Consider the following 279,227-nt stretch of genomic DNA (forward strand, 5'->3'; position numbering starts at 1 on the left):
ATCAACGTCAGAACCCAACATTGAGTAAACGTCGTCAAAAAGCATGTTGTTTTGACGTTGTTATTTGTCTTGTAGAATATTGGTTGGGAAATGATCAAATTTCAATGGTCAAATCAACGTCACAACCTGACATTGGTTTAATGTCGTCAAAAAGCATGTTGTTTCAATGTGGTATTGGTGTTTTAGGACCTTCTTGGAGAAATAAACAATTTTTAACGGTCAAATTAACGCCACAACCCAACATTAATTAAACGTTGTTAAAAAGCATGTTGTTTCAACGTTGTATTTGTAGTGTAGAATATTGGTTGGGAAATGACCAAATTTCAATGGTCAAATCAACGACAGAACCCAACATTGATTAAACGTCATCAAAAAGCATGTTATTTTGACGTTATATTTGTGTTGTAGAATATTGGTTGTAAAATGACCAAATTTCAATGGTCAAATTAACGTCACAACCTGACATTGATTTAACGTTGTCAAAAAGTATGTTGTTTCAATGTGGTATTTGTGTTGTAGAACATTGGTTGGGAAATGACCAAATTTCAATGGTCAAATCAATGACAGAACCCAACATTGATTAAACGCCGTCAAAAAGCATGTTGTTTTGACGTTGTATTTGTGTTGGTCGTAAAATGACCAAATTTCAATGGTCAAATCAACGTCTAAAAACCCAACATTGATTTAACGTCGTCATTAAGCATGTTGTTTCAACGTTGTATCTGTGTTGTAGAACATTGGTTTGGAAATGACGAAATTTCAATGGTCAAATCAACATCACAACCTGACATTGATTTAATGTCGTCAAAAAGCATGTTGTTTCAATGTTGTATTTTTCTTGTAGAATATTGGTAGAGAAAAAACAATTTTCACTGGTCAAATCAACACCACAACCCAACATTCATTAAAAGTTGTTAAAGAGCATGTTGTTTGTACAAAATTGGTTGGGAAATGACCACGTTTCATTGGTCGAATAAATTGACATTGATCAATCCTTGTCAAAAAGCATGTTGTTTCAATGTGGTATTTGTGTTGTAGAATCTTCGTAGAGAAATAACCAATTTATAACGGTCAAATCAACGCCACAACCCAACATTACTTAAACATTGTTAAAGAGCATGTTGTTTCAATGTTGTATTTGTGTTGTAGAACATTGGTTGTAAAATGACCAGCTTCAAAGGTTAAATCAACGTCAGAACCCAACATTTATTAAACGTCGTCAAAAAGCATGTTGTTTTGACGTTGTATTTGTCTTGTAGAATATTGTTTGGGAAATGACCAAATTTCAATGGTCAAGTCAACGTCACAACCTGTCATTGATTTAATGTCGTCAAAAAGCATGTTGTTTCAATGTGGTATTGGTGTTGTAGGACCTTCGCAGAGAAAGAACCAATTTTTAACGGTCAAATTAACGCCACAACCCAACATTAATCAAACGTTGTTAAAGAGCATGTTGTTTCAATGTTGTATTTGTAGTGTAGAATATTGGTTGGGAAATGACCAAATTTCAATGGTCAAATCAACGACAGAACCCAACATTGATTAAACGTCATCAAAAAGCATGTCATTTTGACGTTATATTTGTGTTGTAGAATATTGGTTGTAAAAAGACCAAATTTCAATGGTCAAATTAACGTCACATCCTGACATTGATTTAACGTTGTCAAAAAGCATGTTGTTTCACTGTGGTATTTGTGTTGTAGAATATTGGTTGGGAAATTACCAAATTTCAATGGTCAAATCAACGTCAGAACCCAACATTGAGTAAACGTCGTCAAAAAGCATGTTGTTTTGACGTTGTATTTGTCTTGTAGAATATTGGTTGGGAAATGATCAAATTTCAATGGTCAAATCAACGTCACAACCTGTCATTGATTTAATGTCGTCAAAAAGCATGTTGTTTCAATGTGGTATTGGTGCTGTAGGACCTTTGTAGGGAAATAAACAATGTTTAACGGTCAAATTAACGCCACAACCCAACGTTAATTAAACGTTGTTAAAGAGCATGTTGTTTCAATGTTGTATTTGTAGTGTAGAATATTGGTTGGGAAATGACCAAATTTCAATGGTCAAATCAACGTCAGAACCCAACATTGAGTAAACGTCGTCAAAAAGCATGTTGTTTGATGTTGTTATTTGTCTTGTAGAATATTGGTTGGGAAATGATCAAATTTCAATGGTCAAATCAACGTCACAACCTGACATTGATTTAATGTCGTCAAAAAGCATGTTGTTTCAATGTGGTACTGGTGTTGTAGGACCTTTGTAGAGAAATAAACAATTTTTAACGGTCAAATTAACGCCACAACCCAACATTAATTAAACGTTGCTAAAGAGCATGTTGTTTCAATGTTGTATTTGTAGTGTAGAATATTGGTTGGGAAATGACCAAATTTCAATGGTCAAATCAACGACAGAACCCAACATTGATTAAACGTCATCAAAAAGCATGTTATTTTGACGTTATATTTGAGTTGTAGAATATTGGTTGTAAAAAGACCAAATTTCAATGGTCAAATTAACGTCACAACCTGACATTGATTTAACGTTGTCAAAAAGCATGTTGTTTCAATGTGGTATTTGTGTTGTAGAATATTGGTTGGGAAATTACCAAATTTCAATGGTCAAATCAACGTCAGAACCCAACATTGAGTAAACGTCGTCAAAAAGCATGTTGTTTTGACGTTGTATTTGTCTTGTAGAATATTGGTTGGGAAATGATCAAATTTCAATGGTCAAATCAACGTCACAACCTGTCATTGATTTAATGTCGTCAAAAAGCATGTTGTTTCAATGTGGTATTGGTGTTGTAGGACCTTTGTAGAGAAATAAACAATTTTTAACGGTCAAATTAACGCCACAACCCAACGTTAATCAAACGTTGTTAAAGAGCATGTTGTTTCAATGTTGTATTTGTAATGTAGAATATTGGTTGGGAAATTACCAAATTTCAATGGTCAAATCAACGTCAGAACCCAACATTGAGTAAACGTCGTCAAAAAGCATGTTGTTTTGACGTTGTTATTTGTCTTGTAGAATATTGGTTGGGAAATGATCAAATTTCAATGGTCAAATCAACGTCACAACCTGTGATTGATTTAATGTCGTCAAAAAGCATGTTGTTTCAATGTGGTATTGGTGTTGTAGGACCTTTGTAGAGAAATAAACAATTTTTAACGGTCAAATCAACGCCACAACCCAACATTAATTAAACGTTGTTAAAGAGCATATTGTTTCAACGTTGTATTTGTAGTGTAGAATATTGATTGGGAAATGACCAAATTTCAATGGTCAAATCAACGACAGAAGCCAACGTTGATTAAACGTCATCAAAATGCATGGTATTTTGACGTTATATTTGTGTTGTAGAATATTGGTTGTGAAATGACCAAATTTCAATGGTCAAATTAACGTCACAGCCTGACATTGATTTAACGTTGTCAAAAAGCATGTTGTTTCAATGTGGTATTTGTGTTGTAGAATATTGGTTGGGAAATGACCAAATTTCAATGGTCAAATAAAAGACAGAACCCAACATTGATTAAACGTCGTCAAAAAGCATGTTGTTTTGACGTTGTATTTTTGTTGTAGAATATTGGTTGGGAAATTACCAAATTTCAATGGTCTAATCAACGTCAGAACCCAATATTGAGTAAACGTCGTCAAAAAGCATGTTGTTTTGACGTTGTATTTGTCTTGTAGAATATTGGTTGGGAAATGATCAAATTTCAATGGTCAAATCAACGTCACAACCTGTCATTGATTCATTGTCGTCAAAAAGCATGTTGTTTCAATGTGGTATTGGTGTTGTAGGACCTTCGTAGAGAAATAAACAATTTTTAACGGTCAAATTAACGCCACAACCCAACATTAATTAAACGTTGTTAAAGACCATGTTGTTTCAACGTTGTTTTTGTAGTGTAGAATATTGGTTGGGAAATGACCACATTTCAATGGTCAAATCAACGTCAGAACCCAACATTGAGTAAACGTCGTCAAATAGCATGTTGTTTTGACGTTGTTATTCGTCTTGTAGAATATTGGTTGGGAAATGATCAAATTTCAATGGTCAAATCAACGTCACAACCTGACATTGATTTAATGTCGTCAAAAAGCATGTTGTTTCAATGTGGCATTGGTGTTGTAGGACCTTCGTAGAGAAATAAACAATTTTTAACGGTCAAATTAACGCCACAACCCAACATTAATTAAACGTTGTTAAAGAGCATGTTATTTCAACGTTGTATTTGTAGTGTAGAATATTGGTTGGGAAATGACCAAATTTCAATGGTCAAATCAACGACAGAACCCAACATTGATTAAACGTCGTCAAAAAGCATGTTGTTTTGACGTTGTATTTGTGTTGTAGAATATTGGTTGGGAAATGACCAAATTTCAATGGTCAAGTCAACGTCACAACCTGTCATTGATTTAATGTCGTCAAAAAGCATGTTGTTTCAATGTGGTATTTGTGTTGTAGAATATTCGTAGAGAAAGAACCAATTTTTAACGGTCAAATAACGCCACAACCCAACATTAATTAAACGTTGTTAAAGAGCATGTTGTTTCGACGTTGTATTTGTGTTGTAAAATATTGGTTGTAAAATGACCAAATTTCAATTGTCAAATAAACGTCAGAACCCAACATTGAGTAAACGTCGTCAAAAAGCATGTTGTTTTGACGTTGTATTTGTCTTGTAGAATATTGGTTGTAAAAAGACCAAATTTCAATGGTCAAATTAACGTCACAACCTGACATTGATTTAACTTTGTCAAAAAGCATGTTGTTTCAATGTGGTATTTGTGTTGTAGAATATTGGTTGGGAAATTACCAAATTTCAATGGTCAAATCAACGTCAGAACCCAACATTGAGTAAACGTCGTCAAAAAGCATGTTGTTTTGATGTTGTTATTTGTCTTGTAGAATATTGGTTGGGAAATGATCAAATTTCAATGGTCAAATCAACGTCACAACCTGTCATTGATTTAATGTCGTCAAAAAGCATGTTGTTTCAATGTGGTATTGGTGTTGTAGGACCTTTGTAGAGAAATAAACAATTTTTAACGGTCAAATTAACGCCACAACCCAACGTTAATTAAACGTTGTTAAAGAGCATGTTGTTTCAATGTTGTATTTGTAGTGTAGAATATTGGTTGGGAAATGACCAAATTTCAATGGTCAAATCAACGACAGAACCCAACATTGATTAAACGTCATCAAAAAGCATGTTATTTTGACGTTATATTTGTGTTGTAGAATATTGGTTGTAAAATGACCAAATTTCAATGGTCAAATAAACGTCACAACCTGACATTGATTTAACGTTGTCAAAAAGCATGTTGTTTCGATGTGGTATTTGTGTTGTAGAATATTGGTTGGGAAATGACCAAATTTCAATGGTCAAATAAATGACGGAACCCAACATTGATTAAACGTCGTCAAAAAGCATGTTGTTTTGACGTTGTATTTGTGTTGTAGAATATTGGTTGGGAAATTACCAAATTTCAATGGTCAAATCAAGGTCAGAACCCAACATTGAGTAAACGTCATCAAAAAGCATGTTGTTTTGACGTTGTATTTGTCTTGTAGAATATTGGTTGGGAAATGATCACATTTCAATGGTCAAATCAACGTCACAACCGGTCATTGATTTAATGCCGTCAAAAAGCATGTTGTTTCAATGTGGTATTGGTGTTGTAGGACCTTCGTAGAGAAATAAACAATTTTTAACGGTCAAATTAACGCCACAACCCAACATTAATTAAACGTTGTTAAAGACCATGTTGTTTCAACGTTGTATTTGTAGTGTAGAATATTGGTTGGGAAATGACCACATTTCAATGGTCAAATCAACGTCAGAACCCAACATTGAGTAAACGTCGTCAAAAAGCATGTTGTTTTGACGTTGTTATTTGTCTTGTAGAATATTGGTTGGGAAATGATCAAATTTCAATGGTCAAATCAACGTCACAACCTGACATTGGTTTAATGTCGTCAAAAAGCATGTTGTTTCAATGTGGTATTGGTGTTTTAGGACCTTCTTGGAGAAATAAACAATTTTTAACGGTCAAATTAACGCCACAACCCAACATTAATTAAACGTTGTTAAAAAGCATGTTGTTTCAACGTTGTATTTGTAGTGTAGAATATTGGTTGGGAAATGACCAAATTTCAATGGTCAAATCAACGACAGAACCCAACATTGATTAAACGTCATCAAAAAGCATGTTATTTTGACGTTATATTTGTGTTGTAGAATATTGGTTGTAAAATGACCAAATTTCAATGGTCAAATTAACGTCACAACCTGACATTGATTTAACGTTGTCAAAAAGTATGTTGTTTCAATGTGGTATTTGTGTTGTAGAACATTGGTTGGGAAATGACCAAATTTCAATGGTCAAATCAATGACAGAACCCAACATTGATTAAACGCCGTCAAAAAGCATGTTGTTTTGACGTTGTATTTGTGTTGGTCGTAAAATGACCAAATTTCAATGGTCAAATCAACGTCTAAAAACCCAACATTGATTTAACGTCGTCATTAAGCATGTTGTTTCAACGTTGTATCTGTGTTGTAGAACATTGGTTTGGAAATGACGAAATTTCAATGGTCAAATCAACATCACAACCTGACATTGATTTAATGTCGTCAAAAAGCATGTTGTTTCAATGTTGTATTTTTCTTGTAGAATATTGGTAGAGAAAAAACAATTTTCACTGGTCAAATCAACACCACAACCCAACATTCATTAAAAGTTGTTAAAGAGCATGTTGTTTGTACAAAATTGGTTGGGAAATGACCACGTTTCATTGGTCGAATAAATTGACATTGATCAATCCTTGTCAAAAAGCATGTTGTTTCAATGTTGTATTTGTGTTGTAGAATATTGGTTGGGAAATGACCAAATTTCAATGGTCAAATCAACAACATTGAATAAGCGTCCTCAAAAAGCACGTTGTTTCAACGTTATGTTTAAGTTGCTCAAGGTGAGGACCTAATTCCAAAATTTCTCAACGTTGTTTCAATGTCCTGTGCCTGCTGGGACAATGACCCATGACACAAAAATGGATTTAAGAGTCTCAAAATCCAGAATAATTGAGTAAAGTGTGTACAAATACTGGCAAAAGTACAGTTCCGTCCACAAAGCAGGTTGTGTTGTTGAGTAGAAATGTAATAAATGTGTGATGAGTGGAGGTATGTGAGTGCTCTTTTATTTTATTTCTAGAAATTATTTATATACACGATATAAGAGTATGCAAAAAGTGGTGTGGGGATTTTATCTTATTCTTTTTGTTTTTATGAAAAAAAAAATGGTGCTGCGCATCTTTTGAGTTGAGCCGGTGAACCGAGTAAGGTCCAGGGTAGACTTTTTCTAAAAGTTTCTGTTTTTGACAGTGCTTTTTATTTTATTTTCTTATTGTGTGTACTTGTTGCCATTACTTGTTTTCATTACTCCTCTCCACATTTTTTTTTTTACTGAATAAATACGTTTCAACACATTTCCAATGGTGTTTTTCATTTATGAATACAATACAGTGCAGCATAGTTGACCATAGAGCTATGTATGTTTTGTTTGTGTCTACGTCGTTTTATTTTGGTGAGCTATATTTTATTTGAGGACAGGTGGTGGGATTAACGGGCTGTGCAGTAAATACAGGCCATCCGGAAAGTATTCACAGCGTTTCACTTTTTCCACATTTTGTTATGTTACAGCCCTGTTCCAAAATGGAATACATTAATTTTTGTCCTCAAAATTCGACACACATTACCCCATAATGATCCATCCATCCATCCATTTTCTACCGCTTATTCCCTTTCGGGGTCGCGGGGGGCGCTGGCGCCTATCTCAGCTACAATCGGGCGGAAGGCGGGGTACACCCTGGACAAGTCGCCACCTCATCGCAGGGCCAACACATATAGACAGACAACATTCACACTCACATTCACACACTAGGGCCAATTTTAGTGTCGCCAATCAACCTATCCCCAGGTGCATGTTTTTGGAAGTGGGAGGAAGCCGGAGTACCCGGGGTTCCCCATAATGATAATGTTATTAAAAAAAAAAAAAAATTAATAGTAATTACAGCCTCAAGTCTTTTTGAATGCGATGCGACAAGCTTGGTACACCTATCTCTGGGCTCTTAATCTCATTCCTCTTTGCAGCACCTCTCAAGCTCCATCAGGTTAGATGGGAAGTGTTGGTTTTTATCCAGGATGTTTCTGTACATTACTGCATTCATCCTTCCTCTGTTGTGGAATATTGGTTGGGAAATGACCAAATTTCAATGATCAAATCAACGTCACAACCTGACATTGCATGAACGTTTAAAAACATGTTTCAACGTTGTTTTTTGTTGTTGTAGAACATTGGTTGAAAAATGATCAAATTTCAAAGCTCAAATTGAAGTCAGAACCCAACATTGATTTAGCGTCATCAAAAAGCATGTTGTTTCAACATTGAATTTGTGTTGTAGAATATTGGTTGGGAAATTACCAAAATTCAATGGTCACATCAACGTCACAACCTGACATTGCATCAACGTCAAAAAGCATCAACGTTTGTATTTGTGTCGTAGAATATTGGTTGGAAAATGACCACATTTCAATGATCAAATCAACGTCACAACCTGACATTGAATAAACGTCGTCAAAAAGCATGTTGTTTCAACGTTGGATTTGTGTTGTAGAATAATGGTTGGGAAATTACCAAAATTCAATGGTCATATCAACATCACAACCTGACATTGAATAAACGTCGTCAATAAGCATGTTGTTTCAACGTTGGATTTGTGTTGAAGAACATTGGTTGGGAAATTACCAAAGTTCAACGGTCAATTCGACATCCGAACCTGTTATTGAATAAACGTTGTCAAAAAGCATGTTGTTTCAACGTTGTATTTATGTTGCTGAATATTGATTGGGAAATGACCAAAATTCAATGGTCAAATCAACGTCACAACCTTACATTGAATAAATGTTGTCAAAAAGAATGTTGTTTCAACGTTGGATTTGTGTTGTAGAATATTGGTTGGGACATGACAAAATGTTAGGGTTAGGGTTAGGGTTAACCTAACCCTAACCCCAACCCCAACCCCAACCCCAATCCCAACCCCAACCCTAACCCTAACCCCAACCCTAAACCAAACCCAACATCGATTTAATGTCGTCAAAAAGCGTGTTGTTTCAACGTTGTATTTGTTTGCTCCAGTAGGTTCACTTTAGCGATTGGTTGATACACTATTATCTGTATGACACCAGGAAGTACAAATTAGTACATGTGTGTTTTGACGGATAGTGAAAGACTCTTACATCTCAGGTTTTGGCTTACCATTCTGTCCTCGTCAAAGATAATTTATTTTGTCTTTGGGCACTACTGTGGGGTCTTCTTTGTTAAATGCTAGCGTGGAACGTTTCCTAGGAAGTGGTGCAAATATCACAACAATAAAAGCCATTTAACAATATAAGATACATGGAACAGCATCGGGAACTTTGAACAAGGAATAAAAACGCCAGATTAGGGTTAGTGTAAAATTTTAAAATAATTTTTCATCTATTTTTAGTAGAGTTGTAATTTGCTCTTACAGATGTACTGACAGTGGTTTTATGAAGTGTTCCTGAGCCCATGTGAATCATCACATGGGCTCAGGAACACTTCAATCCTTTACACACTGATGTCGGTTTTTGATGCAGTACCGCCTGAGGGATCAAAACTCCCTAATATCATCGCTTACGTGCATTGATTTCTCGTGATTCTTTGAACTTTTTGATGATTTTACGGATCATAGATGGTAAAATCCCTAAATTCCTTGCAAAAGCTCGTTGCGAAATGTTGTTCTTAAACTGTTCGACAATTTGCTTACAAAGTGATGACCCTCAGCCCATCCTTGTTTGTGAATTACTTAGCATTTCATGGAAGCTGTTTTTATACCCAAACATGGCAACCACCTGATCCCAATTAGCCTGCACACCTGTGGGATGTTCCATATAAGGGTTGTATGAGCATTCCTCCACTTTATCAGTATTTTTTGCCACCTTTCCCAACTTCTTTGTCATGTGTTGCTGGCATCAAATTCTAAAGTTAATGATTATTTGCAAAAAAAAAAAGTTTATCTCATCTTTGTTGTGCATTTAACTGAATATGGGTTGAAAAGGATTTGCAAATCATTGTATTCTGTTTATATTTACATCCAACACAATTTCCCAACTCATATGGAAACGGGGTTTGTATATATCTGTATATATACATGTATATATACATATATGTATCCATCCATCCATTTTCTTCCACTTATTCCCCTTTGGAGCTCTATTTTGGTTTCATCTGACCACATGACATTCTCCCAATCCTCTGCTGTATCATCCATGTATCCATTTTGGTATAAACTCAACTTGTCGTGTTTGGAGGAAGAAGAATACTGAGTTGCACCCCAAGAACACCACACCTACTGTGAAGCATGGGGGTGGAAACATCATGCTTTGGGGCTGTTTTTCTGTTAAGGGGACAGGACGACTGATCCGTGTTAAAGAAAGAATGAATGGGGCCATGTATCGTGAGATTTTGAGCCAAAACTTCCTTCCATCAGTGAGAGCTTTGAATGGTTGACCAAATACTTATTTTCCACCATAATTTACAAATAAATTCTTAAAAATTCCTACATGGTGAATTCCTGGATTTTTTTTTCACATTCTGTCCCTCACAGTTGAAGTGTACTTATGATGAAAATTACAGACCTCTGTCATCATTTTAAGTGGGAGAACTTGCACAATCGGTGGCTGACTAAATACTTTTTTGCCCCACTGTACCAACATCCTGGGCCTAATTTTCCCTATGTGAGTCCCTCCTGTGTCCAACATGCTGTCCACTTCAGCCTCCATGCACGTCCAAATAGACCACAGGACTATTGGACATTTCCCACATGACTTTCGGGACATGAGAAGCAAATGTCTTCCATATGCCGCCGTGCAGCACGTAGGCCCCAGCCGCTGACTGGGTGCGGGGAAGAAAAAACAGGAAACATTTACGAGGCTGCACGGGGGATTGGTCCTCGCCAACGTAGGGGCAAGAAGTGACGTCCACCAGCACCAATTCCAGCTGCGTATTTCAATCTTAGATAGTAGTCGCACTCCCCTCCTCCCTTGTCCTCGCTCCCCCGGTTTGCTCTTTCATCTCCACTGCAGCCAAGTGTCAAAATGTGCCGGCCGCCAGCCAAAGATGATTTCTTTTACTCGTCTCAACCTTTCCTCCGTCTTGTCTTTGATCTCTAGCTGTTTTTAAAGGCCTACTGAAATGAGATTTTCTTATTTAAACGGGGATAGCAGGTCCATTATATGTGTCATACTTGATCATTTCGAGATATTGCCATATTTTTGCTGAAAGGATTTAGTAGAGAACATCGACGATAAAGTTTGCAACTTTTGGTCGCTAATAAAAAACCCTTGCCTTTACCGGAAGTCGCAGACGATGACGTCACCCGTGTGAAGGCTCCTCACATCCTCACATTAATGGGAGCCTCCAACAAAAAGAGCTATTCGGACCGAGAAAACGACAATTTCCCCATTAATTTGAGCGAGGATGAAAGATTCGTGGCTGAGGATATTGATAGCGAAGAACTAGACACAATTACTAGGATAATTCTGGAAGATCCCTTATCTGCTTATTGTTTTAATAGTGTTTTAGTGAGATTTTAAAGATTGTAAAGACATACCTCGAGGTCGGATGGCTGCGGTGAACACGCAGTGTCTAAGAGAGAAGCCGAGGAACCAAGCTCACAGCTGCCTTTTTTGACATGACAGCTGCTGCAGGACGACGAATAATCTATTGATGTCTCCGGTAAGATATATATCACAATTTCCCCATCCAAAAACATGCTGGTTGACGTAGAGCAGGGGTCACCAACGCGGTGCCCGCGGGCACCAGGTAGCCCGTAAGGACCAGATGAGTGGCCCGCTGGCCTGTTCTAAAAATAGCTCAAATAGCAGCACTTACCAGTGAGCTGCCTCTATTTTTTAAATTTTATTTATTTACTAGCAGGCTGGTCTCGCTTTGCTCGACATTTTTAATTCTAAGAGAGACAAAACTCAAATAGAATTTGAAAATCCAAGAAAATATTTTAAAGACTTGGTCTTCAAGTGTTTAAATAAATTCATTTATTCTATTACTTTTTTCCTTATAACTTTCAGAAAGACAATTTTAGAGAAAAAATACAATCATAAAAATTATTTTAGGATTTTTAAACACATATACCTTTTTACCTTTTAAATTCCTTCCTCTTCTTTCCTGATAATTTACATTAATGTTCAAGTGAATTTATTTGATTTATTGTAACGAATAATACATACATTTTAATTAAATTCTTCATTTTAGCTTCTGTTTTTTTTATGAAGAATATTTGTGAAATATTTCTTGAAACTTATTATGGTTAAAATTCAAAAGAATTATTCTGGCAAATCTAGAAAATCTGTAGAATCATATTTAAATATTATTTCAAAATCTTTTGAATTTCTTTTAAAATTTTTGCTCTGGAAAATCTAGAAGAAATATTGATTCGTCTTTGTTAGAAATATAGCTTGGTCCAATTTGTTATATATTCTAACAAAGTGCAGATTGGATGTTAACCTCTGTGATGAGATGGCGACTTGTCCAGGGTGTACGCCGCCTTCCGCCCGATTGTGGCTGAGATAGGCACCAGCGCCCCCTGCGACCCCAAAGGGAATAAGCGGTAGGAAATGGATGGATGGATTTTAACATATTTAAAACATGTCATCAACATTCTAAAATGAATCTTAATTTAGGAAAAATTAATAATGATGTTCCATAAATTATTTTTTAATTTTTTTCAAAAAGATTCAAATTAATTAGTTTTCCGCCTCATTTTTTTCGGTTGAATTTTAAAGAGTCGAAATTGAAGATAAACTGTGTAAAAATTCTATTTTTTTTTTTTTTTGGTGTGTTTTCCTCTTTTAGACCCTTCAATTAGGGTTTTTTTCATCATTTATTCTCTACAAAAACATTCCGTAAAAGGAAAATAACGTACGACGGAATGACAGACAGAAATGCCCATAGTGACTATGACGGCGGAAGCGGGGATCGAACCTGGAACCCCAAGTTGCTGGCACAGCCACTCTACCAACCGAGCTATACCGCCCCAAACAAGATATAGAAACATAATAAAACAATCACTTACTGTACAATGTCTGCTCTCACTGGTGGGACGTACAGGGTAGGCGTGGCGCAGTTGGGAGAGTGGCTATGCCAGCAACCTGAGGGTTCCTGGTTCGATCCCCAGCTTCCACCAACCTCGTCACGTCCGTTGTGTCCTTGAACAAGGCACTTCACCCTTGCTCCTGATGGGTCCTGGTTAGCACCTTGCATGGAAGCTCCCGCCATTAGTGTGTGAATGTGTGTGTGAATGGGTGAATGTGGAAATAGTGTCAAAGCACTTTGAGTACCTTGAAGGTAGAAAAGCGCTATACAAGTATAACTCATTTACTATTTTATATCTTCCAGTTTAGATGAAGAATTAATCATAATCCTCACGCAGGTATCAAAGAACAAAATGCCACAAAAGCTGCTCTTTTCGTGTCTTTGTCGCCATCCTCCGGGTCTAAGTTGGATGTCAAAGTTGACCAACTTGTCGGTTTATGTCCACATCCTTCTACTATCCAGGTGAGAGGCATGATTTATAATCCAGAAGAAACTTTCACCAACTCGGAGGCGATGCAGCAGCTCAATACGTCAGTACAGCAGCATAAGCTCGGTAGCGCTCTGTGTTCAGGGTGCCGCTAAAAGTAGTTCCTTGACTTTACAGTTATAGTAACAAAATCGAGAATATTTGGTTAATATTCAAGTCAGGAGATGTAAATGGAGAACTGTTAGCAATCTTAGGATGTTTTTTTCAGTGGGCTTTATAGGCGCAATGTTTGATTTTTGCTAACATTTATTTGAATGCAATTAAAAAAAACTGTTGTTAGTGACTTGTACAAGAATTGTTAATCATAGGCAAACATTTAAAAAAAAATTGCAGTACTCCTTTAAAACGCCTAAAGGCCTTAGTGGCCACATGCGATGGACAGCACCTTTTAGGTCCTATTTCCAAAATTGTGTACACTACTGAATTGGGGTCTTATGGCCACTTATGTGGACACTTAAACTGCCATCTGGTGGTGTCAGAAGACTATAACAAACAATGAAATTTGGAAAAAAAAAGTGTAAAAATAAAAATTAGCATGTCAAAACACATGAAGTACACGTTTGTGTACTTATGGTCTAAGTACAACACATCACAGGATGATTTTTAGTTTTTATTCTAATTAGGGTCCAATAAGCCCATATAGCAACTAGAAATAAAAAAAAGCATGTGAACTAACAGCTTGGGCCTTAAGAGGTTAAGGTAGCCGAAGTTTAGCATCTATTTTTTCAATAAGTGTTTTTTCAGTAAACCGTAAAGGGAATTTGATGAATTATTATTATTGTTATTAATTGCAACCTTGTGGTGGAAGTAAGGAGGGATTCCGACTTACTTCTTACAGTCTTTCCCACAATTTAAAGAGCGAGCCTGCCCTTTGACGTTATAACTGTAGAATGATCGAGGGCGAGTTCTTGGTTTCTTATATCAGTTTATTGTTAGGCAGTTTCATTAAAGTCCTCCCAGCCCGGTAATAACACACAACAACAGCAGATACGTTTTTTCGTCAATCGTAAAGCAGTTCGTCTGCCTAAACTGCAATGTTGTGAACTTGTGACACTCTTAAACAGGACAATACTGCCATCTACTTTACATAGAATAGAATTGAATGTAGAATAGACAGAGAACAGAACAAAGATGGACATTTCAACCCTTAACTCAACGATGAGTGGATGCGTGTTATGTGTGTGTATATGTGTAAATAATTGAACACAGAAATTCAAGTATTTCTTTTACCCCCGACCTTGACCCCTCACCCCCCACCCTCCACCCTCCACCCCCCACCTCCACCTACTGAAATCCGAGGTCTCAAGGTTGGCAAGTATGGTCCATGGTTCTCGCGCGTAAAATGGCGGAGTGCCATTTACGGGTTAGAGAGGAGACCCTGCCCCAAGTGGAGGAGTTCAAGTACCTCGGAGTCTTGTTCACGAGTGAGGGAAGAGTGGATCGTGAGATCGACACAAGTGGATCGGTGCGGCGTTTTCGCTAATGCGGACGCTGTATTGATCCGTTGTGGTGAAGAAGGAGCTGAGCCGGAAGGCAAAGATCTCAATTTACCGGTCGATCTACGTTCCGATCCTCACCTATGGTCATGAGCTTTGGGTTATGAAAGGACAAAATCACGGGTACAAGCGGCCGAAATGAGTTTCCTCCACCGGGTGGCAGGGCTCTCCCTTAGAGATAGGGTGAGAAGCTCTGCCATCCGGGAGGAGCTCAAATTAAGCCGCCTGCTCCTCCTCATCGAGAGGAGCCAGATGAGGTGGTTCGGGCATCTGGTCAGGATGCCACCGTCCGACCGGTAGGAGACCTCGGGGAAGACCTAGAAGACCCTGGAAAGACTAAGTCTCCCGGCTGGCCTGGGAACGCCTCGGGATCCCGCCGGGAAGAGCTGGACGAAGTGGCTGGGGAGAGGGAAGTCTGGGCTTCCCTGCTTAGGCTGCTCCGCCCCGCGACCCGACCTCAGATAAGCGGAAGAAGATGGATGGATGGATGGATGGAAAGACCACTAATATTGCACACAGTTTGAACAGTAACACTGTGTTTGAACATTTAATTAAGTGATGGTTCCATTTTTTTACAAAAATACCCCAATAAAAGTAACAAGTATAAAAGTTACTTAGTTACTACCAGCAATGGAAAGACCCGAGCACCAATTTTGAGTAATGAGTCATGCAATGTATCTGACAAGATAGGGGCTCCATATGTTTGCGTTTAAAGCCGTGAGGACTGAAGTATGTCTGCACCTCAGCCCGCATTCTGTCGTCATTTGAGCAAAGCTGTCGGTTGTCACGGCAACGTGGCTTCCATCCTCATGGAAACCTTTCCCTCGTCGTCTCATTACATTTGACCCGCTGTGGTCCGGGCGATACTTGGGTTTTTTTTCTCCCACAAAGACCACCAACTCGTGTTTGCCTTCGTGCTTCTCTCTATCTGATGACTGACTGCAGCGGCGCAGTGGTTTTGCGTGTCTGCACACAGTCGGGAGAACCGGGTTCCAATCTTTGTGTGGAGTTTCCATGTATTTCTTTGGACTTACATAGGCTTCCCCCCCAAATGTGTGTAGTCCAGGGTGTTCTCCTCTCCTCGCTCGAAGTCTGCTGGGATAGGCTCCAGCTCACCCGTGACCGTGACCAGCACAAGCGGTATAGAACATGTTTACGTTCTGTAACCTGTATAATAACCAAGATGCAGCAACATTGTTATTGTAAGAGCAAACGATGAGGAACTATTTTTGTAGCATAGTAACACATGGGCATGTTACGGTATTAGCATCGTTACGGTATTATTACTACAGCATTATTTCATGTTTTGTTCGTACACAACTAGCCAGACAGCGTATGTACTGTAGTTGTAATAACATTTATAGCACTCATTTGATTGACCGTTTGGTCCAGCTGGCTGGGGATGTTCCCAATTGCTTTGAGTAGGCACTCCATTAATTTGGCTCAAAGTTTTGTGGCCAAAAAGCACTCTCTCGGCTTCTGTCTGCTCTGACGTCTCAGCCTCTTCTTCTTGCTCACTTCTGGAAGCAGTAGTTCATCCTCAGTATATTCAGCTTCAAAAAGTGTAAGGTTGCGAATCTTCATTGTCTAAAGAAATAGTGGTCTTTGTTGTTTATTAAAAAGTCTGCCGTGATTAGAAAACACTACATTATATATATATATATATATATACACTTGCAGTGTGCATATAAAACATGTTGTTACATATTGTTATAACAATATGTAATGTTGTATATATATATATATATATATATATATATATATATATATATATATATATATATATATATATATATACAATATGTAATGTTGTATATATATATATATATATACACACACACACAATACATACGTATACATACACACACATATATATATACATATATATATATTTTTATATACATATACATATATACATAGATATATATACTTTATATACATACATATATATAACATATATATACATATTCATATGCATATGTAAACATATATGTATATATTTATATATACATACATTTATATATATATATATATATATATATATATATATATATATATATATATATATATATATATATATATATATATATATGTAAATGCATATTATATTAATATAATTGGATATTAAGAAAGTTTGACTTCTACCTTGTTTACTTCCATGGAGATATTACACTAATATTGCACTGATATTGCACTAATAGAGATATTGCACTAATATTGCACTAATAGAGATATTGCACTAATAAAGCTGTTGCACTAATTTTGCACTAATAGAAATATTTTGCTAATACTGCACTAATAGAGATATTGCGCGAATAGAGATATTGCACTAATAGAGATATTGCACTAATATTGCACTAATACTGCAGGAATGGAGATATTGCACTAATATTGCCGTAATAGAGATATTGCACTAATAGAGATATTGCACTAATATTGCACTAATACTGCAGTAATGGAGATAGTGCACTAATATTGCATGAATAGAGGTATTACACTAATAGAGATATTGCACTAATAGATATATTGCACTGATATTGCACTAATAGAGCTGTTGCACTAATTTTGCACTAATATAAATACTTCACTAATATTACACTAATAGAGATATTTCACTAATACTGCACTAATAGAGATATTGCACCAATAGAGATATTGCACTAATATTGCACTAATACTGCAGTAATAGAGATATTGCACTAATATAGATATTGCACTAATAGAGAAATTGCACTAATATTGCATGAATAGAGGTATTACACTAATAGAGATATTGCACTAATAGATATATTGCACTGATATTGCACTAATAGAGCTGTTGCACTAATTTTGCACTAATAGAAATACTTCACTAATATTACACTAATAGAGATATTTCACTAATACTGCACTAATAGAGATATTGCACCAATAGAGATATTGCACTAATATTGCACTAATACTGCAGTAATAGAGATATTGCACTAATATAGATATTGCACTAATAGAGATATTGCACTAATATTGCACAAATAGAGGTATTACACTAATAGGGATATTGCACTAATATTGCACTAATACTGCAGTAATAGAGATATTGCACTAATATTGCAGTCATATAGATATTGCACTAATATAGAAATTGCACTAATATTGCACAAATAGAGGTATTACACTAATATAGATATTGCACTAATAGAGATATTGCACTAATATTGCACTAATACTGCAGTAATAGAGATATTGCACTAATATTGCAGTAAAACAGATATTGCATTAATATAGATATTGCACTAATAGAGATATTGCACTAATATAGCACTAATAGAGGTATTACACTAATAGAGATATTGCACTAATAGAGATATTGCACTAATATTGCAGTAATAGAGATATTGCATTAATATAGATATTGCACTAATAGAGATATTGCACTAATATTGCACTAATAGAGATATTGCACTAATATTGCACTAATAGAGGTATTACACTAATAGAGATATTGCACTAATAGAGATATTGCACTAATAGAGGTATTACACTAATAGAAATATTGCACTGATAGAGGTATTGCACTAATAGAGATATTGCAGTAATATACATATTGCATTAATATAGGTATTGTACTAATATAGATATTGCACTAATATTGCACCAATAGAGGTATTACACTAATAGAGATATTGCACTAATAGAGATATTGCACTAATATTGCACTATTATTGCACTAATAGAGATATTGCACTAATATTGCACTTATATTACACTTATAGAGAAATTGCAGTAATATTGCACTAATATAGATATCGCATTAATATTGCACTTTTATACATATTGCACTAATATTGCACTAATAGAGATATTGCACTAATATTGCACTTTTATACATATTGCACTAATATTGCACTAATAGAGATATTGCACTAATATTGCACTAATATTGCACTATAATAGATATTGCACTAATAGAAATTTTGCACATTTGTATTTATTCATCTGTGTGGTCGTTTAATCTTTGTGGTGTTTTACTCTGATTGGTCTTTTAGACCAGTGGTCCCCAACCACCGGGCCGTGGCCCGATACCGGGCCACAGAAGAATTTATTCATTTTTATTAAAAAAATAAATAAAATAAAAAAATAAAATACATTTTATTAAATCAACATTAAAAAAAATATATACACTTACAATTAGTACACCAACTACAAAAACCTCCCTTTTTCATGACAAAAACGTCCCTTTTTCACGACAAAGAAAAAAAAGGATTCCCCGTTCACTCCCCCTAAACCCACTTGTCCAGGGTGTACCCCGCCTTCCGCCCGATTGTAGCTGAGATAGGCGCCAGCGCACCCCGCGACCCCAAAAGGGAATAAGCGGTAGAAAATGGATGGATGGATGGATGGACGTTTTATACCTTTTTAATCTAAATATGTAATATTCCCCCGCCCCTAAAATGCACCAAACACGGATAAGTGTGGAGAGGGTTTTGCATTTTTCCCATCATGCACTACAATGGGTGTAGTTTAGATTATTTATAAAATAGCCACAAGATCCAGTGAGCAGGCTGTGTTATATGTTACCATGTGTGTTAACATTTTGTTAGTTAGTGTTTCTTTTTTTGCACCATGACTAGGGAAGGTTGTTTGGTTTGTGTCATATAAATAACAGCTGTGGTTTTGCGTCAAAAATGGTAGTTAATATTTGAGGGGAACATTATCACCAGACCTATGTAAGCGTCAATATATACCTTGATGATCCAGAAAAAAGACCATATGTTCTTTTAACCGATTTCCGAACTCTAGAAGGGTGAATTTGGCAATTTAAACGCCTTTCAATTGTTCGCCTGTCGGAGCGATGACCTTTCACCCGTGACGTCACATCGTGAAGCGACCCGCCATTTTCTCAAACACATTACACACACCAAGTCAAATCAGCTCTGTTATTTTCCGTTTTTTCGACTGTGTTCCCGTACCTTGGAGACATCATGCCTCGTGGGTGTGTTGTCGGAGGGTGTAACAACACGAACAGAGACGGTTTCAAGTTGCACCAGTGGTCAAAAGATGCGAAAGTCCCTCGTTTGTTCCGCACACTTTACCGACGACAACTATGACGACAGGGATGGCAAGAATGTGTGGATATCCTGCGACACTCAAAGCAGATGCATTTCCAACGATAAAGTCAACGAAATCACAAAGGTGAGTTTTGTTGATGTTATTGACTTATGTGGAGTGTGCTAATTAGACATATTTGGTCACAGCATGACTGCAAGCTAATCGATGCTAAAATGCTATTTAGGCTAGCTGTATGTACATATTGCATCATTATGCCTCATTTGTAGCTATATTTGCATTCAGCCTTTCCCTCCACCCACATTCAATGCCAAACAAACACAAACCAATCGTTGGTTAGAAGGCGATCGCCAAATTGGTCCTCGCTTCCTCCCGTGCCGCTATCTGTCGTGATATGGCTCAAAAGCTTCTGTTTCTTCTTTAATTTCGTTTTTAATACCTGCCTCCACACTCCAACCATCCGTTTCAATATATCCCTAATCTATTGAATCGCTTACGGCGCTGAAATCCGAGTCTGAATCCGAGCTAATATCGCTATACTTTTCTGTGCTATCCGCCATGTTTGTGTTTGTGTGATCACGCTGTGACGTCACAGGATAATGGACGGGTGGATATAACGACGGTTAAATCAGGCAATTTGAAGCCGTTTTTCAGGACATTGCGTGATGGGTAAAATTTTGAGAAAAACTTCGAAAGATAAAATAAGCCACTGGGAACTGATTTTTATTGGTTTTAACCCTTCAGAAATTGTGATAATGTTCCCCTTTAAAGCACCCGAATATGTTACCGTGCGTTAACATTTATGTTAGATAGCGTTTATTTTTTTTTGCACCATGACTAGGGAAGATTGTTTGGATCGTGTCATATAAGTAACAGCTGTCCTATCGTGTCAAAGATGGCAGTTAATATCAAATCATCCGCAGACCGGCTTATTTTTAGATTAATTTGAAAAACACTCCGTGGTGCGATGCTTTGTTGAACTCATGACGTCTCGCAGACCAATTGATTGATTGATTGACTGAAACTTTTATTAGTAGATTGCACAGTAGAGTACATATTCCGTACAATTGACCACTAAATGGTAACACCCGAATAGGTTTTTCAACTTGTTTAAGTTGGGGTCCACGTTAATCAATTCATGGTAAATTGAAGAGGCTGGTGGTAGTTTGGACACCCCTGTCTTAGGTCATCATGGTGGTACTTGGAATGCCAAGGGGTTTTCTGGGGTGGTATTTGGTGAAAGGAGTTTGAAAACCACTGCATTAGAACAATCTGGAGGGCCATCAAGCCGAAAACGACGAACTTAAGGCAACTTAACCACGACAACAGATTAATGTTTCCCTGATTTCTAACAATGGTTGAAATAGTGAGCATGTTTCCTCACAAGGCCCCCAATCATGTTGTTCTTTCTGTGATTAACAGCAGATGTAGGAACATTTCCAGGTGGATCAAATTGTTACCTACACCCATCCATGCCACAGAGTCTGAAACCCATGCGGACGGACCAGAACCACACTCGGGGGGCAAGTTGGAGTTAATGTAAACTGCATGTGTTTGGACTGTGGGAGGAAACCAGCGCACCCAGAGGGAACTCGACACACACACACACACACACACACACACACACACACACACACACACACGGAACCCCCCCCCATGCACATATTTGCAATAATCACCTTAAGATGTTTTTCACCCACGCATTCATTTAACGTCTGGAGAATACATGATGATGTTTTGAAAGGACCTGCTAACCAAAGGACTTTGGATTGTCAGCTTTCTGGTAAAATGTTGGATTGAAGCTCATGTGGTTCCTCTGCTCACTTTTCTCTCCAAACCAATGAATTTGGCACGTTGTGTAAATCTTAAATGAAAACAGAATACAATGATTTGCAAATCCTTTTCGACTTATATTCAATTTAGTATAAGACAAGACATCCACGGTTTCCAAAAACAATTTAAAATGTGGACTCGTCAGACCACAGAACACTTTTCAACTTTGCATCGTTCCGTCTTAGATGAACTCGGGGCCCAGCGAAGCCAACGGCGTTTCCGGGTGTTGTTGATAGACGGCTTTCGCTTTGCATAGTAGAGTTTTAACTTGCACTTACAGATGTAGCTGTCACGAGGGGCGTCGCGGCTCACTGTGGGGTCGTTCTCCCTGGTATGCGGAACGGACAACTCCGGACAAAGCGTGAAAAAAGGAGTATGATTTATTGTCACAAATCATAGCTTCAACCAAAAAACAGGAAACAAGCAAAAGGAAAGCATGCCTTTCAAATGAATATAAGATACGACGCCCACAGTTTCCAAAAACAATTTGAAATGTGGACTCGTCAGCCCACAGAACAGTTTTCACCTTTGCATCGTTCCGTCTTATATGAACTCTGGGCCCAGCGAAGCCAACAGCGTTTCCGGGTATTGTTGATAAACAGCTTTTGCTTTGAATAGTAGAGTTTTAACTTGCATTTACAGGTCTAGCTATCACGAGGGGCGTCGCGCTCACTGTGGGGTCGTTCTCCCTGGTATGCAGAACGGACAACTCCGGACAAAGCGTGAAAGTAGGAGTATGATTTCTTGTCACAAATCATAGCTTCAACCAAAAAACAGGAAACAAGCAAAAGGAAAGCGTGCCTTTCAAATGAATATAAGACACAATGTCCACAGTTTCCAAAAACAATTTGAAATGTGGACTCCTCAGACCACAGAACACTTTTCAACTTTGTATCAGTACGTCTTAGATGAACTCGGAGCCCAGCGAAGCCGACGGCGTTTCCGGGTGTTGTTGATAAACGGCGTTCACTTTGCATAGTAGAGTTTTAACTTGCACTTACAAATGTATCTGTCACGAGGGGGGTCGCGGCTCACTGCGGGGTCGTTTTCCCTGGTATGCAGAACGGACAACTCCGGACAAAGCGTGAAGGTAGGAGTATGATTTATTGTCATAATCATAGCTTCAACTTCAAAACAGGAACCAAGCAAAAGGAAAGCGTGCCTTTCAATTGGATATAAGACACGACGTCCACAGTTTCCAAAAAAAATTTGAAATGTGGACTTGTCAGACCACAGAACACTTTTCCACTTTGCATCGGTCCGTCTTAGATGAACTCAGGGCCCAGCCAAGCCAACAGCGTTTCTGGGTGTTGTTGATAAACAGCTTTCGTTTTGCATAGTAAAGTTTTAACTTGCATTTACAGATGTAGCTATCACGAGGGGGTTCGCGGCTCACTGCGGGGTTGTTCTCCCTCGTTTGCAAAACGGACAACTCCAGACAAAGAGTGAAGTTAGGAGTATGATTTATTGTCACAAATCATAGCTTCAACCAAAAAACAGGAAACAAGCAAAAGGAAAGCGTGCCTTTCAAATGAATATAAGACACGGCGCCCACAGTTTCCAAAAACAATTTGAAATGTGGACTCGTCAGACCACAGACACTTTTCGACTTTGTATCGGTCCGTCTTAGATGAACTCTGGGCCCAGCGAAGCCAACGGCGTTTCTGGGTGTTGTTGATAAACAGCTTTCGTTTTGCATAGTAAAGTTTTAACTTGCATTTACAGGTGTAGCTATCACGAGGGGCGTCGCGGCTCACTGTGGGGTCGTTCTCCCTGGTATGCAGAACGGACAACTGCGGACAAAGCGTGAAAGTAGGAGTATGATTTACCGTCACAAATCATAGCTTCAACCAAAAAACAAGAAACAAGCAAAAGGAAAGTGTGCCTTTCAAATGAATATAAGATACGACGCCCACAGTTTCCAAAAATAATTTGAAATGTGGACTCGTCAGACCACAGAACCCTTTTCCACTTTGCATCGGTCCGTTTTAGATGAACTCGGGGCCCAGCGAAGCCGACGGCGTTTCCGGGTGTTGTTGATAAAAGGCGTTCGCTTTGCATAGTAGAGTTTTAACTTGCACTTACAGATGTAACTGTCACAAGGGGGGTCGCGGCTCACTGCGGGGTTGTTCTCCCTGGTATGCAGAACGGACAACTCCGGACAAAGCGTGAAGGTAGGAGTATGATTTATTGTCATAAATCGTAGCTTCAACCCAAAAACAGGAAGCAAGCAAAAGGAAAGCATGCCTTTCAATTGAATATAAGATACGATGCCCACAGTTTCCAAAAACAATTTGAAATGTGGACTCGTCAGACCACAGAACACTTTTCCACTTTGCATCGGTCCGTCTTAGATGAACTCGGGGCCCAGCGAAACCAACGGCGTATCTGGGTGTTGTTTATAAACAGCTTTCGTTTTGCATAGTAGAGTTTTGACTTGCATTTACAAATGTAGCTATCACGAAGGGTTGGTCGCAACTCACTGCGGGGTCGTTCTCCCTGGTATGCAGAACGGACAACTCCGTACAAAGCGTGAAGGTAGGAGTATGATTTATTGTCATAATCATAGCTTCAACCTCAAAACAGGAAGCAAGCAAAAGGAAAGTGTGCCTTTCAATTGGATATAAGACACGACGTCCACAGTTTCCAAAAACAATTTGAAATGTGGACTCGTCAGACCACAGAACACTTTTCCACTTTGCATCGGTCCGTCTTAGATGAATTTAGGGCCCAGCCAAGCCAAAGGCGTTTCTGGGTGTTGTTGATAAACAGCTTTCGTTTTGCATAGTAAAGTTTTAACTTGCATTTAAAGATGTAGCTATCACGAGGGGCGTCGCGGCTCACTGTGGGGTCATTCTCCCTGGTATGCAGAACGGACAACTCCGGACAAAGCGTGAAAGTAGGAGTATGATTTACCGTCACAAATCATAGCTTCAACCAAAAAACAGGAAACAAGCAAATGGAAAGCGTGCCTTTCAATTGAATATAAGACACAACGCCCACAGTTTCCAAAAACAATTTGAAATGTGGACTCATCAGACCACAGAACACTTTTCCACTTTGCATCAGTCCATCTTAGATGAACTCGGAGCCCAGCGAAGCCAACGGCGTTAACGGGTGTTGTTGATTAACGGCGTTCGCTTTGCATAGTAGAGATTTAACTTGCACTTACAGATGTAGCTGTCACGAGGGGGGTCGCGGCTCACTGCGAGGTCGTTCTCCCTAGTATGCAGAACGGACAACCCCGGACAAAGCGTGAAGGTAGGAGTATGATTTATTGTCATAAATCATAGCTTCAACCCAAAAACAGGAAACAGGCAAAAGGAAAGCGTGCCTTTCAATTGAATATAAGACACAACGTTCACAGTTTCCAAAAACAATTTGAAATGTGGACTCGTCAGACCACAGAACACTTTTCCACTTTGCATCAGTCCATCTTAGATGAATTCGGAGCCCAGCGAAGCCGACGGCGTTTCTGGGTGTTGTTGATAAACATCTTTCACTTTGCATAATAGAGTTTTAACTTGCACCTCACTGCGGCGTCGTTCTCCTGGTATACAGAACGGACAACTCCAGGCAAAGCGTGAAGGTCGGAGTATGATTTATTGTCATGAATCATAGCTTCAACCTATAAGCAGGAAACAAGCAAAAGGAAAGCGTACCGTTCGCACAAGAAGCTAAAGAACCGCAATTTAGCACTGGTATCATGAACTAACTGGTATCCATCCATCATCTTCCGCTTATCCGAGGTCGGGTCGCGGGGGAAACAGCCTAAGCAGGGAAACCCAGACTTCCATCTCCCCAGCCACTTCGTCTAGCTCTTCCCGGGGGATCCCGAGGCGTTCCCAGGCCAGCCGGAAGACATAGTCTTCCCAACGTGTCCTGGGTCTTCCCCGTGGCCTCCTACCGGTTGGACGTGCCCTAAACACCTCCCTAGGGAGGTGTTCGGGTGGCATCCTGACCTGATGCCCGAACCACCTCATCTGGCTCCTCTCGATGTGAAGGAGCAGCGGCTTTACTTTGAAATTCCTCCCGGATGGCAGAGCTTCTCACCCTATCTCTAAGGGAGAGCCCCGCCACACGGCGGAGGAAACTCATTTCGGCCGCTTGTACCCGTGATCTTATCCTTTCGGTCATGACTCAAAGGTCATGACCATAGGTGAGGATGGGAACGTAGATCGACTGGTAAATTGAGAGCTTTGCCTTCCGACTCAGCTCCTTCTTCAGCACAACGGATCGGTACAACGTCCGCATTAATGAAGACGCCGCACCGATCCGCCTGTCGATCTCACGATCCACTCTTCCCTCACTCGTGAACAAGACTCCTAGGTACTTGAACTCCTCCGCTTGGGGCAGGGTCTCCTCCCCAACCCGGAGATGGCATTCCACCCTTTTCCAGGCGAGAACCATGGACTCGGACTTGGAGGTGCTGATTCTCATTCCGGTCGCTTCACACTCGGCTGCGAACCGATCCAGCGAGAGCTGAAGATCCCGGTCAGATGAAGCCATCAGGACCACATCATCTGCAAAAAGCAGAGACCTAATCCTGCGGTTACCAAACCGGAACCCCTCAACGCCTTGACTGCGCCTAGAAATTCTTTCCATAAAACTTATGAACAGAATCGGTGACAAAGGACAGCCTTGGCGGAGTCCAACCCTCACTGGAAATGTGTTCGACTTACTGCCGGCAATGCGGACCAAGCTCTGGCACTGATCGTACAGGGAACGGGCCGCCACAATAAGACAGTCCGATACCCCATACTCTCTGAACACTCCCCACAGGACTTCCCGAGGGACACGGTCGAATGCCTTCTCCAAGTCCACAAAGCATATGTAGACTGGTTAGGCAAACTCCCATGCACCCTCAAGAACCCTGCCGAGAGTATAGAGCTGGTCCACGGTTCCACGACCAGGACGAAAACCACACTGTTCCTCCTGAATCCGAGGTTCGACTATCCGGCGTAGCCTCCTCTCCAGTACACCTGAATAAACCTTACCGGGAAGGCTGAGGAGTGTGATCCCACGATAGTTGGAACACACCCTCCGGTCCCCCTTCTTAAAGAGAGGAACCACCACCCCGGTCTGCCAATCCAGAGGTACCGCCCCCGATGTCCACGCGATGCTGCAAAGTCTTGTGAACCAAGACAGCCCCACAGCATCCAGAGCCTTAAGGAACTCCGGGCGGATCTCGTCCACCCCTGGGGCCTTGCCACCGAGAAGCTTTTTAACTACCTCAGCGACCTCAGCCCCAGAAATAGGAGAGTCCGCCACGGAATTCCCCAGGCACTGCTTCCTCATAGGAAGACGTGTTGGTGGGATTGAGGAGGTCTTCGAAGTATTCCTTCCACCTATCCACAACATCCGCAGTTGAGGTCAGCAGAACACCATCCACACCATACACGGTGTTGACAGTGCACTGCTTCCCCTTCCTGAGGCGGCGGACGGTGGTCCAGAATCGCTTCGAAGCCGTCCGGAAGTCGTTTTCCATGGCTTCCCCGAACTCCTCCCATGTCCGAGTTTTTGCCTCCGCGACCGCTGAAGCTGCACACTGCTTGGCCTGTCGGTACCTGTCCACTGCCTCCGGAGTCCTATGAGCCAAAAGGACCCGATAGGACTCCTTCTTCAGCTTGACGGCATCCATCACCGCTGGTGTCCACCAGGGGGTTTTAGGATTGCCGACCCGACAGGCACCAACTACCTTGCGGCCACAGCTGCGATCTTCCGCCTCGACAATAGAGGTGCGGAACATGGTCCACTCGGACTCAATGTCCAGCACCTCCCTCGTGACATGTTCAAAGTTCTTCCGGAGGTGGGAATTGAAACTTTGTCTGACAGGAGACTCTGCCAGACGTTCCCAGCAGACCCTCACAATGCGTTTGGGCCTCCCAGGTCTGTCCGGCATCCTCCCCCACCATCGCAGCCAACTCACCACCAGGTGGTGATCGGTAGAAAGCTCCGCCCCTCTCTTCACCCGAGTGTCCAAAACATAAGGCCGCAAATCCGATGACACAACTACAAAGTCGATCATGGAACTGCGGCCTAGGGTGTCCTGGTGCCAAGTGCACATATGGACACCCTTATGTTTGAACATGGTGTTTGTTATGGACAAACTGTGACGAGCACAAAAGTCCAATAAGAAAACACCACTCGGGTTCAGATCCGGGCGGCCATTCTTCCGTTGCCAACGTGAGCGTTGAAGTCTCCCAGTAGGACAAGGGAATCACCCGGGGGAGCACTTTCCAGTACTCCCTCGAGTGTTCTCAGAAAGGGTGGGTACTCTGAACGGCTGTTTGGTGCGTAAGCACAAACAACAGTCAGGACCCGTCCCCCCACCCGAAGGCGGGGGGAGGCTACCCTTTCGTCCACCGGGTTGAACTCCAACGTACAGGCTTTGAGCCGGGGGGCAACAAGAATTGCCACCCCAGCCCGTCGCCTCTCACTGCCGGCAACGCCAGAGTGGAAGAGGGTCCAGTCCCTCTCGAGAGAAGTGGTTCCAGAGCCCTTGCCGTGCGTCGAAGTGAGTCCGACTATATCCAGCCGGAATTTCTCGACTTCGCGCACTAGCTCAGGCTCTTTCCCCCCCAGTGACGTGACGTTCCACGTCCCAAGAGCTAGCTTCTGTAGCCGAGGATCGGACCGCCAAGTGCCCTGCCTTTGGCTGCCGCCCAGCTCACATTGCACCCGACCTCTATGGCCCCTGCTATGGGTGGTGAGCCCATTGGAGGGGTGACCCACGTTGCCTCTTTGGGCTGTGCCCGGCCGGGCCCCATGGGAACAGGCCCGGCCACCAGGCGCTCGCCATCGTGCCCCACCTGCGGGCCTGGCTCCAGAGGGGGGCCCCGGTGACCCGCGTCCGGGCGAGGGAAATCTGGGTCCATGCTTTTTCTTCTTCATAAAGGTCTTCGCGCTGCTCTTTGTCTGATCCCTCACCTAGAACCTGTTTACCTTGGGATCAATCAACCAATGTTCATTTATACAGCCATTAATCACAAGTGTCTCAAAAGGCTGCACAAGCCACAACAACATCCGCGGTACAGATCCCACATAAGGGCAAGGAAAAACTCACCCCAGTGGGACGTCGGTGACAATTACTATGAGAAACCTTGGAGAGGACCGCATATGTGCGCAAAAACAAAAATATGGCAATATCGCGAAATGATCAAGTATGACATAGAATGGACCTGCTATCCCCATTTAAATAAGAAAATCTCATTTCAGTCGGCCTTTAAGTTTTCCAGTTTAAACAATAAATATCTAATCTTTGCAGTCTATTCAATTAAATATAGATTGAAAAGGATTTGCAAATCAGTGTGTTCTGTTTTTATTTACGATTTACACAACGCGCCAACTTCACTGGTTTTGGATTTTGTATTTTCTTCCTGCAACTTGCGGTGGTGCAGCGTCCTCAAATAATCTCCCCAACTGAATTGTTCCGAAAACGGCCAGTCGCTCATGTCCGTGAAGTGGAAGATGATCTCATTGTTTAGTTTGGTCTCTCGCCCTCCCCTGTGCTGCAGCGCCTCAAGGACTTTGTTTTGTTTACACTCCAACAACCTGGTTTCACTGAGGCTGCAGGACACTCGACTGCGAGTTCTGACGCCATTGATGGCTTTTGTCAGTTAGGTCTTTATTTTCTCCTCTTCGTCACTACGGCCCAAACAAAATATTGATGCTGCGAGTCCATATGTGGCTTTCCCAAAACCCAAATGAGCTGCAGATAAATGTTGGAAATAGGAGTGCTGTGTTTGCTTATCAAGGAAGTGTATGTGTGTGTGTGTGTGTCTGTGTGTGTGTGTGTGCGCGTGTGTGTGTGTGTGTGTGTGGGACAGAGTTTTATCTTACTATTATTGCTGTAATTATTAGTGGCAATCAGTGCTCGGAAAAGTACTTTTCAAAAAGTAATGAAATATGGTTAATTGTTTCTTTAGTAAAAAAGTAATTGTATTGAATTAGTATTTAATACAGACTTTGGGGCTGCAATGGACTGCATTGTACATTATACATTATCTATATATAGTAAGTATATATATATATATATATATATATATATATATATCCCATCCCATCCATTTTCTACCGCTTATTCCCTTTTGGGGTCGCGGGGGGCGCTGGCGCCTATCTCAGCTACAATCGGGCGGAAGGCGGTGTACACCCTGGACAAGTCGCCACCTCATCGCAGGGCCAACACAGATAGACAGACAACTTTCACACTCACATTCACACTCTAGGGCCAATTTTAGTGTTGCCAATCAACCTAATATATATATATATATATATATATATATATATATATATATATATATATATATATATATATATATATATATATATATATATATACACATGTATATATAAATACACATATATATATATATATACATATACAGTATATATATATGTATAAATATATATATACAGTATATATGTAGGTGTGGGAAAAATCACAAGACTACTTCATCTCTATAGAACTGTTTCATGAAGGGTTCCCTCAATCATCAGATTATATATATATATATATATATATATATATATATATATATATATATATATATATATATATATATATATATATATATATATATACACACACGTTTCCATATGAGTTGGGACAATGTGTTTGATGTAAATATAAACGGAATACAATGATTTGCAAATCCTTTTCAACCCATATTCAGTTGAATACACTACAGAGACAAGATATTTGATGTACAAACTCATAAACATTATTTATTTTTTTTGCATATAATTATGAACTTAAAATTTCATGGCTGCAACATGTGCCAAAGTAGTTGGGAAAGGGCATGTTCACCACTGTGTTACATCGCCTTTTCTTTTAACAACACTCAATAAACGTTTGGGAACTGAGGAAACTAATTGTTGAAGATTTGAAAATGGAATTATTTCCCATTCTTGCTTGATATATAGCTTAAGTCGTTCAACAGTCCGGGGTCTCCGCTGTCGTATTTTACGCTTCATAATGCGCCACACATTTTCGATGGGAGAAAGGTCTGCACTGCAGGCGGTCCAGGAAAGTACCCGCACTCTTTTTTTACAAAGCTGCGCTGTTGTAACACGTGCTGAATGTGGCTTGGCATCGTCTTGCTGAAATAAGCAGGGGCGTCCATGAAAAAGACGGCGCTTAGATGGCAGCATATGTTGTTCCAAAACATCTATGTACCTTTCAGCATTTGGTTGACGCCATGTATTAGAGAATTAGTGATGGACAGCAGATATATACACACACAATGAGTTGAATAGGCATTCAACATGAAGGCAATTTAAAGAGAAAAACACAAGTACTATATACATATATACGATTCCATTTAAACTAATCAGTGTCTCTGGATTTTGTTTAAATCTCAGAAATCTCAGTTCAGATAGTTGTTCTTGGGGGTAAAAAAGGATGGCAGTACAGTCCATGTGCTGCAGGGTAAAGTGAGAATTGTAAAGGGTTGGCTCGAGAGCCTTCTACCAGCCCAGACAGAGCAGGTGGTGAGGTTCCTGGCTGGAATCTTCCAAACTTGATCCTTGGACTAGGTGATCATTTTCCTTAGCTCGCCATCAAAAAGAGATACCTGGCCTGTGTAAGAGCCAGAACCATTCTTATATATCCATGTGTACACAAATCTTCATTAAATAACACTAAATTGCGTTATCTAGTATTCATAATATATTATTCAATAATATATTATCAAGTATTCATAATAAATATTCAATAATTTCCAGTTCTTTCCTCAATATTGTACAATATAAATCAATAAACATATCAGAATCACAATATGCAATAAAATGCTAAAATCACTATCCATCCATCCATCCATCTTCTTCCGCTTATCCGAGGTCGGGTCGCGGGGGCAACAGCCTAAGCAGGGAAACCCAGACTTCCCTCTCCCCAGCCACTTCGTCTAGCTCTTCCCGGGGGATCCCGAGGCGTTCCCAGGCCAGCCGGAAGACATAGTCTTCCCAACGTGTCCTGGGTCTTCCCCGTGGCCTCCTACCGGTTGGACGTGCCCTAAACACCTCCCTAGGGAGGTGTTCGGGTGGCATCCTGACCTGATGCCCGAACCACCTCATCTGGCTCCTCTCGATGTGAAGGAGCAGCGGCTTTACTTTGAAATTCCTCCCGGATGGCAGAACTCCAACGTGGAGGCTTTGAGCCGGGGGGCAACAAGAATTGCCACCCTAGCCCGTCGCCTCTCACTGCCGGCAACGCCAGAGTGGAAGAGGGTCCAGTCCCTCTCGAGAGAAGTGGTTCCAGAGCCCTTGCTGTGCGTCGAAGTGAGTCCGATTATATCCAGCCGGAACTTCTCATCTTCGCGCACTAGCTCAGGCTCTTTCCCCCCCAGTGATAACCATTAGCATCATAATTATGACCTATACAAAGCAGTCAGTTCACTAAATGTGCTTATGATCTAAACACATAAAAGTACATTCAATACACAAATGTGATCATTAGTTTAAGTCAAACCTTTTATATGGACGATTGAGAATATGCCACAAAGACTGTTGCAATGAAGAAAGATGAATGCTTAAAGTGCTATTCTCATAAGTATGGACTCACCAATTGAGCTTCTGAAGTCAAACACAGCTTAATGACAAAGAATCTGGCGCTGGAAGTCGGTTCTATAAAGTTACAAAATAGGCATGTAGTTTAAAAAACCGTCAGCACAATATTTCAGGTGAAAACAAGGTTTAACGCCTACCTCGAGCAGAAATGCAATCAATCTCTCATGTCCTGTCTCCTGGTTACTTCCTGCTATTGGCTTATAAGGACCACTAATTGGACCGCGGCGGTCACGTGACAAAGGAGGAGTGCGCCGAGCTGCCAAAGATTAACTAGAGCAAGAGCATACCAGTCACTTTCGGCTACCGGTATATACCTACAGCTGATTGGACTGTGGCGGTCACGTGACTAGGAAGTGCGCAAAGAGTAAATAGGAAGACAAGAGCCTAATAGTCTCCGCAAATGTATTTGACACCTGCGTTACATGTGTAAATTACGCATGCCTTGGGCACTAATGCACCCCCATACCATCACAGATGCTGGCTTTTGAACTTTGCGTCGATAACAGTCTGGATGGTTCACTTCCCCTTTGTTCCGGATGACACGATGTCGAATATTTCCAAAAACAATTTGAAATTTGGACTCGTCAGACCACAGAACACTTTTCCACTTTGCATCAGTCCATCTTAGATGATCTCGCCCCCAGAGAAGCCGGCGGCGTTTCTGGATGTTGTTGATAAATGGCTTTCGCTTTGCATAGTATAGCTTTAACTTGCACTTACAGATGTAGTGACCAACTGTATTTAGTGACAATGGTTTTCTCAAGTGTTCCTGAGCCCATGTGGTGATATCCTTTAGAGATTGAGGTCGGTTTTTGATACAGAGCCGTCTGAGGGATCGAAGGTCACGGTCATTCAATGTTGGTTTCCAGCCATGCCGCTTACGTGGAGTGATTTCTCCAGATTCTCTGAATCTTTTGATGATGTTATGGACCGTAGATGTTGAAATCCCTAAATTTCTTGCAATTGCACTTTGAGAAATGTTGTTCTTAAACTGTTTGACTATTTGCTCACGCAGAGGTGGACAAAGAGGTGTACCTCGCTCCATTATTTCTTGTGAAAGATTGAGCATTTTTTGGGAAGCTGTTTTTATACCCAATCATGGCACCCACATGTTCCCAATTAGCCTGCACACCTGTGGGATGTTCCAAATAAGGGTTTGATGAGCATTCCTCGACTTTATCAGTATTTATTGCCACCTTTCCCAACTTCTTTGTCACGTGTTGCTGGCATCAAATTCTAAAGTTAAATTATTTGCAAAAAAAAAAAGATGTTTATCAGTATGAACATCAAATATGTTGTCTTTGTAGCATATTCAACTGAATATGAGTTGAAAATGATTTGCAAATCATTGTATTCCGTTTATATTTACATCTAACACAATTTCCCAACTCATATGGAAACAGGGTTTGTATATACATATATATATATGCATATATATATACACACGTATATACATATACATATATACCTTTATATATATATATATATATATATACATACACACACACACACACACACACACATGCACACACACACACGCACACAAACACACACACAACTCTTCTTTTTTTTGTGATAAAGTGATTGGAGTCACACATTTTTATTATGAAGTTTGCTTCTTTTATGAATTTATTATCGGTCTACTGAAAATGTGAGTTAATCTGCCGGGTCAAAAGTATACATACAGCAATGTTAGTATTAGCTTACATGTCCCATGGCAAGTTTCACAGCAATAAGGGGTTTTTGGTAGCCATCCACAAGATTCTGGTTGAATTATTGACCACTGCTCTTGACAAAATTGGTGCAGTTCAGCTACATTTGTTGGATTTCTGACATGGACTTGTTTCTTCAGCATTGTCCACACGTTTAAGTCAGGACTTTGGGAAGGCCATTCTAAAACCTTAATTGTAGTCTGATGTAGCCATTCCTTTACCACTTTGACGTGTGTTTGGGGTCATTATCCTGTTGGAACACCCGAGACCCAACCTCCGGGATGATGATTTTAGCTTGTCCTGAAGAATTTGGAGGTAATCCTCCTTTAAAGCACCAGTTCCATTGGCAACAAAACAGGGCCAGAACATAATACTACCACTACCATGCTTGACGGTAGGAATTGGTGTTTCTGGGATTAAAGGCCTCACCTTTTTTCTTCCGAATATATTGCTGGGTATTGTGGCCAAAAGGCTAAATTTTTGCTTCATCCAACATCGCATGGACAAAGATAAGACCTTCTGGAGGAAAGATATGTGGTTAGATGAAACAAAAATTAAGCTGTTTGGTCACAATACCCACGCTTTACAAGCGTATATAAACTTTTGACCACGACTGTTTATATACACACATACATATATACACGCATACAGCAGTTAAATGAACACTTAGCGTCTAAAAATCTATGTGAAACCTTTCAATCCTATTTCAGGGCAAATCACTCCACGGAGACAGCCCTCGCAAAAATGACTAATGATCTATTGCTAACGATGGATTCTGATGCATCATCTATGTTGCTGCTCCTCGATCTTAGCGCTGCTTTCGATACCGTCGATCATAATATTTTATTAGAACGTATCAAAACACGAATTGGTATGTCAGACTTAGCCCTGTCTTGGTTTAACTCTTATCTTACTGATAGGATGCAGTGCGTCTCCCATAACAATGTGACCTCGGACTACGTTAAGGTAACGTATGGAGTTCCCCTGGGTTCGGTCCTTGGCCCTGCACTCTTCAGCATCTACATGCTGCCGCTAGGTGACATCATACGCAAATACGGTGTTAGCTTTCACTGTTATGCTGATGACACCCAACTCTACATGCCCATAAAGCTGACCAACACGCCGGATTGTAGTCAGTTGGAGGCGTGTCTTAATGAAATTAAACAATGGATGTCCGCTAACTTTTTGCAACTCAACGCCAAAAAAACGGAAATGCTGATTATTGGTCCTGCTAGACACCGACCTCTATTTAATAATACAACTCTAACATTTGACAACCAAACAATTAAACAAGGCTACACGGTAAGGAATCTGAGTATTATCTTCGACCCAACTCTCTCCTTTGAGTCACACATTAAAAGCGTTACTAAAACGGCCTTCTTTCATCTCCGTAATATCGCTAAAATTCGCTCCATTCTGTTCACTAAAGACGCTGAGATCATTATCCATGCGTTTGTTACGTCTCGCCTCGATTACTGTAACGTATTATTTTCGGGTCTCCCCATGTCTAGCATTAAAAGATTACAGTTGGTACAAAATGCGGCTGCTAGACTTTTGACAAGAACAAGAAAGTTTGATCACATTACGCCTGTACTGGCTCACCTGCACTGGCTTCCTGTGCACTTAAGATGTGACTTTAAGGTTTTACTACTTACGTATAAAATACTACACGGTCTAGCTCCATCCTATCTTGCCGATTGTATTGTACCATATGTCCCGGCAAGAAATCTGCGTTCAAAGGACTCCGGCTTATTAGTGATTCCCAAAGCCCAAAAAAAGTCTGCGGGTTTAGAGCGTTTTGATTCGGGCTCCAGTACTCAGGAATGCCCTCCCGGTAACAGTTCGAGATGCCACCTCAGTAGAAGCATTTAAGTCTCACATTAAAACTCATTTGTATACTCTAGCCTTTAAATAGACTCCATTTTTAGACCAGTTGATCTGCCGTTTCTTTTCTTTTTCTCCTATGTCCCACTCTCCCTTGTGGAGGGGGTCCAGTCCGATCCGGTGGCCATGTACTGCTTGCCTGTGTATCGGTTGGGGACATCTCTGCGCTGCTGATCCGCCTCCGCTCGGGATGTTTTCCTGCTGGCTCCGCTGTGAACGGGACTCTCGCTGCTGTGTTGGATCCATTATGGATTGAACTTTCACAGTATCATGTTAGACCCGCTCCACATCCATTGCTTTCCTCCTCTCCAAGGTTCTCATAGTCATCATTGTCACCGACGTCCCACTGGGTGTGAGTTTTCCTTGCCCTTATGTGGGCCTACCGAGGATGTCGTAGTGCTTTGTGTTGTGGTTTGTGCAGCCCTTTGAGACACTAGTGATTTACGGCTATATAAGTAAACACTGATTGATTGATATATATATATATATATATATATATATATACATATATATATATATATATATATATATATATATATATATATATATATATATATATAGATAGATAGATAGATAGATGGATAGTACTTTATTGATTCCTTCAGGAGAGTTATATATATATATATATATATATATATATATATATATATATATATATATGTATATTCACACACATATATACACACACTTAAATATATATATATATATACACACACTATGTTTATATATATATATATATATATATATATATATATATATATATACTTTGATATATATTAATACATTTGTGCAGTAGAAAATGGATGGATTTATATACATATATGTGTATACACATATATATATTTTCACATATGTATGTATATACATAAAAGTGTAAAAATATGTATATATACACATTGATGTATACATATATCTTTATATACACATATGCACACACATTTTATAAATATACACACACACATACACTGTATATACACACTCTATATACACGTTCACACATTCACACACACACACTTAAATATATACGTATATACACACACACAAATATAGATACACACACTTAAATTAATATATATATTTATATATATATATATATACATGTGTGTATCTGTCTCTCTCTCTTGCTATATATATATATATATATATATATATATATATATATATATATATATAACACACACATACATATATAAACACGCACACACATATGTTGAGGCTCGGGTGGTAGAGCGGCCATGACAGCAACTTTTGAGTTCCAGGTTCGATCCCAGCTCCCGCCATCCTAGTCACGTCCGTTGTGTCTTTGGGCAAGACACTTCTCCCTTGCTCCTTGCATGGGGGCTCCCGCCATTAGTGGGTGACTGTGTGTGTGTGAATGGGTGAATGTGGAAATAGTGTCGAAGCGCTTTGAGTACCTTGAAGGTTATAAAAGTGCTATACAATTATAACCCATTTACCGTGTGTCTACATATTACCTTAATATAATGGATGTATAATTAATATGATTTATTTACTTCCGTGACAACCTTCTTAGGTAATGAATAAAAAAATGTCAAGAAGCTAACATGCGGCAAACATAGATAAGTGTTTTACATGTTTCCCATCATGCACTATAACGGATTTAGATGGGTATAATTCCGAATTTTGTTATGGTGTCTGGACGATTTGCAGAACTTCCTTCAAAGTACAGCGTCCGTGTGTTGACTTTTACGTTACTTTTTTTTTTGGACCATGACTAGGGAAGGTTGTTTGGATTGTGTCATTCAAGTAAATGCTGTGCAATTCTGCCAGGAATACTTTCAAGGGGTCATTGATCTGATTGACTCACATTGTCCACAAGATGGCAGCAAACATGTAGCTTTTAGGATTAACTTGGTCGCACTGCTACCAGACTTTCTTAATTTGATTTAAGAAACCTTCACCGCTACATTTAATTCATCTTAACATCCATGATGGGTTTTTTTCATATTTAAATGCAATAAAACAAATCTTCAAACTTGACAAAAACCCACATGAATACTGCATAGACCAGTTTAATGTGTTTCACGTACAGCCACTTTTTCCCCCACAGCCCACGATGCATTGCATCCGTGTGTACAGCTCAAAACACCGTTGAAAGAAAAAGGCGACATTTTTCATGACTCACACGTTTGCACGACAAATCCTTGAAACGTAAACCCGAAGTGAGAGGACGCTGTTTACGTCTTTTCCGCCCCGAAAGAAAACAAATCACAGCATTTCTAATTGAAAGCAGAAAATATTTGTAAAAACATCTCCCCGTCCGTCGACTTTCCTACCGCAGACTCGAGCGGTGAGGTCATGGCTACGTGGTTATTGATTGTTTCATGACCAGGAATGTTCTCAGCGCGGACAACTTTCCAACTAGCTCAGTCAGAACATTACAGTTTCCCTTTCTGATGACCTCTCATTTTTGGATAGCCATTTATTAGAATCATTTATCAATTGAAATCGGGTCAATTTGGCATCGTTTCAAGCAGGTTGGCGACTGCAATGGCTTATCCTGCTCAACGTGCACGGAAACAGAAGTTCAGAACAGTTGGAGAGAGTCTTTCCTTGTCAATAGGGATGGGAATCGGACGTGTATCAATTCCTCAAAAAATGGCTCGCTTTCTTTGTCAAGCGGTTCTCTTAACGGTTCTGATCGCAATATGGCGCTCCCTGAAGCTTTTTCAAAAATGTGGGAAAATAGAAAAAAAAAAAATGTTTTGTTTTAATATTGTTACTCTAGAACAGGGGTCGGCAACCCAAAATGTTGACAAAGCCATATTGAACCAAAAATACAAAAAAAAATCTGTCTGGACCCGCAAAAAAATAAAAGCCATATTCCATACAGATAGTGTGTCATGAGATATAAATTTAATTATGAGGACTTAAATGAAACTAGATGAGCTCAAATATACCTACAAATGAGGCATAATGATGCAATATGTACATACAGCTAGCCTAAATGGCATGTTAGCATCGATTAGCTTGCAGTCATGCAGTGACCAAATATGTCTGATTAGCACTCCACATAAGTCAATAACATCAACAAAACTCACCTTTTTGCATTCAAGCCCAACGTTAAAAGTTTGGTGGACGAAATGAGACGGAAAAAGAAGTGGCATAAAACACGTCTTAGGAAGTCGGAGAAAGTTATACATGTAAACAAACGACAGTGAGTTCACGGACCGCCAAAATTAGTAGGACAAAACGGCGCTCACCAAATACTCGAATCCATGACGCATGTTTAATATAAACAGTGTGCTTTATAACAAATAGGATGGTTTGTGTTTGTCCTCCTCCATAAACCATTTTTAAACAAAAAATGTTTTTCCCCCCTCATCTTTTTGCATTTTCATATATTTTTGAAAAAGCTCCAGAGTGCCACTAGGGCGGCGCTATGCGGCTCCAGAGCCGCGGGTTGCTGACCCCTCCTCTAGAAGGACAGACATAACACAGACCTCCCTAGTTGTTACAAAACCCACTGTTTATATTAAACATGCTTCACTGATGAGAGTGTTTGGCAGGCCACGTTCTGTCCTACTAATTTCGACGGTCATTAAACTCACCGTTTTGATTGATTGATTGAAACTTTTATTAATAGATTGCACAGTTCAGTACATATTCCGTACAATTGACCACTAAATGGTAACACCCAAATACATTTTTCAACTTGTTTAAGTCGGGGTCCACGTTAATGAAAGCATGGTAGTTTGTTTACATGTACGACTTTCTCCAACGCTGCCACAGAAAAGCGTGTTTTATGCCACTCCGTCTTTGTCTCATTTTGTCCACCAAACGTTTTATGCTGTGCGTGAATGCACAGCATAAAACCATTATGATAATGGCTTACACAGATATTATTTATTCTATACATTTTTACAACATTGCAAAACATTAGTAAAACGGAAGCTTTTCAGAGGTCTTAGAAATTCTAAAGGTATAGATGTGTGTGTCCCATACTTGCCAACCCTCCCAATTTTCCTGGATTTCAGGCTAATATAGCTAAAATAGACACTTACATCATGTGCTGCTTTCATTCTAACGGTTATCCATCCATCCATCCATTTTCTACCGCTTGTTCCCTTTCGGGGTCACGGGGGGCGCTGGCGCCTATCTCAGCTACAATCGGGCGGAAGGCGGGGTACACCCTGGACAAGTCGCCACCTCATCGCAGGGCCAACACAGATAGACAGACAACATTCACGCTCACATTCACACACTAGGGCCAATTTAGTGTTGCCAATCAACCTATCCCCAGGTGCATGTCTTTGGAAGTGGGAGGAAGCCGGAGTACCCGGAGGGAACCCACGCATTCACGGGGAGAACATGCAAACTCCACACAGAAAGATCCCGAGCCTGGATTTGAACCCAGGACTGCAGGACCTTCGTATTGTGAGGCAGACACACTAACCCCTCTGCCACCGTGAAGCCCTCTAACGGTTATATAAGGCTTTTTTATTTTTTTGGCGGCTCCAGACAGATTAGTTTTTGTAATTTTGCTCCAATATGGCTCTTTCAACATTTTGGGTTGTGCTCGAAAGCTTTCACAGTTTTGCCACGGTGCTCCTGATTTCCGGTAGGTGAACGCTCAATGTAGTCAGAGCAAAGTTACCATTTTTTTCTTCTGAACTACGTACGTGACCTCACTTTAGGTTCCTTAAGGTAGTGGTTATCTAATGGGGGTATGTGTACCCCTGGGGGTACTTGAAGATATGCTAAGGGATACAATTAAAAAATCCTTCATAAATATACTTATTGAATAATACTTCAACAAAATATGAATGTAAGTTCATAAACTGCGGGAAAAAAAACAACAACAATGCAATATTCAGTGTTGTCAGGTAGATTTTTTTGTGGACATGTTCCATAAATATTGATGTTAAATATTTCTTTTTTTGTGAAGAAATGTTTAGAATTAAGTTCATAAATCCAGATGGATCTCTATTACAATCCCAAAAGAGGGCACTTTAAGTTGATGATTACTTCTATGTGTAGAAATCTTTATTTATAATTGAATCACTTGTTTATTTTTCAACAAGTTTTTAGTTATTTTTATATATTTCTTTCCAAATAGTTCAAGAAAGACCACTACAAATGAGCAATATTTTGCACTGTTATACAATTTAATAAATCAGAAACTGATGACATAGTTCTGTATTTTACCTATTTATCTTTTTTTTTCAACCAAAAATGCTTTGCTCTGATTAGGGGGTACTTGAATTAAAACAATGTTCACTGTAAAAGGGTTGAGAACCACTGCCTTAAGGTCATGTTACCTCTGAACCCGACCCGATTGAGGCTAATCCACCCTCTTTTTTTCCCCCGAATAAAACTCGATAAGAGAACCGTTAAGGAACCGAAATTGTTAAGCAAAACCGGAACTGGAAAACTCTTAGCAATTCCCATCCCGAGTTGTTACTAAACCACGTGGTTTATCAAGAAAATGTCGCCAGTTGAGTATTTTCAAACACCATATTGACTGAATCACTGGAAAACCCTGAAAAGTTACAGTTGAACAACTTCACAGTTGCAGTCCGACTACACGACCAGTTATCCTACAGAAATGCCGAGTAAAGCTTAAAACATATACCGTGAAAAATGTATATATCTATATATCTTAAAGCGGTGCCATCAAGTTAAGACTTTTTCATGTGTCTGAAAACTTACAGTGGAACCTCCATAGTCATGCACAAGGCATCCTATAATACTCCAAGTTGTTCACAATTCTTGTGTTAAGACTAGATTTTTTTAAAAACCTACACAAGCCAATAAATACATTCGTAGTAACCTGCTGTATATTTTGCAACTAAATCAAGTAGAATGCAGTCAAGTCCTTCCCGGTGTTTAGACTCATCATCCAAAATCCCAGGAAGATCGGAACATGTGGAGGGAAGTTACGACCATTAACAGTTTTCCACCACAAGGGGGCGATATTGGTAGTTCATATCATCTCAAGTGCGGTAAAGACCGTTTGATGGTTATGGGGAAGTTTTTTCCGCCCACTACCGACGGATACTACTAGGTACCGAGTCCAGTATACAACTTTGGGGTGTCGCGTGTGTACCAATTCCGATCAAGATCGGAATTGAGCTGAGTAATAAATGTTGAAAGTTCTGTGGCAAACCCATCCATCCATCCATCCATCCATTTTCCTACCGCTTTTCCAGTTCAGGGTTGCCGGGGGGTGCTGGAGCCTATCTCAGCCGCATTTCGGGCGGGTGGCGGAGTACACCCTGGACAAGTCGCCACCTCATCGCAGGGCCAACACAGATAGACAGGCGAACCATCAGATCTAATTTAGACGCCATGCCACGCCCACATTCTATGGCGTCGGCGGAACTCCTTCGCAATTTTTAATCGCCCATCTGTATAGTGTCCGTCATTCCAACCGCGGCACATCTGGTCAAAGTCCCGAGGAGGAGTTTGTTGAAGTCCTACCCTGGTCTTTGGCCGAGAAATAACAGACGGTAGCCAAGATGGTCGACTTCCTGTTTGTTTTCCAATATACATATATATATAAATATATATTTTATGAATGAATCGCGATTCTTACTTGTAACGATTCTGAAACGATTAAACCAAATCGATTAATTGTTACCACTAAGAATCGAATCGTGTGGTGCCCAGCCCAACTAATGACACACCCTTTAAAGGCCTACTGAAACCTACTACTACCCACCACGCAGTCTGATAGTTTATATATCAATGATGAAATATTAACATTGCAACACATGCCAATACGGCTTTTTTAGTTTACCAAATTACAATTTAAAATTTCCCGGGAGTTTCGTCTTGGAAACGTCGTGTAATGATGACGTGTACGCAGGACGTCACGCGTTTTAAAGAAGTATGAGCGCTACGCACACACACAGGTAAAAGTCATCTGCTTTAACGGCATAATTACACAGTATTTTGGAGATCTGTGTTGCTGAATCTTTTGCAATTTGTTCAATTAATATTGGAGAAGTCACAGTAGCAACATGGAGTTGGGAAGCTTTAGCCTTTAGCCACACAAACACACGGTGATTCCTTGTTTAAAATTCCCAGAGCTGAAACTTTCCTATGGATCAGAGTGCGGTCAAGCGAACATGGATCCCAACCGAATGTCAACCCGCAGGTTACGGTGAGAAAATTAGGTTAAAAAGTCTCCACTTACCGGATATCAGCTGAGCTTGTGTCGTCCGTACAGCTGCCGTCGACACCCCTGAGACATTGGCATCAAGACACCCGTCGACAAACCCCTCCGACTATCAGGTACTATTAAACTCACTAAAACACTAGCAACACAATAGAAGGATAAGGGATTTCCCAGAATTAACCTAGTAAATGTGTTTAAAAACATCGGAATACGTCCCAATGCTATCGCGTTTTTTTTTTGTTTTTTTTCTTGTCCGTCGCTATCAATATCTTCAAACACAAATCTTTCATCCTCGCTCAAATTAATGGGGAAATTGTCGTTTTTTCGGTCCGAATAACTGTTTCTGTTGGAGGGTCCATTAAAATCAATGTGAATATGTGAGGAGCCCCCACACTTGTGACGTCATCGTCTGCGACTTCCGGTAAAGGCGAGGCTTTTTCAGGAAGTACCAAAAGTGGCAAACTTTATCGTCGATTTTCTCTACTAAATCCTTTCAGCAAAAATATGGCAATATCGCGAAATGATCAAGTATGACACATAGAATGGACCTGCTATCCCCGTTTAAATAAGAAAATCTAATTTCAATAGGCCTTTAAAGAGAGACATGTTTCAAACAGGAAGGTGTTTGGAGAGCAATACTGTCACCTGGTGGTGTTTTATAGGTATTGCTTGTTTTTTTTCCCTAAATTAATCACGATTCTTAAACTATCAAAAATCGATCGTTACCCCTAAGAATCAAATAGTGTGGTGCCCCAAAATCCCCAGCTCTACTATCGACACATCCTTTGAAGAGAGACATGTTTCAAACAGGAAGGCGTTTGGAGAGCAATACTGCCACCTGGTGGTATTTTATAGGTATTGCCTTGTTTGTTTGTTTTCTCCGAATGAATCACGATTCTTAAATGATTAAAACGATCAAAAATCAATTAATTGTTACCCCTAAGAATCGAATCGTGTGGTGCCTAAAAATCCCCAGCCCAACTAATGACACACCCTTTGAGGAGAGACATGTTTCAAACAGGAAGGTGTTTTGAGAGCAATACTGCCACCTGGTGGTGTTTTATAGGTATTGCTTGTGCACGTAACTCTATAGAAACTCTGTAATATTTGAAGTCTAATGTGATTTGCAGATGTCACCGATAATTATGAATTGAACTCCAAGTTAGGGTTGAGGGTTTCTTTTGTGTTTGAACTTGGACTTGTGGCACTTTTGAGGGTGTCCGACTTGAGAGGTTCCATGGTAGTTCTCCGACCCTTATGGATCACAGTTTGTTTGCACACCGCCACATGAGTACCACAGGTGTTTGCTGTGATTCAGTGATTCTCAAACTGTGGTGCGTGGACCACCAGTGCCACGAGCAATTAATGTAATTAAATATCCAAACACAGTATTGCTGTTCAAACTGTGTGTGATGTTACAGTGGCCAAACATATTACATGTACTTGTTTTTAATCAATACTTAGGCCTACTACGCTACTGGATTTTAATATTGGTCATTATGGTGGTGTGAGCGTGTTTTTTGAGGTGGTACTTGGTGAAAAATGTTTGAGAACCACTGATCTAGAACATTCGTACCATTTTTAAAGTATTACAACATGCATTAAAGTCCCTCTCTGCTCTCAACACAAGACCATAATAACTTACTGTATTTTCCGGACTATAAGTCGCTACTTTTCCCCTAAACTTTGAACCCTGCGGCTTATAGAACGGTGTGGCTAATTTATGGGGTTTTCTTCCGTTTTTCTAAGTTTTGTTTTTACCAAATAGTTTTCATATCACACCAACATCCATCCATCCATCCATCCATTTTCTACCGCTTACAGAGACGCTGAAAAGGTGTGTCATTGTTTGTGCTACGGCGCCATCTTTTGGACGAAGTCGCTCACTGCAGGTTGACAATGTACTTCCTGTCCATAGCATTCCTACTCATGCATTTTTCATTCATCGCGCCAAGCAAGGTTTGTAAGTTTTACAATATAACTACAACAATTCTATTAAACTACAATATAACTACAACAATGCTACTAAACCATCCCATGTGTGATGTCTGCGGGAGTGTTTTATTATGCATATTTGCAAAGGTTTTTGTAATGTAATCAAGTGAGCGTAGTTAGCGTGCTAACACTTTTACGAGTGTTTGTGTTAATATTATTAACTCTATGGCATTCTTTCTGTTTCACAAATTCCTTAGTAAGCTCACCAAAATATCACAGTGGAGTTATACAGTATGTTTAGCCGATTGAAGTATTAGCTTTGACGATGACTTCTGTTTTGTTTGATCGACTGTTTTACTGCCCTGTCACGGACTCTGTTGGGAAACAATTAAGGTGATGTCTTACATTGTTGTGTTTTAAAAGGTCCTAGGATGTTCTACAATATTCCACGGTGTATAACATGTACCAGGATTTTTTTAAAAGGTTATGCTTAAGGATGTATTACATTGTTGTGTTTTGAGATGTTCGAGGATGTTCTACAATATTCCGAGTTTTTTACGAGTGTCTATGTTAGTATTATTAACTTCATGGCATTTTTTTCCGTATTGTTTCGGTTTCACAAATTCGTTAGTAAACTCACCAACACATCATCTTGGTATTATTGAGTCTGTTTAGCCGAATGAAGAGCGAGCTTTGACGATGACTTCTGTTTTGTTTGATCGGCCGTTTTACTGCCCTGTTTCGGAATCCATTTGGAAACAATTAAGGTGATGTCTTACATTGTTGTGTTTTAAGAAGTTCTAGGACGTTCTACAATATTCCACGGTGTCTAACATGTACCAGGATATATTACATGGTTGTGTTTAAAGATGTCCTAGGATGTTCCACAATATTCCATAGTGTCTTACATGTACCCAGGATTTTTTTACATGGTTGTGTTTAAGGATGTCCTAGGATGTTCTACTATATTTTGAGTATTTTACGTGTCTGTGTTAGTACTATTAACTTTACGGCATTTTTTCTGTATTGTTTCAGTTTCACAAGTTCCTTAGTAAACTCACCAAAACATGACCGTGGAGTTATCCAGTGTGTTAAGCCGATTGGAGAGCTGGTTTTGACGATGACTTCTGTTTTGTTTGATCGGCCTTTTTACTGCCCTGTCACTGATTCCGTTTGGAAACAATTAATGTGTGTAAATAAACATTTACAGGACATTTCCTACCAGTATATATGGGCGGCTTATAGTCAGGTGCGGCTTATATATTTAAAAATATGTACTTCTTCAAAATTTTGGTGGGTGCGGCTTATAGTCCGGAAAATACGGTACTTAACTATTTACACTGCGAGATTCTTGCGCGAGGTGCATATTTCAAAAAGAGTGAAGAACGTAAAAGGAAAAGATGGCAGGATAGTTACAGTACACAGCGACAGATGCATATATATGAATTTTTTTTTGCATCCACACATTATTTAACTTTAGGCTTAAAACGACATTAAAAATCAGCTTATATTTAAAAAGTAAAGGTAAAACTAGCCTCTGGCGGGCGAAGTTACAAACGTGATTGTTACAAAACATACGGGGGATTGTGCAAGAAAGACAACCCGCGTGACGATAAACCCTTCGCACACTAAAGGCACCGTAGACGAAGATGAGATCCCTGCGCTGGCGCGGTTAAAGAGGACGAGAGAAAGCGGAAAGGGGGAAGCCTTTTCCACAGCTGCACGGAAAAAAACACCATTTCATAAAAGGCTACATGCTAACGATGGAATTTTGCATAAAGGTCACCGATTGTGTTCTCGGACAGATCCGTGCTCGCTTTGCGGTCACTTCCATCGGGTGCGGTACATTCAAAGGCTCCCATCCAAGACGCAAAAAAGCAGGGCATATTTGAGAAGATAAGAAAAACATGCTCGGGGACTTCCTCTCCTTGATCATGCACGAAACAAATAGCCACAATAGCGCAGGCCGCATTAAAATAGTCTCAGCTCCGTCCCGCTTCGGAAATAAACAATCTTTCCCCCGCCTTCCTTTTGCACAAACTCCCAGCCCGGCCACCACGACGAGTCGTCATAGCCGTCACCATCTTCCCATCTCCTGCCTCCCTTCCCAGGCCGGACAGACCCGCTCCCCCTGCAGGCGACAGAATGGAACCACGGCTTACTCCCGACCAAGACGTGAGGACGGGGGAGACGGGGGGGAGTCGCTACCTCCGGTTCCACCGAGGGAGTTAAAAAATGGAGAAAAAAATCACTGGGGTCAATGAGGCAGTTAGGCGGCGCGGGGATCACACCCGACTAGTCGGGTGGCAGCGGTAGCTGCAGTTGGACAGAGGGTCCACGCCGTCGTCGTCCACGGCCTGGGAGCAGCCCGCCTCGGAGCAAGACTCTGGAAGACAATAAAAAGTCACACGTATGGTAAGGATGGCAACAAATTTAAAGGGGAACTGCATTTTTATTTTTGGGAATGTTGCCAATCGTTCACAATCATGAGAGAGAAGAAGACATTTGACTTTTTTAAATGATTTTAGAGATGATTAAAAAAAATCCTTGGAAGATGCGGCTAATGGAGTCACCGCTGTAGCCTTCAAAAGCCTCGAAAACAACTTTTCATTAAAGTTTTATATACACACTGCAAGTGTATATTTAAAATGTAGTAACAGACACCTTCATAACAATATGGAACATGTTTTATATACATACTGCAAATATATATATATAAATGCATATATATATACAAACATGGATACATATACTGTATATATATATATAATGTAGTAACAGACACCTTCATAACAATATGTAACATGTTTTATATACATACTGCAAGTATATATATGTATATATATACATATATATATATATATATATATACATATACATACAAATATATATACATATATATATATGTATATATATATATATACATATATATATATATATATATATATATATATATATATATATAAAATGTATTAACAGACACCTTCATAACAATGAAGAGTGTACAATACACACACTGCAAATATATATAATGTAGTAAGAGACACCTTCATAACATTATGTAACATGTGTTATATACATACTGCAAGTATATATATATATATATATATATATATATATATATATATATATATATATATATATATAATGTATTAACAGACACCTTCATAACAATGAAGAGTGTACAATACACACACTGCAAATACATATAATGTAGTAATAGACACCTTCAAACAATAATGTAATATGTGCAATATACACACTGCAAGTATATATATATATATATATATATATAAATAATGTAGTAACGGACACCTTCATAACAATATGTAACATGTTTTATATACATACTGCAAGTATATATATGTGTGTATATATATATATATATATACACAAATATATATATATATAATGTGGTAACAGAAACCTTCATAACAATGAAGTGTGTACAAGACACACACTGCAAATATATATAATGTAGTAATAGACACCTTTATAACAATATGTAATATGTACAATATACACACTGCAAGTATATATATATATATATATATATATATATATATATATATATATATATATATATATATATATATATATATATACGGTATATAATGTAGTCACAGACACCTTCATAACAATATGTAATATGTACAATATACACACTGCATGTATATATATATATATATATATATATATATATATATATATATAATATAGTAACAGACACATTCATAACAATATGTAATATGCACAATATGCACACTGCAAGTATATATATAATGTAGTAAAAGACAACTTCACAACAATATGTATTATGTTTTATATACAAACCCCGTTTGCATATGAGTTGGGAAATTGTGTTAGATGTAAATATAAACGGAATACAATTATTTGCAAATCCTTTTCAACCCATATTCAGTTGAATGCACTACAAAGACAAAATATTTGATGTTCAAACTCATAAACTTTATTTTTTTTTGCAAATAATAATTAACTTAGAATTTCATGGCTGCAACACGTGCCAAAATAGTTGGGAAAGGGCATGTTCACCACTGTGTTACATCACCTCTCTTTTTAACAACACTCAATAAAGGTTTGGGAACTGAGGAAACTAAATGTTGAAGCTTTGAAAGTGGAATTATTTCCCATTCTTGCTTGACAGATAGCTTAAGTCGTTCAACAGTCCGGGGTCTCCGCTGTCGTATTTCACGCTTCATAATGTGCCACACATTTTCGATGGGAGACAGGTCTAGACTGCAGGCGGGCCAGGAAAATACCCGCACTCTTTTTTTTACGAAGCCACGGTGTTGTAACAAGTGCTGAATGTGGCTTGGCATTGACTTGCTGAAATAAGATGGGGCGTCCATGAAAAAGACAGCGCTTAGATGGCAGCATATGTTGTTCCAAAACATGTATGTACCTTTCAGCCTTAATGTTGATGTGCAAGTTACCCATGCCTGAGACACTAATGCACCCCCATACCATCACAGATGCTGGCTTTTGAAATTTGCGTCGATAACAGTCTGGATGGTTCGCTTCCCCTTTGGTCCGGATGACACAATGTCGAATATTTCTAAAAACAATTTGAAATGTGGACTTGTCAGACTGCGATGACGTGGCGACTTGTCCAGGGTGTACCAGGCCTTCCACCCGATTGTAGCTGAGATACGCGCCAGCGCCCCCCAAAGGGAATAAGCGGTAGAAAATGGATGGATAGACTTGTCAGACCACAGAGCACTTTTCCACTTTGCATCAGTCCATTTTAGATGATCTCAGGCCCAGAGAACCTGGCGGCGTTTCTGGATGTTGTTGATAAATGGCTTTCGCTTTGCATAGTAGAGCTTTAACTTGCACTTACAGATGTAGCAACAAACTGTATTTAGTGATAGTGGTTTTCTGAAGTGTTCCTGAGCCCATGTGGTGATATCCTTTAGAGATTGATGTCGGTTTTTGATACAGTGCCGTCTGAGGGATCGAAGGTATTGGTCATTTATTGTTTCCGGCCATGCCGCTTACGTGGACTGATTTCTCCAGATTCTCTGAACCTTTTGATGATATTATGGACCGTAGATGTTGCAATTGCACTTTGAGAGACGTTGTTCTTAAACTGTTTGACTATTTGCTCATGCAGTTGTGGACAAAGGGGTGTACCTCGACCCATCCTTTCTGTTTTTGGGAAGCTGTTTTTATACCCAATTAGCCTGCACACCTGTGGGATGTTCCAAATAAGTGTTTGATGAGCATTCCTCAACTTTATCAGTATTTATTGCCACCTTTCCCAACTTTTTTTAATTTATTTTATTTTATTAAATCAACATAAAAATATACAAGATACACTTTCAATTAGTGCATCAAACCCCCCCACCCCAACCCCCCCTCCCCCATTCACACTCATCTACACCCACTCATACAAAAAAAGGGTTGTTTCTTTCTGCTACCAAAATTCTGGTTCCCACAACATAGACAACAAAGTCTGCAAGGGACCCAGTCCCTGAAGCACACATGATTGTGTGTGCCGCCGGTCCACTAACATTATCATTAATTACAATTTTTTATGTATTTGTTTTATATCATTTTACTTTCTTTTTTATCCAAGAAAATGTTTTTTGTTTGTTTTTTATTTATTTATTTTATTTTATTTTATTTATAAAATAAAAAAGGACCTTATATTCACCAGACCAGGTAGTTAATTAAGTTAGATAGTGTCCAAGTCGGGCTCAGCAACACACACCCTCATCCATGTACAACAACAAAAATAGGGAAACGACAGATTGCATATAATTTATAAAAAAAAATTACATTTTCATAAAAAGCATTTGTGTATAGTCCATATTATGTCCAAGTCAGACTCAACAACACACACCTTCATTTTGTACACTCAAAAATAGGGAACACAACAACAGATAGCATATATGTTGCTGTTGTTGCATATCTATAAACATAATTACATTTTCACAATAAGCCTTAAAGGATTTCCCATCTGTTTTTTATGTTTTTTGGCATCATTATCGTTGTCAATCATGTGTCTTTCGAAAGTTACAAAATACTGAATAAATGTTTTAAAGAAAATAATACTAAGTGAATATCTATTTTTGGCCTTAACAATAATATAACAGAAACTACATCACGCTTCATAAACAAACCAATCCTTGAACACATTTTTTCAACTTGCACCCAAAAAGATGACACAATATGACTAATACCAAAACAAATGCAGGGTGGATTCAGATTCCTAACAACATCCTATTCCATAGTTTTAACATTTTCCCCATGGGTAAGAAGTTATAAGTAATTTTAATTTGAAAATAACAATTTTGCACATCGATAGTAGTTTTGTAGATTCGTTTGAATTCCATATGTGTTGTATGGGACAGCCTTCAAAGATTTCTTTATTAAATAAAAATTATATTTTTATTTATTTATTTTAGCTCCTTTTTGCCAACTAGAATTTCTTATTAGAGGTTTACAAACTAGTAATTTAGTAGTTGCATAATTAATTATTTGTTTCCATCTCTTCCTAATTACTCCAGTTAGTTGATTAAAAGAAAAGCTTGAAGAAGCATCACCATACATGGTTCTAAATTCATCGAAATTATTTGCAAATCATGTATTCCATTTATATTTACATTCAACACAATTTCCCAACTCATATGGAAACTGGGTTTGTATACATATATATATATATATATATATATATATATATATATATATATATATATATATACATACACCTGGAAAGATAAACTCTGTTCCTTTGCCACCGCCTGCAGTCCGACTCCAGGCCTCCAGACTTAACACACACACTATGAACCATGGCACATATGCGAACATAACCCTCATCGCCAGCCCACGCCATTCCCACCGCTTCACCTCACCTGGTATGACAGACAACGAAGCAGTGCCCCTAGTGTCTGGCAGCTTTGAACCGGATGCCTGCCCCTTCCCCTCCTGTTGCAAGTCTTGTGGCTTCTGTGTAAAATGTTTACATGTGCTTATCGACCATCAGGTTTTTTTTTCGGCCCCAGTCTGTCTCTGAGTTCCAGTCTGAGATCAACTTTTTTTTTTTACTCATCCTACCCCAGCATCTCTCTGCTTTCCCGCCTTTTACGGGGTGGGGTAAATGGCGACTCATCACTTTTCCTGTTCTGTCTCCCTGTACAATATTTGTCTAATCTTGAACAGGTTTGTGGTTCAAGTTAAATGTTGTTGCACTCCTTTTCAAACATGTTGATAAGAGAAACTGGAAATTGTGATGTATCATGTTGCATGTTTGCATGTTCAAAATAAACTCAAACTCAACATCTACGAGTGTACATGAACATTACATCATTTTTGGTCTGTGTATTTACTTAGTGTATATTTTTATGCTGTGTACAAGATGTTGTCTAAAATACATGATTATCACATGACGATGAAGCTCAAGATCATAGCCTGATGTTTGTTTGTTAAAAGGCTTAAGCCAAAGAAAAGTGCTTCACTTCAGCCTGAACCTTTTCGGTCTGTAGAATTGTCAATTTATAAATATGAGGATGTAAAAATGTTGACTTAACCCCTGACTAAAGAAATAAACTAAGTAATGGCTTCTTTTGCAAAAAAAAAGTAAAAATATTTTGACATTTAGGGCAGACAACAGATTTATGATGTGTGTGAATATGATGTAATGGATTGGAATGTCTGATGCTGGATGTCAAATAATAATAATACAATAATATAAATAAATAAAAAAATTGTTATCATTGTCATCACTATAATGGAAATAAAAGGAGCCTTGGGGATCTTCATACTTCTTCCAACCCAGACTGGATCGTATGGGATTCAAGTATTCCACATTTTGTTAAGTCGCAGCCTTATTCCAAAATGGAATAACAATTCATAGTTGTCCTCAAAATTCTACACACAATGCCCATAATGACAACTTGAAAAGTTTTTATTTTTAATTTTCCCAAATGTATAAAAAAAAAAACATGTAACAAAGAAACAAAATTGAATGAGCTCTGTATTAAATCTAAAATAGTGTGAACAGCAGCACCACCTAGTGACGCCTTGATGTGGCGGCCTCCCTGAAAACAACTGGAAAAATGCTAAAATTAGACTACCTGCAAGTTGAGGGTCTTCACCCGGCAGCAGTCGGTGATCTCGACACGGGCTCGGGAGGTTCGCTTGGTGGGGTCCGTCCTGGTTGGTGCCCAGCTGAAGACGCCTCATGTGGCGGACCACTGCCGTGGCGTTGAAGGCTTGCTGAGGGCGTTAAGGTGTCATTACTGAAGATGGCTCAGCTGGTTTCACACAGCCAAGATGCATCAATTTATAAGCGGTACCTAGGGCTGGACAATGTACCGGTACTACAGTTAATAACGGTATATTTTAGAAAACGGTGTATATTTAAGACTATAATAATGGTATATTTTAGACAATATTTAAGACAATACCACTACACCGGTACTTTTTTATGTGCCTTTGTTATTTGATCTTCTCTGCGCATCTTCTCTCGTATACCAGTATAAAGACTAAAAATACCGCGGTATCAGTACTGGTACTATAGTTAATAACGGTATATTTTAGAAAGCGGTGTATGTTTAAGACTATAGTTAATAATGGTATATTTATGAAAGCGGTGTATATTTAAGACTATAATAATGGTATATTTTTTAGAAAGCGGTGTATATTTAAGACAATACCACTATACCGGTACTTTTTTATGTGCCTTTGTTATTTGATCTTCTCTGCGCATCTTCTTTCGTACACCAGTATTAAGACTAAAAATACCGCGGTATCAGTACTGGTACTGTAGTTAATAACGGTATATTTTAGAAAGCGGTGTATGTTTAAGACTATAGTTAATAATGGTATATTTATGAAAGCGGTGTATATTTAAGACTATAATAATGGTATATTTTTTAGAAAGCGGTGTATATTTAAGACAATACCACTATACCGGTACTTTTTTATGTGCCCTTGTTATTTGATCTTCTCTGCGCATCTTCTTTCGTATACCAGTATTAGGACTAAAAATACCCTGGTATCAGTACTGGTACTATAGTTAATAACGGTATATTTTAGAAAGCGGTGTATGTTTAAAACTATAGTTAATAATGGTATATTTTAGAAAACGGTGTATATTTAAGACTATAACAACAGTATATTTTAGAAAGCGGTGTATGTTTAAGACTATAGTTAATAATGGTATATTTTAGAAAGCGGTGTATATTTAAGACTATAATAATGGTATATTTTAGAAAGCGGTGTATATTTAAGACGATACAACTACACCGGTACTTTTTTATGTGCCTTTGTTATTTGATCTTCTCTGCACATCTTCTCTCGTATACCAGTATTAGGACTAAAAATACCGCGGTATCGGTACTGGTACTATAGTTACTAATGGTATATTTTAGAAAATGGTGTATATTTAAGACTATAATAATGGTATATTTTAGAAAACGGTGTATATTTAAGACAATACCACTACACCGGTACTTTTTTATGTGCCTTTGTTATTTGATCTTGTCTGCGCATCTTCTCTCGTATATCAGTATTAGGACTAAAAACACCGCGGTATCAGTACTGGTACTATAGTTAATAACGGTATATTTTAGAAAGCGGTGTATGTTTAAGACTATAGTTAATAATGGTATATTTTAGAAAACGGTGTATATTTAAGACTATAATAACAGTATATTTTAGAAAGCGGTGTATATTTAAGACTATAGTTAATAATGGTATATTTTAGAAAGCGGTGTATGTTTAAGACTATAGTTAATAATGGTATATTTTAGAAAACGGTGTATATTTAAGACAATACCACTACACCGGTACTTTTTTATGTGCCTTTGTTATTTGATCTTGTCTGCGCATCTTCTCTCGTATATCAGTATTAGGACTAAAAACACCGCGGTATCAGTAATGGTACTATAGTTAATAACGGTATATTTTAGAAAGCGGTGTATGTTTACGACTATAGTTAATAATGGTATATTTTAGAAAGCGGTGTATATTTAAGACTATAATAATGGTATATTTTAGAAAGCGGTGTATATTTACGACAATACCACTACACCGATACTTTTTTATGTGCCTTTGTTATTTGATCTTTTCTGCGCATCTTCTCTCGTATATCAGTATTAGGACTAAAAACACCGCGGTATCAGTACTGGTACTATAGTTAATAACGGTATATTTTAGAAAGCGGTGTATGTTTAAGACAATAGTTAATAATGGTATATTTTAGAAAACGGTGTATATTTAAGACAATACCACTACACCGGTACTTTTTTATGTGCCTTTGTTATTTGATCTTGTCTGCGCATCTTCTCTCGTATATCAGTATTAGGACTAAAAACACCGCGGTATCAGTAATGGTACTATAGTTAATAACGGTATATTTTAGAAAGCGGTGTATGTTTAAGACTATAGTTAATAATGGTATATTTTAGAAAACGGTGTATATTTAAGACTATAATAACGGTATATTTTAGAACGCGGTGTATGTTTAAGACTATAGTTAATAATGGTATATTTTAGAAAGCGGTGTATATTTAAGACTATAATAATGGTATATTTTAGAAAGTGGTGTATATTTAAGAAAATACCACTACACCGGTACTTTTTTATGTGCCTTTGTTATTTGATCTTCTCTGCACATCTTCTCTCGTATACCAGTATTAGGACTAAAAATACCGCGGTATCGGTACTGGTGCTATAGTTAATAATGGTATATTTTAGAAAACGGTGTATATTTAAGACTATAATAATGGTATATTTTAGAAAGCGGTGTATATTTACGACAATACCACTATACCGATACTTTTTTATGTGCCTTTGTTATTTGATCTTCTCTGCGCATCTTCTCTCGTATACCAGTATTAAGACTAAAAATACCGCGGTATCAGTACTGGTACTATAGTTAATAACGGTATATTTTAGAAAGCGGTGTATGTTTAAGACTATAGTTAATAATGGTATATTTATGAAAGCGGTGTATATTTAAGACTATAATAATGGTATATTTTTTAGAAAGCGGTGTATATTTAAGACAATACCACTATACCGGTACTTTTTTATGTGCCTTTTTTATTTGATCTTCTCTGCGCATCTTCTTTCGTATACCAGTATTAGGACTAAAAATACCACGGTATCAGTACTGGTACTATACTTAATAATCGTATATTTTAGAAAGCGGTGTATATATAATACTAAAATAATGGTATATTTTAGAAAGCTGTGTATATTTAAGACAATACCACTATACCGGTACTTTTTTATGTACCTTTGTTATTTGATATTTTCTGCGCATCTTTTCTCGTATACCAGTATTCGGACTAAAAATACAGCGGTATCAGTTTTGGTTCATATTGCCCATTCCTAGTGCTATCGGGTTTTTTGGACTATAAGGCGCACTTAAAATCCTTTCATGTCCTCAAACATCGACAATGCGCCTTATAACCCGGTTGCGCCTTATGTACGTATTAATTTTTTAATGGTAAGTGTGACTAATTAATGGCAGTCAGACATAAGAGAAACCTGTGGACCGCAGTTTGACGCCTGTTCAATAAATGGCGCTAGGAAGTACCTGTAAGCAAGCGACGCCAAAACTTTGATGTATCATTGAGAATATAAAACATTGCATCATATATTTGGGATCTGCATAAGTCCTGAAAATGTTTCTCTATCCTCTTGTTGTGGGGTATTCATCCTTCGCTGTTGCCATTTCTAATACGAAGTAGCGTAGCGTTCTAACTTATATCTGTCAGTAGTAAGCGCTAAAAATTACTGGTACAACATAGATGGCGACGTCAAAGTGGAGGCACGAAAGATGGTCTGTAAAACATCATCTATGCAACATTTTGACCAAAGAACCACCATGACATGTTATGTAGACCACAAGTGTTTTAAATGAAATAATAAAAACAATCTTCTTCTTTTGGACAGAGAACTTAAAAATGTGAATAAAAGGTGGCGTTTTTCAGACCATAAGGTGCATTGGATTATGACTGCTCGCTGACTGCTCTTGTTGCAAAAAAGCTAAGTATCGTTCTATCTGTGTGATTTTAACTGTTTTGCAGCTTTATTTACAACTTCTCGAACATATTTAATAGTTCAATTTAACTTGCAAATCACCCGATCTCTGTCTCACCACTTCGCCCTCAGCTAGCTAGCTGCTAAGCTAACGAGGCTAGCGGAGAAAGGCAGCGCCGGTCTGAAGGAAGCTTCTCCCCCGCCACCGTGACCACCACTTCCCGAAGACAGCTGGCATCCCACTCGGCGACGGAAAGTTTCTGTGAGTATGGCTTCCTGCGCTTCGTGCACTTTACTCATGGATAGGTTGGCTTTGCTAGAGAGCCGTGTCCGCCAGTTAGAGCAGTGTAATTTCGTAACTTTAGATGTTGCGGACACATCTGCTAGCGTTAGCTGTAGCGAGCTAACTAGCCCAGCTTGTAGCAGGCCTAACCGGCCTACAAGCTAGGGTGTACCGGTTGAGACGCATAATAGATTTAGCCCTTTAGCTAGTCCTACACCCCAGTCTACCGGGCACCACACTTTAGTCATAGGGGACTCCATCACCCGAAACATAAAGCTTAGCAAACCAGCCACAATTAAGTGTATTCCCGGGGGCAGAGCACCTGACATTGAAGCTAATCTTAGGGAACTAACTCGCAACAGGTCTAGTAAACACATACGGCAGGCTAACCGCACCACTAGTTATGCGAATATAGTAATACACGTTGGCTCCAATGACGTTAGGATGAGACAATCAGAGATTACAAAGAGAAACATAGCCAGGGCTTGTAATCTCGCCAGAAAGATGTCCAGGCATCGAGTAATTGTCTCTGGCCCCCTGCCTGGGAGAGGCAATGATGAGAGATATAGCAGATTAGTCTCTCTTAACAAGTGGCTGGATAGCTTCTGCAGACAACAGGGATTTACGTTTATTGATAATTGGCCCTCTTTCTGGGGCAAACCTGGCTTGCTGAGGAGAGACGGCCTTCACCCTAACCAGGAAGGCGCTATCCTCTTGTCTCGGAACATAGACTTCGCATTGAGCCACATTTGACTAACTGCACTAGAGCAAGCCCGGTCACAGGCAATTACAGAGCCTGCTAGCCTGGGTATGGAGTCAGTTAAGTTAGAACTAGCCAGCGCCAGGCTGGATGATCCCTGTACACATAGCAATTTTCGTAGAATAATACACAACTCACAAAATGTTTTTTCTACTGTGTCTATGACTACGTCAGAGTTAGACATGCGTTCTACTGAGGTGGCAAATTATGATGCGTTCAGTTTATCGCAGCGCCAAGTAGACAATCTGAAAATTCCCGTCATATCAATTCCTAGATATGGTCGTAATTATTTTAAGTACACTGCGCATAATAAACGCAACATTATTAATATTGCTACTACGGATAATTTTATCAACAACTCCTTAAAACAGCCCACTACCTATAATATGGGCTTTCTAAACATCAGATCTTTGTCTCCCAAAATGTTATTAGTCAATGAGGTCATTAGAGACAACAACCTTAACGTCATCGGTCTTAGCGAAACCTGGCTTAAACCAGACGACTTTTTTGCGATAAATGAGGCATCCCCTCCTAACTATACGAATGCGCATATTGCCCGTCACCTCAAAAGGGGAGGGGGTGTCGCACTAATATACAACGAAAACTTTAACTTTAGTCCTAACTTAAATAATAAATATAAATCGTTTGAGGTGCTTTCTATGAAGTCTGCCACACCTCTGCCTCTGTGCCTGGCGGTTATCTACCGCCCCCCAGGGCCCTATTCGGACTTTATTAGTGAATTCTCAGAGTTTGTTGCTGATCTAGTGACGCACGCCGATAATATAATTATAATGGGGGACTTTAATATCCATATGAATACCCCATTGGACCCACCGTGCGTGGCGCTCCAGACTATAATTGATAGCTGTGGTCTTACACAAATAATAAATGAACCGACGCATCGCAGCGGTAATACGATAGACCTAGTGCTTGTCAGAGGTATCACCGTTTCCAAAGTTATGATACTCCCGTATACTAAAGTAATGTCCGATCATTACCTTATAAAATTCGAAGTTCAGACTCATGTTCGGCAAGCTAATAATAATAATAACTGCTATAGCAGCCGCAACATTAATGCTGCCACAATGACGACTCTTGCGGACCTACTGCCCTCGGTAATGGCACCGTTCCCAAAGTATGTGGGCTCTATTGATAACCTCACTAACAACTTTAACGACGCCCTGCGCGAAACCATTGATAGTATAGCACCGCTGAAGTTAAAAAAGGCTCCAAAAAGGCGTACGCCATGGTTTACTGAAGAAACTAGAGCTCAGAAATTATTATGTAGAAAGCTGGAACGCAAATGGCGCACGACTAAACTTGAGGTGCACCATCAAGCATGGAGTGATAGTTTAATAACTTATAAACGCATGCTTACCTTAGCTAAAACCAATTATTACTCAAATCTCATCCGCATTAATAAAAACGATCCAAAATTTTAGTTTAGTACAGTAGCATCGCTAACCCAACAAGGGACTCCTTCCAGTAGCTCCACCCATTCGGCAGATGACTTTATGAAGTTCTTTAATAAGAAAATTGAACTTATTAGAAAGGAGATTAAAGACAATGCGTCCCAGCTACAACTGGGTTATAGTAACACAGATACGATTGTATATACGGCGGATACTGCAAATATCCAAAATAGTTTCTCTCGTTTTGATGAAATAACATTAGAAGGATTGTTACAACGTGTAAATGGAATAAAACAAACAACATGTTTACTTGACCCACTTCCTGGGAAACTTATCAAGGAGCTTTTTGTATTATTAGGTCCATCAGTGCTAAATATTATAAACTTATCACTTTCCTCGGGCACTGTTCCCGTTGCATTCAAAAAAGCGGTTATTCATCCTCTCCTTAAAAGACCTAACCTCGATCCTGACCTCATGGTAAACTACCGACCGGTGTCTCACCTTCCCTTTATTTCGAAAATCCTCGAAAAAATTGTTGCAGAGCAGCTAAATGAGCACTTAGCGTTTAACAATCTATGTGAAACCTTTCAATCCGGTTTCAGGGCAAATCACTCGACTGAGACAGCCCTCGCAAAATTGACTAATGATCTATTGCTAACGATGGACTCTGATGCGTCATCTATGTTGCTGCTCCTCGATCTTAGCGCTGCTTTCGATACCGTCGATCATAATATTTTATTAGAACGTATCAAAATACGAATTGGTATGTCAGACTCAGCCCTGTCATGGTTTAACTCTTATCTTACTGATAGGATGCAGTGCGTCTCCTATAACAGTGTGACCTCGGACTATGTTAAGCTAACGTGTGGAGTTCCCCAGGGTTCGGTCCTTGGCCCTGTACTCTTCAGCATCTACATGCTGCCGCTGGGTGACGTCATACGCAAATACGGTATTAGCTTTCACTGTTATGCTGATGACACCCAACTCTACATGCCCCTAAAGCTGACCAACACGCCGGACTGTAGTCAGTTGGAAGCGTGTCTTAATGAAATTAAACAATGGATGTCCGCTAACTTTTTGCAACTTAATGCCAAAAAAACGGAAATGCTGATTATCGGTCCTGCTAGACACAGACCTCTATTTAATAATACAACTTTAACATTTGACAACCAAATAATAAAACAAGGTGACTCTGTAAAAAATCTGGGTATTATCTTCGACCCAACTCTCTCCTTTGAGTCACACATTAAAAGCGTTACTAAAACGGCCTTCTTTCATCTCCGTAATATCGCTAAAATTCGCTCCATTTTGTCCACTAAAGACGCCGAGATCATTATCCATGCGTTTGTTACGTCTCGTCTCGATTACTGTAACGTATTATTTTCGGGTCTCCTCATGTCTAGCATTAAAAGATTACAGTTGGTACAAAATGCGGCTGCTAGACTTTTGACAAGAACAAGAAAGTTTGATCATATTACGCCTGTACTGGCTCACCTGCACTGGCTTCCTGTGCACTTAAGATGTGACTTTAAGGTTTTACTACTTACGTATAAAATACTACACGGTCTAGCTCCAGCCTATCTTGCCGATTGTATTGTACCGTATGTCCCGGCAAGAAATCTGCGTTCAAAAGACTCCGGCTTTTTAGTGATTCCTAGAGCTCAAAAAAAGTCTGCAGGCTATAGAGCGTTTTCCGTTCGGGCTCCAGTACTCTGGAATGCCCTCCCGGTAACAGTTCGAGATGCTACCTCAGTAGAAGCATTTAAGTCTCACCTTAAAACTCATCTGTATACTCTAGCCTTTAAATAGACCTCCTTTTTAGACCAGTTGATCTGCCGCTTCTTTTCTTTCTCCTATGTCCCCCCCTCCCTTGTGGAGGGGGTCCGGTCCGATGACCATGGATGAAGTACTGGCTGTCCAGAGTCGAGACCCAGGATGGACCGCTCGTCGGGACCCAGGATGGACCGCTCGCCTGTATCGGTTGGGGACATCTCTACGCTGCTGATCCGCTTGAGATGGTTTCCTGTGGACGGGACGGGACGCTGCTGTCTTGGAGCCACTATGGATTGAACTTTCACAGTATCATGTTAGACCCGCTCGACATCCATTGCTTTCGGTCCCCTAGAGGGGGGGGGTTGCCCACATCTGAGGTCCTCTCCAAGGTTTCTCATAGTCAGCATTGTCACTGGCGTCCCACTGGATGTGAATTCTCCCTGCCCACTGGGTGTGAGTTTTCCTTGCCCTTTTGTGGGTTCTTCCGAGGATGTTGTAGTCGTAATGATTTGTGCAGTCCTTTGAGACATTTGTGATTTGGGGCTATATAAATAAACATTGATTGATTGATTGATGGATTATAAAGCGCATTTAAGGGGTCATATTATTTTTTTTTATCCTTTTTTAGGATATGAATAATAATACGACCCCTTAAATGCGCCTTATGTATAATTTTTGGGGGGATAAAAAGTATAATATGACCCCTTTAATGCGCCTTATAATTCAATGATAAAGGATGAAAAAGGATAAAAATAATAATATGACCCCTTTAATGCGCCTTATAATCCGATGCGCATTATGGTCCGAAAAAAAGCCCCTTTTATTTATAATTTTTTAAATAATTTCTTAAGGACAAAAATAGGATAAAAATAATAATATGACCCCTTTAATGCACCTTATAATCTGATGCGTTTTATGGTCCAAAAAACGGCCCCTTTTATTTACTTTTTAAATCCTATTTTTATCCTTAAAAAACGGATATACATAATAATATGAACCCTTTAATGTCACAGTCAGTCTGTCTGTTTTTCTCTGTGTGTCTTTGGGAGAGTGGGCGTGTTTTGGGCGTAGGCTTGGCTCCAGCTCTCAGCCTGACACAGCTGATCCCAGCACCCTAATCACTCACCTGCCTGCCATCAACTCATCACCTGCAGCCTACAAATGTTTGGACTCCACTCGGCGCGATTGCCAGATCGTTTCACCTCGCTACATGTGGTAACGCTTCTCGCCAGTTTGTCCTAGAATTCTAGCAATTTTGATAATCTTGCAAACCTGCTATTTTGTGTGTTTTTTTGCTCCTCATCTTACCCGTGTTTTTTCCTCTGCCTTCAGTTCCCTACTTGCCGTGTGTGCCTGCCTCAGCCTGCTAGTCTCGGCCTGCTAGTCTCGGCCTGCTAGTCACAGCCTGCTAGCCACAGCCTGCTAGCCTCAGCCTGCTAGCCTCAGTGTGCTCTCCTGGACTGCAAAGCCTAGGACTACAAGCTGCCTCGTTTTCCCTCAGGTTTTATTAATAATAACCCTTGAACACGATTTCAGCTTGTCTTTACTGCATTTGGGTCCACCCATTTTACCCCCCCGTGACAGAACGATCTGGCACTTACAATGGACCCAGCAGATTTTGACCGTGTGAGGGAGGCCCTTGCCAATCAAGGACAGCGTTTGGGAAACCATGACCAACTATTACAAAAACTTATTGACCAGATGTCACGCGTTTCCACCCAGCTCACAACTCTCATCAATCAACAAGCTCAACCACAACCCGAACCACCTGCACCACCTGCACCCCATGCTGTTCCTGCTGCAGAGCCACACATTCCCCCGCCTGATAAATATTCTGGCAATCCTAGCACCTGTCGTGAATTTTTAACTCAGATCCAGCTTGCTTTTGAAGCTCAGCCCTCTCGTTTTGGCCGTGAGGCAGCCAAAATTGCTTATATAGCCAACCTGCTACAGGGTCCCCCTTTGAGTTATTTTAATGCCCTTCGTGAGCAAGGATCCCCTGCAGTCCAGTCCTTTGCTGCACTATCTGCAGAACTGAAGCGGGTCTACGACCACCCCATACGAGGGCAGCAAGCAGGTCAGCAGTTGTTGCGACTTCGTCAAGGGAAACGCTCAGTAAGAGAATTTGCCTGTGAATTCCGGTCCCTAGCTGTGGAGTCTGGCTGGAATGACCAGGCCCTTCTCACTGCTTTCCAGAATGGGCTTAGTCGGGTCATTGGAAGGGAGATTGCTCTGAGGAATGAGCAGTTGTCCTTAGACGAAGCTATTACAGCAGCTATCAACATCTCAGACCAGATGGCCCAGTGGCAAGCCGACCCCGTTTTTTGCAGGTCATTGGAGCCCTCCAGCTTTAGACCCGGGTCGGCCGAGCCCAATTTGCCAATGTGCAAAGCCTTAACCTCTAGTTCCCCTGTTGAGGAGCCCATGCAGGTGGGTCGGGCTCACCTTACACCTGAAGAGCGCCTCCGCAGAAGGAGGGCAGGGGTGTGTCTCTATTGTGGTCAACCTGGCCATTTCCTTGCCACCTGTTCTTTGCGGCCAAAAGAGTAGGCTCACCAGTAACAGTGGGGGTTCTGGTGAGCCAAGCTGTCTCCTCCCCTAAGTCCCTATGCCGTATGCAGTTTTCTGCTAGTCTCCGTTGGCAATCTCAGTCCATGTCTCTCCTTGCTCTGGTGGACTCGGGGGCGGATGAGAACTTTTTGGACGCCGACGTTGCTTCCCAAATGGGCATTACCATCGAACCACTTCCCTCACCCTTACAAGCCAATTCCCTGACTGGTCGACTCCTTGCCCGTGTCACTCACCGATCCGAACCTGTGCACCTCCTTGTCTCTGGTAATCATCTTGAACAAATCCAATTCCACATTATCTCTTCTCCTCATGCTCCTGTAGTCCTTGGTCAGCCCTGGTTAAGACTTCACAATCCTCACATTGACTGGTTTGCAGCCAAAGTGGTGAGCTGGAGCTCCTACTGTCTTTCCACCTGCCTGCGGTCTGCCCGCTCCCCTGCTGAGGACACAGTCTCCCCGGTTGTTGCAGAGCCTCCAGACCTGTCCAAGGTTCCCTCTGTCTACCATGACTTAGAAGAGGCCTTCAGCAAGCAACATGCACTGTCCCTCCCTCCGCACCGCCCTTATGACTGTGCCATTGACCTGCTTTCAGGAGCTCCCCTGCCTTCCAGTCGGTTATACAATCTGTCACGCCCTGAGAGAGAGGCGATGGAAAAATACATCCATGACTCATTGGCTGCAGGCATTATTCGACCCTCATCTTCCCCACTCGGTGCAGGTTTTTTTTTTGTGGGTAAAAAAGATGGCACTCTACGTCCCTGTATAGATTTTCGAGGGTTGAATAATATCACCATTCATAACAAATACCCACTGCCTTTACTGGCATCTGCCTTTGAACCCCTCCAAGGAGCAACTGTGTTTTCCAAGTTAGACCTTCGCAATGCCTACCATTTGATTCGAATCCGAGCTGGTGATGAATGGAAAACAGCCTTTAGGACTCCCCTTGGCCATTTTGAATACTTGGTTATGCCCTTTGGCCTGACTAATGCCCCAGCAGTTTTTCAAGCTCTGGTGAACGATGTCCTCCGAGACTTGATTAACCGCTCCGTTTTTGTGTATCTGGATGATATCCTGATTTTCTCCCGCAACCCGGAGGAACATGTGGTTCACGTCAGACAAGTGCTCCAGCGCCTTCTTGAGAACAAGCTCTACATTAAAGCTGAAAAATGTGAGTTCCATGTTCAGTCCACAAGGTTTCTCGGTTTCATCATTGAGAGTGGTCAGGTGAAGGCAGACCCCGAAAAGGTGCGAGCTGTGGTGGACTGGCCACAACCAACCTCAGTTAAACGTCTCCAGGGCTTTCTGGGCTTCGCAAACTTTTACCGCCGGTTCATCCGGAACTACAGTCAAGTGGTCGCACCCCTCACAAGACTCACATCTCCATCTATCCCATTCACTTGGACGGCAGAGGCTGACGCGGCTTTCAAGGAGCTTAAGAGACGTTTTACCACAGCCCCTGTCCTGATTCATCCTGACCCCTCACGCCAGTTCATCCTGGAAGTTGATGCCTCAGAGTCTGGAGTGGGGGCTGTACTATCCCAGCGTTCTGCCAAGGACCAGAAGCTCCATCCATGTGCGTTCTTCTCATATCGGCTACAACCTGCTGAGCGCAATTATGATGTAGGTAATAGGGAACTGCTGGCAGTCAAACTCGCTCTGGAAGAATGGAGGCACTGGCTTGAGGGAGCAGAACACCCCTTCATCATCTGGACAGACCATAAAAACCTGACCTACATTCAGTCTGCAAAGCGCCTCAATTCCCGTCAGGCCCGGTGGGCTTTGTTTTTTGGTCGATTCCGCTTCACACTGACCTACCGTCCAGGATCCCGCAACATCAAACCGGATGCCCTGTCACGTCAATTCACTTCGGAGGGTCCCACCAGTCCTGAGCCTATTCTTCCGGCCTCGTGTGTGGTGGCCACAGTGACTTGGGAGATAGAGTCGGTGGTCCGAAGGGCTCAGCAAGACCAACCAGACCCGGGTAATGGTCCTGATAACCGCCTTTTTGTGCCTGATGCTGTACGTTCACAGGTTCTTCTGTGGGCACACGCTTCCCTATTTGCCTGCCACCCAGGAGTTGGCCGCACCATGACTCTCCTCAAGCGACACTTTTGGTGGCCTACCATGGATGCTGATACCCGTGCTTTTGTGTCTGCCTGTACTGTGTGTGCCCGTGGAAAATCCTCCAATCGACCACCTGCCGGCCTACTCCATCCCTTGCCAGTCCCAAGCCGCCCCTGGTCTCATATTTCACTGGATTTTGTCACTGGCCTCCCGCCTTCTCAGGGAAATTCGGTTATCCTCACTATAGTGGACAGATTTTCCAAATCAGTGCATTTTGTGGCTCTACCCAAACTCCCCACATCCCTGGAAACAGCCAACCTCATGGTCCAGCATGTGTTCCGTCTTCATGGTATTCCTTCAGATGTGGTCTCTGATAGAGGGCCTCAGTTTACTTCAGAGGTTTGGAAGGCTTTCTGTCGGGCTATTGGAGCCACTGTGAGTCTGACTTCGGGTTATCACCCTCAGTCTAATGGGCAAACCGAACGGGCAAATCAAGACCTAGAAGCGGCCCTCCGATGTGTCGTTGCTAAGAACCCCTCCTCTTGGAGCACCCACCTGGTATGGGTTGAGTACGCCCACAACTCATTACCCTGTGCAGCTACTGGAGTGTCACCATTTGAGGTATCCTTGGGATACCTACCTCCGTTGTTTCCTGCTGAGGAAGATGACATCTCCGTACCTTCAGTAGAGGCTCATATGCGGCGTTGCCGCAAGGTGTGGAAAGATGCTCGTGCTGCCCTCCTCCGCTCTGTGGACCGAAATCGTCGATATGCTGACCGACACCGAAGTACGGCCCCTGTATACCATCCTGGTCAGCAGGTGTGGCTTTCCTCTAAAGACCTCCCCCTGAAGGTGGACTCTAAGAAACTTGCACCCCGGTATGTTGGCCCTTATGAAATCATTTCCATCATCAATCCAACAGTAGTTAAACTCAAATTACCTGCACGCTGGAGGATCCATCCCACCTTCCATGTCTCTCAACTGAAGCCTGTTTCAACCAGCCCACTGTCTCCCCCTGACACGCCCCCTCCTCCCCCCCGTGTCATCGATGACCACCCAGCCTACACGGTCCGGCGACTGCTGGATGTGTGCCGTCGGGGTAGAGGTCTACAGTACCTGGTGGACTGGGAGGGGTATGGACCTGAGGAGCGTTGCTGGGTGCCACGCAGCTTCATCCTGGACCCTTCCCTCATCTTGGCCTTTCACCGCAGTCACCCGGGCAAGCCTGGGGGATCGCCTGGAGGCGTTCCTTGAGGGGGGGGCACTGTCACAGTCAGTCTGTCTGTTTTTCTCTGTGTGTCTTTGGGAGAGTGGGCGTGTTTTGGGCGTAGGCTTGGCTCCAGCTCTCAGCCTGACACAGCTGATCCCAGCACCCTAATCACTCACCTGCCTGCCATCAACTCATCACCTGCAGCCTACAAATGTTTGGACTCCACTCGGCGCGATTGCCAGATCGTTTCACCTCGCTACATGTGGTAACGCTTCTCGCTAGTTTGTCCTAGAATTCTAGCAATTTTGATAATCTTGCAAACCTGCTATTTTGTGTGTTTTTTTGCTCCTCATCTTACCCGTGTTTTTTCCTCTGCCTTCAGTTCCCTACTTGCCGTGTGTGCCTGCCTCAGCCTGCTAGTCTCGGCCTGCTAGCCTCGGCCTGCTAGCCACAGCCTGCTAGCCACAGCCTGCTAGCCTCAGCCTGCTAGCCTCAGTGTGCTCTCCTGGACTGCAAAGCCTAGGACTACAAGCTGCCTCGTTTTCCCTCAGGTTTTATTAATAATAACCCTTGAACACGATTTCAGCTTGTCTTTACTGCATTTGGGTCCACCCATTTTACCCCCCCGTGACACTTTAATGCGTCTTATAATCCGATGATAAAGGATGAAAAAGGGTGAAAATAACAATATGACCCCTTTAATGCGCTTTATGGTCCGAAAAACAGCCCCTTTTATTTATTGTTTTAAATCCTTTTTTAACGATAGAAATAGGATAAAAATAACAATATGACCCCTTTAATGCACCTTATAATCCGAGGTGCCTTATTGTCCGAAAAACAGCTCCTTTTATTTACTTTTTAAAAACTAATTTTATCTTTAAAAAAAAAGGATAAAAATAAAAAATGACCCCTTTAGTGTGTTTTACATTCCGATGATAAAAGAGGAAAAAGGGTAAAAATAACAATATGATCCCTTTAATAGGTCTTATAATCGGATGCACTTTATGGTCCGAAAAACGGCCCCTTTTATTTATTGTTTTAAATCATTTTTTAAGGATGAAAATAGGATGAAAATAATAATATGACCCCTTTAATGCGACTTATAATCCGATGATAAAGGATGAAAAAGGTTAAAAATTATAATATCACCCCTTTAATGTGCCTTATAATCCGATACGCCATATTGTCCGAAAAACGGCCCCTTTTATTTACTTTTTAAATCCTATTTTTATCCTTAAAAAAAAGGATAAACATAATAATTTGAACCCTTTAATGCGCCTTATAATCCGATGATAAAGGATGAAAAAGGGTGAAAATAACAATATGACCCCTTTAATGCGCCTTATAATCCGATGCGTTTTATGGTCCGAAAAACAGCCCTTTTTATTTATTGTTTTAAATCCCTTTTTAAGGATAGAAATAGGATAAAAATAACAATATGACCCCTTTAATGCACTTTATAATCTGAGGTGCCTTATTGTCCGAAAAACAGCTCCTTTTATTTACTTTTTAAAAACTATTTTTATCTTTAAAAAAAAGGATAAAATTAAAAAATGACCCTTTTAGTGTGTTTTCTATTCCGATGATAAAAGATGAAAAAGGGTAAAAATAACAAATGACCCCTTTAATAGGTCTTATAATCGGATGCACTTTATGGTCCGAAAAACGGCCCCTTTTATTTATTGTTTTAAATCCCTTTTTAAGGATAGAAATAGGATAAAAATAACAATATGACCCCTTTAATGCACTTTATAATCTGAGGTGCCTTATTGTCCGAAAAACAGCTCCTTTTATTTACTTTTTAAAAACTATTTTTATCCTTAAAAAAATGGATAAAATTAAAAAATGACCCTTTTAGTGTGTTTTATATTCCGATGATAAAAGATGAAAAAGGGTAAATATAACAAATGACCCCTTTAATAGGTCTTATAATCGGATGCACTTTATGGTCCGAAAAACGGCCCATTTTATTTATTGTTTTAAATAATTTTTTAAGGATGAAAATAGGATAAAAATAATAATATGACCCCTTTAATGCGCCTTATAATCCGATAGGCCATATTGTTCGAAAAACGGCCCCTTTTATTTACTTTTTAAATCCTATTTTTATCCTTCAAAAAAAAGGATAAACATAATAATATGAACCCTTTAATGCGCCTTATAATCCGATCATAAAGGATGAAAGAGGGTGAAAATAACAATATGACCCCTTTAATGCGCCTTATAATCCGATGCGCTTTATGGTCCGAAAAACAGCCCTTTTTATTTATTGTTTTAAATCCCATTTTAAGGATAGAAATAGGCTAAAAATAACAATATGACCCCTTTAATGCACTTTATAATCTGAGGTGCCTTATTGTCCGAAAAATAGCTCCTTTTATTTACTTTTTAAAAACTATTTTTATCCTTCAAAAAAAGGATAAAAATAAAAAATGACCCCTTTAGTGTGTTTTATATTCCGATGATAAAAGATGAAAAAGGGTAAAAATGACAATAGGACCCCTTTAATAGGTCTTATAATCGGATGCACTTTATGGTCCGAAAAACGGCCCCTTTTATTTATTGTTTTAAATAATTTTTTAAGGATGAAAATAGGATAAAAATAATAATATGACCCCTTTAATGCGCCTTATAATCCGATGATAAAGGATGAAAAAGGTTAAAAATGATAATATCACTCCTTTAATGTGCCTTATAATCCGATGCGCCATATTGTCTGAAAAACGGCCCCTTTTATTTACTTTTTAAATCCTATTCTTATCCTTAAAAAACGGATAAACATAATAATATGAACCCTTTAATACGTTTTATAATCCGATGATAAAAGATGAAAAAGGGTGAAAATAACAATATGACCCCTTTAATGCGCCTTATAATCCGATGCGTTTTGTGGTCCGAAAAACAGCCCTTTTTATTTATTGTTTTAAATCCCTTTTTAAGGATAGAAATAGGATAAAAATAACAATATGACCCCTTTAATGCACTTTATAATCCGAGGTGCCTTATTGTCCGAAAAACAGCTCCTTTTATTTACTTTTTAAAAACAATTTTTATCCTTAAAAAAAGGATGAACATAATAATATGACCCCTTTAATGTGTTTTATAATCCGATGATAAAGTTGAAAAAGGGTAAAATAACAATATAACCCCTTTAATAGGTCTTATAATCCGATGCACATTATGGTCCGAAAAACGGCCCCTTTAATATACTTTTTAAAATCCAGTGTCCCCTGGATACATCCATCCATCCATCCATTTTCTACCGCTTATTCTCTTTCGGGGTCGCGGGGGGCGCTGGCGCCTATCTCAGCTACAATCGGGCGGAAGGCAGGGTACACCCTGGACAAGTCGCCACCTCATCGCAGGGCCAACACAGATAGACAGACAACATTCACACTCACATTCACACACTAGGGCTAATTTAGTGTTGCCAATCAACCTATCCCCAGGTGCATGTCTTTGGAAGTGGGAGGAAGCCGGAGTACCCGGAGGGAACCCACGCATTCACGGGGAGAACATGCAAACTCCACACAGAAAGATCCCAAGCCTGGATTTGAACCCAGGACTGCAGGAACTTCGTATTGTGAGGCAGACGCACTAACCCCTCTGCCACCGTGAAGCCCCGGATACAATGTTTTGAAAATTTTGTACAAAAGAACGAAATACTTTTTACAAATACGAACTAGAGGGGGTCCAATTCTTACCTTCCACTTGCTTTTAGCAAAGTTCTTCTTGATCTGCGCGCTGACGGACTCGTGGATGTTCTTGTCCAGCGCCGTGTCCCCGGCAATCCTGCGTCGGAGAAACACGCGAGCGTTAAATCCGGTACGTCTGATGCATGGCGGGAAGGAAGGCGGGCTGTGTCGGGTACCACGGGTGCTGCAGGGCCTGCTCGCAGGTGTAACGTACGCCGGGGTCCTTCTCCATCAGGTGGACGATAAAGTCTTTCGCTGCCGCGATAGAAAACAAAAAAACTTTGGTCATGACCACCGTCCAATCAGCTCGTTCCAGGGGGTGGAGCTGCCGTGGGTCTCAAACATTTCCACCAAGTACCACCTCGAAAAACACTTGGCTCTCCGAGTACCACCACAACGACAAACATTAAAATACAGTAGCGTAGTAGGCTTAAGTATTTATTAAAAACAAGGCAAGTATATGTCATATGTTTGCCCACTGTAAAATTACACACAGTTTGAACAGTAACACCGTGTTTGAATTCTTACCTAAGTGTTTTTTTTAGCGTACCTGAATCTGAAATGTCATCCCAGTAAGGAGAATCAAACTCGTACTCTGCCTTCAGGATCTGCTCAAACAGTTTGGCGTCGTTCTCGTCGTAAAACGGAGGGTAGCCACACAACCTGAGAGGCGCACACATGTTTCTTCACAAACAGCACACCAGCTTATGGAAACATATGCACCATACTTTTTTCCCCTTCGCTTTGAACCCCGCGCTTTATAGGAACCGTGGAGCTAATTTGGGGATTTTTCTTTGCAAGTTCAACTCCAACCATGTTTACTTCCGTGAAGACCTTCTTCAAGTTTTGTAATCAATCAGAAATATCAAGCAGCTAAAATGCGGCAAACATGGATAAGTGTGGAGGGTCTTTTACAGTCCATCACACATTGTAATGGATTTAAAATGGGTATAATTCCGAAATGTTTATGGTGTTTAGATGTTTTTCATAATATCCACAAAGTTCAGTGAGCAGGTTGTGTTATGTGTGACCGGGTGTTTGTTGACTTTTATGTGATTTGCATTTAAAAAAAAATTGCACCATGACTAGGGAAGGTTGTTTGTATCGTGTCAGATAAGTAAATGCTGTGCTATTATTTCAAAGTACTTTCAAGGGTCGTTGATCTGATTTACTCACATTGTCCACAAAATAGCGGTAAGTATGTAGCATTCAGAGATCGCCAAGGTAACTAAGAATGATTTCAAAGCACCCCGACTCATATTCAACTTATAACGTCTCGCAGGGCAATTTAAAAAAGTTAGCAGACCACACCTAGCCTGCAGACCATAGTTGGGACATCTTTTTTACATTATTTCCTTCGGTTTTGTGCTTTTACCTAGATGTACAAGTGCTTTCCCGTCTTCTAGCCGTCCATAAAGTTACAACGCGTATAGATTCGCTCCAATCAAGGTTTGTAAGTTTTACAATATAACTAAAACATTTCTTACTTACTAAAGCGTCCCATGTGTGCTTCTTTAGGAATGTTTTCACGCATATTTGTACGTGCTATTGTAATTTAATCAAGCCAGCGTTATTGACATGCTAACACTTTTACGAGTGTTTGTGTTAATATTATTGTCTTACAATGGCATTCTTTTTGTATTGTTTCAGTTTCATAAACTCCCCAGTAAATTTTCCAAAACGTCACTGTGGAGTTAGTGAGTCTGTTTAGCTGATTGGAGAGCCAGTTTCCGCAGCTAGTGGGTCCAGAACACTGACTTCTCTTTTGTTTGACCAGCCGTTTTACTGCCGTGTTACAGACGCCATTTGGAAACAATTAAGGTGTGTAAATAAACATTTAAAGACTCTTTCTATGGAAATATTTAATTTCACAACGTATATATCTGTGGCTTATAGTCCAGCGTGGCTAATATATGGAATTGTATTCAATTTTTTTCCAACATTTTGGGCGGTTCCGGCTCATATGCGCATTATAGTCTGAAAAACAGGGTGATAATACTCACAGGATGTAGGCAATGACTCCGATCGACCAGCAGTCCACTGCTTTACTGTAGGGTTTCTGTGCCAGAACCTCCGGGGCTGAAAAGGAAAAGAACTCCATCATTTTTTTGGTTTTGATTTGTGCCATTTACAGGGAAATATCCAGAAGTAAAACCCAATTTTCCAAATAAAAATATGAGGAACTATATATATATATATATATATATATATATATATATATATATATATATATATATATATATATATATATATATATATATAGAGATATATATATATATAGATATATATATATATAGATATACATATATATATATACATATTTATATGTATATATATATATATGTATATATATATATATATGTATATATATATATATATAGATATATATATATACATATACATATATATACATATATATATATATATATATAGATATATATATATATATATACATATATATATATATATATATATATATATATACATATATATATATATATATATATATATATATATATATATATATATATATATATATATATATATATATAAGGGCTGCAAATCTTTGGGTGTCCCACAATTCGATTCAATATCGATTCTTGGGGTCGGGATTCAATTATAAATCGATGTTTTCGATTCAACGCGATTCTCGATTCAAAAACGATATTTTTCCGATTCAAAACGATTCTGTATTCATTCAATACATAGGATTTCAGCAGGATCTACCCCAGTCTGCTGACATGCTAGCAGAGTCGTAGATTTAAAAAAAAAAAGCTTTTATAATTGTAAAGGACAATGTTTTATCAACTGATTGCAATAATGTAAATTTGTTTTAACTATTAAACAAACCAAAAATATGACTTATTTTATCTTTGTGAAAACATTGGACATAGTGTGTTGTCAAGCTTTTGAGATGCAATGCAAGTGTAAGCCACTGTGACACTATTGTTCTTCTTTTTAAATTATTATAAATGTCTAATGAGGGATTTTTAATCACTGCTATGCTGAAATTATAACTAATATTGATACTGTTGTTGATAAAATTCATTTTTGTTTTATTACTTTTGGTTTGTTCTGTGTCGTGTTTGTGTCTCCTCTCAATTGCTCTGTTTATTGCAGTTCTGAGTGTTGCTGGGTCAGGTTTGGTTTTGGAATTGGATTGCATTGTTATGGTATTGCTTTGTATTGTTTTGTTGGATTGATAAAAAACAAAAACAAACAAAAAAATAATAAAAAATTAAATAAATAAAAAAATATATATATTTTTTTTTAAATGAGAATCGATTCTGAATCGCACAACTTGAGAATCGCGAATCAAATTCGAATCGATTTTTTCCCACACCCCTAATATATATACATATACATATGTACATATATATGTATGTATATATAAATGTATGTATATATATATATATACATGTATATATATATATATATATATATATATATATATAGGTATATATATATATATATATATATATATATATATATATATATATATAGGTATATATATATATATATATATATATATATGTATATATATATATATATATATATATGTATATGTATGTCCATCCATTTTTCTACTGCTTATTCCCTGGCGCCTATTTCAGTTACAATCGGGTGCGGAAGGCGGGGTACACCCTGGACAAGTCGCTACCTCATCGCAGGGCCAACACAGATAGACAGACAACATTCACACTCACATTCACACACTAGGGCCAATTTAGTGTTGCCAATATATATATATATATATATATATATATATATATATATATATATATATATATATATATATATATATATAAAATCTGCGTACCCTTTCCCGTTCGAGCTCTCCTGGATGAACTGACATTTTTTTTTTTCCAGTTATTTTGGAACTTGCAAGCATACTTCTTCTTCTTACTCGTCGTCGCCATGTCTCTTCTTCGTTCTTCTGCTTTGTCTCTGTTATGTTTCTGGACATTCTTACTTGCCGTAGTTTCGAAGCAATAAAAGATGGGAATCCGGATATTGTGTGTCAGTGTATTAACGTGCCGGCTGGAATAAACACACGCTAAAAAGTAGCTCCGTGCCTGCCTACTTTATGGATTATACCTGTCGGCGTTACCCATAGGTAACGCCGACATATATAACAGTCTCCTTTTCAGGTGAGAGAGGAGGCTAAAAGCAGTGCCTTTAAGGCACGCCCCCAATATTGTTGTCCGGGTGGAAATCGGGAGAAATTTGGGACAATGGTTGCCCCGGGAGATTTTCGGGAGGGGCACTGAAATTTGGGAGTCTCCCGGGAAAATTGGGAGGGTTGGCAAGTATGCCCCGAAGCGATACAGCAAGACTGCGAGAGTTTGGACACATTCAAAGCATTTCTGAGGTACGACAATTGGGGAAATAAACACGTCAGAAGTGGAGCTTGCCTCGAATCTCTTTAAAATGGTTGCACCGTTGTGTACAGGATGTAAACAGGATGTGACGTAGAGGTTACCGAATGAATAATGGATAAATTAATGAAAGGTTCGATGGTTCCGCTGCATTGTGCTGAAGCCATGAAGCAGCTCTCTTGGTGTAACGAGGAGGGTTTAAGTGCCAGACACAAACATATTTTTGAATTACTTACCGACATATCCAGGAGTTCCACAGGCTGTGGACATCACACTGCCGGAGCCCTCAATTTTAGACAGGCCAAAGTCGCTGATCATTATTTTGGAGTCCTGGTCCATGCTGTCGTAGAGCAGGTTCTCTGGCTGCAACACACAAGACCCGATCCAGTCAGTTTCCCCCTCAAAACGAAAACACCTTCCACGGCACACACTGATTACCAATCCCAGGGGGAGGAAATATGATACATCACTTCATCAAGAAGGTGTTGTCTTAAGTGCAATCAACTCAAACAATAAAGAAAGTGGACATTAAAAAATGATTACCTTGAGGTCTCGGTGGACGATTCCCATGTCGTGGAGATATTTGACAGCATCCAGAATCTGCTGGATGAGCTTACTGGCATCTTTTTCTGTGTAGAAGCCTTTCTCGATGATGCGGTCAAAAAGTTCCCCACCTGACACCCTGGATGGAGCATCAAGAGCAGTCCATGTTAACGCTAAAAACCATGTTGATAGCGCAAGAAATTCCACTAATCAACCCTGATGAAGTGAAAACCATTTCAGGTGACTACCTCTTGAAGCTCATCGAGAGAATGCCAAGAGTGTGCAAAGCAGTGACCAGAGCAAAGGGTGGCTATTTTAACTAGAATACAAAACTGTTATTTGCAGATGATGTGGTCCTGATGGCTTCATCTAGCCAAGATCTTCAGCTCTCACTGGAACGCTTCGCAGCTGAGTGTGAAGCGACTGGGATGAGAATCAGCACCTCCAAGTCCGAGTCCTTCGAAAAAGGGTGGAGTGCCATCTCCGGGTTAGGGAGGAGACCTTGCCCCAAGTGGAGGAGTTCAAGTACCTCGGAGTCTTATTCACAAGTGAGGGAAGAGTGGATCGTAAGATCGGCAGGCGGTTCGGTGTGGCGTCTTCAGTAATGCGGACGCTGCATTAATACTTTGTGGTGAAGAAGGAGGCTGAGACGGAAGGCAAAGCTCTCAATTTACCGGTCGATCTACGTTCCCATCCTCACCTATGGTCATGACCGAAAGGACAAGATCACGGGTACAAGCGGCTGAAATGAGCTTCCTCCGCCTGGTGGTGGGGCTAAACTCTTAGAGATAGGGTGAGAAGCTCTGCCAGTCCAAAGTAAAGCCGCTTGAGCAAAGGTGAGGTGGTTCGGGCATCTGGTCAGGATGCCACCCGCCCAACCGGTAAGAGGCCACGGGGAAGACCCAGGACACGTTGGGAAGACTATGTCTCCTGGCTGGCCTGGGAACGCCTCGGGATCCCCCGGGAGGAGCTGGACAAAGTGGCTGGAGAGAGGGAAGTCTGCGCTTCCCTGCTTAGGCTGTTGCCCCCTAGACCCGACCTCGGATAATCGGAAGAATATGGATGGATGTATGTTTTCAGTTATTTCACTTGGGGCAAGATCCCCTCCCCAACCCGGAGATGGCACTCCACCCTTTTCCGGGCGGGAACCACCGACTCGGACTTGGATGTGCTGATTCCCATCCCAGTCGCTTCACACTCGGCTGCGAACCGATCCGGTGAGAGCTAAAGACCTTGGCCAGATGATAGTTTTAACTAAATGTGGTTTTAGATCAGGGTATGTCGTTGTGAGTTTGTGAAGCCCTTTGAGGAAATTGTAATTAAGCGCTGCATAAATAAAATGTAATGATGCTACCACTCTATGGCCAACAGAGGGAGACATCACTTTGTATCTCCTACAGCTTTTTTTTAAGGCTGCATATTCAAATGTACACAAGGTTGGAATACAACTGAGGACTAAACTAAAAACTAAAACTAGTTTGCTGCAGTAGTGTTGTGTAGAAGTCAGCTTTCTCAAACATTTATAAAGTTTGATAGCAAGTAAATTCTCCACTGGGATAAATTACCACCAGGCTTATTAGGAGGGACCATAAACATTACTAGGGAGTACAAGGACTTCAAATGGAAAACAAATGTAGGTCTTTACTCGCCATCTCTGCCTTTAGCTTTCATCTCTCACATAAATCACGTATAGATTCCGGAGGGTAATCCAATAAAGCTCCTGATCCTTATCCGTTCTTTCTCTTGATTTTTATTTTTATTTTATCTCTCTGACATTTCAGTCATCGAGGTGGGTGGCTGGCTGACAGGCGTGAAGGCCTAACTCCCCTCGCGTATCTTTACTCATGGACATGTGTGTGTGTGTGTGTGTGTGTGTGTGTGTGTGTGTGTGTGTGTGTGTGTGTGATCTGGCAATGCTGATTTAATGGGGACATCGCTCTGTTTACACAGTCACCTTTAGGGGACCTCTGACAGTATGGGGACAAAAAAACAGGTACCCTAAAGGGAAACCTTTTTGAATGATAGTCAGATCCATTATGAAGATGCCTAAGTGATTTTTAAGCTTGGTCCAAATGTGTGTGAATTATGCAAAAGTATTTACATCTGGTCCCCATGAACCATATTAAAGGGGAACATTATCACCAGACCTATGTAAGCGTCAATATATACCTTGATGTTGCAGAAAAAAAAGACCATATATTTTTTAAACCGATTTCCAAACTCTAAATAGGTGAATTTTGGCGAATTAAATGCCTTTCTGTTCATCCCTCTCTGACGACGACGTCAGAACGTGACGTCAACGCCATTTGTCCCTACCACATCACACGCATCGAGTCAAATCAGCTCTGTTATTTTCCGTTTTTTCGACTGTTTTCCGATACCTTGGAGACATCATGCCTCGTCGGAGGGTGTAACAACACGATCAGGGACGGATGCAAGTTGATTTACGTAGAATGTGCATCGATTAGCACGGCATGCTAATCGATACTAACATGCTATTTAGGCTAGCTGTGTGTACACATTGCATCGTTATGCCTCATTTGTAGCTATATTTACATCCAGCCTTTCCCTCCATCCACATTTAATGCCAAACAAACACTTAGCAATTGACGGATTTAAGTTGCTCCAGTGTTTGGTTTTTACCGGCGATGCTACGACAGAGATGGCATAGAGATGACAAGAATGTCTGGATATCCTGCGGCACTTAAAGCAGATGCATTCCCGGCAATAAAGTCAACGAAGTCACAAAGGTGAGTGTTGTTGTTGTTATTGACTTATGTGTTAATTAGACATATTTGGTCGCGGCATGCCTGCCAGCTAATCGATGCTAACATGCTATTTAGGCTACCTGTATGTACATTTGAAATTATATTTACATCCAGCGTTTCCTTCCACCCACATTTAATGCAAAACACTTACCAATCGACAGATTTAAGTTGATTCAGTGTCAATGCAAAAGTCCTGATTGGTTGGTCTGCACATTTTACCGGCGATGCTAAAGCAGACATGCATGGCCGAATAGCGTCAATAGCTATTCGCTCAATAGCTTCAGTTTCTTCTTCAATTTCATTTTCGCTATCTGCCTCCATACTCCAACCATCTGTTTCAATACATGCGTAATCTGTTGAATCGCTTAAGTCTGAATCCGAGCTAATGTCTCTATTTCTTGCTGTGCTATTCGCCATTGTTTGTATTGGAATCGCTATGTGACGTCAAAGGGCATCGCAAATAGTGAAAATCAAGCACTTTAAAGCATTTTTTAGGGATATTCCGGGACCCGTAAAATTTTGAAAAAAACTTTGAAAAATAAAATAAGCCACTGGGAACTGATTTTTATTGATTTTAACCCTTCTGAAATTGTGATAATGTTCCCCTTTAACTCTTTCTCCCCGAGGTCCCCAGTAAGAATGATCAGCACAGTACTTCATCAATCCAGAGATTTGAAGACGTGTTTGAGCTAACTGGGCAGTAACAATTTTACCTATTTTTTTAATGCCTCCACAACCCGTAGAAAGGGTGGTGCCCACAAGGTCTGATCAAAAACTTGGTCCCCATTCCAAATGATAACCTGTGTGTGTGTATCTGTGTGTGTGTGTGCGTGTATGTGTGTGTGTGTGTGTGTGTGTGTGTGTGTGTGTCTGTGTGAGTGAGTGAGTGTGTATGAGAAATGCCATGAATGATTGGCATGTGACAAGCGGTGCGTAGGAGACAGCACAAGTAAGGAGTTCCAACCGCAACACATATTTGAATACTCACAGTTGCATGACAAGGTAGAGGTGTGATTTGCTCTCAAATATTTCTTCCAGAGAAACAATGTTGGCGTGTTTAATCCTGCCAGGAAGTAAAGAAAGAAGGTGATGAATCAAACGGAAACAAAAGCAACACCCAAAGCACAGGACAGTAGGAGCTTCCTGGTTGTGGAATTGTGTGCCGTTTATTGGCAACCCAAAAATACCAACAACAAAAAAGTCTGTCGAGAGCCACAAAAAATGTCAAGCCTTAAATAATTGTTATTAATGATGGCAACAGTTGATGTAAGTGTCTATGTTAGCCTACTATCAAAAGGTCTTATATAAGTGTTATAATGAAGGCAACACATGATGTGTCTACATTAACTATATTCACCTACTATCAAAATTACTATGAAAGTCTTATATAAGTGTTATAATGAAGGCAACGCATGATGTGTCTATATTAGCTAAATTAGCCTACTATCAAAATGACTTTAAAAGTCTTATATACGTGTTATAATGCAGACAACACATGATGTAAGTCTCCATATTATCTATATTAGCCTACTATCAAGATGACTATATAAGTCTTAAAATGAAGGCAACACATGTCAGTGTCAAAGCGCTTTGAGTACCTTGAAGGTAGAAAAGCGCTATACAAGTACAACCCATTTATCATTTATTTATGATGTAAGTGTCTATATTAGTCTACAATCAAAATGACTATAAAAGTCTTATATAAGTGTTATGATGAAGGCAACACATGATGCGTCTATATTAACTATATTAGCCTACTATCAAAAGGACTATACAAGTCTTATATAGGTGTTATAATGAAGGCAACACATGATGTAAGTGTCTATATTATCTATATTAGCCAACTATCAAAATTACAATGAAAGTCTTATATAATCGTTACAATTAAGGCAACACATGATGTAAGTGTCTATATTAGCTGTATGATACTACTATCAAAATGACTTTAAGTGTCTTATATAAGTGTTATAATGAAGGCAACACATGATGTAAGTGTGCATATTATCTATATCAGCCTACTATCAAAATGACTATACAAGTCTTATAATGAAGGCAACACATGATGTAAGTGTCTATATTAGCCATGATGTAAGTGTCTATATTAGCTATATGAACCTACTATCAAAAAGACTTTAAGTGTCTTATATAAGTGTTATAATGAAGGCAACACATGATTTAAGTGTCTATATTATCTGTATTAGCCTACTATCAAAATGACCATACAAGTCTTATATAAGTGTTATAATGAAGGCAACACATGATGTGTCTATTTTAGCTATATTAGCCGACTATCAAAATGACTATACAAGTCTAACATAAGTGTTATAATGAAGGCAACACATGATGTAAGTGTCTATATTAGCCTACTATCAAAATGACTATACAAGTCTTACATAAGTGTTATAAAGAAGACAACACATGATGTAAGTGTCTATATTAGCTATATGAACCTACTATCAAAATGACTTTAAGTGTCTTATATAAGTGTTATAATGAAGGCAACGCATGATTTAAGTGTCTATACTATCTATATTAGCCTACTATCAAAATGACGATACAAGTCTTATACAAGTGTTATACTGAAGGCAACACATGATGTGTCTATATTAACAATATTAGCCTACTATCAAAATGACTATACAAGTCTTACATAAGTGTTATAATGAAGGCAACACATGATGTAAGTGTCTATATTATCTATATTAGCCTACTATCAAAATTACAATGAAAGTCTTATATAACCGTTACAATTAAGGCAACACATGATGTAAGTGTCTATATTAGCTGTATACACCTACTATCAAAATGACTTTAAGTGTCTTATATAAGTGTTAGGATGAAGGCAACACATGATGTAAGTGTGCATATTATCTATATTAGCCTCAAATCAAAATGACTATACAAGTCTTATAATGAAGACAACACATGATGTAAGTGTCTTTATTATGTATATTAGCCTTTTATCAAAAGACTATACAAGTCTTATATAAGTGTTATAATGAAGGTATAGCTTGTGCAGCTCACGGCTTGTGGAAACACATGATGTAAATGTCTATATTATGTCTAATAGCCTACTATCAAAATGATTATGAAAGTCTTATATAAGTGTCATAATGAAGGCAAGTGTCTATATTAGCTATATTAGCCTACTATCTAAACGACTATGTGTCGCAGGCTGATGCAAATCTTCATTGACAGAAATGTTGAAATTTTAATATTTATTCCACACCATTTTTACAACATTTGAAAATATTAGTAAACCTCTCAGAGGGTGAGATAACTCCTGGAAATTACTGACTTAGAATGGCCAAAGGTATAGATGTGTGTGTCCAAGTTAAAGGAAACGGCAGGCTGTCTTCTTCTAATGGATTTATTACAATCTTTGCAAGCTGGGTCACGGTTGCTGTGGTCTGTAACAACATGGCTCAGAAATGCAGCCAATATTCCATACAGATAATGTGTCATGAAACATGCAATTATCAATTAAACACACAGAGGACATAAGAAAAGGAAATAAAATTAGCTCAAATATACCTGCAAACGAGGCTTAATGATGCAATATGTACATACAGCTGGCCTAAATAGCATGTTAGCATTGATTAGCTTGCAGTCATGCACTGACAAAATATGCCGGATTAGCACGCCACACAAGTCAATAACATCAACAAAGTTCACCTTGTGCGTCCACGCACAGTATAAAATGTTTGGTGGACAAAATGAGACAAAGAAGGAGTGACATAAAACATGCCTTTCTGTGGCAGCGTCGGAGAAAGTTGTACATGTAAACACTACGGCGAGTTCAGGGACCACTGAAATTAGTAGGACAAAATTATGCTGGCAAAATAATCTCATCAGTGAAGCATGTTTACTATAAACAGTGGGATTTTTAACAATTAGGAAGGTTTGTGTCATGTTTGTCCTCCTTCAGAAACCATTTTCTAACAAAAAAAAATGTTCCCTCATCTTTTCCATTTACATTTTTGAACTCCACAGAACTCTAAATACAAAGATGGTCAGGTCGACTTAAGTCTTTGCATCTTACCATTCCATGATTTTAGCCTTTTGAGTGGATAATCTACAACGAAAGAAGATATTGTGCCATCCAGAGGGCGCTTAAAGTAAGCTGACATCCATCCACCCATCCATTTTCTACCGCTTGTCCCTTTTTTTTACTGGAGACTAGCTCAGCTGCGTACGGGCGGAATCTTTAAACACTGTGATTGCTATTGCGACCCCCGGTGGACACATTGAAAAAAGCAGTTTCTCTCCTTAAAAAAATGCAGCTCATTTTTCATATTTAGCAAACTGATCTTGCGGATCAAACATGTTCCCGTTTGACATCCCTGTCATAAAACATCATGAAAGTGTTTTAAAAAATTACAATATGCTTAATCGACATCAGGGGTGACAAACTTGTTTTCATGGAAAGCCGCTTGTAACAGTAAATGTAAGAATATAAAAGAATATAAAAGTAAAATCGCCTCATATTATTGGCTATGCATTTGGCTATTAGATTAGTGTGCGTACAAATTGAGGGATAACTTGCTTTGATATCGTAAGTCAAGGTGACAAGCAGATATTTAAGTATTTATTGTTATTTTTACAAACCATCATATGGTATATAATAATTAGGGGCGCTAAAAAATGTTTTTATTACATTTGAATCCCTATATTTTTAGTAATTAAAAAAAAAAAAGAATTCTTTTTTGACAAATTAATTTAAAAAAAACCTAGTGATGTCCGATAATATCGGACTGCCGATATTATCAGCCGATAAATGTTTTAAAATGTAATATTGGAAATTATCGGTAACGGTTTCAAATAAATAAAATGCATGACTTTTTAAAACGCTGCTGTACGGAGCGGTACAAGGACGTAGAAAGAAGTACAGAGAGCCAATAAAACTTAAAGGCAATTCCTTTGTGTGCCGGCCCAATTATATATTATCTATGGCTTTTCACACACACAAGTGAATGCAAGGCATACTTGGTCGACAGCCTTACAGGTCACACTGAGAGTGGCCGTATAAACAACTTTGACAAATATCCGCCAGACTGTGAACCCACACCAAACAAGAATGACAAACACATTTCGGGAGAACATCCACACCGTGACACAACAGAACAAACACCCAGAACCCCTTGCAGCACTTCCTCTTCCGGGATGCTACAATTTACACCCTCTGCTACCCCCTACCACCACCCAACTCAACCCAGCCCACCTCAACCTCCTCATGCTCTCTCAGGCAGAATATCCCACATTCCAAGCTGCAGTCTGACAAATATGCGCCAGACTGTGAACCCACACCAAACAAGAATGACAAACACATTTCGGGAGAACATCCACACCGTAACACAACATAAACACAACAAAAAAAACACCCAGAAACCCTTGCAGCACTACCTCTTCCGGGATGCTACAATTTACACCCTCTGCTACCCCCTACCACCACCCAACTCAACCCAGCCCACCTCAACCTCCTCATGCTCTCTCAGGCAGAATATCCCACATTCCAAGCTGCAGTCTGACAAATATGCACCAGACTGTGAACCCACACCAAACAAGAATGACCAACACATTTCGGGAGAACATCCACACCGTAACACAACATAAACACAACAGAACAAACACCCAGAACCCCTTGCAGCACTACCTCTTCAGGGATGCTACAATTTACACCCTCCTCTACCCCCTACCACCACCCAACTCAACCTCCTCAAGCTCTCTCAGGCAGAATATCCCACATTTCAGGCTGCAGTCTGACAAATATGCGCCAGACCGTGAACCCACAGCAAACAAGAATAACAAACACATTTCGGGAGAACATCCACACCGTAACACAACAGAACAAACACCCAGAACCCCTTGCAAGCACTACCTCTTCCGGGATGCTACAATTTACACCCTCCGCTACCCCCTACCACCACCCAATTCAACCCAGCCCACCTCAACCTCCTCATGCTCTCTCAGGCAGAATGTCCCACATTCCAAGCTACGGTTTTGAGGCATGTTAAAAATAAATAATGCACTTTGTGACTTTAATAATAAATATGGCAGTGCCATGTTGGCCTTTTTTTCCCCCATAACTTGAGTTGATTTATTTTGGAAAACTTTGTTACATTGTTTAATGTATCCAGTGGGGCATCACAACAAAATTAGGCACAATAATTTGTCAATTCCACGACTGTATATATCGGGTTGGTTGATATCAGAATCGGTAATTAAGAGTTGGACAATATCGGAATATCGGCAAAAAAGCCATTATCGGACATCTCTAGTCTAATCTCTATCCTTACTTGGTGCACGTATGTGTCATACGTCAGCAACCAAAAGGAGGTTTTTTAACCGATATACTGTTTTGTTAGGTGTTGTTATTATTATGCAGAAAAATACATTGCAAAAATCAGTTCGAATTGAATTATATTTATATAGCGCTTTTCTCTAGTGACTGAAAGCACTTTACATTGTGAAACCCAATATCTAAGTTACATTTTTAAATCAGTGTGGGTGGCACTGGGAGCAAGTGCTTGCCCAAGGACACAAAAGCAGTGACGAGGTTGGCAGAAGCCGGGATCGAACCTGTAACCCTCAAGTTGCTGGCACGGCCACTCTAGCAACCGAGCTACACCGGCCCACAAAGTTTGAATAGAGAATCGTTTTGAATCGAGTATCGATTATGAATCAAATCCTCACCCCAAGAAGCTGGATCGAATGGCGAGGTGCCCGAAGATTCACACGAATAACAATTTAAAGGCCTACTGAAACCCACTACTACCGACCACGCAGTCTGATAGTTTATATATCAATGATAAAATATTAACATTGCAACACATGCCAATACGGCCTTTTTAGTTTACTAAATTACAATTTTAAATTTCCCGCGGAGTTTCCTGTAGAAAACGTCGATGACGCGATGATGACGCGTGTTTGTGACGGTTATTGTTTGGAGGGGACATATTAGCCCAGCACCACTTACGGCTAAAAGTCATCTCTTTTCATCGCGCAATTACACAGTATTTTGGACATCTGTGTTGCTGAATTTTTTGCAATTAGTTCAATTAATAATGGAGAAGTCAAAGTGGAAAGATGGAGGTGGGAAGCTTTTAGCCTTTAGCCACACAAACACACGGTGTTTCCTTGTTTAAAATTCCTGGAGGTGAAGCTTTACTATGGATCAGAGCGGTCAAGCAAACATGGATCCCGACCACTTGTCAACCGGCAGGTTTCGGTGAGAAAATTGTGGTAAAAAGTCGCCTCTTACCGGAGATCAGCGGAGCTTCTGTCCTGTTGCAGCTTTGTGACTTCCCTCAGAGACTGGCGTCAACACACCCATGGACACACGCCTACGACTATCAGGTACTATTTAACTCACTAAAACACTAGCAACACAATAGAAGGATAAGGAATTTCCCAGAATTATCCTAGTAAATGTGTCTAAAAACATCTGAATCGCTCCCAATGCAATCGCCTTTTTTTTTTTACTTTATTTTCCATCCATCCATCCATTTCCTACCGCTTATTCCCTTTCGGGGTCACGGGGGGCGCTGGCGCCTATCTCAGCTACAATCGGGCGGAAGGCGGGGTACACCCTGGACAAGTCGCCACCTCATCGCAGGGCCAACACAGATAGACAGACAACATTCACACTCACATTCTCACACTAGGGCCAATTTAGTGTTGCCAATCAACCTGTCCCCAGGTGCATGTCTTTGGAAGTGGGAGGAAGCCGGAGTACCCGGAGGGAACCCACGCATTCACGGGGAGAACATGCAAACTCCACACAGAAAGATCCCGAGCCTGGATTTGAACCAAGGACTGCAGGACCTTTGTATTGTGAGGCAGACGCACTAACCCCTCTCCCACCGTGAAGCCCTAACTTTATTTTGTTTTATGTAATTTTTTTTCTAGTCCTTCACTCTAAATTTCCTCATCCTCAAATCTTTCATCCTTGCTCAAATTAATGGGGAAATTGTCGCTTTCTCGGTCCGAATAGCTCTTGCACCTGGAGGCTCACGTTATAAACAATGTGAGGATGTGAGGAGCCCTACTTCCGGTACAGGCAAAGCTTTTTTATTAGCGACCAAAAGTAGCGAACTTTATCGTCGATGTTCTCTACTAAATCCTTTCAGCAAAAATATGGCAATATCGCGAAATGATCAAGTATGACACATAGAATGGACCTGCTATCCCCGTTTAAATAAGAAAATCTCATTTCAGTAGGCCTTTAATATTTGTATAAATATCAAAGTCGAAAAAATGTACATACACATATACATTTTTTTCTATCAAAATGGAAACAATGAAAACATTTAGTAAGAAAGATGCAGTATCCACCGACCGTATTTTTCGGATGATAAGTCGCGGCGGAGTATACGTCGCACCAGCCGTAAAATGTACAATAAAGAAGGAAAAAAACATATGTACATCGCATTGGAGTATAAGTCGCATTTTTGGGAAAAATGTATTTGATAAAATCCAACACCAAAAATAGACATTTGAAAGGCAATTTAAAATAAATAAAGAATAGTGAACAACAGGCTGAATAAGCGTACGTTATATGACGCATAAATGACCAACTTAGAACGTAGCTGGTATATTGACGTAACATATTATGGTAAGAGTCATTCAAATAACTATAACATATAGAACATGCTATACATTTGACGATTGCATGGCATCGTGATGCGGGTTCGTTCTCTCAGAGATGCAGTCGGCCTTTGGACACAGCGTGAAGGTAAGAAATACTGATTTATTTAACAAATAAAACAGGCTATGAAATAGAAAAACTTGCACAAGGCACAAAAGGCAAAATGAACAGAACTAGCATGGGAGCTAGAAAAAAACAAAAGTCTTAGCGTAGAAGCTAGCTGGTTGCGAACAGGAATACAGGACCGGAATCAGAGTCGTCACTGTTGTGAAACACAAACTGTCAAAGCGCTTTGAGTACCTTGAAGGTAGAAAAGCGCTATACAAATACAACCCATTTATCATTTATTTAAATAAGGACAGCAATCAGAAAACAGGTGCGCGTCAAAAGCAAGGTGCAGGTGCAACTAATGCGTAACTATGGTAACAGACTAAACAAGGAAGTACAACCAGGAACCGAAAGAATCCAAAACAAACAGAAAACACAAAAAAACTCAAAAACCTAAATCAAAATGTGATCCGGGCAGCGGATCATAACAATACGTTTACCAAACAGTCTGTCACTCCTAATCGATAAATCCGATGAAATCTTCTTCCTCGATGTCACTTCTAACCAACTCTGCCAACTCCAAAGGTATGCGCCGCTTTCTCTTGTCGTTTTCTGCTGCATATTTCACTACGTCCAGCTTGTAATCTGCAGTACATGATTTCCTTTTTCTGTGCCATTTTTGTTCAGCCCTTCTCAGTTTTTATAAGTTACCGCCAATGATGAAATGATCCATTTTAACAGCTACGGCAGTAGCATATAGCATATAACAGTTAGCATTCCATTACCCACAATGCACTTCTGCCATGACCCGCCCCCGCCGAATTCTAATTGGTTGACGTGTGTGTGACGATTGCTGATATTTTATCCGTCTCTTCCGCGAATAAGATAAATAATATTATTTGATATTCTACGGTAATGTGGTAATAATTTCACATATAAGTCGCTCCGGAGTATATGTCGCATCTCCGGCCAAACTATGAAAAAAACTGCGACTAATAGTTTGAAAAATACGGTAATTCCCAGAGTTTCTCGGGGCCACAATAAATGACGTGTCGGGCCGGATCCTTCAGTTTGGCACATGTGATCGTTTTCACTGTACACAGGGTCCTAATGTTGCGTTTCTAGATCAATATTAAAATGCAATCATATGTTTTCTCTGTGTGAAATCTTGGAAAATATCCTTTTGGCATACATGTTCCTCTTCCTGTATTTTCTGTTATTGCTTGTGATCGGTAGGTGATGACCGATGTCGGTTATTAGCAAACCACTTGTAGCGTTACTATCCAAATCATCAATAAAAAATATGACCCTAATCAATACGCATGGTACAGTGATCTGTAGTTCTGCTTGGTAAAAATAAAAAACGAAGCCACAGCCATCCATGTGATGAAAGCACAGTACAGTGCGTACTGATAGTGAGATTATTTGTTGTGGTATCTGACGCCTCGGTTGAAATCTGTGCATTGATGTTCTCCAATAGTCGTGGGTGCGGTGACAGCAAAGCGCTGGTGACTCACCCACTGTGGACGTATTGTGCTTCCCTGCCTGACGTGTGCACTGGACGTTACTTCTAATAGGAAATCAAACCTCTCTGATTTGAATGTTCCCATTAAAGAACAGCTTAACATGCATGTGAGATAGGGAATGAGGCCACTCATCATAACAACTTCAAACCCTATTGTCAGGTTCAAACATCGATGACATCTATTAAACAAGACAAGGAGCAAGGAAATAGAGACAGAATTCAATTCGGCTCAATTGAGGAGACACGTCTGGTCTGTACTCTTGTACAGTTTCCAGCGCGCTCTGGCGAAAGATTGCACGCCACCTCTTTTTATTTGGACTTTTCCTGTTTACATAAAAACAGCTGTTTCTAAAGGAATGGGGGGTATGTACACAACCATTGTTTTCGGTCACATTAACACAAAAGAAAAAGATGCCTCGGGCTTGGGCTGGTCCTGGATTCAGCTTTGGCAAGTCTTGGATCACAACAGATAACCCCCCTCTTGTCCCCTCCCATCGTACACCATGGAATTTTCCAAGCCTTTGGCTTGGCGCAACAAAGACAGCCTCTAGTCCAGGGGTCACCAACCTTTTTGAAACCAAGAGCTACTTCTTGGGTACTGATTAATGCGAAGGGCTACCAGTTTGATACACACTTAAATAAATTGACAGAAATAGCCAATTTGCTCAATTTACCTTTAATAAATAAATCAATATATATATTTAAAAAAATGTGTATTTCTGTCTGTCATTCCGTCGTACATTTTTTTTCCTTTACGGAAGGTTTTTTTGTAGAGAGTAAATGATGAAAAAAACACTTAATTGAACGCTTTAAAAGAGGAGAAAACAAGAAAAAAATGACACTTAAATTTTGAAACATAGTTTATCTTCAATTTCGACTCTTTAAAATTCAAAATTCAACCGAAAAAAAAGAAGAAAGGAATTTATGGAACATCATTAGTAATTTTTCCTGATTAAGATTAATTTTAGAATTTTGATGACATGTTTTAAATAGGTTAAAATCCAATCTGCACTTTGTTAGAATATATAACAAATTGGACCAAGCTATATTTCTAACAAAGATAAATCATTATTTCTTTTAGATTTTCCAGAACAAACATTTTTAAAGAAATTCAAAAGACTTTGAAATAAGATTTAATTTTGATTCTACAGATTTTCTAGATTTGCCAGAATAATTGTTTGGAATTTTAATAATAAGTTTGACGGGCTGCGACACTGCGGTGCTCTTGCTAAAGATGGAACATTTGGCGGAAATGCCGGACAGTTCTGCAGACTTCATGGCTGGCTCGCATCGTGGTCACTCCGTGATCACGTACGACCGCCAGACACTTCTGGATATGGACATATTGGGCCGTTTTGGACTGATAGACGCGGGCGTGCTAAACATGCTAACTAGCATGGGGATTCGTCGGCGGCTACGTCCAGCGGCCTGTGAAGCAGCGGAGTCTAGTAGCAGCGGGGGCCGTCTACGGAGCAGACGCCAGCGGTGTGATCGGAAACGCGGATGTCGAGCGGGGCTAAAAACAAAGCAGAAGGCTAATCCCCACAGAACACCACTTTCCTCCATCCCGAAGACGGATTTAGATGGAAAATGCGAGACTACTGGTCTGGGTAAGGAGTCTGTTAAATTAGAACAAGTTTTTTCTGCTTTGAGTGTTTCAGAGTTGGACATGTGTTTTACTGAGGTGGCTAACTATGATGCGTGCAGTTTATCAAAGCAACAAACAAACAATCGGAAAATCCCCGTTACTGAGGTGGCTAACCATGATGCGTGCAGTTTATCAAAGCAACAAACAAACAATCGGAACATTCCCGTCGTATCAATTCCTAGATATGGTCGTAATTATACTGAATGCACTGGGCATAATAAACACAACATTATTAATATTGCTACTACGGATAATTTGATCAAAAATTCCCTAAAACAGCCCACTACCTATAATATAGGTTTTTTAAACATAAGATCATTGTCTCCCAAAACGTTGTTAGTTAATGATATTATCAGAGACAACAATCTTAACGTCATCGGTCTCAGTGAAACCTGGCTTAAACCAAACGACTTTTTTGCGCTAAATGAGGCATGTCCTCCTAACTTTACACATGCGCATATTGCCCGTCCGCTTAAAAGGGGTGGGGGGGCCGCACTAATATACAACGAAAACTTTAACCTTAGTCCTAACATAAATAATAAATATAAATCGTTTGAGGTGCTTACTATGAGGTCTGTCACACCGCTGCCTCTACACCTGGCTGTTATCTACCGCCCCCCAGGGCCCTATTCGGACTTTATCAATGAATTCTCAGAGTTCGTTGCTGATCTAGTGACACACGCCGATAATATAATCATAATGGGGGACTTTAATATCCATATGAATACCCCATCGGACCCACCGTGCGTAGCGCTCCAGACTATAATTGATAGCTGTGGTCTCACACAAATAATAAATGAACCCACGCATCGCAACGGTAATACGATAGACCTAGTGCTTGTCAGGGGTATCACCGCTTCCAAAGTTACGATACTCCCGTATACTAAAGTATTGTCCGATCATTACCTTATAAAATTCGAGGTTCAGACGCATGTTCGTCAAACTAATAATAATAATAACTGCTATAGCAGCCGCAACATTAATACGGCCACAACGACAACTCTTGCTGACCTACTGCCCTCGGTAATGGCACCATTCCCAAAGTATGTGGGCTCTATTGATAACCTCACTAACAACTTTAACGACGCCCTGCGCGAAACCATTGATAACATAGCACCGCTAAAGTTAAAAAAGGCTCCAAAAAAGCGCACCCCGTGGTTTACAGAAGAAACTAGAGCTCAGAAATTATTATGCAGAAAGCTGGAACGCAAATGGCGCACGACTAAACTTGAGGTGCACCATCAAGCATTTAGTGATGGTTTAATAACTTATAAACGCATGCTTACCTTAGCTAAAGCTAATTATTACTCAAATCTCATCCACCGTAATAAAAACGATCCTAAATTTTTGTTTAGTACGGTAGCATCGCTTACCCAACAAGGGACTCCTTCCAGTAGCTCCACCCACTCAGCTGATGACTTTATGCAATTCTTTAGTAAGAAAATTGAAGTCATTAGAAAGGAGATTAAAGACAATGCGTCCCAGCTACAACGGGGTTCTATTAACACTGACACGATTGTATATACGGCGGATACTGCCCTCCAAAATAGTTTCTCTCGTTTTGAGGAAATAACATTAGAGGAATTGTTACAACGTGTAAATGGAATAAAACAAACAACATGTTTACTTGACCCTCTTCCTGGGAAACTGATCAAGGAGCTCTTTGTATTATTAGGTCCATCAGTGCTAAATATTATAAACTTATCACTTTCCTCGGGCACTGTTCCCCTAGCATTCAAAAAAGCGGTTATTCATCCTCTTCTTAAAAGACCTAACCTCGATCCTGACCTCATGGTAAACTACCGACCGGTGTCTCACCTTCCCTTTATTTCAAAAATCCTCGAAAAAATTGTTGCGGAGCAGTTAAATGAACACTTAGCGTCTAACAATCTATGTGAAACCTTTCAATCCGGTTTCAGGGCAAATCACTCGACGGAGACAGCCCTCGCAAAAATGACTAATGATCTATTGCTAACGATGGATTCTGATGCGTCATCTATGTTGCTGCTCCTCGATATTAGCGCTGCTTTCGATACCGTCGATCATAATATTTTATTAGAACGTATCAAAACACGAATTGGTATGTCAGACTTAGCCCTGTCTTGGTTTAACTCTTATCTTACTGATAGAATGCAGTGTGTCTCCCATAACAATGTGACCTCGGACTACGTTAAGGTAACGTGTGGAGTTCCCCAGGGTTCGGTCCTTGGCCCTGCACTCTTCAGCATCTACATGCTGCCGCTAGGTGACATCATACGCAAATACGGTGTTAGCTTTCACTGTTATGCTGATGACACCCAACTCTACATGCCCCTAAAGCTGACCAACACGCCGGATTGTAGTCAGCTGGAGGCGTGTCTTAATGAAATTAAACAATGGATGTCCGCTAACTTTTTGCAACTCAATGCCAAAAAAACGGAAATGCTGATTATCGGTCCTGCTAGACACCGAACTCTATTTAATAATACAACTCTAACATTTGACAACCAAACAATTAAACAAGGCGACACGGTAAAGAATCTGGGTATTATCTTCGACCCAACTCTCTCCTTTGAGGCACACATTAAAAGCGTTACTAAAACGCCTTCTTTCATCTCCGTAATATCGCTAAAATTCGCTCCATTCTGTCCACTAAGGACGCTGAGATCATTATCCATGCGTTTGTTACGTCTCGCCTCGACTACTGTAACGTATTATTTTCGGGTCTCCCCATGTCTAGCATTAAAAGATTACAGTTGGTACAAAATGCGGCTGCTAGACTTTTGACAAGAACAAGAAAGTTTGATCACATTACGCCTGTACTGGCTCACCTGCACTGGCTTCCTGTGCACTTAAGATGTGACTTTAAGGTTTTACTACTTACGTATAAAATACTACACGGTCTAGCTCCATCCTATCTTGCCGATTGTATTGTACCATATGTCCCGGCAAGAAATCTGCGTTCAAAGGATTCCGGCTTGTTAGTGATTCCCAAAGCCCAAAAAAAGTCTGCGGGCTATAGAGCGTTTTCCGTTCGGGCTCCAGTACTCTGGAATGCCCTCCCGGTAACAGTTCGAGATGCCACCTCAGTAGAAGCATTTAAGTCTCACCTTAAAACTCATTTGTATACTGTAGCCTTTAAATAGACTCCCTTTTTAGGCCAGTTGATCTGCTGTTTCTTTTCTTTTTCTTCTATGTCCCACTCTCCCCTGTGGAGGGGGTCCGGTCCGATCCGGTGGCCATGTACTGCTTGCCTGTGTATCGGCTGGGGACATCTCTGCGCTGCTGATCCGCCTCCGCTTGGGATGGTTTCCTGCTGGCCTCCGCTGTGAACGGGACTCTCGCTGCTGAGTTGGAACCGCTTTGGACTGGACTCTCGCGACTGTGTTGGATCCATTGTGGATTGAACTTTCACAGTATCATGTTAGACCCGCTCGACATCCATTGCTTTCCTCCTCTCTAAGGTTTTCATAATCATTATTGTCACAGACGTCCCACTGGATCATTATTGTCACCGATGTCCCACTGGGTGTGAGTTTTCCTTGCCCTTATGTGGGCCTACCGAGGATGTCGTGGTGGTTTGTGCAGCCCTTTGAGACACTAGTGATTTAGGGCTATATAAGTAAACATTGATTGATTGATTGAAGAAATATTTCACAAATATTATTCGTCAAAAAAAAATGAAGAATTAATTTAAAATGTATTCATTATTCTTTACAATAAAAAAAATAAATTACTTGAACATTGATTTAAATTGTCAGGAAAGAAGAGGAAGGAATTTAAAAGGTAAAAAAGGTAATATGTTTTTAAAAATCCTAGAATCATTCTTAAGGTTGTATTTTTTCTCTAAAATTGTCTTTCTGAAAGTTATAAGAAGCACTTAAAAAAATAAATGAATTTATTCAACAAGTGAAGACCAAGTCTTTAAAATATTTTCTTGGATTTTCAAATTCTATTTGTGTTTTGTCTCTCTTAGAATTAAAAATGTCGAACGAAGTGAGACCAGCCTGCTAGCTAAATAAATACAATTAAAAAAATAGAGACAGCTCACTGGTAAGTGCTGCTATTTGAGCTATTTTAGAACAGGCCAAAGGGCTACTCATCTGGTCCTGACGCGGGCACCGCGTTGGTGACCCCCTGCTCTAGTCTGTTCATTGGGAACTCAGAGAACAGAAAGATTTTTGATAATTTATATATATTTTTTCTGACACCTATAATCACTTTAACCTTTCTTAGGGAATTAAAACAACATATCACAAAGGCAAAAATATAATTCTGTATAGAGAGGGTCTTTATTTGGAAACATGCCTTGATAATATATGTCAGAGGTGTCCATAAAGTGGCCCGCAGCACATTCTAAAAATGATTCCCCTAAAATAAACATAAGAAGCGGAATATAAAAGGGCAAACAGGAGTGCTGTAACGAGAAAACATTGAAATGTTGACACTGATAACTCGGGTGTGATCTTTGGCCACGCGATTCTACAAACCCCGTTTCTGGGAAATTGTGTTATATGTAATTATAAACAGAATACAAGGATTTGCAAATCCTTTTTAACCCAAATTCAGTAGAATGCACTACAAAGACAACATATTTGATGTTCAAACTCATAAACTTTATATTTTTTTGCAAATGATAATTAACTTGGAATTTCATGGCTGCAACATGTGCCAAAGTAGTTGGGAAAGGGCATGTTCACACTGTGTTACATCACCTTTTCTTTTAACAACACTCATATGAAAACGGGGTTTGTAATTCCAGACGAAACCATTCAGAATGGATTCAACGCGATTCCCGATTCAAAACAATTTGGTATCATAGTTTTAATGAACTTTTTCGACACAAGTTTTCAGAAAAAGATTTTTGGAAATAAGTTTTGGAAAATGTCTTTAAAATAACGATTCTTATTAAAAACTTTTTTTTTACCATACATCTTTTAAAAATTATGAATTTTGCTAGAATCAGGATGAATAAGAACCCCAATTTGGATGATAAGCTTCAATGTTTTGTTTTGTTAAAGCAATTATTGACCTATTCAAGGCTCTAAATACTTCACGTCAAATATTTCACTTTGAAATATTTTGGGGTTGGTGGGTTGCATATTTTGTGTGTTTGCCACATCTAAACCAAGGTTTTCTTTGACAAAATCATCAATCAATCGATCAAATTTTATTCAAATATAGCCCTAAATAACAAGTGTCTCAAAGGGCTGCACAAGCCACAACGACATCGTATGCTCAGATCCGACATAAAAAAAGTACTTATATACACATTCACACGCACACGCACACACACATACACAAACACACACACAAATATATATATGTGTGTGTGTATATATAAATATAAACATATATATGTGTGTGTATATATATATACACACATATATATGTATATATATATATATATACACACACACATATATATATATATATATATATATATATATATATATATATATATATATATATATATATATATATATATATATATATATCACAATCAGAAATACTTTATTAATCCCTGAGGGGGGGATAAATTATATATACAGGACTGTCTCAGAAAATAAGAATATTGTGATAAAGTCCTTTATTTTCTGTAATGCAACTAAAAACATGAAATTGTCATACATTCTGGATTCTTTACACATCAACTGAAATATTGCAAGCCTTTTATTATTTTAATATTGCTGATTATGGCATACAGCTTAAGAAAACTCAAAATCCTATCCCAAAAAAATAGAATATTTTCTCAGACCAAGTAAAAAAAAAAGATTTATAACAAAAAAACTAAATCAAACATTTGAAAATGTCAAATAATGCACTCAGTACTTGGTTGGAATCCTTTTGCACGGATTACTGCATCAATACGGCGTGGCATGGAGGCAATCGGACTGTGGCATTGCTGAGGTGTTATGGATGCCCAGGATGATGAAATTATCATCTCCATAGAGCTTTTCAACAGATACAGCTTCAATAGCCGTATTCGCATGGTCAAGCCACTCCTGAACTCTAGACAACGGAAGTTCCCTCAGTCAGCAATGGTTTGGGGAGCCATGTCAGCTGCTGGTTTTGGTCCATTGTGTTTCATCAAGTCCAGAGTCAATGCAGTTGTGTACATGCTTCCATCTGTTGTAAAGCTCTATGGAGATGATGATTTAATTTTCCAGCATGATCAGGCACCTGCTCACAGTGCCAAAACCAGCAGTAACTGGTGCACTGACCATGGCATTATTGTCCTCCATTGGCCTGCCAACTCCCCTGACCTGAACGTCAGAGAGAATTTGTGGGGTATTGTGAAGAAGAAGCTGAAAGACACCAGACCCAATAATGCAAATGAGCTGAAGGCTGCTATTGAAGCATCCTGGGCATCCAAAATACCTCAGCAATGCCACAGGCTGATTGCCTCCATGCCACGCCACATTGATGCAGTAATCCTTGCAAAAGGATTCCCAATCAAGTACTGAGTGCATTATTTGACATTTTCAAATGTTTGATTTTGTTTTGCTATTATACATATTTTTTTTACTTGGTCTGAGGAAATATTCAAATTTTTTGAGATAGGATTTTTGAGTTTTCTTAAGCTGTATGCCATAATCAGCAATATTAAAATAATAAAAGGCTTGCAATATTTCAGTTGATGTGTAATGAATCCAGAATGTATGACATTTTCATGTTTTTAGTTGCATTACAGAAAATAAGGACTTTATCACACTATTCTAATTTTACATATATACACACACACACATATATGCATACACATATATAAAAAATATACATATATATACATACATATTTATAGCATATATACACATATATATACATATACATACATATATATATATATACACATACAAATATACACATTTTATATATACATATACATATACAAACATACATACATATAATATATATATATATATATATATATATATATATATATATATATATATATAAATCCATCCATTTTCTACCGCTTATTCCCTTTTGGGGTTGCGGGGGGCGCTGGCGCCTATCTCAGGTACAATCGGGCGGAAGGCGGGGTACACCCTGGACAAGTCGCCATTTCATCGCAGGGCCAACACAGATAGACGGACAACATTCACACTCACATTCACACACTAGGGCCAATTTAGTGTTGCCAATCAACCTATCCCCAGGTGCATGTCTTTGGAAGTGGGAGGAAGCCGGAGTACCCGGAGGGAACCCACGCATTCACGGGGAGGACATGCAAACTCCACACAGAAAGATCCCGAGCCTGGATTTTAACCCAGGACTGCAGGACCTTCGTATTGTGAGGCAGACGCACAAACCCCTCTGCCACCATATATATATATATATATATATATATACATATATATATATATATATATATATACACAATGACAAACATATTTCGGGAGAACACAACATAAACACAACAGAACAAATACCCAGGATCCCTTGCAGCACTATCTCTTCCGGGACGCTACAATATTACACCCCCTGCTACACCCTACCCCCCCGCCCCCACCCTGAACCCTGCCCACCTCAACCTCCTCATGCTTTCTCAGGGAGCGCATGTCCCAAATTCCGAGCTGCTGTTTTGAGGCATGATTAAAAAAATAATGCACTTTGAGACTTCAATAATAAATATGGCAGTGCATTTTTTCCGTATCTTGAGTTGATTTATGTTGGTAAACCTTGTTATATTGTTTAATACATCCAGCAGGGCATCACAACAAAATTAGGCATAATAATGTGTTAATTCCACAACTGTATATATTGGTATCGGTAATTAAGAATTGGACAATATCGGAATATCGGATATCGGCAAAAAAGCCATTTGCTTGCCTAACAGAATTGCTATTGCGACATCCAGTGGACACATTTAGAACAGCAGTTTCTCCAATTTAAAAATGCAGCTCAGTTATACACTCAGCAAACTCATCTCACGGGCCGGATTGAACCTGTTTGGCACGTCGAAATCCCTGACCTAAACAGTCTGACGTGATCTCCTATCCGCACGCATTAGTTCTAGTTTGTGGATTAGGAGATTGTGATTTGCTAGGTCCATATGTACTGCCGCTGCAGGATGTTACTGATCTATTGGGTCAATTATCCCCATTGATGTTGAGATATTTTCCCTGTGTCCGTATCGGCTGGTGGTAATGAACCAAACCTAATATAATATGTTCTCGCCGTGGGCCGCTTGTCCAGTTGGCTTGAAGGGCACAGCCAGCGCGGAGGAATGTGCCGGTCTAAACTTGCTCCGGATTACTGAGTATAGTGCGGAAAGATTGATGGACCTCGGAAGGATGAATGTCGGATTAAAGCTGCCCGGCGCACTGACACGTGCGAGGGCCCGCCAGCTCTACGTCCACCGCCACTCTCGCATTTGAGCGGAGTGTGTTCATGTTTTCGTGTGTGGCTGCGGCTCTCGCAGAGCACAGGAGTCAGCAAATCTTCACCAGTAACGACTACAATAATAGACGTACCGGACCATAGGGCGCACCGGATTACAAGGCGCACTGCCGATGAGCGGGTCAAGTCAGGTCTATTTTTATACAAAGGGAACATTAAAGGGGTCAAATTAATGATGATTTTTTTACTAAATGCAAAACACTTCCTTGTGGTCTAATCCAATGTTTTTCAATTTTTTTTCAGCCAGGGCACATTTTTAGCGTTGAATAAATCCGGAGGCACACGACCAGCAGAAATGCTTAAAAAAAAAAAAAACAACAGTTGACAGTAAAAAGTCGTTGTCGCAATTGTTGATACGACTTTAAAGCATAACCAAGCATGCATCAATGCAGTTCTTGTCTTAAAGGCCTACTGAAACCCACTACAACCCACCACGCAGTCTGATAGTTTATACATCAATGATTAAATATTAACATTGCAAAACATGCCAATACGGCTTTTTTAGTTTACTAAATTACAATTTTAAATTTCCCGGGAGTTTCGTCTTGGAAACGTCGTGTAATGATGACGTGTATGCAGGACGTAAACCTGAAGTTGTCTTTATGTTCAAATTATCATGCCATGATTTTACCATTCCGGTCCACTTAGGAATAGATTTTCCTCCATGCGGCCTCTGAGATAAAATGCGTTTGACACTCCTGCTTTAAGCGATACTTCCCGCATCTACTTTGTTTTAGCAATCAGGAATATTTCAGTTGTTTGTATCCGTCTTTGTGGGGACATTGTTGATTGTCCTGTCATGTTCGGATGTACATTTTTGACGCCGTCTTTGCTCCGCAGTAAGTCTTTGCTGTCGTCCAGTATTCTGTTTTTGTTTACTTTGTAGCTGGTTCAGTTTTAGTTTTGATCTGTAGAGCCATCCCTAAGTTTCAATGCCTTCTATTAGAGGCACTCACCTTTGGTTTATTTTTGGTTTAAGCATTAGACACCTTTTTACCTGCACCCTGCCTCCCACTTTTTCCGACATCAACAAATCACAGTTAGGTACCGGCTGCCACCTACTGATATGGAAGAGTATTACATGGTTACTCTGCCGAGCTCTAGACAGCACCGACACACTACAACCACACATCATTTGCAGATTAGAATTACTGGTTTGTAAAAAATATTTTTAACCCAAATAGGTGAAATTAGATAATCTCCCACGGCACACCAGACTGCATCTCACGGCATGGTTGAAAAACACTGGTCTAAATAACATGTAATGTTGTTCTTTGGTCAAAATGTTGCATGGATGATGTTTTACAGATCATCTTCAAGCCGCTTTCTGACAGTCGCCTCAGGATGCGCTGTTTAGTGCGCGGTCTTTTTTACGTGGCTCTCCTTCGGCAGCGTCTATTCTCCGTCATTTTTGTTGTAGTGTTGTAGGTGCAGGGACGGGAGTGGAAAAAGTGTCAAAAGATGGAGCTAACTGTTTTAATGACATTCAGACTTTACTTAAATCTATAAGGGAGCAGCATCTCCTCATCCACAGCTCACTAGTGCAACAACAAGGTAGAAAATGTGTCCCGTGAAAAACCGGGACACATACTCTAATAAGTAAAGTTCCTTGAGTGGATAATATAACTCACTACACCAGTATGTTTTAGCGCTTTCATGGCAAGTTTACTGACAGATATAATTAAGAACTTTACACTACTTTATATCAGAAATGGCAACAGCGGAGGATGAATGTCCCATAACAAGAAGAAGCTTATTATCTACAGTGTGGCCACAGACTACAAAGGCGGACGCGCGCAATTTTCAGGACTTATGCAGATTTTTTGGTGCAGAATGCTCGGACATTCACACAATAAAGCTGGTTTTCAAACTAAAATACACATTTCTAACTGACTAAATCCTCCTCATTTCTAGATATACAAATCTTAATTTCGACAGTTTTACCAGGTAGAATTAACAAGCTGCAGTGACTCAACATTTCACTCGCTCGGTTAATAGAGTGGCCGTGCCAGCAACTTGAAGGTTCCAGGTTCGATCCCCACTTCCGCCAGCCTAATCACTGCCGTTGTGTCCTTGGGCAAGACACTTTACCCACCTGCTCCCAGTGCCACCCACACTGGTTTAAATGTAACTTAGATATTGGGTTTCACTATGTAAGGCGCCTTGAGTCAATAGAGAAAAAGTGCTATATAAATATAATTAATTTCACTTTACTAGTTTTTAGTATTTTTACCTTAAACCTTTAATTTTTTCAGCTCTATTTTGCAGCATATGCAGGCGGATATTGATGGTCGCAAGCTGCAGTGAGCGATCAAACCCTCGTACAAACCCCACAGGATAAAAAACCCGCTGCGATTTTCTGGGCCCGTTTGCATCACTTTGCTCCATCAGGTCCAAATCGTAACGGAACCGCTCGCTAACCCCCACCTGTCTCTCCTCCGCCATCTGCACCTCGAGAAGTGTCATGGTTGTGTATGGATGGGAGTTGTGTGTCTCCTGTAACCCGGGCAACAACAGCTCTAAAAATAACCTGGCAACCAGCGCAGAAAGGCTATTTTCAAAACGATCTGTAATTCTGCATGTGAGGAAAAGAATGTTTCAACCGCTCCGCTAAAAGGCCTCCGTTCATCCATGGCTGTTGCCTCCGTGTTACATGGCGAGTACACCAGCGAATGTCACACGAGGAGCTGTTATGATCGGGAAAAAAAACAAGCGTGAAGTCTACTTACTTGTGCAGGACTGCGATCTCATTCTCGATGCTGTTTTCTTTGCCCTCCAACGCCTTCTTGGGGATGCACTTGATGGCCACCAATCTTTGGGTCCGCTTCTCCTCTGCCAGGACCACCTCAGAGAATGCTCCCCTAAAAATTTTTTTTTTAAAAAGCACAAATGTTGGCGATAAATTAAGGTAGGTAGAAAATGTGGTGTCAGAAGCGGGGTCACAGAGTAGGTGAGCCTTTTTAGAAGGAACGAACAGAAGGAGAATAAATGCTAATTGTCCATCTTTATCAGTACGCATATTTTCTCGATGGTTGAGTTTCATATATAAATAACTTCCTGGTCTGGTTTCCCCTTATTTCTGTATTTTTATGTGTAGAGACTCCAGTCTCTATAGCTTTGTCAAAGTTTGTTGTTGACGAACCCTAAGATGCAAAGAAGGAGGCAGGCATTTTGTAAGTAAATATAAATGATAAATGATAAATGGGTTGTACTTGTATAGCGCTTTTCTACTTTCAAGGTACTCAAAGCGCTTTGACACTACTTCCACATTTACCCATTCACACACACATTCACACACTGATGGAGGGAGCTGCCATGCAACGCGCCAACCAGCACCCATCAGGAGCAAGGGTGAAGTGTCTTGCTCAGGACACAACGGACGTGACGAGGTTGGTTCTAGGTGGGATTTGAACCAGTGACCCTCGGGTTGTGCACGGCCACTCTCCCACTGCGCCACGCCAAATATGAATAAATTAAAATACTAAGACAAAACCAAACAAAGGGTACAAACAAAAAGCACGCACATGGGTGAATAACAAACTAAGAGAGCTAGCATGGGAGCTAGAAAACAAATAGGAACTTTAGCATGGAAAACAGAAATCGTACTTGTACTTAGAAAACAAAACGGAAGCAGGGAACAAAAGACAGTAAGCTAAAAACCGCTATCAAACATAGCTTACCGCAACGCTGCATTGACACTTTAAGATACGACAGGTAGCAAAGACAAGTGCGACATGTGGCAACGACAATAATCAAGCTACTGACTGAAGACAAAGTAGGTACAAATAGGAGCGGGCTGATTGACAGGTGCCAATCAGCCGCAGCTGAGGGAAAACAGCACACAGGGAGACAAACAGGAAGCTGAACCAAAATAAGAGTGCTGAAAGGAACTAGGCATAGGAAATACTAAGAACACACAGAGGAAAAACTAAAACACAAACAAACTGTCAGTGGCAAGCCTGACAAGCTTAAGGTTACTTACTAGAGATGTCTGATAATATCGGACTGCCGATATTATCTGCCGACAAATGCTTTAAAATTAAATATTGGAAATTATCGGTATCGGCTTTAAAAAAGTAAAATGTATGACTTTTAAAACCCCGCTGTACGGAGTTGTACAGAAGCAGTTGCGTCTCCCAGTCAGCAGCCCCTCTCCCACACACAACACAGGAGTTGCAGCACGACTGCAGCATGAGAGGTTTACTGGCGACGCTTTTGATGAACCCGCCGCGAGTGGACCATAACGACAACAGGAGTGTTGTTGCCGGTGCTGTAGCCGTGGCTAACACGCGAGCTCGCTCGGTGACTGACTAACGACATGGTTTGGGGATTATTTTAAAGTGTCTCTGACGGATAAAAATTTGGCAATTTGCAATGACTGCAAAAAGTTGGTTATTCGAGGAGGAACCAAGACGTCTTCCCTTAATACGAGCAATTTGATCTCCCACGTCTTCAAGAATCATAAGGTGATACACGATGAATACAAGCGGAAGATGCATGTAAAGCAAACACCGAAAAGAAGTAGTACCACACAGTTGTCGCTTAAATACTCCGGCGAGAAAAAACAAAAATACAACAAAAACCAACCCACGTTGTGGTCAGGGACAACGCACGCAGTATGGCAAAAGCTACTGTGGAGTTTGGTGTGGATAGTCTCCCCTGCATGGCGCACACTTTGCAGCTGGCAGTGAACGGAGGTGCCCTGTCTCAACGCAGCATTTCAGAAGCTCTTGCTGACTGCTAGGCCACTTCAAGCACTCACCACCAGCTTGCAGCACATTTTTGTTACTCATACAAATATGTTAGAGCAGGGCAGATTGAGCCCAGTTTATAATTTCCTGTTATACAGTATGCCAGGCAGTCTTGCACTAAAGGAGGACTATGTTACTGTTTACTTTATTACTCTAGTATACTCTGGAGTGAAGCTGTGTGCCTTCATTGCTTTTGTAGTTGTTGTTTTGAGGCATGCTTAAAAAAATGTATGCACTTTGTGAAAGTCAAGGTATAGTACTACCCGTAGTTGTAGTGGGTAAATAAAGTACTATCTAATCTACCTAATCTAATCTAATCAGGATTATCTCAGGGAGAGCATGTTCCAAATTCCAAGATGCTGTTTTGAGGCATGTTAAAAAAAAAAATGCACTTTGTGACTTCAATAATAAATATGGCAGTGCCATGTTGGCATTTTTTTCCATAACTTGAGTTGATTTATTTTGGTAAACCTTGTTACATTGTTTAATGCATCCCGCGGGACATCACAACAACATTAGGCATAATAATGAGTTAATTCCAAGATTGCATGTATCGGAATCGGTAATTAAGAGTTGGATGATATCAGAATATCGGTTATCGGCAAAAAAGCCATTATCGGACATCTCTAATACTTACAATGTTTGTTCCTGAAGCCAACACAAATATTGTATAAAAAAGCTTTTAGATATCCTGCTCCATGGTCATGGAATAACTTACGGAAGGATCTGAGGTTACCTGAGCCGATCACTTTGGGGGAATTTCAGGACATTTTAAAGAATTGAGAAACAGTTTCTATTGGGCATTGTACTCGTTTTTAAGTTGATTTTACATTTGATACATTGTTTTATGTTAATATATGTAAGTAATTTATTTTCAATAGTGGATCAACAGGGGCAGTAAGGTGAGACAGGGGTTAGTGCATGTGCCTCTCAATACGAAGGTCATGAGTTGAATCCCGGGCTCAGAATCTTTCTGTGTGGAGTTTGCATGTTCTCCCCGTGACTGCGTGGGTTACCTCTGGGTCGTCTGGCTTCCTCCCACCTCCAAAGACATGCACCTGGGGATAGGTTGATTGGCAACACTAAATTGGCCCTAGTGTGTGAACGTGAGTGTGAATGTTGTCCGTCTATCAGTGTTGGCAATGTGATGAGGTGGCGACTTGTCCAGGGTGTATCCCGCCTTACGCCCGAATGCAGCTGAGACAGACACCAGCCCCCGCCACCCCAAAAGGGACAAGTGGCAGAAAATGGATGAATGGATGGACCAAAAGACACAATATTTATTACTAGGACCTAACATGACGTTAGTTTATTTGCACGACCAGGTCTTCCTAGTTCTATTTAGACATAGCAACCACAAAAAAACACAAACTTATTCGATTTCTTGTCCTTTTCTTATGTTTAGTTCTGCTCTCAAACACTACTAACATGGTAGAGAGTAAACTGGATTTCATCACAGAAAGTTTCTCAAACAAATCAAATATTTTACAAAGTGATCTCTGCAGACACGAGCATGGTCCGATTGCATTCTACAAGATTATATTTTTAAGAGCCATTTCGTTTTCCCCTGACTTTATTACCTTTACAAAACCACTTCTTTCGGGACTTTATGACAGCTCTTTCCGATCCCTCTATTTGATCGACTGGAACACTCAAGAACAGAACAGCAATACGGCAATTTACACTCTTATATTATATTTTTCGGTGTATTAGGTGGAATTTTTACCTGACACGTTTCAACTGCCATCTGCAGTGTTCTTCAGAAGGGTCACCTGACCAATGTGACGTGTAGACCTGTCTAGTCTACCTGGTTGGCAAAATAAATAACTACATCATAGACCCGGACAACGGCAAAATCATCGGGACATAAAGTGACAAATTCAAACAATGGATTAAGGAGGTGATCGACCTAAGGAAGGGGCCCAAGGGAACCATTAATCGCATACCTGAACTCCCTCCTCCATTGGGGGGGAAGCCAACCAAGTAAACCTGACAGGCCTGCCTGGTTGGCCACGCCTATAAAGACAGCTGATCGGCAACAAATCACAGTGGTCAGGTGACCCTTCTGAAGAACACTGCAGATGACAGTTGAAAATATTGTGTAATTATTTAATGCCATGGTCAAAGAAAATATTTTTGATGTATAATTTAATAAACTAGTGTTATAGAATGCCGCATTGGAAAGAGGTTATAAGGACCACTCTGCGAATGTTACTTAATGTAATTTGTGTAACGCCGGTTCGGCATCGTGGTACCGGGTTCGATTCCCTCGTGGATGCGTCAAACGAAGAACACAACAAAGGTAGGATCTAACAAATTTATTAACAAAAGGTGAGCTCTGAACAAAAACTCTGGAGCTAATAAAAAGGGAAACAAAAGACGCTAGCGTGAAAGCTAGGAAATATAAAGAACTAAGACTTGGCATGAAGGCATAAAAAGTAAAAACAAAGATGATTAGCATGTGAGCTAAAGACGACTAGGTGGCTGAGCTAATGAGCTAGCGAGAAAAGCATACCCGACGTTACGTTGCGTGAAAACAAACTAGAGTCCCAGAAAGAATAAACACAAGAGGCTGGCTTATAAAGGGAAGGTGATTAACAGAGAACAGGTGTGGAGGAACCGGGAGTAGCAGCTGAAACTAATAAGTAACCATGGTGATGGACTAAACGGGAAATAAACGGATCAAACGGAGAATGAGAACAAAAATGGAAAAATAAACAATAATATGTGAAGATCCGAGTCACGGATCGCAACAATTTGGATTTGACTCCTTCTTTCCAAGAGACATTATTTCTCCATCTGCCCTCCTCTTGGGGAAATCAAAGCAACAAACAAAACAACAATGGAGGACAGGCGCGTCTTCCCATGACCCACTGTAGAGCAGAGCACATGTTCCCGGAGGCATGTTGGCACCGTTCCATACTCTGGAAAAACTGGATGGACATTTAAAGATGATGCAGTTGGAAAAAAATAACCCTTTCCGAGGATTACTCAATTCCTGACCAGTGAAAGCTAATGTCTTTGCAGATGCCATCCTACAGTCGTCTTATAAACGTCATATATTTTCAAAAATTCCACGACACGGACGATATCTTTACAATTGCCAATAAATGCCTGAAATACGGCTTGTTGACTATTCTGCCGGACAGAAGGCTACAGCTATTTCCTGATCGGGATAACGGTCATCGCAGGCCCTGTGGTCACATCGGCGAGAGTCAAACGGCAATGAAAAGTCCATTAGTTTTGGCTGGACTCCAGCTGTAGACATTCCTCTGCTGCGTCTGGGGGATTGAGTTGACGTTCTCCATACACCCCGTGACAGAGCGAAGAGCTGCGGCCAAGTGTCGACCAGTGGTTCACACAAACGAGCATTCGAACATCGTGGTTTGTTTCCCCGCTTGACAACAACTTTAGCAGCTTATATCAGCGCCTGCTGTTAGTGGAAACTCTAAAGTCGGATGCCCCTGAGTTTGTACGGTTTGGAATTCAACTCAAGTTTTGAAAATAGTAACGTCACACAAGTCATGCCTCCTCAGCATATGCATGTTTTCTATTGTGGAAGCATCGCACTTAAATCAGCTGAAACTAACTTTTCAACCTTCACGAAATATTTTCATAACTCTTGGACTTACAACTAGTTTAATGACACCTGTGTCATCTGTATCGCTCTCACTGACACTTAGCCACTTTGAGGAGGTTGGCAAGAACCCTGCCACACAGAAAACTACAAATGTGCTGACATGCTCTACGGCATACATCACTCCCCTTTTCCCCATTCGTTAAAAAGACATAAGTCGCCGTGAACTTACTGTATATGTGCAATTACTGGTATCATGGCAAAAGCTGCAAAACAACCAAAGAAACTAAAAGTTTTGCTCGAGGAGACAAAAAAACTTTTAGATCCGTCCACTTTTGATGGACAGCTCTAAAAAAAATCTTCTCCAAGATGGATCACATCATGGAGAAGCTTGCCGAAAAGGAAAATTGAATTGAATTTGAGAGCACCCAGACAAGTCATTGTTTTGTCTGCTCGCGGAAAACAAACATCCTAATCTATGATTGACTATCTCGAATGGCCTTGACCGTGTGTAAACAGGACCAGGCTGTTCTGAAAAACACCCCTGAGGACACCTCATTGATGGACGCTTTTGACCTCCCTCCCTCCTCAACGACACCTGGAGTCGAACTTTTGCCGATTGGCCTCAGTCTAAAAAACATTACATCATCACACCCAGGACAATTGGGAATACACGCACACAACCCCCAACCCCACCCCACGCCTTCACCACCACTTTCTCCCCTCGGATTGATGGTCGGATGGCAGCGCTTCAAAGCAGCGGTCGCCTTCCAGGGCCACAACTCCCCGTCCCTCTGTTGCAAGTTTGTCGTGATTAAATGTAACGTGTTTATGTGTGCATTAGATGGAGGTTTTTTCCCCCCCACTCCAGACTAGGCCCCCTTAGGAGCCCAGTCTAGATAGTATTTTTTTTACTCATCTTTTTCACCAGCATTTTACCTTTTTCCCATCTTTTACTGTACACTGTTTGTCTAATCTTGAACGGGTTTCTGCTGAAAACAAAGCTTTGTTGTACTTGTGCAATGATAATAAAGACCTACCTACCTACCTACCTACCTACCTACGACTTGTATTGACACAATCCATCATGGTTATATGGTGATAAGAATTTACTAAAAAACTTGCTGCTATTTTTTATACTATTCAAAATATCATGATGTTTGGAGCAGACCACAGATTAATGGATGCACTCTAGTACAGGGGTGCCCATTACGTCGATCGCGAGCTACCAGTCGACTGCGGGGGGTGTGTCAGTCGATCTCCAGCCAGGCTTTTTAAAAAAATAGACCTAAAAATTTGTGATCATCAATCTTCACCAAGACGTCACTTAAATGACATTCACGGTACCGGAGGGTCTTGTGAGATGACGCTGGCTGCTGCAAGATCATTATTATGAAAATATGACCGAGAGGAAGGCGAGAAACACTTTTTATTTCAACAGACTCTCGCGCCGTACCTTCCGTCAAAACTCTAAAGGCCGACTGCACATTTCCTATCTTCACAATAAAAGCCCTGCTTCATGCTGCCTGCGCTAACTAAATACAGAGTCTCGGAAAACTGGCGTGCACAAGCGATCCCTCAGAAAGCTGGCGTGCACATCACTTGTGCACGCCAGCTTTCCGAGACTCTTATTTTGTTAGCGCAGGCAGCATGAAGCAGGGCTTTTATTGTGAAGATTGGAAATGTGCAGTCGGCCTTTAGAGTTTTGACGGAAGGGACGGCGCGAAAGTCTGTTGAAATAAAAAGTGTTTCTCGCCTTCCTCTCTGTCATTTTTTCATAATAATGAACTGGCAGCAGCCAGCGTCATCTCACAAGACCCTCGGGTGCCGTGAATGTCAATCAAGCAAGCTACGGAATTTGCCGCCAATGTTTTTCTTGTAAAGTGTATGGAAGCTGGATGAATTAGAGGCCAAAAACCAACCACTTTCATGTGGTATTGTGCAGAAAGGACAACTTTTTTTCTCCTCCATTTGAAAATGTGGGCGTTATCATCATTACTGTCTGATTCCAATCAATGCAAGTCATCAGAATCAGGTAATACACCAACTTATATTCTTGTCTTCGTGAAAGAAAGACATCTATATGTGTTACACATGCTTGTATTATCATTAAACACATTTAACTTGTTTACAAAAATGTCTCTTTCATAAATAAATAAATATAAATGATACATATAAATGAGGTAGATCCCCTCAAGTTGGTCAATTGAAAAGTAGCTCGCCTGCAGAAAAAGTGTGGGCACCTCTGCTCTAGTACAAGGAGCAAGAACAAGTGCTGTGTAAAAAAACTGCTGTACAGGAATAGGCTACCTCGTGGTTTGAAGGAGTCAAATAATATACAGGCTTTCAAAAACAAGCTTAAAAGCGGTTTTATTCCCTTCAGTCGTAATATATGACCTGTTTCTAGTTGATGTATTGTAGTACTGTTTATGTACTACTACATCTTCTTTGTAATTGGGTGTCTTGTGTATTTATGTAAAGTTGAGATGTTATTTGTTGTTGTTGTCTTGTGTGGAGGAGATTAGTGGCTACTTTTCCATTCTTTAAAAAGATGGGAGTGACGCAAAGGCCTATGTGCAAGCATTCCGTTTGTACTGGGAAGACAGAATTTCTCAGTTCCTCGTCGGAATTTCAACTAGAGCGCCCCTCGTTATTAGCGCTCGATAAATTTTGTTGCAGTAAATCAGCCAAAAACAATGTATTGCTGTACATTTACATATGGTAACATCATAGGAGTGTAAATTACTATTATTTAATGTGGCATATACTCAGTACGTCGCTAACAGTAGCATCTGTGTTTCCTCTTTATCCAGAAAGAGTACATATTTTCCCATAAGTTGTTTATAATCAGACAAGGCAAGCGCAAAAAACCGGCTGTCGTGAATGTGGCCATCTTCATTCCGGACATCGTGACGCCATTCCCATTTCCCACTTCCCACTTCCTAGGTTAATGTAACGCAGAATTATACCGTTATCAGCTGAATAGTGAAGAAGGGCCACAGTTTCAAGAGTCCAATGGCTCAGGGGCCGGATATCGTGATGTGGATGTTTCGCCAAAAAGGGCTTTCGCAGGCTATATTTCTTTGAGACAGCGTTTACTTTATTGCAGAGTCAACACATTGGCTTTCATAGACCCCATTCAACAATAAGTTCCTAACTTTTCCTCTTATCTTTCTTACTAAATTATTTTGTAAGAGGAGTCCATTCAAATTCATGACGTGTTCTTAAACAGCCTGCTGTTCTTTAAGTTGCTGAATGCCAAATGGTTAGCGCGTGCGTGTCTATCATAATTTGCATATAAACACGCTCTTATTTCCCTAATATGTATATATAAACACCCTTAATTCCATAATTTGCAATTGTAAACGTCCTTAATTCCCCATATAAGGGCACAATTCCAGCGGAAAAGCCGTACATCAAACACACGCAGAGAAAACAAACAGATTACAGAAGACGAATTCGTATTATCCCACGGGAAAAATACAAATGGTCAAAACGTACGTTTAAGAATGGGGGACTGATGAGCCCCCAAAGCGCAAGAGAAACTAGTCGAGTTCAGAAATGAAGGTTCTACTGCAGGAAGTGGAGAAAAACAAAGTAGTGGATCCTCAGCAGTGCAAACTCGGGGTTTAAGGGCACATTTAAAGCTAAGATCTTGAGGACTACAACCGATGCAGTAAACATGGTGTTAAAAAGAAAATGTTCGACCTAAAATCTGACTCCAAAAAGAAGGGAGATCCAGGCTACAGGATGTCAGTACATACTTGTTTCCCTTTAGGGCTATTTATCCTACATTTAGGCTACTGCTTGTAGTAAGTAGTCGACCTATTTTAACTGAGACCCCTCCCCACTTGCATAATGTTTTTGTATGAAACATGTACTGTACTGTGTGAACTGTAGGCCAGACTATAATAATAACAATATTAATAATAACAATAATAATATAAATCAATGCCCCGGTACTTGGTGTGTGTGTGTGTGTGTGTGTGTGTGTGTGTGTGTGTGTGTGTGTGTGTGTGTGTGTGTGTGTGTGTGTGTGTGTGTGTGTGTGTGTGCGCACACGGTATTTTGAAATGTCTATATATTGGTCATTTGCCTATATGTCTGTCTTATCTATCTATTTATGATATAAATTTAACATTAGACAATACAAGTAAGGGAACTTGTCACACTTAAGAACAAATAGGCCACCCTAACAGTATTCTGGAGCACTCGTAGATTTTGTTCTTACCTACGATTAAATCCCAGCCAAGAAAACATTGGTGAAAACAAAAATCTCCTTAAAATCTTCAAAAGTGGGTCTCAGAACAAAATTTGTTCTTAAGAACGGTTGCTGCATAGTGCCCAATATTATGCCCTCGCTACTTGTTTTCCAGCGTAAGCAACTAGTTAACAGCATGAATAAAAAGAAGCTCCAGTTTTTGTTGAGGATTGATGTTCCTTCTTTTTAATTATTTTCCTTCTTCAGTTTTATTTCTTTACACCTTCATGTAGGATCGCAAGACTGAAACTGTAAACATAAAATAAACATACAGTAGTACGTCCATTGTGTATTTTTACATGCAAAATGTCTATTGTGTATTCTACATAAATAGAATAGGAATGTTTAGTGTTAATATTTTCACCCAATAAACTACAAATGTTTACACATATAGGAATTACACAAAATTCACACACCAAACATTGTATGTGACTAATCGCTATTAGCGTTGACGCCCTCTACTGGTCAAGGAAGTTAAAATGTGAGATGAATGAGGTACATTGAAAGTAGGAATTAATTTGTATACACAAGTTATTCCGTATGACAGTTAAGAATATGGAAGTATTTCTTAAAACATTGCTACTAGATATAATCAAGATTTTCTTCTTGTTTGTTATTTATTCTGGAACAGAATATTTTCTATTAATGTATTTCCAAAAGGAAAAACTGGACTCCAAGCAGAGGTTGCACTGTATTTAAATACGTTACATAAGGTGTCAGAATAATTGTATTTAAAGGGGAACATTATCATCAGACCTATGTAAGCGTCAATATATACCTTGATGTTGCAGAAAAAAGACCATATGTTTTTTTAACCGATTTCCAAACTCTAAATTGGTGAATTTTTTCGAATTAAACACCTTTCTATTTATCGCTCTCGGAGCGATGATGTCAGAACGGGACGTCACCTAGGTAGTCAACGCCATTTTCTCAAACACATTACACGTAACAAGTCAAATCAGCTCTGTTATTTTCCGTTTTTTCGACTGTTTTCCGGTACCTTGGAGACCTCATGCCTCTTCGGTGTGTTGTCGGAGGGTGTAACAACACGATCAGTGACGGATTCAAGTTGATTTACATACAGTAGAATGTGCGTCGATTAGCACAGCATGCTAATCGATGCTAACATGCTATTTAGGCTAGCTGTATGTACATATTGCGTCGTTATGCATCATTTGTAGCTATATTTGCATCCAGCCTTTCCCTCCATCCACATTTAATGCCAAACAAACACTTAGCAATCGACGGATTTAAGTTGCTCCAGTGTCAAGAGATGCGAAAGTCCCTCGTTTGTTTTTTACCGGCGATGCTACGACAGAGATGGCACAGAGATGGCAAGAATGTCTGGATATCCTGCGACACTCAAAGCAGATGCAGTCCCAACGATAAAGTCAACGAAATCACAAAGGTGAGTTTTGTTGATGTTATTGACTTATGTGCTAATCAGACATATTTGGTCGCGGCATGACTGCCAGCTAATCGATGCTAACATGCTATTTAGGCTAGCTGTATGTACATTTGTAGCTGTATTTGCATCCAGCGTTTCCTTCCACCCACATATAATGCCAAACAAACACTTACCAATCGAGGGATTTGAGTTGATCCCGTGTCACAAGATGCGAAACTTCCGATCGTTGGTTTGCACATTTTACCGGCAATGCTAAGGCAAACATGGCCGAATAGCGTGAATAACTATTCGCTCAATAGCTTCAGTTTCTTCTTCAATTTTGTTTTCGCTATCTGCCTCCATACTCCAACCATCCGTTTCAATACATGCAAAATCTGTTGAATCGCTTAAGCCGCTGAAATCCGAGTCTGAATCCGAGCTAATGTCGCTAAATCTTGCTTTGCTATCCACCATTTGTTTGTATTGGCATTGCTATGTGACGTCACAGGGAAATAGACAGTGGCTTTGCAGATAGCGAAAATCAGGTACTTTAAAGCTTTTTTATGGATATTCCGGGACGGGTAACATTTTGAAAAAAACTTCGAAAAATAAAATAAGCCACTGGGAACTGATTTTTACTGGTTTTAACCCTTCTGAAATTGTGATAATGTTCCCCTTTAAGTTATCACAAAACTTTGTGTTTCTATGAGTTACAGGCGAGAAGACAACAGCTGTCTTTAATCCTACCAAGCAGAATGCTTGTAAAACTCCACTGTGTAGGAGGGGAAGCATCATGAAGGTGTTCTGTTTCTTTCATGTATTGTAATCAACAGAATGATAATGTCTGACCCAAGAACTACAAATCGGAGAGGAATCAGGGCCTGACTCTTCTCCAGGCACTGCTTGTTTAAATCGTTTTACGACCTTTTCTGTGAACTGTTTACAAAAAAAATTTCTGAACTGTTTACGACCTTTTCTTTGAACTGTTCGGTAACCAAAGGCGATGGCTGTTTACGATTCCTCCTTTAGAAACAGCTGTTGCATTGTAAACAGGGAAAGTCTAAATAAAAGAGATGTACAATCTTTCGTCAGAGCGTGTTGAGAGAACAGTGTATACGTGTTTCTCCTCATTGAGCTAAATTTTATTCTGTCTCTGTTTAATTCCTTGTTAAAGGATGTCATCAGTCTTTGAACCTGACATAAGGGTACTCAATACAAGGTCAAGTGTCAGATGATAAGGGACACAAGTGTCACTGTCAGCTTGCAATTTTCAATGAGACCTGATCCGCCCTATGTCACCATTCAGAACATGACTTCACAATTTTCCCGGTGCGGAACATTCCACGAAATGATTTGCTAATAGTGTCGGCTGACAACATTATTATGTTATTAAACAGCCAACGCGATAACAACTCGCGAGGGATGCATTCTGGAGACTGGGAATGTATACAGATCACATCATATCGTCCCATAATCAAATGCAGATGGAAGAGTTTGATAAAATAACACTTGGTTCGCCTGAGTTAGTTTTTAGGAAGAAGACACACACTTAAACCTCCGGGTGTTTTCGACATAAGGATGTTGGATAGATTTAGGTTAAATATTTGCTGATTTTAACGAGGTTAACGTGTGTCTTTATGACAAATGTTTTTGATGATACTGTATATCACTGTGCCTTATGTTGTATAACTGCTTGTGGTGCTTTGTATGCAAAGCCAATCTGTCCATCTTTGTCAGTCCCTAGACTTTCTCGATGAATGGCTTGTACTGTATTTTTCGGATTATAAAGGTCCCACTGGTCGAAAATGCATAATAAAGGACGAAAAAAACATATATACGTCGCACCGCAGTATATGTCGCTTTTTGGGGGAAAATCCAACACCAAGAATAGACATTTGAAAGGCAATTTAAAATAAAAAAAAGAATAGTGAACAACAGGCTGAATAAGTGTACGTTATATGACGCATAAATAACCAACTTAGAACGTGCCTGGTATGTTAACATAACATATTATGGTAAGAGTCATCCAAATAACTATAACATATATAACATGCTATACGTTTACCAAACAATCTGTCACTCTTAATCGCTAAATCCGATTAAATCTTCTTCCTCGAAGTCGCTTCTAAACAACTCTACCAACTCTGAAGGTATGCGGCGCTAACTCCTGTCGTTTTCTGCTGCATATTTTACTACGTCCAGCTTGTAATCTGCAGTACACGATTTCCTTTTCGGTGCCATTTTTGTTCAGCCCTTCTCAGTTTTTATAAGTTAGCGCCAATGTTGAAATGATCCATTTTAATAGCTACGGCAGTAGCATATAGCAGTTAGCATCCCATGACCCACAATCCACATCTGCCATGACCCTCCCCCGCCGAATTCTTATTGGTTGACGTGTGTGTGACGATTGCTGACGTGTGTGTGACGATTGCTGACATTTTCTTCATCTCTTCCGCGAATTGGATAAATAATATTATTTAATATTTTACGGTAATGTGTTAGTAATTTCACACATAAATTGCTCCGGAGTATATGTCACAACCCCGGTCAAACTATGAAAAAAACTGCGACTTATAATCCGAAAAATATGGTGTATATAAATATCTTCTTGGTCTGGTTCCGCCTTACAGTTTGCGGAATACTTGCCAACCCTCCCGCTTTTCCCGGGAGACTCACGAATTTCAGTGCCCCTCCCGAAGATCTCCCGAGGCAACCATTCTTCGGATTTCCACCCGGACAACAATATTGGGGGCGTGCCTTAAAGCAGTGGTCTCCAACCAATGGCTCTATTGGTACCGGGCCGCAGAAATTTTTTTTATAATTTTTTTTTATTTTTGTAAAAATTGTTCTTGTAATTTTTTTTATTTTTATTTTTTATTAAATCAACATAAAAAACAGAAGATACACTTACAATTAGTGCACCAACTCAAAAAAACCTTCCTTTTTCATGACAAAAAAAAAAAATCAATCCCCTCCACCCCCCTCCGCCGGGCCGCGGGACAAATTATCAAGCGTTGACCGGTCCGCAGCTACAAAAAAGTTGGAGACCACTGCCTTAAAGGCAGTGCCTTTAGCGTTCTCTACAACCTGTCGTCACATCCGCTTTTCTTCCATACAAACAGCTTGCTGGCCCAGTAAAATAATATATGCGGCTTATGCACACACATAAGTGAATGCAATTCATACTTGGTCAACAGCCATACAGGTCACACTGAGGGTGGCCGTATAAACATCTTTAACACCGTTACAAATATGCGCCACGTAGGGGTGTAACGGTACACAAAAATTTTGGTTTGGTACGTACATCAGTTTAGAGGTCACGGTTCGGTTCATTTTTGGTAGAGTAAGAAAACAACATAATATAAATGTTTTGGTTATTTATTTACCAAATTTTTAAACAATGGCATAACATACATTTACACACTGGGTCCATTGCCAGGGCTTATGTGGTCAACATATATAAAATAAAAACTAAATAAGATAAGGCTCAGAATGGTTTCTTAACAAAACCTTTCTACATAAGTTGCTCCGGACTATATGTCGCACCCCCCGTCAAACTATGAAAAAAACTGCGATTTATAATCCGAAAAATACGGTGCATAAAAATATTTTCTTGGTCTGGTTCCGCCTTACAGTTTGCGGAATACTTGCCAACCCCCCCCCCCCCCCCGATTTTCCCGGGAGACTCCCGAATTTCGCTGCCCCTCCCGAAGATCTCCCGAGGCAACCATTCTTCGGATTTCCACCCGGACAACAGTATTGGGGGTGTGCCTTAAAGCACTGGTCTCGTAATATGGCTTTAAATTTTTTGCTGCTCCAGACGGATTTTTTTTTGTATTTTTGGTCCAATATGGCTCTTTCAACATTTTGGGTTGCCGACCCCTGCTGTAGACACTGGAAAAATTCTCTACAATAAATGGCAGCTATTGGAAATACGGCAAAATGATGTAAAAGTATATGTTACTACTAATTAATAATAACAGATTTGTTTTTAAATGTACAGTTGTGGTCAAAAGTTTACATAAACTTTTAAAGAACATAATGTCATGGCTGTCTTAAGTTTCCAATAATTTCTACAACTCTTATTTTTTTGTGATAGAGTGATTGGAGGACTTACTTGTTTGTCACAAAAACATTCATGAAGTTTGATTCTTTTATGGATTTATTATGGGTCTACTGAAAATGTGAGCAAATCTGCTGGGTCAAAAGTATACATACAGCAATGTTAATATTTACTTACATGTCCCTTGGCAAGTTTCAATGCAATAAGGAGCTTTTGGTAGCCATCCACAATCTTTTGGTTGAATTTTTTGACCACTCCTCTTGACAAAATTGGTGCAGTTCACCTAAATGTATTGGTTTTCTGACATGGACTTGTTTCTTCAGCATTGTCCACATATTTAAGTCAGGACTTTTAGGAAGGCCATTTTAAAACCTTAATTATAGCCGGATTTAGACATTCCTTTACCACATTTGACATGTGTTTGGGGTCATTGTCCTGTTGGAACACCCACCTGCGCCCAAGACCCAACCTCCGGGCTGTTGATTTTAGCTTGTCCTGAAGAATTTGGAGGTAATCCTCCTTTTTCATTGTCCTATTTACTCTCTGTAAAGCACCAGTTCCATTGTCAGCAAAAAAGGCCCAGAGCATAATACCATCAACACCATGCTTGACGGTAGGGTGGTGTTCCTGGGATCTTTCTCCTAAAAACATATTGCTGGGTATTGTGGCCAAACAGCTAATTTTTGGTTTCATCTGACCACAGAATTTTCCTCCAAAAGGTCTTATCTTTATCCATGATGTCAAATATTAACATTGCTGTATGTATACTTTTGACCCAGCAGATTTGCTCCCATTTTCAGTACACCTATAATAAATTCATAAAAACAACCAAACTTCATGAATGTTTTTTGTGATCAACAAGGATGTACTCCAATCACTTTATTTTTGAGCCTTTTTGAGGAAACTCATATCATCATAGCAAATTATGCAATGGCGTCATGGTGACCACGCCCCCACAGCCACAGGTATCTGGGCAATCTGAATACAATCAAATACTGTCAAAGTGATTAGGTTAAAGTTCCAGAAGATTCACGTATGATTCCAAGACTATTTTTTTAACGACAATTTTAAGGAGGCATGTAATAGTATTGGAGCTAGGGCTTGGCGGATGCTCTTATTGCTAAATGTAATACTCCTCTTTCACCATCTGCTCTCTGCACACACGCATGCTGCGTTAGGGTGGACTAAAATACCAAATGTGGTAAATATAGAGATTAAAAGGAAAGTCAACATAGCGTGTGAGGGCGTGGCATGAAACAATCCAAATGTACCATCTGTGCTTTTAAAGTTGGTCAAGAAGCTGCGCATACTGTCCACAAAGTGTTGACAGTGGAAAATAAAAGGTCCGAGATATGGCGAAAAGACCATCTGGTCCAATCAGAACCCAGAGAGAGTTCCAACTGGGATACTGGCCGCGGAACAAAAAGCGCCATCTTTGCTCGGTTGGCTGTTGAAATGAAAATCCCAGCAAGTGAACCTAAACCACTCTCGCTCAGTTTATCGCTATCATACTTCATGATCTTGTCACTGGGACACAACAATGAAACAACGCTAAATAACGCTGCAACTAAGGGTGTGCATTGCTAAGTTAACAGGTGATTTCATACGAATTCACCATCAAATACTTTTTAAAACATTACGATTCGTTGCAGACGGAATTAAGCTTTGCACGGTGAAAAGAAAATGAACTACGTCATGTCAGAAAGAATGTCATGTGTTTATATTTAAAAGAGACACGTAAAAACAGGCGGTGCCTGCATTATTTATGAGCAAACAGTAGAAGTATTAACTTCAGGGCACTGCAATCCATAAATTTAAAGAAAAGACGTCGACAAAACACTTTTGGAAAAGCTTGCAGGTAATTACTGCTGTTTGCTCAGGTAGCGACAATGAAATAAGAGGGAAAAGCCAGCAGGGCATCGAGTAAAGGTAGGAGAACACCCCGGGAACACAAGTGAAAGATACGATTAAAATAAACAGCAGCTTGACTATAGAAGCGCAAATACTTAAAGGGGAACATTGTCACAATTTCAAAAGGGTTAAAAACAATAAAATTCAGTTTTCAGTGGCTTGTTGTATTTTTTGAAGGTTTTTTCAAAATTTTACCGGTCCCGGAATATCCCTAAATAAAGCTTTAAAGTGCCTTATTTTTGCTATCTTCGAAACCACTATCCATTTCCCTGTGACGTCATACAGTGCTGCCAATACAAACAATATGCCGGTTACCACAGCAAGATATAGCGACATTAGCTCGGATTCAGACTCGGATTTCAGCGGCTTAAGCCATTCAACAGATTACGCATGTATTGAAACAGATGGTCTGAGTATGGAGGCAGATAGCGAAAACGAAATTGAAGAAGAAATTGAAGTTATTGGGCGAATAGCTATTGACGCTATTCGGCCATAGCGTGGGTGTACCTAATGAAGTGACCCATAGCATGGCTGCCTTATTAGCATCACCGGTAAAATGTGCAGACCAAACGATCAGGACTTTCGCATCTTGTGACACTGGAGCAACGTAAATCCGTTGATTGGTAAGTGTTTGTTTCGCATTAAATATGGGTATTTAGTTTCAAATGTACATACAGCTAGCGTAAATAGCATGTTAGCATCGATTAGTGTAGCCTGTCAGCATCGATTAGCTGGCAGTCATGCCATGACCAAATATGTCTGATTAGCACATAAGTCAACAACATCAACAAAACTCACCTTTGTGATTTTGTTGACTTAATCGTTGCAAATGCATCTGCAGGTTATCCATACATCTCTGTGCCATGTCTGTCTTAGCATCGCCGGTAAAATGTGCAGACACTCCGGCACATTCAATGGGGTCTGGCGGCAGATTTTTTGCCAGTGGTGCAACTTGAATGCTTCCCTGTTAGTGTTGTTACAGCCTCCGACAACACACCGACGAGGCATGATGTCTCCAAGTTTCCAAAAAATAGTCGAAAAAACGGAAAATAACAGAACTGAGACCCGGTGTTCGTAATGTGAAAATGAATTGGCGGGTGTGTTACCTCGGTGACGTCACGTTCTGACGTCATCGCTAAAAGACCGATAAACAGAAAGGCGTTTAATTCGCCAAAATTCACCCATTTAGAGTTCGGAAATCGGTTAAAAAAATACATGGTCTTTTTTCTGCACCATCATGTATATATTGACGCTTGCATAGGTTTGGTGATAGTGTTTCCCTTTAATGTATTTATTATTTAGAATGCATTTAAAGTAGTAGCGGCCCGTGCGTTTCCCACCTAGGCCTTCTGTGATGTCCGACTTTAAAGATTACCTCTCAAAATACAAACCCCGTTTTCATATGAGTTGGGAAATTGTCTTGGATGTAAATATAACAGAAATACAATGATTTGCGAATCCTTTTCAACCCATATTCAATTGAATGCACTGCAAAGACAAGATATTTAATGTTCAAACTCATAAACTTAATTTTTTTTTTTGCAAATAATAATTACTTAAAATTTCATGGCTACAACACGTGCCAAAGTAGTTGGGAAAGGGCATGTTCCCCACTGTGTTACATCACCTTTTCTTTAACAACACTCAATAAACGTTTGGGAACTGAGGAAACTAATTGTTGAAGCTTTGAAAGTGGAATTCTTTCCCATTCTTGTTTTATGTAGAGCTTCAGTCATTCAACAGTCCGGGGTCTCCACTGTCGTATTTTACGCTTCATAATGCGCCAGATATTTTCGATGGGAGACAGGTCTGGACTGCAGGTGGGCCAGAAAAGTACCCACACTCTTTTTTTTACGAAGCCACGCTGTTGTAACACGTTTTGAATGTGGCCTGGCATTGTCTTGCTGAAATAAGCAAGGGCGTCCATGAAAAATATGGCGCTTAGATGGCAGCAAAGGTTGTTCCAAAACCTGTATGTAACTTTCAGCATTAATGGCGCCTTCACATATGTGTAAGTAATGCACCCCCATGCCATCACAGATGCTGGCTTTTGAACTTTGCGTCAATAACAGTCTGGGTGGTTTTCTTCCCCTTTGGTCCGAATGACACAATGTGGAATATTTCCAAAAACAATTTGAAATGTGGACTCGTCAGACCACAGAACACTTTTCCACTTTGCATCAGTCCATCTTAGATGATCTCGGGCCCATAGAAGCCGGCGGCGTTTCTGGATGTTGTTGATAAATGGCTTTCGCTTTGCATAGTAGAGCTTTAACTTGCACTTACAGATGTAGCGACGAACTGTATGTAGTGACATTGGCTTTCTGAAGTGTTCCTGAGCCCATGTGGTGATATCCTTTAGAGATTGATGTTGGTTTTTGATACAGTGCTGTCTGAGGGATCGAAGGTGACGGTCATTCAATGTTGGTTTCCGGCCATGCCGCTTACGTGGAGTGATTTCTCCAGATTCTCTGAACCTTTTGATGACATTATGGACCGTAGATGTTGAAATCTCCAAATTTCTTGCAATTGCATTTTGGGAAACGTTCTTAAACTGTTTGACTATTTGCTCACGCAGTTGTGGACAAAGGGATGTACCTCGCCCCATCCTTTGTTGTGAAAGACTAAGCATTTTTTGGGAAGCTGTTTTTATACCCAATCATGGCACCCACATGTTCCCAATTAGCCTGCACACCTGTGGGATGTTCCAAATACGTGTTTGATGAGCATTCCTCAACTTTATCAGTATTTATTGCCTCCTTTCCCAACTTTTTTGTCATGTTTTGCTGGCATCAAATTCTAAAGTTAATGATTATTTGCAAAAGAAAAAATGTTTATCAGTTTGAACATCAAATATGTTTTTTTTTAGCATATTCAACTGAATATGGGTTGAAAAGGATTTGCAAATCATTGTATTCCGTTTATATTTACATCTAACACAATTTCCCAACTCATATGGAAACAGGGTTTGTATGTTGTCAATATTCAGTGTTTTATCGTTCATGGTGAATATTGTCAATCCTGCATTCTTTATTTACATGTAAATTCTGGGTGTCTCATTCAGTAAAAATAATTTTAATTCTGTTCCGTTTTTTTAAAACGTTTTTTTTTAGCATTCAATCAGACATTATTGTGAAGTTTTGTATTAGTGTTCCTAAAAACAGATATTCCGTGAAATTTAGCCCCAGAGTCGAAATAATTGCCCAGGCCTAGCGTTAACTCTCCTTCCCCTCAAAAAAAAAACTAATAACATTTTTTAAGCTGTGAAAACTACATCCTACCTCCTTCTTCCTCCATCTTTAAATATTTGTTTGGAACACGAGCACTGCCTTGATTCTAATCAGGGCGATAGAGATACAGACATTCTTCACACTCTCACTCCTCCACTGTCACAAACATTTCACACCGTCTGTGAAACTTGAACGCGAGAATAACGGACAATTTACATTCGGGCATCTGGTGTGAAAATTCGAGTTCCATGAGTCATGGACAAGACTCGCGCTGAACACATTTGTAAACATAAACAAGTGTAAATCTGCTCTGACGGTTGTAAAAGCCAGGGCGACACACGTCGGGCCTGTGTGACCTCATTCTTTACACTTCATAAAGACTCACTGGAAAAACCGCAGGACGAAACATTATTTTTTAATAACATTTTCAATAATCTTTATTATCTATAGCAGGGGTCCCAAGTTTAAAAATGTAAACATTCCAACACCAACCATTTTAACTCATTCAGAACAATCAAATTTGTTTTAGCATTTTCCGAAAAATTCCCGTTTTTAGTGAATTATAGTGAATTATATTTAAATAGCGCTTTCCTCTAGTGACTCAAAGCGCTTTACATAGTGAAACCCAATATCTAAGTTACATTTAAACCAGTGTGGGTGGCACTGGAAGCAAATGGGTGAAGTGTCTTGCCCAAGGACACAACGGCAGTGACTAGGATGGCGGAAGCGGGAATCCAACCTGCAACCCTCAAGTTGCTGGCACGGCCACTCTACCAACCGAGCTATACCGCCCATTTTTTCCCAAAATTCCCGTGAAATTTCCATTGAAAAGAATGGGACATTTTTCAAAGTTCCCCAACTCCCACATTTGATTCAAACTGTTACAACTTCAAACTATTCAGCCTGTTCGGGAATTGTCTGCAACCTTTCAAATTTATTTATTTTTGGAATTTTCTGATTTCCTAAAATTCACAGTTTTAAAAGACAATTTCCCCATTCAAAATGAATTAACCATTTTTCAAACTTCCACAATTCCCACATTTTTCAACGGATCCAAACCATTCCACCTTCAACATGTTCAATTCATCCTGGAAATTCAAACAACCATTTTTCCGCTTTCAACAAATTTCCAATTCCTTTTTTTATAACCTAATTTCCAACATTTTTTTGTCAATTAAAAATGTTACTACTTCAACATTTCTCAACCGTTTTGAAAAATTCCAACACAACCATTTAATGCTAAAAAAAAATTAGAATTTTCATTCAGAACATTCAAATTTTTTTTTAGCATTTTCAAAAAAATTCCCGCCTTTCTCAAAATTCCTAAATTTCCATGAAATTCCCATTGAAAAGAATGGGACATTTTTCAAACTTCCACAATTCCCTAAATTTTTCAACAGATCCAAACCATTCCACCTTCAACACGTTCAATTCATCCTGGAAATTCAAACAACCATTTTTCCACTTTCAACAAATTTCCAAGAATTCCTATTTTTTATAACCTCATTTCCAACATTTTTTAGTGCGATGACTCCGTTCACATTTTTCAACCCATTTCAAAATTCCTCTTAGTCAGGACAAAAAAACAAGTTGGTTTAAGAAGTTGAAAAATTCACGGTTTTCTCGAAATTACGTAGTACCATTTTTCAATTAAAAATGTTACTACGTCAACATTTTTCAACCGTTTTGAAAAATTCCAACATAACTATTTAATGCTAAAAAACAAATTCGAATGTTCATTCAGAACATTCAATTTCTTTTTAGCATTTTCAAAAAAATACCCGCTTTTCTCCAAATTCCTAAATTTCCATGAAATTCCCATTGAAAAGAATGGGACATTTTTCAAAGTTCCACAACTTCCACATTTTTATCCGATTCAAACCGTTCCAAATTCAAAATATTCAGCCTGTTCGGGAATTGTCTGCTCCCTTTCAAATTTATTTATTTTTTCAATTTTCTAAATTCCTAAAATTTCCTAAAATAATAATTAACTTAGAGTTTCATGGCTGCAACACGTGCCAAAGTAGTCGGGAAAGGGCATGTTCACCACTGTGTTACATCACCTTTTCTTTTAACAACACTCGATAAACGTTTGGGAACTGAGGAAACTGTTTGTTGAAGCTTTGAAAGTGAAATTATTTCCCATTCTTGTTTTATGCAGAGCTTCAGTCGTTCAACAGTCTGGGGTCTACGCTGTCGTAGTTTACGCTTCATAATGTGCCACACATTTTTGATGGGAGACAGGTCTGGACTGCAGGCGGGCCAGGAAAATACCGGCACTCTTTTTTTACAAAGCCACGCTGTTGTAACACGTGCTGAATGTGGCTTGGCATTGTCTTGCTAAAATAAGCAGGGGCGTCCGTGAAAAAGACAGCGCTTAGATGGCAGCATATGTTGTTCCAAAACCTGTATGTACCTTTCAGCATTAATGGTGCCGTCACAGATGTGTAAGTTACCCATGCCTTGGGCACTAATGCACCCCCATTGTGTCAGTAACAGTCTGGATTGTTCGCTTCCCCTTTGGTCCGGATGACACGATGTGGAATATTTCCCCCAAAAATTTGAAATGTGGACTTGTCAGACCACATAAAATTTTTCCACTTTGCATTAGTCTTCTTAGATGATCTCTGGCCCAGAGAAGCCGGCGGCGTTTCTGGATGTTGTTGATAAATGGCTTTCGCTTTGCATAATAGAGCTTTAACTTGCACTTACAGATGTAGCGACAAACTGTATTTAGTGACAGTGGTTTCTGAAGTGTTCTTGAGCCCATGTGGTGATATCCCTTAGAGATTAATGTCGATTTTTGATACAGTGCCGTCTGAGGGATCGAAGGTCACGGTCATTCAATGTTGGTTTCCGGCCAGTTTGTAGCATATTCAACTGAATATGGGTTGAAAATGATTTGCAAATAATTGTATTCCGTTTATATTTACATCTAACACAATTTCCCAACTCATATGGAAACAGGGTTTGTATGATGGTGACATTTCTAAAATAATTTTTATGGGAGGTTTTTTTTTTTTTTTTAAATGTGCAACAAAGGTTTCTGACGCCCAAAGCTCTTATGGAGGACCTACCACTGAGACAGTGTAGAGTGCAGAGTAATGAAGCGGCACAGTCTCATAGCAGAGACAAAAGAACATGGAGACTCAGTTAATGTCTGCTGGCTAAGAGCATGGGGCCTTTGCGGCCTGAAAGAAGGGATATAAATAATAATGAAGGGAAAGACTACAGCCATTTAAGTGTGCTTAAAATGTTGAAAGGAAATTTTGCCGGGAGCACACGGAGGTGCGCGAGTGTGTCGTGTGTTTGTGTTTTCCAGGAACAGCACACAGGGCCACGCTGAGCTGTTCCGTGCTGAGATACAGGCTTCTGTGTGAATTAGGTCAGGGCACGGCTGAGGGACCGAGGCTGCCGTAAGCAGGAATGGATTTTTACAGTTTGGGGGGGCCGGATGGGAAACATTTTCAAGAACAATATTTTGGGGCCTAATCAGGGCTGGCACAGACAGAGGAGATGAAAGGAGCGTTGCCGTGAGTCTTAATTTAGTGCTCCGACTGAGACGTGGGATGACAGGTTTGCGCTTTGAAGACCGTCACATTGTTTATGTCTCATACTCTTTAAAAGGAAATAACTCTTAGCTGGGCTCATTCCGCTGGGCTCAGAAACAATAAAAACGCAGGAGAAGAGGAACACGGAACACAACACAGACAGAAAGGAGATAGTGGTAACTCGTTTTTTTCATTTGTAATCAGTTCAGAATCGTACGAAAAAAAAAAGATTTTTTTCCCATAAGAAATACCTTTGTGAGGAGGCGTGGCCTGCGGACCTGCAGAGAGGCGACAGGCGCGAAGATGGCCCACCTGAGCGCGTTTTGCTCATCACGTCACTGTGTAAAAGGGCAGCAGCCGAGAAGATTGGAGCCGAGGGGAGAGAGTCGCCGGTAGATGACGAGAACGCGCGAGGAAAAGCGAGACGGAGATGGAGATGAGGAGGGCGGAAAAGCGACGAGAGCAAGCTGAGGTTTGTCGAAAAATAAACAGAATCTCAAAACTTCAACGCCTGTCATGTCTCACATTGGTGGTCCGAGGAACCCGGAGGAAAGAGTCCTTCCACAACCCCATTTTCCGGACCATGGAAAAATATTTTTCCACATATTAACCGCACCGTACTATAAATCTCAGATATGTACGTTGTGAAATTAGTTATCAAAACAGAAAGATTATGTAAATATTTATTTACGTACCTATACAGGGCGGTATAGCTCGGTTGGTCGAGCGGCCGTGCCAGCAACTTGAGGGTTGCAGGTTTAATCCCCGCTTCTGCCATCCTAGTCAGTGCCGTTGTGTCCTTGGGCAAGACACTTCACCCACCTGCTCCCAGTGCCACCCACACTGGTTTAAAAATGTAACTTAGATATTGGCTTTCACTATATAAAGCGCTGAGTCACTAGAGAAAAGTGCTATATGGATACAATTCACTTCACTAATTCACCTTAATTGTTTCCAAACGGTGTCTGTAAGGCGGCAGTAAAACGGCTGATCAAACAAAACGAAAGTCATAGTCATGGACCCACTAGCTGCGGAAGCTAGCTCTCCAATCAGCTAAACAGACTCGATAAAAATGACGTTTTGGTGAATTTACAGAGGAATTTGTGAAGCTGAAACATTGGAAAAAGAATGCCATTGTAAATTAATAATACTAACACACACGCGTGTTATGAATATTAGCTAATGCTAACGACGCTAGCTTGATTTGATTTTTTATTAAGGATCCCCATTAGCTGGTTGCCACAACAACCCACTAGTCTTCTTGGGGTTTCACAAACTCAATACAATTACAAGTAAAAGCATATAATGTTTCCCTGTAATGTTTGTCTGACCTTGAATGGGATTGTGCTGAAAGTTCTAATTTTCAGCACAATTCTGATTCTGATAATTATAACTACACAATACTGTCATGTCTGTTGATCATGTTTTTGTTTGGCCATGTGCTATTTGTTTTTTGGACACTCAGTTCCTGCTTTTTCACTCTTGTTTTGTCACCATAGCAACCAGTAGTTTCACCTGTGTCACACTTGGAGTATGCACCTGTTTTCACTAATTATGTCACTTATTTAAACCGAAAGTTGCCAGGAAGTCAGCCTGGCGACTTTACCTCAGTTACTCATGCCGGTTCATAGTTATGCTTCTTGCCAAGCCACGTAAGTTTATCGAGTTTTGTTTCAGGTTCATAGTTTCTGCCTTTGTGCAAGTTTTTGTTTTATTAGCCAAGTTTTTGTACTTCCGCCTTGTGCGCGCCTTTTGTTCGTTTTTTTATATTAATTAATAAATATGTCCCTACCTTCACGCCTTGCCCGCGCCAACTTTCCTTTGCCTTCCGGGAGGAAAAACCCCAAAGTCCACGCGTTGACAAATATAGAAACAAATACAAAGCATCAATAAGAAAACAAGCAAACAATTTACAGTGACAGAATAATAATTACTATATAAATATAAATAAAACAAAAATCATCAACATGCAAACTAATTTACAGACTCAGATAAAATATTACTTTCCTTTTAAAAACCTGTTTACTTTCAATGCCGGTGAGAATTCGGGGCAGGTTATTCCAGACCGATACAGATCTATAAATAACAGATTTCCGCAAAGCATTCTTCTTGGGACGAGGGAGTACACAATGCCCCTCACTCGACGCCCTGGTATCAAACATGGGACGGTTTAGTAAGTAAGAATTGTTTGAGTTTTATTGTAACACTTAGAATGGTTGCTTGCAGTGATGACTGAAGAATCCATGACGGGGAGAAGATAGAACTTCCATGTAAATGCTCTAAAAAGAAGAGCACTGCAGCACATGCTGTGAGCGAACTCGTCCAAAAGATGGCGCCATAGCACAAACAATAACACCATTTCAGTGTATCTGCTTGTTTGTTTTTAGTTTAGTTTAGTCTTTGTTTGAAGGGACATTGCACATAGACAGTAAACTCAAAGACATATGTTCTGCACCAGATTATAGCTAAATAGCTCATTTCCATCTGCAGTCCCTAGTTACCTAAATTAAAGATATACAAAAACATGCAATACATTTAAAACAATACAATTGTACTATAGCATATAATCAAATTAAAAAAAGTCAAAAAATATCCTCTCTTTGACACATACTTATACATTACACCCACACGTCATTTACATCATCACACATAGACAATACACGCTCTTGTTCACATCTGTCATCATTTGTAAAAAAAACAACCATGATTTTAACAGACACACCTCACCAAAAAAAATTCTCATGCTTAAATATAAAACACATTAGGTTGACATGTGGGTCAAACACAGTGCCCACCTCATTGACCATGTGAGCAGCTTTAATTGCTCCAAAGTCACTGTTTTAAGTTCAATTGTGAACGAAGAGCAATCTGTTAGACTTTTCAAGTTTGTTGTAAGGTCGTTCCTTCCCTTTTATGGTGAACGGGTCTGTGGGACCCGTTTTCATTTTTTATTAAAAGAAAAATGATACAAATAATTAATTTTTCAAACTGAGACTCACTGACTTTGGCTTATTTTCTGCATAGAACATATACAGTATCAGAATACATATTTAATGACCACACACCATACACCCCTTCTACACATTTCTTTTACATATAAGGTGTGCGGGTCCACTCGACCCGGGGCTAATAGAAGTGTGGAAATTGATGTTCTGTGTACCACAACGCCCTAACCCCCCACCCCCCACACCCCCACACACACACACGGACACAGAACATCAGAGGGTCAAATGTGCAAGAAAATGAGAGCAGACAGTGTTGACAAACAATGTTGTAACCTTGTGTGGGAACCACAGGTGCAGAAACACTAGAAAATGCAGGAACTGGCAGAGAAATCTTCCGTGCAACGTTCATATTGTTGTGGGTCTGATGGACCCGTTGCATTTTGTGGCTTTTAATGCCTCACAATCAAACACTTTTATGTTAAAATACTGAACAGATGTCTATTAGGATAAGGTAAACACCACAAAGCTGGCTGAGTAACAACAATATGAACATTACACAAGGGTTAAAAGGCTGATTGTACAATAGAGGTTTTTCATCTGGGTACGCTACATTGCCCCCTGGTGGAGGCTTGAGTGTTTCTAGTTGTCACAGCAGATGTAAACTGGACAAAGTGCTTAAGTGACGCTGGTGCAGTGTTGTTTAGGACTCAATGGGCCATTCGTATTGATGCTAATCTTTGAATGCTAGCAACATTTAAACGGTCTAGGCCTAGGAACACCTAGGGATCCCCCGGGAAGTGCTGGACGAAGTGGCTGGTGAGAGGAAAGTCTGGGCTTCCCTGCTTAGGCTGCTGCCCCCGCGACACGACCTCGGATAAGCAGAAGAAGATGGATGGATGGATGGATTTTTGAAGAACTAAACAGTGATGGTGGTGTCGTGGTTTTCGGTCAAGGATTTTGAGTGATTGTTTGTGCAGAGGTTTCCAATGGCCTCATTGTCATTTTGCCTAACTTTTCATGACTCCCGGCCTGATTTCCAAAAAGGAGCAGACGCAAAGCTGATTTACTAAACATGGATTGTGTCTGTTGAGTGAGCAGAATAAGATGTGCGTCTGTCTTCATTGATATGCAAAATAAATGCTGCTCATCAAAACGCATGCGATACACAGGATCTCAGTCAATAAAAAATTGATTGTTCCAGGCTTGGGCTGGGCGATATATCGCGGGTTTGTCTCTGTGCGATATAAAAATGGACTATATCGTGATATTTGAGTATACGTTCTCAAGCAGTTGTTTTTTGTTGCGGGCATACACTATAGGCTCTTCTCACTCTTTGTTGTCTCTCCTCACAGAGACTAAAACAAGCGCACCTTCTTACATACATCACATACATATACGCTCTCGCGGAACAGAGAGGTAGCACCATGGGTAACATTAGCTGTGGTGCGAGTGGTAATACAAGAGAAAAAAGGTGTGAATCTGGTAACAAATGAAGGAAGAATTAATTCCCCCAAAAAACAGCAGGGGGTCCATTGTCTGGCGGTGTTTTGGCTCCAAGTGGGAATATGTTGAACGGACAACCGTAATTTGTCAAGTGTGGAGCAAAAGCGTTGCTACAAAAAGTAGCATTACTGCTAATATGTAGCATCATTTGAAAAGTCACCCACAGGAGAATAAAGAGTGCTTGAAACTCCGCATGTCAACATCTCCGTTCCGTGCCACACCCACAAAATGCCAAGGCAACCATTTCCAGATCAACACCGCATTAAAAAAATAGTCAACAACAAACGGAGATAATGTCTGCAGTAACCTACCACATAGCGAAGGATATACACCATTTGATAGATAAATATGTGCAGTGATGACAGGTGCATGAGTCCAAATGAACCAGGTGCGTGACATAACAGGTGTAAACTAATTGTTGTCATGGAAACTAAAACAAACCAGGGTGCGCAAAAATCAGGAACTAATGGAGTCAAAAACAAAACAGAACATAAACAGAACATGATCACAAAGATATGACAGATGATATATTAATGCAGGATGAAGAAGAATGTTTTAATGTAGACACATACAAACCCCGTTTCCATATGAGTTGGGAAATTGTGTTAGATGTAAGTATAAACAGAATACAATGATTTGCAAATCCTTTTCAACCCATATTCAGTTGAATGCAGTACAAATACAACATATTTGATGTTCAAACTCATAATTTTTATTTTTTATTTTTGCAAATAATAATTACCTTAGAATTTTATGGCTGCAACACGTGCCAAAGTAGTTGGGAAAGGGCATGTTCACCACTGTGTTACATCACCTTTTCTTTTAACAGCACTCGATAAACATTTGGGAATGGAGGAAAATAATTGTTGCAGCTTTGAGAGCGGAATTCTTTCCCATTCTTGTTTTTTGTAGAGCTTCAGTCGTTCAACAGTCTGGAGTATCCGCTGTCGTATTTTACGCTTCATAATGCCCCACAAATTTTCAATGGAAGACAGGTCTAGACTGCAGGCGAGCCAGGAAAGTGCCTACACAAGTTTTTCACGAAGCCACGCTGTTGCAACACATGCTTAATGTGGCTTGGCATTGTCTTGCTGGAATAAGCAGGGGTGTCCATGAAAAAGACGATGTTTAGATGGCAGCGTAAGTTGTTCCAAAACCTGCATGTACCTTTCAGCATTAATGGTGCCTTCACAGAAGTGTAAGTTACCCATGCCTTGGGCACTAATGCACCCCCATACCATCACATAACAATCTGGATGGTTCGCTTCCCATTTGGTCCGGATGACACAATGTCGAATATTTCTTAAAAACAATTTGAAATGTGGACTCGTCAGACCATAGAACACTTTACCACTTTGATCAGTCCTTCTTAGATGATCTCAGGCCCGGAGAAGCCGGCAGCGTTTCTGAAAGTTGTTGATAAATGGCTTTTGCTTTGCATAGTAAAGCTTTAACTTGCACTTACGGATGTAGCGACCAACTGTATTTAGTGAAAGTGGTTTTCTGAAGTGTTCCTGAGCCTATGTGGTGATATCCTTTTGAGATTGATGTCGGTTTTTGATACAGTGCCGTCTGAGGGATCGAAGGTCACGGTCATTCAATGTTGCTTTCCGGCCATGCCGCTTACGTGGAGTGATTTTTCCAGATTCTCTGAACCTTTTGATGATATTATAGACCGTGGATGTTGAAATCCCTAAATTTCTTGCAATTGCACTTTGAGAAACGTTGTTCTTAAACTGTTTGACTATTTGCTGACGCAGTAGTGGACAAAGGGGTGTACCTCGCCCCATCCTTTCTTGGGAAGGTGTTTTTATACCCAATCATGGCACCCACCTGTTCCCAATTAGCCTGCACACCTGTGGGATGTTCCAAATAAGTGTTTGATGAGCATTCCTCAACTTTATCAGTATTTATTTCCACCGTTCCCAAATTCTTTGTCACGTGTTGCTGGCATCAATTTCTAAAGTTAATGATTATATGCACAAAAAAAAAGGTTTATCAGTTTGACCATCAAATATGTTCTCTTTGTAGCATATTCAACTGAATATGGGTTGAAAGGGATTTGCAAATCATTGTGTTCCGTTTGTATTTACATCTAACACAATTTCCCAACTCATATGGAAACAGGATTGGTAGAATCATCGTACTGGTGTGATTATATGCATTAAGTGTTAATTCAATGCTAAAGCAAAATATCGAGATATATATCGTGTATCGTGACATGGCCTAAAAATATCGAGATAGGCAGGATTATACCGAGCATCGTTGCTTTGCCACTGTTTAATACTTCTAACGATCAGGATCTAGTCGGTATACAAAAATCAGGGCAAAATTTGGGTGAACGTTTTATCCGGAATCAAAATCATACGAAAATATACAAAATCCGAAATACCACTGTATTCCATTTTGTAAGTGAGGTCCGGTGTCTATCTGGGACACCACTGAGCTAATGCTGGATTCAGGACATTTGAAGACGTGACATAGTATTTAAACATCGCATGAAGAGAACGAGAGAGAGAGAGAGAGACAGAGAGATAGAGAGGGAGCGAAATGAAAAATAGATGAAGAGGGACAGCTCTCACGCTGGGAGACTCATTCGCTCCATAAAAAGGTGTCTGTTGTTCCTTTTTTGTCATCATTACCATGCTAATGATCATTGTGGATTCAATTGATTCTGACCCGTTACGTAAACCGGCAACAAAAATAGACTTCACGGAAGAAAACTCAAACCCAATTTCTCTGCTCCCTCTGCACCTGCAACTATCAAATAAACCTTAGACTTGCACGCAGCCGTGAAAATCCTGCCGAAAGCCAAAGGATTGTCACAGACTCCCTGGAAATGAGGAACATGCCGCAAACTGGCAAATTCGGCAAATCAACAGTCGGGAAATAATTGCACTCACGGGCTGATGGAAGACGAATGGGTGCCGGTTTGAAACAATGAATCATTAAAGCTTAATCAGAGAGTGCAGATATGATATATAAATTATATTTTATAGGCAGTAGTGAATCATTCAGACACACATCTATAATGCATTGGTTTAACTAAACTCAAACTGAAGGGGTCATGTTATGATTCTTCTACTACATTTAAAACACTTCCTTGTAGGGCTTGGCGATATGGCCTTTTTTTAACATCTCGATATTTTTATGCCATGTCACGATACACGATATATATCTCGATATTTTAACTTAGCCTTGAATTAACAATTGATGCATATAATCACAGCAGTATGATGAGTCTATGTGTCTACATTAAAACATTCTTCTTCATAACTGCATTAAAGTATGCTCATTTTAAACGTTCATGCAGAGAGGGAAATCACAACTAAGTCCATCCATCCAGCCATCCATTTTCTACCGCTTGTCCCTTTTTGGGTCGTGGGGGGTGCTGGAGCGTATCTCATTCAGCTGCATTCGGGTAGAAGGTGGAGTACACCCTGGACAAGTCGCCAACTCATCGCAGGGCCAACACAGATAGACAGACAACATTCACACTCACATTCACACACTAGGGCCAATTTTAGTGTTGCCAATCAACCTATCCCCAGGTGCATATTTTGGAAGTGGGAGGAAGCCGAAGTACCCGGAGGGAGCCCAAGCAGTCACGGGGAGAACATGCAAACTCCACACAGAAATATCCCGGGCTCGGGATTGAACTCAGGACCTTAGTATTGTGAGGCGAATGCACTAACCCCTCTACCACCATGCTACCCAAAACTAATTCACTTGACCAAAACTGTATTTATTAAACAGTTATGAACCAGCGGCACAAACATTCATGACATTTCCAAAACAGAATGTGCAAGATTGTCAGAGATATTTTAAACCAAGGTATTAGTGCACTAAGATGTCATATCAAAACAACACTAAATTAAAGTGCATATTTTGTACAGAACACCACTACAATAGTTTTGAAAAAATAAAGTGCACATTTGTGCATGATGTCACACAAGATATTTCAATGTCTGTCAAATAAAAATGACCTGCAAACTAGGAAATCAAATAGTGTATGTCCTTCGCTATATGGTAGGTTCCTATACATACATACATATATATATATATATATATATATATATATATACATACATATATATACATATATATACATATATACATATATATATACATATATATATACATATATATATACACATATATATATGCACATATATATATACACACACACATATATATACAAATATATATATATGGGCATATATATATATATATATATATATACATGTATATACATATATATACATAAATATATACATATACATATATATACATATATATACATAAATATATACATATACATATATATATATATATGTATACATATACGCATATACATATATATACACATATATATATATACACGCATGTACATATACAGATATATATATACACATATATACATACTGTGTATATATATATATATACATATATATAATATACATATATACATATTATATATACATATATACATACATATATATATATATATGTATATATATACATATATATATACATATATATATATATATATATATATATACACACATATATATATACATCTATATATACATATACATATATATATATACATACATATATATATATATATATATATATATATATATATATATATATATATATATATATATATATATACATACATATATATATATATATATATATTATGGGTGGAACGGTACGTGTATTTGTATTGAACTGTTTCGGTACGGGGGTTGGGTTTCGTGAATGGTTGGTAGCTGTTATTTCAACCTGAGAAATAACAGCTACCAACCATTCACGAAATTTCAACCTGAGAAATAACAGCTACCAACCATTCACGAAACCCAACACAACAGTCCAATATGTGCACCATGACAGCAACCACCCACCCACCACCACGAAAAGAATACCTACCGGAATTAATAAAAGGCTATCGATGCTGTCATCTAGCAAAGCTGAATTCGACCAAGCAACCCCCCCGTACCAGAAAGCACTTGATGAAAGCGGATACAACTTCACCCTCACCTATGAACCCACTCCAGGAAACCAACCAAAAAAGAGCAGAAAACGAAACATCATCTGGTACAATCCGGCATTCAGCAAAAACGTCTCAACCAATATCGGCCACAAGTTCCTCACTCTGATCGACAAACACTTCCCCAAAGGCAACACCCTAAGAAAAATATTCAACAAGAACAACATTAAATTGAGCTACAGCTGTATGAATAACATACAACAAATCATTTCAAACCACAACAAAGCAATTGCAAAAGGACTGCCTACCCCCAGACTAAACGACTCTGAAACCAATAAGGAATGTAACTGTCGCAAGAAACCTGATTGCCCTCTCAACGGAGGGTGCTTACAGACATCAGTCGTTTACCAAGCAAAGGTAACACGCAAGGACATTAACACATCCGACACGTACGTAGGATTAACCGAAGGAGCGTTCAAAACAAGATGGAATAATCACAACGCCTCCTTTAGAAACCAGACTTTGCGGAATTCTACAGAACTCAGCTAACACATTTGGAACCTCAAAGACAATAATGTTGAATATTCAATAACATGGCAAATTCTTGCATCCAGCACACCTTACAACAGTGGTAATAAAAGATGCAACCTATGCTTAAAAGAGAAACTGTTTATTATATATCATCCAGATTTATCATCCCTCAACAAGCGCAGTGAAATCATTTTAACATGCCGCCACAGACGGAAACACCTCCTAGGTAACACATGAGCCAATCACCACGCCCCTACGCCTGCCTGTACCCACCCACCCAGTGCTCTATATAAACCATTGTATGTGAATGCCTCCATTAAAATCTCCTGATGATTGAGGGAACCCCTCATGAAACAGTTCTGTAGAGATTAAGTAGTCTTGTGATTTTTCCCACACCTACATATTGCGCTCTACCACGGTATCGAGCACTATTCTCTGGATAATCCAATCAAGATATATATATATATATAGGGCTTCACGGTGGAAGAGGGGTTAGTGCGTCTGCCTCACAATACGAAGGTCCTGCAGTCCTGGGTTCAAATCCAGGCTCGGGATCTTTCTGTGTGGAGATTGCATGTTCTCCGCGTGAATGCATGGGTTCCCTCCGGGTACTCAGGCTTCCTCCCACCTCCAAAGACATGCATCTGGGGATAGTTTGATTGGCAACACTAAATTGGCCCTAGTGTGTGAATGTGAGTGTGAATGTTGTCTGTCTATCTGTGTTGGCCCTGCGACGAGGTGGCGACTTGTCCAGGGTGTACACCGCCTTCCGCCCGACTGTAGCTGAGATAGGCGCCAGCGCCCCCCGCGACCTCTGAAGCGATCGATAATGGATGGATATATATATATATATATATATATATATATATATATATATATATATATATATATACATATATATATATATTAGGGGTGAGCAAATTAATGCGTTAATTAGGAGTTAACTCATCAATCTATTAACGCCGACAATTATTTTATCGCACATTTGCGTATGTTATTTACATGCTTTTATTTTGTTAACGCCTTTTCTTAACAAGATGGCGTCGCCCGGCGTCGAGGGGCTCTTGGTAAAGATGGAACATTTGGCAAAAATACCGGACAATCTGCAAATTTCATGGCTGGCTTACAGCGTGGTCACTCCGGGATCACTTACGACCGCCAGACAATTCTGAATGTGGATAGATCGGGCCGTTTTGGACTGAATGACGCGTGCTTGCTAGACCGGCTAGCTAGCATGGGAACACTTTGCCGGCTACATCCAGCGGCCTGTGAAGCAGCGGAGTATATGTGTTGTCTGTCTATTTATGAATAATGCAGACGAGGAGTGTTGGCTGAGTTCTTAACGTTTGCTTTCAGAGCGTGCATATCACAACATACAAGATGCCGTCATGGCGACACAACCTGCTCCTCACTCATGTTGCATGCTGGGTAGGGTAGTTCTTTTATTCCCTGGCTCATGACATCACAATATAGTACCATGTATATGATGCGTTCAGTTTATCAAAGCACCAAGCAAACAATCGGAAAATTCCCATCATATCAATTCCTAGATATGGTCATAATTATTTTAAGTGCACTACGCATAATAAACACAACATTATTAATATTGCTACTACGGATAATTTGATCAAAAATTCCCCTAAAACAGCCCACTACCTATAATATAGGTTTTTTAAACATAAGATCCCTGATAAAAAAAAATGTTTCTGCTGTTACCTCAGAAATTGCCTGTTTAGATGTTATGATTGTGGCTCAGAGATTTGTATGTAGATTATATTTATTTTCCATAACAAACAGGATAACTTAAATACCCTGGCAGTGGTAGCAATAAGATTAAATGTTTGTATTTACATTTTTTGAGTTGATTTTCATAAAATATGTTATTTAACTGCTACTGTTTAACAAGGACTGATTTAAATTGTGTTTGCACAACAAATGTTTTGGCACTTTTGTTCATGTGGGGGAATATTCCAATATAGGTGCACTACACACTACTTTTGAATTCATTATTGGGCTTTCCGTATACAATGCAGTTAATCGCGATTAATCAAAGAAATAGTGCGATTAACTTCGATTAAAATTTTTAATCGTTGCCCAGTCCTAATATATAAATATACACACACACATATTGTCACGCCCATTGGATCAGGTTTTGTTTTTGTCATGATTGTTTGTTTTTTTGGAGTAAAATTGTGTATAAGGCAGGACTTACGTAGTATTAGCATATCAACTAGGGCGATGCGATTTGAATGTGTTTTGCATAGATTTGGTCTCCCAAAGCTTTGGAATAAAGGTGAAAATAAGCTACTCTGTCTGGGATTAATTTAGAACCAGTTTATGTGTCATGAAAAAAACCTGGGTGGGTGACCAGCAGAAGAACTGGTCCAAACGCAACTATATATATATATATATATATATATATATATATATATATATATATATATACATATATATATACACATACATACATTCATACATTCGTATATATATGTATATACATGTATATACATACATAGGTATATATACGTATATGTACATATGTATACGTCTATACATATATGTGTGTGTATATATATATATATATATACACACATATATACATATACATATATATATACATACATACATATACATATATATATCTACATATACATACATATACATATATGTACACACATACATACACATACATACATACATATATATATATATATATATATATACATATATATACACAAACCCCATTTCCATATGAAAAAGGAAATTGTGTTGGATGTAAATATAAACGGAATACAATGATTTGCGAATAATTTTCAACCCATATTCAGTTGAATATGCTACAAAGACATTTTTTTCTTTGCAAATAATCTTATTTGCCAGCAACATGTGACAAATAAGTTGGGAAAGGTGGCAATAAATACTGATAAAGTTGAGGAATCTTCATCAAACACTTATTTGGAACATCACACAGGATGGGGCGAGGTACACCCCTTCGTCCACAACTGCATGAGCAAATAGTCAAACAGTTTAAGAACAACGTTTCTCAAAGTGCAATTGCAAGAAATTTAGGGATTTCAACATCCATGGTCCATAATATCATCAAAAGGTTCAGAGAATCTGGAGAAATCACTCCACGTAAGCGGCATGGCCGGAAACCAACAATGAATGACCGTGACTTTCGATAAATCTCTAAAGGATATCACCACCTGGGCTCAGGAACACTTCAGAAAACCACTGTCACTAAATACAGTCCGTCGCTACATCTGTAAGTGCAAGTTAAAGCTCTACTATGCAAAGCGAAAGCTATTTATCAACAACATCCAGAAACTCCGCTGGTTTCTCTGGGCCCGAGATCATCTAAGATGGACTGATACAAAATGGAAAAGTGTTCTGTGGTCTGACGAGACCACATTTAAAAATTTTTGGGGAAATATTCGACATTGTGTCATTCGGACCAAAGGGGAAGCGAACCATCCAGACTGTTATCGACGCAAAGTTCAAAAGCCAGCATCTGTGATGGTATGGGGGTGCATTAGCGTCCAAGGCATGGATAACTTACACACCTGTGAAGGCACCATTAATGCTGAAAGGTACATACAGGTTTTGGAACAACATACAGTATGCTGCCATCCAAGTGCCGTCTTTTTCATGGACGCTCCTGCTTATTTCAGCAAGACAATGCCAAGCCACATTCAGCACGTCTTACAACAGGCTTTGTTTTGAGTATATCCGGATATATTTGTGCGATAACAGGTTCAATAAAGTTTCGCAAGGCTGCGATCATAAAATCTGTGCAATCTTTGCTTCGCCTCTCCTGCACTTCTGCGCACACACGCTCGCTAAAACAGATGGAATTATTGAACCTTTGCACTCAGAAGCCGAGGGCTCTCAGACAAAGTGCTAAATTGTTGTTGAAGTCAGTGAGATGGCTGAGAGGCGGCATCAGTGCTGGGGAACAAGAGGAGCAAACGGTCCTTGTACACACTCAAAACACGACATTTGACAAATGATCATAAACCTCCAAGAGTGCTGGTGCACCTATAATTTGGTCAAATTTGGAAACATTTTCCCCAAAACATAATGAGAAATAACTGTTGCCTTATTACCTATGGAGTCAATGTTTAAGGAGACGTTTTAACCTTCTCAAAATAAAACTCTTAGTGATATATTGTGTTACCCGAGACCAGGGGTAGCCAAAAATACAAAAAACTAATCTGTCTGGAGCCGCAAAAAATTAAAAGTCTTATATAAGTGTTATAATGAAGACAACACATGATGTAAGTGTCTATATTAGCCTACTATCAAAATGACTTTAAAAGTCTTGTATAAGTGTTATAAGGAAAGCAACACATAATGTGAGTGTCTATATTAGCTGTATAGCCTACTATACAAATTACTTTAAAAGTCCTATATAGTGTTATAATGGAGGCAACACATGGTGTAAGTGTCTATATTAGCAATATAAGCCTACTATCAAAATGACTTTAAAAATCTTACATAAGTGTTATAATGGAGGCAACACATGGTGTAAGTGTCTATATTAGCAATATAAGCCTACTATCAAAATGACTTTAAAAATCTTACATAAGTGTTATAATGAAGGCAACACATGGTGTCAGTGTCTATATTAGCTATATAGCCTACTATAAAAATGACTTTAAATGTTGAAGATGGCGGCGCCCGGACGGGCTGCGCTCTCGAGGAGCTCCTGCTAAAGATGGAACATTTGGCAGAAATACCGGACAATTCCACAAACTTTATGGCTGGCTCACATCGTGGTCACTCCGTGATCACGTACGACCGCCAGACACTTCTGGATGTGGACATATCGGGCCGTTTTGGACTGATAGACACTTGCGTGCTAGACTTGCTAACTAGCATGGGAATACATCGGCGGCTACATCCAGCGGCCTGTGAATCAGGGGAGTCTAGTAGCAGCGGGGGCCGTCTACGGAGCAGACGCCAGCGGTGTGATCGGAAACGCGGATGCCGAGCGGGGCTAAAAACAAAGCAGAAGGCTAATCCCCACAGAACACCACTTTCCTCCATCCCGAAGACGGATTTAGATGGAAAATGCGAGACTACTGGTCTGGGTAAGGAGTCAGTTAAATTAGAACAAGTTTTTTCTGCTTTCAGTGTTTCAGAGTTGGACATGTGTTTTACTGAGGTGGCTAACTATGATGCGTGCAGTTTATCAAAGCAACAAACAAACAATCGGAAAATCCCCGTTACTGAAGTGGCTAACCATGATGCGTGCAGTTTATCAAAGCAACAATCAAACAATCGGAAAATTCCTGTCGTATCAATTCCTAGATATGGTCGTAACTATACTAAATGCACTGGGCATAATAAACACAACATTATTAATATTGCTACTACGGATAATTTGATCAAAAACTCCCTAAAACAGCCCACTACCTATAATATAGGTTTTTTAAACATAAGATCATTGTCTCCTAAAACGTTGTTAGTTAATGATATTATCAGAGACAACAATCTTAACGTCATCGGTCTCAGCGAAACCTGGCTTAAACCAAACGACTTTTTTGCGCTAAATGAGGCATGTCCTCCTAACTTTACACATGCGCATATTGCCCGTCCGCTCAAAAGGGGTGGGGGGGTCGCACTAATATACAACGAAAACTTTAACCTTAGTCCTAACATAAATAATAAATATAAATCGTTTGAGGTGCTTACTATGAGGTCTGTCACACCGCTGCCTCTACACCTGGCTGTTATCTACCGCCCCCCAGGGCCCTATTCGGACTTTATTAATGAATTCTCAGAGTTCGTTGCTGATCTAGTGACACACGCCGATAATATAATCATAATGGGGGACTTTAATATCCATATGAATACCCCATCGGACCCACCGTGCGTAGCGCTCCAGACTGTAATTGATAGCTGTGGTCTCACACAAATAATAAATGAACCCACGCATCGCAACGGTAATACGATAGACCTAGTGCTTGTCAGGGGCATCACCGTTTCCAAAGTTACGATACTCCCGTATACTAAAGTATTGTCCGATCATTACCTTATAAAATTCGAGGTTCAGACGCATGTTCGTCAAACTAATAATAATAATAACTGCTATAGCAGCCGCAACATTAATACAGCCACAACGACAACTCTTGCTGACCTACTGCCCTCGGTAATGGCACCATTCCCAAAGTATGTGGGCTCTATTGATAACCTCACTAACAACTTTAACGACGCCCTGCGCGAAACCATTGATAACATAGCACCGCTAAAGTTAAAAAAGGCTCCAAAAAAGCGCACCCCGTGGTTTACAGAAGAAACTAGAGCTCAGAAATTATTATGTAGAAAGCTGGAACGCAAATGGCGCACGACTAAACTTGAGGTGCACCATCAAGCATGGAGTGATGGTTTAATAACTTATAAACGCATGCTTACCTTAGCTAAAGCTAAATATTACTCAAATCTCATCCACCGTAATAAAAACGATCCTAAATTTTTGTTTAGTACGGTAGCATCGCTAACCCAACAAGGGACTCCTTCCAGTAGCTCAACCCACTCAGCTGATGACTTTATGCAATTCTTTAGTAAGAAAATTGAAGTCATTAGAAAGGAGATTAAAGACAATGCGTCCCAGCTACAACGGGGTTCTATTAACACTGACACGATTGTATATACGGCGGATACTGCCCTCCAAAATAGTTTCTCTCGTTTTGAGGAAATAACATTAGAGGAATTGTTACAACGTGTAAATGGAATAAAACAGACAACATGTTTACTTGACCCTCTTCCTGGGAAACTGATCAAGGAGCTCTTTGTATTATTAGGTCCATCAGTGCTAAATATTATAAACTTATCACTCTCCTCGGGCACTGTTCCCCTAGCATTCAAAAAAGCGGTTATTCATCCTCTTCTTAAAAGACCTAACCTCGATCCTGACCTCATGGTAAATTACCGACCGGTGTCTCACCTTCCCTTTATTTCAAAAATCCTTGAAAAAATTGTTGCGGAGCAGTTAAATGAACACTTAGCGTCTAACAATCTATGTGAAACCTTTCAATCCGGTTTCAGGGCAAATCACTCCACGGAGACAGCCCTCGCAAAAATGACTAATGATCTATTGCTAACGATGGATTCTGATGCGTCATCTATGTTGCTGCTCCTCGATCTTAGCGCTGCTTTCGATACCGTCGATCATAATATTTTATTAGAACGTATCAAAACACGAATTGGTATGTCAGACTTAGCCCTGTCTTGGTTTAACTCTTATCTTACTGATAGGATGCAGTGTGTCTCCCATAACAATGTGACCTCGGACTACGTTAAGGTAACGTGTGGAGTTCCCCAGGGTTCGGTCCTTGGCCCTGCACTCTTCAGCATCTACATGCTGCCGCTAGGTGACATCATACGCAAATACGGTATTAGCTTTCACTGTTATGCTGATGACACCCAACTCTACATGCCCCTAAAGCTGACCAACACGCCGGATTGTAGTCAGCTGGAGGCGTGTCTTAATGAAATTAAACAATGGATGTCCGCTAACTTTTTGCAACTCAACGCCAAAAAAACGGAAATGCTGATTATCGGTCCTGCTAGACACCGAACTCTATTTAATAATACAACTCTAACATTTGACAACCAAACAATTAAACAAGGCGACACGGTAAAGAATCTGGGTATTATCTTCGACCCAACTCTCTCCTTTGAGGCACACATTAAAAGCGTTACTAAAACGGCCTTCTTTCATCTCCGTAACATCGCTAAAATTCGCTCCATTCTGTCCACTAAAGACGCTGAGATCATTATCCATGCGTTTGTTACGTCTCGCCTCGACTACTGTAACGTATTATTTTCGGGTCTCCCCATGTCTAGCATTAAAAGATTACAGTTGGTACAAAATGCGGCTGATAGACTTTTAACAAGAACAAGAAAGTTTGATCACATTACGCCTGTACTGGCTCACCTGCACTGGCTTCCTGTGCACTTAAGATGTGACTTTAAGGTTTTACTACTTACGTATAAAATACTACACGGTCTAGCTCCATCTTATCTTGCCGATTGTATTGTACCATATGTCCCGGCAAGAAATCTGCGTTCAAAGGACTCCGGCTTATTAGTGATTCCCAAAGCCCAAAAAAAGTCTGCGGGCTATAGAGCATTTTCCGTTCGGGCTCCAGTACTCTGGAATACCCTCCCGGTAACAGTTCGCGATGCCACCTCAGTAGAAGCATTTAAGTCTCACCTTAAAACTCATTTGTATACTCTAGCCTTTAAATAGACTCCCTTTTTAGACCAGTTGATCTGCCGTTTCTTTTCTTTTTCTTCTATGTCCCACTCTCCCGTGTGGAGGGGGGTCCGGTCCGATCTGGTGGCCATGTACTGCTCGCCTGTGTATCGGCTGGGGACATCTCTGCGCTGCTGGTCCGCCTACGCTTGGGATGGTTTCCTGCTGGCTCCGCTGTGAACGGCTGTCTTCTTCTAATGGATTTTTTTTACAAACTTTGCTAATTGGGTAACGTTTACTGTGGTCTGGAACAACATGACACACAAACAACTATCATAAATGCAGCCAATACTACATCCAGATAATGTGTCATGAAATATGCAGCTATAAATTAAATACACAGATTACATAAGTAAAGGAAATTAAATGACCTCAAATATACCAACAAACGAGGCATAATGATGTACATACAGCTAGCCTAAATAGCATGTTAGCTTTGATTATCTTGCAGTCATGCACTGACCAAATATGCCGGATCAGCAATCCACACAAGTCAATGACATCAACAAAGCTCACCTTTGTGCTTCCACGCACAGAACAAAACGTTTGGTGGACAAAATGAGACAAAGAAGGAGTGGCATGAAGCATGTCTTTCTGTGGCAGCGCTGGACAAAGTTGTGCATGTAAACACACTACGTCCCAGTCCACACAACTAGGATGAATTCAAGGACCGTCGGGATTAGTAGGAAATAGCGGCGCTCGCTAAATACTCTGATCAGTAAAGCGTAAACACAAACATATTAAACAGTGGATTTTTTTTGTGTGTCATGTTTGTCCTCCTACAGATACAATATTAAAACAAATCTTTTTCCACTTTCATACCACAAGCGCAGCGCTAAAGAGCCGCAGGTTGCCGACCCCTGCCGTAGCGCCTGTTTAAGACAGACAAAAAACAGGCTTTGCGACACATCCTAAAATTTGAATGTAGTCAATCTGTTCATATCCGAATGAGGCAACGGAAGATTGGCTGCAGTTTTCTGAGGGACCTTCAGGGTGTTAGCATTTTGTGATTCTACTAGGTCAGGGGCCGGCAACCCGCGGCTCTGCTTTAGCGCCGCCCTAGTGGCTCTCTGGAGCTTTTTAAAAAATATATGAAAATGGAAAAAGATGAAGGGAAAAAAAAAAAAAAAATGTTTAAATATGGTTTCTGGAGGAGGACAAACACAAACCATCCTATTTGTTATAAAGCACACTGTTTATATTATACATGCTTTATTGATTCGAGTATTTGGTGAGCGCCGTTTTGTCCTAATTTTGGCTGTCCTTAAACTCACCGTAGTTTGTTTACATGTATAACTTTCTCCGACTTTCTAAGACGTGTTTTATGCCACTTCTTTTTCTGTCTCATTTTGTCCAATAAACTTTTAACGTTGTGCATGAATGCACAAAGGTGAGTTTTGTTGATGTTATTGACTTATGTGGAGTGCTAATCAGACATATTTGGTCACTGCATGACTGCAAGCTAATCGATGCTAACATGCTATTTAGGCTAGCTGTATGTACATATTGCATCATTATGCCTCATTTGTAGGTATATTTGAGCTCATTTAGTTTCCTTTAAGTCCTCATAATTAAATTTATATCTCATGACACACTATCTGTATGGAATATGGCTTTTAATTTTTTGCAGCTCCAGACGGATTTGTTTTTGTATTTTTGGTCCAATATGGTTCTTTCAACATTTTGGGTTGCCGACCCCTGTACTCGGTTATAATTGCACTGATTGGTGTTGAGAATTTGCTCTCACACACACGCACACGCACACGCAAACACACACACACACTTTCCAAATCAATTGAGGCCAAACGCTGATCACAGCAACAGCAAGGGCCAAGGCCACTGGGTCACCATTCCACCAAAGTACCGCAGACAGTCAGGGTGGGCGATCTATTAAGGCTAATGATTTTAGACGATTACATCCCGCCTCCCTACTGTTAGGCCCCTCCCAACCATTAACCCCTGTTGCTCCAGTGCCCTGCAATTTGCTAAGTATTGCGGGCTGTGGAGGGGGCGTGGTCCAGGCGTCGCCTGTGGGCGGAGTATGTGCGGAAGCCGGCTACGAAGCAGCTGCAGGTGATTAGACAACCTGTTCCAGCTGGGTTATCCACTTACCTGCAGTTGCTTCGTAGCCGGCTTCTGCACATGCTCTGCACACAGGCGACGCCTGGACCACGCCCCCTCCACATGGGCTCAAATAATTCCCGAAAAAGCCGAAGCTCATGTTTGATTGGTCAACGTTTTGTTCGTCCACTACATACACTTTTCCATTATTGACTTTTTTTTCAAAACTTTTTACTGAATTTTCAAGACCAAAAGAAAAGAGTTTCTCTCAACGGGACCACCGAAACTAAAGATGTCCAATAATATTCGATAATAATGCCCATATTATCGGCCGATAAATGCTTCAAAATGAAATATCGGAAATTATCAGTATCGTTTTAAAAAAAAGTAAAATTTGTGACTTTTTAAAACGCCGAAGTACGGAGTGGTACACGGACGTATGGCGAAGTACAGAGCGCCAATATACCTTGAGGGCACTGCCTTCGCTTGCCGGCCCAATCACATATCTACGGCTTTTCACACAAACAAGTGAATGCAACAGTTACAAATATTCGCCACACTGTGAACCAACACCAAACAAGAATGACAAACACATTTCGGGAGAACATCCGCACCGTAACACAACATTAACACAACAGAACAAATACCCAGAACCCCTTGCAGCACTAACGCTTCCAGGACGCTACAACATACACTGCCACTAACCCTTAACCCTCCCCCCCCTTACTTGCCAACCCTCCCGATTTTTCCAGGAGACCTCCGAATTTCAATGCCCCTCACGAATATCTCCCCCTGGAAACCATTCTCCCGAATTTCTCCCGATTTCCACCCGGTCAACAATATCGGGAACGTACCTTAAAGGGACTGCCTTTAGCGTCCTCAACAACCTGTAGTCATGTCCACTTTTCCTCCATTCGAACAGCGTGCTGACCTAGTCACATAATATATGCGGCTTGTACAGACACATTTAAGTAAATGCAAGGCATACTTGGTCAACAGCCATACATGTCGTATGAACAACTTTAACACTGTTAGAGTAACCACAACAAACAAGAATGACAAACACATTTCAGGAAAACAACTGCATCGTTACACAACATAAACACAACAGAACAAATACCTAGAACCCCTTGCAGCACTAACTCTTCCGGGACGCTACAATATCCACCCCCGCTAACAATTCCTTTTGAATGGGGAAAATGTCCACGAAAACTGAAAAATTCTTGGAAATCCGGAATACTTTTTTTAATTGTTGAAGGAGAAGACGGGTGGAATTGAATGAAAAATGTGGTAATTGTGGAACTTTGAAAAATTCCCCATTCACTTCTATGGGAATTTCACGGACATTTTGGGAAAAGTGGGAATTTTTGGGGAAAATGTTAATAGAATTAAATGTTCTGAATGACTTGAACTGGTTGGTGTTTAGGTAGTTTTCAAATCGGTCGAAGTAGTGTTAAAGTAGTAAAATTTTTCATTGATAAAATGGTATTAAGGAATTCCAGGAATTTCGTGAAAACCGGGAATTTTTTGCAGTTCAAAATACAACTTTGTTTTTATCCTAATCAAGAGGAATGTTTGGACGGTGGAACAATTAAAATGGGCTAAAAATGTGGATGGAGTAGTCGCCAGAATAAAGGGTCAAAAAAGGGTTTGAAAAAAACGGAATTCTAGGAATTCCTGGAAATGTTTTTTAACATGCAAAATGACAGTTTGAATGTCCGAGATTAGTAAAATATGTTAAAACCGAGGATGTCGTAGTGGTTTGTGCAGCCCTTTGAGACACTAGTGATTTAGGGTTATATAAGTAAACATTGATTGATTGATTGATTGAAAAGTGGAATGGTTTGAATCGGACTAAAAATGTGGAAGGTAGAGCGCGCCAAAACATGGAGAATAAAAATAAATTGATGAATTTTGGTGTAGAAAACCATATATGTGAATGCTCCTAAGCATTCACACAATTATTACGTACATTCAAACCCTGGAAAAAAATATGGAATCACCAGTCTTGGAAAATGTTGTAATTTCAAAATTATTATTTGAGTAATCTTTTTCCTAAAACCACAATTTGAGTATAAGAGTTTTTGTTTGTGGCTTTGTCTTCACTACATTGGTCTGTCTTTTGTACTACAATGAAACACCTATGGCTAAAGCATTTTGGAGCCCTTTCAAGATGTCTCCAAACCCTGCTTTTTCCAAGAACAAAGACTGGTATGATGATGGTTGGTCAATAAATATTTTTTTTCAAGCAGAAAATTGTGGATGGCTACCAACAGCACCTTATCGCAGTGAAACTTGCCATAGGACATGTTGCTAAATATCAGCATTGCTGTATGTATACTTCTGACCCAGCAGATTTGGTCACATTTTCAGTAGACCCATAATAAATTCATAAAAGAACCAAACTTCATGAATGTTTTTTTGTGACCAATGTGCTCCAATCACTCTATCACAAAAAAAATAACAGTTGTAGAAATTATTGGAAACTCAAAACGGCCATGACATTATATTCTTTACAAGTGTATGTAAACTTTTGATCACGACATATATATATATATATATATATATATATATATATATATATATATATATATATATACACATACACATATATATATACATACAAACACATCTATATATATATATATATATATATATATATATATATATACACATATACACATATATATACATACGTACATACATACAGTATATATACACACATATATGTACATATATATACACATACATATATACATATACATATATATACTGTATACAAACCCCGTTTCCATATGAGTTGGTAAATTGTGTTCGACGGAATACAATGATTTGCAAATCCTTTTCAAACCATATTCAATTGAATGCACTACAAAGACAAGCTATTAGATGTTCAAACTCATAAACTTTATTTGTTTTTGCAAATAATAATTTACTTAGAATTTCATGGCTGCAACACGTGCCAAAGTAGTTGGGAAAGGACACCACTGTGTTACATCACCTTTTCTTTTAACAACACTCAATAAACGTTTGGGAACTGAGGAAACTAATTGTTGAAGCTTTGAAAGTGGAATTCTTTCCCATTCTTGTTTTATGTAGAGCTTCAGTCGTTCAACAGTCGTATTTTACGCTTCATAATGTGCCACACATTTTCGATGGGAGACAGGTCTTGACTGCAGGCGGGCCAGGAAAGTACCGGCACTTTTTTTTTACGAAGCCACGCTGTTGTAACACTTGTCTTGCTGAAATAAGCAGGAGTGTCCATGATAACGTTGCTTGATTGACAAAATATGTTGCTCCAAAACCTGTATGGACCTTTCAGCATTAATGGTGCCTTCACAGATGTGTAAGTTACCCATGCCTTGGGCACTAATACACCCCCATACCATCACAGATGCTGGCTTTTGAACTTTGCGCCTATAACAATCCGGATGGTTATTTTCCTCTTTGTTCTGGAGGACACCACGTCCTCTGTTTCCAAATATATTTTGAAATGTGGACTCCTCAGACCAAAGAACACCTTTCCGCTTTGCATCAGCCCATCTTAAGGGAGCCCGGGCCCAGCCAAGCCGGCGGCGTTCCTTGGTGTTGTTGATAAATGGGTTTGGCTTTGCATAGCAGGGTTTTAACTTGCACTTACAGATGTAGCGACCAACTGTAGTTACTGACAGTGGTTTTATGAAGTGTTCCTGGGCCCATGTGGTGATATCCTTTACACACTGATGTCTGTTTTTGAAGCAGTATCGCCTGAGTGGTCAACGGTCCATAATATCATCGCTTAGATGCAGTGATTTCTTCAGATTCTCTGAACCTTTTGATGATTTTACGGACCGTAGATGATAAAATCCCTAAATTCCTTGCAACAGCTCATTGAAAAATGTTGTTCTAAAACTGTTCGACAATTTGCTTACAAATTGGTGACCCTCGCCCCATTTTTGTTTGTGAATTACTTAGCATTTCATGGAAGCTGCTTTTATACCCAATCATGGCACCCATCTGTTCCCTATTAGCCTGCACACCTGTGGGATGTTCCAAATAAGTGTTTGATGACCATTCCTCAACTTTATCAGTGTTTATTGCCACCTTTCCCAACTTCTTTGTCATGTGTTGCTGGCATCAAATTCTAAAGTTAATGATTATTTGCAAAAAAAAAAAAATGTTTATTAGTTTGAACCTTTCTCTCTGGCACACAACGAGGGTGGACGCTCCCCTTTCCTCTCCCCTATCTCTCCTGCTTGCTTCTTTGTTTTGTCTTGTCTTAACTTTCTTGTTTCATCTTTTTGCACTGCTCTCCAAATCTAAACATTGGAACTATTTAACTGGCCTCAACAAAATTGACAAGATCTTGGGTTTGGGCGAACCTGCTGTCGTGACGAAGCGGTTGTTGCTGGATACACGACGGACTCTTGGGAGAAGAAGGAGGGCTGCGTGCCTGGCGACCTTTTTCCGTCGAGGACGTGAAGATATCCACCTATTCGGAATTATGACAACAGGACATCTGCTGATTGGAGTAAGGGTTGCTCTGGTTTGTTGACAAATTGGAAGTTGCTGGCAGTCTTCAAAGTACCCCAAAGCTGCCACAAATGATTGGAGGATGCGGGAAAAACTGTGGATTATATCGGACTGTCTACCCCACAGTTTTGAGGACCAGTCATAGACAATTTAGAGTGAAAAGCAAATGTTACTTTCACCCGCATAAACAAATCATTGTAACTTGGATTGTTTCACTGGCTTTGAGACTCTCCCGAAGGACAGCGCAGCGAAGACACAAAAAACTCCTTTCTTTTCTCTCATGGACACACACCTGTTGTTGTTGACTTTGGACTAGCGACTGCAATACATCAAGGCCGCGGAACAGAGACACACTAAGGGCTTACACATACACACACACATACACATATCCACAAAGATATACGCCACACATACACACCCCATCCTCCCCAACCCAACGCCCTCGACGCAAATCCCATAGGAGTGATGAATGGATGGTCAGCGCCTGAGAGCTGCGACCAACCACCATGACCTTGAACTACATTCCCTCTGTTGCTAGATATCTCGAGATGCATGTTGTAATATCTATATGTGCTTTGCTATGGAAGTATTTTCCCCACTTCAGACTGGGCCTCCTTAGGAGCCCAGTCTGGATTGTATTTTTTTTTACTCATCCTTCCCCACCGTTTACCTTTTTCCCATCTTTTAGGGGCGCCTTATGGCGACCCATCAGCGTTCTTGTATTGAAACCCTGTACACTGTTTGTTTGTCTAATCTTGAACAGGTTTGTGCTGAAAACAAAGTTTCGTTGTACTTGTGCAATGACAATAAAGACCTACCCTATCCTAACATCACATATGTTGTTGTCTTTGGAGCATATTCAACTGAATATGGGTTGAAAATTATTTGCAAATCATTGCATTCTGTTTATATTTACATCTAACACAATTTCCCAACTCACATGGAAATGGGGTTTGTATATATATATATATATATATATATATATATATATATATATATATATATATATATATATATATATATATATACATATATATTTATATGTATACATATATATATATATATATATATATATATATGTATACATATATATATATAATATATATATATATATATATTAATATATATATATATACACACATATATATTTATATGTATACATATGTATATATATATATATATATTTATATATGCACACATATATTTATATCTATACATATATACATACACACATATATATACATATATATACACATATATATATACACATTTTTATATATATATATACACACATATATATATATATACATATATATACACATATATGTATATACATATATATATACACATTCATATATATATATACACATATACACATACATACATATATACACACACACACACATATACATATATATATATATATATATATATATATATATATATATATATATATATATATATATATATATATATATATATATATATATATATATATCCATGACTTTTCTAAAACGTCTAATAAAATATCATTTTCCTTAACTTTTACAGGGCCTTGATATTGCATTTCAAAATTGAAGGACTTTTACAGGTTTTTCATGACAGTACGAACCCTTTACGCTTGGGGAAATAGTTAAAAAACAATGACAAAACTGTTGGAACGTTCCAATGTAGCACGCTTACAGGTAAAGCAGGTTTACAAATTAGCATTTCGAATCTCATTCTAACTCCTACGCTCAACACACACAATAGATTTTGCCACAGTTTTATCAATAAATGTCCGTTGTCCACACGGTAACTGTGAATCCATAATTGCACGGATTCGAAGGATACCGTACACAACAGCGCCAGTTGACACATGAAACGCAGCCAAAGGAAAGTCAAAGTGGAAAAACAAGAGGAACTGCGTGGCTGTCTTAATGTGTACTTGATTCCTATTCAAAAATGATGTTTAAATGTTGCTTTGTGTCAGTGTGGATTGCAGCACTCTTTAACGCTGACCAGAGTCAATGGTTTGGTTAAATTCCAGGACAGAGAATTACATTATTTTCCAGGCCATATCAAAGGACGGTAGGACACACTAGGAAGCCGCCTCCACAGTGCACACTGTGTGAAAGCAGGAAACAGTCCCAGGGCACGGCACGCGCGAACACACACACACACACACACACACACACACACACACACACACACACACACACACACAGGTTATCATTTAGAATGGGGACCGAGTTTTTGATCATGACTTGTGGGGACCACCCTTTCTACAGGTTGTAGAGAAATAAAAAAAATTTGGTAAAATGCCACTGCCCAGTTAGCTCATACACGTCTTTAAATCTCTGAATTCATGAAGTAAAGTGCGGATTATTCTTACCGGGGACCCTGGGGAAAAAAGAGTTGATATGGTTCATGGGGACCAAATTTAAATCATTTTGCATAATTCACACACAATTGTACATGACTACTGAGAACCATTTAAGAAAGAAAAAAAAAAGTTCAGATTAAATATGACATGATCCTCAGAACAAAGGTTTCCCTTCAGGGGACCAGTTTTTTTTGGTCCCCATACCGTCAGAGGTCCCCTAAAGGTGACTGTGTAAACAGAGCGGTGTCCCCATTAAGTAAGCATTGCCAGAACACACACACACACACACACACAAGAGAGCTAGACTGGAGCGGAATAGATTACCATAAATAACAGCAAGGAGGCCTAAGAGGATTTGAGTTGATTGCGGTGAAAGTGCTGTTGTCTGTGTGCATTATTAATCCCCATCTGTTTTGATTACAAAACCATGAGGTGGCAACTTGGGAGTTGTGGTACAAACTCCACTGACGCCGGCTGCACTTCCACGCATCCTTCTTACACGTTTCATCAAACGGGTAAAGAAATGCATATTAATAATAAACAGTATCCGCCTTTACTTTTACTAGTAACGAGTAATCTAATAACGTCCATCCCATCCATCCATTTTCTACCGCTTATTCCCTTTTGGGGTCGCGGGGGGCGCTGGCGCCTATCTCAGCTACAATCGGGCGGAAGGCAGGGTATACCCTGGACAAGTCGCCACCTCATCGCCTGGCCAACACATATAGACAGACAACATTCACAATCTAATAACGTTTAGGTCCTTTAACAACCCTGTTAGCGGTGGCATTTTTGATGGTGTTTTATAGGAGTGTGGGGGAAAATCTATTTGAATACGAATCGAATCATTTGTTGGTGCGATTCAGAATCGATTCTCATTTTTTTTAAATCGATTTTTTTTTTTTTTTAATCAATCCAACAAACGACTTCACAGCAATACCATAACAATGCAACCTAATTCCAAAACCAAACCTGACCCAGCAACACTCAGAACTGCAATAAACAGAGCAATTGAGAGGAGACACAAACATGGCACAGAACAAACCAAAATTGGTGAAACAAAAAATTGATATTATCAACAACAGTATCAATATTAGTTATAATTTCAGCATAGCAGTGATTACAAATCCCTCATTGACATTATCATTAGACATCTATAAAAATAAAAATAAAAGTGTCACACTTGCATCGCATCTCATAAGCTTGACAACACACTGTGTCCAATGTTTTCACAAAGATAAAATAAGTCATATTTTTGGTTTGTTTAATAGTTAAAACAAATTTACATTATTGCAATCAGTTGATAAAACATTGTCCTTTACAATTATGAAAGCTTTTTTTTTTTTTTAATCTACTACTCTGCTAGTATGTCAGCAGACTGGGGTAGATCCTGCTGAAGTCCTATGTATTGAATGAATACAGAATCGTTTTGAATCAAAAAAATATCGTTTTTGAATCAAGAATCGGATCAAAAAAATCTATATATTATCGAATCGTGACCCCAAGAATCGATATGAATCGAATCGTGGGACACCCAAAGATTCACAGCCCTAGTGTTTTACGTCGACAACAAGACAAAGCAGAGATATCTTTTTACTGGTGAAAGTAACATGCAGTATCGCACTAAAATGAACTTGATATCAAACAGGAAGAGGCACCATCATATTGTGACACAGCACACAACAACATACGCACGTGTACACGATAGTATTATTGAACAACGAATCAATGATTGGAGTGACAAATTTGCCATCCAAACAATACCCCGTTTGTTGACATGGAAGCATATTAAATCCATACTTGCCAATCTTGAGACCTTTGAGTTCGGGGATGGTGGGGTTGGGGGGGTGGCATTTGGTGGTAGCGGGGGTGTATATTGTAGCGTCCTGGAAGAGTTAGTGCTGGGTATTTGTTCTGTTGTGTTTATGTTGTGTTACGGTGCAGATGTTCTCCCGAAATGTGTTTGTTATTTTTGTTTGGTGTGGGTTCACAGTGTGCCCCATATTTGTAACAGTGTTAAAGTTGTTTCTACGGCCACCCTCAGTGTCACCTGTATGGCTGTTGACCAAGTGTGCATTGCATTCACTTATGTGTGTGTAAAAACCGCCTGTATCATGTGACTATGCCGGCACGTTGTTTGTATGGAAGAAAAGCGGGCGTGACGTAGAGGACGGTTGTAGAGGACGCTAAAGGTAATGCCTTAAAGGCACGCCCCCAATATTGTTGTCCGGGTGGAAATCGGGAGAAATTCGGGAGAATGGTTTCCTTGGGAGATTTTCGGGAGGGGCACTGAAATTCGAGTCTCCCCGGAAAATCGGGAGGGTTGGCAAGTATGATTAAATCTTTGTAACACAACACGGTGAATAGATTCAAAAGAGCTGGCGTCCTTTTTTGTTCAAATAAAGCCAATAATGCATTGTTTTGTGGTCTCCTTTATTTAGAAAAGTATCAAAAAGTATCAAAATATATTTTGATACAGGAACCGGTACTAAAACATTGTTATTGGTACAACCCTGAAACAAACATGGCTCTGTGAATTTCTGTTCGCCCAACGTTTTGTCACGTTTTTTTTTGTTTTTTTTATCAATGGTTCCTTCTGTTCACTACTTTTGTTTTACCTGTCTTTTTGAAATGGAGTCGTTTTTTGCCCTCCATGCTGTGATATGTACGAGTGGCCGCGCGTCTTCATGTAAGGATATTCTGTGTACATGCCTGAGGCTAACAGTTAGCATTCGTCATTTAAAATATAAACAATACAAAAATATAACGTCCATTGTGTATGTTACATATACATAAAAAAGAAGGTTTAGTGTTAATTCATACAGCAAACATTGCACACATGCCAAACTAAATTTCGTTTCGCATATGAGCTGTCAATACATCCGTTTCAACTGTAGTGTGTATATTGCTACTTTCACACATCAAAAATGTGGATGTTTCTTTCGAAAATGCCTCCCCAGGTTATATTTATTCCTTTGAGACTGTGCTTACTTATTTACAAAAAGGTAAACACATCAGCTTTCACACTGCACTGTCAACAAATCCATTATTCTGCCCTCGCTACTCGTTTCCAGCGCGTGCAGCTGGACAGATAGATAACAGTACGAAGAAACAGAAGCTCCAGAAGTTTAGTTACGGATGAATTTTCATCCTTTTGAATTTTTTTTCCTTCCTCGGTTTTATTTCTTTACACTTCTTCCATTATTTAGGTTTGTAGGATTGAAAATAAATATTTTAAAAGTATATTGTCCATTGTGTATGTTACATAGATGAAAATAAAAGGTTTAGTGTTAATATGGTAATACACACAGCAAACATTGCACACAGGTGGTTTAACACAAATAAACTTAAGGTGTAGCTTAATCGCCCTCTGTTGGTCGAATTGAGCGTTACATGTTTTTAACAAGCTTTGAACGTCAGAGGCCGTATTCGTATAGCTCTGGCCTACATGTTCTATGAAAAATTTAACTTTGTTTGTCAATACTTTATTTAGCTATTTTGTTTTTTGTTATTGTTATATTTTTACCCTTCCCCAACCCTCTATAATCCCTCCTTAAGATATGGCATTTGGTTGTAATTTTTGTTCAAGTGCAAAATTGTGCTAACAGACAAAGCATATTTTATTGTTATTTGTTAGTTTTATTTAACTTGGGATATTTTAAACCTTTCCATTCCTATCACAGTGTTAAAACACACGAGAAATACAAGCTTATTGCATTTGAAAGGATTACATGCATTATTGTTGTGTATTATCGTGGTGTGCTAACGTTAGCATGCTAGCACGCTAACAATAAAGTGCTAACTTCTTTTTTCAAATTTTACACTTTTTTCTCTAATTCCGCGGCATACACCATACACCTTACAGTCATATAACTTGGTATTTGAAACATGCTAACTGTATGCATGTTTACGTTAGCATGCATAAAAGTGCTATCTTTTTGAGCTAATTTTGCAACAGTTTACCTTAGAGTCATATAACTTGGCATGTGATACTTGTATACTGCTAGCATGCTAACATTAAAATGTTAAGTTTTTTAGCTAATTGTAATCTTTTTTTTTCTCTAAATCCCCAGCTATACACCTTAGAGTCATATGACTAGGTATGTGACACAAACTAACTATTATCATGCTCACGTTAGCTTGCTTGCATGCTAACATTAGCATGCTAGCTTTTTGAGCTAATTATACAACAAATTAGCCCAGAGTCATATAACTTGGTATGTGACACTTGTTAACTGTTAGCATGCAAATGATAGCATGTTAGCAAGCTAACTTACACTTGCTAAATTTTTCATCTAATTTTCCTTTTTTTTTCTACTTTCAAAGCATACACTTTTGAGTCAAATAACTTGGTATATGAAACATGCTGACTGTTATCATGCCATCGTTAGCACACATGCTAAGTGTTAGCATTTTAATGTTAACATGCTACTGCTTTAGGCTAGCTCTGTGGCTTATTTTGTACAGTTACACCTAAAACTCACGGATTCAGACAAGCTGCACCTTTTTAAAAGTACAGCGGCTTCCAAAGGTCCAGAGCACGGATAGCAGAACCATCAACATTTTTGCGGGAATTTTCTAGTTGTTATGTGCTGTCGTTACATCAGAGGTTAATTTGGTCTCATAAAAATAATGGCAACAATATTTTTCATTTGCAATAATTTGTAGGTCAACATAGGCCTACTTAACATGAAGCATTTATATTCCGGTTAGGCTTTTAATCCGATTAACTGTGTCCATGTGCACATAGCTACTGTTGACTTAGTCCCAACTTGTCTGTGGTCTAAAGAAGAACAAGAAGACATCCAAACATCCATTCCAACTTTTCCAATCGGCATTATTCTGATCAATGCAACCCTGGCTTTAAAATTAGGATCTTAAGAAGATTCACAGAGATTCCACCAATCTGTCTAGAATATGTTTTGAAAAGTAAAAACAAATTAATTATTTTGGGATTTTTCAAAATGTGAGTCATCCCCTACTCCCTGAATATTTCCTGCTCTGCCCTGCTCACTGAAGGAACTAAAAAGACATTTGTTTTGCCTTTGACATAATGAGAGTAAGCTAACCAGCTTTGAAATATATGCTTTAAATTACATTTTTCTCTCAAGCTGCTGTGCAACCCTTGAAGTCTTCCCAAGAGAGGCGTCCGCCTCACCATCGTCATAGTCGAAGAAAATGTAGATCTAAGAAAGACTGATAGAGATATCTCGTTGTAGTGTATGTGATGAACGAGTACAGGGGTGTAAAATGTCCGGCCCAGGGCCCGGAAGATGAATTTGCTAGGTATAAAAATGAGCTGCAATTTTTAATGAAATAAATTGCTGTTCTAAATGTGTCCACTGGGAGTCGCAATAGCAATTCATGTGTAGCCCACATCACACATGGCACTGTTTTGGCTGCCGCAACGCCAATCAGCACAGGTGCAAACATTGAGTTGCTCCTGTTGTAGCTGGCAGCAGATGGCGGCAGACTGATGCAGTAGCGACGCTCAATACCTTCTTTCATTGTTAATTGTCGACCCTGGCCGCAAAATAACGAAACATTTAGATGCAAAGACTTAAGTGAACATGACCATCATATTTGTCGTTAGAGTTCCTTGAAGCACTCGCAATTGGTTGAATGCGCAATGCGCACCCTGAACTCCATTGTAAAACTGTGTGTTTCCACACTTATTATTCCGACTTCCCAGTACAAATGGAACGCAACATATGACTAAAACCAAATTAAAACTGCTATCAAAATTAGCACGGACATGGTAGGTAAGAAAATACAAAACATACAACTACAAAAGAACAACAATTTGAGAAATCAGAGTAATTTAGTGCATGGAAACATAGTGAGTGAGACAAAGTCTGAGTTCTTTGTGTTCTTCATGGTGTTTTTGCAACTGTACCCATGGCTTTCTTTGAAATTTCAACAAACTCGAAGTGTTTTGTCCAGAGGATTAGTTGTAATGGGTACAATTTCAAAATGTGCCAGTTCTATTTTTGGCCAAAGTAAGACAGAAAAAAATGAGCTGCAGTTTTTTAATGAAATAAATTGCTGTTGTAAATGTGTCCACTGGGTGTTGCAATAGCAATCCATGTGTCTCCCACGTCACACATGACACCGTTTTGGCTCCCGCGACTACGATCAGCGCAGGTGCAAACAATGAGCTGCTCCCGTTGTAGCTGGCAGCAGATGGTGGCAGACTGATGCAGTAGCGACGCACAGTACCTTCTTTCATTGTTAAGTATCAACTCTAGCCGTAAAATAGCGAAACGTTAAGATGCAAAGACTTAAGTCAACATGACCATCATCTTTGTCGTTAGAGTTCCTTGAAGCACTCGCAATTGGTTGAATGTGCAATGCGCACCCTGAATTCCATTGTAAAACTGTGTGTTTTTCTACACTTAATATTCCGACTTCCCAGTACAAAGGGAACACGCCATATGTCTAAAACCAAATTAAAACTGCTATCAAAAATAACACTGACATGGTAGGTATGAAAATACAAAAAATTACAAAAAAACGGAAAAACTATTTGAGAAATCAGACTAATTTAGGGCATGGAAACATAGTGAGTGAGACAAAGTCTAAGTTCATTGTGTTCTTCATGGTGTTTTTGCAACTGCACCAATTGTTTTCTTTGAAATTTCAACAAACTCGAAATGTTTTGTCCAGAGGATTAGTTGTAATGGGTACAATTTGAAAATGTGCCAGTTCTATTTTAGGTCAAAGTAAAACACAGAAAAAAATGAGCTGCTGTTTTTTAATGAAATAAATTGCAGTTCTAAATGTGTCCACTGGGTGTCGCAATAGCAATTCAAGTGTGACCCACGTCACACATGACAATGTTTTGGCTGCTGCGACTCCAATCAGCGCAGGTGCAAACAATGAGCTGCTCCTGTTGTAGCAGGCCGCAGATGGTGGCGGACAATACCTTCTTTCATTGTTAATTATCGACTTTAGCCGTACAATAACGAAACATTAAGATGCAAAAACTAAGTCAACATGACCATCATCTTTGTCGTTAGAGTTCCGTGCAGCGCTCGCAATTGGTTGATTGCGCAATGCGCACCCTGAACTCCATTGTAAAACTGTGTGTTTCTACACTTAATATTCCGACTTCCCAGTACAAATGGAACACGCAATATGACTAAAACTAAATTAAAACTGCTATCAAAATGAACACTGACATAGTAGGTAAGAAAAAACAAAAAATACAACAACAACAAAAACTATTTGAGAAATCAGACTAATTTAGAGAATGGAAACGTAGTGAGTGAGACAAAGTCTAAGTTCATTGTGTTCTTCATGGTGTTTTTGAAACAGCGCCGATTTTTTTCCTTTGAATTGAAGTGTTTTGTCTAGAGGATCATTTGTCATATGTACATTTTCAGAATGTGCCGGTTCTAAGTAAAACACAGAAAACAATCTGGTGTTGTCTTTATTTTGGAGTTATTCTGCCATGATTTTACAAGCCCTGAGCTAAAATTAGTTTGACACCCCTGAACTAGATAGCTCTTTGTGTGTGATAAAGCGGTGTGCATGTGTTTAGGTATCGAATGCGACTACTGTTTGCTCCAAAAACATCTGCAAGGGAGGCTCTGTTCCGTGCCACATCGGTCATGTTTATAAAACCACAAGCATGCCGTTTATTTGTTCTTGTTTTGCCCCTGTGCACGCCAGCCTCGCTCCGTCCCATCGCGCACACACACACACACACACACACACACACACACCCTGTGCTGGATTATTAATAGGGAATCGAAAAACTTTGTTTCCATAGTGACTGTTTGAGTCCATTGTGGAAAGTCTCTCCTGTTGTTACCAAGACAACAATCCAGCAATAGCAAATGAAGGTGGCACACAGCTGAGTGATGCGGTGAGCCAGGGATCGCTCCATAAACAAGCTCCTCGCACCAAGCCTGGCGCAGGTGCGGAGCTGGGGGGGGGGCGCAACGGCGAGAAGCTCGGCGGAGCGTTTTCCAAGCAAGTGTTTAAAGAACACGTATCACTAAATCATGAGTACAAAGGACACGTTAGCATGTGCATGTTTTGAGCAGTTCTGTCTGCACCAACATGTGCACATAATCGTCACTAGTGGTTTATTTGATCTACACCAGGGGTGTCAAACGAACGAGTTTAATCCGCCCCGCAGCTTGCGAGGTAAATTTGCTAAGTATAAAAACGAGCTGCAATTTTTTTTAATGAAAAAAAATTAAAAACTGCTGTTCTAAATGTGTCCACTGGATGTCGCAAAATCAATTCTGTTAGGCAAGCAAACTGTTTATAAAGGGGCCAAGCAAGAGCTACAAAGATAGTGGGGCTGTGAATTTTTGGGAACCACACAATTCGATTTAATTCTTGGGGGTTATGATTCAATTCAGAATCGAATCCCGATTCAAAATCAATATTTTTAACATCAGATGCCAGTTCTATGATTAACTCTGTTCCTCCATGAAATACATAAAAAGCTGTGATTAATTTCTACATTACTTAAAGGAAAACTGGTTCTGTTGGATAAAATTCTACCCAAAAATTTTATTAAGTCGGAAAATGGATGGATGGATTGACAAATAAGGCACCAAGAGAAGTATCCAACGTTGTACAGCAGGGATAGATCATCTACAATATAACTATGATTTGATATGGAGTGGCAGGACAGGAAAGATTAAAAAACAAAAAAATCAACTGCCATCTACTGGTCACACTTATTACACCACGTACAAAAAAAAAATAGCTTCGAGGTCGGTAAGCACGACCAGAATTAATATAAAAAGTTTTTTTTGTTTTTTTTTGTCGAATTTTGACTAAATTAAAGGATTATAAGGCTGGCTTAATAGTCTGAAAAACATAGTATTTTTTACTGTTTATGAAAACTGTCACTTTAAGACATGGGTGTCAAACTCTGGCCCGCGGACCAAACCTGGCCCGCCGTGTAATTTAATTTGGCCCTTGAGGCAATATCAATTTAGCATTAGAGCTGGCCCGACGGTGTCATACAGCAACGGTGCCGCTGTAAGACCGCATTCAATGCTAATACTCATACTTGCCAACCCTCCTAGTTTTCCCGGTAGACTCCCGAAGTTCAGTGCCCCTCCCGAAAATCTCCCGGGGCAACCATTCTCCCGAATTTCTACCGATTTCCACCTGGACAACTATATTGGGGGCGTGCATTTAAGGCACTAGCTTTAGCGTTCTCTACAACCTGTCGTCACATCCGCTTTTCCTCCATACTAACAGTGTGTCACATAATATTTGTGGCTTTTACATACACACACACACACACACACACACACGCACACACACACACACACACACACACACACACACAAGTGAATGAAAGGCATACTTGGTCAACAGCCATACAGGTCACACTGAGGGTGGCCGTATAAACAACTTTAGCACTGTTACAAATATGCGCAACACTGTGAACCCACACCAAACAAGAATGACAAACACATTTCGGGTGAACATCCGCACCGTAACACAACAGAAAAAATACCCAGAACCCCTTCCCCCTTGCAGCACTAACTCTTCTGGGAAACTTCCAGCAAACTGACAGACAATTAACGTTTTATTCATGCATTTTCTTTTGCTACTTCAAGGCTTAAATGTTTGGTTAATTCATTATTGTTATTTTTTTTCAAATGTATTATTAGCCTGTGGAAAAAATGTGATATTTACCTCAGAAGATTGTAAATAGAAAAAAAGGCATACAATTTGTATTTCAATTTTATTTGATATGCCATTGATATTTTTTTTATCATTATTATTATTGTTTGAAACTGGATTTTGCATGTCACTAAATTTATAAAAGCCTTGCTTGTTCAATATTTATTGCAAAACTTGTTTGGGTCCCTATTAAAAGGTTAATTTGTTCAACCTTGGCCCGCGCCTTTGTTCCGTTTAAAATTTTGGCCCACTCTGTATTTGAGTTTGACACCCCTGCTTTAAGACAGTATTTCAAGTGGTGCCTATTTGAAGTTACTGTTTTTTATTGATTTGTGTTTATTTAAACCTATAGAGATGTATGATATTATCGGACTGCCGATATTAATCGGCCGATAAATGCTTTAAAATGTAATATCGGAAATTATCGGTATCGATTTCAAAATGTAAAACGTATGACTTTTTAAAACGCCGCTGTACGGAGCAGTACACGAGCGTAGGGAGAAGTACAGAGCAGTTGCTTCTCCAAGTCAGCAGCCCCTCACTTCTCCCCCCTTCCCTTTTCCCACACACAACACAGGAGTTGATGACTGCAGCATGGGAGATTTACTGGCGACGATTAATGCCCTCATCAAACCGCCGCGAGCGGAGCATAACAACACAAGGGTGTGTTGTTGCCGGTGCTGTAGCCTGGCTAACAAGCCAGCTCGCTCGGTGACTGACTAACAACATGGTTTGGGATTATTTTAAAATGTGTCCGACGGATAAAAAACTGGCAATTTGCAATGACTGCAAAAAGTTGGTTATGCAAGGAGGAACCAAGACGTCTTCCTTTAATATGAGCAATTTGATCCCCCACCACTTCAAGAATCATAAAGAGATACACGATGAATACAAACAGAAGATGGATGTAAAGCAAACAGCGAAAAAAAGTAGTACCACACAGTTGTCGCTTAAAGAGTCAGCCGAGAAAAAACAAAAATATAACAAAAAACACCCCAAGCCGAAAGCCCACGTTGTGGCCAGAGGCAACGCACGCAGTATGGCAAAAGCTACGGTGGAGTTTGGTGTGGATAGTCTGCCCTGCATGGCACACACTTTGCAGCTTGCAGTGAACAGAGGTGCCCTGTCTCAATGGAGCATTTCAGAAGCTCTGGCTGACTGCTAGGCCACTTCAAGCACTCACCACTAGCTTGCAGCACATATGTGTTACTCATACTCATACGTTAGAGCAGGGCAGATTGGAGGATTGTTTACTTTATGACTCTAGTATACTCTGGACTGAAGCTGTGCGCCTTAATTGTTTTTGTAGCTGTTGTTTTTAGGCATGTTTAAAAAATAAAATAAAAATTATGCACTTTGTGAAGGTCAACTTCCCAAAGTTGTAGTGGGTCTCAGGGAGAGCATGTCCCAAATTCCAAGCTGCTGTTTTGAGACATGTTAAAAAAATATAAACTACAAAATTAGGCATAATAACGACTGTATACTGTATATCGGTATCGGTTGATATCGGAATCGGTAATTGAGAGTTGGACAATATCTGAATATCGGATTTCTGCAAAAAAGCCATTATCGGACATCTCTAGAAACCCACAATTGGGTTTCATCTTGGTGTCACATACTAATAACACAAAATAATACTGGCTTTAGGAAAAACTGTTTTTTCGGGCAATTTTGCCTATCGTTTACAATCATTATGAGAGACAAAAAGATAGAAGTTGGCTTTTTTTTCGAAATTCTAAGACATACAAATCGTGTCATTCTTGATGGCTAGCAAGGCAGCTAATGGGAGCAATTAAATCTACCTCTAAATCACTTTAAAGATACATTCAAAAAATGTCCATAATACTTAATACAGGTTCTGTATTGCCCTGTGGTTAGAGTGTCCGCCCTGAGATCGTTAGGTCGAGGCATACCAAAGACTAGAAAAAGGTCCCGGACCCATTACCTCCCTGCTTGGCGCTCAGCATCAAGGGTTCGAATTGGGGGTTAAGTCACCAAAATGATTCCCGAGCGCGGCCACCGCTGCTGCTCACTGCTCCACTCACCTCCCAGGGGTTGGAACAAGGGAATGGGTCAAATGGAGAGGATAATTTCACCACACCTAGTGTGTGTGTGACTATCAGTGGCACTTTAACTTGAACTTTTTAATAACCAAACTGTAGCAATATTGTTATTGTAAGAGTAAAAACTGAGGCACTGTTTTTCTAGGGTAGTAACACATCAACGTGCTTCGGTATTTGCCGTAAAAGCCATCTACGGAAAAAGATAAGCTAGCTTCTATGTCAATACGAACGCGTTTGAGTTTGTAATGTACAACACAATGTGATAGGACATTAATTTGTACTGACTGAAAAACATGAACAATCATATTACAGTATCTCTAAATTATTGCATGTTTGGTTTGTACACAGCTAGCCAAACAGTGTATGTACTGTAGTTGTACTAACACGCATGATGTGCTGCATGTATCATGATCAATATAAAGTGTGACAAACTCGATGGACTATTTGTTTGGTCTAGCTGGCCGGGGACATTTTTCCTGGTTTATTTCGGTAAGCGCTCCATTTATGTCAACATAGCATGGCTTCAAATTCCGCATTTTGCAGCTTCGATTCACTTCCACCTCACTCTATCGGCTTCCGTCTGCTCCAAAGTCTTCACACTTCCTTTGTGCTCGCTTCTATAAGCAGTAGTTCATCTTCAGCATATTCAGATTCAAAAAGATAAAGTTGTGAATCCTCATTTGTCCAAAAATAGACATCTTTATTGTTTGTTACCTAGTCTGCCATGATTAGCAGATGCACTAGTATTTTGTATCCAGAATCAAGAACACACATTGTCGGACGTGCGCTGCTACGGAAACAAAATAAATGAAAAAATGTGCCGAATAGATAGATCCGCCATTGATTAAAATGATCAAAATACGGTAAATATTATACATATTACTATATATATATATATATATATATATATATATATATATATATATATATATATATATATATATATATATACACATACAAACTTGCAGTGTGTATATTGTACATATTACATATTGTTATGAAGGTGTCTGTTACTAGATTATATGTATACGTGCAGTGTGTATATTGTACATATTACATATTGTTATAAAGGTGTTTTGTTACTACAATATATATATATATATATATACTTTCAGTGTGTGTAAAAACATATTACATATTGTTATGAAGTTGTCTGTTAACCGCATAATTACACAGTATTTTGGACATCTGTGTTGCTGAATCTTTTGCAATTTGTTCAAATAATAATGGAGAAGTCAAAGTACAAAGATGGAGTTGAGAACCTTTAGCCTTTAGCCACACAAACACACAGTGATTTCTTTTTTTAAATTCCCAGAGGTGAAGCTTTCCTATGGATCAGAGCGGTCAAGCGAACAAGGATCCCGACCAAATGTGAACCAGCAGTTTTCAGTGAGAAAATTGTGGTAAAAAGTCGCCACTTACCAGAGATCAGCTGAGCTTGTGCAGTCCATACTGCTGCCGTTGACTTCCATCAGACACTGGCCTCAAGACACCCGTGGACAAACCCCTCCGACTATCAGGTCGGATGGGTTTGCTAAAACACTAGCAACACAATAGAAAGATAAGGGATTTCCCAGAATTATCCTAGTAAATGTGTCTAAAAACATCGGAATCCGTCCCAATGCAATCGAGTTGTTTTTTTTTTAACTTGATTTATTTGTATTTATTTATTTTTTCTAATCCATCGCTATCAATATCCTCAAACATGAATCTTTCATCTTCGCTCAAATTAATAGGGAAATTGTCGTTTTCTTGGTCCGAATAGCTCTTTTTGTTGGATGCTCCCATTAAAAACAATGTGAGGATGTGAGGAGGCCTCAACGGGTGACGTCATTGTCTGTTACTTCCGGTAAAGGCAGGGCTTTTCTGTTAGCGACCAAAAGTTGCAAACTTTTTCGTGATGTTCCCTACTAAATCCTTTCAGCAAAAATATGGCGATATCGCGAAATGATCAAGTATGACACATAATATAGACCTGCTATCCCCGTTTAAATAAGAAAATCTCATTTCAGTAGGCCTTTAACATCCTTATTAAAAAAAAAAATAATTGTGTGTGTCTCATGATTGCAAACAGTACACAAAATTACAAAAAAAAATTGCAGATCCCCTTTAACAGGGGTGTGGGTGTGTATAAAGAAATTACCTTCGGCACACACCTTGGATAAACATCCTGGTATGTAACAATCAGCACACATGATTTGGGGGGGGTGAAAAAACAGGTTTAAACTCAAACAACAGTTCCTGCACCAGTTTAAGAATTACCATTGCCAACATGCTGTGCCAGCGCCTCGGCGTGAGATGGAAACCAGTATTATTTGGAAACATGGACGGAGACCGACAGTCAAACAGTGTTAGCGATGGATTTTTTTTTCTCCTCTGCCGGGTGAGCCAAATTGCATTTTAGCATCGGAAAATTGAGCTTCATCGCTTGCAGAAGGCCTCCCCTGCTCACATTTTCACGAGGCTGCAATATTAGCCGCTCAGACACTGACAGTGACTTGCGTCCAGCGCAAACACAACACCAGCACGCCAGGGCAAAAAAAGCACACAAAGGCCCCTGGAGAAGCAAAAGAGGCAGACACGCACATTTCCCTTTGGTAATCCACGGCCAAGTGCTCCTCTTACGCAGTCTTTAACCTTCCCGTGTCTGTGGAAAACGATGTCGTGCAGTGTCAAGCGCTAAAAGGAGACTGATTAAAAGGCTTATTAAAATAAATGTCACAACATACACCAAGCGGCCTCGCCTTCACCCCATGTCTCTCAAGCAGCAGGAAAATACTCAGGGTTGAATTTGTGCAAAATGTACAAACCCCGTTTCCATATGAGTTGGGAAATTGTGTTAGATGCAAATATACACGGAAGACAATGATTTGCAAATCATTTTCAACCCATATTCAGTTGAATATGCTACAAATACAACATATTTGATGTTCAAACTGATAAACTTTTTTGATCAAGTTGAGGAATGCTCATCAAACACTTATTTGGAACATCCCACAGGTGTGCAGGCTAATTGGGAACAGGTGGGTGCCACGATTGGGTATAAAAACAGCTTCCCAAAAAATGCTCAGTCTTTCATAAGAAAGGATGGGGCGAGGTACACCCTTTTGTCCACAACTGCGTGAGCAAATAGTCAAACAGTTTAAGAACAACATTTCTCAAAGTGCAATTGCAAGAAATTTAGGGATTTCAACATCTACGATCCATTATATCATCAAAAGGTTCAGAGAATTTGGAGAAATCACTCCACGTAAGCGGCATGGCCGGAAACCAACATTGAATGACCGTGACCTTCGATCCCTCAGACGGCAGTGTACCAAAAAACGACATCAATCTCTAAAGGATATCACCACATGGGCTCAGGAACACTTCAGAAAACCACTGTCAGTTGGTCGCTCCATCTGGAAGTGCAAGTTAAAGCTCTACTATGCAAAGCAAAAGCCATTTATCAACAACATCCAGAAACGCCGCCGGCTTCTCTGGGCCCGAGATCATCTAAGATGGACTGATGCAAAGTGGAAAAGTGTTATGTGGTCTGACGAGTCCACATTTCAAATTGTTTTTGGAAATATTCGAGATTGTGTCATCCGGACCAAAGGGGAAGCGAACCACCCAGACTGTTATTGACGCACAGTTAAAAAGCCATTATTATGTGCAAAAAAAAAAAAAGTTTATGAGTTTGAACATCAAATATCTTGTCTTTGTAGTGCATTCAATTGAATATGGGTTGAAAAGGATTTGCAAATCATTGTATTCTGTTAATATTTACATCCAACACAATTTCCCAACTCATGTGGAAACGGGGTTTGTATTATTGCATTTTGTTGTGTGGATGTCCAAACATTCACACAAATGCTATTCCACACCATCCATCCATCCATCCATTTCCTACAGCTTGTTCCCCGAGGTTTGACTATCTGGCGTAGCCTCCTCTCCAGTACACCTAATAAGACCTTACCGGGAAGGCTGAGGAGTGTGATCCCACATCAATAGAAACACACCCTCTGGTTCCCCTTCTTAAAGAGAAGAACCACCACCCGGGTCTACCAATCCAGAGGTTCCGCCCCCGATGTCCACGCGATATTGGAGAGTCTTGTCAACCAAGACAGCCCCACATCATCCAGAGCCTTGAACTCCAGGCAGATCTCATCCACCCCCGTGGCCTCGCCACCGAGGAGCTTTTAAAGTACCTCGGCAACCTCAGCCCCAGAAATAGGAGAGCCCACCACAGATTCCCCAGGCACTGCTTCCTCATAGGAAGATGTGTTGGTGGGATTGAGGAGGTCTTTGAAATATTTCCTCCACCGATCCACAACATTCGCCCACCACACACTGTATTGACAGTGCACTGCTTCCCCTTCCTGAGGCGGCGGATGGTGGTCCAGAATCGCTCCGAAGCCGTCTGAAAGTTGTTTTCCATGGCTTCTCCAAACTCCTCCCAAGTCCAAGTTTTTAACTCCGCGACTGCTGAAACCTCACATTGCTTGGCCTGTCGCTAACTGTCCGCTGCGTTCATAGTCCCGTGAGCTAAAAGGACCCTATAGGACTTTTTTTTCAGATTGACGGCATCCCTCACCGCTGTTACCAGCGGGTTCTAGGATTACCACCACGACAGGCAAGCTTGCGACCACAGCTCCAATTGACCGCCTCGACAATAGAGGCACACAACATGGTCCACTCGGACTCAATGTCCAGTGCCTCCCTCAAGACATGTTCAAAGTTATTCCGGAGGTGGGAATTTAAACTCTCTCTGACTGAAGACTCTGCTAGACGTTCCCAGCAGACCCTCACAGTGCGTGTGGGCCTGCCAGGTCTGTCCGGCATCCTCCCCCACCATCGCAGCCAACTCACTACCAGGTAGAAAGCTCCGCCCGTCTCTTCACCGATGGTCCAAAACATTAGACCGCAAATCCGATGACACAACTACAAAGTCGATCATGGAACTGTGGCCTAGAGTGTCCTGGTGCCAAGTGCACATATGGACACCCTTATGTTTGAACATGGTGTTTGTTATAGACAATCCGTGACGAGCACAAAAGTCCAATAACAAAACACCACTCGGGTTCAGATCCGGGAGGCCATTCTTCCCAATCACGCCTCTCCAGGTTTCACTGTCGTTGCTAGTTGCCCTTTCAAATAAATGGACATCAGAAACAGAAATACTTTATTAATCCCCGAGGGGAAATTACAATTTTCAGCACAATCCCATTCAAGATCAGACAAACATTACAGGGAGACAGAACAGGATCTGTTCAACATATTCATAATTCTACAATGCTCGAAAGTCTCAAAAGGTTGCGCCATTTTTTACCCAATTTCTACCATTCAAGCATCCCATATATATCGATCGTAAAACATTTTTTCCCTTTCCAAAAATTCCTGGAATTTGCAGGAATTGTCTCCCCATTGACAATGAATGGGCAATATACAATGTACTGCATATTCCACATTTCTCATCCAAATTGAACCATTTCAACATCCACACACACTCCACTCACCCTGAACATTCAAGCCAAGATGCATTCAGAAAATTCCCTGATTCCTTGGAAATACCAGGAATTGTTTTGCCATTGAAAATGAATGGGAATGAATATACAAACCTCTCCATATCCCACATTTCTCAACCAATTTGAACCTAGCGGAATTGCAAATTCTAGTTATGTGCGGGGTTTTTTCTCATGCTCTGTGTGGTGTGCGTAAAAACAACATTTGATTGCTTACCTGAACAATCCAACATAATTGAATGAAGCAGGCCAACCATAACTCTTATCTAAGTGAAGTGTTCGCTTTTTTTCTTTTCTTTTTTTTTATTGCCTGCGCTCCAGGCTGTAGAGCTGTCATGGCTGTTTCATAACAGTTTAAAAGTAACTGCATTTGCTTAAGAGGCTTTTTAAAGTTCCATCCAGAGTTATTTACAGGCCCGGAGCAGGACGTTGGTGTGTGCGTGTAATTTTCCGTGGAGGGTTTGTCGACACCGTGTCATCACACACAAGGCATCACAAACTTAATTTACTTAGGGCCCTTAATGGACAACAAACTCAAACTGACATAAACATGACTTACAGGGCAAACAATCACAGTAAATAGTCAATAATTCCATTCATGACAATTTCATACTAGATTTTTAGTGGGAAATTGTAAAATTCTATTGCATTTAATAGGCACTGAATTTACTACTACCAGTGGTGTGTTTTATTCTAATATTGCATGGTGGATTAGTGGTTAGTATGTAGCCAGGAGGTCTGAGTTTGTGGAATTCGATTCGTCTCTCCATGTTCCAAAGGTACTTTTTCCCACATTCCATAAACCTATATGAGGGGTGTCCAAACTACGACCCGCGGTCCAAATGCAGCCAGACTCTGAGTTTAAAAAGGGGAACATTTAATTCATTTTCATAGTCTGACATTTTGATGTTGCTTATATGTCGTCATCTATGGACAACTTTAGAAACTCTGGTCAAGAATCTTAAATTGTGTGCGCAGCATTCACTTATATGACCCAATGCAAACGACCTTCCCTAGTAATGGTGCAAAAAAACAAATACAGATTCCAACCAACACAAAATGTCAACACACATCGTCACACATAACACAACCTGCTCACTGAACGGTGTAAACATTATAAAAAAAAACATCCATGCTTCAAAAAAATGTCAAATGACACCCCTTTCAATCCATCACAAAGCAAGATGGGAAAAATGCAAAACACTCTCCACACTTGTCCACGTTTGGCGCATTTAAGCTGCTTGATATAAAACTTTAAGGATGTCGTCACGGAAGTAAACAAGGTAGAAGTCGAACTTTCACTCTGAATATCCAATTATATATCCATTGTATTATTATAATATGTAGAAATATATACATACATACATACATACATACATATACACATATACATAAATACATATATATATACATACACATATTTATATATATATATATATATATATATATATATACATATATATGAATTGTTCACATTATCATATACAATTATATATATATATATATATATACATATATATATATATATATATATATATACTGTATATATATATATATATATATACAAACACACACACATACATACATACATACATATACATGCGCGCACACACGCACACGCACGCACACACACATATCTATATATGAATTGTCCACAGATGTCAATGCGAATGTGAGCAACTGTGAATGCTTGTTTTTTGTATATACACTGAAAAAAATAACTCAGAAGATTTACTTGAAAAATTTTTTGTAAGTATTTGCACGCAAATGATTTAAGGAAAATTTAATGCTGCAATAACAAGTAACACTCACTTGCCAGTATCAAGTAAATTCAACTTACCATATATAACAGTTGTGAAGATATTAAGTAACAGTTACTTAATTACATCCAAGTTTTAAGTTATATTTATACAAACAAATTAAGTAAAGTGTACTTGTTTTTCATCGGCAGGAACATCATTTTACTCAAAATATTAATTACATTTTAATTACCGTATTTCCTTGAATAACCGCCGTGGCGCTAATTAATTTAAAACCTCTTCTCACTCCTGCGCTTATCAATGGCATGCAGTTAAAATCTGAAAGTGATAAAAAAAAAAGTTATTAAAAAATTATTCTGCGGCCGCAATCCGGTGGACGGGGACCACTGCTCTACATGTCATCGCGTACACTTTTACACCATGCTGTCTGCGTGCTGGAAGGACACATGCATTTCGCTGCTTTTCATAGGAGATTGCAATGCATACTTGGTCAACAGCCATACATTTTACACTGACGGTTGTGATATAAACAACTTTAACATTCTTACTAATATGCGCCAAACTCTGTGAACCCACACCAAACACATTTCTGGAGAACATCGGCTCTGTAACACATCATAAACGCAAGATAGGAATTACCCATAATGCCACCTTGCAGTGCTCTGTGAAGTGATCTTAACGGCCGGAGCAGAGCCAGTCGGCCAGAGCCTGTTGTGCTGTGCGCACGCGTCGCTGTGCATGCGTTTCAAAACACTAGATTTTCAGAGTAAAGTTTATGTAATATTTTTAGGTTTATGTACGTACAACTATTAAACATTTAAATAGTATGAGGAAATATAAGTAAAACTTACTCTTCCCCCATAATTCATGTATTAATAAAATGTTTAATTTTACTTAAGAAACTCTAGTTCTTACTGAATGTTAAAAATACTAGGTATAAATTATGACAGTTACTCTAATATAGTTTACACCTCCAAAAAGTCACTTTTTTCAGTGTATGTGTCCTGTGTTCGGCTGGCGACCAATCTATGATAATATACAAGGTACAGTAGAAACACTGAGCACGTATGGAAAGATACACAGCTTGCAAAACCGCAAGGTTGTCCACACTCACGTTCCCAGGATGTCCTTGAAGTCGTAATGCTCCTTCACATCCGACGTCTTCTTCTTCCAGCTACGGCAGTCTTCGCCCAGCGGCATCTTTTTGTTGTTACGGTCAGAGACGATACTAGAGAAGGACAACATGACCGAAGTGAGGACAACAGAATCGATTATCACCCAAACTATGTTTTTGTCATTAATATTTCCCAAAAAACTGGCAAGTAGTTTTTTGCGGTTGAGTAGCAGCTTGGGATCATGTGAGCGTGACTCACGTTTGACGGATGAAATCAACACATTTTATTCATGTGACATCGTTTCAGTCTCATGAAAATGATGGAGCGATGCAACATTAGTCAAATATTGTGCATCCATAGGGACTACCAGTAATCTTCCCTAACCTTCAACCAAATTTTTTAATATACTGTAAAGTACATATTAGGGCTGTACGATTTTTTAGATTTTTTTTTGTTGTTGCCATTTTTCTCTCCAAAATTGCGATTCTTAGATTTTTTTTTTTTTACATTCCATACAGGAAAATGCATAAAACTCTGAAAATAAGGAGTGAAGGAAGACATGTTACTTTTAGACTGTAAATCAATATATTATTTTCTCAAGGTGCCACACATCAGAACAATATGTAAGAATATCATAAGTGTATAATATAAAAAATATTATAAATTTATAACATGATATTGATAGTAATATTACTGACTATGCATTAAGCTGGGGAAAGGGAAGTCTGGGTTTCCCTGCTTAGGCTGTTGCCCACGCGACCCGACCTCGGATAAGCGGAAGAAGATGGATGGATAGATGGATGGATAATATACTGTAATATTTGTTGCAATATTGTATACTTTACATAGTGAAACCCAATATCTAAGTTACATTTAAACCAGTGTGGGTGGCACTGGGAGCAGGTGGGTAAAGTGTCTTGCCCAAGGACACAACAGCAGTAAATAGGATGGCACAAGCAGGAATCGGACCTGCAACACTCAAGTTGCTGGCACGGCCACTCTACCAACCGAGCTATGCCACCCCATTTAGAGTATTGTATAATTTATTATGTATTGTGTAAAAAATATTTTAGGATTTTATCGTAAAAAACCTTTAGCCGCAAAACCTTTTGGTGCTTTTACACCAAAAAATATTGTGCATGGAAAAACAGTACCTGTGGGGGTTTTTTAACAATAAAATTCTTACAACTGAGCTGTAAAACCGTAAGCGTAACATCAAAAACTATTTTTCTACACCGTACAATTTAAAGGATAACTTCAAGTCAAGCGTATATTTACAGGTTTACTTGGAATGTATGATAATGGAATATATGTTGCGTTATTAGATCATATTAAAGTTTTAAAAATATATACCGTATTTTCGGATTATAAATCGCTCCGGAGTATAAGCCGCACCATCCGAAAACGCATAAGAAGGAAAAAAACATATATAAGTCGCATTTTGGGGGGAAATTTATTTGATAAAATCCAACACCAAGAACAGACATTTGAAAGGCAATTTAAAATAAATAAAGAATAGTGAACAACAGGATGATACGTTATATGAGGCATAAATAACAAACTGAGAACATGCATGGTATGTTAACGTAACAAATTATGGTAAGAGTCTCTCAAATAACTATAACATATAAAACATGCTATACGTCTACCAAACAATCTGTCACTCTTAATCGCTAAATCCCATGAAATCTTCTTCCTCGGTGTCGCTTCTAAACAACTCTGCCAACTCCAAAAGGTAGACAATGCACTTCTGCCATGACCCGCCACCGCCAAATTTTTATTGGTTGACATGCGTGTGAGAATTGCTGATATACGTCTAGTCTCTTACGTGAATGAGATAAATAATATTATTTGATATTTTACGGTAAGGTGTTAATAATTTCACACAAAAGTTGCTCCTTAATATAAGTCGCACCTTCGACCAAACTATTAAAAAAACTGCGATTTATAATCCGAAAAATATGGTAATTGCATTAAGTCCATGTATTTTTTTCTGTCAAAAAGGAAAAAAATAATACATTTAATAAGGAACATATAAAGTTATTTTTTGACACCTATTATTTCAAAGCTTTCAAGAGCCATATAAAATGATGCAAAGGGTCAGATCTGGCCCCCGGGCCTTGAGTTTGACACATGTGGTCTACATCATGCTCTTAAACGGAAAAAATAACTGATAAAAAACATACAGTGTTTATAATCTATCCATCCATCCATTTTCTACCGCTTATTCCCTTTTGGGGTCGCGGGGGGCGCTGGCGCCTATCTCAGCTACAATCGGGTGGAAGGCGGGGTACACCCTGGACAAGTCGCCACCTCATCGCAGGTGGCGACACAGATAGACAGACAACTTTCACACTCACATTCACACACTAGGGCCAATTTAGTGTTGCCAATCAACCTATCCCCAGGTGCATGTCTTTGGAAGTGGGAGGAAGCCGGAGTACCCGGAGGGAACCCACGCATTCACGGGGAGAACATGCAAACTCCACACAGAAAGATCCCGAGCCTGGATTTGAACCCAGGACTGCAGGTACTTCGTATTGTGAGGCAGACGCACTAACCCCTCTGCCACCGTGAAGCCATATACAATAATAATGCAAGTCACCATTTGCAACCACAGCAACAAACATGGCAGTTAGACGTGAAGTTAAATCACGAAATGCAAACTTAGCCGAGCAAAAACGATGCAATTTAACCGGGAGAGTATTGATACCAAAGTTCTTGACCCAGCCACACACGAAGAAGTTGTAGACATGCATCTATCCCAAGTTTTCATCTGCTTTGTCGTGTCTGGAGCACAATAGTTCCATATGTCTGGGAACGCTACCGACAAATAATCCTTGATATCACTCCACAAAAATATTTTTGGGATAAAAGTATAGGGATCTATTTCATTGCAAAGTTAGATTGTTTTGCTGGTATCCGCTTTTTGCAGGAAGATTTAAGCTTATTTTGTACTCAAGAGAGTTTGCGCACTGCTTTGGTGTACAACAGCCATCTTGGCTTGGTTGATCACCAGTGATTTTCACATCCGGGAAGAAGTCACGTGAGGGAATACAAGCGATACGGAAATGACCTTTACACTTTGCCTTTGGACAGAAACATGTTCCATAAGCTGGAAGGCTGTTGTTCTGTCAATAGTTTGATTTTTTGTGGCCCCGGTTTGCATTAGCCCACTTGGTGTATATTTGAGGACACTCTTCCTAATGAAGTGCATTAGTGAGTGAATGCACACTGGAACAACAATATCCTCTCAGTCGTATACAGAAACCTGGACCAAAATGTTCAGGGAAAATAATTGCCTTTAATCTGCATAATATTACCATGAGAACCAGTGTCCTTCGCAGTGGACATTTGAGTTCTAATGCTATTTCTCAAGGGTTATGCATGATTTAAAGCAAGGTGTTTCCATGTACATGTTTCGCAAGCCTTTCAGCTCGGTGAAGTATCCATCCATCCATTTCCTACCGCTTATTCCCTTTTGAGGTCGCGGGGGGCGCTGGGCCTATCTCAGCTACAATCGGGCGGAAGGCGGAGTACACCCTGGACAAGTCGCCACCTCATCGCAGGCTCGGTGAAGTATTGCAATTCAAATTTGATTAAATTCTTCTTTAAATTGGATTTGAACACCATTGACCTACAATTGATGGCTACCAAACTTGTTTTCATTGAGGGCTACATCGCAGTTACGGCTGCAATCAGCTTGTAACAGTGAATAATGTATGAATAATGAATAATGAAAATAAAATGTGGCTGCTGGACTTTTGACAAGAACAGTAAAGTTTGATCATATTACGCTTATACTGGCTCACCTGCACTTAAGATGTGACTTTAAGGTTTTACTACTTACGTATAAAATACTACACGGTCTAGCTCCTTCCTATTTTGCCGATTGTATTGTACCATATGTCCCGGCAACAAATCTGCGTTCAAAGAACTCCGGCTTATTAGTGATTCCCAGAGCCCAAAAAAAGTTTGCGGGCTATAGAGATTTTTCTATTGGGGCTCCAGTACTCTGGAATGCCCTCCCGGTAACATTTACAGATGCTACCTCAATAGAAGCATTTAAGTCCCATTTTAAAACTCATTTGTATACTCTAGCCTTTAAATAGAGCCTCTTTTTAGACTAGTTGATCTGCCGTTTCTTATCTTTTCTGCTCTGCCCCCCTTTCCCTTGTGGAAGGGGGGGCACAGGTCCGGTGGCCATGGATGACATGCTGGCCGTCCAGAGTTGGGACCCGGGGTGGACCTGTGCATCGGTTGGGGACATCTCTGCGCTGCTGACCCGTCTCCACTTGGGATGGTTTCCTGCTGGCCCCACTATGGACTGGACTCTCACTGTGGGTCCACTATATTATACTGGGGGGTCACCCACATCTGGAGTCCTCTCCGAGGTTTCTCATAGTCATTCTCATTGACATCCCACTGGGTTGAGTTTTTCCTTGCCCTTATGTGGGATCTGAACAGAGAATGTCGTTGTGGCTTGTGCAGCCCTTTGAGACACTTGTAATTTAGGGCCGTATAAATAAACATTGATTGGTTTATTGATTGAATTTTCCTCTGGATTTCATTATTAAGTATGAACGAGAATGTTTTAATGTAGACACATAGAATCATCTTACTGCTGTGATTATATGCATCAAGTGTTAATGGCAAAACCTCCAGATATACATCGTGTATCGTGACATGGCCTAAAAATGGAAATATTTTTTTTTAAAAAGCCGTATCGCCCAGCCCTAATTTCAACGCAAAAATGTTATTTTTTTTCAATTTACAGTCATATGCTGTAAGAACACCATAAAATATATTGTCACTACCCATTTGATGGATAGTTTGCTGGAAATTCTTAACTCAAGCAGACATTTAAGTATCTTTATTAATGTTAGAAAAGTATGATAATATAGCTGAGCCGGAAGGCAAAGCTCTCAATTTACCGGTCGATCTACGTTTCCATCCTCACCTATGGTCATGAGCTTTGGGTCATGACTGAAATGAGTTTCCTCCGCCGTGTGGCGGGGCTCTCCCTTAGAGATAGGGTGAGAAGCTCTGCCATCCGGGAGGAGCTCAAATTAAAGCCGCTGCTCCTCCACATCGAGAGGAGCCAGATGAGGTGGTTCGGGCATCTGGTCAGGATGCCACCCGAACGCCTCCCTAGGGAGGTGTTTAGGGCACGTCCAACCGGTAGGAGGCCACGGGGAAGACCCAGGACACGTTGGGAAGACTATGTCTCTCGGCTGGCCGGGGAACGCCTCGGGATCCCCCGGGAAGAGCTAGACGAAGTGGCTGGGGAAAGGGAAGTCTGGGTTTCCCTGCTTAGGCTGTTGCCCCCGCGACCCGACCTCGGATAAGCGGAAGAAGATGGATGGATGGATGGATAATATACTGTAATATTTGTTGCAATACTGTATACTATTAAAGTTTAAAAAGGTATGAAATTTCAAGCAGTACATTTTTTTTCTGTCAAAATGAAAATAAGTGAGAAAAAAAGTAATTTATTGATGGATCATTTCCAGGTGTTTGTGGGCCAGATCTGGCCCCCGGGCCTGGAGTTTTGCACCTGCAACCTAAATGATTACCGCCAAATGTGTGGTTTTCTTTTCTGTTGGTTTTAGAAGTTGTCTGTGTGGTGTCACCATAACAGGACGAGGGCAAAACCTTTGATAACAACAAAATAATTGGAAATGTTACTTGAACGTTGCTAAAGTGGCATGCACATATCTGCTCTGGCTGCTTAGAGCAACACTTTGACCGTTTTACAATTGTGACTGTTATACCCTCGGGATGGCTACCAAATACTGTACATGTTTTTAAGTACTGGCCGAATACCATTGGTACAATTGGGTATCAAATCACGTCAAATCAAACGGTGCCGTATTTCGTTACCTTTGTTGCATGTGACGTTGTAGACTCAGCACTGGCTTAAACGCTTGGCGGGGAAACAAGCGACAAAGCCTGTCTCTAATGAATGTTGCAATTGTGCATGCCGACAAGCAAAGCATGCCTGATAGAGCGGGCTCCACTTTTCTTAACGTCCTAGCTTGATGCTAATCTATATGGGTTTTGCCATTTACATGCTATGGATTAGTAGGGCTGTGAATCTTTGGTTGGATTCTCGATTCAAAATCTATACTTTTTTTTATAACATTGGGTGCCAGTTCTATGAGTAACTACATTCCTCCATAAAATACATCAACAGTTCTGATAAATTACTGTATTACTTAAAAGAAAACTGGTTTTGTTTAATAAAATTCTACCCAAACATTTAATAAAGTCAAATACATATAAAGCAACAGGAGAATTATCCATCTTAAGTAAATCTGTACAACAGATGTAGATCCAAACAGGTGTCAAAATCAAGACCCAGGGGCCAGATGTGGCCCGTTACTTCATTTTTTTTGGCCCTCAAAAGCCTGGAAATAATATGGATCAATAAAGTACCGTAACTTTTCTTACTAAATGTATTCTTTCTTTCTATGTTGGGAGGGGGTAAAAAAATATGTACTCCATGTAATCGCAAATGATGTTAACTTAAATGTTGTCTAATTGTGCAAAAATATGTGATCAAACATTCAAACCATTTTTTAAAATAGAAATGAATACTAGTAATAATGATTTCAAAGCAAATTATCCATCAAATTGTGAAATGTAAAAGAAGCAATAGATTTTATGGTAAAATTGTGAAATTTACAGTGTTTTTTACAGCCTTTTTCTCTTACTGTAATAAACTGTGGTGTCGTTTTGGAATTTAAAGTAATATACCGAAAAATCTACAGTTGTTAATTTGCGGTATTAAAAAAACAAACAAACTGGCTGCTCAGGTGACAAAATGTTACTGTAAAATTGCAATTTCTTTTCATTTACAGTAAAAAAACAAAAACAAATGTACATACTACAGTAAAATTCTGGCAACTCAGCGGCCTTTTTTTACCATAAAAACAGCAGTACTGTTTTTGTATATACAGTAATATACGCTACATTTTGAGGTGAAATTATGCAACTTACCATATTTTTTTACATTTTAGTTTGAAAAAAATCGACCAATAAAATGCAATTAATATAATAATATAAATAATATTATTCACTGTGTAATATATTATTCACCGCCCCTCTGGGGCCAAACATAACTGCAATGTGGCCCTCAGTGAAAACGACTTTGATACCTCTGATCTACATTAACAACATCTACATCATGATTTGTAAGAGTGGCTGGACAGGACAGATTGGAAATTTAAAAACAATTAAAAAAGAATGTTTACATTTTTTTATTGATTAAGGATTGCTACAAATAAAAATTTTGATTAATCTAAAAATCAAAACCCCAAATTTCTAGTAGACATGGTCTTTTTTTTTTACTCATTTTCTCCTCATCTGTTTCACCATCTCGAGCGCAGAAATGTGCATCGCCCATTTTTATTATTTTTGTTGTTATTATTTATTATTAATATTATATTTACATAATTATAAAAAAACATAATCGAAATCAAAATCTGATTAATTGTCCAGCCATGGATGAGACCAGGATTATTATTTTTTAATAAAATCCTAAAGCGGTCGTATCATACAGTTTAGGACAGGGGTCTCAGACACGCGTTATTTTGCGGCCCCACCTTAATATGAAAGTTTAATATTAGTGCGGCCCGCAAGTTTTATATGAATGGCGCTTGACAGCGTTGTGTGCGGAGCTGAAGGAATCTACCAATCACGGTGTGGTATATGGCTCTCGAGGGCCGAACATTCACGTCACTTGTGTGATGCAAGCAGAGAAACGTTTTACCACTTTTCCACTTGACCCGCACTCTCTCTCTCTCTCTCCATTTCTCTATGTGTGTGCGTCTCTCTCTCGCTCCCTCCCCCAGCGACGCTGTAAACCAAGGGCGTCAAACTCTGGCCCGCGGGCCGAATTTGGCCCGCCATGCAATTTCATTTGGCCCTTGAGGCAATATCAAATTAACATTAGAGCTGGCCCGCCGGTACTATACAGCGGCAGAGCCGCTGTAACACTGCATTCGCCGCTAATACTCATACTCGCCAACTCTCCCGATTTTCCGACCATTCTCCTGAATTTCTCCAGATATTGGGGGCGTGCCTATAAGGCACTGCCTTTAGCTTTGTCTACAATATGTTGTCACGTCCGCTTTTCCACCATACAAACAGCGTGCCGGCCAAGTCACATGATGTATGCGACTTATACACACACTTAACTGAATGCCAGCATACTTGCTCAACAGCAATACAGGTCAAAATGAGGGTGGCCGTATAAACAACTTTAACACTGTTACAAATACGCGCCGCACTGTGAACCCACACCAAACAAGAATGACAAACACATTTCGGGAGAACATCTGCACCGTAATACAACATAGACACACCAGAACAAATACCCACAATCTCCTGCAGCACTAACTCTTTCGGGACACTACAATATGCACCCCCCCCGCTACCACCTAACCCAGACCCCCAACCCCACCCATCTCATTGTTATTTTATTTTAAGATTTATTAGCCTGTGGAAAAATTTAATGTTGTTACCTCAGAAGGCTGCAAATAGAAAAGAGGCATTAAATGTTTTATTTAAATTTTATTCATTTTACCATTGATGTTTTTCCGGGTTTTTTTTTGATAGTTGATTTTGCACTATTAAGTTATATAATTATTGCTTGTTCCATATTCAGTGGTAAAGCAAATCAGTGTAGCAAACTGAGCAATAATTAACAATTTATTAATGCACTTTCTCTTGCTACTTCAAGGCTTGAATGTTTGATTCATTCATTATTGTTATTTTATTTTCAAATGTATTATTAGCCTGCGGAAAAAGTTTATTTTGTTATTTACCTCAGAAGGCTGCAAATAGAAAAGAGTAATTCAATTTTTTAATTTTTTTTTATTTGATATACCATTGATATTTTTTGTATTATTATAATTATTATTGTTATTTGAAACTGGATTTTGTATGTCACTAAAGTTATATAAGCCTTGCTTGTTCAATATTCTATCCAAAACTTGTTTGGGTCCCTATTAAAAGGTTAATTTGTTCAACCTTGGCCCGTGGCTTTGTTCAGTTTTAATTTTCGGCCAACTCTGTATTTGAGTTTGACACCCCGGCTGTAAACAGTCCGGGCCAGGGAGACGAGCGGTCTGGGTAGCTTCCGAAGAACTCCGTCAAAGGACCGCGCAACAATACAAAACTGTGGTGAACTGAACCCCAGCGCTGATACTCCGACAGGGAGTCGCTGGGCGAAATCGGACATGTAACACGTTAGTCGTGATGTTAGCCAGTTTGGGGCTTATTTGTGCTACCACTCCCTCTCTGCCCCCTCCAAAATGGCTCTTTCAGTGTCTGGGTTGCCTACACCTGCGTTAGTGGAAAAGCGGCAAATGAGTGAAAGCCACAGAAAACGTTGCCATGAAGACAGGGGTTTTCTTACGTGCCTGGCCGCAGTCACACCGCGACACCTGTCCGTCAGTAATAACAGTCCCCGATAACATGGGCCAATTCAAACCGTTATTAGTTTATGCATTGTTTAATTTGCATTGCCTCACACGATGAACACTACATATATTTCGACAAACCCCGTTTCCATATGAGTTGGGAAACTGTGTTGGATGTAAATATAAACCGAATACAATGAATTGGAAATCATTTTCAACCCATATTCAGTTGAATATGCTACAAAGACAACATATTTGAAGTTCAAACTGATAAAAAAATTTTTGATAAAGTTGAGGAATGCTCATCAAACACTTATTTGGAACATCCCACATGTGTGCAGGCTAATTGGGAACAGGTGGGTGCCATGATTGGGTATAAAAACAGCTTTCCAAAAAATGCTCAGCCTTTCACAAGAAAGGATGGGACGAGGTACACCCATTTGTCCACAACTGCATGAGCAAATAGTCGAACAGTTTAAGAACAACGTTTCTCAAGAAATTTAGGGATTTCAACATCTTCGGTCCATAATATCATCAAAAGGTTCAGAGAATCTGGAGAAATCACTCAACATAAACAGTGGCCGGAAACCAACATTTAATGACCGTGACCTTCGATCCCTCAGACGGCACTGTACCAAAAACCGACGTCAATCTCTAAAGAATATCACCACCTGGGCTCAGGAACACTTCAGAAAACCACTGTCACTAAATACAGTTTGTCGCTACATCTGTAAGTGCAAGTTAAAGCTCTACTATGCAAAGCAAAAGCCATTTATCAACAACATCCGCTGCCGGCTTCTCTGGGCCCGAGATCATCTAAGTTGGACTGATGCAAAGTGCAAAAGTGTTCTGTGGTCTGACGAGTCCACATTTCAAATTGTTTTTGGAAATATTCGACATTGTGTCATCCGGACCAAAGAGGAAGCGAACCATCCAGACTGTTATCGACGCAAAGTTCAAAAGCCAGCATCTGTGATGGAATTGGGGTGCATCAGTGTCTAAGGCATGGATAACTTACACATCTGTGAAGGCACCATTAATGCTGAAAGGTACATACAGGTTTTGGAACAACATATGTTGCCATCTAAGCGCCGTCTTTTTCATGGAGGCTCCTGCTTATTTCAGCAAGACAATACCAAGCCACATTCAGCACGTTTTACAACAGAGTGGCTTCGTAGTAAAAAAGTGCGGGTACTTTCCTGACCCGCCCGCAGTCCAGACCTGTTTCCCATCGAAAATGTGTGGCGCATTATGAAGCATAAAATTGAACGAATGAAGCTTACATAAAACAAGAATGGGAAAGAATTCCACTTTTTGTGCGCTCGCTATCCCGGTACTTTCCCGGCTATTATTAACCGACGACCGTGTTGCTATAGGGAGGAAAAGCGTAACAACACACATTGCGGCAATAACATTATTCTCCATGTGTCGGCTAAATACAAATATATTCCACAACCCCAACATGTCTTTTTCAAAGCCTGCAGTGAAGAGAACGGTAAGTGATGAGCGAAGAAAATTTCAGGAAAAGTGGGAGATGCAATATTTTTTTGTTGAGCACAGGGGCACCCAGTCTTATTTACAGAGAGAAAGCCGCGGTGCACAATTCTCATTTTGTTCATTTATATTTTGATTTTATTTTATGTTGAAAATAAAAATAAAGAAATTGTAAAATATTTTTTTTAAGGAATATTTTTTTTAAGAAATATTTTCTTGCGGCCCAGCCTCACCCACACTGCATCCAGTGCAGTGGCCCCCAGGTAAATTGAGTTTGAGACCCCTGGTTTAGGAGAAGACGCAACCGTGACACATGCCAATGAAGGATTGCTGTTTAAAACTCGGAAACTCCCAGACTATTCAAAAAATTGCCGCAAATATTGAAAAAGGGAACAAAAAGTAAACTTTTTTTATTTATTTTTTTTGTAGCAACATGGTTGCTAACGTTTTGGACAGTACCAAAGGCAAAGGGACTTTTGTGTGCGAGCATGTGCGTGTGTGTTGACATTTAAGAGTGCTGTAATGTTGTTGTGTTATTTGGATTAAAAATAACACAACAGAAATAGGGTATAAAATAGAGACTTTTGTCAGGGCTAGAACCCATTATTCAAGTTTACATTGATTCTTATGGGGAACTCTGCCTGCGATGAGGTGGCGACTTGTTCAGGGCGTACCCCGCCTTCCGCCCGATTGTAGCTGAGATAGGCGCCAGCGCCCCCCACGATCCCAAAAAAGGGAATGAGCGGTAGAAAATAGATGGATGGATGGGGAACTCTGCTTCACTAGATGAACTTTTTGATTTGTGAACAATGTTCAAGGACCAATTAAGTTTGTAAATCGAGAATCCACTGTATTTGCAAATGACACTCAGGTGTGTAAGAAATCAAGATACAACTAGACATCACAAATATCCGTATCAGTTCACAGGCAAATGAAAAACTGAGATTTTTTTAATAATATGCAAAAGAACATTTTTACCACATTTGATTTAGATTTTTTAGATTTTTATTAAGGTTCCCCATTAGCAGGTTGCCACAACAACCCACTAGTCTTCCTGGGGTCCACAAACTCAATACAATCACAAGTAAAAGCATATAATTATAACCACACAATACATATAACAAACTAGAGTACCAAGAATGTGTACCAGATGACCAGATACCGTGCTTGGTTCAAATGTGAAAGGTACCCATCCCTACCAGTAACTGACTGTTTTTCCACCTTTTTTGATCAGTTTTCAGTAATGCCAGTTGGCAGTTATGCTAGTATGGTTTACTTAAAGGGGAACATTATCATCAGACCTATGTAAGCGTCAATATATACCTTGATGTTGCAGAAAAAAGACCATATATTTTTTTAACCGATTTCCGAACTCTAAATGGGTGAATTCTGGCGAATTAAACGCCTTTCTATTTATCGCTATCGAAGCGATGACGTCAGAAAGTGACGTAACCTAGGTAATAAAGCCGCCATTTTCTCAAACACATTACAAACACCGCGTCACAGCTCTGTTGTTTTCCGTTTTTTCGACTATTTTCTAGAACCTTAGAGACATCATGCCTCGTCGGTGTGTTGTCGGAGGGTGTAACAACACTAACAGGGAGGGATTCAAGTTGCACTACTGGCCCAAAGATGCGAAAGTGGCAAGAAATTGGACGAAATTTGTTCAAAACACGAGGGTGTGGGGAAAGCTGACGAAATGGTCAGTCGTTTGTTCCGCACACTTTACCAACGAAAGCTATGCTACTAAAGAGATGGCAAGATTGTGTGGATATCCTGCGACACTCAAAGCAGATAAAGTCAAATAAATCTGCCGCCAGACCCCCATTGAATGTGCCGTAGTGTCTGCACATTTTACCGGCGATGCTAAGGCAGACATGGCACAGAGATGTATGGATAATCTGCAGATTAATTTCCAACGATAAAGTCAACGAAATCACAACAGTGAGTTTTGTTGATGTTGTTGACATATGTGCTAATCAGACATATTTCGTCGCGGCATGACTGCCAGCTAATCGATGCTAACATGCTATTTAGGCTAGCTGTATGTACATTTGAAACTATATTTACATCCAGCATTTCCCTCTACCCACATTTAATGCCAAACAAACACTTACCAATCGATGGATTTAAGTTGATCCAGTGTCACAAGATGCAAAACCTCCGATCGTTGGTCTGCACATTTTACCGGCGATGCTAAGGCAAACATGGCCGAATAGCATCAATAGCTATTGGCTCAATAGCTTCAGTTTCTTCTTCAATTTCATTTTCGCTATCTGCCTCCATACTCCAACCATCCGTTTCAATACATGCGTAATCTGTTGAATCGCTTAAGCCGCTGAAATCCGAGTCTGAATCCGAGCTAATGTCGCTATATCTTGCTGTGCTATCCATATTGGCATCACTGGATGACGTCACAGGAAAATGGACGATGGCTTCACAGATACGGAAAATCAGGCACTTTAAAGCTTTTTTTAAGGATATTCCGGGATGGGTAAAAATGTTTAAAAAACTTCAAAAAATAAAATAAGCCACTGGGAACTGATTTTTATTGGTTTTAACCCTTCTGAAATTGTGATAATGTTCCCCTTTAATATTTTCAAGGTTTGCATGGTTTTGTCTAGTAAATCAGATTGTTGATTTTGGGAGAAATAACTAAAAAATCCTAAACTTTAGGTACTTTAATTTGAGTTCAAGCTAAATTAAATAAGTAAGTAACCTTGAATAAAGACATAGTTTATAGCACTTGAAATCATTATGTTGTGTAAACTTACCATTGCTTGTCACCAGTACTTAATCATGAGTCCTCCTAATTAAATTTCTTAAGTATTCTAAACAAACAATATTTTAGTTACTTGAATTAAAGTGAAATAGTACTTAACATGAAAATGATTTGTTAATACAACATAGGGGTGTCCCAATACCAATATTTTACCAAAATGTATTTCAATACTTTAAAACTTTTCTAAATAAAAGGGACCACAAAAACTGGCATTATTGGCTTTATTTTAATTTTTAAAAAATATTGTAAGGTATACAAATTTTTCCTATTGTAAGTTTGTCCCAAAATAAAATAGTAAACATACAAGACAACTTTTCTTTTGTTAGTAAGTAAACAAACAAAGGCTCCTAATTTGTCTGCTGACATATACAGTAACATATTATGTCATTTCTCATTCTATTAGTTTGTCAAAATTATGAATTATGAACTACTTGAACATTTACTGTTAATATCTGGTTATTTTCCGTTTCAAATGGTTCTATCTACACTTCTGTTAAAATGTAATAATCACTTATTCTTCTGTTGTTTGGATACTTTACATTAGTTTTGGATGATACCACAAATTTAGGTATCGATCCAATACCAAGTAGTTACAGTATTAAAAAATTGGTCATATTCAAAGTCCTCATGTATCCATGGATGTACTTTCTGAGTTCATACACATAGTATAAATTTTAAAATAACAAAAAATATTTGGCGACCATAAAAAATATCAATATGATTATTGTAGTATTGACTAGATACTCGACGTAATTACAGTGGATGTCAGGTGTAGATCCACCCATGGCGTTTCTTTACATTGAGGAGCGTCAGCTTTTGTTAGCGGAGACGGTGAGCTATTGTAACCTCCTACGGTGTGTAGTGAAGCATGTTTAGCTATTCCTCGTCCTGCAGGGATGATACTTGTAAGAAACGTACTTTATTTGTCGCCATGGAGGTGAGGATTAGTGATTTAGGAGTAGCTAAAACACCCGGATGGACGTTAGCCGCTAGCTAGCCAGCCACGTTTCAAAGCACCTCTTTTTAAGCAACGTTTTTAGGTAAGGTTAAAACTAATTTGGATTTTACAGTGAGGGTGTGATCAAATGATTTTATGATGAACCATTGAAGTTGTTATTGTTGATATTCAGGGTAAAAAAAAATAGGCTAGCTGTGCGCTAAAGCATTGATTTTTTTTTATACTTTGATCCTGTAACTTGACATGAAACATCTCTTATCTAAGGTCTGTAAGCTTGTGTTCTTGTAATTTGCACCCGATCCTAGAGAATTTCTTATCTTCGTTCAGGTATTTATGATCCCTTCGAGTGGAATTTGACAATGGAGAAGTCCCAAGCTGGTATCATAAGTCAACTTTAGTTCAGGGATTTTGAAGTTGTTGTATTTCCAAGGATGATGCGCACGCAGAGTTAAATCTAGGACTCAGACGTCTGTCCTCAACCAGTAGAGAATCGTCACATCATCATCTTTGGCGACTAAAATAGGCTGTTTTGTATCAGTGTGCCTCACTCCTCCTCCGTTCTTGCTGCTTGCCTGGCAACTATGGTACTTCTCAGTCCGTCCAAGACGATGACACATTCGGTTTGTTCCTAGACCATAACAACATCACTGGTAATCATCTCCCAATGAGTCCCTTTTGTGTACATAAAGAATTTAGTACTCATTTGCAGGCTGTCTTGTATTATTCGACCGTTAATAGAGCGTGTTCTAGCAGAGGTTCATCGGTTCCACATCACATGTGTCACACATACTGTAACGCCCTCACCCGCCGCAGCTTGATAGGTATCGTCATGGAAACGCAAAAGGCACTGCAATTGTATTTAAGAGTGCAAATTGTTTTAGAGGATGTGTGCGGCTAGGGATGCAAATCATTGGGTGACTTTCGGAGCTAACTCGCACACAATGGCGACACATGTGTTGGGTTAACAGAACTCATACGCACAGCAGGAAGTACGTCAAGTGTGACACAAAATCTGGCACCACACTTTAATCTTTACCAAATACCAGAACAGACAACCTCCCCCTTTTTACCTTTTACATACATACATATATATATATATATATATATATATATATATATATATATATATATATATATATATATATATATATATATATATATATATATATATATATATATGAATATATATATATACAGTATATATATATACAGTATATATATATGAATATATATATATATACATATATATATATATATGAATATATATATATACAGTATATATATATACAGTATATATATATGAATATATATATATATACATATATATACATATATATATATATATACATACATATACACTGTATGTATATATGTACATATATACATATATATACATATATATATACATATATACATATATGTACATATATATACATATATGTATATACATATATATTTATATATATGTGTATATATATACACATATACATACACACATACATATAAATATACACATATATACAAATATATATACATATATATGTATATATACATATATATACGTATATATACATATATATACATATATATGTATATGTACATATATATACGTATATATACATATATATGTCTATATATATAAAATATATATATATAAATATATATGTATATATATATATATAAATAAATATAAATATATATATATAAATAAATATATATATATATATATATATATATATATATATATTTATTTATATATATATTTATATTTATTTATATATATATACATATATATTTATATATATATATTTTATATATATAGACATATATATGTCTATATATATATATATATATATATATAGACATATATATGTATATATATATATATATATATATATATATATATATATATATATGTATATATATATATACATATACACTACCGTTCAAAAGTTTGGGGTCACCCAAACAATTTTGTGTTTTCCATGAAAAGTCACACTTATTCACCACCATACGTTGTGAAATGAATAGAAAATAGAGTCAAGACATTGACAAGGTTAGAAATAATGATTCGTATTTGAAGTAAGATTTTTTTTCATCAAACTTTGCTTTCGTCAAAGAATCCTCCATTTGCAGCAATTACAGCATTGCGGACCTTTGGCGTTCTAGCTGTTAATTTCTTGAGGTAATCTGGAGAAATTGCACCCCACGCGTGCTTCTAGAGGCCGCTCCCACAAGTTGGATTGGTTGGATGGGCACTTCTTGCGTATCATATGGTCAAGCTGCTCCCACAACAGCTCAATGGGGTTCAGATCTGGTGACTGCTCTGGCCACTCCATTACCGATAGAATACCAGCTCCCTGCTTCTTCTCTAAATAGTTCTTGCACAATTTGGAGGTGTGTTTTGGATCATTGTCCTGTTGTAGGATGAAATTGGCTCCAATAAAGCGCTGTCCACTGGGTATGGCATGGCGTTGCAAATTTTACCCTGTACAAATCTCCCACCTTACCAGCACCAAAGCAACCCCAGACCATCACATTACCTCCACCATGCTTAACAGATGTCGCCAGGCATTCTTCCAGCATCTTTTCAGTTGTTCTGCATCTCACAGACGTTCTTCTTTGTGATCCAAACACCTCAAACTTGGATTCATCCGTCCACAACACTTTTTTCCAGTCTTTCTCTGCCCAATGTCTGTGTTCTTTTGCCCATCTTAATCTTTTTCTTTTATTGGCCAGTTTCAGATATGGCTTTTTCTTTGCCACTCTGCCCTGAAGCCCAGAATCCCGCAGCCGCCTCTTCACTGTAGATGTTGACACTGGTGTTTTGCGGGTACTATTTAATGAAGATACCAGTTGGGGACCTGTGAGGCGTCTGTTTCTCTAACTAGAGACTCTAATGTACTTATCTTCTTGCTCAGTTGTGCAACGCGGCCTCCCACTTCTTTTTCTACTCTGGTTAGAGCCTGTTTGTGCTGTCCTCTGAAGGGAGTAGTACACACTGTTGTAGGAAATCTTCGATTTCTTAGCAATTTCTCGAATGGAATAGCCTTCCGTTTTAAGAACAAGACAAGACTGTCGAGTTTCAGATGAAAGTTCTCTTTTTCTGGCCATTTTGAGCGTTTAATTGACCCCACAAATGTGATGCTCCAGAAACTCAATCTGCTCAAAGGAAGGTCAGTTTTGTAGCTTCTGTAACGAGCTAAGCTGTTTTCAGATGTGTGAACATGATTGCACAAGGGTTTTCTAACCATCAATTAGCCTTCTGAGCCAATGAACAAACACATGGTACCATTAGAACACCGGAGTGATAGTTGCTGGAAATGGGCCTCTATACACCTATGTAGATATTGCACCAAAAACCAGACATTTGCAGCTAGAATAGTCATTTACCACATTAGCAATGTATACAGTGTATTTCTTTAAAGTTAAGACTAGTTTAAAGTACAGTGCTTTTCCTTAAAAAATAAGGACATTTCAATGTGACCCCAAACTTTTGAACGGTAGTGTATATGTATAAATTCAATTGTGAGAAAGTTATTACATAAGATTATGCAATCCTATTGGATACAAATTTGGGAATAGCAAGATTAGCTACACACGTTACCGTATTTTTCAGAACCTAAGGTGCACTTGCATTCCTTTAATTTTCTCAAAAATTGACCGTACGCCTTATAACCCTTATTTATGTATTAATTCTGGTTGTGCTTACTGACCTTGAACCAATTGTATGTGGTACACGGTGTAAAAGTGACACCAGCAGATAGCAGTCACACATAAGAGATAGGCGGAGACTGCATGTTGATGCATGTCGCTCAATAAATGACGCTAGGGACGGCGAGGCGATGTTGGGAGAGTGGCCGTGCCAGCAACCTGAGGGCTCCTGGTTCGATCCCCACCTACTACCAACTTCGTCACGTACGTTGTGTCCTTGAGCAAGATACTTCACCCTTGCTCCCTCCTGATGGGTTGTGGTTAGGGCCTTGCATGGCAGCTCCCGCTATCAGTGTGTGAATGGGTGAATGTGGAAGTAGTGTCAAAGGGCTTTGAGTACTTCGAAGGTAGAAAAGCGCTATACAAGTATAACCCATTTATATATGACAGAGAACTTAGTGTGTCTGCTTCACAATACGAAGGTCCTGAGTAGTCGTGGGTTCAATCCCGGGCTGGAGTTTGCATGTTCTCCCCGTAAATGCTTGTGTTCCCTCCGGGTACTCCGGCTTCCTCCCACTTCTAAAGACATGCACCTGGGGATAGGTTGATTGGCAACACAAAAATTGGCCCTAGTGTGTGAATGTGAGTGTGAATGTTGTTTGTCTATATGTGTTGGCCCTGCGATGAGGTGGCGACTTGTCCAGGGTGTACGCCGCCTTCCGCCCGATTGTAGCTGATATAGGCACCAGCGCCCCCCGCGACCCCAAACGGAAAAAGCGGCAGAAAATGGATGGTTGGATATATATATATATATATATATACAAACCCTGTTTCCATATGAGTTGGGAAATTGTGTTAGATGTGAATATAAATGGAATACAATGATTTGCAAATCCTTTTCAACTCATATTCAGTTGAATGCACTACAAAGACAAGATATTTGATGTTCAATCTCATAAACTTTTTTTTTTGCAAATAATAATTAACTTTGAATTTCATGGCTGCAACACGTGCCAAAGTAGTTGGGAAAGGGCATTGTTACCACTGTGTTACAACACATTTTCTTTTAACAACACTCAATAAACGTTTGGGAACTGAGGAAACTAATTGTTGAAGCTTTGAAAGTGGAATTCTTTACCATTCGTGCTTGATGTACAGCTTAAGTTGTCCAACAGTCCGGGGTCTTGTTGTGGTATTTTACGCTTCATAATGCGCCACACATTTTCAATGTGAGACATTGTAACACGTGGCTTGGCATTGTTTTGCTGAAATAAGCATAGACGTCCATGATAACGTTGCTTGGATGACAACATATGTTGCTCCAAAACCTGTATGGACCATTCAGCATTAATGGTGCCTTCACAGATGTGTAAGTTACCCATGCCTTGGGCACTAATACACCCCCATACCATCACAGATGCTGGCTTTTGAACTTTGCGCCTATAACAATCCGGATGCTTATTTTCCTCTTTGTTCCGGAGGACACCACGTCCACAGTTTCCAAATATAATTTGAAATGTGGACTCGTCAGACCACAGAACACTTTTTCACTTTGCATCAGTCCCTCTTAGATGAGCTCGGGCCCTGCGAAGCTGGCGGCGTTCTTTTGTGTTGGCATTCGATTTGCATAGTAGAGTTTAACTTGCATTTACAGATGTAGCGACCAACTTTAGTTACTGACAGTGGTTTTCTGAAGTGTTCCTGAGCCCATGTGGTGGTATCCTTTACACACTGATGTCGGTTTTTGATGCAGTACAGCCTGAGGGATCAATGGTCCGTAATATCATCGCTTACGTGCAGTGATTTCTCCAGATTCTCTGAACCTTTTGATAATTTTACGGACTGTAGATGGTAAAATTCCTAAATTCCTTGCAATAGCTCGTTGAGAAATGTTGTTCTAAAACTGTTCGACAATTTGCTTACAAAGTGGTGACCCTCGCCCCATCCTTGTTTGTGAATTACTTAGCATTTCATGGAAGCTGCTTTTATACCCAATCATGTCACCCACCTTTTCCCAATTAGCCTGCACACCTGTGGGATGTTCCAAATAAGTGTTTGATGAGCATTCCTCAAGTTTATCAGTATTTATTGCCAACTTTCCCAACTTCTTTGTCACGTGTTGCTGGCATCAAATTCTACAGTTAATGATTATTGTCAAAAAAAAAATGTTTATCAGTTTGAACATCAAATATGTTGTCTTTGTAGCATATTCAACTGAATATGGGTTGAAAATGATTTGCAAATCATTGCATTCCGTTGATATTTACATCTAACACAATTTCCCAACTCATATATATATATATATGTATGTATATATGTGTATGTATGTATATGTGTGTCTATATATATATATATATATATATATATATATATATATATATATATATATATATATATATATATATAGACACACATATACATATATACACATATATATATATATATATACACATATATATATATATATATATATATATATATATATACATACATATATACAGTATACATATATATCTTAATTGGGAAACAATTAAGGTATGTAGAAGAATATTTACTAAATATTTCGTATTGGTATATATCTGTGATTTATAGTCTGCTGCGGCTAATATATGGAAGAACATTTTTTTTTCTTCTAAAGTTTTGTGGGTGCGGCTTATATATCGATGGCGTTTCTGGATGTTGTTGATAAATGGCTTTCTCTTTACATAGTAGAGCTTTAACTTGCACTTACAGATGTAGCGACAAACTGTATTTAGAGACAGTGGTTTTCTGAAGTGTTCCTGCGCCCATTTTGTTATATCCTTCAGAGATTAATGTCGGTTTTAGATACAGTGCCGTCTGAAGGATCGCAGGTCACAGTCCTTCAATGTTGGTTTCCGGCAATGCCGCTTAAGTGGAGTGATTTCTCCAGATTCTCTGAAACCTTTTGATTATATTATGGACCGTAGACGTTGAAATCCCTAAATTTCATGCAATTGCACTTTGAGAAACGTAAGCGGTAGAAAATGTATGGATGGATTTTTGTTCTTAAACTGTTTGACTATTTGGTCACGCAGTTGTGAACAAAGGGGTGTACCTTGCCCCATCCTTTCTTGTGAAAGACTTAGCATTTTTTGGGAAGCTGTTTTTATACCCAATTATGGCACCCACATGTTCCCTATTAGTCTGCACACCAATGGGATGTTCCAAATAAGTGTTCGATGAGCATTCCTCAACTTTAACAGTATTTATTGGCACCTTTCCGAAATTCTTTGTCACGTGTTGCTTGCATCAAAGTCTAAAATTAATGATTATTTGCAGAAAAAAAACATGTTTATCAGTTTGATCATCAAATAGGTTGTCTTTGTAGCATATTCAACTAAATGTGGGTTGAAAACGATTTGCAAATCATTGTATTCCGTTTACATTTACATCTAATACAATTTCCCAATTCATATGGAAACTGGGTTTGTACGTCAACGCTGCAAAAACTGAAATCTAAGTAAGATTAAATATCTCAAATAACGGTGATATTTGCTTATTTTCTCACTGATAGGATAATTCTTCTCACAAAGCAGATTTTATGTTTGAGTGTTTTACTTGTTTTACGGGTTTGGTCCTTAATTATTTCAGTAAGATCTTACAGCTTGTAGTTGAGATTTTATGACCTATATTGAGTAAAACATGCTTGAAACGAGAATATCAACTGATGCAAAGGTGTGTCATCAACACTCAGAAGTATAAAAATACTTTTTAAAGTAATAATTTCTTACTTCACCGCTGAAAAAAAAATCATCATGCCGAGCGCATATCATTATGTCGAGATAATGGCACTAGCATTTACTTAATTTAAGAATATTTAAAAGGTCTCTTTTTTTTCTTCCAAGAAAGGTGCACTTGTTATTAGTGAGAATATACTTATTTTAAAGGTATTTTGGGGTTCATTGAGGTTAGCTAATTTTACTTTTTTTGGAAAGTCTTGGCCAGCCAAATTGTCTTGTTCTATTGGCAGATAATTTTGCTTCGTTCAAAATACCCCTAACTTTTGTATTTTTTGTTGTTGTTTTTGAACACTGACTTTTTACAGTGCATGGGGAAGAAGCTGTTTTCCTCCAGGAGAACTCACATTTACTACCTCATAGTAAAGTGTGCAGGGTCCATTTTTGAAACCTACATCAAACACGTCACGGGTTTGAAGTCCTGCAGTAAAACTAACTGAATGATTGAGTAACTCCGTTTTTGCTTCACTTCTCTTTTTCAAGTCATTGCAAGTCAGTTCACTTTTTGAAAGCACATTTTTAGACTTGGCTGAAAGTTGTGAGACAGAAAATACGGGGAAAGAGGAAATAACATCCAAATGAACGGCCGCCTTAAAACTTGACTTTACTATCTTTAAAATGAGTGTAGTCAACTAAAAACGTGGTTTAATATATTAAGTATGGTACTTAAATATAACAATTTGATCCATTAATATGTAAATATTAATTACTGCAGAACAAATTAATTTCCAAACTTAAATAATAACCACCAATAATACCAAAAACCAATAATAGACCAAATAAATGTTACACAGACCACTTAACTTATTAGCAGTAAAACTGGAAAAAAAAAAATCTCAGGTTTGTCTACGTTTATATTTTCATACTTTACACTATTTTGTTACACTTTATTAACAAATTATTTTGAGAAGAAACGCTATCGACGGTTATACTTCCAGTTCAAGGAACAAAACAAGACATATATATTTTCAACACCCAGCACCTGCTGTGAGCAAACTCGTCCAAAAGATAGCGCCAAAGAACAAACAATAGCACACCTTTAGCTGCACCGTTTTATAAGCCACAAGGTTCAAAGCATGGGGGAAAAGTACTTAGTTTATTAATCCCTGGGCGGGATTTTTTTTTTTTAATTTCTAAATAGCGGTTTAAGGTCCGGTATGAAATATTTTTAAAATGTTTTGTACATAGCTTAATTGTTTCCAAACTGTGTCTGTCACACGGCAGTAAAACAGCTGATCGAACAAAACAGAAGTCATCGTCATGGACCCACGAGCTGTGGAAGCTCGCTCTCCAATCAGCTAAACAGACTCAATAATTCCACTGTGACGTTTCGGTGAGTTTACAAAACGGAAACAATACAAAAAAAGAATGCTATCTAAATGTAATAATACTAACATACTTGTAAACGCGTTAGCATATTCGCTAATGCCAATAACGCTAACTTAATTAAAATTACTTTGGCACGTACAAAAACCCCCCTACAGACGTCACACATGGAACAGTTTAGTCAGTATAATTTGTTTTCGTTATATTGTATTGCTTGGAGTGATGAATGACAGATTATTTTTGGCAGAAACACCATCGACTGTTATACTTCCGGTTCAAGGAACAAAACAAGAAATACATATTTTCAACCCACAGCACCTGCTGTGAGCAAACTCGTTCAAAAGATAGCGCCACAGCACAAACAATAACACACCTTTTCAGTGTCTATACAAAACATTATGGCTGTTCAGGGAGAAAAATCCATAAATTGGCTGCACCGTTTTATAAGCCTCAATGTTCAAAGTATGGGAAAAAAGTAGATAGTTTATTAATTCCCGGGCGGGATTTTTTTTTTACAATTTTTTTTTTAAATAGCGGCTAATAGGTATGAAATATTTTTTAAATGTTATTTATATAGCTAAATTGTTTCCAAACTGGGTCTGTCACACGGCAGTAAAACGGCTGATCGAACAAAACAGAAGTCATCGTCATGGACCCAATAGTTGTTCATGCTAGCTCTCTAATCAGCTAAACAGACCTCATAATTCCACTGTGACGTTTTGGTGAGTTTACAAAACTGAAATAATACAAAAAGAATGCTGTTGGAATGTAATAATACTAACACACTTGTAAACGTGTTAACATATTCGCTAATGCCAATAACGCAAGCTTAATTCAAATTAGGACGGCACGTACAAAAACACCCCTACAGACATCACACGTGGAACAGTTTAGTCAGTATCATTTGTTTTCGTTATATTGTATAGCTTGGAGTGATGAATGACAAAATATTTTGAGCAGAAACACTATTGACGGTTAAACTTCCGGTTCAAGGAATAAAACAAGAAATACAAATGTTCAACCCCCAGCACCTGATGTGCGCGCCACAGCACAAACAATAACACACATCTTTAGTGTCAACAAAATATTATGGCTGTTGGGGAAGAAAAATCCATAAATTAGCTGCACCGTTTTATAAGCCTCAAGGTTCAAAGCATGGGAATAAAGTAGATAGTTTAATACTCCCCGGGCGGGATTTTTTTTTTACAATTTTTTTTTTTTTAATGTGATAATCTAAATTAAATTAAAATGTGGATTGTTTGAAAGCACTCGTTTAAATATATTTATTTTTGAATTTCTGGCAACAGAATAATTAGCTGGGACTGAAAAGTGGTTAAATATATTGTGGGGGGAAAAAAATAGGAAAAGTCACATGCGGGTGTCATCAGAGCACCGTTGGCGTCCTCTGGTGAAGCAAAGCTGCTCGCAATCGGGGAAGGCTCGGGGTCAGAAGACGTCCAACATGGCAAACACATGCAACACACAACCTAGCTGGAGGTGGACACGTAAAGAGTGACTGTACTCACTGGTTTCCCATTCCTGTGACGAGCAGTGGACAGAAGACACACACACACACACACACACACACACAATAACACAATGACGTGTGCGCTGTTTGACTGCAAACATTATTACATCACAGACATACACGCCAAACATTTACATAGCGGATATTTGTGGTGTAACCTGTGCAAATATTTGTCATATTATTTCATATTTGAGCAGACAATGGTGGCACATTGCCAGACTCTGAGTCAGTAAGGAACATACAGAAGTTCTAATGAATCCTTTCCCGTCAGAAAAGTCACCCAACCAGCTTTGTTTCCAAAGAAGTTCAAGTTGTTAACTACAGCTGTACTTTGCAAAATGTGGGATGATATTCTAAGAACACCTCTGCTCACATTTAAAAAAAGGGTCATAATATGATTGTTTTTCTACATTTAAAACACTTCCTTGTGGTCTACATTTTTTTCACCAAGTACCACCTGAGAAACACTTCCAAGTACCACCATAATGTCCAACATTAAAATACAGTAGCGTTGTGGGCCTAAGTATTCATTACAAACAAGTTAGAGGCTTTATTTAACAAGTATATTTAATAGTTTGCCCACTGTAACATTACACACAGTTTGAACAGTAACACTCTGAATATATAATTAAGTGATTCTTTTGGCGTACTACTAAAATCTTGGACTTAGATTGGTCACATCTAGCCTCAGACTTAGATTGGTCACACCGAGTCCCAGACTTAGATTGGTCACACCGAGGCTCAGACTGAGATTGGTCACACCGAGTCTCAGACTTATATTGGTCACACAGAGTCTCAGACTTAGATTGGTCACACCGAGTCTCAGACTAAGATTGGTCACACCGAGTCTCAGACTTAGATTGGTCACACAGAGTCTCAGATTTAGATTGGTCACACCGAGTCTCAGACTTAGATTGGTCACACCGAGTCTCAGACTTAGGTTGGTCACATCGAGTCTCAGCCTTAGGTTGGTCACACCGAGTCTCAGACTAAGATTGGTCGAATCGAGTCTCAGACTTAGATTGGTCATATCGAGTCTCAGACCTAGATTGGTCACATCTAGTCTCAGACCTAGATTGGTCACATCTAGTCTCAGACCTAGATTGGTCACATCTAGTCTCAGACCTAGATTTGTCACATCTAGTCTCAGACCTAGATTAGTCAAATCTAGTCTCAGACCTAGATTGGTCACATCTAGTCTTAGACTTAGATTGGTCACATCTAGTCTTAGACTGGTCACATCTAGTCTTAGACTGGTCACATCTAGTTTTAGACTTAGAATATACCAAATGATTGCCCTGAGAATACCACCTGGATAATTGTGAACATCCATCGACATATTCCCTGCGGCTGTCGATTATTTTAGTAATGGAAAAAATTATTAATTTATTTTGTTCGATTATTGTAGTAATTGGAAAAAACACCCTATAGTCTCAATGCGTACTTTAGCAAAAACATGCTAGCCATAACCTTCGTAGTTTGTTTTTTTGAATAACCACGCATTAAAAAAATTTGACTTATTTTGGTAACCCAATGTATGTGTTCCTACTGTTAAGTTACATTTGTGGGTTATTTTATAAAGAGAAATAAATTTTCTGGGTTACAGGGCAGCCATTTTAACCCAATTTCTGGGTTTTCAAGGTTATGCACAAATTATGGGTTATTTTTCAGAGAGTAACCCATTTTTGGGTTAGAGCAGTGGTGTCCAAAGTGCGAACCGGAGACCACTTTGGCCCGTAGCTTGTTTTTTATTAGCCCGCGAAACATTCTAAAGCATGGGTGTCAAACTCTGGACCGCGGGCCAAATTTTGCTCGCCGTGCAATTTGATTATGCCCTTGAGGCAATATCAAATTAACATTAGAACTGGCCCGTCGGTACTATACAGCGACAGAGCCGCTGTAACGCTGTATTCGCCGCTAATACTCATACTTGCCAACCCACCCGATTTTCCAACCATTCTCCTGAATTTCTCCAGATTTCCACCCGGACAACAATATTGGAGGGGTGCATAAAAGGCACTTCCTTTAGCGTTGTCTACAATATGTTATCACGTCCGCTTTTCCGCCATACAAACAGCGTGCCGGCCAAGTCACATATTATATGCGACTTATACACACACTTAAGTAGTGCCACGCATACTTGCTCAACAACCATACAGGTCAGACTGAGGGTGGCTGTATAAACAACTTTAACACTGTTACAAATATTTGCCAGACTGTGAACCCACACCAAACAAGAAAGACAAACACATTTCGGGAGAACATCCGCACCGTAACACAACATAAACACAACAGTAAAAAATACCCAGAATCCCTTGCAGCACTAACTCTTTCGGGACGCTACAATGTACACCCCCCGCTACCACCAAACTCCGCCCTCCACCCCCAGACCACACCCATCTCATTATTAATTTATTTTAAGATTTATTAGCCTGTGGAAAAATGTAATGTTGATATTTACCTCAGAAGGCTGCAAATAGATAAGAGGCATTCAATTTTTTATTTAAATTGTATTTATTTTACCATTGATGTTTTTTCGTTTGTTTTTTGAAAGTTGCTTTTGCACTATTAAGTTATATAAGTGTTGCTTGTTCCATAGTCAGTGGTAAAGCAAATCAGTGTAGCAAACTGAGCAATAATGAACGTTTTATTCATGCCCTTTTTTCTTGCAACTTCAAGGCTTGAATGTTTGATTCATTCATTATTGTTATTTTATTTTCAAATGTATTATTAGCCTGTGGAAAAAGTTGATTTTGATATTTACCTCAGAGGGCTGCAAATAGAAAAGAGACACTCAATCTTTATTTAAATTTTATTTGATATGCCATTGATATTTTTTTATTATTATTAATATTATTTGAAACTCAATATTGCATGTCACTATATAGTTGTATAAGCCTTTGCTTGTTCAATATTCAATGCAAAACTTGTTTGGGTCCCTATTAAAAGGTTCATTTGTTCAACCCTTGGCCCGCGGCTTTGTTTAGTTTTAAATTTTGGCCCACTCGGTATTTGAGTTTGACACCCCTGCCTTAGCAGAAAAACTGCCCCAAAACATGATGTTTCCACCCCCATGCTTCACAGTAGGTATGGTGTTCTTGGGATGCAACTCTGTATTTTTCTTCCTCCAAACACGACGAATTGAGTTTATACCAAAAAGTTATATTTTGGTTTCATCTGACCACATGTCATTCTCCCAATCCTCCGCTGTATCATCCATGTATCCATTTTGGTATAAACCCAACTCGTCGTGTTTGGAGGAAGAAGAATACTGAGTTGCATCCCAAGAACACCATAACTACTGTAAAGCATGGGGGTGGAAACATCATGCTTTGGGGCTGCTTTTCTGCTAAGGGGACAGGACGATTGATCCGTGTTAAGGAAAGAATAAATGGGGCAATGTATCGTGAGATTTTGAGTCAAAACCTCCTTCCATCAGTGAGAGCTTTGAATGGTTGACCAAATACTTATTTTCCACCATAATTTACAAATAAATTCTTTAAAATTCCTACAATGTGAATTCCTGGATTTTTTTTCACATTTTGCCTCATTTGTAGGTATATTTGAGCTCATTTAGTTTCCTTTAAGTCCTCATAATTAGATTTATATCCCATGACACACTATGTGTATGTAATATGGCTTTTAATTTTTTGCGGCTCCAGACGGATTTGTTTTTGTATTTTTGGTCCAATATGGCTCTTTCAACATTATGTATTACGGCAGGGGTGTCAAACTTAAATACGGAGTGGGCCAAAATTTTAAACTGAACAAAGCCGCGGGCCAAGGTTGAACAAATTAACCTTTTAATAGGGACCCAACCAAGTTTTGCATTGAATATTGAACAAGCAAGGCTTATATAACTTTATATTGATGTGCAAAATCATACAGTTTCAAATAATAATGAAAAAATATAAATGGCATATCAAATAAAATTTTAATAAACATTGAATGCCTCTTTTCTATTTTGCAGCCTTCTGAGTTAAATATGAACACAAACTTTTTTCCACAGGCTAATAATACAGCGGAAAATAAATTAACAATAATGAATGAATCAAACATTCAAGCCTTGAAGTAGCAAGAGAAAGTGCATGAATAAAAAGTTAATTATTGCTCAGTTTGCTACACTGATTTGCTTTAACACTGAATATGGAACAAGCAACGCTTATATAACTTAATAGTGCAAAATCAACTTTCAAAAAACAAACGATAGAACATCAATGGTATATTAAATAAAATAAAAATGTAATGCCTCTTTTCTTTTTGCAGCCTTCTAAAGTAAATATCAACATTAACTTTTCCACAGGCTAATAAATTTGAAAATTAAATAACAATGAGGTGGGCGGTGTTAGTGGTAGCAGGTGTGTATATTGTAGCGTCTTGGAAGAGTTAGTGCTGCAAAGGATTCTGTGTATTTGTTCTGTTGTGTTTATGTTGTGTTACGGTGCTGATGTTCTCCTGAAATGTGTCTGTCATTCTTGTTTGGTGTGGGTTCACAGTGTGACGCACATTTGTAACAGTGTTAAAGTTGTTTATACCGCCACCCTCAGTGTGACCCGTATGGCTGTTGACCAAGTATGTGTTACGTAACTTGGAGAGTGGATCCCAAGGATGCAGAGACGTAGAATGATATAGTAAATTCTTCCTTTATTTAGGTGGAAGTGGAACGTAGCCAAAATAAACAAAAAGCGATGGTGGAAATACAAAACACACCATGAATAAATAACTATATCAAACAATCAAAATTTGAACAGAAAACGCTAGACGAAGCTAGGATATAAAATAAGCAAACCTGAGAGGAGCACAAAAACAGACTTGAAAGACTGTAGGTTTGTAGGATGCCAAGACACGTGTGAGAGTACTTGCAGTGGATACAAAGTTCCGGCCCTGACAGGCCGTCAGCACCCAGACTAAATAGCCCACCTAATCAGCTTTCAGGTGTGCATGATTGCCCAGCGTCAGCTGCACTCCAGACTGTGGGCGAGAGTGAGAGTAAAAACATGATGTGCAAAACAACACAGAAAAACATGAAAAATACAGTTTACCACAGTACCCCTCCCCTCAACGGACGCCACCTGGCGGCCTACCTGGCTTGTCTGGAAATCGAATATAAAAATCCTTAATCAAATCTTTATCTAAAATAAGAGACTTTGAAACCCATGACCGTTCCTCTGGACCGTACCCCTCCCAGTCTACCAGGTATTGGAAACCTCTACCTCTTCTTTTCACATCCAAGATTGTGTTAACTGTGAAAGCTGGGTGACCCTCGATCAACCTGGGTGGAGGGGGTGGTACCTCGGGAGGACTGAGCGGGCTGGATGAGACAGGCTTGATGCGGGAAACGTGAAACACTGGATGGCACTTGAGAGACCTTGGGAGGCGGAGCTTGACTGCAACACGGTTAATAATCTTGACGATTTGATATGGTCCAACGAACCTGGGAGCCAGTTTCCTAGAGTCGGTGGCAAGTGGTAAGTCCCGAGATGATAGCCAGACCTCCTGTCCCAGCTGGTAGTTTGGGGCTGGAGTGCGATGTCGGTTGGCTAAAAGTTGGTTCCTGGCTGATGTCTTCTGTAGTGCTGCCCTGGTGTTGCGCCAAGCCTGGTGAGCTCGACGCAGGTGTGCCGTAACGGATGGAACGTCGGCCTTAGACTGGTTAGAAGGAAAAAGAGGTGGTTGGAAACCGTAGGTGACGTGGAATGGCGACAAGCCTGTGGCAGAACTGATGAGGGAATTGTGAGCGTATTCGATCCATGGAAGGGTCTCAGACCAAGTTGAGGGTTGTTGATGACAAGTACACCGAATTGCCGCCTCCAGGTCTTGGTTGGTCCGTTCAGTCTGACCATTGCTCTGTGGGTGGTAGCCGGAGGATAGGCTAGGAGAGGCCCCCAGTGATTCGCAGAATGCCTTCCAGACGGCCGAGGAAAACTGTGGCCCTCTGTCAGATACCACATCAGAGGGGATGCCGTGCAGCCGGAAAGCATGAAGTACTAATAGTTGGGCTGTTTCGAGGGCTGAGGGTAGTTTGGGGAGACCCACAAAATGGGCCATCTTTGAGAACCGGTCCACAATGGTCAAAATGGTGTCGTTACCTTCAGAGGGAGGCAGTCCTGTGACAAAGTCCACAGCAATGTGAGACCATGGGCGGGAAGGGATGGGTAATGGATGTAATAGTCCTGCCGGGGCCTGGTGGGATGCTTTGTTCCGGGCGCAGATCCGACATGCTGCCACAAAAGCCTTAGTGTCCGCCAAAATGGATGGCCACCAAAAGCGCTGGGAGAGGACGAAGCCAGTGCGACGAATACCTGGGTGGCAAGCAATCTTGGACCCATGTGCCCAATCCAGAACGCTGGGGCGGAGCCGAGGAACCACAAATAGCCGACCTTGTGGACAGCTCCGAGGTGATGTGTCCGACCTTAGGGCCTCTAGGACTTGCTGCTCGATGTTCCACTGAAGTCCCCCGATGATGTGTCTTTGTGGGATGATAGGTTGAGGTGAGGAGTTCTCAGATGACGAAGAGTATAGACGGGACAAGGCGTCAGGTTTCCCATTCTGAGAACCAGGTCGGAAAGTGATGACAAAATTAAAACGGTTCAGGAATAGCGACCACCTGGCTTGGCGTGGGTTCAGTCTTTGTGCGGTCCTTAAGTAGGCCAAGTTCTTGTGGTCCGTGTAGATCATGAATGGAAGCTCCGCCCCCTCCAGCCAGTGTCTCCACTCTTGAAGAGCCAGGATGACTGCCAAAAGCTCCCTGTTGCCAATGTCATAGTTCCTCTCAGCAGGGGATAGGCGACGAGAAAAGAAAGCACAGGGATGCAACTTCTGGTCGAGGACGGATTGCTGGGAGAGTACGGCCCCTACACCTGAATCAGAAGCGTCTACTTCAACAAAAAACTGGAGAGAACGGTCAGGGTAACAGAGAACAGGAGCCGAGGTAAACAATCCCTTTAACCTCAAGAACGCGGAATTGGCTTCGGGTGTCCACTCAAATGGGACCTTAGTAGACGTAAGCCTCGTAAGTGGGTCCGCGACGCGACTAAAGTTTCGAATAAATCGCCGATAAAAATTTGAAAATCCTAAAAATCTCTGAAGATGCTTCCTGGACACCGGAATGGGCCAGTCTACAACTGCACTTATTTTAGAGGGATCAGGTTTGAGTCTACCCTCCTCAATGATAAACCCTAGGAAGGGAATGGAGGAAGAGTGGAACTCGCATTTTTCCGCTTTGACGAACAATTTATTCTCAAGTAATCTTTGAAGAACCAACCGCACCTGCTGCACATGTTCGTCAAAAGTAGATGAATAAATTAATATATCGTCCAGGTAAACGAAAAGAAACTGACCTGTCATGTCCCGAAAAATGTCATTAATAAGACCCTGAAACACGCCGGGAGCATTAGTGAGTCCAAAAGGCATGACAAGATACTCAAAATGTCCGAGTGGAGTGTTGAATGCGGTCTTCCATTCATCCCCCTCTCGGATGCGAACGAGATGGTAAGCGTTACGGAGATCGAGTTTAGTAAAAAATCTAGCAGTCTGTAAGGGAGTAAAGGCCGAATCAAGAAGTGGAAGAGGGTATTTATTCTTGATTGTAATCTGATTAAGGGCGCGGTAGTCAATACACGGCCGTAGGGACTTATCCTTCTTTTCGACAAAGAAAAACCCCGCGGCAACAGGTGAGGTCGAAGGACGAATGAGACCCGCGGCAATAGACGTATTGATGTACTCCTCCAACGCTTTACGTTCAGTGTTCGATACTTGGTATAAGCGGGTTGATGGTAACGCCGCACCGGCTAGCAAATCGATGCCACAATCGTATGGTCGGTGGGGAGGAAGTGAAAATGCACTATCCTTGCTAAACACCGCTCTCAAGTCATGATAGTTCTTAGGCACGTTTGTCAGGTCTATGTTCTCTATGATAGCGATAGGTGGCGGTGTGTGAGAACCTGTGGCAGAACGGAGGCAATGTGTGTGGCAAGTAACACTCCAATTAATAATAGCAGCACGAGACCAGTCTATGTGCGGATTGTGTTTCTGTAGCCAGGTTATTCCCAAAATGACGGGCGCGGACCGTGAAGGCACAATATAAAAAATTATTTTTTCACTATGATTACCAGACAAGTGCAAGTTGAGTGGGTGGGTCTGGTGGGTAATACTGGCTAACAGGCGCCCATCGAGAGAATACACCTCTTTGGGTTCATGCAATTTTATAACAGGAATCAAATGACGTTTCATAAATTCAAAGTCCAAAAAATTGTCATCTGCCCCAGAGTCAATAAGAGCAGAAATGTCTATTTGTTGGTTAGACCAATACAAAGTACCTTTTAGTTGCATTCTGCCTGCGGCCAATGGAGGAGAACGGCGACCTCTGGTGGACGTTTCATCGGGTGATTGCGTGCGCAATCGTGGCCGTGTGGTAGGATGAGGTAGTACCTTGCAGCGGGAGATTTGATGACCAGGATCCCCGCAGTATAGGCAGAGATGAAGCCGAAGACGGCGCTCCCTTTCGGCGGTGGAGAGTCGGCGACCACCCAATTGCATCGGTTCGTCTCTCTGCCACGGGGGGAAGGTGTCTTCGGGGATGAATTGCTCCGTCTTGTAGACGTTTGGTCTGGCAGACGCTGAGTGGCTGTTAGGCAGGGCTTGTCTCCCTCGTCGGTCCCTTCTCTCTTCCCGTAGGCGGAAGTCGATCTGCACAGCCAGCTCGATGAGTGAGTCCAAGTCCGTCGGCAGTGACATCGGGATTAATAAATGCCGAATTTCGTCCGCAAGCCCCATGAAGAAAGCGTCTAACAGCGCCGAAGGACCCCAGTCACAATCGGCGGCCAAGGTTCGGAACTCGATCGCGTACTCCGCGACCCGTCGTGACCCCTGCTGCAGCCGGAAGAGGGATCTCGCTGCTTCTCTGCCTGGGAGCCGTTGTTGGAATATTTGTTTCAAAGTTTTGGAGAAGCTTGCATATGAGGAAATGGTGGTGGTCTGACGGTTCCACTCAGCAGTAGCCCAGGTGCCTGCCCGGCCAGACAGGTGAGTGATGACAAAAGCAACTTTAGCTCGCTCAGAAGTGAAAGCGGAAGAGTTAAGCTCAAAGTGTAGTTCGCATTGTGTCAGGAAGTGTCTTACGTCATCCCCATCTCCGGAAAAACGTTCAGGACGGGATAGCCGCATATTGGTGGTTGTAGCGGGTGGCATGGGCTGAGCGGGTGCCGGGTCTTGTCCAGTGGTCGAAGTGGGAACGACGGCGGCTAGTAGTTCGTTCATACGCTCCAACATGGCGTCTTGCCGCTCCGACAGACTCTGTAGGCCCCGGCCCAGGTGGTCTAGCTGGTCCCCCTGCTGACTGATGCGTTGGGCCTGGCCTTGAAAAACCCTTTTCCAGGGATCGGTCTCTGCGGGTTCCATATATTTGGCCGGAACTTTTCTGTTACGTAACTTGGAGAGTGGATCCCAAGGATGCAGAGACGTAGAATGATATAGTAAATTCTTCCTTTATTTAGGTGGAAGTGGAACGTAGCCAAAATAAACAAAAAGCGATGGTGGAAATACAAAACACACCATGAATAAATAACTATATCAAACAATCAAAATTTGAACAGAAAACGCTAGACGAAGCTAGGATATAAAATAAGCAAACCTGAGAGGAGCACAAAAACAGACTTGAAAGACTGTAGGTTTGTAGGATGCCAAGACACGTGTGAGAGTACTTGCAGTGGATACAAAGTTCCGGCCCTGACAGGCCGTCAGCACCCAGACTAAATAGCCCACCTAATCAGCTTTCAGGTGTGCATGATTGCCCAGCGTCAGCTGCACTCCAGACTGTGGGCGAGAGTGAGAGTAAAAACATGATGTGCAAAACAACACAGAAAAACATGAAAAATACAGTTTACCACAGTATGCCTTGCATTCACTTACGTGTGCTTACGAGCCGCTTACATTATGTGACTGGGTCGGCACGCTGTTTGTATGGAGGAAAAGTGGACGTGACACCCCCAATATTGTTGTCCAAGTGGAAAGCGGGAGGAATTCCGGAGAATGGTTGTCCCGGGAGATTTTCGGGAGGGGCACTGTACTTCGGGAGTCTCCCGGGAAAATCGGGAGGGTTGGCATGTATGAGTATTAGCGGTGAATGCGGTGTTATACGCTGAAAAAATAACTCATAATATTTACTTTAAAAAAAATGTGTAAGTATTTGCACGCAAATTATTTAAGTAAAATTTAATGCTGCAATAACAAGTAACACTCACTTGCCAGTATCAAGTAAATTCAACTTACCATATATAACAGTTGTGAAGATATTAAGTAACAGTTACTTAATTACATCCAAGTTTTAAGTAATATTTATTTAAACAAATTAAGTAAAGTCTACTTGTTTTTCATCGGCAGGAACATAATTTTACTCAAAATATTAAGTACATTTTATATACTATATTTTCTCGATTAGCCGTCGGAGCGCTAATTACTTTAAAACCTCTTCTCACTCCTGCGCTGATTAATGGTGCGCAGTAAAATAACGAGTGTGATTAAATAGACTTTGATAGATAATATTATGCGGACGTTGCAATATGGTTGGGGATCAATGCTCTTCAGCATGTAACCGCGCCCACTTTTACACCATTTTGGCTAGAGTCTACATGATGGAAGGACGCTTGCATTTTGCTATTTATAACAGGAGATTTTAATGCATACTTGGTCAACAGCCATACCTTTTACACTGACGGTTGTGATATAAACAACTTGAACATTTTTACTAATATGTGCCACACTCTGTGAACCCACACCAAATACATTTCTGATAAACATCGACTCTGTAACACATTATAAACGCAAGATAAGAATTACCCATAATGCCACCTTGCAGTGCTCTGTGAAGTGATCCTAACGGCCGGAGCAGAGCCAGTCGGCCAGAGCCTGTTACATAAGTAAAACTTACTCTTCCCCCATAATTCATGTATTACGTTAATAAAATGTTTAATTTTACTTAAGAAACTGTAGCTCTTACTGAATGTTAAAAATATTGGGTATAAATTATGACAGTTACTCTAATAGAGTTTACAGCTCCAAAAAGTCACTTTTTTCAGAGTAGCGGCACCGCCGCTGTATAGTACCGGCGGGCCAACTCTGATCTTGATTTGATATTGCCTCAAGGGCCAAATGAAATTACACGGCGGGCCAAATTTGGCCCGCGGGCCAGAGTTTCACACCCGTGTATTAGGGGGTACTTGAATTAAAAACATGTTCACAGGGGGTACATCACTGAAAAAAGATTGAGAACCACTGGCTTAAGGAACAGCATTCCTAAAATGTGTTGCAATTGAACACAAGCATAAAAATAAGAAAAAAGGATTATATTTTATAGTTTTTGATACTAACTGAAAACACAGAAAAATTAAGCATTTGGTGATTCATCATACAAATTGGGTGTAAATTGATGACATTTACACACTGAGTCACCGAGTGGTGTTTTTTGTTTTTTTTAATAGAGTGGGTTATGCAATGCACATACTGGAACGTAAACAAACACATTTAACTATATGATATAAAGTTAGCACTTCTGCGATGTCACCAATTTCTGTTGCAGAATAAGCACAAAATGCGTAATTAAAAAGTATTTTAAGGACGCATGCATGCATTTCCCGTTTGTTCAGTTGTCACTGGCTGCTAAATGTCACATTCTTGCACTTGTCAAAAAGCAGCCTCTGGTCAGCTGAATGGTGCGCGGCTTATCAGCGTATAAGGAAAGTGGACGAGGGAGAAGGAAAGGAAACTAGATCAAAGTATACTTCATGTTTCAAGGGAGAAGATGATGATTAGTGAGGCACAAATTATGTTTTGGGGGATTATAAAAGAAGGCTTATGGAGCAGATGATGGTGGAGGACAGTGTGGGGACACGCTAAAAACGCAAGTCACACTACCACAAATGTCAACATTCACCCGGCCGACTCTTCGTTGAGCAGTCGCGGCGAAAGGCGGTCTTACCTGCGGTGTGACTGCAAGGGAGAGCGTCGTGGAGCGAGTCCGGTTCCGCGCGCTTCTGCTCCGCTGACTTGCGAGTGGCGTTTTTTTTTTTTTCTTTCACTACCGGCAGCGCTGGCTGTGACGTTGGCAAAAAGGGGCGGGGACAAAATGGACTAATCACAGTTGAGGTTGGTGAAGTCCTGCCTCTTTATTGGCCACCGTGACAAGACTGAAGGCATACATTAAAGGCCTACTGAAACCAACTACTACCCACCACGCAGTCTGATAGTTTATATAGCAATGATGAAATATTAACATTGCAACACATGCCAATACAGCCTTTTTAGTTTACTAAATTACATTTTAAATTTCCCGGGAGTTTCGTCTTGGAAATGATGACGTGTACACAAGATGTCACGGGTTTTTAGGAAGTATAATCAATCAATCAATCAATGTTTACTTATATAGCCCTAAATCACTAGTGTCTCAAAGGGCTGCGTACACACACAGCTAAATGTCATCTGCTTTAACGGCATAATTATACAGTTTTTTGGACATCTGCGTTGCTGAATCTTTTGCAATTTGTTCAATTAATATTGGAGAAGTCACAGTAGAAAGATGGAGTTGGAAAGCTTTAGCCTTTAGCCACACAAACACACGGTGATTCCTTGTTTAAAATTCCTGGAGGTGAAACTTTCCTATGGATCAGAGCACAGTCAAGAGAACGTGGACCCCGACCACTTGTCAACCAGCAGGTTTCGGTGAGAAAACTGTGGTTGGGGCGGGGGGGCGTGGTTAAGAGGGGAGGAATATATTTACAGCCAATTTACCAACTCGAGTATTTCATATGTATATATATATATATATATATATATATATATATATATATATATATATATATATATATATATACATATGAAATACTTCACTTTCAGTGAATTTTAGCCATATATATTTATTTTATTATATATACAAATAAAATAAATAGTTGAATTTCAGACGGCACCTATCAAATGCACAGTAATAAAAACACAGTTGTTCTACTAACTGTACTGTGCTTGCTGGTTACTAAAAAAAAAAAAAAAACACTTACCTTTCACTATTTGAGTAACGTCACTTCCGAGTTTCCAGAAGATGGCGCCAGTATGTGCTTTGGCCGGCCGTCTCTTGCTGTCAGCTCTGTTAGTTTTTGTGTTTTATATTATTATCATATTTATACACCTATTTTTCCAAGATGGCGGCGCCCGGACGGGCTGCGCTCTCGAGGAGCTGCTGCTAAAGATGGAACATTTGGCAGAAATACCGGACAATTCCACAAACTTTATGGCTGGCTCGCATCGTGGTCACTCCGTGATCACGTACGACCGCCAGACACTTCTGGATGTGGACACATCGGGCCGTTTTGGACCGATAGACACTTGCGTGCTAGACTTGCTAACTAGCATGGGATTACATCGGCGGCTACATCCAGCGGCCTGTGAAGCAGGGGAGTCTAGTAGCAGCGGGGGCCGTCTACGGAGCAGACGCCAGCGGTGTGATCGGAAACGCGGATGCCGAGCGGGGCTAAAAACAAAGCAGAAGGCTAATCCCCACAGAACACCACTTTCCTCCATCCCGAAGACGGATTTAGATGGAAAATGCGCGACTACTGGTCTGGGTAAGGAGTCTGTTAAATTAGAACAAGTTGTTTCTGCTTTGAGTGTTTCAGAGTTGGACATGTGTTTTACTGAGGTGGCTAACTATGATGCGTGCAGTTTATCAAAGCAACAAACAAACAATCGGAAAATCCCCGTTACTGAGGTGGCTAACCATGATGCGTGCAGTTTATCAAAGCAACAAACAAACAATCGGAAAATCCCCGTTACTGAGGTGGCTAACCATGATGCGTGCAGTTTATCAAAGCAACAAACAAACAATCGGAAAATCCCCGTTACTGAGGTGGCTAACCATGATGCGTGCAGTTTATCAAAGCAACAATCAAACAATCGGAAAATTCCTGTCGTATCAATTCCTAGATATGGTCGTAACTATACTAAATGCACTGGGCATAATAAACACAACATTATTAATATTGCTACTACGGATAATTTGATCAAAAACTCCCTAAAACAGCCCACTACCTATAATATAGGTTTTTTAAACATAAGATCATTGTCTCCCAAAACGTTGTTAGTTAATGATATTATCAGAGACAACAATCTTAACGTCATCGGTCTCAGCGAAACCTGGCTTAAACCAAACGACTTTTTTGCGCTAAATGAGGCATGTCCTCCTAACTTTACACATGCGCATATTGCCCGTCCGCTCAAAAGGGGTGGGGGGGTCGCACTAATATACAACGAAAACTTTAACCTTAGTCCTAACATAAATAATAAATATAAATCGTTTGAGGTGCTTACTATGAGGTCTGTCACACCGCTGCCTCTACACCTGGCTGTTATCTACCGCCCCCCAGGGCCCTATTCGGACTTTATTAATGAATTCTCAGAGTTCGTTGCTGATCTAGTGACACACGCCGATAATATAATCATAATGGGGGACTTTAATATCCATATGAATACCCCATCGGACCCACCGTGCGTAGCGCTCCAGACTGTAATTGATAGCTGTGGTCTCACACAAATAATAAATGAACCCACGCATCGCAACGGTAATACGATAGACCTAGTGCTTGTCAGGGGCATCACCGTTTCCAAAGTTACGATACTCCCGTATACTAAAGTATTGTCCGATCATTACCTTATAAAATTCGAGGTTCAGACGCATGTTCGTCAAACTAATAATAATAATAACTGCTATAGCAGCCGCAACATTAATACAGCCACAACGACAACTCTTGCGGACCTACTGCCCTCGGTAATGGCACCATTCCCAAAGTATTTGGGCTCTATTGATAACCTCACTAACAACTTTAACGACGCCCTGCGCGAAACCATTGATAACATAGCACCGCTAAAGTTAAAAAAGGCTCCAAAAAAGCGCACCCCGTGGTTTACAGAAGAAACTAGAGCTCAGAAATTATTATGCAGAAAGCTGGAACGCAAATGGCGCACGACTAAACTTGAGGTGCACCATCAAGCATGGAGTGATGGTTTAATAACTTATAAACGCATGCTTACCTTAGCTAAAGCTAAATATTACTCAAATCTCATCCACCGTAATAAAAACGATCCTAAATTTTTGTTTAGTACGGTAGCATCGCTAACCCAACAAGGGACTCCTTCCAGTAGCTTAACCCACTCAGCTGATGACTTTATGCAATTCTTTAGTAAGAAAATTGAAGTCATTAGAAAGGAGATTAAAGACAATGCGTCCCAGCTACAACAGGGTTCTATTAACACTAACACGATTGCATATACGGCGGACACTGCCCTCCAAAATAGTTTCTCTCGTTTTGAGGAAATAACATTAGAGGAATTGTTACAACGTGTTAAGGGAATAAAACAGACAACATGTTTACTTGACCCTCTTCCAGGGAAACTGATCAAGGAACTCTTTGTATTATTAGGTCCATCAGTGCTAAATATTATAAACTTATCACTCTCCTCGGGCACTGTTCCCCTAGCATTCAAAAAAGCGGTTATTCATCCTCTTCTTAAAAGACCTAACCTCGATCCTGACCTCATGGTAAATTACCGACCGGTGTCTCACCTTCCCTTTATTTCAAAAATCCTTGAAAAAATTGTTGCGGAGCAGTTAAATGAACACTTAGCGTCTAACAATCTATGTGAAACCTTTCAATCCGGTTTCAGGGCAAATCACTCGACGGAGACCGCCCTCGCAAAAATGACTAATGATCTATTGCTAACAATGGATTCTGATGCGTCATCTATGTTGCTGCTCCTCGATCTTAGCGCTGCTTTCGATACCGTCGATCATAATATTTTATTAGAACGTATCAAAACACGAATTGGTATGTCAGACTTAGCCCTGTCTTGGTTTAACTCTTATCTTACTGATAGGATGCAGTGTGTCTCCCATAACAATGTGACCTCGGACTACGTTAAGGTAACGTGTGGAGTTCCCCAGGGTTCGGTCCTTGGCCCTGCACTCTTCAGCATCTACATGCTGCCGCTAGGTGACATCATACGCAAATACGGTGTTAGCTTTCACTGTTATGCTGATGACACCCAACTCTACATGCCCCTAAAGCTGACCAACACGCCGGATTGTAGTCAGCTGGAGGCGTGTCTTAATGAAATTAAACAATGGATGTCCGCTAACTTTTTGCAACTCAACGCCAAAAAAACGGAAATGCTGATTATCGGTCCTGCTAGACACCGAACTCTATTTAATAATACAACTCTAACATTTGACAACCAAACAATTAAACAAGGCGACACGGTAAAGAATCTGGGTATTATCTTCGACCCAACTCTCTCCTTTGAGGCACACATTAAAAGCGTTACTAAAACGGCCTTCTTTCATCTCCGTAACATCGCTAAAATTCGCTCCATTCTGTCCACTAAAGACGCTGAGATCATTATCCATGCGTTTGTTACGTCTCGCCTCGACTACTGTAACGTATTATTTTCGGGTCTCCCCATGTCTAGCATTAAAAGATTACAGTTGGTACAAAATGCGGCTGCTAGACTTTTGACAAGAACAAGAAAGTTTGATCACATTACGCCTGTACTGGCTCACCTGCACTGGCTTCCTGTGCACTTAAGATGTGACTTTAAGGTTTTACTACTTACGTATAAAATACTACACGGTCTAGCTCCATCTTATCTTGCCGATTGTATTGTACCATATGTCCCGGCAAGAAATCTGCGTTCAAAGGATTCCGGCTTATTAGTGATTCCCAAAGCCCAAAAAAAGTCTGCGGGCTATAGAGCATTTTCCGTTCGGGCTCCAGTACTCTGGAATACCCTCCCGGTAACAGTTCGCGATGCCACCTCAGTAGAAGCATTTAAGTCTCACCTTAAAACTCATTTGTATACTCTAGCCTTTAAATAGACTCCCTTTTTAGACCAGTTGATCTGCCGTTTCTTTTCTTTTTCTTCTATGTCCCACTCTCCCGTGTGGAGGGGGTCCGGTCCGATCCGGTGGCCATGTACTGCTCGCCTGTGTATCGGCTGGGGACATCTCTGCGCTGCTGGTCCGCCTACGCTTGGGATGGCTTCCTGCTGGCTCCGCTGTGAACGGGACTCTCGCTGCTGTGTCTTGGATCCTCTTTGGACTGGACTCCCGCGACTATGTTGTATCCATTGTGGATTGAACTTTCACAGTATCATGTTAGACCCGCTCGACATCCATTGCTTTCCTCCTCTCTAAGGTTCTCATAGTCATCATTGTCACCGACGTCCCACTGGGTCATTATTGTCACCAATGTCCCACTGGGTGTGAGTTTTCCTTGCCCTTATGTGGGCCTACCGAGGATGTCGTGGTGGTTTGTGCAGCCCTTTGAGACACTAGTGATTTAGGGCTATATAAGTAAACATTGATTGATTGATTGATTGAGTGTTGTTTGCGTCTATTTTCGTCTCTGTCAGCTCACTCCTTGTCTATGACCGCCAAACACTGTTGGATCTTTGCCCCTCTCCCATTGCTATGAGCAACTTTGATGTTGGTTTTTCAACATCTCAGTCAGCTTTTTCCTGCCTTCCTTTCCCGCCTCGTGGCTCCTCTCCCCCGCCACCTGCGGGCTGTGAGTCGGGCCCCACCTGGATTAGCTGCGCCCTTGGATGTGCTGGCCCCGCCAGGTTCGGTCTTGTGAACGCAAGATCTTTGACAAACAAAATGTTTATCCTGAAGGATTTCTTCACTTCCCGCGGTTTTGACTTCCTCTGTGTGAGGGAAACATTGCTGAGAGCCGGTGAGTCCGCCCCTCATAATGAACTTCTGCCTGCGGAGTGTTCCTAGTTTAATTTTCTGCGGTCGTTCGGTCAAAAAGGAGGAGGATTAGCAGTCGTTTTAAAAAATGACTTTAAACACCGTCAGATCCGACTGCAATCCTTCTTTTCAAGCTTCAAACTGTGCATGTTTGAGCTGGGGGGGGCGTGGCCTCCAGCTCCGGCTAAATTTCGGGAGATTTCTGGGAGAAAATTTCTTCCGGGAGGTTTTCGGGAGAGGCGCTGAATTTCGGGAGTCTCCCGGATTATCCGGGAGGGTTGGCAAGTATGCAAAAGGCGTCATCAACATACTTACCTACCTTGAGACCTTTGAATCCGGGAGATCGGAGCGGGTTTTGAGATGGGCATGTCGATGGGCGGAGCTAAGGGGGGAGGAGTATTTCTATAGCTAGAATTCGTTGAAATTCAAGTATTTCTTATAAATACACATGTATATATCCATCCATCCATTTACTACCGCTTGTCCCTGTCAGGCTTGGACAAAGGATTTAACTCAGATGCACAGTAGAGATACTTTGTTATGCTTTTATTTTGACGGCTCCTTCACCTCCAGAGTCAGAGTAATACAATATCTACAAATAACCAAAACTGTCGGCGAAAAAGGTTAAAAAAAAAAAAGGAACAAACGAGAATCACCCCTAAAAAGAGGAAAATACAAAAAAGAAGAAGAACTATATAGTTTGCGCCGTATGTGCTATAAAACTTAAACATAAAACGCTCCAACAGGAGGAAGAAAACAATGACTATGAACATTTCTACACTTAATCTTTATCTAATAATGGTTGGCAAAAAATCACTCAAAAAATTTGAGGAACGAAAGAATCGCAGGAAAAAATAATAACTCACCACTTTGAAAAAACTAAATAACAAAAATCACTCCACTGAGGAGGAGAAAAGTCAAACTCAAAATAGCAGCGCGGAAATTTAAGATCCAGGAATATAAGCGTCGGACGAGGCAAGGCATGGACATGGACATGGACGCAAGACAGGCACGAAAACTCGAGACAATCAGGCACAGAACAAGGGTAATGGGAAACAGATGGAAACAATCATGTGTGAATGTGAGTGTGAATGTTGTCTGCCTATCTGTGTTGCCCCTGCGATGAGGTGGCGACTTGTCCAGGGTGTACACCGCCTTCCGCCCGATTGTAGCTGAGATAGGCACCAGCGCCCCCCGCGACCCCAAAGGAATTAAGCCGTAGAAAATGGATGGATGGATCGATGGAAACAATCAGGGGTCAGGGATGACGTCAGACTGATGACACAAGAGGAAAGTCAAGTGATCTGAAACAAGAGGAGTTACTTTTCAAAATAAAACATGCAATCCACAAGACAAAAGAAACCCAGACAAGACGTCCCTCACTGCGGTGTCACAGTCTCTTTTGTGGTTGCGGGGGGGTCGCTGGGGTCTATCTCAGCTGTGTTTTGGGCAGAAAGCAGGGTACACCCTGGACAAGTCGCCACCTCATCACAGAGGTATATATATATATATATATATATATATATATATATATATATATATATATATATATATATATAAAGAAATTCTTGAATTTCAGTGTTCATTTATTTACACATTAACACACACATAACACTCCTCTACTCACTGTTGTATTTGAAGTGCAATGTTTTGCAACCAATAGCACAGCCTTTGAAGGAGCATAGGTATGGGCAGCATCTGTGAAATTTAACTTGCAGGAAAGGAGTGAGTTCAGGGTTGAATTGTCCATCCTCGTTCTATTCTCTGTCACTATCTTTCTAACCATGTTTAACACTCTCGCTGATGATGCATTGTTGTGTGGCACGTACAAAAGTGCCTTCATCGAATGCACTAGAGTCTGGAATCGTCCATCTCTCCTGAGCATACCCCTTCCCCTTCGAGTTGTCCTGGATGAACTGAAATTCTTGTTTCCAATCATTTTGGAATTTGCATGAGTCTTTCTTGCTACTACTCAGTGGCCTAGTGGTTTGAATGTCCGCCCTGAGATCGGTAGATTGTGAGTTCAAACCCCGGCCGAGTCATACCAAAGACTAGATAAATGGGACCCATTATCTCCCTGATTGACACTCAGCATCAACGGTTGGAATTGGGGGTTGAATCACCAAAAATGATTGCCGGGCGTGGCCATAGTTACTGCTCACTGCTCCCCTCACCTCCCAGTGGGTGATCAAGGGTGATGGTCAAATGCAGAGAATAATTTCGCCACACCTAGTGTGTGTGTGTGTGACAATCTTTGGTACTTCAATTTTAACTTTAATGTGCTGCAGGTCTTTAAAATATTAGCCTGCAAATGGCCTCCGGCGCACACTTTGACACCCCTGATATAAATAATTAAAATATTAAATCTCATAAATCTATCGATAAAAAGCCGACCCTGGCAACGCATGCGCGTTTATCAAAACACTCTCGCTCTCTCTGTCTCTGCCCTTCCTTCACGAATGCTACTGCTTCCTCACACCTTCACAATTTTTGTTTTTAACCCCTTTTCAACCCTGAACGTACATTGAAAAAACATGCAACCCTAACACAAAATGCCAGGCATTTGAGGCCCTTAAGAAACTCCGCCCGGACAGCCCCGCGAAAGAGGACATGTCCAGGAAAAACCGGACGTATGGTCAGTCTATCAATATAGGTATTAATTTTGGTTTAATTATGATTTAATCAACACCAACCTAAAAAAATGTCGGCTGGCTAACCACTGCTAATGTTATAGATGCTGCTTTGTTGTTGTACATCAAGTGTCCTTAAAATAAAAAAAAATGTTGATCTTCATTACAAAAGCATTTTTGGACACTACGAAAAAAACTAGTTTGCAATTTATCAACGCCTGTATGTGTAGTAGCTGTAATTTTAACCGAAACTGTCCCGAGGAGGAGTTCATTAAAGTATGACCCCTTATTTTTTGCCGAAAATGGCCAAAAACCATCGAGACCAAGTTTGGTGCCATACCACGCCCACATTTTAGGGTGTAGGAAAAAAAAATGTTCACAATTGATCAACGCTTATACAGTCGTGGTCAAAAGTTTACATAAACTTTGTGGAGCATCACAATACCCCCCAACAGGTGAGACCAGGCAGTGGACCAGCCATCACAGTGATAGCATGCACCAAGAGATCAAAATACGCCGACCTCTGGGTGTGGTCATTGAAGGCAAGTACATCCCTAACTCAATTCTTAATCAGGTTGATGTGTGGCTACCTGTCCCAAGGCCGCTGTGTCAGGTTGGCAATCACTGTTCGCTTAAATAGCACCTCTGTGTATGACTCATTGTGTGGCTGGCTCCCTGCTGGGAAAGGTCTGCTCCCATCGGGCGGGTAGTGTTTTGCTCCACTGATTTGTATTTTATAGTTTAGTTTGCCAAAGGTATAAATGTTTTAATTCATGGAATGCTATGATTCATTTGAACTTTGTGCTGATCAGAGATTTCTCAACGGTGTGTTGCAGGCAATTTAGGGGACCTGATCAAGTCTTAAAAAAGGCAATAATTTGTTTTGTTTAAATGGAAGTTCCAATCGGGAAAACTTTAGATTAACTTGCATTCAGAAAAGTGACTGAATAAACCAACGCTGCTGCGTTTGAACACGAACAGAACTGTCTCTGGGTGGTTGTTTTTTGTGACCGCACATCACAAATTGGTGGAGAATGCAGGTATAGAAGACCCTCACCAACCACAATATGGAGCAAGCAGTAAGGGCGATCCTTCAAAGCCAGGCGGAGTTGCAGAATGCGATGAAAGAACTGCTCAAGAAGGTCGACAAAGCAGTGGTTCGAGCGCCCGGGGGAGTCCTCACCAAACACGACCCAGATGACGACGTTCAGGGGCGCCGCTAGGGATTTTGGGCCCCATGAAAATAATCTTTACAGGGCCCCTGTATCTTTACAGGACCCCTCAGTATTATAATTTCATCATCATTAGTGGTCTCTCTGGGCCCCCCTCCATCATTGGCCCCTAGAATCCGTCTCCTGTAACCCCCCTTTTGGGCGCCCCTTCAACGTCATTGACGTTGAAGCCTATTTGGAGCTCTTTGAGCGCACTGCTACAAGGGAGAGGTGGCCACCCGGTGAGTGGGCAGGGATAATTGCCCCGTTCCTTATTGGGGAGGCCCAGCACGCCTGCAGCGACCTGCCAGCAGAGGACGGACGAGACTACCCAACCTCAAGGCCGCCATATTAGCAAGCCATGGTTACAGCCTACCAGCTAATGCTCAGCGATACCACACCTGGGCCTACTGTGCCAACCAGCCGCCCAGGGCCCAGCTCGCAGAACTGCTACGTCTTACCCAGGGCTGGCTGACGAGTGGCGGGGAGACACCCTGGATCCAAAGACTAGTGATTGACAGGTGTATTCGAGCTTTGCCGCCCAATGTAAAAAAGTATGCTGCGCAGGTGAGCCCCACCTCCCTGGATTCTCTGGTAGCTCTGTTGGAGATCTACCAAGTTAGCACCGAGATGCTCCAAACCACCAGAGCTGAGCCAAGCCGCCCCACCTCTGCTGAAAGGATGGGCCGTGAGCGCCGGCGATCTTCTCCTCGTACTCCTCCACGTAACGCCCCAAGGAATAGTAACCCACTGGAAAGGTTGGCCCAACCCCCCAGAAGGTCTGCGGCTGAGAAGACCACATCTCCTGGGCCTGTCCGGAGAGGGACCGAGACATCTCAATGCCCTCTTACGCCAGCTCTGGTGCCCACCGACCTTGCTTGCACACCGGGGACACCAGCCGACTCCATGCCATACTGCCTGTGCGAGTGGGAGTTACAGACGCCCATGCCCTGATTGATTCTGGCAGTGTCGTCACCTTGGTGAGGGCTGACCACGCTGGTCCTGTCGGCTCCAACACCATCCCGGTCACCTGCATCCATGGTGATGTCCGCCATCACCCGGTCAGCCGTATCTGGGTCCAGACCCCCCGTGGAGACGCCGTTGTGGCTGCTGAAGTGGTCCCCAACCTACCTGTCCCTCTGCTGATAGGCACTAATTGTGTCTTCTTCCAGCGGTATTGGAACCCAGGCCGCCGCTGCCCATATCCTCCCCGAAAAAACAAAATGCCGGGACCGATGCCCCACAGCCTCGACCCCGTGGACCGCATTCCCCACCTTCCGAGCACCTAGAGGTGCCTCACCAGGAAGCAGAGCATCCAAAAGAGATGCCATGGGAGGAGAGACCCCTCCAGGCAGTGAAGACCCCTTCTCTGAGTTTCCGCTCGTGCCAGACAAGGGGAATCCACCTCAAGGCGAGTACGCCACAGCCCAATGGGCTGACCCGAACCTGGAAATGGCCCGCCAAAGCATCGCCACTATAGACGGTCAACCGGTCTCTGGGGTGAGTGGGATGTCTAATCCTTACTTTTTTGTAAAAGCGGGCCTGTTTTACCGAAGTGCAAAATCTAAGGGGGAGAAGTTGTTGAACAACTATTAGTGCCAAAAAGTTATGTCACCCGGGTGTTGTACCTCGCTCACTCCCACCAATTATGGGCCTATCTGGGAGCCCAGAAGACCTACGACAGAGTGGTCGCACATTTTTATTGGCCTGGGGTGAAACGAGCCATCGAGGACTTTTGTCGCACCTGTCCGGAATGTCAAAAAGCGGCACCGTGGCCCTTTCTCCGGAATCCCCTCATACTCCTTCCTATTATTGAGACGCCATTTTGACGGATAGCTGTGGACATTGAGGGGACGTTGCCAAAATCGTCTCGTGGAATCCGCTTCATTCTTGTCATCGTCGATTACGCAACCCGAAACCCCGAGGCCATTCTCTTGCGCGTTACGACTGCCAAAAATGTTGCCCATAAACTACTCATGCTTTTTAGCCGGGTTAGAATAGCAGACGAGGTTTTGACAGACCACGGTACCTGTTTTATGGCCCGGGTAATGACCGCATTATATAAATGGCTTAAGATAAAACAGATCAGAACCTCCGTCAATCACCCACAAACTAACGGACTAGTGGAACGCTTTAATTCAACCCTAGAGACAGGAGAGAGCCAGAAGGGTCTGGCCACTGGTCCGGGACCATATTGAGAAGGCTCAAGCTGCCCAGGCATGAACATACTACAAGGGTGCCTGTCTCCGTGAGTTTAAGGTGGGTGACCTTGTCTTAGTATTGGTCCCGACTGCAGAGTGCAAATTATTGGCTAAGTGGCACGGTCCATACGAGATTGCTGAGCGAGTGGGGGCCGTCAACTACCGTGTTCAGCAAGGAAAGGAAAGGTTTGCAGCTGCACCACGTAAATGTATTGAAAAGATGGCACACTGCTTCACCTTTGCCTAGCTCCACTCTCCTAAAGGACCTCTCTTCCCAGAAACCTGCCGTCAATGTAGGCGTGGACCTTGGCCCAGTACAAGTCCAAGATGTCCAAGAGGTCTTGGGCCGCTACCGGGACATTTTTGCAGAGTTGCCGGGGCGCACCCATGTCATAGAAAATGACATAGAGACCCCGCCCGAGAAGGTGGTCAGGCAACGACCATACAGGGTCCCAGAAGCGCAGAGGGAAGCAATAAGAGAAGAGGTAAAAAAAGATTCTTGACCAAGGCGTCATTGAAGAATCCTACAGCCCTTGGTCCAGTCCAATCGTCATAGTCCCTAAACCAGACGGCTCCTTGAGGTTTTGTAACGACTTCAGAAAACCAAACAACATATCCACCTTCGATGCATGTCCCATGCCTAGAGCCAATGAGCTGATTGACCGCCTTGGACCTGCCCGCTTTTTCAGCACCACGGACTTGACGAAAGGTTATTGCCAGGTGCCCCTGACCCCAAGAGCCAAACCCATGACGACCTTCTCAACTCCAGACGGCTTATACCAGTACACAGTTCTCCCCTTTCGGCATCCACGGGGCCCCTGCAACCTTCCAGCGCATGATGGACCGAATCCTTCATCCTCACCAAGCCTATGCCGCCGCCTACCTTGATGACATCGTGGTCCACAGTGCCACCTGGGCCCACCATCTGGAACACCTGGAGGCAGTCCTCAGGGCCCTCCATCAAGCTGGTCCAAACGCAAACGGCAGGAAGTGCTGGGTAGGATGGACCGAAACCGACTATCTCCTCGGGTATACCATAGGCCGGGGGTGTGTGCGGCCCCAAACCCAGAAAGTGGAGAAGATACGGAACTGGCCCTACCACTAAAAGACAGGTGCAGTCCTTCTTAGGTCTGATCGGCTACTACCAGAAATTCATCAAAGACTTTACCACAATAGTGGGCCCCCTCAACGAGCTAACTTGCACCGGTCAACCCACTGAGTATCTTGGACCACTGAAACGGAAGAGGCCTTCGAAAAGTTAAAGCAGGCTCTGTGTGAGGAGACCATCCTTGTAGCACCCGACTTCACAAAGCCATTTGTCCTCCACACAGATACCTCGGGCACTGGGATCGGGGAAGTCCTAGCCCAATTGGTTGGGGCCGATGAACACCCAGTAACCTTCATTAGCCGAAAACTGTTGAAGCACAAAAAAAATTACTCTACTGTGGAGGAGTGCCTCGCGGTGAAGTGGGCCATCCACCATCTCAGATATTACCTATGAGGAAGACGTTTCACTCTGGTGACCGACCACGCCCCCTTCAAATGGACGGCCACCAATAAGGACAGCAACGCACGGGTGACCCGCTGGTTCCTGGAACCACAAAATTATAAATTCACCGTAGAGCACCGCCGCTACGAAGATGAGGAACCGGAAGCTCCTCGTCCCAAAAAGGAGCTTAGGGGGGGGGATATGTGGAGCATCACAATACCCCCCAACAGGTGAGACCAGGCAGTGGACCAGCCATCACAGTGATAGCATGCACCAAGAGATCAAAATACGCCGACTTCTGGGTGTGGTCATTGAAGGCAAGTACATCCCTAACTCAATTCTTAATCAGGTTGATGTGTGGCCACCTGTCCCAAGGCAGCTGTGTCAGGTTGGCAAGCACTGTTTGCTTAAATAGCACCTCTGTGTATGACTCATTGTGTGGCTGGCTCCCTGCTGGGAACGGTCTGCTCCCATCGGGCAGTTAGTGTGTTGCTCCACTGAATTGTATTTTATAGTTTAGTCTGCTAAAGGTTTAATATGTTTTAATTCATGGAATGCTATGATTCATTTGAACTTTGTGCTGATCAGAGATTTCTCTACTGGGTGTTCCAGGCAATTTAGGGAACATGATCAAGTCTTGAAACAGGCAATAATTTGTTTTGTTTAAATGGAAGCTCCAGTCAGGAAAACTTTAATTAAACTTGCATTCAGAAAAGTGACTGAATAAACCAACGCTGCAGCGTTTGAACACGAACATAACTGTCTCTAGGAGGTTGGTTTTTGTGACTGCACATCACAACTTGTAAAGAACATGACATGGCTGTCTTCAGTTTCCAATAATTTCTACAACTCTTTTGTAATAGAGTGATTGCCGCACATGTTTGTCACAAAAAATATATAATGAAGTTTGGTTCTTTTATGAATTTATTATGGGTCTACTGAAAATGTGGCCAAATCTGCTGGGTCAAAAGTATACATAGAGCAATTTTATTATTTGGTTACATGTCCCTTGACAAGTTTCACTGCAACTTTTGGTAGTCATCCACAAGCTTCTGATTGAATTTTTGACCACTCCTCTTGACAAAATTGGTGCAGTTCAGCTAAATTTATTGGTTTTCTGACATGGACTTGTTTCTTCAGCATTGGCCACATGTTTAAGTCAGGACTTTGGGAAGGTCACTCTAAAACCTCAATTCTAGCCTGATCTAGCCATTCCTTTACCACTTTTGACATGTGTTTGGGGTCATTGTCCTGTTGGAACACCCAACTGTGCCCCAGGCCCAACCTCTGGGTTTATGATTTTAGGTTTTCCTGAACAATTTGGAGGTAATCCTCCTTTTTCATCGTCCCATTTACTCTCTGTAAAGCACCAGTTGCATTGACAGCAAAACAGGCCCAGAGCATTATACCACCACCACCACCATCCTTGACGATTGGATGGTGTTCCTGGGATCAAAGGCCTCACCTTTTCTCCTCCAAACATATTGCTTGGTATTGTGGCCAAACAACTCATTTTGTGTGTCATCTGACCACAGACCTTCCCTCTAGAAGGTCTTATCTTTGTCCATTGTATGGTGTAGGAAAAAATTTGTTTGCAAGTATCTGTAATTTTAACCACAACTGTTTTAGTCAAAGTCCCGAGGAGTGAAGTGAAGTGAAGTGAATTATATTTATATAGCGCTTTTCTCAAGTGACTCAAAGCGCTTTACATAGTGACACCCAATATCTAAGTTACATTTAAACCAGTGTGGGTGGCACTGGGAGCAGGTGGGTAAAGTGTCTTGCCCAAGGACACAACGGCAGTAACTAGGATGGCATAAGTGGGAATCGAACCTGCAACCCTCAAGTTGCTGTCACGGCCACTCTACCAACCGAGCTATGCCGGTTGGTAGTAGGAGGAGTTTGTTAACTATGTTTTACGGTACAGAGGGAGAAGAAGATGGCACAGAGGCAAGGACTTCATTTAGCTTAATTATAAATACATTATGAAGTGTGAAACTAACCAAAATATATATGGTGCGACTATGTGAAGTGATTATCTGAGGAGTGTCACCGGGAGAGTTGAGCGAGGTGCGGAAGTCCAAGTAGGGCAAGGCAAGCTGGAAGGTCCAGGGACAGGCAGGAGGTGAGGGGCAAGAGCGAGGTGGCAACGTCCGTGTCCAGGCGGGAGGTCGAGATAAAAAGAGGCAGCCAGGGAACCAGCTAATCTTATGACATCGGGAAAAAATATTGCGCAATTTATCATCGCCCATACGTCTAGTATCTGTAATTTTTACAGTTTGGCGTCATACCACGCTCACATCTCATGGTATAGGAAAAAATAGTTTGCAATTCATCATTGCCTATATGTGTAAAATCTGTTGTTTTAACCAAAACTGTTCTGGTCAAAGTCTTGAGGAGGAGTTCGTTGAAGTACGACCCCTTTTTTTTTCCAAAAAATGGCCAAAAACCTTAGAGGCCAAGTTTGGCTCCATACCATGCCCACATCTTATGGTGTAGGGAAAATTTATTTGCAATTTATCATCACCTGTATGTGTAATATCTTAAATTTTAACCGAAACGATTCTGGTCAAAGTCCCTAGGAGGAGTTTGTTAAAGTATGACACCTTTTTTTTTTTCAATAAAATGGCGAAAAACCATTGAGGCCAAGTTTGGCACCATACCACGCCCACATTTTATGGTGTAGGAAAAAATTAGTTCACAATTTCTCATCGCCTTTATTGTGTGGTATAAGTGATTTTAACCAAACTGTTATGGTCAAAGTCCCTAGGAGGAGTGCATTAAAGTATGACACCTTTTTTGTGCCCTAAAATGGCCAAAAACCATCAAGGCAAAGTTTGGCGCCATACCACATCCACATCTTATGGTGTAAGAAAAATTTGTCTGCAATTTTTCATCATTTATATGTGTAGTAGCAGTAATTCTAACCAAAACTGTTTTGGTCAAAGTCCCTGGGAGGAGTTAATTAAAGTGCGACCCCTTTTTGTGCCCAAAAATGGCCAAAAACCTTCGAGGCAAAGTTTGGCGCCATACCACATCCACATCTTATGGTGTAAGAAAAATTTGTTAGCAATTTTTCGTCACCTATATGTGTAATATCTGTAATTTTGACCAAAACTGTTCTGGTCAAAGTCCCTAGGAGGAGTTCGTTAGAGTACGACACCTTTTTTTTGCCGAAAAATAACCAAAAACCACCAAGGCAAACAATGACGCCACACCACGCCCTATGGTTTAGGAAAAATTAGTTCGCAATTTATCATCGCCTGTACATATGTAGTATCGGTAATTTTAACCAAGACTGTTTTGGTCAAAGTCCCTAGGAGGAGTTTGTTAAAGTACAATCCCTTTTTTTGCCGAAAAATGGCCAAAAACGATCGAGGCCAAGATTGGGGCCAAACCTCGCCCACATCTTATGGTGTAGGAAAAATTGGTTTGCAATTAATTATTGCCTAATTTTGTATTATCTGTAAGTTTAACCCAAAACTGTTTCGGTCAAAGTCCTTAGGAGGAGTTTGTTGAAGTACGAAACTTTTTTGTGCCGAAAAATGACCAAACACCATCAAGGCAAAGTTTGGCGCCATACCACGCCCACATCTTATGGTGTAGGGAAAATTAGTTTGCAATTTATCATCGCCTATATGTGTAGTATCTATAATTTTAACCAAGAATGTTATGGTCAAAGTCCCTAGGAGGAGTTTGTTATATTATGACACCTTTTTTTGCCAATAAAATGGCGAAAAACCATTGAGGCCAAGTTTGGCACCATACCACGCCCACATTTTATGGTGTAGGGAAAATTAGTTTGCAATTTATCATCGCCTATATGTGTAGTATCTATAATTTTAACCAAGAATGTTATGGTCAAAGTCCCTAGGAGGAGTTTGTTAAAGTATGACCACATTTTTTGGCAAAAAATGGCTAAAAACCATTGAGGCCAAGTTTGGCTCCACGCCACGCCCACATCTTATGGTGTAGGAAAAATTAGTTCGCAATTCATCCTAGCCTATATGTGCAATATCTGGAATTTTAACCGAAACGGTTCTGGTCAAAGTCCCTAGGAGGAGTTTGTTATATTATGACACCTTTTTTTGCCAATAAAATGGCGAAAAACCATTGAGGCCAAGTTTGGCACCATACCACGCCCACATTTTATGGTGTAGGAAAAAATTTGTTCACAATTTCTCATCGCCTTTATTGTGTGGTATAAGTGATTTTAACCAAACTGTTATGGTCAAAGTCCCTAGGAGGAGTGCGTTAAAGTATGACACCTTTTTTGTGCCCTAAAATGGCCAAAAGCCATCACGGCAAAGTTTGGCGCCATACCATGCCCACATTTTATGGTGTAGGAAAATGTATTTTGCAATTTATCATAGCCTATATGTGTAATATCTGGTATTTTAACCGAAACAGTTCTGGTCAAAGTCCCTAGGAGGAGTTTGTTAAAGTATGATACCTTTTTTGTGCGGAAAAAATACCAACAACCATCGAGGCCAAGTTTGGCGCCATACCACGCCCACATCTTATGGTGTAGGAAAAATTAGTTCACAACTGATCATCACCTATATATGTAATATCTGTAATTTTGACCAAAACTGTTCGGGTCAAAGTCCCTAGGAGGAATTCGTTAGAGTACGAACCCTTTTTTTTTTGCCGAAAAATTACCAAAAACCATCAAGGCAAACATTGACGCCATACCACACCCACATCTTATGGTGTAGGAAAAAATATTTTGCAATTCATCATTGCCTGTATGTGTAGCACTAGTACTTTTAACCAAGACTGTTATGGTCAAAGTCCCTAGGAGGAGTTTGTTAAAGTACGACCCACTTTTTTTTTGCAAAAAATCGCCAAAAACCATTAAGGCAAACAATAATGCCATACCACACCCACATCTTATGGTGTAGGAAAAATTATTTTGCAATTTATCATCGCCTATACGTGTAGTAGCAGTAATTTTAACCAAATCTGTTTTGGTCAAAGTCCCTAGAAGGAATTTGTTCAAGTATTACACCATCTTTTTTTTCTACAAAAAATAGCCAAAAACCTTTGTGGCTAAGTTCTCCGACATACCACACTCACATATTTTAGTGTAAGAAAAATTTGTTTGCAATCTATCATCCCTTATATTTGTAGTATCGGTAATTTTAACCAAGACTGTTTTGGTCAAAATCCCTAGGAGGAGTTTGTCAAATTACAACCCTTTTTTTTTTTTGCTTAAAAATTACCAAAAACGATCGAAGCAAAATTTGGCGCCATACCCCTGCCACATCTTATGGTGTAGGGAAAATTAGTTTGCATTTGATCATCGCCCAATTGTGTAGTATCTGTAAGTTTAACAAAGACTGTTTTGGTCAAAGTCCTTGGGAGGCGTTTGTTTAAGTATGACACCTTTTTTCTGCCGAAAAATGACCAAAAACCATCGGGGCAAAGTTTGGCTCGATACCACGCCCGCATCTCATAGAATACAATTTTTTTTTTCGCAATTTATCATCGCCTAAATTTGTAGTATCTTTAATTTTAACCAAAACTGTTCTGGTCCAGGTCCCTAGGAGGAGTTTGTTAAAGCATGATACCTTTTTTGTGCCCTAAAATGGCCAAAAACCATCAAGGCAAAGTTTGGCGCCGTACCATGCCCACATCTAATGGTGTAGGAAAATGTATTTTGCAATATATCATCGCCTATGTGTGTAGTATCTATCAATTTGACCGAAACTGTTTTGGTCCAAGTGCCTTGGAGGAGTTTGTTAAAGTACGACCGCTTTTTTTGCAAAAAAAATGGCCAAAAACCATCAAGGCCAAGTTTGGCGCCATACCACGCCCACAATTTTATGGTGTAGGAAAATGTATTTCGCAATTTATCATCACCTATATGTGTAGTATCAGTAATTTTAACCAAAACTATTTTGGTCAAAGTCCCAAGAAGGAGTTTTTTAAAGTATTACCCATTTTTGTGCCAAAAAATTACCAAAAACCATCGAGGCAAAGTTTGGCGCCATACAACGGCCACATCTTATGGTGTAGGAATTTTTTTTTCGCAATTTATCATCGCCTATATTTGTAGTATCTGTAGCTTTAACAAAAACTGTTTTGGTCGAAGTCCCTAGAAAGAGTTTGTCAAATTATTACCTCTTTTTGTGCCGAAAAATGACCAAAAACCATCGAGGCAAAGTTTGGCGCCATACAACGGCCACATTTTATGGTGTAGGACATTTTTTTTTCACAATTTATCATCGCCTATATTTGTAGTATCTGTAATTTTACCCGAAACTGTTTTGGTCAGAGTCCCTAGCAGGAGTGAATTAAAGTAACCCTTTTTTTTTTGCAGAAAAATTACCAAACACCATCAAAGCAAAGTTTGCCGCCACAACATGCCCGCATCTTATGGTGTAGGAAAATTAGTTCACAACTTATTATCGCCTATATGTGTGAAATCTGGAATTCTAACCGAAATGGTTCTGGTCAAAATCCCTAGGAAGAGTTTGTTAAAGTATGACACCTTTTTTTTGTGGAAAAAAACCCAACAACCATCGAGGCAAAGTTTGGCGCCATACCACGCCCACATCTTATGGTGTAAGAAAAATTAGTTCGCAATTTATCATCACCTATATGTGAAGTAGCAGTAAGTTTAACCAAAACTGCTTTGGTCAAAGTCCCTGGGAGGAGTTAATTACTGTACGACCCCTTTTTGTGCCCAAAAATGGCCAAAAACCATTGAGGCAAATTTTGGCGCCATACCACATCCACATCTAATGGTGTGGGATGAATTAGTTAGCAATTTATCATCGCCTATATGAGTAGTATCTGTATTTTTAACCAAAACTGTTTTGCTCAAAGTCCCTAGGAGGAGTTTGATCAAGTATGACACCTTTTTTTGTGCCGAAAAAGGACCAAAAACCATCGAGGTAATGTGAATTAAAGTTTGGCGCCATACCACGCCCACATCTTATGGTGTAGGAAAAATGAGTTCGCAATTTATCATCACCTATATGTGAAGTAGCAGTAAGTTTAACCAAAACTGCTTTGGTCAAAGTCCCTGGGAGGAGTTAATTAATGTACGACCCCTTTTTGTGCCCAAAAATGTCCAAAAACCATTGAGGCCAAGTTTGGCGCCATCCCACGTCCGCATCTAACGGTGTAGGAAAAATTAGTTAGCAATTTATCATCGCCTGTATGAGTAGTATCTGTATTTTTAACCAAAATTGTTCTGCTCAAAGTCCCTAGAAGGAGTTTGATCAAGTATGACATCTTTTTGTGCGCCGAAAAATGACCAAAAACCATCAAGGTAAATTTTGGCGCCATACCACGCCCACATCTTATGGCGTAGGAGAAATTATTTCGCAATTTATCATCGCCTATACGTGCAGTATCAGCACTTTAACCAAGAATGTTCTGATCAAAGTCCCTAGGAAGAGTGCGTTAAAGTACAACCCCTTTTTTTTTTCAGAAAAATGGAAGACGAAACCAAGATGGCCGACTTCCTGTCCATTTTCAGGTATGGGTTCTTGAGACTTTTATGTGGGTCCCGTCAGGTTTATACAGTGGGGCAATAAAGTATTTAGTCAGCCACGGATTGTGCAAGTTCCCCCACTTAAAATGATTACAGAGGTCTGTAATTTTCATCATAGGTACACTTCAACTGTGAGAGACAGAATGTGAAAAAAAAATCCAAGAATTCACATTGTAGGAATTTTAAAGAATTTATTAATAAATTATGGTGGAAAATAAGTATTTGGTCAACCATTCAAAGCTCTCACTGATGGAAGGAGGTTTTGGCTCAAAATCTCATGATACATGGCCCCATTCATTCTTTTCTTACCATGGATCAATCGTCCTGTCCCCTTAGCAGAAAAAGAGCCCCAAAGCATGATGTTTCCACCCCCATGCTTCACAGTAGGTGTGGTGTTCTTGGGATGCAATTCAGTATTTTTCTTCCTCCAAACACGACGAGTTGAGTTTGTACCAAAAAGTTTTATTTTGGTTTCATCTGACCACATGACATTCTCCCAATCCTCTGCTGTTGTCATCCATGTATCCATTTTGGTATAAACTCAACTCGTGAGATTTTGAGTCAAAATCTCCTTCCATCAGTGAGAGCTTTGAATGGTTGACCAAATACTTATTTTCCACCACAATTTACTAATAAATTATTTAAAATTCCTACAATGTGAATTCCTGGATTTTTTTTTCACATTCTGTCTCTCACAGTTGAAGTGTACCTAAGATGAAAATTACAGACCTCTGTCATCATTTTAAGTGGGAGAACTTGTACAATCGGTGGCTGACTAAATGCTTTTTTGCCCCACTGTACATCTCCTGTGATTTTCATGTTAATAGTAAAGCTGGTAGGAGAGGAACAATTTTTCAAATTTTAGAATGTTGCACTCGGGAGCCAATTTTGATATTTCAAATTCAGGACCCCCCCAAAATATAAATAATTTTGCAATACCTCAAAAAGGCTGTCCAAACTGAGAAAAGAAAAAACACATAAATTTACATTAAGACAATCAGTGAGTACATTTTCTTCGCATAGTCCGCCCTCTAGTGGAGTGTATTTCTCAGAAAGAAGACTTTGGTTGCAGTTCAGTGACCAACCGCTGACGGCGCTGCGCTGTGAAGCTGCTATTTGACCGCTCATGGACCTTCTTCCTGCCGTCGTCTGCTGCCAGTTGCCTAGAGACTAAACCGCTCTTTTTCCTGTCTCTTCGAAGAAAAAAAACCCTCCGACTAAGATACCGTCGAACTTTTAACGAACACATTTCAAATGGATTTTTTATTATCGGCTTTGCAGCTAGCGGTATGCACCTAGTAAACACGTCTCCTCCTGTTAAGAATGCCGTGTAACGCTTAACTCGGTTATGAAGACTGTTGAAGAAAGATGGATAACTATGTTTTCATCAGGGTGGTTGGGAAAGGGAGCTACGGAGAGGTGAACTTGGTGAAGCACAAGGCAGACAAAAAACAGGTGAGAGAAGTCCTTGGTTGGCATAATAAAGTGTTAACTGTTACAGTTTGGTCATAAATGGACACAGATAAAGCGACAAGTAGCATGTGAAGTAGCACTTAGCCTAGCAGTGCTAAGTGGTTTGTTCACGTCAGGGGTGCCCACACTTTTTCTGCAGGCGAGCTACTTTTCAATTGACCAACTCGAGGGGATCTACCTCATTTATATATATCATTTATATTTATTTATTTATGAAAGAGACATTTTTGTAAACAAGTTAAATGTGTTTAATGATAATACAAGCATGTGTAACACATATAGATGTCTTTCTTTCACGAAGACAAGAATATAAGTTGGTGTATTACCTGATTCTGATGACTTGCATTGATTGGAATCAGACAGTAATGATGATAACGCCCACATTTTCAAACGGAGGAGAAAAAAGTTGTCCTTTCTGTACAATACCACATGAAAGTGGTTGGTTTTTGGCATCTAATTCATCCAGCTTCCATACACTTTACAAGAAAAACATTGGCGGCAAATTCCGTAGCTTGCTTGATTGACATTCACGGCACCCGACGGTCTTGCGAGATGACGCTGGCTGCTGCCAGTTCATTTTTATGAAAAAAATGACCGAGAGGAAGGCGAGAAACACTTTATTTCAACAGACTTTCGCGCCGTCCCTTCCGTCAAAACTCTAAAGGCCGACTGCACATTTCCTATCTTCACAATAAAAGCCCTGCTTCATGCTGCCTTCGCTAACAAAATAAGAGTCTCGGAAAGCTGGCGTGCACAAGTGATGTGCACGGCAGCTTTCTGAGGGATCGCTTGTGCACGCCAGTTTTCCGAGACTCTGTATTTAGTTAGCGCAGGCAGCATGAAGCAGGGCTTTTATTGTGAAGATAGGAAATGTGCAGTCGACCTTTAGAGTTTTGACGGAAGGTACGGCGCGAGAGTCTGTTGAAATAAAAAGTGTTTCTCGCCTTCCTCTCGGTCATATTTTAATAATAATGATCTTGCAGCAGCCAGCGTCATCTCACAAGACCCTCCGGTACCGTGAATGTCATTTAAGTGACGTCTTGGTGAAGATTGAGGATCACTCATTTTTAGGTCTATTTTTTTTTAAAGCCTGGCTCGAGATCGACTGACACACCCCCCGCGGTCGACTGGTAGCTCGCGATCGACGTAATGGGCACCCCTGGTTTACGTGTACTGAGATTGTGTGAAGTCAACCACATATTTGCCAAATAGGCTACAACTTTGATACATTTCCAGGAAAGTAATTTTGTTAGTTTGTTATTATTTACAACATCCACTTAGTGAATTAGTTTAAGTTTGATAAAACTAGATTAAAATGCACCTCTAAACTCAATTTCCATCCATTTTTCTACCGCTTGTCCCTTTTGGGGTCGCGGGGGATGCTGGAGCCGATAGCTGCATTCGGGCGGAAGGCGGCGTACACCCTGGACAAGTCGCCACCTCATCGCAGGGCCAACACAGATAGAAAGACAACATTCACACTCACATTCAATCAATCAATGATTATTTATATAGCCCTAAGTCACTAGTGACTCAAAGGGCTGCACAAACCACAACGACATACTCGTTAGAGCCCTTTATAAGGGCAAGGAAAACTCACATCCAGTGGGACGTCGGTGATAATGATGACTATGAGAAACCTTGGAGAGGACCTCATATTTGGGCAAGGGAAACCGAAAGCAATGGATGTTGAGCGGGTCTAACGTGATACATTCACACTCTAGGGTCAATTTAGTGCCAATCAACCTATTTCCATCCATTTTCTACCGCTTGTACCTTTTGGGGTCGCGGGGGGTGCTGGAGCCGATAGCTGCATTTGGGCGGAAGGCGGATTACACCCTGGACAAGTCGCTAGACTCGCCACCTCATCGCAGGGCCAACACAGATAGAAAGACAACATTCACACTCACATTAACACTCTAGGGCCAATTTAGTGTTACCAATCAACCTATTTCCATCCATTTTCTACCGCTTGTCCCTTTTGGGGTCGCGGGGGATGCTGGAGCCGATAGCTGCATTCGGGCGGAAGGCGGTGTACACTCTGGACAAGTCGCCACCTCATCGCAGGGCCAACACAGATAGAAAGACAACATTCACATTCACACTTTAGGGCCAATTTAGTGTTGCCAATCAACCTATTTCCATCCATTTTCTACCGCCTGTCCCTTTTGGGGATCTGGAACAGTGGATTTCAACCTTTTTTCAGTGATGTACCCCCGTGAACATTTTTTTAATTCAAGTACCCCCTAATCAGATATAAGCATTTTGGTTGAAAAAAAGAGATAAAGAAGTAAAATACAGCACTATGTCATCAGTTTCTGATTTATTAAATTTTATAACAGTGCAAAATATTGCTAATTTGTAGTGGTCTTTCTTGAACTATTTGGAAAAAAAGATATAAAAATAACTAAAAAAACTTGTTGAAAAATAAACAAGTGATTCAATCATAAATAAAGATTTCTACACATAGAAGTAATCATTAACTTAAAGTGCTCGGTTTGGGGATTGTAATAGAGATCCAACTGGATTCATCAACTTAATTCTAAACATTTCTTCACAAAAAAAGAAATCTTTACCATCAATATTTATGGAACATGTCCACATAAAGTCTAGCTGTCAGCACTGAATGTTAGATTCTTGTATTATTTTTCCACAGTTTATGAATTTACATTCATATTTCATTGAAGTATTATTCAATAAACATACATATAAAGGATTTATGAAATATTGCTGCATTTTAGAATGTTTTTAATTAATCTCACTTGTCCCTTGGCATACCTTCAAGTACCTCCAGGGGGCAGGGGTCCGCGCACCTCCAAAGGAAGACTACTGCTCCACTACACGCTTTTACATCACACAATCAATGTACCGTCTCTGTTTCATATTGTTTGAGACAAGTATAGAACAACGCCAGTGGCTGCAAGAGTTACTTCAACAGCCATACAAGTCACACTGAGCGTGTCGTATAAACAACTTTAACACTGTTACAAATATGCGCTACACTGTGAACCCACACCAAACAAGAATGACAAACCCTTTTTGGTAGAATTTCCGCACCCTAACACAACTTAAACACAACAGAACAAATACCCAGATCACCTTGCAGGGCTACAATATACAACACCTCAACTGACGCAAGTAGGGAGGGTGGGGGTGTGGGGGTTTGTTGGGAGCGGGGGGGGGGATGCATATTGTAGCCCGGAATGGTTAGGTCTGCATAGGATTGTGGGTAATTGTTCTGGTGTGTTTATGTTGTGTTACGATGCCGATGTTCTCCCGAAATGTGTTTGTCATTCTTGTTTGGTGTGGGTTCACAGTCTGGCAAATATTTGTAACAGTCTTAAAAAAATTTTTACGGCCACCCTTAGTGTGACGTGTGTAGCTGTTGATCAAATATATCTTACAATAGCTAACGTTCGTCTCACATGGCCAGATGCAACACACAACTGGGATTGCACGCTGTCAGTTCAGGATGTAGGGGCCGCTAAAGGCAGTGCCATTATGACACTTCCTGAATATTGTTGATCTGGTAAAAATCGACACATGGCTTTGAGAGATTTGGCGCCCTGAAATTTTGGAGTCTCCTGGGAAAATTGGGGACGGTGGCAAGTATGGCGCTGTCAAGCACCGTTCATATTAAACTCGCGGGCCGCACCAACATTAAATTGTCATATCAAAGTGCGGGCCGCATAATAATGTCTCGCGGGCCGCAATTTGCCCACGGGTCGCATGTTTGAGACCCCTGGTTTACTTGTACTGAGATTTCTTGAAGTCAACCACATATTTGCCAAATAAGATACAACTTTGATACATTTGCAGGAAAGTAATTTTGTTAGTTTGTTATTATTTACAACATTCACTGTGTGAATTAATTTAAGTTTGATATAACTAGATTAAAATGCACCTCTTAAGTAAATTTCCATCCATTTCCTACCGCTTGTCCCTTTTGGAGTCGCGGGGGGTGCTGGAGCCGATAGCTGCATTCGGGCGGAAGGTGGTGTACAAGTTAGCATTCCATGACCCTAAAATGCACCTCTTAAGTAAATTTCCATCCATTTCCTACCGCTTGTCCCTTTTGGAGTCGCGGGGGGTGCTGGAGCCGATAGCTGCATTCGGGCGGAAGGTGGTGTACAAGTTAGCATTCCATGACCCACGATGCACTTCTGCCTTGACCCTCCCCCGCCAAATTCTTACTGGTTGACGTGTATGTGACGATTGCTGACGTGTGTGTGACGACTGCTGCCTTTTCTTCGTCGAATGAGATTGGCAACACTAAACTGGCCCTAGAGTGCGAATGAGATAAATAATATTATTTGATATTTTACGGTAATGTGTTAATAATTTCACACATAAGTGGCTCCGGAGTATATGTCGCACCCCCGGCCAAACTATGAAAAAAAACTGTGACTTATAGTCAGAAAAATGTGATAATTTATGATAAGAGTTCATTCTTTATTTTTGACAGCCATAATAAAAATCTATACATAATGTATGATAAATAATCGCCTGTTAAGAAGTAAAAAGTCAATAAAATTTAGGATAAATGATATGAGACACTCTGGTTGTTAACATTCTGCTTTTTCCATAAGCATTGTAAACATAATACGACACATTGTTTGAGTTCCTTGCACAATTCCCCAAAGTTCCCATATTCTTGTTGAATGTCGTTATTAATTTCTACTTATTTATCTACTCAGTTGCCTAGAGGTTAGGGTGTCCGCCCGGAGATCGGTAGGTTGTGAGTTCAAACCCTGGCCGAGTCATACCAAAGACTATAAAAATGGGACCCATTACCTCCCTGCTTGGCACTCAGCATCAAGACTTGGAATTGGGGGTTAAATCACCTAACATATTCCCGGGCGCGGCACCGCTGCTGCCCACTACTCCCCTCACCTCCCAGGGGGTGTTTAAGGGGATGGGTCAAATGTAGAGGACAAATTTACACATTGTGTGTGTGACAATCATTGGTACTTGGCAGTCTTGGGTTCAATCCCAGGCTCGGGATCTTTTGCATGTTCTCCCCGTGATTGCGTGGGTTCCCTCCGGGTACTCCGGCTTCCTCCCACCTCCAAAAACATGCACCTGGAGATAGGTTGATTGGCAACACTAAATTGGCCCGAGTGTGTGAATGTGAGTGTGAATGTTGTCTGTCTATCTGTGTTGGCCCTGCGATGAGGTGGCGACTTGTCCAAGGTGTACACCGCCTTCCGCCCAATTGTAGCTTAGATAGGCACTAGCGACCCCAAAGAGAATTAGCGGTAGAAAATGGATGGATGGATGGATGGATGGATGGGTCTGTGCATTATTTTAGCCAATTGTAAATGTACCGCATCTGGTAAATTCATGTACTTAAACATATGGCAAGATGCCTTCTCATTTATTCTCACCAATTTCCTTCCAAGTATGTCATCAAGAAGCTCAATTTAACCACCTCGTCAAAGCGGGAACGGCGGTCCGCCGAGCAGGAGGCGCAGCTTCTTTCCCAGCTGCGACATCCCAACATAGTCACGTACAGGGAGTCCTGGGAAGGCGTTGACCTCCAGCTTTACATCGTCATGGGCTTCTGCGAAGGAGGCGACCTCTATCACAGGCTCAAGCAGCAAAAGGGCGAGCTGCTACCTGAGAGGCAGGTGGTGGAGTGGTTCGTCCAGATTGCCATGGCGCTGGAGGTAGGTTTCCCATAAGATTACAAGTCCGTGTGAAGTCCAATTCTGTTAAGTCGCTTCCGTAATAACTTTCAGTACCTGCATAAGAGAAACATTCTTCATCGGGACCTTAAAACACAGAATATCTTCTTGACAAAGACCAACATTATCAAAGTCGGGGACCTTGGCATTGCACGAGTATTGGAGAACCAGAATGATATGGCCAGCACGCTCATTGGGACCCCTTACTACATGAGTCCAGAGCTCCTCTCTAATAAACCTTATAACCACAAGGTATCTCATTTACATCCTTTTGTTTTTTGTTTATAAAGAGAACAGTTTTACAATGGATATGTTTTCTTTTTGTAGTCCGATGTATGGGCTTTGGGTTGCTGTGTGTACGAAATGTCCACGCTTAAACACGCCTTCAATGCCAAGGATATGAACTCGCTGGTCTATCGCATTGTAGGAGGAAAGGTAGGTTTTAAATGTTTGTGTTACACCAGGGGTCCCCAAGCTTTTTTCCACCAGAGACTGGTTTAATGTCTGCATTATTTTCACGAACTGACGTTTCATGTGTGGCAGATAAAAACAGAGCTTTAAAAATCAACTCACTATCACGTTGAAGTAGTGGGAGCCCATCTTTGCGAAAAGATGGTCGCCGGCACATTGATGGCATATACCAGTGTTTCTTAACCATAGGCCGCGAGCGCCCCCTATAATATAATGCAGTGTTTTTCAACCACTGTGCCTGGTGCCATGAGATACAGTCTGGTGTCCCATAGGAGTTTATGTAATTTCACCTATTTGGGGTAAAAAATATTTTTTGCAAACCCGTAATTATAGTCTGCAAATGATGTGTTGTTGTTGAGTGGTTGGACGTTGCTGTCTCATAGCTCGACAGAGTAACCGTGTAATACTCTTTCATATCAGTAGGTGGCAGCAGGTAGATAATTGCTTTGTAGATGTCATAAACAGCGGGACTCAGCGTGCAGGTAAAAAGGTATTTGATGCCTAAACCAAAAATGAACAAAAGGTAAGTGCCCCTATGAAAGGGCATTGGAGCTTAAGGAAGGCTATGCAGAACGATACTAAAACTGAACTGGCTACTAAGTAAACAAAAATAGAATGCCGGACGACAGCAAAGACTTACTATGGAGCAAAGATGGCGTCCACATTGTACATCCGAACATGACATGACAATCGACAATATCCCCACGAAGAAGGATTAAAAACTAAGTAAATGCGGGAAATATTGCTCAAGGGAAGAGATGAAACTGCTACAGGAAAATACCAAAAAAAGAGCGCAAGACAAGAAGTAGAACAGTACACACAGGAAACCAGCAAAAAAGTCCAAATAAGTCAGGGTGTGATGTGACATGTGGTGACAGTACATCTACTTTGAGACAAGAGCTATATTGATGCATCCTTGGTTATGCTTTAAAGTCATATCCAACAATTGCAACAACGACTTTTTACCATCAACCGAGTTTCGTTTTTTTAATGATTTCTGCTGGTGGTGTGCCTCCGCATTTTTTCATCGCAAAAAATGTGCCTCAGCTCAAAAAAGGTTGAAAAACACTTATGTAATGTACCGGTATCTGTTTTTTCAGCTGTGTTCCACACAGGCCACAGCGGTACTTAGTTGTAATACATTTTTCTACCGCTTGTGGCAGTAATGACAATGTTAAACAAACAGAAGAAGTCTGGCGCTATATATATATATTTTTTTATTTCTTGTGCGTCCCGGTACCAATCGGTGGTTGGGGACCACTACTATACAGTACTGTAAATGAAAGAAAAAAAACCTGTAAACGAAAAAATATGCACAAAAATAAAAAGATATAGTGTTAAAAAAAAAAAAAAATGAACGAAAACACATATAAAAAACAAAAAAATTAATTAACTTCTTCTACACAGATTTCACTTAAAGCGGATATTTTTTGGAACGTGACCCCAGCGTTTAGCGAGGGGACGGTATATTCGATTTTGTCCTCAAAATTCTACAAACAATACCCCCATAATAAGAATGTCAAAGACATTTATTTTTTTTTTTTAGAATTTTTAGTAAAATTATAAAAAATTACCATGGAGCTCAAAAGTGAGATTTGGTGCATCCTGTTTCAACCGATAGTCCTTGATATGTTCCTACAGCTTCATTTGAGTCCATCCATCCATCCATTTCCTACCGCTTGTCCCTTTTTTGGGGGTTGCAGGGGGTGCTGGAACCTATCTCAGCTGCATTCGGGTGGATGGCGGGGTACACCCTGGACAAGTCGCCACCTCACTGGTGTTAAATCTAATTGGTTGGACATAATCTGGAAAGGCACACACCTGTCTATAAATAAGGCTCCAAACTTGACAGTGCATGACAGAGCAAAAAACTTAAATTAAGTCAAAGCAATTGTCTGTAGACCTCCAAAACAGGATTGTCTCGAGACACAAATCTTGGGAAGGGTACAGGAAAATATCTTCTGTCTTGAAGGTCCGTACATGGAAGACGTTTAGATCTACCTGGACTCTTCCTAGAGCTGGCAGGCTGTCTAAACTGAATGATCAGGGGAGAAGAGCCCAAGTCAGGGAGGTGACCAACACCATGGTCACCCTGCCGGAGCAACAGCGTTCCTCTGTTGAGAGAGGAGAACCTTTCAGAAGGACAACCATCTCTGCAGCAATCCACCAATCAGGCCTGTATAGTGGCCAGACAGAAGCCATTTCTTAGTAAAAAGTTTGCCAAAATGCATGCACCACAAAGTCTCTCAGACCATGAGAAACAAATTTATCTGATTTGATGAAACGAAGAGTAGGAAACCCGGCACCGCTCATCACCAGGGCAATACCATCCCTACAGTGAAGCATGGTGGCAGCAGCATCATGCTGTGGGAATGTTATCCAGCAGCAGTAATTGGGAAACCAGTCAGGATAGAGAAAAATATGAATGCAGCAATGTCCAGAGACATTTTGGATGAAAGCCCCAAGCACCCAGCCATGATATCAAAGGAATGGCTTCATTCATTCTTGAGTGGCCCAGCCATAGCCCCGGCTTGAATCTGATTGAACATCTCCGGAGAGATCTGAAAACGACTGTGCACCGACGCTTCCCATCCAACCTGATTGAGCTTGAGAGGAGCTGCAAAGAGGAATGGGTGAAAATGACCGGAGACAGTTGTGCCAAGCTTGTGGCTTCGTATTCAAAAAGACTTGAGGCTGTAATTACTGCCAAATGTGCATCAACAAAGTATTGAGGAAAAGCTGTCAATACATACAGATGCTGGTCATATTATTAGAATATCATGAAAAAGTTGATTTATTTCATTAATTCCATTTAGAAAGTCAAACTTGTAGAATGTATACATTAATTCCAAAAAGACTGATACATTTCAAGTGTTTTTTGCCAAAAAGGAGATGATTATAGCTGACAACCAATGAAAACCCTAAATTCAACATCTCAGAAAATTAGAATATGGTGAAAAGGGTCAGATATTGAAGACACCTGGTTCCACACTCTAATTAGCTAACTAACTCAAAACACCTGGAAAAGCCTTTAAATGGTCTCTCGTTTTGATTCTGTATGACACACAATCATGGGGAAGACTGCTGACTTGACAACTGTCCAAAAGATGACCATTGACACTTTAAAGAAGGAGGGCAAGACACAAAAGGTCATTGCCAAAGGGGTTGGATGTTCCCAGAGCTCTGTGTCCAAGCACATTAATAGAGAGGCGAAGGGAAGACAAAGATTTGTGGTAGAAAAAAGTGTACAAGCAAGAGGGATAACCGCGCCCTGGAGGGGATTGTCAAACAAAACCGATTCAAAAATTTGGGGGAGATCCACAAAGAGTGGACTGCAGCTTGAGTCAGTGCTTCAAGAACCACCACGCACCGATGTATGCAAGATATGGGCTTCAGCTGTCGCATTCCTTGTGTAAAGCCACTCTTGAATAAGAGACAACGTCAAAAGCGTCTCGCCTGGGCTCAAGACAAAAAGGACTGGACTGCTGCTGAGTTATGTTTTCAGATGAAAGTAAATTTTGTATCTCCTTTTGAATTTAAGGTCCCAGAGTCTGGAGGAAGACACGAGAGGCACAGAATCCACGTTGCCCGAAGTCCAGTGTCAAATTTCCACAATCGGTAATGGTCTGGGGTGCCATGTCATCTGCTGGTGTTGATCCACTGTGTTTCCTGAGGTCTAGGGTCAATGCAGCAGTCTACCAGGAAGTTTTAGAACACTTTATACTGCCTGCCGCGGACCAATTTAATGGAGGTGAAGATTTCATTTTCCAACATGACTTGGCACCTGCACACAGTGCCAAATCTACCAGTACCTGGTTTAAGGACCATGGTATCCCTGTTCTTGATTGGCCATCAAACTCACCTGACCTTAACCCCATAGAAAAGCTATGGGGTATTGTGAAGCGGAAGATGCGAGATGCCAGACCCAACAATGCTGAAGAGCTGAAGGCCACTATTAAAGCAACCTGGGCTCTCACAACACCCGAGGAGTGCAACAAACTGGTCGACTCCATACCACGCCGTATTGCTGCAGCAATTAAGGAAAAAGGAGCTGCAACTAAGTATTGATTGCCGTACATGCTGAAACTTTCCATGTTCATACTTTTCATTTGGCCCACATTTCTAAAAAATATTTTTTGGTACTAGTCGTGACTAATATTCTAATTTACAGAGATACTGAATATGGGATTTTCAGTAATTGTCAGTACTAATCATCAAAATTTAAAGAAATAAACATTTCAAATATATCACTATGTGTCTAATGAATTGATATAATATGTAAGTTTCACGTTGTGAATATAATTACTGAAATAAATCAACTTTTTCATGATATTCTAATAATATGAACAGCACCTGTATGTATACTTAAGTCTTTTTACTGATAATACATTTGCAAATATTTCACACAAAAAATGTTTACACTTTCACATTGTCATCATGGGGTATTGTGTGGAGAATTTTGAGGACAAAAATGAATTATTCCACTTCTGAAAAAGGCTGTAACATAAAATGTGGGAAAAGTGAAGCACTGTGAATACTTACATGTTTGAAGAAGGTCCCGCATGATACGGACCCACTCCTATAATTGCATGTTGTAGACAATCACGTGAACAGATTTGTTCTCTGTTACCTCAGCTGCCACAGATGCCAATTAAATATGACCCCCAGCTGGGAGAAATGATCAAGAACATGTTGTGCAAGAAGCCCGAGGACAGGCCCGATGTCAATTTCATCCTGCGGCAGCCGTACATCAAACGGCAAATTGCCATCTTCCTGGAAGCCACCAAAGTGTAAGTGAGCCGGACTGGGCATTGGTTTTTGGACGGACTAAAATGTGATCTTTGACTCACTTTGCTGCCTCATGTCTAGGGTTCACATTACTTCTACAGTATTTTCTTTGAGTGAGTAGTTTAGTTTTCAAACTGTTTGTGAGAGTCCATCCATTTTCTGCACCACTTACCCTTGTTAGGGTCAGGATGGAACTTATATCAGCTGATTTCCACCGATAGCCTGCATTGCCAGCATGTACCCTGGACCGGTCGCCAGCACAAAAGGAACACATAGATAAACAATACTGTGAATCTTTTGACCCCACACGATTCGATTTGATTTGATTATTGGGGGTAACAATTGGAATCTTGATTCAAAACGATTGTCAATTCAAAATCTATACTTTTTTTAATAACATTGGGTGCCGGTTCTATGATAAACTACATAAAATAGATAAACAGCTCTGATACATTTTTGTGTTACTTAAAATAAACTGAAATGCTACCCAAACATATAATAAAGTAAAATACAAATAAGGCAACAGGAGAAGTATCCAACACTTCTCTTTTCTGAAGTAAATCTGTATAGCAGGTATAGATCATCTACATCAGGGATGTCAAACTCGTTTTCATTCACATCGCAGTTATATTGGCAATCAGAGGGCCGCTTGTAACAGCGAATAATGTATGAATTTGCCTCCGGATATCATTATTAATTACTACAGATGTCCGATAATGGCTTATTTGCAGATATCCGATATTCCGATATTGTCCAACTCTTAATTATCGATTCAGATATCAGCCAAAACCGATATATACAGTTGTGGAATTAACATATTATTATGCCTAATTCTGTTGTGATGCCCCGCTGGATGCATTAAACAATGTAACAAGGTTTTTCAAAAATAAATAACTCAAGTTATGGAAAAAAATGTCAACATAGCACTGCCATATTTACTATTGAAGTCACAAAGTGCATTATTTTTTTTTTAACATGCCTCAAAACAGCCGCTTGGAATTTGGTAAAATCTCTCCCTGAGAGAGCATGAGGAGGATGAGGTGGGCGGGATTTAGGGGAGGGTCGTAGCGGGTAGAGGGGGGTGTACATTGTAGCGTCCCTTCAGAGTTAGTGCTGCAAGGGGTTCTGGGTGTTTGTTATGTTGTGTTATGGTCCGGATGTTCTTCCGAAATGTATTTGTCATTCTTGTTTGGTGTGGGTTCACAGTGTGACGCATATTTGTAACAGTGTTAAAGTTGTTTATATGGCCACCCTCAGTGTGACCTGTATGGCTGTTGACCAAGTATGAATTGCATTCACTTGTGTGTATAGGTATTATGTGATTGGGCCGGCACGCAAAGGCAGGTTTACTGGCGCTCTGTACTTCTCCCTACATCTGTGTACCACTCCGTACAGCGGTGTTTTAAAAAGATATACATTTTACTTTTTGATACTGATAATTTCCGATATTACATTTTAAAGCATTTATCAACCGATAATATCGGCAGCCCGATATTATCGGACATCTCTATTAATTATATATATTTTTTAAAGTAGACTGCCAATTTTGCAGTAAAAATTTTACTTTTGCAAAATTTACCTTTTTAAAATATTGTGTTTTTGTATTTAATTTTTTACAACATTTTTCGGTAAATAAAAATACAGTACCTCTGTTTTTTGGAGGGTTTTTTACAGAAAAAGCTGTGTTAAATTTCCATTGTTTTTTTACAACATTATATTGTGAATGGAAAAACAGTACAAGTCATGTTTTTATTCTGGCAATTTAGCTGCCAGTTTTTCTACCGTAAAAACAAATGTACCATCTTTCCATTAACAGTTATACAGCGTTAAAAACAACAACCGTAGATTTTACTGTCAAAAAATGGCAGCTGGGTCAACAGAATTTTAACGCAAAAAACCGTAGTGGTTTTTTTCAATGCTGTAAAGAAAAACATAAGATGTATTGTCATTTTTATTAATTTGATGGGTAGTTTGCTATAAAGTTAAGTATTTTTATTTATTTTTATTTAAACAAACATGTTTGGAAAGTATGATAATATACTGTAATCTTTGTTGCAAAAATAGATACTATTAAAGTTTAAAAGCCATGCATTTTCAGCAGTACATATAATTTTTCTGTCACAATGAAAAAAAATCAATTACATTTAGTGAGAGAAAATTAAGTAATTTATTAACACGTATCATTTTCAGGTGTTTACGGGCTTATTGTCTATTGTGAGCGAACTGTGGTGCTGAATTTCCCCCAGGGATCAATAAAGTACTTTGTATTCTAGGTAAAATGATGTTGCGGGTCAGATCTGGCCCCCGGGCCTCAAGTTTGACATCTGTAATCTACATCAGCAATATGATTCGTCTGAGTGGCTGGACAGGACAGATCCCTACCGCCCACACACCCCAGACCCGCCAAAAAAAGATTTTGGATCTTTTTATAATTATTAAGAATTGTTACAAATAAGAATCGCGATTCATTCAAAAATCTTTTTTAGACCCCTAATAAACAACCATTCACACTGTGAGAGTCAACATGATAAATATTCCCCTTTTGCACATTTATTTTTTTGGTCAACTTACATGTTTGTTATTGTTTATTCAGTAGATATGCAAACGTTTTTTAAAAAATGCTTTTTTTTTAATCAGATTAATTACACTTTTGAATTTGGATTATTCCTGATTAATCACTCGCTTGCATAATTTGAATTAACTGGGAAAAATAGCCGGATATTGGGACACAAATGCAATTTTATTGTCAGAATTGTATACAAGAAAATTTTTAAATGTTCTACTTGGAAAGCGCATCATTTATTTGGTAAAAACTTGGCAATAGTTTTGTCTTAAAGTCAAGTCAGGTTGGGATGTTGAGTGAAATTTGCCAGAAAGGACTTTCCAAATCCTGTCCAACCAGCTGAATTTACCACAGGTGGACTTCAATTAAGGTGTAGGAACATCTCAAGGATGATCAATTGAAACAGGAGGCTCCTGAGCTCACTTTTCAGCTTCATGGCAAAGGCTGTGAATACTTATGTACATGTGATTTATTAGTTTTATATTTTTAATTAATTTGCAAAAAAATCTAAAATAACCCTTTTCACAATGTCATAATGGGGTATTGTGTGTAGAATTTTGAGGACAAAAATACATGTATTCTATTTTGGAATAGGGCTGTAGCATGACAAAATGTAGAAAAAGCGCCGTGAATATTTTCCGGGTTGTATACTTTGAATCACTACCAACTACCAAGCGCTTTGACCATGACTGTTACACTCAAAGCATTAGCTCTTCAGTGTTTGTGTTAGGATACGTGTTCTTTCTAAAATGTTCAAACAAGTCCTACACTACCTTTATGTTGTGGTCTTTCTTTGTTTTTCTTGCTCAGAAAAACTGCCAAGTCGAGAAAAAAAGTTGCTGGTGGCAGCAATGACATAAGAAACAACAATGCAGCCAATGTGGCGACACCTCAGCCTAGGCCCCCAAGTCCTCGGCAAGAAGCTCCCCCCAGGTTGAAACAGGTACTTGTTTGACGTACAGCCTGCTTATTAAGACAGTGCATGTCTACACCGACATGGTTCATTTAAAAAAACAAAAACACGTTTTCCACAATGTAAATGTCTGTACACATAAAAACACAATCACTCGCTGTCATGTTCATTTTGGCAAATCAGAAGCCTGAAACAGTGTGCGTGGATTTTGATTATAGTTATATAATATATCACTATATTGGTAAACCAAATCAGCTGTAAGGCTGCACCTAACAATTATTTTGGCAGTCAATTAGTCAACGACTACTTTAACGATTAGTCGACCAGTCGGATAATAAAGCGTACACATATTTAATGACTAATCGACTTTTAAATGCAGATTAAGTTATTTCAGGGATGTGCTTACGAACAACAAAGATGACTAGTTAAGTCATAAATATTTATTTATACTGTAACTGTGCTGCTCATTCAGCAGTTACAAACATTAAAATGATTCTGAAAATGTTTTCATTGAAAGAGAAAGGAAAGGCACAGTGCTAAAAAAAAAAAACTTTTTTATGTATTTAAAAAAAGAACTGTTAAGTAGCAACAAAGAAAACAGCAAAACACAAAATCCAACTTTGTCAAATAGAAAAGCATTTTGTGATGTTTGAAAAGTTGCAAACTAATATATTGACTATTGATTAACTCTTGGCAGTTTTATCACTCCAATAGACTCAATGTGTAGAATTAAATATTTGATTAATTATTAAAATGTTTGCTATTTAATAGATTGTATGTTTAATCTTATGATACCTCCGCATTGGTGTCTATCTGTCTGAGGTCTGAGATAGGGACTTGTCCAGGGTGTTCCCCGCCTTCTCCCGGAACGCAGCTGGATAGGCTCCAGCACCCCCTGAGACCCCATAGGGGACAAGCGGTAAAAATGGGTGGCTGGATGGATGTTTAATCTTATGATACCTCCGCATTAGTGTCTGTCTGTCTGAGGTCTGAGGTGGCGACTAGTCCAGGGTGTACGCCGCCTTCCGCCCGAACGCAGCTTGAATAGGCTCCAGCAACCCCTGAGGGACAAGCAGTAGACAATGAATGGATAGATGGATGGATGATTAATTTTATGTTATGTGTTTTATGTGAAAAGACATTTAATAGGCTCATATTAGTATTGTAATCCCCTCTGCCCCGCTCTCGTCCTAAACTAAACAATGATGAGATGGACATTTAAAACAGTGACTAAACTACGTACCTAAGGCCCTGTTTACACTAAGCCGGATAAGGTAAATCCCACCTAACCTTATCCGTTTGCACACACAACAATGCCACTGTTTAAGACCCCCTCCCCCCTTCGTCCGTCGGCGCTACGCGACATAATACGCATGCGCGGAAAAATGCAAAAATGATGGCACAGGGGCATTGTTACCACTGTGTTACATGGCTTTTCCTTTTAACAACACTCAGTAAACGTTTGGGAACTGAGGAGACCAATTTTTGAATTTTTCAGGTGGAATTCTTTCCCATTCTTGCTTGATTTACACCTCAAGTCCGTGGTCTCCATTGTTGTAGTACGCTTCATAACACTCCACACATTTTTAATGGGAGACAGGTCTGGACTACGGGAAGCCCGGCCTAGTAACCGCACTCTTTTACTATGAAGTCACGCTCCATGAAAAAGACGTGGCTTGGATGGCAAGATATGTTGCTCCAAAACTTGCATGTACCTTTCCGCATTAATGGTGCCTTCACAGATGTGTAAGTTACCCATGCCTTGGGCACTAATACACCCCCTTACCATCACAGATGCTGACTTTTGAACTTTGTGCCTATAACAATCTGTGTGGTTATTTTCCTCTTTGGTCCAGAGGACACAACGTCCACAGTTTCCCCAAAAAAATGTGAAATGTGGACTCGTCAGACCACAGAACACTTTTCCACTTTGCATCAGTCCATATTAAATAAGCTCAGGCCCAGCGAAGCCAGCGGCGTTTCTGGGTGTTGTTGATAAATGGCTTTAGCCTTGCATAGTAGAGTTTTAACTTGCCACTTACAGATGTAGCGACAAACTGTAGTTACTGACAATGGTTTCCCAAAGTGTTTCTAAGCCCATGTGGTGATATCCTTTACACACTGACTTCGCTTTTTGATATAAAGCCTCCCAAGGGATCAAAGGTCACGAGCATTCAATGTTGTTTTTCAGCCTTGCTGTGATTTCTTCAGATTCTTTGAAACTTTTGATGATATTACAGATTGTAGATGGTGAAATTCCTAAATTCCTTGCAATAGCTTGTTGAGAAATGTTGTTCTTAAACTGTTCGGCAATTTGTTCACACATTGTTCACAAAGTGGCGACCCTTGCCCAATCCTTGTTTGTGAATGACTGAGCATTTCACGGAAGCTGCTTTGACACCCAATCATGGCACCAACCCGTTCCAAATTAGCATGCTCACCTGTGGTATGTTCAAAATAAGTCTCAGTCTTTTTTGCCTTTTGTGCCAGCTTTTTCGAAACATGTTGCAGGCCTCAAAATCCAAGTGAGCTAATATTTGCAAAAATAACAATATTTTCCAGTTCGAATGTTAAGTATCTTGTCTTTGCAGTCTATTAATTTGAATATAAGTTAAAAAGGATTTGCAAATCTTTGTATCCTGTTTTTATTTACGATTTACACAACGTGCCAACTGCTCTGGTTGTGGGGTTTGTAATACAAAGTGTAACATTATTACAGTACAATAGATATTCCCCTTTAATAGAAGTAGGCTCAGAACAATTTTTCAGCCAATGAAGGGCTCAAACAGACTACAATTAAAACACGAGTCTCATGCTCTGCCAGACTGATAAATGTTTTAGGCATCATCTACTTATGGATGTTTGTGTTGTTATTTGTTTCTGTTTTATCTCCATATTCTTTCAACAGAAATCAAAATTACAGCACTCCAAAAATGTGAATGGTCCCACAGACGGCAACTCAGTACAGGTGCCTCCGCCTCCTAAATCCCCCTCGCCAGACGTTCTCAAAAGCTGCGTCACATTGTTGGCGACTGTCAGCAATGTCCAAATTGACATTCCTCCACAAGAAGACGCCGATTTTATGAAGAGGCAGGTGGAACCACCCCATGCTGAGAAAAAAGATGCCTCCCTACCTCCTACGCACAATAAGCCCCCACTGAAGTGTGTATTAGACAGAAGGCCAGGAGATAAGAGAAAAGTGCCCAATGGATTTGCACACATTTATCCACTGAAAGAAACGTTTTGTGTCCCTGAGAACAAGGCGGCAGATATTGACTTAAATGACAACACCTTGGAGCTCCTTAGAGAGGCTAACATGCCGAATCCAAAATTGGAGGACGAGCAAGAAGCAGCTTTGGAAAACAGATCTGCACGCATAATCAGTACGGTAAATGCTGAGGGGAATAAAAATGGGTCAGGGACGAGATCTCCAACTCAACATGAAAACATACAAGTAAGAAGAGTACTAACACCAATAGATGTCTGCTCTTTGGTTATTCTCACGTGTGAATTGATGCCTTTTTAGGAAAATCTGGAAACGAAAGAAGAGCTGCTGGAAGCCTTACCTCCAACTGTGGTAAATGATCAATAATTGTATTCATTCTTTGACTCGACTGGGAAACAAATATAGGGTAATTAAAAAAAGAATACGCCATAATTATCATTCAATATTTCAAAAATGAAAAACAATAGAAAACCTAGCTTGAACACATGTTTGTACATAACTTTGAGTATTTATTTCATGCTTTACAAGTGCTCAGTATGGCCACCACCGGCAGCATGGACAACCTCAAGACGATATGAGAATTCATCCCAAACGCGCCCTGGGATGTTGCGATCCACCATGTTGATTGCTGCTGTTATTCACCCTTTTGAGGGTAAACAAATACGTGGTTTTCCTAAAATTGAATGTCGCCGAAAGTATTACATGACCACAACGGTGAAATACTAACACAATAAAATTTGGATAACTCCTGTATCAAATGACCATTGATTCAGTCCGTTACAATGCTTGAAAACTGAATAAATGCGTGAGGATTTTGGCGTATTCTTTTTTTAGTCACCCTGTATTTGTACTTACAAACAGACAAACGTACGCACATACACACAATTGTTCATACATACATTTATACATACACACGCACATACATAGGGACATACACTCGCACATACAGTACAGGCCAAAAGTTTACTGCTTTGCACACTCTTGGCCTTCCATACGCTTCAAGAGATAGTCATCTGAAATGGTTTTCACTTCACAGGTGTGATTGAAGCTCATCGAGAGAATGCCAAGAGTGTGCAAAGCAGTAATCAGAGCAAAGGGTGGCTATTTTGGCAAAACAAGAGTACAAACATTTTTTTTCAGTTATTTCACCCTTTTGTGTTAAGTACATAACTCCACATGGGTTCATCCGTAGTTTTGATGCCTTCAGTGACTATCAACAATGTAAATATTCATGAAAATAAATAAAATGCATTGAATGAGAAGGTATGTCTAAACCTTTGGCCTGTACTGCACGAATATAGTGCCTACATCCACACACACATTCACTGTAGAAACATAGTACATAAACACATACTGTACATATACAAGCACATATGCATACATACACTCAGACATATAATCACGTTTCCTCAAACATATATTAACTTTGTTTCCCCCCCACCCCCCAGGGGAAATGAGGTAAAACACGGCACGCTGATAAAGCTTAACTTATTTTTACTATAACAATCTACAAGGTTAATATTTTGCTTTTCTGTCTTCCCCACCATTTATCTGCTTTGTTTTGTCATTTACATTTTCATCACATATATGTATCGTTGCATTTGGAACAATTGTCTTGTTGATAATTGAGGTAATTTGTCATATCATATTTGTACATATTGTATTTGCTGATGTTGTTATTGTTGTCTCTGTCTTATCCGCCTCTTGTCCCTGCAATTTCCCCCTCTGTCTTCCTTTTTTCTTTCTTTCTATCCCTTCCTGCTCAGGTCTGGCTGCGCCAAATGTCAAATAAATCCATTTAATAAAGTCAAACACAAGAGAAGTACCCAACCCTTCTCTTTTCTAAAGTCAATGTGTACAGCAGATATGATCATCTACACCAGACCTGGGCAAATTAAGGCCCGAGGCCGCATGCGGCCCATTAAGCTTTTAAATCTGGCCCGCCGGACATTACCAAATATATTTTTTTATATCTTTAAGATCGAAACTGTAGCCCCCATTACAATGTGCAGTGATGTTTTCAAATTACCATGTCTTTAACTATACATTGTTTTTCAATGGCTGTAATCTGCAATTTTGCATTATATAATAGTTACAATGGTAATCTAAGTCACAACAGCTCAGGGTGGGTAGTGTTTCCACAGAGTGTTTCCAGAGGGGCCAGCCTGAAATGTGGGTGTCAGGGACAGACGCGGAAGGAGATTTTTATTACAAAGTTGTAAAGCTTAAGGATGGATCAGATTGTCGGTGGGTTTTCTTTTACCCTTTCCGTTCATATTTTGCTGTTTGTTGCAATTTGCTTCATTGGAAAATATGTCGATTGAGAGGGGGTGTGATGTTCATTGTTGTCAATATTAGGTGTTTTATTGTTCATAGTTAATATTGTAAATTCCACATTCTTTAATTTCATGTACAAACCCTGTTTCCTTATGAGTTGGGAAATTGTATTAGATGTAAATATAAATGGAATACAATTATTTGCAAATTCTTTTCAACCCATATTCAATTGAATGTACTACAAAGACAAGATATTTGATGTTTAAACTCTTTAACTTTTTTTTTTGTGCAAATAATAATTAACCTACACTTTCATGGCTGCAACACGTGCCAAAGTAGTTGGGAAAGGGCATATTCACCACTGTGTTACATCATCTTTTCTTTTAACAACACTCAATAAACGTTTGGGAACTGAGGAAACTAATTGTTGAAGCTTTGAAAGTGGAATTCTTTCCCATTCTTGTTTTATGTAGAGCTTCAGTCGTTCAATAGTCCGGGGTCTTGTTGTCGTATTTTACGCTTCATAATGCGCCACACATTTTCGATGGGTGACAGGTCTGGACTGCAGGCGGGCCAAGAAAGTACCCGCACTCTTTTTTTTACGAAGCCACGTTGTTGTAACACGTGCTGAATGTGGCTTGGCATTGTCTTACTGAAATAAGCAAGGGCGCCAATGAAAAAGTCGGCGCTTAAAAGGAAGCATATATTGTTCCAAAACTTGTATGTATCTTTCAGCATTAATGGTGCCTTCACAGATGTGTAAGTTACCCATGCCTTGAGCACTTATGCACCCCCATACCATTACAGATGCTGGCTTTTGAACTTTGCGTCAATAACAGTCTGGATGGTTCGCTTCCCCTTTGGTCCGGATGACATGATGTCAAATATTTCCAAAAACAATTTGAAATGTGGACTCATCAGACCACAGAACACTTTTCCACTTTGCATCAGTCCATCTTAGATGATCTCGGGCCCAAAGAAGCCGGCGGCGTTTCTGGATGTTGTTGATAAATGGCTTTCGCTTTGCATAGTAGAGCTTTAACTTGCACTTACATACGACAAACTCTATTTAGTGACAGTGGTTTTCTGAAGTGTTCCTGAGCCCTTGTAAGGTTATCCTTTAGAGATTTATGTCATTTTTTGATACAGTGCCGTCTGAGGGATCGTAGGTCACGGTCATTCAATATTGGTTTCCAGCCATGCCGCTTACGTGGAGTGATTTCTCCAGATTCCTTGAACCTTTTGATGATATTATGAATGTAGATGTTGAAATCCCTAAATTTCTTCCGATTGCACTTTGGGAAACGTTGTTCTTAAACTGTTTGACTATTTGCTCACGCAGTTGTGGACTTACGGGGTGTACCTCGCCCCATCCTTTCTTGTGAAAGACTGAGCATTTTTTGGAAAGCTGTTTTTATACCCAATCATGGCACCCACCTGTTCCCAATTAGCCTGCACACCTGTGGGATGTTCCAAATAAGTGTTTCATGAGCATTTTTCAACTTAATCAGTATTTATTGCCACCTTTCTCAACTTCTTTGTCACGTGTTGCTGGCATCAAATTCTATAGTTAATGACTATTTGCACAAAAAAAAAAAATAAGTTTATCAGTTTGAACATCAAATATCTTGTCTTTGTAGCATATTCAACTGAATATGGGTTGAAAAGGATTTGCAAATCATTGTATTCCGTTTATATTTACATCTAACACAATTTCCCAACTCATATGGAAACAGGGTTTGTACATTCTGGGTGTCTCATTCCGTTTTATAAGGCGGTCCGTCATAAAGTTTTTAGGATTCATACATTATTGTGAGGTTTTGTATTAGTGTTCCTAGAAATTGATATTCTGGCCCCAGGACACAATTTTTTCTCTAAATTCGGCCCCCCGACGCAAAATAATTGCCCAGGCCTTGTCTACACCAACAATATGAGTTGGCTGAGTGGCTGGACAGGACATAAAATAAAGAACACGTATTAATTCTTTGACCCTTTTTTTTGCCTCATAAGAATGATAAAAGAGGTTTTCAAATATGCTTCAGTAATTGTGTCTGTTTAGGAACCTATTGAAGAAGAGTGTCCCTCACTAATCAACACACCAGGTCTGAATGCTCCATTTGTGACCACAACGGAACCTGTCGGCATACATCAACAAAGTGGGAGGAGCAAAGGCCGGACCAACGGTGTTCAGGAAATGGTAAAGAGCTCGGTGACTAAATATTGACAAAAGCATTTCAAAATCCTTGATTTTATTTCTTCAGCCTGAAGCGGCAGCTCCCAGGCCTCTGCCTCCACCTCCTGCTTCTGAAACGGCAGCAACGGAGGTGAGGAAGAGAAACAAGGACACTGAGAGCAAGAAAGCTAATGCGAGGGTGATCCCGAAGGCTGTTTATTCTTCTGGGGACGGACCATTCCTTATACCACAGGTATGAGACTTGCATCATCATTTTTAACAGGTTTACATCCAAGCAGGGCCGAAGATATGGTTAAGATATGCATTTAAAACTCCAAATCATGAATGACAAGGTGCTCCATATGAAATTTTACCACACACATATATTCTCAGCCGCTTCCCGCTATGTCAACCCCACCAAGAAAATGGCAAAATGGCATAGTTGATTTAGGAAGGTTTACAGTTTCCCCCTAGATTGCCAAGAACCTGTGGCAGTGGGGGTGTGGTTCAGAGCGTGGGGTGGGTGTGGTTACCATGATGTCATCGTGTAATTAAGGTAATTTGTTGTAATGATATGATTTTCTTTAAAAAGGCAAAAAAAAATCTACTGGCAAGATTGCTTTTATTGTAAAATGTGCGCTTTATTGTGACACTGATCAAAACCGGAAGTTGTGCTGCTAACATCTTTTCTTTCATTTTGTCCGTCTGTATTTAGTTCCACAGTGTAATAAACATCGGGAAAAATAACTAGACTCTGGCATCAAATCATACATTTAAAAAAAATCTGTTTTATTATTAGTGTTGGCACATCCATTCATTTTATACCACTTGTCCCTTTCGGGGTCGCGGGGGGTGTTGTAGCTTATCTCAGCAGCACAAGTCGCCACCTCATCACATATTTTTTTTTATATCGTTTTGCTCTTTTTTTTGATTGTTGCTGCTTTTGTAGGTACATGACAAAACATTTCAAATGCAATATATATATATATATATATATAAAAAAATGTCACCATTGTGATTGGCCAAAAATAAAAAAAAGCTATGAATTTTTAAAGTTGAAAAACTAATTGCTTTTTTTCCTGGATTATCCATTAAGACATAGAGAAATGTGTGACCTGTATTTAGCAAAGTGAACTTTGAAACAACATTGCTCCCTTATTCGTCATAAATGCATGAAATGGAAAGTAAATGTATTAGTTAAATAAGCCAAAGAAAATCAATAATGGAAAAAATAATATTTCATTTTTAATCATTCAATAAGTTGCGTTGCAACGTTACATTTACCACAACAATAGCTCTAAACATACATATTTTTAAATAGGGTTTTCAACAAAGGGTACCTTTTTGAAAAGGCAATCTAAAACAATCTATTTGCATTAAAAATGTCCTAAAATGCTATTTAGAGCAAATAAGTGTGCATTATACTTTTCACGGTGGCAGAGGGGTTAGTGCGTCTGCCTCACAATACGAAGGTCCTGCAGTCCTGGGTTCAAATCCAGGCTCGGGATCTTTCTGTGTGGAGTTTGCATGTTCTCCCCGTGAATGCGTGGGTTCCCTCCGGGTACTCCGGCTTCCTCCCACTTCCAAAGACATGCACCTGGGGATAGGTTGATTGGCAACACTAAATTGGCCCTAGTGTGTGAATGTGAGTGTGAATGTTGTCTGTCTATCTGTGTTGGCCCTGCGATGAGGTGGCGACTTGTCCAGGGTGTACCCCGCCTTCCGCCCGATTGTAGCTGAGATAGGCGCCAGCGCCCCCCGCGACCCCGAAAGGGAATAAGCGGTAGAAAATGGATGGATATACTGTGATACTCCCTGGCCATAGTGGAGTTTAGAATGAAATGTTACACAAATGATGGCAGGGAGCGTCATGGCTGCCGCCTCGAAGGGATGTTCAAAAACATTATGGAATTTACAGACTGACTTCATATTTCAGGTTTTTAAAGACATATAAAAACGCTAGTATGTATAAGTAACGTGATATTAACTTATCTTCGTGTATATTTCTTTACGATCTTGCGACGTAGAATTTTTCGTCGTTTTCATACAGGTGTCGACGAACTTCCGGAAAATGCGAACTTCGTCGTCAACCTATGTGCTCGTCAATTGGTACACAAATAAACCTAAATAGAGAAAACCACGACGCACATGGCTAATCAACTCGAACTGAGCGGTCGCAACCCGCCGGTGCAATAGAAAAAAGTAGGTCAGCGTTCGATTGTCACGTGTCTGTTTATTCTACAAAGTACTTTGTTGAGGGTTTTTCCAGTGTACAATGCCTTTCGTGACTTTTGCTTTATTATAAACGACTAACAACAAATCTAGCATCTTTTTTCTGGTCTTATTATAGACTGTGTTCGCGTTTAGAGACTCTACTTCTGTCCCTCGTCACACTTGCCGCTGCTCCGGTTGGACTTTCTCTCCTTGATGTCCTCTTAATATTTGCACATTTTGTAGAACGCTGTCTGCAAATATATCTGGGGTATATTAAAATATGTCCACATTGCAGACATGCTGCCTCCGCTGCAGACAATCCCGTGCGTCTTGCTTACGTCATCCCAACATACTGTTTCGGCAGCGGTGGTCAGTCTTTTTTTGGCGGCCAAATTTTCGCTGCATCACTAGTAAATAGTGTGTAAACAATAGTGTTCGTATAATTTAAATTCGATGTTCATTGTTCTCATGATTGTTAACACAGCCGTGCCTAAAGGTGGATTGACGGAGAATGAGGTATCGATGTTGGTAGTGTGTTTTGCCATTGGGCTGGTTGTCAGCATAAGATTGGCAATAAAAGTTACAAATAGCGTCGGGCGTTGTGACTTTTTTGGAAGCTCAAATACTTTATCAGGGCCCGAGCCGTGGAGCAAGGCCCGCAAGGGCCCCATTGAAGTTGCTGAGTTTTTTCTTCCATACGTTTAGACGCCTTTTGTAAGACCCTTTAACATGCACGAAATGTCCCCATATTTAGCAGGCGCATCAGGTGTGGCAAAACATTTTATATTTTGAGGTTCCAAGAATCTTAATTTCAAAATTGGCTCTCTACATCCACCTTTATACTTAGAAAAAAAATAGCCTCTCCTACCAGTTTTACGTATCAACACAAAGATTGCAGGAAGCGTCTATCATAACGGGACGCACATAATAGTCTCAGGAACCCATACCTGAAAATGAACAGGAAATCGGCTATCTTGGTGATCATCTTCCATTTTGCAGCAAAAAAAAAGGGGTCGTACGTTCACGAACTCCTCCTTGGGGACTAGGAGAATCACTAAGAATAACGGTTAAAATTACAGATGAAGTTAAAGTTAAAATACCACTGATAGTCACACACACACGGTGTGGTGAAATTACCTTCTGCATTTGACCCATCCCCTTGTTTCACCCCCTGAGAGGTGAGGGGAGTAGTGAGCAGCAGCGGTGGCCACGCTCGGGATTTAACCCCCAATTCCAACCCTTGATGCTGAGTGCCAAGTCGGGAGGTAATGGGTCCCATTTATATAGTCTTTGGTATGATCTCGGCGGGGGTTTCAACTCACGACCTACCGATTTCAGGGCGGACATTCTAACCATAAGGCCACTGAGCGGATCAGATACTACACATATAAGCGATGATAAATTGTGAACTAATTTTTCCTACACCATAAGATGTGGTCATGGTATGGCGCCAAACTTTGCTTCGATGGGTCGTGCCCTTATCGCTTGTGGTAAAAAATAGTAACTGTCACAACTTCCTTTCACATGCTTCAATCTTCTTGAAATGTTTGTTGGTGAACCGGGGTGTTGGGTGGGATGCAACTGCATGACTACTACGGTGCCTTTTTCCCCCCCTTGTGGTGGAAAAACTGTAACAGTAATAACTTCCTTACACATGCTCCGATCTTCCTGAAACTTTTGATGGTGGGTCAGGGCATTGGGAAAGACGTGACCGCAAGCATCATGCGTGCTGGCCGACTCGTGTGAACCCCGCAGTGCAGCGGGGGCGACGGCCTGTTTAACGCTGCTTGCAGCTTTAATATTTAATTTGTTTTCACGTAAAAAATAAAATATTTTTAAGGTGTGGCGGTGCGCTACGATCGATTACATTAAGGGGAAAACCTGGTTTATAATTTTTTTATGTTTATACCGTATTTTCCGGACTATGACACACCCATCCATCCATCCATCCATTTTCTACCGCTTATTCCCTTTTGGGGTTGCGGGGGGCGCTGGCGCCTATCTCAGCTACAATCGGGCGGAAGGCGGGGTACACCCTGGACAAGTCGCCACCTCATCGCAGGGCCTATGACACACCTAAAATCCTTATTTTATTTTATTTTTTTTCAAAAAATTTGACTGTGCGCCTAATAACCCGGTGCGCCGAATGTACGAAATAATTACGGTTTTGCTTACCGACCTGAAAGCAACTTTATTTGGGACATGGTGTAATTACATGTGTGACCAGTAGTTGGCAGTCAAACATAAGAGATACATGTAGACTGCAATATGATGGCAATATGACTCAAGTAAACATCATATTTCATTGAAAATATAGAATATTACACACGGCGCTTAAAAATCTATCAAAATGTTTTAGTATGACTTTGGTAACTATGAAGCCGCACCGCTTGATTGATAGTCACGCATTAAACATACAAGTATTATTAAGCTGTGTGTATAAGGTATGACATATTATCTGGCATTTTGTTTCGCAATATTATACAAAAGCAACTTCTCTTACCTTCTGGTACCTTTTGATCTGTATTTGGGATCCGCATAAATCTTTAAAAAATGTGCGCATCCGCCTTTGTAGTCTGTGGCAACTCTGAAGTCAATAAGCTTCTTATTTTTCTCTATCTTCTTGATATGGGACATTCATCCTCTGCTGTTGCCATTTCTAAAGTAGTGTAAAGTTCTTACTTATATCTTTCAGTCAACTCGCCATGAAAGCGCTAAAACATACTGTTGACCAAAAGGTATTAGAGAGTTCTGGTCGGACGGCTTTTCACAGGACACACCTTGTTGTTGTTTCCGGATGAGGAAATGCTGCGCCGTTATTGATTTAAGTAAAGTCTGAATGTCATTAAAACAGTTAGCTCCATCTTTTGACACTTCTTCCACTCCAGTCCTTGCACGCTACACTGGTAAAACAAAGATGACGGGGAGAAGAAGCTGCCGAAGGTGAGCCACGTAAATAAGACTGCTCACAAAACAGCGCATCCGGAAACAACTGTCAGAAAGCGGCTAGAAGATGATCTGTAAAACATAATCTATGCAACATGTAGACCAAAGAACCACCATTACATGTTATGTAGACCACAACAAAGTGTTTTCAATTTAGAAAAAAAATAAATAAATGACTCCTTTTAATGCACTCTATAATCCGGTACGCCTTATATCAATCAATCAATCAATGTTTACTTATATAAGCCTAAATCACTAGTGTCTCAAAGGGCTGCATAAACCACAACACAAACCACTACGACATCCTCGGTAGGCCCACATAAGGGCAAAGAAAACTCACACCCAGTGGGACGTCGGTGACAATGATGACTATGAGAAACCTTGGAGAGGACTAAAGCAATGGATGTCGAGCGGGTCTAACATGATACTGTGAAAGTTCAATCCATAATGGATCCAACACAGCCGCGAGAGTCCAGTCCAAAGCGGATCCAACACAGCAGCGAGAATCCCGTTTTAATTGGCAGTGCGCCTTATAATGCCCTATGGTCCGGAAAATACAGTAATTTATGTTTTAATAATGTTAAAATTATTATTCTGCACTAAAAAAATCATTTTGAACAATATATTTCCCATTAACTTGTTTTGGTATGAATCATTCATCGTATTAATTCATGTTTGATAAAAGAAAGAAATATGAAAAAAATAAAATCGATTCACATATCTAAAAAAGAAAATGTAATGGGAAGAGGCCGGGGGACTTGTACCCCAGTTTAGCCCGGGGTGGCCCTGCACCCAAGATCCAACAGATAAATTCTATCAAAAAATCTGCCTTAATTTACGCTGAGTTTTGATTTCCACTTAATTTCCCAATAGGTTTATTTTTGTGATAGTATTTTGCGTGTCATTTTGAAATGGAACTTCTCACAATAATGCATGAGAAACTCCCATATTTCCTTTCTGTATCTTCCCATTGAACCCCAAACGGGACAAGCGGTAGAAAATGGATGGATGGAGGATGGATCTTCCCATTTATGTTTTTTTTTTCCCTTCCATGGAAAAAAAAATCCTCTCTGGTACTGCCGACAGCCGGGACGGGCCAGCTTCCAGTCTATTTGGCCTCAGCAACCCTCGAGTTGTGTCCAATTTCAGGGTCTGCACCCTTTGAAGGACCCAGCCTATGTGGTGGACAGTGTCCACATGTTTAGAGGCTCTTCTTCAAGCCGCAACCAGTGTTGTTCATTTGTACAGCCTTCCCCACTTGTGTCACATGTTCTCATCTTTACCCTGACGGCATAGTAGAGTAGATATTTGCTGTCCAGGACCGCAATCGGAGAGAAAACAGAAAAACGATTTCTTATTTTCCTGGGAAATTACCCATATTTTGAAATGCAAATGTTCATTTTCAGGAGCGTCCTTTATCTGCCAGAGAAAGAAGACGACTGAGGCAGTCCCAAGACACTACCTGCCAATCAGGTACTTGCATATTACTGTTTTAGCCTTACACTTCAACAGCACCAGCGCCTATGTTAATGGTCCGGTTTATCTTTATTAAAGGTGCCTCAAGAGCATCTTATGATGTCACCGCTTCCAAGGCTCAACGCTACATTTCTTCTGGAACCAGCTCTGTTTCAGATGTCACCACTGAGACCACTAAAGTAAGATTACCGTATTTTTCAGATTATAAGGTGCACTTAAAATCATTTTGATTTTCTCAAAAACTTGCTTATAACCCAGTGCGTCTAATGTACAGAATAATTTTGGTTGTGCTTACTGATCTTAAAGCAATTTTATTTGGTACATGGTGTAATGAAGGTGAGGTGAGGGATCAGACAAAGAGCTGCTCAAAGACCTTTAAGAAGAAGACAAATCATGGACCCAGACTTCCCTCGCCCGGACGTGGGTCACCGGGGCCCCCCTCTGGAGCCAGGCCCGGAGGTGGGGTACGATGGGGAGCACCTGATGGCCGGGCTTGTTCCCATGGGGCCCGGCCGGGCACAGCTCGAAGTGGCAACGTGGGTCACCCCTCCAATGGGCTCACCACCCATAGCAGGGGCCATAGAGGTCGGGTGTGATGTGAGCTGGGCGACAGCCAAAGGCAGGGCACTTGGCAGTCCGATCCTCGGCTACAGAAGCTAGCTCTTGGGACGTGGAACGTCACCTCACTGGGGGGGAAGGAGCCTGAGCTAGTGCGCGAAGTTCCGGGTGGATATAGTCGGACTCACTTAGGCGCACAGCAAGGGCGTCTTCTCTCGAGAGGGGCTGGACCCTCTACCTTTCTGGCCTTGCCGCCAGTGAGAGGCGACGGGCTGGAGTGGCAATTTTTGTTGCCCCCCGGCTCAAAGCCTGCACGTTGGAGTTCAACCCAGTGGACGAGAGGGTACCCTCCCCCCGCCTTCGGGTGGGGGGACAGGTCCTGACTGTTGTTTGTGATTACGCACCAAACAGCAGTTCAGAGTACACACCCTTTTTGGGTACACTCGAGGGAGTACTGGAAAGTGCTGCCCCGGGTGATTCCCTTGTCCTACTGGGGGACTTCAACGCTCATGTTGGCAGCGACAGTGAAACCTGGAGAGGCGTGATTGGGAAGAATGGCGATGGTGGGGGAGGATGCTGGACAGACCTGGCAGGCCCAAACGCATTGTGAGGGTCTGCTGGGAACGTCTGGCAGAGTCTCCTGTCAGAGAGTTTCAATTCCCACCTCCGGAAGAACTTTGAACATGTCACGAGGGAGGCACTGGACATTGAGTCCGAGTGGACCATGTTCCGCACCTATATTGTCGAGGCAGCTGATTGGAGCTGTGGCCGCAAAGTAGTTGGTGCCTGTCGTGGCGGTAATTCGAGAACCCGGTGGTGGACACTGGCGGTGAGGGATGCCGTCAAGCTGAAGAAGGAGTCCTACCGGGTTCTTTTGGGTCATAGAACTCCGGAGGCAGCGGACAGGTACCGACAGGCCAAACGGTGTGCGGCTTCAGCGGTTGCGGAGGCAAAAACTCGGACATGGGAGGAGTTCGGGGAAGCCATGGAAAATGACTTCCGGACGTCTTCAAAGCAATTTTGGACCACCATCCGCCGCCTCAGGAAGGGAAAGCAGTGCACTGTCCACACCGTGTATGTGGATGGTGTTCTGCTGACCTCAACCGCGGATGTTGTGGAGTGGTGAAAGGAATACTTCGAAGACCTCCTCAATCCCACCAACACGTCCTCCTATGAGGAAGTGGTGCCTGGGGAATCTGTGGTGGGCTCTACTATTTCTGGGGCTGAGGTTGCTGAGGTAGTTAAAAAGCTCCTCGGCGGCAAGGCCCCGTGGGTAGATGAGATCCGCCCGGAGTTCCTTAAGGCTCTGGATGCTGTGGGGCTGTCTTGGTTGACAAGACTCTGCAGCATCGCGTGGACATCGGGGGCGGTGCCTCTGGATTGGCAGACCGGGGTGGTGGTACCTCTCTTTAAGAAGGGGAACCGGAAGGTGTGTCCCAAATATTGTGGGATCACACTCCTCAGCCTTCCCGGTAAGGTCTATTCAGGTGTACTGGAGAGGAGGCTACGCCGGATACTCTAACCTCGGATTCAGAAGGAACAGTGTGGTTTTTCGTCCTAGTCGTGGAACTGTGGACCAGCTCTATACTCTCGGCAGGGTCCTTGATGGTGCATGGGAGCTTGCCCAACCAGTCTACATTTGCTTTGTGGACTTGGAGAAGCCCGGAAAAGGGTGGAGTGCCATCTCCGGGTTGGGGAGGAGACCCTGCCCCAAGTGGAGGAGTTCAAGTACCTAGGAGTCTTGTTCACGAGTGGGGGAAGAGTGGATCGTGAGATCGACAGGCGGATCGGTGCGGCGTCTTCAGTAATGCGGACGTTGTATCGATCCGTTGTGGTGAAGAAGGAGCTGAGCCGGAAGGCAAAGCTCTCAATTTACCGGTCGATCTACGTTCCCATCCTCACCTATGGTCATGAGCTTTGGGTCATGACCGAAAGGATAAGATCACGGGTACAAGCGGCCGAAATGAGTTTCCTCCGCCGGGTGGCGGGGCTCTCCCTTAGAGATAGGGTGAGAAGCTCTGCCATCCGGGAGGAGCTCAACGTAAAGCCGCTGCTCCTCCACATCGAGAGGAGCCAGATGAGGTGGTTCGGGCATCTGGTCAGGATGCCACCCGAACGCCTCCCTAGGGATGTGTTTAGGGCACGTCCAGCTGGTAGGAGGCCACGGGGAAGACCCAGGACACGTTGGAAAGACTATGTCTCCCGGCTGGCCTGGGAACGCCTCGGGATCCCCCGGGAAGAGCTAGACGAAGTGGCTGGAGATAGGGAAGTCTGGGCTTCCCTGCTTAGGCTGCTGCCCCCGCGACCCGACCTCGGATAAGCGGAAGATGATGGATGGATGGATGGATGGATGGACTTGGAGAAGGCATTCGACCGTATCCCTCGGGAAGTCCTGTGGGGAGTGTTCAGAGTGTATGGTATATCGGACTGTCTGATTGTGGCAGTTCGCTCCCTGTACGATCAGTGTCAGAGCTTGGTCCGCATTGCCGGCAGTAAGTCGGACCCGTTTCCAGTGAGGGTTGGACTCCGCCAAGGCTATCTTTTGTCACCGATTTTGTTCATAACTTTTATGGACATAATTTCTTGGCGCAGTCAAGGCGTTGAGGGGATCCGGTTTGGTAGCTGCAGAATTAGGTCTCTGTTTTGATTGCTTCACATGGCCAGGATCTTCTCACTGGATCGATTTGCAGCCGAGTGTGAAGCGACTGGTATGAGAATCAGCACCTCCAAGTCCGAGTCCATGGTTCTCGCCCGGAAAAGTGTGGAGTGCCATCTCCGGTTTGGGGGGGGACCCTGCCCCAAGTGGAGGAGTTCAAGTACCTTGGAGTCTTGTTCACGAGTGAGGGAAGAGTGGATCGTGAGATCGACAAACGGATCGGTGCGGCGTCTTCAGTAATGCGGACCCTGTATCGATTCGTTTGTCGATATCACGATCCACTCTTCCCTCACTCGTGAAAAAGACTCCTCGGATAAGCTCTTTATTTACCGGTCGATCTACGTTCCCATCCTCACCTATGGTCATGAGTTTTGGGTTATGACCGAAAGGACAAGATCATGGGTACAAGCGGCCGAAATGAGTTTCCTCCACCAGGTTTCGGGGCTCTCCCTTAGAGATAGGGTGAGAAGCTCTGCCATCCAGGAGTAGCTCAAAGTAAAGCTGCTGCTCCTCCACATCGAGAGGAGCCAGATGAGGTGGTTCGAACATCTGGTCAGGATACCACCCGAACGCCTCCCTAGGGAGGTGTTTCGGGCACGTCCGACCGGTAGGAGGCCACGGGGAAGACCCAGGACACATTGGGAAGACTATGTCTCCCGGCTGGCCTGGGAACGCCTCGAGATTCCCCGGGAAGAGCTGGACGAAGTGGCTGGGGAGAGGAGCGTCTGGGCTTCCCTGCTTAGGCTGCTGCCCCGCGACCCGACCTCGGATAAGCGGAGGAAGATGGATGGATGGACATGGTGTAATGATAGTGTGACCAGTAGTTAGTTGGTAGTCACACATAAGACCTATGTGTAGACTACAATATGACACCAGTAAACAACACCAATACTTTAAATCCATCCATCCATCCATTTCCTACCGCTTGTCCCTTTCGGGGTCGTGGGGGGTGCTGGAGCCTATCTCAGCTGCATTCGTTCAGAAGGCGGGGTACACCCTGGACAAGTTACCACCTCATTGCAGGGCCAACACAGATAGACAACATTCACACTCACATTCACACACCAGGGCCAATTTAGTATTGCCAATCAACCTATCCCCAGGTGCCTGTCTTTGGAGGTGGGAGGAAGCCGGAGTACCCGGAGGGAACCCACGCAGTCACGGGGAGAACACGCAAACTCAATGTTACATTAAAAATAAAGAACATTGCAGACGGCACTCAAAAATATGTCAAAATGTTTTTTTATTATTTTGAAACCGCACCGCTTGATGAATTGACGGCCCATTACGGCTACCGTAGTCAGAGATACAAGTATTGCTATGGTGTGTGTGCGTGTGCGTGTGCGTGTGTGTGTGTGTGTGTGTGTGTGTGTGTGTGTAAGCCATTAGCAGACTTATTGTCTGGCGTTTTGTTTCACAGTATTATGCAAAACCAACTTTGTCTTACCTTCTGGTACCTGCTGTGTATTTGAGGTCTGCATAAGTCCTGAAAATTTGCGCACGTCCGGCACTGTAAGTCGTGACGATGCTGTCGTCGATAAGATTCTTCTTTTCTACTATCTTCTTGTCACCCACTGCTGTTGCCATTTATAATATAAAGTAGAGTACATTTCTAACTTATATCTCGCTATGGAAGTGCTAAAAACTACCTACTCAGTGACCTAGTCTGCCCTGAGGTCGGTAGGTTGTGAGTTCAAACCCCGGCCGAGTTATACCAAAGACTATAAAAATGGGACCCGTTACTTCCTTGCTTGGTACTCAGCATCAATTGGAACCTGATTGGAATTGGGGGTTATATCACCAAAAATGAATCCCGGGCGCTCCCCTCACCTCCCAAGGGGTGAACCCACGGAACTTTGGTTATTAGAGAGTTCTGGTCGGACGGTTTTTCACGGGACACACGTGTTGCACTAGTGAGCCACGGATTGGAAGATGCTGCTCATTGTTGATTGAAGTAAAGTCTGAATGTGATTAAAACAGTTAGATCCATCTTTTGACACTTCTTCAACCCCCGTCCTTGCACACTACACCGTACAACAAAGATGACGGGGAGAAGAAGCTGCCAAAGATGAGCCTTGTAAATAAGACCGCCCACATAACAGCACATCCTGAATCGACTGTCAGAAAGCGACTTGAATGTGATCTGTAAAACATCATCTATGCAACATGTTGACCAAGGAACCACCATAACATGTTATGTAGACCACAAGGAAATGTTTTACATTTATAAAAATATTATAATATGACCACTTTAATGCGCATAATAATCCGGTGCGCCCTATGGTACAGAAAATATGGTACCGTTGTAAAAATGGAAGTTAGAATCGTCCAAACCTTTGTTGTTTTTTGTAGCAAGAAAAAATGCTGGAGCAAAGGATGGACAAAGAGTGCAACTCGTCCACAAGCTCCACAGAGCATTCAGAGGGAGATGGCAGAGAAAGGTGAGGCAATGAAGCTGAGAACGTACATAATATTGAACACTGTGTGATTCTAAGGTCACCAATAAGGTTAGTGAATTGTTTTGTCATCGCTGCAGAAAAGCTGAATCCAAAGACATGCAAGATTTAGTCCACATGATGACCCAAACTTTAAGGATGGTCAGTGAAGACAGAGAATTAGGCTCCTCTGCGTTACCAGAGTTCAAACTCAACAGGAAGTACAGAGACACACTGGTGCTTCACGGGAAAGCTCGGCAGGAAGCAGAGAACCTGTCACTCGGTGAAATTCCACTAGGTCAGATACTATACAGGCAAACTCCAGTTCGCCAACGTGGTGTGGCATTAACGACTACTCTGTTTTTGCAGGCTCGTCATCAGGTCCAGCCAAGATCAGGAGGGCCATCGAGATCCTGAGAACAGATGTGGTGAAGGGCCTGGGAGTCAAGCTGTTGGATAAAGTCCTGGAAATCATGGAGGAGGAGGATGACATTAAACGAGAAGTATGCTTTAAAAGTATGACATTGTTCGGGGTTCCCCTTTGAAGGGCAAAGTCTTTCCAGTTTCTTTTATTGCACAACTGTCTGAATGAAGCGTGGAGACTAGAACTGAAGTTCATCAGTTTAGTCTACAAATGGAGTCATAAACGCTGGAAAAACTCACAATCTCCCCAAGTATATATTTCTAATTTCCAGTCAAAATATCTCAACAAGTCTCATTCCCCTGAATATTCATTATTCAGTGAGACATAACTTTTATGGCAACAGAGGACATACTACTTTTGAGAATAGCAAGTTTGTTAAAAGACACACAACTTCACAATACTAGTAAGTATAACTAATAATAAGTTTTATTACGGATTTCTTATTTCAGGAAATCTTACGAAGAGACAATTTTGATCTGTTTCATTGCCAGATTTTTTTTTGTTATTTTTGCTTGTACTGAGCGAAAAAAAAATCTGCCAAAGGAAAAAGTCAAAATTGTCTTGGTAAAATTTCCAAAGATAGGAAACTAGCAATTAAAACATTATATGTACTTACTAGTATTGTGAAGTTTTGTGTCTTAAAACAAAACTTGTGATGCTCAAGAGTAGTTATTTTTTCCTCAGAAAAGCTATTGGCTGAAAAAAAAAGTTCTTATGGATCATAATTTAGGGGATTGTGACTTTTAACTTGTGTTTGTCTAGATATTTTGACTAGAAATTAGAATGATATACTTGGTGACATTGAGTTTCTCCAGTGAAACGTTAGCAAAACTAGCGCTGGAGTGAAGACCGAGCTCTACAAAGTCTGGCACGTCCTCTTGAAATGGTGCCACTGCTCATATGCTTTTGGTTGCTGCAAATTATTTGCTACTTGCCAAGATTTAAAATTGTATTTCTAGAATGTCCCTAGTTTTAAGAGCTATTTACCTTTTTTAGTCATTGACTTTACATCCTAATCTTAATTTTAGCTTGATTAATTATATGTTTTCTATTCCAGTTTAAGCATGTTAAAATTGGGAAAATAACTATTTTGGTCATGTGTAAATATTCTGCAACATCCTAAAAATGCTTGATTTAAGAATTGTTAGTTCCAAAGAAATGCACCTGGGGATAGGTTGATTGGCAACACTAAAATTAGCCCTGGTTTGTGAATGTGAGTATGTTGTCTATCTGTGTTGGCCCTGCGATGAGATGGTGACTTGTCCAGGGTGTACACTGCCTTCTGCTCAATTGCAGCTGAGATAGGTTCCAGCACCCTCCTCGACCCCGTAAGGGACAAGCGGTAGAAAATGGATGGAAAATGAGCTTAGAGGTGCATTTTAATCTGGTTATATCAAATTTAAACTGAATGCTTGTTTTCAGAATAAAATACTTAGTTCTAGTTTAAAAGTCATGCTATTTTCCTGATATATATTTCTTAATTTATTATGTCTTATCAAGTAAAATTAACTAGCTGCATTGACATTAAAAGTAACCCGCTTTTAGTATATTTTTTCCCAAAAGCTAATCTTTTTATTTTATTTTTTCCAGTGTCCATACTGCTACTCTTACCAAGCAGAGTTGCTTGGGCCTCAGTCTATCGCAACCAAAACTTAACCTTAGCGTGTGTTTTTGACACGTACTTCTGCTTTCGCTCCATCTTGTACTTGGCACCTCTTCTCGTCATCAAAACAAGGAAGTATCCTATGTGTGTATAAGCAAGTGGATTCATTGTATTTGGCCTTGAAAAAAACTGTGTTCCAAACACGAGAATACCTAAATTAACAATCCACGCTGAGGTGGAAAAGTATGCCCATCACAATATATATTACTATCAGCAATATTGACCTTTTTGTCCGGTGTGCAAAGTTGTTAGTCTGGTTGATCAAAGCTTAAAAAGTACCAAGTAGAAGATATTTGACACTTGTTTTTTGCATCGCAGGTGTGTCTTCGTCAGCAGATGGGCGATGAAAAGTATCAAAATTATGCTGTAATGGTGAGACAACTGAAATTCTTTGAGGAGATAGCCTTCAAAGTTTAGGGGGGGAAAAATATGTTTTCTTATGGACACTTTCCCCAAAGAGGCAGGTGCCATCACACTCCTTTTATAAACATTGATGCTTGTTGGTATTGATGACATACACTTGAATATGAATTACTGTACACTATTGCTTCCATCAGGGGTGTCCAGAGTGCAGGTTATTTTTTCAATTGGTTCTCAATATATTGTAAAAAATGTAATTCATTATTGAGGTATATAATTATTACACGTACTTGCTGTGTCATCTATAATTCGGATTCAACGTTTTTGTTCAGAAAGCTTAAATACATTGCATTCCTTAGTGGAACAAGTTTGGACACCTTTGGTTTGTACCTTTAGTTGTAGTTTATTATAACGCCTATGCAAACATTTTCAATCACATTGAAATTAATCAATGTTTTTTGACTTGCTCTAGTAGAGTACTTAGTTAATTTATCTTGTGAGCCAAAATATTACTGTATGTTGTAGCTGTTTTGTAGCTTTTGCAGATACGTTATTTTAATTTGTCTGATACACATAATATGGATTTTAACAGACATTCTTTCTGATTAATCCTTCCACTAAAAAACACAAATTTGACCATTATTTATAATGCTGTGGTTTTTGTATCAGGAAAGTTCTCCCCTACACACACCAAATCAAGTCAGATTTTGAAAATTTATTGGACACACATCGAAGTCATCCCTGTAATATTTTGTTTCTTTATGAAGCGTAACTGGAACAAAATGATTTACTATATAAAAATGATGCACAGATATCCAGATGATGGAGGGGCACTTATTTGTGCTTCTTTTTCTTCATACTCTCCTGGGTCTTTGGGCTGAAGTCTGCAGTGCTGTCTGGTACAACAGGCTGCCAGGGCAGGGGATTCTTTCTGTACATTGGCCACGGAGGCAGGGTCAGCTTAGAATAGATAAACATTTGATTTAGGACATGCAGTATTTTGGTAAAAAGTTCAGATGTATTAAGAAATAAACTTACAAAGCAGGAAATAACAAATCCAGCCAGAACTATGTATACAGTCCACCCAAACTGTTGAATGATCAGACCGTACACAAACCCAATCACCTGCAGAGACAACATCAGGTGACATCATACCTACACGACAAAATGTGCTGAATGTGTGTGCTAACCAGTGACGTGCGGTCAGGGGAGGCAGTGCCTCACCTGTGATCATGCAAAGAAATAAAAGATATAAAGATAAAATAATTGTTATTGTTTTTAATTTTCATTTAACTTCACCAATTTGGATGATTTTTTTCTTAAAAATCGCTGAATTTTTGCAATCTCTCTGTCTGATGTGCCGTCAGAGCGCGTTCTTGTCTGGTGGCAGAGAAAAAAGTCTGAGGCAGTGTTAATTTTGACAGCAAAATTTGATTTAGTTTTAGTCATAGTCTTTTGACTAAAATGTAATTTAGTTTTAGTCATATTTTAGTTATTTAAATTGTTTTATTTTTAGTCTAGTTATAGTTGACGAAATAACATAAGATTATAGTCGACAAACTACAGTAGATTTATTCGACTAAACTTTCCCTTCAATTTCTGAAAGTCAAAGCAAAACAGCGGAAAAATCACCAATACAAGTCGTATTTTGATGAAAATCATGTCTCAGATTTAGTATTTCACGAGTAAGCCGTGTAATAAACGGGATAACGTCGAGTGAGTTGTATGTTGTGGAAAATGCTTACCTGTGTGTGGATTTCGGGGTGATTCGACTGTAAATGTCGCTTCAAGAAAAAAAAGGTCGATGACGATAACTATGACGAAAATTTTTCGGCAACAAAATTAACACTGGTCTGAGGTGAGGCACACAGTTCTCGTGTCTCACGATAGGGGCGCTCATGATCAGAGACATATGTTGGCGTAAGCGAGTCAAGTGCCGCAGCGAGTAACATGTTTTGTGTGTTGGTTGAGACATCAAAACGGCGGAGAAAAAAGTCTGAGGTGAGGCAAACAGTTATCGTGCCTCACGATAGGGGCGGGGCACTCATGATTCCAGACATACGGTGGCCTCAGCGGGTAAGTGCCGCAACGACTTATTTTTTCCGTCTCGGGCACCCCGACTTTAAACATGGATGACTACATTTCTGCACTTAAACAGTTTTCTAAAGTGGACTTTGAAGTGAAGCAGGAGATAATTACTAAAGGAAGACCAACACCTGAGCTGAATGGTTTGTTTCAATCAGCAGGACGGAAAGTTACTCGCACATTCCAAACGGAGTGGTACACGTAAAAAGACTCGCTTTGTGGATGTTCTGCAAGTAACCGCCTTTTCTGCTTTCCTTGCCTTCTTTTTTCAACCTGTGGAACTGTGTGGACTCAAATGGGATTTTGTGACCTAAAGAATTTGCAGAGAAGCCTCACCAAACAAGGGCGTTTGGCCGCTCATATTTAAAGCGGGATCGCGCTAAAAACGTTTAGGATGACGAGGATGGACTTGGATTTGGATGAACAGCGGCGACTCAACATCAGTGTCCAATATGCTAAGGTAAAAGAGAACCGGGAGATTTTAAAAGATGTCATCAATGCGACCTGCTGCCTCGCCAAACAACTGCTCACATTTCGTGGAAATTGTTGTATGCACAATACCAATGGCGCGCAATTTTCAAATTTAATGTCAAATCAAATCAAATGTTTATTGGATTACTGACTAAACTACTACCAAGTGTGGATTCAGGCCGGGCGGCCTATTTCAAGTTCAAGGTAACCCTTCATTTTTATATTTTATAAATAGTAAACCAGGTTGTGGTATAGTAGTTTAGTCAGTACTTCTGTCGTGGATGTAAACTGTAGAGCAGGGGTAGGGAACCTATGGCTATAGAGCCAGATGTGGCTCTTTTGATGACTGCACCTGGCTCTCAGATAAATCTTAGCTGACATTGCTAAACACGGTAAGTAATGAATAATTCCGTCGGTAATCACAGTGTTAGAAATAACGTTCAAAATATAAAAGATTCGCATGCATTTTAATCCATCCATCCGGTTCTACGGCACCTGTTCAAGAAGTCGCATTAATGGTAAAAAGTATTTTATTTATTGTTGGTTAGCTTCAGAATAACAATGTTATTAAAAAGAATAAGAGACTTAATATACTCTAAAAATGTTGGACTTACTTAAAAATGCATGCATTTAGTCAATCATCATCATCATTTATATTTATTCCTTTCATGAAAATACATATATAAAAGCCACGTACAATTGACACTTTCATTGTTTTTTTGTTTCTTATACATTTCCATGACCAGAAAGGAGCAGATGGAAGAATAATATTCTTATATTTATCTGCCCCCTTTTTAACACAAATTATTTTAGATGACTTTATAACTGTTCCTTCCAACAACACCCGAACTCCAACATACTTTCCGATTTTCCTTTAAGCATTTTCACAATGACACGTCCAATCTAAATCAAAATTTGATAAAATTCCAGTTTTCTCTTTTTATAACTCTTTTTAAAAACAAATATATCCTTACAGCTTTTTAAGTCTTTGTTTAGAGAATTCCATGCTTTCAAACCAGCAACAGACAAGCACATTTGTTTCAAATTTATTCGCACTCTTGGATGTTTAAAGTCATACGGACTTCTGTGGTTCTCATCTTCAGATGTGAACACATAACTTTTGTATGTCCTTCGGAATAATTTTATTTCTCACTTCGAACATCATTAATAGAGTATTAAATTCTACAATGTATTTTAGTTTTAGTAATCCTGACCTAATGAAAGGATTTGTGTGGTCTCTATATCGTACTTTAAAAATGATACGAATTGCTCTTTTCTGTGAAATAAAGGCATTATGTTGCTATGATATGTATTTCCCAATATTTCTGCACAATAATTGAAATAAGATAGAACAATAGTTGTATTCAGTCTTAAAATAAATATTATATGGCTCTCACGGAAATACTTTTTAAAATATATGGCTCTCTCAGCTAAAAAGGTTAGTGATGAATCCAATAAACATTTGATTTGATTTGACATTAAATTTTCAAAATGCAGTTGCGCATTTAGCAAATTGCGCACCATCAGTGTTGTGCTTACAACAAAATGATGAGAGTAGGAGCTCTGCTAATCGCGACGACTATGTTGAACTCTTATAAGACTTTTAAAACTGAAGGAAGTGAAGGACTTTTACCAGAAAGTGACGGCTATTTTTATCCAGAAGGACCGGCGCATGGACTTCATTTATAAGTAAAGGTAAGACGGCGATAACATTATCTTTGTTTCGTTTTTAATGAAATGCTCATTTTGTGGGAGACAGTTTGGATGTGTAAAGAATTCAGAAATGAAACATAACCCGTAAACTGCTTCCAATCGAATGGCAAATAATCTGCGCAGAGCGCATACTGTATATTTGTAAATCTGATCCAAAGAAATGCACCTGGGGGTAGGTTGATTGGCAACACTAAAATTGGCCCTAGTGTGTGAATGTTGTCTATCTATCTGTGTTTGCGACTTGTCCAGGGTGTACCCCGCCTTCCGCCCGATTGTAGCTGAGATAGGCGCCAGCGCCCCCCGACACCCCAAGAGGGAATAAGCGGTAGGAAATGGATGGATGATTCTGATTAGTCAGTGCCTCAGCAGCTATAAACCTCACCGCACGTCATTGGTGCTAACTTACCGCAGAGATGAGAATTATTCCTTGGAAAATCTGTTCCGCCAATTTCTGACCTTTATAGTCCTGGATAGAATGAAAAGAATCAGCTCCATCGGACCGTGATTCATAACTAACGCAGGTATTTTACAGAAGCGGGACATGCCGAACAACGTTAAATAAGAATTAGGACAAACAAAAATGAAATGTTTTTTTAAGAAAAGAATAGTCACTCAATGCCAAAGCTAAAAAAAAAAAAGCTCAGGTGTACTCTGTAGTCGCTATTAGCTGTGACAATTTAGCATCACTCTCCTTGGGATCGCCACGCGTTAAGCTATTAAATACCAGGCTAGTTTAGAGCACATTTGGGTCATGATACAATAGCAAACGTGACAAAAAAATGTAAAGTTTACCATATGAGTGGGCAACGAGTTAAATATAGACAGTCTCATTTTTTTCTTCGACTTGAGACACGACAACCTAACCGATTAGATTTCCGGCAAGAAAAGGAGACGTCATGTTAATGCGACTCCTTTAGCGCCCGACTCTTTTAGATGACGTCATGCAATACGCTAGGTTGTGGTTTATTTAAAACGTGATAGAGTTTTGTATTTATTTAAAACGTGATACAGTTTTATATTCATAAATGTAAGTTTCTTTCCGGAATTTTGTGCCTTAACATTAAAAAACTATCTATCTCTAGCAACAAAAAATCGGTGAAAACGACGATGCTGTGTTCCAAATTTAAGTTATTTACTGAAATTGAGTGAGCCTATGTGGCTTTGCACTTTGTTTATTATATGAATATTTTTTGTATCCTATTTGAGTTACTTTGAATTAACAACCCCCTGGTGCTGTTTTGTACTGTTTTTGTAATTCTTTTTGATTTGTGTTTCTCATCAGTAGGTAAATGTTGACATTTATAAATAAAGGTGAAAAAAAAAGCAGAAAAACAAGGAAGTGAAAAAAATAAAACGTGATCGATCGTGGACAATATTCAATATAGGTGTGGGAAAATCACAAGACTACTTCAACATTATAGAACTGTTTCAGGAGGGGTTCCCTCAATCATCAGGAGATTTTAATGGAAGCATTCACATACAATGGTTTATATAGGGCACATTTGTTGAGCACTGTACGACGATCCGAAATGGAAAAATTCAGCATTGATTACTCCACGAAGAACATTCCCATACCCGTGCAGAAGGACTACAGGCAAAGACTCATAGAAAAGACGGAACCCTTCCTAAGAAGGATGCAGTGGAAAGCACACTTTTTCCTCCACCCTGAAACAAAAGGAACGCAAAAGGAAACTTACGGATTCAAATCTACCAAGAACCCACCCACAGTCAAGGAATTAAAGGACTTTGAGAACGACATGCTCAAAATGATACAATCAGTCAAATTCAAGCCAGCCCGCAACCCATTCCTCACCAAGCTGAAAAATGACACGGAGCGCATCAAAAAGTAAGCAACCTCATCATAGCCGCCGATAAAACCACTAACTTCTACAGAATGGACATACCAGAACATAACACTTTACTGGACAAAAGCATCACCAAATCAGACAAAAAAGCGCAACCCAACACTTTACAGAACATCCACCTGTAAAACAAGCGGGTCGCAACCAAACTGGATATTGAGGACAGGGTGGACGCCACAGCAGACAAGGAAGCCTTCATCACATTGAAGGACCACAAACCCAACTTCGCAAATAACCCAACATACCGACTAATAAACCCAACTAAATCTGAAATAGGAAAAATCAGCAAAATAATCCTGGACAGAATCAACACAAATATCAAGGACAAAACACCACTCAACCAATGGAGGAATACAGTAACAGTAATCAAATGGTTTAACAACATCCAAGACAAACAACACAACTTTATCTCCTTCGACATCGAAGAATTTTACCCTTCCATCACGCAAGACCTACTGACCCAAGCACTAGACTTCGCCTCGGACTACGACTCAATCACAGGCAACGAAAGAAACATCATCATCCACGCAAAGAACTCCATACTCATCCGCAACAGTACACCATGGCACAAAAAGAACAATTCAACATTTGACGTTACTATGGGGAGTTTTGACGGAGCAGAAACGTGTGAACTCGTTGGGAGTTTCCTCCTCTCCCAGCTTGCTAGCCTCAACTTGAACCTTGGTATTTACCGTGATGACGGACTGGCAGTGTGCCGTGCCTCGCCAAAGAGCAGCGAGAATACCAAGAAGCGCATATGCCAAATCTTCAAAAAGAACAGCCTACGGATCACGTTTGAAGCCAACAAGCAAACCGTCAACTTCCTCGACGTCACTTTCAACCTGAGAAATAACAGCTACCAACCATTCACGAAACCCAACACAACACTCCAATATGTGCACCATGACAGCAACCACCCACCCACCACCACGAAAAGAACACCTACCGTAATTAATAAAAGACTATCGATACTGTCATCTAGCAAAGCTGAATTCGACCAAGCAACCCCCCCGTACCAGAAAGCACTTGATAAAAGCGGATACAACTTCACCCTCACCTATGAGCCCACGCCAGGAAACCAACCAAAAAAGAGCAAAAAACGAAACAACATCATCTGGTACAACCCCCCATTCAGCGAAAACGTCTCAACCAATATCGGCCACAATTTCCTCACTCTGATTGACAAACACTTCCCCAAAGGCAACACCCTAACAACAGCCTACGGATCACCAGAACAACATTAAATTGAGCTACAGCTGTATGAATAACATACAACAAATCATTTCAAACCACAACAAAGCAATTGCAAAAGGACTGCCTACCCCCAGACTAAACGACTCTGAAACCAATAAGGAATGTAACTGTCGCAAGAAACCTGATTGCCCTCTCAACGGGGGGTGCTTACAAACATCAGTCGTTTACCAAGCAAAGGTAACACGCAAGGACATTAACACATCCGACACGTACGTAGGATCAACCGAAGAAGAGTTTATAACCAGATGGAATAATCACAAGGCCTCCTTTAGAAACCAGACTTTGCGGAATTCTACAGAACTCAGCAAGCACATTTGGAACCTCAAAGACAATAATGTTGAATATTCAATAACATGGCAAATTCTTGCATCCAGCACACCTTACAACAGTGGTAATAAAATATGCAACCTATGCTTAAAAGAGAAACTGTTTATTATATATCATCCAGATTTATCATCCCTCAACAAGCGCAGTGAAATCATTTTAACATGCCGCCACAGACGGAAACACCTCCGAGGTAACACATGAGCCAATCACCACACCCTATGCCTGCCTGTACCCACCCACTCTGTGCTCTATACAAACCATTGTATGTGAATGCTTCCATTAAAATCTCCTGATGATTGAGGGAACCTCTCATGAAACAGTTCTGTAGAGATGAAGTAGTCTTGTGATTTTCCCCACACCTACATATTGCGCTCTACCACGGTATTGAGCACTATTCTATGGATAATTCAATATATATATATATATATATATATATATATATAAATAAATAAATAAATGGGTTGTACTTGTATAGCGCTTTTCTACCTTCAAGGTACTCAAAGCGCTTTGACACTACTCCCACATTTACCCATTCACACACTGATGGAGGGAGCTGCCATGCAAGGCGCCAACCAGCACCCATAAGTAGCAAGGGTGAAGTGTCTTGCTCAGGACACAACGGACGTGACAAGGTTGGTACTAGGTGGGATTTGAACCAGGGACCCTCGGGTTGCGCACGGCCACTCTCCCACTGCGCCACGCCGCCCCTAATATATATATATATATATTCTTGGGGTCGAGATTTGATTATAAATTGATTTTTTCGATTCAACCCGATTCCCGATTCAAAAATTATGTTTTTCCGATTCAAAAGGATTCTGTATTCATTCAACACATAGGATTTCAGCAGGATCTACCCCAGTCTGCTGACATGCTAGCAGAGTAGATTTTTTTTTAAAAGCTTTTATAATTGTTAAGGACAATTTTTTATCAACTGATTGCAATAATGTAAATTTTTTATATATAATATATGATGAAAAGAGCACAGCCCCCTCCCCCCATTCTCACCGCATTCTACAGAGGCACTAGAGAGCCTGCTGACCTACAGCATCTCTGTCTGGACTGGAGCCTGCAATGCCTCAGACTGTAAGTCTCTCCAGAGAGTGGTGAGGACGGCGGAAAAGATTATCAGGACTCCGCTTCCTCCTATCCAGGAGATCGCTAAAAGCCGCTGCCTGACCAAGGCTCAGAAAATCTGCAAAGACTCCTCCCAACCCCACAAAGGACTGTTTTCACTGCTGGACTCTTGGAAGAGGTTCCGCAGCTTCCGAAGCAGAACCTCCAGGTCTCCAGGTTTCTGTAACAGCTTCTTCCCTCAGGCCGTAAGACTCTTGAATGCATCATAATTAAATTATCCCCTCAACTCCCCCCAAAATGGATTAACTCGCTGGAATTAAAAAACAATATAACATACATCCATAATTTTGGATGCATATCCAAAAGTGCAATATATTTATCTTTACAGTAATCTATTTATTTATATCTGCACCTTATTGCCTTTTTTATCCTGCACTACCAAGAGCTAATGCAACAAAATGTCGTTCTTATTTGTTCTGTAAAGTTCAAATTTGAATGACAATAAAAAGGAAGTCTAAGTCTAAGTCTAATATATATATATATACATATATATTGCATTCCATCCATCCATCCATTTTCTACCGCTTATTCCCTTTCGGGGTCGCGGGGGGCGCTGGCGCCTATCTCAGCTACAATCGGGCGGAAGGCAGGGTACACCCTGGACAAGTCGCCACCTCATCGCAGGGCCAACACAGATAGACAGACAACATTCACACTCACATTCACACACTAGGGCCAATTTAGTGTTGTCAATCAACCTATCCCCAGGTGCATGTCTTTGGAGGTGGGAGGAAGCCGGAGTACCCGGAGGGAACCCACGCATTCACGGGGAGAACATGCAAACTCCACACAGAAAGATCCCGAGCCTGGATTTGAACCCAGGACTGCAGGAACTTCGTATTGTGAGGCAGACGCACTAACCCCTCTGCCACCGTGAAGCCATATTGCATTCCATTTTAGTTATTTTGAATTTACAACCCCCTGGTGCTGTTTATGTACTGTTTTGTACTGTTTTTGTACTTACTTTGATTATTATGTTCCGCTGTTTGTAAATGTTGAAATTTATAAATAAAGGTGACAAATAAATAAATAAATAAATAAAAGTGATCGAATATTTTCTGGTCAACACACAGCCACGTTGATTTTTGCCCTATAAGTGTCATGTTTTTGCCGTAAACGTGCCGCCATCGTATTTGTTGAACAAAAAACAAGCTGAAAAGAACATCTCTTGTAAAGTTATAAGAGATTTAAAGTTAGTATTATTTGCGGATGATACAAAAGCGTTTTGTTCAGGAGAGAACACAGAGGATAATAGAAATAATAATAGAAGAA

At 40.3% G+C, this 279,227-nt stretch overlaps 3 protein-coding genes across 7 annotated transcripts; 1 reads left to right on the forward strand and 2 right to left on the reverse strand.

Annotated features, from left to right (window-relative positions):
* Positions 1–38,250: 38,250 nt before the first annotated feature.
* On the reverse strand, positions 38,251–210,068 carry camk1b (calcium/calmodulin-dependent protein kinase Ib). 3 transcript variants are annotated; one of them, XM_061922645.1, is made up of 13 exons: positions 209,952–210,023; positions 197,976–197,988; positions 173,049–173,162; positions 101,767–101,898; positions 79,776–79,850; positions 76,020–76,158; positions 75,713–75,839; positions 73,101–73,176; positions 71,648–71,760; positions 71,274–71,352; positions 71,107–71,194; positions 53,412–53,553; positions 38,251–47,698 (listed from the first exon to the last, which is right to left on the reverse strand). In XM_061922645.1, the coding sequence occupies exons 2-13, from the start codon at positions 197,984–197,986 to the stop codon at positions 47,598–47,600; spliced, it is 1,197 nt and encodes a 398-aa protein (XP_061778629.1). In that variant the 5' UTR covers positions 197,987–197,988; positions 209,952–210,023; the 3' UTR covers positions 38,251–47,597. The 3 variants fall into 3 exon arrangements, with proteins under 3 accessions (XP_061778629.1, XP_061778630.1, XP_061778628.1); XM_061922646.1 differs by lacking the exon at positions 197,976–197,988 and having other exon boundaries at positions 209,952–210,068; XM_061922644.1 differs by lacking the exons at positions 197,976–197,988; positions 209,952–210,023 and having other exon boundaries at positions 173,049–173,194.
* A 20,701-nt stretch (positions 210,069–230,769) lies between these two features.
* nek4 (NIMA-related kinase 4) lies at positions 230,770–270,065 on the forward strand. Of its 3 annotated transcripts, none has more exons than XM_061922649.1 (17): positions 230,770–230,788; positions 232,195–232,258; positions 237,679–237,945; positions 238,018–238,215; positions 238,291–238,398; positions 243,070–243,224; positions 246,596–246,728; positions 249,607–250,152; positions 250,225–250,275; positions 254,261–254,398; positions 254,463–254,627; positions 260,941–261,007; positions 261,089–261,189; positions 266,577–266,665; positions 266,761–266,957; positions 267,029–267,175; positions 269,065–270,065. In XM_061922649.1, the coding sequence occupies exons 3-17, from the start codon at positions 237,832–237,834 to the stop codon at positions 269,091–269,093; spliced, it is 2,238 nt and encodes a 745-aa protein (XP_061778633.1). In that variant the 5' UTR covers positions 230,770–230,788; positions 232,195–232,258; positions 237,679–237,831; the 3' UTR covers positions 269,094–270,065. The 3 variants fall into 3 exon arrangements, with proteins under 3 accessions (XP_061778633.1, XP_061778631.1, XP_061778632.1); XM_061922647.1 differs by having other exon boundaries at positions 267,029–267,162; XM_061922648.1 differs by lacking the exon at positions 230,770–230,788 and having other exon boundaries at positions 231,956–232,258; positions 267,029–267,162.
* spcs1 (signal peptidase complex subunit 1) lies at positions 269,807–274,321 on the reverse strand. Its single transcript, XM_061922650.1, has 4 exons — positions 274,168–274,321; positions 273,782–273,841; positions 270,145–270,231; positions 269,807–270,066 (listed from the first exon to the last, which is right to left on the reverse strand). The coding sequence occupies exons 1-4, from the start codon at positions 274,204–274,206 to the stop codon at positions 269,941–269,943; spliced, it is 312 nt and encodes a 103-aa protein (XP_061778634.1). The 5' UTR covers positions 274,207–274,321; the 3' UTR covers positions 269,807–269,940.
* Positions 274,322–279,227: the final 4,906 nt, after the last annotated feature.

This window comes from Nerophis ophidion, linkage group LG16, assembly GCF_033978795.1.
Source record: "Nerophis ophidion isolate RoL-2023_Sa linkage group LG16, RoL_Noph_v1.0, whole genome shotgun sequence".
NCBI lineage: Eukaryota > Metazoa > Chordata > Actinopteri > Syngnathiformes > Syngnathidae > Nerophis > Nerophis ophidion.

Excerpts from the sequence above, each read along its gene's own strand:
- camk1b (XM_061922644.1), bottom strand. The coding sequence starts at position 173,179 with ATGTTGTCCTTCTCTAGTATCGTCTCTGACCGTAACAACAAAAAGATG. Across the intron at positions 75,840-76,019 it reads TCGTCCACCGAGACCTCAAG|CCAGAGAACCTGCTCTACGA; the intron begins GTAATCATTTTT and ends TGTGTGTTGCAG. Across the intron at positions 53,554-71,106 it reads TTGCTAAAAGCAAGTGGAAG|CAAGCCTTCAACGCCACGGC; the intron begins GTAAGAATTGGA and ends TAACGCCCTCAG.
- nek4 (XM_061922648.1), top strand. The coding sequence starts at position 232,172 with ATGGATAACTATGTTTTCATCAGGGTGGTTGGGAAAGGGAGCTACGGA. Across the intron at positions 254,399-254,462 it reads CCAACGGTGTTCAGGAAATG|CCTGAAGCGGCAGCTCCCAG; the intron begins GTAAAGAGCTCG and ends TTATTTCTTCAG. Across the intron at positions 266,958-267,028 it reads ACTCGGTGAAATTCCACTAG|GCTCGTCATCAGGTCCAGCC; the intron begins GTCAGATACTAT and ends CTGTTTTTGCAG.
- spcs1 (XM_061922650.1), bottom strand. The coding sequence starts at position 274,206 with ATGAGACTGTCTATATTTAACTCGTTGCCCACTCATATG. Across the intron at positions 270,232-273,781 it reads GAATAATTCTCATCTCTGCG|GTGATTGGGTTTGTGTACGG; the intron begins GTAAGTTAGCAC and ends TTGTCTCTGCAG. Across the intron at positions 270,067-270,144 it reads GATTTGTTATTTCCTGCTTT|CTGACCCTGCCTCCGTGGCC; the intron begins GTAAGTTTATTT and ends ATCTATTCTAAG.